The sequence below is a fragment of the Hesperophylax consimilis genome, chromosome 22 (assembly GCF_061612785.1).
Source record: "Hesperophylax consimilis isolate HC1 chromosome 22, BYU_Hcon_1.0, whole genome shotgun sequence".
NCBI classification, from domain to species: Eukaryota; Metazoa; Arthropoda; class Insecta; order Trichoptera; family Limnephilidae; genus Hesperophylax; species Hesperophylax consimilis.
This window is the reverse complement of record NC_142857.1, coordinates 10,301,955-10,545,747: the sequence shown is the minus strand read 5'-3', so window position 1 is coordinate 10,545,747 and position 243,793 is coordinate 10,301,955. Positions and strand designations below refer to the sequence as shown.

General features: G+C 34.5%; 2 protein-coding genes and 1 pseudogene across 4 annotated transcripts; all 3 read right to left on the bottom strand.

Moving 5' to 3' along the window:
- Positions 1-3,324: 3,324 nt before the first annotated feature.
- On the bottom strand, positions 3,325-33,345 carry LIMK1 (LIM domain kinase 1). 2 transcript variants are annotated; one of them, XM_089645486.1, is made up of 18 exons: positions 33,270-33,345; positions 32,891-32,999; positions 30,989-31,103; positions 27,853-27,983; positions 24,559-24,714; positions 23,532-23,624; positions 21,334-21,466; positions 20,323-20,545; positions 14,516-14,680; positions 13,601-13,763; positions 13,119-13,242; positions 12,877-13,005; positions 10,817-11,071; positions 9,759-9,878; positions 8,017-8,115; positions 7,557-7,711; positions 6,861-7,023; positions 3,325-6,056 (listed from the first exon to the last, which is right to left on the bottom strand). In XM_089645486.1, exons 1-18 carry the CDS (start codon positions 33,289-33,291, stop codon positions 3,903-3,905), a joined length of 4,509 nt encoding a protein of 1,502 aa, XP_089501612.1. In that variant the 5' UTR covers positions 33,292-33,345; the 3' UTR covers positions 3,325-3,902. The 2 variants fall into 2 exon arrangements, with proteins under 2 accessions (XP_089501612.1, XP_089501613.1); XM_089645487.1 differs by lacking the exon at positions 23,532-23,624.
- A 3,094-nt stretch (positions 33,346-36,439) lies between these two features.
- Positions 36,440-219,679, bottom strand: LOC149412832 (Fanconi anemia group J protein homolog). 2 transcript variants are annotated; one of them, XM_089644841.1, is made up of 21 exons: positions 219,503-219,679; positions 217,575-218,061; positions 215,738-215,849; positions 88,660-88,821; positions 57,653-57,775; positions 56,118-56,216; positions 53,096-53,300; positions 51,507-51,702; positions 50,929-51,165; positions 49,306-49,425; positions 48,283-48,380; positions 48,064-48,185; positions 44,888-45,013; positions 44,271-44,401; positions 43,559-43,753; positions 42,688-42,872; positions 41,873-41,966; positions 41,684-41,794; positions 41,454-41,578; positions 38,971-39,097; positions 36,440-38,884 (listed from the first exon to the last, which is right to left on the bottom strand). In XM_089644841.1, exons 2-21 carry the CDS (start codon positions 218,025-218,027, stop codon positions 38,771-38,773), a joined length of 3,135 nt encoding a protein of 1,044 aa, XP_089500967.1. In that variant the 5' UTR covers positions 218,028-218,061; positions 219,503-219,679; the 3' UTR covers positions 36,440-38,770. The 2 variants fall into 2 exon arrangements, with proteins under 2 accessions (XP_089500967.1, XP_089500968.1); XM_089644842.1 differs by having other exon boundaries at positions 219,554-219,667.
- Positions 219,680-219,947: 268 nt separating this feature from the next.
- Positions 219,948-220,412, bottom strand: LOC149412831 (thioredoxin pseudogene; annotated as a pseudogene).
- Positions 220,413-243,793: the final 23,381 nt, after the last annotated feature.

Sequence of the window (243,793 nt, the reverse complement as noted above, 5' to 3'; positions counted from 1 at the left end):
AAAACTTTTGGAGTTAATTGAGAGTCATTAAGAGCATCTACTATTTCTGTTTCTGATAGATCGGTTGGGATACCTCTTACTCTGCCCATTCTGGTTAAATTGAATGTAGGTATGAAAGATTTAAATTTATTATTTGAAAGAGAACCTATTTTTTTAACAAAATCATTAGCTAATGTGGCTGATTTAAATTCTATGGATAGTTTGTATCGACCTTCCGGTTTTATTGATCCATTTATAATACCGAGGTTATTGAGTTTTGAGCTAAAAATAAATTTACCAAAATCCAGGGGATGAATTATTTTCCCCTGTTCAGTCCTTTGGACATTGACAATAAATGGAGCTGAAGATGAAATAGAATACATAAGCTCAATGGCTTTTGCTTCTGGAGGAATGGTATCATTATAACTTCCATGAGAGATTGGGGCTTCGTTTGATTGTGAAAGAGATTTAATTTTAGGAGGTACATTAAGACAAAGCGGAGGACGTCGTTTTCGTGAAGGAATGGTTACAGAAGTCTGGGTATCATCAGTATCGTAGTCGTCTACAATATTAGAAATGGGCTCAGGGTCCGGAGGTCGATTTTCATCTTCCTCCATTTCAACAAATTAAAAAAAAAATTAAACAATAATTATTATTTTAGAAATAATAAATGGTAGAAATAATACACGCAACTTCGTCGCAAACCAATAACACAAACAAAAATAATGAATACGAAAAGGTAACAATAAATAAATCTTATCTGTACGCCGCGCCGCCGCCAAAGTAAGCCGTCAAACACAGAGAACTGGTAAACACGACTGCACACTACCGAGGTTCGGTGACTCCGCCTATATATTATAACCAAGTTTGACTGTATTACATTTTGCAACCCCTAAACTTATCTATAAAACCAAGATTTTGTGCCACTTTTTCCAATCTAACTTTTGAATCATTTTTGCATAAATAGTAGTTTTATTCCAGACTAATAATTATTATCCAGGTCAAAGTTCATTTTTTACCATTTCCCGCAGAACCCCAAATATCCCTAATTCCCCATACAGATATATAAATATATATTTATTTTATACATTAGCTCCACACAGGAGGCCTTGAGAAAAAAATTCCCACAGGTCCTATGTCATCTTTGTAATGCTGTGTGGAGGATCTTTTTAGGTAAAGGAACGTGAGGAAGTTTTGGGAAGAAAAAAGGTTTGAGGGGTGGGTAGGAATCTGGGGAGTCAGTGTGTCCATGAGTAACACACTTATGAATACATCCCTCCAACTGAAGAGGTCAGATGGTCTCCATCAACCAGTCTGTCCCGATCTGACCCGCCACGAACAAACCTAGACAAACCTCACTCCATGAACCCGGGCACCCCTGCTAAGGTTGGTGAGACAAGGTTAATAAATAAAACTGACATTGTTTTATAATTGGCATATATTTTCAACAATACTTTCAATCACACCCATTTTATTTGCTCTATAATTTGTGATGTAAAAATAAAAATGGCGATGCAAAATGGAATGTTAAAAAAATGAAAAGAAACAACTTGAAACGTGAAAACATAATATTATATTCTGACCTACAAATCTAATTAATAATAATAATATTCAAAAAGAAAATTGACAAGATCAAAAATATTACAATCAAAGTTAATACTGCTATACAAATTTAATTTACAATATTACATACACCTGACCGTAAGTACATCTAAAAACAATATCACAGATTATGTTAGTCATGTTAACTAAGTACTGATTTAAATTACATTTCTCGTCTAACTTATCCTAAACTTTTTTAATATCAGTACATTATTTTTTGACAAATTGTCTTTTCATGAAGTGTGTAGTATTTAACATTACATATAATAATATAAAACAGTGCACCTTTTTAAAGTGCGTATATGCGATCTTTTTATGCATAGAATTTGAATGCACGCAGTAGAAAACATTATTTATACATTTTAATTGTTTCGGCAATAACACCACAGCTTTTACAAAGCAGATCACTTGCAAAGAAAATGTAATAAATTAATTCACAACAGAAAAAAAAATTGTATTAAATATCCTCTTGGACCAAATTTGATTAGTTTGAAGAGATGGAAATAAGAAAAATAATCTATAACATTATTCGTATTATGTCACTTTAAAAAATAATTATAGTAGGTTATTTGAGAAATAGAGATAAAAATTAAAGAATTACGCATTCTAAATAAAAAAAATATGGCCTTAAGAAAGCAAAATTCACAATGTGAACCTTTTTTTTTTTTTTTTTTTTTTTTTTTTTTTAAAAAGAAAGACAAACATTCCCGGGTCACGGATAACCCAACAATGTTTGAAAATCTCCTACTACCACCACAGAAAGCCGAAAATGTTGCTTGTGTTGTGATGGAGGACTTAGCCAGCCGAGGAATCGAACACGCGACGCTCGGGTGAGACCCAAGCGCTATGCCCACTCAACCACTGACCGGTCTGTCAACCTTTTTGATTTATAAATAATACTTATTTATAGCAAATTATTGTGTGAATCTTATTACTTTTTATACAAATTCAGTATATATATTTTCATAAGTACCCACATTCATAAGACAAATATTTAAATGTAAATGTACAATAAACATTATTGAAGCAATCCATTGATTTTATAGTAAGTTATTATATAAAACACTTAAATGTAAGTATGAACATTGAAAATTATTGTCCACTTCCAAAATACTTATAGAAATGTGAGCAACTAAGAAGTCATTTGTAACCTTTTTAAACGTCAATCTTAATTAAAGTATTGTCGCATAGTAAGCTACTGTTTAATGTGTCCCTTATTGGCAAATAGGCACTGTAAATTATGAATAAAAATATATTAAAAGTTACCATGGCAACGATGACAAAACTGTCTGTTAAAGACGTCAAGATGAGATGTTTTGACTCTTTACCTAAAAATACAATAAGTAATTTTTTTTTTAATACCATAAATCAATGGGAATTTTTCGAAAATGAGAATATTTTGAGCATTTTGTCTGACAAACTTATCAAATTTTATTTTAGATTTGAAACACTGAGAATTTTTATAATCATAGCATACTTTTATAATACTGCTAGCCCAAAAGGACTCTAGATTAATTAGAATTGCAAAAAACGCTATAAAATTTAACAAACCTAAAATATTATTTATAATAATTATAGATGCTAGTTGACGTTACATAAAAAATGTATGAACTGAAATAAACACAATTATGTATATGTTTACGTAATGTCATGTATTGAGAAGTATGTAATGCTAAAAAGCATACACATAATACATTTCGCAATGTAAAAAACAATACGTACACGTAAAAGTAAAAACCTAAATAGCTGAACTATACATATTATTATATACATATATGAACACAGAAAGCACAACTTTAATTTCGTAAGACATAAAACTAGCTATTGAAATATATGTATTCGTAAAAAGCTAAATATCATTGTGTATTAGGCAAAATTATTCAAGAGTATTTTATGAAGTTCACAACACATAATGTGAACTCATTTTCAGTGCAATATTTACTAGAGACAGTCTTAATCGAAATCAATCGATATGAGTGCATTTGTATTTCAATGGAAAATTATTTCATACTGCTGAATTTAATTTAAATTGTAAGGAAGTTACAAAGTACAAAAATTTTGTGTCGGCATCTTAAAAATGCCTAAAACAAACAAGGCAAAATGTAATAATTTGACAATTATTAGCAATTTAGTTTTCCCAAAAAGGCAGTCTAAGAAAGGCCTCCAAAGGAATGAAATTAAAAATGGCCTAATTTGCTACCCACACAAGATTCACTGTACACAACAGAATACAATTTTTTTACTGTAAGGTTGGTGAAAAACAAACTTAACAATATCCATATTATATGAATCTGTTGTATAGATACAGATTGTATAGATTCTTAAAAAATGGTACTCTCTAAGGTAGTTTTGGATTTCTCTGGACTCGTAGAAGTCTCATCATTTAAGGCGCATTTATCTGGACTTCTCCTGTTGGGTTTACTCCTCAAGGTACCTCCATTGGGATCAAATTTAGAAATGTTCCTCTTCACCAAGGATTCTCTCGTTCTGCTTAAACTCGGGCAGTTAATTCTCAAGTTGGCAAGACTGACATAATTCCCTGTTGAATTTAAATCTCCGGTACTTATTCCTTTTTCAAAACATTTTACCGTGTTTTCAAAATTCTTTTTATGAGATTCGTTTTCTCCAGCGTTTAATTCCTCGTGATTTTGAGATTCTTTGCCTACTAAAAGTAGATTGTTTGATCCACTCGCAAGTGATTTGTTCTCTGCTGGATTGGAATATTGTGCATTTTGTGCGATGGTTGTTACAGCGTCGGGAAAGCATTGTACTAGGGCAAACGTTTGTTGGGCAGGGATTGTACTTATATCATGCGATGGCACAACTTCATCAATCTCCGATTTACAGTCTTTATTATATTTCTGGTCCACAACTTTATTCATAGACGGAATGTTTCTAAAATGATTGCATCTTACAAGAGGCGCGGGAATATCTGAAGTATTTTCTGTCCCTTGAAGATTGGCAACATTATTTCTCGTTGGCGTATTTTTCTCTACAATTCCTCTGTACCTATCAGGTCTTGCTAGATCTATATTTTTATCTGGTAGTGTATATTTCAGAGGAGACGATCTCTTCTCTCTGTAGCTGAATCTTCCCACAGAAGAGGTGTCGTCAACTTGGCGGTTATGTCTCCTCAATAGAGGCGTCATACTTTTACCAATGTTTGGAGATTTGGCAGGAACATCTTCGGAAGACTTGTTTAGATCTGGTTGCCAGATTTGCATCTTGCTGTGGCTAATCTTGGAGGTGTCTTTTAATAAGGGGCTTTCTAGCGGTGTTTTGTCTATTTTACGTCTACAATTTGGAGAGCGAGGTAGTTCTTCTTGAGCATTGTTTCCTATTTTATCTACGTTTGTTTCAACAGATTGTGGCGTCGTCACAAAGAATGTACTTTTCCCTTTGAGGCTTTTATCACTTTTACACTCCTTGGTTAAGTTTGCAGCCTGATGATTACTAGAATTATTACTGAATATTTTGGACAGTGGTTTATTAATTGATGATATTGATTTTCTGCCAAGTTTGGGCGACATGAGTTTCTTTGCAAAAGTGTTGAATGACATGTGATGTTTCTCGGGAACGACTTGAGGTTCCTCAGCTTTAGGCTCAAAGTTTTGTTGTAACAACTTGATATTACTAGCAACTTGGACTTTCTTTTTACCATTTTCCGGTTCAACAGATTTAGCAGAAGGAGAATTAGTATTGACAGTGTAAGACTTTTTATCGCTGCGAAACATTCTTCTAAATGCCGACGGAGATTCAGTTTTGACTTTAACCTCTTCACAAGTGTCATCGGAATCACTACTATTATCATTATTGTCATCGGTTAAACGATTCGGGATGGAATAATGTCTGCTAAAAGGTTGAATGGAATCTACCATCATCTTGGCTTCGGTCTCCAATTCTTCAACAGACTGATTCCTCAGATAGTTAGGAACGTCAGTATGCTCTTCCTTTTCAAAATCTGTATTACAATGATGACTTTTGGACTTTAAAACTTTAACCTCGTCCATATTAGGTTTGGCGAAATCGAAATGATCATTAGATGCGCCAAGTGGGGTGACTTTTTTGTAAGATTCAGATCCGGTTAATGGATCTTGGTGTGCCACTTTCCGTGCTTTGCATTGGAAGAAGAATTCTGTTTCGTTAATAGAGCTATCGACTGATTGGCGTTTTTCTGCAAGACTTTCTTTGGATATTCCTCCATTTCTTAAGACAATGGGTCTATCGAGCCATTCCCTGACATCGTCCACCTTTGTGATGTTGATGGTCTTATCGTCAGTACTGAGGATGTAGCCAGCCGGAGTGGAGGAGAGGGCGTTCTGGCTCTTGCTGAGGATGTTGCTCTGAGCCACAGGTTTGCTGGGCAGACAGAGGTGGCTGGCCGAGATGCATTTGGGGCCGAGCCCTCGTACCGTCTGCGGAAGTGAGGACGCCTTTAATTTGTTTTCCATCTTCAGCACGTCTCCGGATTTCGACTGCAAAACAAAAATATTGTTTTGTTACGTGCAATTACTTTTTTATGTGAACTACGCAACTTAACCATTTCCAGAAAATAAGCCTTACATTCGAATACATGTAAAATGCGTATTGTGGTACCTAGTGCATACATTATACGCACCAGTACTCACATTTGAAAAATTGAATTGGAAACAGAACTCTCACTAAGCACGGGTTGTTTCACAGAAATTCATGTGTAATAAAGTCATCAAATGGCCATTTAGTGCCATTTTGTTTTTTTGACAGCTGGAAGGTCTCCGTTAAATGCCAATTCTAAGTCTGTTTCAGCTATTGAACAAATCGTGATCATCAGAAGAAGACAACTATCGTGTTGTTAAGCTCGTCAGTTTATTACAATTAGATAGAAAGCTGAAATACACCTAGAATCATCTTTTAACGGGGACCTTTCAAATATCAAAAAAAAAAAAAAATGGCGCTGAATGGTCATTTGATGACTTTGTCACAAGTGAATTTCTGCAAAACAACAGGAACAAAAAAGGTCATCACATAAAGAGTCATTGAAAGGATTATGCTCATTGCAAGATGATAAGATTTATGATTTAAGAGCAAGACATAGGTAGCTAACATTACTGTCAGAATCTCCACAGTCAACTACAGTAACTAGACTACACTGTGTACGTAAGACGGCTAATGATTTCCAATTTCGTGGCCTTGGTTGGGAGAGAGAAACAGAAGGTGACTGCAGATAAGTTGGGCTGATGACCTAAAGAAAACTGTTTGGAAATGTTTTGTTGGGAAATGAGGTAAATACAATAAAATACCTTTTTGAGTATGGGAGGTGGAGTGGCCTCTTCAGGCGGAGGGCTATCGGGCGAGCCGCTGTACTGCAGGATGTCCATAAGCAGGTCCTGGGGCGGGGGGCACTGCACCGATAGGTGCATGGTCAGGGCTTCCAGCCACACTTCCATCACTTCAAACGGAGGCCTGGTGGAATAATTACAATCAAAATTATGTTCAATTAAAGAGAACTTTTAACAAATTAAAGTACTAACAGTTCACAACCAGCTTCAGACACTTGTAGGTCTTTTGAGGCCTTGTCTGATATATAAGCTGCTCTGTGGGCTCATGAAAATTAAATTTTTTAAAAAAACCCATCAAAAATAATAAGGAATTTTACTTCACGCGAAACATATTTTTAACAAAGTTTCGATGTTCCATTGACAAAATCATTGGGTATACGCTTTCATTAAATAAATTATTTTAGAAAGTAAATATTTTATTTCTCCCCAATCGTGTAATTAAAAGCTGTTGCACTCGGTCACAAACCGATCTATATTGATCACATTGAAACTCTCTTAAGAAGTTTTCCAACAGACCGAAAAACAAAACTTCCTAAGCGGGATAATCTTAAAATGTACAAAATAAATTATTGGACATTTTTCAAAATCAGTTTTCAACGGATTGAAAACCAAACTTCTTAAGCGAGTTTCACTGTATGTTCTAAACAGAAAACATACCTTTTGTCAGGGTTTAGATTGCAGCAAAGGAAGGCGATGCTGTACAGATGTTCTGGACAGCCGTGGCAGAAAGTATCTCTGAACAGCGACTGATTTAACCCAAAATCTGAGCTGCGAGGCAGAAAGTCAGGGTCTGCGTGAACTCTACCGATTATCTGAAAATCATCAAAGGTCAAAATCGTCAATACTGGCAGTAGGTATCTACTTATTATAAAGGAAGAATGGGATGAATTGTAATGATAAGAGTGTAGCAGAGGAAGATCACCGACACGTTGGAATGACCAGAACTTCAGTGTCAGTGGCTCTCCGTGCAGCACACAGGATAGCCGAGAGTGGAGGATCCTCCATCACCAGGGCAGTTGGTGTCACAGAGGGTGTCACAGAGGGGGTCACAATCTACAGCAATAAGACAACGACTAAAGAAGAGGTATGTAGGATACAGCTAACAAATATTATTTACCTCACAAAGAACAATTCCAAATGAGAAGACATCAACTTTCTCATCATAGACATATCCTTTCATCATTTCTGGCGCCATCCAGTATGGATTTCCAACCACCTGAAAAGAAAACGGACATGTCAAATAAATACTCTCTAATCAAAATTATTTTTCCAAATTGAATACCTTCATTTTATTGCACTCTTAACAAAAACTCTTCAATGGTGAGCTTTGAAATCATGGCATTTGCACAGATTTTTATGTATGGAATTTCTTTATTCTTCAGATATTTTCTGCTCTCAAAATCATCTCCACCATGAGTTATGGGTCTTTTCAAATGTAAGAAAGACCCCATAGTGTTTGTTACACATTTTCAATTGTTCAATAAGATAAAAAAGAGTGTTCAAACTCAATTTTGAAGTTGGTAGTAACTACTAGTCCGTATAAAGAGTAAAATACAGTAGAACCCCGTTAATTCGAACCCCGATAATTCGAAAAAACGCGTAATTCGAAATTATCGCAAAAAAAAATTCCGCTGAAAAATTTTTTCATACTAAATTTTTTTTAATTCGAAATTCGTTAATTCGTAATTCGAAATTTATTTTTGTCCGCACACGAATATTTGTTCGTGTAATTCGAAAAAATTTGATTTTTGCGAAAATAAATCATAATATTTCGTAAATCTGAATCTAAAAGTCAGCCGTGGCGGTAAAACGCCGAAAAATGTATTTTTACGTGGTTATACATCGTCCTAATTAGTATTATTATTTTGTAAATCTGAATCGATTTACACTGGAATGTCGTATTTTTTATATTATTTAATTTATATTATTTATTTCGAATATCCGTGTTTAAAGGGCCGAGAAAATACATTTTACGCGGATATATGTCGTAATTTTACGAGTTTACGCCAAATATCTGCATTTAAAGGGTCGGCCGCGACGAAACTCGGCCGCGTAATTTCGATTTACGCGTAAATATATCGTATTTTTACTAACTTTACTTCGAATATCCGCGTTGAAAAAATACGGCGCGACGGAAATCGGCCGAAAATTTTCGATCCATGCCGAAATATGACATATTTTTACGAATTTACTTCAAATATCTGAACTTAAAAGGCCGGCCGCGACGAAAAACTGCCGACAAAATTCGATTTACGCGGAAATATATCATATTTTTTACGAATTTATTTCGAATATCTGAATTTGAAGAGCCGGCCGCGACGGAATACGGCCGCGAATTCTCGTTTTACGCGGAAATATATCGTATTTTTACGAATTCAAATTCAGATATTTGAAATAAAGGGCCGGCCGCGACAGAAAATTACCGCGAAATCTCGATTTACGCGGAAATATATCGTATTTTTACGAATATCTCAATTTAAAGGGTAGGCCGCGACCGAAATCGGCAGCAAAATCTCGATTTACGCGTAAATATATAGCATTTTTACGAATTTATTGCGAATATCTGAATTTACAGGGCCGGCCGCTACGGTAATCGACCGCGAAAATAAAGAAATAATTGGTATTAATACGAATTTACAACTAAAACACCACCCGGATTTGAAGAGGCGGCCGAGAAAATCGATTTTCAGCGAATTTTTTTTTTTTTTTTTTCATAAAATTTCGAATTACGTGGGAATTCGTTAATTCGAAATTTGATTTTTGATGTCCGCTGGATTTCGAATTAACGAGGTTCTACTGTATATGTCCAGTTCTTCCAACCAATCATCAGTTTGTTATTGTAAATGTAATTGAACTTACTGTATATCTTTTCTTTCTTTCTCTTGCGGATCCCCTCTGTGATCTTTCTAGACTGCCTGAAACCCCCGTTCTCTTGACAATTCTGGCCAATCCAAAGTCTGCCACAATTACAGTTTTGTCCTGAAAGATAATAGAAAATAATTTAAGTAAGGTACAGGGCCGGCCCTGAGCCAAACGGTGCCTATTAGGTATATCAGAGCCTTGAGAGGGCACCATAGTTTTAATCAACATTATTAATGATTAGTGAATCAATCGGCAACGATGTTTACTAAAATCTGCTGAGTATAAAGGCCTTCCTCTTCCTATGTAGATAAAGTTTTCTCTAAAACTAACGACGATGGCTTGGTTAATTACATCAATTCTGCTCAGTTATCCATATGGCCATGGCTATCCTAGGCTCACAGAAATCGCAACATAATACTTATTCATTCTTATGTCGGTTCCTCATTGCCGAGGTTCGCGACCCTCGGACGACTCACATTTCCATAGTGGACAAGACTCCTCCACTCCTTGCGGTTCTGCACTGCGTGGAGAGCCAAGGACACTGATATACCAGACACCAGTGATACTTGGTCACTCCATCGCAGCGCATTGGTGACCTTCCTCTGCTTATTCTGCCAAAGACTTTACCGTTTGGCGAGCAATCAGTTCAAGCAACCAGGCAGACAGTTGAAGGCCCATTGTGGATGGCTAGCTGGGCCAGAATGGACTCATTTGTGAGTCTGGCTATCTATGGAATCCTGAGTATTTTTCTCCAACATCACATACGAGGGCTTATCTGCTTTCTTTCGCTGGCTCTATTCCATCTCATTCTTAAAATATTATAGATAGGTAGGATAACTAAAGAAGAGGTTCTTTGTAAAATGGACAAAAATTGTATGTATCAGAAAGAAGAAAAGTGAAATATCTTGTCAAACTCACCAAACTGGTAATCCAGGGAGAGATTGATGGATAACGCCACACCTTATGGCTTTGAAACTTTCCTAATTGTACTACATATGAAAAGAAGAAAACTCTAATACATAATGCTGGGGAAATGTCATTCTGTATGTACTAACCTCCCTAACCAGACAGTTGTGTGAATTGAGGTCCCTGTGAATCACATTCATGGTGTGCAGGTAGGCCAGCCCCGCGGCGATATCCCGGGCGTATCCAGCCCGCTCGGCCCAGGGCGGGGCCCGAGGGCCCTCCAGCAGTGAACGCAGGGTGCCCCCGCTCACGTACTCCGTGACCAGGTGCAGGCGGCGCTCCTTGTACAGCACGCCGATGAAGCGCAGCACGTTGGGGTGAGAGAGGGAACGCAGGACTGCCACCTGGAAGAATTAATTCATTATTATAGGACAAATCAATAACAAGAGACTAAAATTGGGACGCCACCGCTGGGCAGGACATTTAGCAAGGATGTGAGTAAGTAGACGACCTAAAGGGCTTCTTTACAATCAGCCTGCAGCACAAACGAGTGTTTAGAGTTGGATGTTGTGCAATCCAACATTGCATCTGTAGACACGAGTTTGTAACACTGATGATCGTGTTTAAAACAAATAAATTGCCAATTTGCATGGTGTCATTTATCACCTCAGGGGTACTTAACAAGACTCTTAAATTATCACATACTAGTAGCTGCTAAGTAATAGAATTTGACAGGAATCTAAGAGGAGTAATACGATCTGTCACTCGTTGGTGAGAAAGAAATCTCTAAAGAATAATCACTTTCCTTTTATCTCAAAGAACAATATAAGGTGATTTTACACAAAATGGCGCTATACAAGTTATCCAATTATTATTATTATTAATAAAAGATTAACAATTAACAGCCTTACAATGGGAGAAAAATACAATAACATGTTATTTTTAAAGAGAAAGACAAACATTCGCAGGTAACGAATAATCTGAAAATATTTCATATCTCCTACTACATACCACCACAGTAAGCAGAAAATGTTGCTTGTGTTGTGATGGAGGACGGGCCAGCCGAGGAATAGAACACACTACGCCTGGGTGGTACCCAAACGCGATGTCAACTCAGCCACCGGCCGGTCTATTAACACATTTCTGGCGGGTATTTTTTCACTGGTTCTACGCTGTCTCCTGGTGAAAATAAAGGTCCCGCGCGAATTTCTTTAATTTGTTTTAAATCACTATATCTTCGAAAATAATTTAAATATTTTAATAAAAAAATTTACGCAGTAAAATATTTAAAATATTTTAAAATATTTTCTTTTTCTACTTTCATACCAAGCTATGAAAGTAAAAAAAGAAAATCGAATATTATTTGAAATGCAACTCAATTAACCTTGTAGTTGTTTATTGCGGTCCGCCTATCGATATTTGCCCATAGCTGCTTTCTTTAAATATGCCCGACATCTCTCGCTCGCTTGCACATAGGAGTTGAGTGGGGCGGAACAGAGATAGAGATTCGAATTAGGTTTCACGGTCATAAAAACCTTCATTCCAGCAATTGAATTATTACAATAACAAATAATATACATAATATCATTTTGTTGAAATACTGATGTAAACGAAAGGCACGAAGATAAATATAAAAAGAAGACTTGCATTACGATTCGATAATTATGTACATATAAATGGGACCTTTACAAAGAGATTGGTATAAAAAACATTGAATAATTCCGTCTTTTCTGCCATTGGAATTAGGCCGGCGCAAAAAGTAGAACTACCCTTCCCACCATTATGCATCATTTGACCGAACGGGTAGAACTATCTTTCCCGGCCGAAGTGTGTTGTAATAATTTATTGACAGTCTCCATAGAGGAGGGTAAAAGCTCTCAACTAGCAATCAGGAGGTTCAAATCCCAGCATGCATAAGTAAATTTGATATGATTAAATTGTGTTATATGATTGTGATTTATTAATTTAGAAGAATATATGGTATATTTGAAGCACGTTCCAGAGTAGACGATACTCTCAGTATCGCCATGGTTTAAGACAAGCTTTCAGAATTGAAACGTTACTTGAAATTGCTTCCTCTCCCCCATATCCTTCCCCTCTCAACTACCTTCAGCCTCACAACATATTCCGATTGGGGATGCCATAGTCTCACTGGCTCCAGACAGTTAGGACTTTAGTGCCGTATTAAGTATGGAAGAATCCCAGGTACCTCTTTGAGGAAGTTTTTCTGGGCATCCTCATCCACCCTGTAGAGCTGCTTGAGCACCATCACTTCGTTGGTATCTCGGTGTGTCACTTTAAACACTTGCCCAAAGAATCCACTCCCCAGAAGCTCTCCCTGGAAAAACGAACATTTCTTCATTTGTAAAAACATGGAGTTATTCCAGAATTATTTTAAAGTACAGAATAATTTTATATATTGTGTACATAAAACATGGCTTGATCCTGTACCTGTATCAAATCAGCAGCTCTGAAGACAGTGGGTGGGGGGCGGGCATCCACCCTGAAGGATCTGGTACGGGATAAATCACAGAGGACACCCCCTTCTTCAGACTCCATATGCTCACCAGCAGATCTGAACAAATAAAAATTGGTTATGGCTGAAAATATAATGAAAAGAACACTCAATAATTATTACTTTATCGTTAGTGCAAAACCACCATCGGACAATTCTTTTCAGACTATCGGACCAAGCTGTTAAAATTATTACAAAAATATATCATGATGTGCAACATGGCTTTTTGTGTAAGGCAGTCGTCTCAGGGGTCGGTAAGGAATCAGTGCGGTGAGGAAGAGGTGGATAGACTGCGTGGAATAGGATTGGAGCAGGACGGACAGGAAGGCCTGAAGACTGCGGACTGCAGCCAGTGGAGAATACTTGTGGCGGAGGACGCTGTAATGATGATTTTACAAGAATAAAGCAAAGTGCTCACCCATCCAAAAGCCGAGACATGCTGGAGGATCTCTCCTTTTCCGTGAGGGGGGTGATGTGACGGGAGGGGGGCGCAGCCCTGCGCCACCTGTGCCTGGCTCGCGCCCCTCCCCCTCCCCCTCCATCTTCACCACGCCGCTTGAACACTCTCTCCCTGGCTCCAGCTGAAATTAAAACCGGATTTATTTTATAACACAACAATTCAGCCCATCCGAATGCTAGCCAGGCGTCTTATCCATCGGGCTATCGACCATAATCTTATTACACCTTTTTTGCTCAGTCACACCGATCGCTACTTCTTGCAACCGCTAGTAGGCAGTCAGATGGAGCTAATGGAAACTGGAACTGCCAGTAGTAGTAGCGAGTGAAATGTCCTACAGTCTATACTAATAAAAATGTGTAAACTTGAGAAACGTCTAGCGATTTGAGATGTCAGACGAGGCAATAGAATCACTGTGAAGTGGCAACTAGGTCACATGACCATCGAATTCGCGACTAGAATTAAACATGTTCTAATTGAGTCATTGCTACTGGTTGAGTTAGTTGATTAGCTGCTAGTTGAGTCGGTGACAACAATGAAGATATGAAGTCAATGCTGAAGAAGTTAACCAGGAACTTAAAAAGACATCATGTTGTAGGAGAGAGGAAGCCGTCAAATCATCCCACAGTTGAGCATAAGACGAATTATAAAAACCACCACCAAAGGTTCTGATGTGGCAAATTTCAACTGCATACAAAAAATGTTGAGCAAGCATTTGGTGTCTCCCAGTTGCGCACCGGTAACAAAGCATTGGAGCACCTACCATGAAAATAAGCACAGCATTCATATCTTAACCATTGAAGAGGATAACAGACTGTTTAAATTATATCAATAGACAAAAACAAATTATAAATTAAATATTTATGTATTACTAACCTCCAGGAAGTTGCGGTAGATGCCCATTTCTCATATTACTCTTGCTCAAAGAATCCCGGCAAAGAAACTCCAAATCATCGTCCATCTTCATAGCCTGGTCTCCGAGACTATCGTCGAGTATATTGTTCTCCTGTTCACAAGTCTTTTTCTTATCGGCTATGCATTCTGTAAAAATAAAGAAACCAAGATGGTTGAAAGAAAAATAAAGTAACTTCAAAATCGCAAGTGAATATTTTTACGTCAATAATAAAAGGTGTTCAAAATAATTGTGGTAATTTCCTGAAAGGAGATTTTTTAAGGAAATTTAATATTCGAAGCTGCTGTTATTTTTTTTCTTGATAAATCAAATAAGGCATCATATGTTAAATCGACATAAAAACTATGAGGAAGAAGCGCGCATTTCAGCATTTAAAAAAAATCTGATTATTATATTAGTATTATTACGCCAGCGTCTGGACGGTTTCAGCCCTCTGATTGGTCGAATTCAAATCGTATGTTTTGGGTAAATTCCACATAGGTTCATCTAAGGTTCTTTGAAAATGTCAATCCCTCCTTTACCGGCCGCTGGAGTAGTTTCCCTATTGGCCGACAGAGCGCACCTCTGGCGGCATAATAGCGAATAATTTTATTTTAAATAATCCATAACAAATGCGTACAATTTCATCTACCAAACTACCATTTTAATATGCATTTAAAAAGAAAACAAACATTTCATTCAACTTAATGACAATAAACAACAACTCGACGATTTATGATTTAAAAAAAATAATGATAATTAATATTATTTATGTAAATAATAATTTCACACCAATATGAAGTTCCGCACAATATGCTTTTGTTTGTAGGAAGCGTAGGCACTGCCAACCCAATAAAAAAACATGAAACACAATTGGAAGATAGAAACGCATTGTTGATTGTAAAATTAGCTGACAAATTTCCAAATCTGACATGTACTTATATGTATACGCATTTAAATCTATGACATTTGATGGCAATGAATTAAATACGTATGATGATATTGGATACAGCTTTGCAGAATTTTTTTCATCCGTCCATAATACTAAACAACCAACTCTTGAAGTTAACGCCATCATAAACACCGGGCAAATAGGTCAGCCGTTCGACTTAGTCAAAATCACAGAGGAGGATGTTAAGACGGCAATATCCGCACTGAGTAAGCCCAACTCAATGGGACTTGATAACATACCAACGTTCATTCTTAAAGGTTGTTCTGAATTTTTTATTTTACCATTGTGTCATTTTTTTAACACTTGCTTAAAAACTGGATCTTTTCCGGATATATGGAAACTTACCAAAATAACCCCGATACATAAAAAGGGTGATAAATGCGATATCCGTAACTACCGGCCGGTTGCAATTCTTTGCTTTGTAGCGAAAATATTCGAAAAAATCCTTCATCGGTATTTGTACAGCCATGTCAAACCTCTTCTTGACGATCGTCAACATGGGTTTAGACCCCAGATGTCAGTATCATCAAATCTACTATGCATTTCCGACTTACTATCAAGAACTCTCGACCAAGGAAATCAAGTAGATGTTACATACTTTGACCTTGAAAAGGCCTTTGACAAGGTCGATATCGATGTCCTATTAAAAAAAATAGATACGTTTGGCTTTTCAAAAAAACTTTTATTACTTTTTGCTTCATACTTCACAAATCGCAAACAATACGTTTTTTATAAAGGTTCTCGCTCTGCTGAATTCCTGTTTTTTTCTGGAGTCCCGCAAGGATCAATTTTTGGACCGCTATTATTTTTGTTAAATGTAATGCAATGTAGTCTCTTTCTCAAGGGCAAAACAGACGATCATATTTGAATATTCAATTAACGATAACATTTTTCATCGCTTTAGTCAAATAAAAGATCTAGGGGTTACTTTTGACAGCAAAATGACATTCCACCAGCACACAAATGACTTGTGCAACAGAGCATATAAACTGCTGGGCTTTATCATTCACAATTCACGCTCATTTCAAAACCCACTAACAATTAGGCTACTTTACAACTCACTGGTGCTAAGTGTACTGGAGGGCGATTCTCGTTCTACTTAACGACACTAAAATCGTCCTTTCATTCAAATTAACGATTTTTCTCGGATTATTCGTATGAAGCGATTCCGGTTCTCTCGATGACAGATGGAATCCTTAGATTTTCGATTGCGCGCCAAAACTTATAGCCTTCCGCGAAGGGTACCCCTCGACCTGTCTTCCGCCGGCCGAACGCTAGCATTCGCGGAGAATTTGCTTCATTTAAGTGTGACGTTTTGACAATTAGCAATATTTGCGTAGTTTTAACAAGAGAAAACTTAATATTATCGTAAGTATTGACTGTAAACATGATTAGTGACTTTTTTGTGGCACAATGATGCTATTAAATGAATTGAATAACATAATTGTGATGTTTGTAAAGTACGTAACATGTCGAAAGCCAGATAAAAGTGATTTAATTTACAATAAACTACATATACCATTGAGGATTTCTACATAAATAACAATAAGTTACACACTATTCTTAGGTTTTAAAAACAATGATGTAGAAGAAGGATAATAATACAATAACTGTCTCACTTTTTCAGCATTTGCTTACCTCATTTAAAACAATTTTGTCAAGTTAATTGGGTGACAGTTAGCGGCATTAGAATCGACAGCAAACGTCACTTTAGAAGTGGTGAATCTGTAACAAAGTCATTACTATCCAGCGAGGTAAGTACCTTTTCACAAAACGTGAATCTTCGATAAATGGCTTATTTATGTCATTCATAAATGAAATAAGCAGTTATTAAAATGAATTATAATATAAAGTAATTGTTTTTTTAAGTTTTAGTTAGAAACCTTGCTTCACTTAATTATATTTCACCAATTTGTGTTTTCAATAATCTCTTAACAATTTCGTAGACGCTCTTAACCACGCTTCTTTAGGATTTTTTACTAGGTCTCTCCAAAATCGAACTTGTAAGGCTATCAGAAGAACGAGAATCGCTTAATAGTTAAGAAAAGATGTTACAAGCGACAGACTGCTAGCTTTCACAAACGATAGCAGTCGTTGACGAATGCTATCATTTAGCTTAAGGCTAAAAGAACGAGAATCGCCCTCCTGGAGTCGAATTGTATTATCTGGGCCCCATTTGAAGCATCCTATATTTTAAACATTGAAAGAGTTCATAAAAAATTCCTACGTTTCTTATTTTTACGCCTCTATGGAACATATCCATATTTATATCCTTCGAGATTTATTCTAGGTATGACTAACTACCATTCTCTAGAAACTCGTAGATGTTTTGCGTTGCTAAAATATTTCTTTCAATTAATCAATGGCCTCGTCTCTAACGGTGAGATTCTGGCGCAAATCAATTTATTTGTCCCAGAGTCTCACTCTCGGGCATGTCACCATAACATATTATATTGCCGATTGAGTCGTACAAATCTGTACCCGAATTCGCCCGTGGGAAGAGCGATACGCTACTTAAATATATTAGATAAAAATTTTGACATATTCTTCGGAAAATTCAATGAGTTTGTAAGATTTTTGGCACTACATTCTCACTGTGAAAATGGTACTTTTACAATTAGTTAGATAAAATATCTGTAATGTTGTAAAATTTTTGTACACAAATAAAAATAAAGATAAAACAAAAAGTATAATAAAATGTACATGTACTTATGATATGTTCTTATATACATATATATAATAAAATGATAGGTTAGGTTAGGTTAGGTTGGGTTATTATAGGTTAACTGTTGTTAGTATCACTTAAACTGGGCGAAGCCCAACTAAGTGCCGTCCGGAAGGCCTATTTATTTAATTGCATTATGTAATTTTTCCTGTTCCATCATCGTATCAGATTTAGAAGTCATACATAACCTCACAATTGAATCCAAACCAAATTTTTGTTCTAAAATCTGTGATGCACGGTGTTGCCATAGAAATGAAAATATTAGCCTGATCAGTGGTTGTGAGGTATGGAACTGGCAGAGCGAGGATGAAGGCAAAATGAATGCTATAGAAATGAGATCTCTGAGGTGTACGTGTGGTAAAACTTTGTATGATCAAGTATCTGGGCTCCATAGAAGCCCGAGTAAATCTGGCTTTCAAAAAACTGGACGGCTTCCGAGTCTGTTCTACAGGTATTTTAATGGAGCCTGCTCTAAGGAGCTAACAGCATAGATCCCTGGTGCACTGGTGCACCTACATGAAACTCGACCAACGCGAGAGGAACACTAGTTCACAGTTGATATTAGCTTCATGATAGCCGGTTGTTTCTTCGACACGATTTTGTATAAGTCGGCTCGTATGTGGAATGAGTTACCGGCATCTGTTTTTCCTCCTTCATATAATTCGGGCGTCTTCAAGACCCGCTATAATAAATCCCTTCCTACAGCTCCTAAGTTAACACGCCTCACTAAGCTGCCCAACCGGGTGGAAAAATAGTTCCCCTGTCTTTACACTGTAGAGACATCGGCACTCTTGTGAGAAGTCAAAAATTAAAATAAAATTATTATCTTAAAAATGTGGAGATCCGGAAAGAACGCAAGGCTGACGTAAGCGTAAAGGATAGTATTAACACATTGTCGTCGGGACACGGCATTTGCCGTTTTTCGCAGACTGTCGGTCAACTACGGGACACGGCAAATGCCGTTTTTGTCGACTGTCGGTTTTTGGTGGGAAACGGCATTATACGGGTTTGTTATTAGCGTGAAATAAAACGCCTCGAAGGGTAATTTGCTACCTGGGTGCTAGGCGACACTCTGTCGACGTTATTTGAGATGCCTTGTCCGGATTGGCTAGTGTGCCGCTTGTAAAGGCGTCGCCACAAATCTACAGTTTTTATGCAATATCAATCTCCAGTTTAGTTTGAGTCATTTCACGTATTGGATTATTTTTCATACCGCTTGCACTGTTTTGTTAACTGTTTGGTATTTTATTATTTGAATATATTATCATTGTATAGGACTTTATCCCTACAAAAATGTCTGTACAAGCCAATGATACATGCACTTATGGTGTGTGATGGATTATCAACATATGAAGTGTACTGATTCCTTGAAAGAATAAATACTATCATTCATAAGTGGAATGGGCTCTTCAATTAGGTGAGGCAACCGCAAAAGACTCTTTTTTGACAAGAAGCAATTAAACTTATGAGTTATTGAGTGTTCGCCTTCGGCCTTAGGCGACACTGTTCAATATTTACGCGATCAGATTTCACACATCCAGCGATTGTAAAATTGCGGGCATGGCAAATATATATTATTATTTATTATATAACTATATGTTATAAATACACATTTTATCTTTTACATGGAATTTTCAAATATTGAATATTGAATGCTATTTACTGAATTAATATCAGGTTTTTATATTCAGCTTTGAAATGTGGTGAAATTATGATGTAATCATAGCAATTATAATTTATTTTTGATGATCAAATGTCATATATGATTTCTTTGAAAATTTCAATCGAAAATATTATTTGGTTTAGAAATTGTATCAATTTTAAGAAAGCGATATATTTGCGCTAATCGCGAAAAACACCCGCTATAGGCTAGAGTCTATTGTTTGAAGCGCCCGACTACAATGTGTTAATTAATTAATTAGGAGGCTTAGATGGTTCAAACACAGACAAGAGCGGATGAATGAAGAAAGGATTGTAAGGAATATATATGATGCGAATCGGAAATTGCCGAGAAAGACATCAAGTGAATCAAATACTTGAGTTGGGTCATGTTAAGAGTGTGAATGAAGCAAGTAGTCTGCGCTGAGACAGAGCGTGTTGTTGATGGTTTATACCTTGGATGCAAGGTTCCAAGTCCGGGGCGGAATTGACGGCAATTTCCTCAGCGGGGTCTTTGGCTTGAGAGTCTGTCATATTTTGCATTTCCTTGGCGGTGGGTTTGGTGGCGCTGTCAGCGAGGGTGGTCGCGTCGCAGACATTTTGTATCTTGGCTGCGGTGCGGAGACTCTGTTGGGGAGGTTTTATGGCCAGGCTGTCGGGGTCGTGTTCGATAGTCAGCTGTGGATAAGAATTATAAGATTAGAACATAATTAAATTCATATTAATTTATAATATGTTGACATAAACGGATCCTAAAGAACCATGTAAAGCATAAAATTAAACAAAGGTCTTGCGTAACAATGGTTACATCAAAGACCGTTGTCCCATCGAGTCGGTAAGGATAAGGAAAGGGTAAGGAATCGACACAAACTGAAGAAATATAAAATGTGCAGAAAAGTCTCATAGTGGCTGCGCTGAAAATCGTAGAGAACTATACTTTTCTGGGCAGGGTCTACAGCACTCGATTTATGTTGATTGCCTACTGGACCTTGGCACGGCGGGCTATGTCTAACACACACTGCTTTATTTATTTTTTATGTGAATACCGCAACTACTCCCAACCGTCTGGAGCCAGTGAGACTGTGGTAACCCCAATTAGGGTACGTTGTGAGGCTGAAGGTAATGGAGAGGGGAAGACGACAGGGAAGAAGATGGTGGATAAGTACCCGGCTATTCAGATCTGGTCACCAAACATGGCCAAAGTCAAAGCAATTAAATGGGATTTTCAATATAGAGATAGTGGCAAGTGAGATTGACGTTTCTTACAATAGAGAAAGGCTTATTTTGAGTCAAAGTTTGGATGTTTTATTTATTCACAATGAAAAATTGTAATTACTGATATATATAGCACACAAGAGTGAATACGCTTTTGAAAAACGGTCCTCAATTGCAAAAAAAATAAATTAAAAAATTGTGTGAAGGTATTCATGTATGTGCTTAAATAAAAACCATGAAGTAGTATTTACCTGCAAGACAGTATCAGAGTAGCAAATCAAATGCTCTATATGTGGTATTGGTTGATCTTTCACCGGGGTTCCGTTGATTTCCAAAATTCTGTCTCCAATATGCAACGCCATCAAACCGCATGACACGTCCACACTGGAATGGAGAACAAAATAATTTAATTAACAAAATTGCAACTGAATACTAACATGCAGTGCAAATATTATACAACAATGTATAATAATTATTGCTAAACATCATGCTAAAATGTGCATTATGCATAAATAGTCTTCTTTGTTAATAACAATTTTATCTATTCTTTGATTGGACTAATTAATTGTTCCACCAAGCATCACATTACAAATGAAAGTATCTCTGATGTCATTACTGTCTTAAATTAGACATTATCCATTTGAAGAAATAATACATTTATTGTTCTAATGAGTTTGTGTTTATTTTTAATTCTATTTAAAATTAAATAAGAAAAACAATATTCCCAGGTTATGAATAACCAGACAACATTTGAAATCTTCTAGTACCATCACAGTAAGCAGAAAATGTTGCTTGTGTCGTAATAGAGGACTTAGCCAGTCGAGGAATTCAACTCAAGATGCCTGAATAGGACCCAGACGCGATGCTAATTTGGCCACTGACCGGTCATTTTATTTGTTTTCATCGTGAGAGATTGCCTTGGTATGTTTATGTGAAAATTATAAACAAAGTCGAATAAACAAGCATGCCAAATATAATATGTATCTAAGATTGGTCAAATAGGTATATAGTATTTCAAAAGATAAGAAAACATGCATAGAATCAGAATAGGTAAACATACAAAACAAAAAATACATCTACATAATCAAATAAATCTATGAGGTACGTAAGCTTCAATGACTATGTATAAATATTATATCCAAATCAATGAGTAACTAAGCCACTGAAGAAAGAAAGACCGTGCAAAAAACTACAATACAAGCATACATACGATAAAAAATACAAAACATAATCAGGATGGCCACACAATACTGCATAATTCCAGTTTTCTTTCTATGTATATGTATATGATATTTTTAAACAGTTTTCCTGAAACAGCATAAATTTGGCCAAAACTCACAAGTTAGCCCACTCCCAATCAACACTAAGCAATCAACACAAACCGGCTGCAGTACGAAAGCTTTATAACGAGGGCTCCATTCCATTCAATTCTATTAGCGCCTGTACACGGGTAGGTGTGGCGTGGGAGTAGTGTTGCGTGCTTATTTGCCTGCATTCTTGCTGTAAGCGGGTGATTTTGATTTCATACGGACCGACCCGTGACGAGAGAAAGCTAAGACTAATCGTTCGGAGTTTGAACTGACAAATCAATTTTGACTTAGTTTTGTGCATATTTAAATTTCGTAGATAATGATTTTAACACAAAAATAATATTGGTTTACGCAGACGCACTAGAATGCTGAATACCTAACATCAGATTATTGAATGTCAACAATCTTCACAACCGCTTTCCTCACTTTAAGAACTAAAGCAACATTTTAAACACCAGAATTATGAATCTTATAATTAACAAACTTTTACCGTACTGAACGGGACAAAACTTTATCAAAATATGAATTCCCTGACAATCAAGTGATAATTAACAGTTTTCCCAGTCTGTGGCCACCCTGATAACGTAACATTAGTTCAATCACATAACACAAATCATAATATATAGATAGCCACAAAATAAGAGCCCAAAATTAACAACAACAAAAAAGAGTTTGGTGTCGCAATCACAACAGTAAACCTAAACAGTTTAGCTTAGGATAGATAATCTCCAACTTGAAAAAGTGTTAGTATATACCGTGTGACTGCTACTTCAATATAGGCCCAAATCTACGGACAAGAACTACAAGTGCTACAAAGGCATACCGCCGATAGCTCCGTCACAACCTCTATTTCTCATGACGAAGAGCCGGAATGATCATACAACTTTGCCATTCTTGGTGTCGCCTTGTCATGCTTCGTCCGTTGTCAGTTTCTGTATAAGAGTCAAAGAACTTTCACTGCGGAGTGGGTTACAGATAACAACTGAAGCATTTGTGCTGAGATTCACCGAATGTCTCGACGTACCATGATTTCGGCATAACAGAAAGAGGGGTTACAACGGAGCCATCAGCCACAGGACCAATAAATCACACGTGCAGTGAACATATATTATATTGCAGGTATTGTAGCGTGGCTGTACCTATACTGAGTGATTTGTATGCAGAGGGATAGAGTGGCCCTTAGCAGAGATCTTGCCAGCGCAGCCAGTTTGCCCTGCATCGCGTATAATAACCTGCGAAAGGGTTAAAAAGGTTAAGGGTTAGTCATTAATATAATTAATTTAGTTTTTACACTTACAGGCGGCTAGCCGGGATTTGCGCACTCTGCGTCCATGGTGACACAGTTAGGTGTATTAATATGGTACATTTAATGTTAATTAATTTTATTCTAAGTTCGCTTTACGGACTATGGTAATTCCCGATCATGGCATTTCACACAGGCTTACACTATAAGCATACTATTAAATTATAAATACAATTAAATACAAAGTTATGATTTCTAACAATTGAATTTCCCCAACGTTTTCACAATGGAATATTTTTTAAAGTTTTATTGTTATGAGAATTATAGAACCAATTAAAATAGATTCTCATTTGAAAAACATGTTGACTAATAATATTTTTGTTAACATTGCGATGCAAAAAATATTATGCTCCTCTCAAAGTCTTCCGATAAAATTACGTTTTATAATGATTAGCACCAATAGTTGTAGGAAATGTGAAGAGGATGAAGAGACACAGATATATTCATGGCATGAATAAAATTCACAAGAATTCAATTCACAAAATGAAATAACAAGGCGATTTGTATGGAGAAGGATTCTCAATCCATAAAAAAGGTCAAATATGTAATGATTTTAAACCTTTGAGATTTGGTTCAGTGAGATAAATCATTGGACATAATGACTACTTGTGAGTGTAAAATCAGGAACTACAAATTAACAGGTTCACTGCCAACTGAGTTAGAATGTTTCGAGAAACTCTGCACTCAAGGCTGGCAGTGAACCTGTTAACATGTTACTTATAATAAAATAAACTGTAGTTCCTGATTTAATGGTGCAAGCTCTTGATGACCAGAGTATATAAAAACATGTTAGGTTAGGTGAAGCAATATTATTAACAAATCCAAAAGCAGTTCCAATAAATCATTGGTTGATCTACACTCACTGTTTGATAGTAAGCCCCCTGTGTGGGTCGGGGGCCAGTCGCAGCAGAGGCGGAGCATTGAGGGGGGCCCGAGGGGGCAGCTCCACCAGCTGGATGGCGTGGCGCCGGCCTCCGCCCCTGCCGAGGGGGCGCATCACGCGCTCGTAGCATCCACCACTGGAAATATAATTTGCAGAATGGATGTTTGAAAAATAAAGACCTTATTGCAGGTGCGTAATGCAAATATAAACGCATTGTAGATGGAAACCTATTTTGTCACTTTTCAAGATAAATTTATACTGGGTTATTACAGATGTTCTCATTTACGTGCGAACAACTCAATTACTAAAACTCAGTTAGTGTACATAATGGAAACTACATAACCACCAAGATATGGAATTTAGTTGATTTGAAGCAATTTTTTTTTTCTGACAATGGCAGCAATTTCAAGTATCAGAAATTTGTGGAGATATCATTGTTTAACATCATAAAAATGGCTGAAGAGGTATCTGACAAGAGACATGCACAGAGCTTATTATCGGTTCACGGCTTTTTTTTTTTTCTCCGCTGCTCATCTCACTAGGGAATTTCTGTGTCGAGACGAGCAGCTTTACAATTATATTTTAATCAAATAAGTAAATTACATAAATGGATTATATTGAATACGGGGTTTTTAAGGTGATTTATGACAGAAGCTACGATATGGGTAGTCCAAAATCCCCACTCTCAGCTAGTGTGGAATTTTTGACCATTTTTTTAATAGGTTTAACGAACCTATAGTTTTTATATTTTTCACTGAGCATATTATAAAGCAACGGAGCTTTATAAGAAAAACTCCTCTGTCCAAAGGATGTTCTGGTATTCACCGGCTGATACATTAAAGAAGAACCCATTCTAGTGTTGCACACTTGTTGTCATCTTTAGGCAGTATCAATGTTGTTGAACAATTTACAGAGCCTGTATTATGTAGAACTGCCTTATTGACATAATTTTATTTTCACTATATAATAACTGTGACGAATACAAGAAACTTTTCTTATACATTATTTTTAAAATTAATTTTTGTGCAACATTCAAAGGCTCTGTCTAGGGCAGTGTTTCTCAGCCTTCTTTATGCCATGCCCCACCCTTAGTATTTTCAAAAGTCAGATGCCCCACCGAAATCTTTTTTAATTAAACAGCAGGTAAATTTTCAAATCATATTGTAATATGTTTGTAAACATATGAACCCCTAATGAAATTAAATAAAACCTATTCTAATACATATATTATAACTGAAATTATTACAAAACACAAATTGAAAATGTAATTAAGTAGAATAAAATAAATATTAAAACAATAATAAAACACAAGTTACAATTGAAATTTAGTACAAACACACACATATATTGACGCCTAATTCATTATTAAATTCAGTTACGCTTGCTACAAAGAAATTTTATGTCCGGATCTAACTTATTTAATTTCAGTCTTAGGTCCCCTCTATTAGTTATATCCAATCGATTTCGTTTTTTAATGAGTAAATCGCTTATGGTGCTAAAATTTTTTTGTATGACCGATGATCATCTCTGAAGTGTGGTGCCCCACCTCTGAGGCGTTATGCCCCACCATGGGAAACACTGCTCTAGGGTGTCATGTGACAAGAACCCCAACAGACAACATTATATGAAAGCATTGATTAGCGCAATGTATACAGTTTTTAATGTAACCATGTCAAATATATTTCTTAGAGTCTTGAAGATGTAGGCGAGCTTTCTTATTTTGTTTGTCAATATAGTAACATGATTGTTCCATTTTAGATTTCCATCAATTATTAACACATTGTTTGCGGGAGACGCTTAAAAGCGTCTTTTGCTTACTGTTGGTAGAGAGCGGGAGACGCTTAAAAGCGTCTTTTGCTTACTATTGGTAAAGCGCGGGAGACGCCAAAATGCGTTGTACACTTAGAGTAACAATATATTACGAGTAAAGTATGATATTGGTTACTCTGTGAAGTAAAAATTATGCGTCAGCTCTCGTGACACGTGTACTAGGTTCCTGGAAATTCGTGGAATTAGGGTCAGATGGCCTGCCGACTGTGGTCATAAAACATGCACTTGAAATAAAATAACTGTAAGATAAATGTTTCGTTTTTTTTTAAATCTTTACATTTCTTCAGTGTTAAAGCGATATTGTTTCGTTCAAGACGTTGTTTATTTTCTTTTCTGCCTACATTCCGCTTTAAAAATTTCTTACAAAGTATTTGTGTGCTGTGCTCGAAAAGTTATTTGTTACATATTTGTTAGTTATTTGTTACATAATAAAGGAATATTTTTTCATCAAAAATACCCTATAAAAATGGACTACGGTAATGATAATCGATTACAATAAATATATGAAAGGCATTCACCGAGCAGACCAATATCTTTCGTATTATTCTATTTTACGAAAAACCACTAAATGGACAAAAAGGCTAGCGATGTATATTATAAATTGTGCATTATTCAACTCATTTGTTGTGTACAACTCCGTAAAAGAAAGGAAAATAAAATATAAACAATTTTTTAAGGAAATCGCAGCACACTGAGTGGCTGATCAGATTTCGTCAGATAATAGTCAAGACCCGGAACCAACACCATCAACATCTGGTATCCGAAAAAATCTTAAAAATCTGATCCTCCAGGAAGACTATCGATGGATATGAGAAAACATATAATGGAAAAGATTGAAGGCCCTGGTAAAACTAAGAATCTACGAAGGCGATGTCGTGTGTGCGCGGTACACAAAATACGAAGCGAAACCCGGTACACGTGTAAATTCTGTGATGTACCTTTACATAAAGGAAATTGTATCCAGGATTTTATACTTTCAAACAATTGTAGTGTTAAGTGGTGTGTATTTTACAAAATATATATACTACCTTGAATGTGCATAAAATGACTAAATCGACAATACGACAAAAGTGCAGTTTTTTCAAAAGTTTTTAATTTAAACTTAAATATCGTAATTGTTTATCCAAAAATATAAAAATTTGTGACCAGATCATTATGAAAGATTTCAAATAAGGTAAAATACTGAAAATTTTATTCAAATTTGATCAATAGTTCAGAAGTTATAGCTATTTTACATGAAACGTAATTTTGCACGCGAACATGATAAAAAATGCCCGCTTTACGGCGTAGATTGATTAAAAAACCCCCCGCCAACATTGTGTTAAGCCAAGATATTTGATATTGTCTACTCTTTACAAAGGTTGACAATTACACTCCTGCACACATCAATGTATTTATGTAACGAAATTATTTTCTTTAATATGATTTTGTAGCAATAACTCACCAATAGAGCTTGGATCTTTCAATGAGGGCGTACGCTTCGCCATCGCCAATGAAAGCATTGCAAAGTTCACAGCAAAAGCACTCGGGATGGAAGCGATGGTCACCTGCGGCCATCACTGGTCCAGTTATTATCTACAAAAGAAAACCCATTATTTCTTCTTCTTCTTGAAGAGTCCTCTGGCATCCAGCTTTGAATAAATGTCTTTAGGCTTCCTTCAATTTTTTACAGGTTTGCCGATCCTGTGCAGCCCATTATTTACTACATAATTTATATTTCAATCATACATCCCAGGAAGGGATTTAACCTCCTCCGAAAATGCCCTTTACTGACTCCAGTTCCTTGTCATTCGTTTCCAATCCTTTAATCTTCTTACACGCTAGATATTGCTTGTCAAGCGTTATATTGATGAGACTTACAAAATTATTCTACAGTTGTCATAATGAAACTGTCGCCAAAGAGCGAATGCGGACTAGAGCGGCTACCAAAGCAAATGATAACGCATCAAGTCAATTTGAAGCTGCCTTTTTCAGCGACGCTATCCCCAGAACAAAGGCGGTGGTGTCATACAGTCCAGTTTCCGAGCCTGAATCAGAATCTAAGTTAAAAAAAGCTAAGTCATATAAAGAAGAATGGATGAATGTCAAACGTAAAAACAACAATATTTTAGTTCTGTGATAAGGAGTTCCTAGCGGTAGGTAAGTATAGTCAATGAAAATATAATTTATGAATAATGAATTGTGGTTAATAGCAATGATTAAGCTGCCTTTTTAGCTAGTAACAATAATATTTTTAGGTCAAAAACATCCGAAAGATACATTTGTATTATGTCCCTTGATATTTAATATATGAATCACATCCTTAACACTAGCTGGTCACAGACTCTCCCTATCTCTATACATATAACCTCTTAATATATGTGGGCTAGGCCTATATCAGCAAATAGCTCGCCATACATCCCACCATTGGGAGTGTTTAATGCGGTTGTCGTTTAAGCAATTCAAAAATAATATTTTACATCGAATTGGTCAACATCGCTTCAGTTCTCCAATGTGTTACACATCAGTGAGAAATATAAACCTTCAGCATTGAGCATTTCCTGATAACATTTTTCCCTCCTGTCCCTTCTTAACTCATCAATCATCACAGTTTCTCCGCAGGGATAAGCAGAAGATGTCTTGGAACAAACTCCTTGCTTCAGTCACATTCAAACATACTCTTATTGTGACTCATTAAAAGCCCAGCGACGTTATGATGGTTATTAATTTTGTAAATTAATAACCATTGTTTAACACCCGTGTGAAAAAACAGCATATCGAAATATTGCTATACAATTAACAAATATTATGCTTAGTGACCAGATCTGGATAGCCAGGCTCTCCACACATTATGCTTTTCTTCACCCATTTCTCCCCGCCAAGATTCTCCTATAGTGGGGTATCACAGATACTCTTGTGGTTTTTTTTTTGTAAATTTTGCATAAGAGTCCCAACTGCTCCCAACTGTCTGGAGCCAGTGAGGCATCCCCAATCGGGATTTGTTGTGAGGCTGAAAGTAGTGGAGAGGGGAAGGAGGTGGGTAAGAGGAATGTGGGGGAAGTTACTGGCTATTCAATCTCAAATTATACCCAAAATGTTAGAAATCTCTGACTTAAACATTAGTATAGAAAAAATGAAAAATCAACAAAACTGAATTTTATACCCAAGTCTATGTAACCTTTGGACTGGAGAATTATTGAAATACAGTCGAACTTAGTTATAACGATCACAGCAATAACGAGTTCACAGCTATAATGAGCAATTAGAACACGATATTTTAGTTCGACTGTATTTCAATAATTCTCCAGTAGTAACAAACAAAGGGGCGATATAATGCGGCGGTTATCTGCCCGCACAATGGCGGCTGGCTGGAATTTCCTATCCCGTTAGGGACGGAATCATAGTTTTATGGCACTACCTGTGTAAGATTATCGGCTATGTGAAACATTGCTATCCATCAGGCACTATGAAAAATTGTCATAAAATCTTCGAAAGCCATGCGAAATTTGAGCTTTGCAAATTTTTTCCCTTTTTACATCTTTTTTTGAATTACATTTCATCGTCAATTTTGTTATAAAAACCAATAAATATGTTTATGAAGGTACCTAGTTACGAGTACATACATCCCTGCACGGGGTAAATTTATGATAGTGATGCACAACTTTTTCAGCAATGGGGCCATTTTGCCTATTTTTTTAAATACCCCGTGACCTACAAGCGGATTTTTTTTGTTTTCGTTGAGCGGGAGGGGGTTGACAGCGAAATTCAAGATTTAGGGTTTCTGTTGATTTTTTTAGAATTTGGTGTTATGCAAACGGGTTCTTCAAATTTAGTGAGGACACGCAGCTTAAATTGATCAAAACTCTATAAAAAATGTTCTCAGCCAGGGTTTTCAAGAATTACCCTGAACATTTTGATTTTTCTCTATAGCCATGTGGGCCGTATGAAATTGACATGCGGGCCGCAAGAATTGGCCCGCGGGACCTGCATCACTGATTTGTGACAAGTAAAATAAAACTATAACCCTGCAAGCTAGTTATTTATGAGAAGTGAGATTTTACAAGCGGTACGATCATAGATATACAACTCAGGTATGATACGCACAGGCTAGTGATAATGACATAGACAATTTTGTGTGATATTTTTCTTGGAAGCCACCATATGATAATAGCAATAATGCTTTGATCGTTTTGAGGAGGAAATTGAGAAGCATGAAAGCGAAATCTTTAAAACAATCATTGATTATAAATTTCGTTAATAAATGTGTATTTTTCTAATTTATTTTTTTAATAAGACTTACTCGTGTTTTGAAAATATACCGTACATTTGTAAATATATTGATAGTAGAGGCAGGTAGGTAGGTAAATGAGACTTTTAAAAAACCAATTTTGTATATTACATATGAGCAAATTTAGTCAATCCCCTTGTGTTCGTTATAACTAAGTTTGACTGTAGTTTGTTTTCGACGAATAAACAAAGAACAACTATGGAAGTCTCGTGTTACGATTTGGTACTCGGAACGTAATTAGCTCTGTTAAATCAGGTGCATACATTGAGCCATTAACTAATTATGAAAAAGATATTGTAATTGCTTTGGTTACCTGTGTGCAGTGCTGGCATGCCTCTCCGTACCTGGTCCAGTAGTCGGCCTGGCAGAACAAAAGACCATCTTTTTCAAAATACCACGAGGAGAGAGCTCCATCGCACGCAGAACATCTAAAATCAACAAATTAAAAACTATGTATTATCGTAAAAAAAACTAGGAGTTATTATTGAGCAAGGAGTCTAATGAATTTATTTAAAAAAGTATTCTCTGGAATTTCATTCAACCATGGCCTCCAAGATTAAGTGGTTACAATCCTCGGCTACGAAACAGGAGATCGCCGGTTCAAATCTCGGTATTCGCAAGTAAATTTTATTTGATTAATTTGTAATTACGGCACATCCATAGACATATGAATATTAGTAGACCTGCCCTAAGTGATTAAAAGCGTATTACTCCCCACTCCCCATACCAGTTCCATTGGAGCCGGCTGTGCTCGCGTATGGCCTCCCATGAATTTAGAAAACGTGACGTCATCATTCTTGTGCGAACTATGGTCGAGGCATCATCGGTTCATTTTACGAAATAACACGGCAAAATGATGGCTTGTGGTATGAAAACTTGTAAAAATAGATGTGAAAAAGAGAATAAACCCAATTGTCGTATTACATTCCATATATAAGCATTATTTTACATTATTTTAAGCATATTCACATCGTATAATATGGATCAGTTGTAGAAACATATACTATCACATCGATATACGTCTGGACGCGAAACACAAAGCTGGTTGGTTGCTGGGAAGTAAATTATGAACATTTATAAAAGTGTCTTAACTAAATACGTAAACGAAATATTCGCTCTGAAAATAGAAGAAATTTATTTTGCCGAATTTGGACTTCGCAAATTTGTTCATAACGTGGCGAGTAATTTGCGCTCCCATGTAAAAATGTCTATTCATTCAAAATCAGATTTTACTTTTAAGAACTAAATGGTGATATTATAAGGCGAGATGCCTATATACTATCAGATTGATTTATTGACGAATCACAGTCAGCTTTACCCTCTTCGTTCTTCAACAGTTGATTTTACCCCTCATCCTTAATTTCTAGTCTATTAATATTCATATGTCTGTGGGCACATCACAAAATGGAAGATACTTTCAATATCACATTTCAGAATTGAAACGTTGCTTGAAATGGCTTTAGCCATGTTTGGTACTCAGGCACTTCCCCGCTTTCCACTTCCCCATTTCCTTTCCCTCATCACTACATTCAGCCTCACAACATACCCCAATCGGGATATGTTGTGATGCTATAGTCTAACTGGTTTCCCATGGATTTCAAAATATTGTGTAGAGAATCAGTGGCTTCAAAGAAAATAATGCGGGGAATTCAGTACTGAGCAATCGAGAATATTTCATACATAAAAACCCATTCTGGAATGTAGGGAAATTTCAGTCTGAAAAATCAATATTAGGAAAGCAGGGGGTCTACTGAAAACAGAAAAAAATTGGAATGCTGTCTATGGAATAAAAAGTTTTGGGACCTCTGATGTAGATGGTTGGGAGTAGCTAGGACTCTTGCGCTGTATTTACATAAAATATGAAATAAAACAGTTGAAATAGGCATACTAATTACTTGATTTTTGGATTTTGCTTTTGGATCTAAGCCATACCTGCAAATATAATTCGAAAACAAATAGGGTGGTCTGCACAATTACAATTTCCAACAAGCTGTTGTATTTACATTAATTCAAACAAGGGTTTTTAATGTCATTATATTATAGGTGTAAAGTAATGGAAAAGTCATGCATTATTTAAATCATTTTAACTTGACAAGTAAAACTCTTTTGAACATGGGCTACTACAACATTTCCCAATTTTGTCAATATCGGACTTATTTGAGAATCATAATTTTGTGCTTTTTCATTATCGATAAAGGAAGTGTTATAATGTTACCTGAAGCATTCCATGTGCCACTCCTGCCCGAGCGCTGATACGTAATCTTCCTCTAGAAGTTGATTCAAACATCCTGCACACACCCCGCCCCCTTCCTCGGGGTTCGAAGCTGTAAATAACAACAAAATAAATAAAATCACAAAAGCAACACGATGACAATATTTCATAAAGCTAATATGCTATTGAATGTTTGAGCAAACTTAAAAGAGATACATTCTAATGTTCTATTGGTTCTCGATTGACTAATGATTGATCGCCCACACATTTTGTGTTTAGGGTCGTTAGTTAACCAAATATTAACTAATTCCGAAATTTTTTGCAATAATTGGAAGTATATGAATACCGCATTGAGTAATACTGAAGATTTATCAATATTTACCATTGTTATAGGTCTCAGTCATTGTCAAACTACACGCATTTCACACCTTGACAACATCGCAACTGTCATGGCTGCTTTATGTCATTCGGGTGCGCAGTGAATTTCTGCGCGCATTGTTTTGATGTTTCATTCCAAAATATACGCACACTACACACAACATTTGTATATTATTGATGTTTATGGGGCAGGTTGTTATAATTTTGCGTAAAAATAACTTAATAAAAAAATATTGGGCATATTTTTGTGTGTTTTAGATACAATATTTATGAAATTTACTTTTATCTGTAAAAAATTGTTAATGTTGCCTTTTTTCTTAATATGCTAACCCACAACTTCATAATAATACAATACTGCAATAAAAAACCTTTATTAGGTATCTCTAAAAATAATGTTGTGGTTTTTTTCTAATATTATTAAATTAAGGTTGCTGTACTTTTTTCTTGTATTTCCTGCCCGCATTTGGTTGATTTAGATACCGCTATTTTTGTGAAATACCAGGTAAAGGCCATGTTAGGGATGTTCCTACTTATTTATTTTGCAGAGAACGAAATTAATATTGTAGACAGAATATATTATTAAATATGTGTAGCCTATGGGCCACATTCGCCCAATGCATTGGGCCAACGCGCTGACCCAACGTGTACAGGACCACACTTGGCTATTGCACGCGTTGGCTGACAATATTGGCCGGTCAACCCGATTTATGTCAGTTTTCATGCATACATCAAATGATTTTGACGCTAACCCGTCAACACCGTTCACACGTTGGCCCGGTCTTCAGTTCGCAATATGTGTTCAGTGGAGAAAGTAGTGTTGAATATTGCGTGAGTGATTATTTCTGTTTAAAAATTACCACGATTAATAATTAAAGGTGCTGCACAAATAAATTGCTGATAATTTCTCGTATGGCTCTCGACTTGTATTTGTATTAGTATGGCTCTAGACTATCAAGCATTATTTCACAATTCATTCATTTAAAAATATTATATAGTATACTTGCGGCACGTTCCAGAGTGGAAGATGCTCTCAGTATCTCCCTGGTGTGAGACCACCATTCACAAATTGCTTGAAATGGATTTAACCTTGTTTGGTTACTAGATCTGAATAGTAAGGTACTCCCCCACCTTCCTATTTCCCATATCCTTTCCCTCCCAAAATTTTCCATTTAAATTATAAGATTTGTAAGTAGGTACTTAAATACTTAAAACTACTTAATTATAAACCATATTTGTCGAGGTAAGTTTTTTATTTCAAATAAGGAATTATACAATTTATCCGAAGATAAGACATTTCCTTTTTAAAAACAGGTAGGTACAGTAATAACTCAGTCAAAGCAAATACCCTTTATAACTATTCTACACTATAATATTTGATCCAAGTTAGCCACCAAGTCAATGTTAGCCATCTAGTCAAAGTAAGGCGTGCTTGGAAAATAAAGTGAAATGGATAAGAAAATGAAAATTTCAGAAAACAGAAACAGAACGTAGAAACAAATGCCTAACAATTGAGTTAAAACAGGACTTCTCTACGCTCAGTCAATACTGTGGATAGCTACTTTACGAAATTTATATTTTTAACCCTTTAGAGATGACAAATATTCAACATGTTTTGATAGTTTGGTTAAAATAATTTTCCACAACATAAAACCTTAAAAAATACATCTTTACTTACATATTTACTGCAATATATTTTTTTTCACCATGTAGGTCACAAAATTTTTGGGGTGACCACATTATTATTTTTTGTAAATAAATAGACAGCGCATATACAACGGGCGCAGTATCTACATACAATGAGTCCGGGGGTAAATTGAACTAACTTTGGGAGACGATTCTACATGAAGTACATTTTAGTCATCAAAAATATTTTTGTACGGGAAAAAAAAGATGGAATTTCGAAAAAAGTTATTTGTCTTTTTTAATTCTACCATCATGTAGAATGTGATAATATATTTAACAGTATCACAATTTTTTTAATTGACAAAGAAAATAAAATTTGCCTCAAGATTTATGCAAGACGCTCACCGTATACTTGTATCCCTATGTTGTATCCTAATCCCCCGAGCAGGTAGATAAACATACCGGGTCAAACGCTACGTACAGACTGGTCAATAACTCTCTTACGAGTGAGCAAGACAAAATATGTGATAAAAAAAAAATTGGAAAAAAGATATTTTCGAATAAACGTGTCTTTAAAATTGGGTAATTTGCATATCTGAGGATATTGCTCACCCTGGGTATCGATTCTCCAATCTAGGCCACTCGCAATCGCCGTCAAAAGTACATAAATTGCTCAACATTCTTTTTCTTGAGTTTCATCGAAGGTACATAATTACATACACCAAATTTCAAAAGTTGTTCCACTCGAACAATGAGTGGATCGAACCACTCTTTATTCGAGTGGATCGAACCACTCTTTATTCGAGTGCCATGACTTTGTCGAGAATCGAGGCCCTGGTATAATCATAATTAAAGGAGAATTTACTTGCAATTTTTCAAAAAATGTATTCAAACAGGGTGGACGCTGTCCCGCACATTGTGCGGGGTTACGATCATTCTGACTAAACATGCTTGCATGGATTCGTCTGGGAAGGGATAATGATTTATAATTACACATAGGCACAGTGGATATGTAAATAAAAATGTAAAAATCACTTATATTGCTGCCAGCTGATTCTAATTTCGTGATAACTTATTTGTGTTTTGCATAACGATGTTTCTGTAAATTGTACCGTCTTACGAGATAATGGGTTGATATATTTATAAAAAATATCTACCATAATTAGTTTAGCAGAATACCGAAACGATTTGTTCAATTGCTCCATTTAGATGAACACAAGAGATTAATCAGCAAATTTTAGGTCTTTCGCATCATCCAAAGGTTTTGCGGGGATTATAAACAAATGTTAAGAATGAATGATCAATTATTTATTATTCAAAAAACAGGTACAACAAAATTGTTATAATTCTCATTAAAGCAGGTAACACATTACATACATATAAAAAAAAACTGCATAATAAAAAAAATTATTAAAACATAGATATTACAAACTCGTCACAGACACATAATGATATATTAGAATTAAACATTAATAGGCTTAAAGAATAAAAATAATAATTAAGTTTTTCGAGTACATTCGAGTCAACACTACGAATTATAACTAAATTCACAAACATAATAAACAATGTAAGAAGTTATGTAATAAAATTAACTATTTTAACCCTTGTAGCTTTGGTTTACAAAAAAGCTATGAAAACTAAAAACACTTTAAAAGTGTATCAAATAGGGCTTGGGACATTATTGTTAAAACAATCCTATTATTAGTCTAATTAAAAAGTAGGAACTGATAATGAGGTTTGGAAGATAACTTATTATATTATTCAAAAGAGTTAGTAATGACAGTAAAATTAGTTTTTCGATAACTTCAAAAATGACGAAGTCAAGCAAACTTGGGAAAAACATATATCCGTGACGTCTCGATTCACAATTCGAATGAAAATAAAGCCAACTACCGCACCTGTGATATCTATAGCCGTGCCAGACATTTTATGACCAGTGATGTCACCCGCTCATCGGACGAGATTGTCAACATTTTGACGGCTACTATATATCTTCGGTACTATTTACTTACATTTGCAAATAACACGAAATTCCACTGTGGAAAGAACCTCATTCTGTCAAAAGTATATTGGGAATATCATGGGAGTAACGTGTTCCAAAAAACAATTAACCGCCTTCATTCAAATGGTTTAAAAGAAGTTTTATAATGAACACAAAATCTTAACCTAATAAAAAAGCATTACTTATTCGAAAATAAAGTATTTTGAGAAAATTATTAGAGCTACATGTTTGAAAACAAAGGATATTGTGAGAATATTATTCGAAAACATAGTTTATGAGATTATGTATAATAATATTATATTATACGAGCTACATTTATACATATTCTAGAACCATGGATGTTTGGAAATTTATTGGTTTTGCATATTCGAAAAAAAAGGATATTATTTGGAATATTATAGGAAAACAAGGGATGTTATTTGGTACAATATTGGAGCCACACATTCGAAAACTAGGGATATTATTTGGTACAATATTGGAGGTATACATTCGAAAACAATGGATATTTTGAATATTATTCAAGTCACATATTTGAAAACAAATGATATTTGGAAAATTGTGTATAACATTTCAAAAACAAAAGTTATTGCGAATATTATTGAATCTACATAATTCAACAACAAAGGGTATTCATATTGAGAACATTATTTGAGCAACATATTTGGAAATAAACCATTATTGAAAAATTATTCGATCTGCGTATTTGACAGCTGAGGATATTTAAAATATTATTTGAGATACATATTATATGCATCTGAAAATACAACCATTTTCATTCAAATGGCAATGTCAGATAGTTTACGCAAAGTAGACACTTTAAAGCAGGGATGCACATTCCGCGGCAAGCCGGTACCTTGAGTGCAACCCGCGACCGCGTTTCTATGATTCTTCTTTTCAATGCAATTTTCGAAGAAAGGTTTGCCGATTTTAAAAGGGTCCAGCCCATATTAGATTTATTTCATAAATCTTTTAGAATTGTGACTGAAAATGTGCAGGCAGAAGCTCAGCTGGAACTTATTGATTTACAAAACGATCATCATTTTAAAAATGGTAATTTACGTTTGTCCACCACAAAATTGTCACCGAATATAGTGAAAATTATGTCAACTCACAATGGTGAAATTTGTGACAATGGTCACAAACCAAATTGAATGTTTGAAATGATAAACTTTGATGAATTTTTATGCCTCCCCGCCCCCCTAGTGACACGTGCGGCCCTCCAGTAAAGACTCTTCGTATGCATCCAACTCTTAATCCATCAGAATAATTTGTTCACTTTTGGGAACAGCTCATATGGTCTCACAGAAATTGTTGTATCTTCCTTACTTATAAATTCTAAACGGTGCTAGAAAGAGAAAACACCATGCTTTATATTCAAATCTAGAGTTAGTTAGATAGTTAATTTAGCTAACCACTGAATAATTAAAATGTGTACCTTTATAAAACCAAAGGTACAAACCCAATTTGAAGAAAAAATTTACTTTTAGAAATTTTTTTATATGAAATAACAAAAAAGTGAGTTAACAATAAGGTTTGCAATACATTTGCCTAATAAAAAAGGGTTTTTATTTTTTTGTTATCAGTAATTTTAGTTACAAAGCATTACAGTGATAATCAAAATTTTAATATTTCAAAAAATATATGTATAATAATAAAATATGTGAGCGTATTTCATTACCTTTCAAAAACAGTTTTTAGTTTTCGGATACATTCAGAAATATTCCAATTATTTGGATTTTATTGCAAAGCGGAAATACTCTAACCGTTTGAAAGAATATGGCTGAGTCCTGAGAAGTTAAAAAGTCTGTGCAACCCTGCTTTAAAGTGATTAACATAAATTATTTAAAAAAGAAAACAAATAAAATCAAAATCAGTAAACGTTATATATCGTTAAGAGCAGTATCAGGCTGGGTGAGCTTCATATTGTCCATAAACTTGACCAAACTGTGCGGTCCTCTGGTCAGGCTATCCCAGGAGTGGTGCTTGTCTCCAAGCTAAAAGAAGAAGAAAATTAGTGCGCAATATTTAACAAATAAATACATAATAATGATGTACATTAATTGCAATTGAAAATACTTACAAAGTTTTTGACCCATTTGGAAATATGGAGTGTGTAGCTCGGCACTTGAAAACGAGAATCTACCATTATGACAGCTCCCCAGTCATTCTTGTGTCTGATGCATCTTCCTAGAGCCTGATTTAGAGCTCTAAAACAAAAAACAAAAAAACCATTTAGAGTTAACAAGTATCAATATTAACCCTTGGAATGCCGCGCTTCCTCAACTTAATACTACCCATGTGTGCCAGGGTAAAATGGCGAGCTGCCCGCTGTACCCCGACTGACACTATTTTCATAATAAATTACTTGATTTTTGAAAAATTAATACATAATGTGTTTATATATTTATAAAAATTGTATATATCTATCCTATGTAACTTCCCCAGGGTCTTTTATTACATTAACTCCATATAGGAGGAAAATAATTTCCCTCTGTGCTGATGCTGTGAGGAGGGTCTTTTTAAGGAGAGGAAGGAGTAAACATGGGTCTTGAAGAGACCCTTGTTGTAGGAGGGAGGAAACACAGAGGTCGGCAAATCGTTCCACAGTCCAGCTGTTGAACTCAAGAACGAGTTGTAGGAATTACCCATTCTCATATGACAAATTTCAACTGTGTACAAACGTTGGGCCTTACCTTGAGAGTAACAGAGATTTTTTCTGTCTAATGTTATAAAAAAATATATATTGAAGAAATATTAAAATATTCTAAAGTTTTATTAATTTTTCTAGCTTTCTAATAAGCTTTCTTCATAATAAAAATAAGTTATTCGAGGCTTTCCTGTAAATAAATACAGTGACTTTTGAAAATCGGAATTATGATGCGCTTTTTCGGAGATAAAAAAAAAGATTTCTTGGCACATTAGAGGTTAAGTGATAATATGTCAAGCCAGAACAATATTAAAAATATTTTAGTATGCCAGGAGCATTTTTTAAGGTACAAAATACAATGAAATCGGGGCAATCCGCTACGGATTCTCCGGCACACAACCGGTACAAATGTCAGAAATCCACTGTGAATTTCTTGGCACCCGAGAGGTTAAATATGCATATTGTTTAAAAGCCCTAAAATGAAAAAAAGAGTAAAAGAAAAAAGGTGAATTGCTTTTAATATTTTGAGTTTTTAGTCTTTTGGTGCTTTTTCTAATAAGAGGTTGGCTATCATTAGGGTAATAGTCAACCTGCAGGCTACACAGGAGCTGCACTTGTACCGGTCACGCAAATTTCAAAACCATAAAGTTTGACATCTTCCTCTGTCGAGTCTTTCATCAATGTTCCCCTGGATTATCAATTGAGTAATCTTGTACTCTTCATTCCTCATAATACGAAGAAGGTAGATTTTGGTAGTTTTTTTTCTTCTTTTTATAGCTATGTATTACAATATCACAAATTTTGGTAATTCGTTGAAAAAATTGGTTATTCGACCTGTTCAGAATATTTTGAGAATGCTCCTATACACAGTGATCGGAAACTAGTGGTACAAGCGGGAAACTGGTGAACCTACATCACATAGAGAACCCAAAAAGTTTTTTTTTTCTATTTGAGCATTTCCATTTTTTTTTTCGGTATCTAACTAACTAATTTAACCATCACACCGTTTCAGTGCAGGGGTAGGCAGAGAGGACCGCCAAACAACTCGGTCTTGGCACACACTTCTTGCCTAATTTGCATTCATACATCGTCTCATACATACTCTTCTATTATTCTGACTCTTGACATGGCCCGATTCAAGTATCTGATTTACTTTATCGTGCCATGTCTTCCTCGGGCATCCCCGACTTTTGCTACCATTTGCATTTGCATCATATATTCTCCTTACACTACTTTCTTCACTCATTCGTTCTACATGTCCAAACCATCTAAGCGTCCCTTTCTTAATCTTACTCATTACGCTTACATGAGCCTTGCACTCTTTGCCGATCTCCACATTTTTCACACAATCGTACATGGTTTTATCACACATATGCCTCAGGGATCTCATTTCAACAGCATTCAGACTACTTTCATTCTTTTTCTGCCAGTACCATGCCCCACTTCCATACATCAGGGTAGGTACCAGCACTCCATTGTGGACTGCTAACTTCGCTTCTTCGGACAATTTTTTGTTAGCGCCAACTGCATTCCTCCATTTCGGCAGCTAAACAGCTAATAATAAATTCGACCTAAAAAATTCCAACTTCAAATTCGATTTACTCGAAATTGAAAGCGCAAATCATTAAAAGTAATATCACAAAATCGACCCCAAACGTTATGTAGATTTAACAGTTTCTCACTTGTACCACTAGTTTTGGGACACCATTTATATCCACATTTCAAAGGTTTCTTTCTAAATTCCGTCTTAATGCTTGATTTAATGTTCAGGTTTCCATGCCGCACAGAAGAAGGCGGCTTGTGACTTTTAAGTGAGCTAGAGTGTTAAGATTATAAATAAGAATTTATTTGTGTTGTTATAGCTGTAAAATTTAAAATTCTTAATTTAAAAGTCATGAGCTACCACTAGTGCTTACCTGTATGCTTGAATATTGAGCCATTCTCTTCCAGAGACAAGAAGGCGATCTGCTCTATGTGATTCGTTGTATTTCATCTTACCATCAACAATATCATCTCTGACATTCGGATATGGAATTCCAACCTGTAAAAAAAAAGACTTATAAAATAATTATAACAATAATCGATTTTGGATACTAAATAACATTGCAGTAAGGTTTATAATTGGTTGAATTAAAAATAAACTTACAGTCACAACCGCTCTAGCCTGATGATCTCTGAAGTCCATTCCTTCAGAAACTTTACCTCTAAAGACTGCAAACAATATAGCTCCCCCTTGACCAACACATTGGTAGTAATCCTTTGAAAAAAATAATATTCATAACAACGATGAAAGAGGTAGGTACTGCAAAATAAAACAGCAATTTATTTTACTCACTGTCATAATTCGGTCGTGTTCACCCATTTTTCTGCTCTCTGAAAAAATTGTCTTTTCTTTTTCAATTTTATCCCAAATTCTGGTCATCTGCCACCTGTGAATGAATGACATAAGCATGAAGTTGTAGAGTATGTTATTATGGAGCAAAGCATAGTTTGAAAAAAGAAACAAAACAAATGGCAATAAACGAACAATATTTGCAGATGATGAAACGTATGTGGTGAAAAAGTGAAGCATTTAGGCAAGGGTTTCTTAGATAATATGGTTCTAAACCCTTTCCATGAAAGAAGACAATAATGATGTGTGTATGAAAAACTTAAAATAGGACAAAAGCTGCATCTGAGGAATGTTAAGGTGAAACAATCTGTTGTCCAAAGACGATTTATCATCTCTAATACTTATAGTTATGCTGCATCTGTTTATCCATGCATTCTTTTACTGAATCTGTTCTACATACAATTTATCTGTGCATTCTTTTAATGAGTCTGTTCTACATGTAATTTAATGGAGCCTGCTCGAAAGAGCGAGCAGTCATGTGTCATTTTATCGAATTGTTTCTGCGTTAGTCGGCTAGTTTGTGGAATGAACTATCAGCATCTGTCTTTCTTCCTTCAAGTTCTGTATTGAGAAATCCTTCCCTAGAGCCCCTTGCTTAAGTAGTTAGGCTAGCCTCACAATGATGCTCAGCCGGTTGGTGATACAGTTCCAGTCTTTACGCTGTACGTACACGTTGTTGTGAGTTATCACATAAAAAATAAAAATGTCTCATTGCAACACAAACATAAATAATAGGTAATAAATTAGTTATTTCTAACCTTTCCTGCAGAGTTTCCATGAGCCGATAGGAAGAGAGGAAACAGAGAACTCCGTGAGGAACGGTCTGACACACCCATAGGAGTAGTTCCCCCAGAGCGTCCTGCCACTCCGGCTTGGAGGTGTTCCTGAAGGTACCTTCCAGAGGGATGCCGTTGGGACCACTGTCCACACTGCCTACCCAAACCTGTAAACAATAATGCTTTTATTAAAAATATATATTCTTAATAGTTATTGGATTATTTGTATAGCGCCGTTTTCGTGAGAAAATCACCTCAAGGGCGCATCAAGTAGGGTACTGTATAGTAATATTATTGAGTAGTTATTTGCCCCACAACCACCTAAATTTGGGTAGCACCGCTAACGCCCTTGTGTGATAACTAGCCAAACTTGGGTAGCACAGCTTAACACCCTTGAGTGAGTGATATTTATGAATTTAAATGGATTTATTTTGAACTTGTTTTGCATCGTGTAGAGAACATTAAAAATTATTTTCGAAAAAGGAACATTTATTTACATGTTAAAAATTATTTTTTTTATTATCGTGTTACTAGACATTTGCAATATTCCATAGACAGCACAACGAAATACTAATATTAAACACTTACCACCTAAATAAGCACAAGGTAGGGCAATTTCGTTAACCAACATACAGGATTCATGCATTTATAATTTATACGAATTTTAATTTTGTTTTAAAAATAAAAATATGGGATAAAAAGTAAAAAAGGGTGGATTCATTGGCAAATTAATGATCCAAAACCGAATGCTCTGAAATCTCTATCGCTCAAGGTTTTTTTTTTTAAATACGCTATCGTTCAAGTGTTTATCCAACTGTACATAGTGTAAATAATTTTTATTTTTATGATTTACCTGGTTGGCTGAAATCACATGAGCCGTATGCAGCGTCAGAGGGAAAGTAGTTCCCAATTCTGCCGGGAAGCTGAGCGTAGGGGTCAGGGTACCAGAAGCCAGGATCACGCAGCGGGATTTTAGAGAGACGCAATCGAATACTAGCGCCGAGTTCATACAGCTAACCTTTAGGGTCATCTTTACATTCTCTTCCATCTACAACACAAATACATTGTGATAAAGGAGATAAAGGATTTCTATGATAAAACAGAACATCGAAGAAAGGTGAAGAAAAGAACAAACAAATAAATTAAAAACCTAATCTACTCTTTTATCATGTTCCATTTTGTCACTGTTCCATTTTATCCAGTTTTATTTAATTATTTAGATACACACAGTATATTTTATTTCAAGTGATAAGGTAGGTAAATTAAATTTTACACAGTATAAGTAATTATTATTTACGTCCATATACTAACATAGTAATTCATCTGGGATGAGAATAGTTCTTCTGAATAACAATAACAATTAGGAAGAAAGTGTGTGGAGAATGAAGAGAAATTTAAAAAAAATCAAGAATTACATACTCTTGAATCGTAATTGACTGTGTATTAATAAAAATTTAAAGAAAATTGAAGGTTACCAGATAAACACAATTAGGGTTCATAAATATACCAATGTTCTATGCGGCTACATTTGATTTTTGCAATTTAAAAGATATAAATAAACATACATCTTTCTTCATGTTTTTGCCCATCCAGCCTCCAGATTGTGATTGATTCTTTTTGTACTCCCAATCAGTTCTTTTAGTCAGGACTCCTTTATAATCATCCAGATTTCCACATCGGTTGCGGAAGAAAAATTCTGTAAATGAGAGAGAACACTAAGGCCCAGTTGTTTCGCAGAAATTCAAATGTAACGTTGTCATCAAATGGACATTCAGGGCCAATTGGTTTTTTTGACAATTGAAAGGTTCCCGTTAAATGCCGATTCTAAGTCCATTTCGGCTTTTGGACAAGCATAAAAGGAGAATTATCACATTGTTAACTTTGGCAGCTTATTACAATTTGATGGAAAGCTAAAACGCATCTAGAATTGGTGTTTAACAGGGACCTTTCAAATGTCAAAAAACAAAATGGCGTTTAATGCCCATTTGATGAGAATCTTGCATTTAAAATTTTGCAAAACAACTGCGCCTTAAATTATTATTAAAAAAATTAAAGAGCCGAACAACCTCAGGAAATATGTAGATTTTTAATTCTTTTACTTGTTGTTTGATGGTTTAAGGAAAGTTTAAAAAAGCCATTGTGGTTGCCGATATATTATATAAAAGCTTCAATATATTCTTACCAAAAATGAGAATAATAGACTCCAGAAGCATTCCTGTAGGTGCTGAGACATATCTTTTGGTTGTATTCCCGCCCTCCTTAGATTCTTGAATGTCTTGAATTACAGAAACCACTTTTATCTTTAAATCTGAAAAAAAAAATAGTACAATTTACTATGCATATTAAGAACTTAAGGATGGGTGCCGCACCACCGGTGTGAGTATCTCAAATATGGTGTTAGACCACCGTTGACCAGCACGCAGCCATGTCTAGTCTGAAGCTCCAAAACTCTTGACTCTGTGTAGAAATGTGGAGACCGTTTGATAGATTAGATGATTGTAATCTTTAGAGCAAAGGTGTCAAGTGGCAATGCTGTCCTTGTTCTACAGGTGTTTCAATAGAAGATTCTGCGAAGAACTTGCAGCATTGATCACATGGGCACCGGTGCATAATCGGGAAAATATGCCAAATGCGCGCCTATGCGTATGCGTGCACGGTTGACATTTGTCACATGTTTTGTTCTAACTTTCTTAAACAGAGTGACTGGTCATTTTTAGACACTGATGCTGATATTAATGTACAGCTTGTAAAATTTTACTCCATTGTTAATTCTGCAATCAAAAATTTTGTACCTTTGACAGTTTATAGGGAAACTGAATTTCCGATATGGTTCTCAAAAGAACTGATTGACTTAATTTACGTCAAAAAAATATTGCATAAGAGGTTCAAACAAAGTCGCCTGGCTATCGATTATATTGACTTTCAAAAAATGAGGGCAGAATGTAATAAGCTCTCTACTAAATGTTATAACAGTTACATGTGTGTTGTCGAAGGCTCTCTCATAGAGGACTCAAATTTTTTTTGGAAATATGTTAAATCCCAAAAAGAAAATGGAACTTATATACCTAGTACTATGTCATTCGATTGTAAACAATCACAAAATCTACAGGAAACTGTTAATCTGTTTGCTGAGTTTTTTGGTGGTGTATATGTTAGTAGTAGTGTAGACAGTAAGTACTCTTGTTCTAATTTGGTTGAAAACCTTGATATATCTGACTGTACAGTAACTATAGAGGACGTTATGTCTAAGCTGAAGAGTCTCGATTCCCGCAAATCCTCAGGACCCGATAAAGTTCCACCTAGATTCCTAGTTAATTGTATGCATTCATTGTCACATCCCATACATAAGTTATTTATGAAGTCACTCTCATCAGGTGTGTTTCCTGACCTTTGGAAGTTTAGTCATTTGACGCCTATTTTCAAAAAAGGAAATAAGAGCGAAGTAACAAATTATAGGCCAATATGCATAATGTCTTCTTTACCCAAACTTTTCGAAAGCCTAGTACTAGACAAGTTGATATCTCAATTTAAACGAGTAATCTCACCAATTCAACATGGATTTATTAAAGGAAGATCAACGCTTTCCAATTTAATATTATACACTAATGATATCGTTAATGGCTTTATCACATCATATCAAACTGACTCCATATATACTGACTTCAGTAAAGCATTTGATAAAGTAAACCACAGAATCTTAATACGTAAATTAAAATTGTTGGGAGTGAGAGGGAGCATGTTTGAATGGTTTAAGAGTTATCTGTTGGGAAGGTACTTAGCGGTAAAGGTTGATTCATTCACTTCTTACAAATTTGTGGCATCAAGTGGAGTACCGCAGGGATCTCATCTGGGCCCAATATTATTTTGTTTGTTCATCAATGACATAGTAAATATTTTTAGCAAAGTCAAAGTTCTGTTATTTGCCGATGATTTGAAGATCTACAGAATAATTAAAGATGATAATGATCGCGCTATTTTGCAGTCGAATCTGAATAAACTATTTGCTTGGTGTTTAGAAAATGATTTGCAACTAAATATTAGTAAATGCCAGATTATTAGTTTTTACAAAGGTAAAAATCCTCTTCATTTTTCTTATTTCATTAATGGCGCTAATCTTCTTCGAGTTTCACAGATTCTAGATCTCGGTATCTTATTCCACGAAAGTCTACAGTTTAACTTACACATCGATGAAACTACTAGCGATGCAATGAGAATGCTCGGTTTTATTTTGAGAATGGGGGCAAAGTTTAAAAATGTGTTAACTTTAAAACATTTATATTGCTCACTAGTACGAAGTAAAATAGAATATAATTCAACAGTATGGTCACCGTTCTACAAAATCCATTCTCAAGCCTTAGAAAAGATACAAAATAAATTTCTTCGGTACATCAATTTTAAAATGAATATTCCCATCGAATTTATAAATTATAATAACTTACGTACCGAAACCAGACTTCTCAAACTATCGGATAGAAGAGTTCTAACTGATATATTATTTTTATTCAAAATTATCAAATCTCTCATTGACAGCCCTGAATTATTGGAATTAATTTATATGAATGTACCTGCCAGACAAACTCGAAGCATAGACACTTTTAAATGTAACAATAAACTCAATACTAACTACTCTTTGTACTCACCAATTCCAAGAATTCATCACCTTGCAAACAAATATTGTAAACTTATCGACATATTTGGTGTTAATAACTTTGAGAGTTTCAAAAGGCAACTAATTTTAGACCAATTTGCTAGTTATTAACTTGTAATATTTTTTAGCTTTAGAAAAAGGTCTTGCCTTCATACTTTGATTTACTTTACCATATTATTTTCTAATTACCTTATGAGTAAATTATATTTAGCTATTTTATCCATGTACATGTTACACTTATATACATATACTGTCAACTTACTATGTAAAAGCCCGATAGGGCGTTAATGAATAAATAAATAAATGAGAATGGGTCGATTCTACGACTCGTTCTTGAGTTCAACAGCACGGCTGTGGAACAATTTGCCGCTTTTATGATTCCTCTTTCTTACAACATGAACCTCTTCAAGACCCATGTTCATTCCTTCCTCTCCTCCAAAAGATCCTCTAAGCAGATGAAACAAAGATGGCACAGGCCCTGAGGAAAGTTTGAGAAAAACAAAAGAAGTCCGGCGCCCGCTCGGGTTTGGGATTTCATAAGCAGCCTTCCAACTATTGAGTGGTATGTCATTTAGGATTGTGAGGTGAGCTAGGTACCCCTGTACGCGGCTCTTTTTCATTGATAAAGGATTCTATATATCTGCATATGGGGTAGGGCCAATCGCAACCCAACTGTTGTGACGTTCGCGTACAACTGCTAAATTATTTACCTTCAAACGTATCGTATCCAATACTGTGACGTTTAAGAGAATCTGCCAAGTCGGCTCCAGACATCAGGTAAGACGATTCAAAGTTGTATTGTTTCTTTAGCAGAGGGTTGTGATTTTGAAACCTACAATAAATCCACACATTTGATAAACGGATAGTATATTGGAAAACAGTAATGTATTAGATTATTAAATTATATTTTTATCAAAAAGAAAACTAACCAATCTCCCCAGTTTGTGAAATATTTCTTCAAATAATAAAATACTGCGTCATCGTCATCTGGGTGGGTAGGTTTCTTTTTCAATATGCTTTCCAGATCCTAAAACAATTCAAGCAGCAAAAATGAAAGAGAGATGATTACAATTATATTATAAACAGATCTTAGATAAAGCAGTCTATCTCTGCACAACACAAACACAATGAAATCTCTGTCGATCGTTCTTCGAAAAATCTTCTTCCCGCATTTATTTATTCCAACCCCCATTTAATTTCATACTCTCAAAAATAGATTACATTCAAATTAATAGACTTGTCCTAATGTATAATCGGGTATCATTTCGACTAGAGTGTTCGAGAATGCTCAGAATAAACTACAACATCTGTGGTATATTGATCACCGAAGAGCGCAAGAAAGTAAAGTTCACTAAAGTAAGGTTTGCATTGCAGTCCACTGCAAACACATTTCTTCCTTTTCAAATTAAAACGAATTATATTTGAAAATAATTGAAATCGCGTTCGCATGAACTTTGCTCAGGCAGTGTCATGATCAGCTGCAGATTTTAGACTGAAATGTGCAGACGCAGATATGCAGTGGTACAGACAAAATATTCTGGTCGAGATTGTCTTTCGGTGTCTTGTGGTGCCGACATATGTGAATGTGTTCATAGATAATATAAGCAATTAATTGTGTTGTGCCTGGCACGTTACATATCTGCACGCAGTGTGCCGGTAGATGTGAATAGACCTTAAGGTGTTACAAATACATAAAATATAGAGAAAATTCAGCAAAGAGCATGCATATAGACTTGCAAGACAAAACCAATATTGATGTGTATGAAATGGAACACTGGGTTAACTTTTCAATTGGTAATATTTGAATAGAGGAGAACTTTTGAAAGCAATGCGGCATGACCTTGTAATACCTTGAAATAATCCATGTATCTTAATCTACATATTTCTATTGTTTATAACTGAAAAAAAAATGTTTTAGAATACTTCAAGTTATTAAAATGAATGATATTTACAAGTAATGCCGCTTCCACTTGAGAAAGTTCCAGTGTCAAAGATGCCGTGTCTCGACATACGTCTTCAATGTTGTGTCCTTCGTCTATGATCACTATGTTTCCATCCAGCGACAGTTTTATCTGAAAACAAATTCAAAATGCTGTAACAAAATCAGTATAGGAAGCGGGTTTGGGTGCCGCTGCCCCGGGAACAATTTATTGGGTAACTAACATCTCTGTCATAGGTCACCTAAGTGGTTGGCTATGTTTGGTGATCTAGCAAGGGTGCCTGGATTCATCGGGTGAGGTATGTTCAGGATGCGCTTGCCCACAAGCTGCATGACATGCCAGATCGGGAGAGGCTGGTTTGGGGAGACTATATTCATGTCTATCACTTCTGGACACAATGATTCCTAGATTCCTTTCCCAACCCTCATACCTTTAACTTCCCAGAACTTCCCCTACTTCCTTTCCTTAAAAGAGGCCCACCACACAGATGACAGTGATGTGTGGGGTTGATATTTAAAAAAAAACACAAATGAAACACCATCCTTATCGATTATAGTAGACATTATGCACATAATTTTATTTTGTATAAAGTCAAATCTTGTAAAAATTTTCGAGACTTAAATGGATATTTCCAATATTCATTTATATTATATATATTAAACATTTCACAGCTCATGATGGAAACGACATGTGACAATTAAATCGAAAAGCTGTGAAAATTTAATGGCACCAGAGCTCCATAGTTTTGCGAATGCCCAATTGATTTCTCTTTTATAGTCAAGTTTACAATAAATTTAAAACCCTTCTATCACATTACGTCCCACGTAGCTTGACATATTGATACTTACAAAAGCTTGATAACATATTTTCATGCGAAACTTAATAAAGACAAGACAAAACTGATTTGAAATGTGTGCTAATACAATGATTGAACTATAAATGCAATATCTTTAGATATTAGCAAATCAAAATACATCAGTGTTACATCAATATTAGACACCAGAGGGCCATTTCTACTTAAGGATAAGGAATTGTCCTTAACATTAAAATTAACGGCTTTTTCGTTAACTGCGATTGCAGTTCTCTCAGACAACAATGAAAAAATGATAATTTGTGGTTTGGCATAATTCCCTATCCTTAAGGCGAAGCTTAATGCTAAATCACTATTTTGATTAATCTTTATAACGAATTGGTGTATATTATGAATACCAAAAATTATGCTTTAGATAAATTGAAGGTTTTCCTATCGTTTTGCTTGAGTAGAATACAAATAAAAAAATAAATTACTCAATAAAAAATATAAATGTAAACTACTAAAAAAAATATTTTTTCAATAGAAATGTATGAACGCGTAAAGGAAATAATATTAAAAAAATACACTATTATAGCTAAGATTATCTGTGACAGTTTCACTTGATTAACTTTTTTGCTTTCTTATAAAATTATTTACAAAATAAATAAAAACCAGTTTTCTGCTTGAAATCGAACGTTTCTAGACTCCGTTTGTCAAGCGATTTTAATGCCTATTACCTACAATATAAGGTATATGTACCAAGAATATACATATTTTTGGCTTGTAGCTTCCTCTTAAGTAGAATCGGAATTGCCTCTCAGGTAGCAGAATGTAATACTTACCGAACTCCTTATGCTAGGATCCAACAGATAGTTATATGGGCAGAACACTATATCCGCATAAGTGGCTAGGTCCCTGGCAGCAAAATAGGGACAGGCTCCTCGCTCGTGGCCCAGACCAACAAGGTCCTCGATGTCCCACACGCCCGGCGGTGCCCTTCTTCCCGTCAGCATGTTCTTGTTGTCAAAATGTTTGCAGCCGGCGGAGCTCTCTTTCTTGTTCGCCTTCTCAACCTTATGCTGGAAATCACATTGAATTTCCAATACAAAACTTTGTTACACCATGCTTAGGTACAAAATTCAAATGGGATGGCGACATACAATGCGAGGCAAGCGTAAGAGAGACAGACCACGTGCTGTATGGTCTAGAACCAAAAGTTATTAAGTCAGTTGCAACATTTGTTTCCGTTCAAATTTGTATGGAAGGCACTTCTACTTTTCTTTTTTATTCCTTGCATGATCTCCTATACTGGCTTTACTGGTCACAGAAAGTGTTCAGTCAAACTAGATGACCTGCTCCAGCTGCTTGAGGGTGCATGTAACAACATAGATCTTTCTTCGTCACTCTGGAGGATACCTACCTTTGTTTTATCCAGCAGATACTTGCACATCTCATTCTTGGTCCTGTAGGTGGAGTTGGTGTCCATGATGCATGTGTGCTCACGGCTGGACAGGATGGACATCTTCAGGCCCTTGGTGTAGTTGGTCCGGCGCAGCTCCTTGATTACCTGTTCCAGCTGCTTGTGGGTGCGGGTGCCAAAGTAGATCTTCGGCACTCTGTGATAAAATTTATGAGATTTACATCTAGCCATTTAACTACGTCAAACTAGAATAATAATAATGTGCAAACATGATCAAGTTAATTACTAGACATAGAGCTAATCGTAAATGATCAAATGCCTTAAACTAAACAACGGGCAATCACATCGGCTACCGTTCATTTAGATTCCATGTGTCTTCCCCACTCCCCTTTTGTCCACATGAAATAAGCAGCTCTCTGAGGCAGGCCCTATCTCTGCCTCACTAGTCTATTATTGTACTGTGCTGTGTAGTAGCTCGGCGCGATGAGCAGAAATCCACCTGTGGCCGGCCGCGTTACACTGGCATGACGAGTTACAACATAATATAAATACAAACAGTCCTAGTGAAATTCGAAAATATTAAAGGGTAACATTAAAATTGAAGTAACTTTAAGGCTTATACAAATTACACAAATTGCTAACATCTGTTTTCCACGGTTCCTTTGTCGGCGTTTAGTTTTCATATAGCCATATCACTTCTACGTACATCAATGCACACTTCACCACAATCTCCTCATCTGCCCTGATGATGGATACTGTACCGCTGTTGGAAATGTTGGGTAAAGAAGGGGGGAAGCGCAACGCAGCATAATTACCCAAATATAAATCACGATAATAATATGTAGGAATTAGTTTAGCGGAATTTTCATATTATCGCAGAAATTTAATAATATATATTTTTTTACAGTAATTAACTTGAAACGAAGCGCTGTTTTAGGTTATTATGTCATGATAGTAAATAATTACTAAATGTTGTTAAAAGCTTATTAAATAATTATTAATAACATACTGCAAGTTATCATGTTGTTGATACGAACCCTGTCCGGTTGCATGTGATTCATTTTATAAACATTTGTTCAGTTTAGTTGTAGGTATAAACATATATTAGTGTTGTTAGTAATGATAAAATTGATATATTGTCATTTATTTGTGTTCTTATATCCTATGTTATTGTTATTTTATTTAATATTTACAATTTAGTATTTTTTGTAAATATTTTTATCCCACGGGTACTGGACCCTTAGTTTGTTGTTTTAATTTTAAGTTTACGTGAAAACCTGTCATTAAATTTTATTTGTATTGTTTATAAGTTTATTATTTAATGATGTAAAAAAATCTGATGGTTTTCCTAAATAAATAAAATAAAATAAAAATGCGAACATTTCCGAACAGTAGAAGCGACCAAGAGATAGGACGAGAAGATGGTGGACAGACTGCGTGGAAAAGTGTTAGAGCAGGACGGAAAGGCCCGGAGACTGGAAGCGAATAGCAAGGAGACTATTTGCGGAGGAGTACAAATCCCACCTTGGGATGTAGCGCTGTGATGATAATGAAAATAATTTGCCTACTTCTTACAATGCAAGACTTACGCATATCTCTTCATATCTATTTCATCGGTGTCCAAATTGTTTTGGGCCTTGGAAGGAGAATCCAAATAAGTGTTGGTCGTGTTGGGTTGGCTCTTGACTGGAGACGGATAGCCAGGTTTCCCCGAACTGACCATATCTGGACTGGAGGACATCTTGTGTCTCTTGTGAATGGTGACTTCATATTCAGATGAAGGGTGTGCGGAATCTGTAAGAAAACCAAAAGATTATAAATTATTTTGCAAAATCAGGAGAAAAATATGGATTAAAAAAAAGTAAGATTACAAATTTTTAAGTAATTAAATAAATAATTAAAAAATTATGAAATAGGTAGGTAGGCACTAGTATTTAAGTAGTAGGTAAATTTCTCTCGATTTTCAACACCATTTTTCTTACTGAACACTTTAAATATACAAAACAAACTAATTCTAATTCGTTAATTTTAAATCTAATTCGAAAACTCAAAGCTCCATGATTAAGAAAATGACGTTGCAAGCTATAAATAGTTGCTTGGTTTTATTCCAGGCAGAAAACTTTGTACAAATTGCATGATACCTGAGTTCAGAGTTCGACAAAATAGAGCATACACAATTTTACAGTAGGTATCCTTTTGTGAAATTATATACATAATTTGAAAATATTTTTGAATATGTATTTAAATTTGAAAAAAAACTTTTTGTTTAAACAATATTGTATAAACAATATGGAATAGAAAAAGAGACAAAATAAAAATACCAAGACTCAAACTAATTCTTTTTTTAATTGATTTTAAAACTACTTATTATTCCTGTGATTTTGAAGGAATTTCATTTTCATATTTCGTGTGACAGCGGTTTCGCCCTCTGAAGGTATTCTCAATAAGTTTAAAAAACATAATTTTTTTTTACATAAACTATAAAATATTTTTATAATCCGAAAACCCTAGTGTAAAAGTATTGAGAAGCCCTGCTGCAAAGGAAATTTTATCTACAACCAATCACGACCGACGATTTTGAATTTGAGGCCACGATTCGACCCCTCCCCCCATCCATAATCCCCTTGAAGATAACCTCAAATCTTGGACTTAATATACCCATATCCCGCGGATATAGGGTCGTGAGTACCTTTCCCAGTAACCCAATAGGCTATCAGGCACTAGACTCCATCCCACGAGACTTGAACTGATAATATTTTTAGGGATTGTAAATTGGCCTTATTTCCCGAATATAAGTTTAGTATAAATTACATAAGTTGCTTCAGAATCCTTCACAGTGACTTTTATTTCAAAAATACAAAAAATTGTCGTCAATTTTGAAAAACGAGAAGAAATGGTGGAGCTTTTTATATTATAAGGTGTAGCTGTAGGCAGACTGGTGGAACCTAAGCGCAACCCAAATACTAAGTTTGGTGATCGCGCTTTCGGAGTATCTGGGCCGAAGGCTTGGAATAATCTTCCTCAGGAACTAAAATTCATAACAAGTCCAACAGAATTCAGGTCTAAACTAACAACTTACCTTTTTAAATGTCGTACCCTTAAATTAAATATATCATTCGTGAGAGAAAGTCCAGTTATATCCAATTTTCCAATTATGTCCTAAATCCGGTATCTAAATTTCGCTAATAAACAATTAGTTAATGTTAATTACGTGTTAATCTCAAGTGACCTATCAGGTACAGTGTATTACAGTGTACAGTATATTATCTCCATATATAGTTAGAAATAACATAGATCATTGTAAAAATGTATTATATATTTGTACAGCGCCCTTGAGGTGATTTTGCACAAAAACGGCGCTATACAAATCATCCAAATATTATTATTATTATTTTTAAGGTGACAGACGAAAATTATTTGATTTATCCCAGATTTATTAAGATTTTTTTTTGATGCGCCACTGCCACGTCCATGGGTAGGTACTTTTGAAAATTATGAAACATTACACGTATAGAAAAATAGTAAAAATAAGTGTTTTAATAAAAAAACTAAGAAAAAAATACGATGTAATAAAGATTTATGGCTCAAATTAGAAGACTCCCAGATTTTCCTGACAAAAAAATAAAATTAGATACGGAAGAAAAAAAAAGAAGAAAAAAAAAACGTGGCCATTAAAACGAGAGGAAAATCTGTAAACTATCACTGCCGGTCAATGCTTTGACAAGTAGAGTTAAGCATAAATTAAATTTGTCAAGTCACCTATTTATATAAATAAATTTCGCATGGAAAAGTCGACAAAACAGTTTTTTTTGTAAAATTCACCGCATCACTGAAGGGTTCGGTTGAGTCAAGTGGACTGGTAGTTGGCCAGGTAGGTACTGCACTAAACGCAGCCGGGAGTCGAGAAGCCGCGCATATTAGGGAAATGAATATGCACTTCGCTAAAACGAGTGCATTTACTAATTGCGGCAGTTTCGCCTGAATGCGGATTTTCCAGGAAAAGTAACAGGGCTGTTTTTCACCTACCCCCTGGTTCCTACCTACTTATCAATGTCATCTCTCTTTCTCTGCTAAAAGGACATCCGTTTTCAATGGGACCCCTCACATTAAAAAAAGGGAAAATGTCAAGTGTAGCGCTGTGAAGCGGGTAAAGTAAGGTACCTGTTCGTAAGTAGTTTGAAAATTAGGCAGGTAGGTCGTAAACGTCCTGGGAAAATTCTCAATTATAAAAAAAGTATGTTTTTAATTTTTTCTTATTTAATAAATCAAATTCAAAATTTCCTATGAATCGTATGATTTGTAAGTAGGTACTTAAATACCTACCTACTTAATTATAAACTATAAAGTTTATGTAAATTAGAAAAAACGTCAAAGAAATGTCACTACCTCAATGAAAATAATCTTTTCAAACATTCTTCAGGCAGGTAGGTACCATACTATTGAAAAAAAATGCGAATAAGAAAGTCATAAACACGAAGATTTCACATATGGAAAAATGATATCTTTACTGAACCATTAAAAAGTTTGAAAAAAATTACAGACAGACAAAATGCAAAACGGTTGAATAAAATCAGGACTTCGCTATGTTCAGTGAATAAAGTAATAAAATACCTGGGGAAATATCTTGACGTTTCACGGTGGATCTTTGAAACTCGGAATCATCCTTCTGTGAAATATCACCAGGTTCGACGACAGACATCTTGGTTTCACCTAAAAAATAACAGTCTTAAGTTAGTTAACTGATAAAATAATTTTAATTGGAGATTCCATCGTCTCACTGGTTCCAGATGGTTGGGAGCAGTTGGAACTCTTGTGCGGCTTAGCTACTTTTTAATGTGAATACCGCCCAAGAGTCCCGGCCGCTCCCAACCGTCTGGAGCCAGTGAGACTATGGCATCCCCAATTAAAGTAGGTTGTAAGGCTGGAGGTAGTGGAGAGGGGAAGAGGAAGATGGAGGACTACCTGGCAATTCGGTCCTGGTGATTCTGAATACTACATATTTACACTCGGCGTCACAAAATTCGCACATTTCCGAAAATAAGTTTCAGGCGTAAGTTTCCCCGATCCAATAAATCGAACCCAAACAATATTGATATCAATTGAGAGTACATTTATGGACCTCTTGTCAGACAATAGTTTAATTTCATAAACCATACAAATTTTCCGACTACGGGACGTTAAAAAAATGTTGCGCGTATACTCTTTATAGGTGCCACAACTTGTGACATTTTCCTGGGCTATAAAATGAGCATTTTAGGTCAAATGTAGGTCATTCAATAGCCGAACGTTGAAGAGGACACGCGTCAATAATTAGCGCAAGAAAACAACCCCTTAAAATGGACACTGCTGATGATGTCGCTCACGTGGTGGCACTACTGCAATCAGGGATGCGATAGTGCGATGTTGGTCGGAAACTAAACAAGGCGATGCCATACGTAGTAATGCAAAATCATGTGTTTTTGGTTTGAAAATTTGGAGAGAATTACTGCGAGTAGAATACATCTTGGCCTTTGAAATAATCGAGTATTTTTTGGATAAGTCTTTTTATAAGCCCAGAAAAAAATAATGTATAAGGCCTATGAAAACTGCTTTAAAGTTCAAAATCTCCTTTTTACGAACCCATTTTCGGTTATAATTTTATTGTATAGTGTGGCAAATTAAGTTATTTATAAATTTATCGGAAAAAAATTAAATGTTTATGCCTGAACATCCACAAAATAAAATAAAAGGCACTTTCTACGATTTCTTGCAAAAATCAAAAAAGGCGGATGGTGTTAAGCGGGAATTTAAACCTTATCGCCATCTACGTAAGGGTTGTTATTGATAGCGGCTCAATTTAAAATATTATACGAAGTAGTGCATCGCCTTAAGTCGTTCTGCCGTTCGATGGGTTTTCCAACGGTTTCAAGAGACTTGTGGCTTCATCCGGAAGCATGGATCAGGGCGATGACGCTGCACACCCGAAAGAGATGAACGGTTTATTTTCTGATAAGATTTTGCAGTAGGTGCGATTTTTGTGACGCCGAGAATATAATGAGGCTTTACACTTAGGTAAGTAGGTACCTACCCACCACCTAATGCGTGTTTGTTTATCTTCCTGTGATTTTTCACGAAAATAATCAAGAATTAAAATAATAATCAAAAACCTTCCAAAACATTGTCCCCCTTTTCTCCTCTTTTCTTATTGTTCTGTCTCTTTTGTTGAAATACATCATCGTCATTGTCATCGTCGGAGTCGTAGTAAGTTGATTTTTTAGGATTTTTGGCAACTGAAAAGAAAGAGCGAAGAAATATTAAGTAGGCATATACCTAAATTTACTTTTATTAAATTCTACTATTCGAATTTGACTTTTGTTTTAGAGAACGAATGAATCTTGGAAGCGGAAATTAACCCATTTCACAGACAGAATTGTCGTCGGTGACAATGCATTCTAACAACTTTAGGTGGCAATAACGTACACACACGCGGACGTATACGTATTTCTCTGAAATCAGATGATCAGTTAATATACTAAATAAATGTCGGTCCTACCCGATCGGCATTTGGCGAGGTTGTTAGCGCGGTTGACTCCAGTCCCTGGAAATGAAGGTGCAATTCTCAGACCATAAAGATATTTTTAAATTAATGTATTATAGTAAAAAAACTTTGGTTTTTAGGTTTAATTGAATATTTTTTAAAATTTATTCGACCGTTTAGTACACAGGCACTGTCCTCAGACTCCCATACCTGAGATCCTCGCCTCGTAAAGCAGCCTTATAATTGCAAGGTTGTTTAACTCCTTTGAATTATGTATGAAAAAATCCAACATTTTGGTGGCTAATAATCACTTCATACACGGAGAAACATACCTACTGATATAAAATATTGCTAATCTCTTCAAATTATTAGTATTTCTGTTAAAAGAGGGACTGTAAACCTTTAACGAATGAATTGCCAGATTACATAATTAACTCTCAGTAAAACACGGATGTGTTATGGCGATATCGGAATACGTGTTCATAAAAAATCGAATATTTTCGCATTATATAATAATAGGATTAATGCAGCTGCATGAACTCGTGTTCCTACATATTAAAGTACTAATAGTTTATTTGGCAATGGTTTGCCATCACATTTTCAACAGGATGTTAATAAATCAGCAATACTAATTTTTCTCCGTGTCGCTTAAAAAAACTATTTTTACCTTGGATAATTTGATAGGTTTGTTAAATTAATATTTCGGTTTTACCAATTTGACATATGAATTTCAACAATACAAGTTAAATATTGTTAGATTGAGTTAAAATATTATATTTATAAAAAAAATGGTCAAACCACGGTTTGGGGATGAAACAAACATTGTTAAGAAAAACTAAATAAGAATTCAGATCCAAAAAATGTTTTTAGTAGACTATTCCTCAACGTTTTCCAGCCCGGAGATGACATTATCCCGGCAGTATTTAGGTAGTATGTACATGGAGGCTAGGTAGGTACACGCTGACAGGGTTGGTCGCCAAACCGGGGGAGGGGGAGGGTTCGAGTTCCGCCAGCTAGGGTGCCGCGTCGCCATGGCAACCCCCTTCGCCCCCTCGCAGCCACCCTTCACCCCATAACCCCACCCCACAAGTCAAAGTCCCTACTCGTCTCTCGCTGATGCAGCATCCGATATAAAGGACCACATTCGAGATGATGATGATGATGATAAGGGTTATAGGTATTATTATCTGTTGCGTGCGCTGAAACAATATTTTCATTACCATATTTTTGATTTGTACAAATTAACGACCGCTAAGCCTTAAGTATCAATAGTTTCGTTAATTAGTCGACCTGTGTGGTATTGCAGCTAACACAAGAGATTATTGAAACAATATTAGCGGATTTTTAAACGAAAATTTGAAACAGAAAATCATACGAAAATTCGGTATCATTTAGGACTTGAACCCAGAATCTTCGCCTTGCCGGAGCACTGCTCTACCAACTGAGCTAATGGAACCCTATTTCCTACGGTCATTTTTAATTGTATCATACATCGAATAAGAACTAAGAAACCAACATTTCTATTTTTTTAATGTGAAACCGCACAAGAGTCCCAACTGCTCCCAACCATCGGGAGCCAGTGAGACTATGGCATCCCCAACTGGGGTACGTTGTGACGCTGAATGTAGTGGGGAGGGGAAGTAGATGGAGAAGAGGAAATACCTAGCTTTTCAGATATGGTCACCAAACACGGCCAAATCCATTTCAAGCAACGTTTCAATTCTGAATAGTGGTCTCACACCAGGGCGATACTGAGAGTATTTTGAACTCTGGAACGTGCCGCAAATATACTTTATACTATTTTAAATGAGTAAATCATGAAACAACACAAATTAATCAAATAAAATTTACTTGCGCACGCCGGGATTTGAACATGTGATCTCTAGCTTGCTAGTCGAGAGCCTTACCCCTCAACCACGGAGGCCATCAAAATTATCTTCATATTCTCACCGCACATTTTTATTGGCTGCTATCTTTAAGTATGATCGCAAGATTCGACTGGAACTAAATACAAACTAGATAGTGTCTTGGATAAATAATTCTTATTTTTATTTTAGCGCCCTGGCAAGGCTAAGGTCCTGGGTTCGAGTCCTAGACGCGATTGTATCTTTTTCTGATTTTCTGTTTCAATTTCTCGTTTAAAAATCGCTAACATTGTCTTCAATAATTATATATTACAATTTGAGGTTTTACTCATTAAGATATTACAAAAATAAACAAGACGTTTGTTTCCGATTTTGAGATATCATTTTCCTTTAAATTTAATAAACATAATTGACATTGGTTTTATAACAAATTAACTTTGTACCTACGTACTACAAAAAACAGTGGCGGGCAAAAAAAATAGGTATCAACCCAAAAGGGCTAATTAAATTTGAAACTAACTGGAAAAGATTAGGTAACATAAAACCTGGGAAAGGTTGAAAAGAAAACCTGAAAATAAAACACAAAAGAACTTTTATAAAAGCCAATAGTTATAACATTTGGTCTTGTTGTAGACATTTTGGATTGTTGTACACAATCATTTATTTTGGTGTGTCTAGACTCAAGACAAAGTTATTATACCCAGGAATTCGAGTTGTGCCAACCAGTATGTATGTGTCGATGAAAGGATAGTCAAGGTTCATTAGCGCAGAGGTGAGCAATCCTATTCCCTGTACTACAATGGCGTGCGATACAATGTCCTGTTTTCATTTTATAAGAGGTAAAAAAGTAACACCGCATTAGGATAAGGAACTGTAGGGCGATGTCAAGAGTTGAAGAGTCTCTAAGAGGCGGTTAGGACACTTAAAAGATGCCACTTTGCCAAGAGAAGGACGTCGGGAGCTTTTCTCTCCAAATATGAACAAAAATCAAAAATAAACATTAACGCACTGTTTAGATCAGCCACGTGCAAGATGCAACGATCGAGCGAACGTGGGCGCAGCAGTATAACATAGCGTAGCATTAAGTAGTCAAGCGTCCTTGGGGTGATTTTCTCACGAAAACGACGCTATACAAATAAATCAATTATATTATTACTATGCCCTCACCACTAAGCTGTGAGATAAGTGTGAGAGAATGTTCAATAAATAATATATTTCACCAAGCTAATGGACATAGCCGATGTCCAAACGAAAACAGTAAATAAACACAAAAATAAAATAGATTTAAAGCTTTTAATCTGAATTTTCCACCGCCACTGTATCCAATTTCTTGGAAGAAACAAAGCTTATTTTTATTTAGAGGGAAATGGAAACTGGCTGTGGAAAATTTTACGAAAAACTTGTCGGATGATAGGATGAAAAATGAATAAAGCTTGTAATTTTTAAGGGGTGATCGCTGCGGTCGGATGGAAAATTGTTGGTTTAAAAAATAGCAATTAATTATACAGCAATATTAGAGTTGCGATTTTGTCCATTATTGCATTAGCAAAAATGGACACTGTCATGTATCTTTTTTTCATGCTCTTATTGGCCAAACAAAGTTTTCGAATTCATTAGATATCATCATACTAATCGAACATAAAATATGTTTCTAGATTGAAATCGAATAACGAAACGCATAAGAAAACAATAGTCAAAACGAATATGTGTGAATTAATGAAATGGCTAAAGATAACATCATTCATAGCTAAATGGAACGGAACGCATTAGAGAGAGATCGCCATTCAAAGAATATGTGCAAGGGTGAAACAGCTATATTATTATGAACGCACCTCGTTTCTGTACGCGTTCCTCGCGAAACCAGTTGCGGCCCACTGACGGGCGAGCATGTCCGCGGTAAGCATGACGTCGTAAGCGAGCATGAGCATTTATGAATGAATGTCAGCAGGATAAATCAGGTGATGTTATGCCCAGACTAATCGCCGCGAAAATGCTCGATCGTCAGTGGGCCGATTTCTTGAAATTTATTGGACATCTCGAAAAACAAGCGAGCGAGCAGAATAGTAGAATACGACGTATGTACTGTCACTAGGTTGTCCTTCATACGCTTATGTGTTTCTGCGTTCGCTGTCTCACTTTATTTTATTTGACGTTTGATTTGTGCACATCTCAAAAGCACAGGAAAGCATTCATTTCACAAAAAAAGAGCCTAGAGCGACGTGTTTGTGGCAGCCGTTGATAGCTTATCTGACCGACGGACTTATGTGCGATATTAAACGCAGTAAATCACAAGTTTGTCCACTGGACCAAGATCAGTGGAACCTCGCGCGTTGTCTCAGTAACCTATCTTCCCCTTTAATTAGTCTAAGGATATCAGTGTTTCGCTTTCTAAAGGTATTGTCAAATCTGAAAATCTACTTCAGCGAAAGCGAAGTATAAAATACGGAGTAGAATTTGTAAAAAGACGATATCACAATAATATAGAAAGGGAGATTGACAACACACCGAAAAATCTATGAAGGCGCGTTGGAGAGAGGAATCAAATATGTACAAAATACTTTTAATATGAATTAAATGTGATTTTAAGCAACAGGTAAACAGTTTAATGAATTATTTTTCAACAATTAACTCGTTTCGTTTACAAATAATACAAAAATGCAGTCCATTCAGAACTGCCTCTAATTGGTTTTAATTTTAACTACGTACCTCTCTGCAATTTGTGGGAGGTCGCTGTCAATTAAATCATCGGGTGTTCAGAAAATCATTTATACTTATAATTATTTATTTCAAAACTAATTAATTAAACATCAACCCTTTTCATGTGAGGGGTAAGTAGGGGATAGACCACCACATAACCCTGTCTTGGTATACACGGAGAAATATAAAATATACTGGTATAAACTATTGTTAATTTATTAAAAATCTGGTCAAATCCTATATATGATTTGAGATTTTCACGGCCAAAAGTATTTTTGTTATTTGTTTTTGGGGTGTTATGCCGTGTTGCGCTAACTCCTTCTTTAGCCAACGTTTCGGACAGCATTGCAGTGTCCATCATCAGGGCAGATGTGTTATTTATACACGGTGTCCGGAAACTCGTAGTACAAGCGGGAAACTGGAGAATCTACACCACATGGGGAACCCAAAAAAACATAAAGTTTTTTGATTTGAGCATTTTCAAAAAAAAAAAACCAAAAAAAAATTTTTTTCGGCTATTTTAGGGTTAAAATTTTTTCTGGTGTTTAGGGTTGAATAACAGATGTTTTAACCCTGCAGAGCAGAAATATTTTATGATTACACCGGGTTAAATGAAGGGTGATTTCAAAATAATGCTTCAAATCCGAGTTTCTTCATTTGTTTTACTTTCAAATAGTTTTAATTAGTTGGGTACTTTGATCTTCAGTAATAATTTATAAGAATTAGATATATTATATGCTGTCCGAAACGTTGGCTAAAGAAGGAGTTAGCGCAACACGGCATAACACCCCAAAAACAAATAACAAAAAAAAAACTGGTCAAATCCTGTTAAAAATGGGACTGTAGGCCTATAACGAATGAATTCAAAAATTTCATAACAAACTATCTGTAAAGTACGGACACGTGTTTTTAAATTACAGTACTTTCGTATATCGTCCATTATGTCTTTCTGGCTTATTTAAAAACGTGTTCTTCCATCCTCATAAAACATTTACTTTTGATTGATACTGTGTTAGGTACTCTTTCAATTCATTCGTTATTGGCCCATTTTAACAGGAAAATGAATAATTTTATCAAATTTTGAATAAACTAACAGTATTTCATATCAGTAAGTTTATCTCCGTGTAGGTAGGTAGGTACTGTTTGACTAAGAAGCCTTCTAGGAGAAGTTGAGGCAGTGTGAAGATAAATAATTCATGTAATGAAAAGCGAGATGTGGTCTGTTAATTGCATTAAAAATCCTAACACCTAAAGGTAGGTAGGTATCCTTTTCCTACCCATTTTTACATAAGCTCCACAAAGGAGACCCTGAAGAAAATAATTCACTTCATGAGGGGTTGGTTCTGGGTCAAATGGCGCCTGGTGCAAAAAAAAATTGGCGCCCCTAGTAAAAAGAAGTAGACGCCGAGGCCCTATGTAGTAGGTAGCTGACCACTATAATCAATAATATTTGTATTTTTCTGTAGCGCCGTTTTTATGAAAAACAATCTCAAGGGCGTCGTGTTAGGACTGTTAGGTGTTTGGTATTATCAGCACCTTGCAATTCGGCGTCCGGAGCGAACTGCTTCAATTGCACCCGCATAGAGCCGACCCTGCCCCAGGGCTTATAACATTTTTGGGAATGCTGCATGGGGGGTCTTGTATGAATCCATCTCTCCCACTGCGTCGCAAGGCAATGTTCCGAGAAACTCCTGCTGGAGAGGTCAAAAGGTCTCCCTCAACTAGTATCTCCGGAACCGGCCCGTCACGCAGTTTCCTTAGGGAAAGGAAGGAGTATAAATCATCCCGATCCGGCGCACCACGCAGTAGGTGGACAGGCGCAAGACCCGGACAAACCCGACCCCACGAAACCGGTCACCCTTGCTAAGTCACCAAACGTAGCTTGCCACTTGGGGTGACCTATGGCAGAGGCGTTAGTTATCCAATAAATGATTCCCGGGGCGGCGGTATTCATATCCGCCTCCCTATATTTTATTATACGGCTTCGCCTGATAAATCAACGCTGCAATTATGAAGTATTTTTCAGAATAAGTGAAAAATGTGGAATAAACAAATCAGTGTTTTTTCTGATTTTCTTTTCAGTTGATTGATATTTTAAAGCACCAAGGGAAGTTATTTTGCGAGATGAATAGTTTCTCGAGGCAATAGCTACTTGTTCTGCTCGATGCGTCGGCGTTTACCTGCAGCGTATTTCTGTTTCCTTGATAATATTAAAATAAAATGATAATAAAAAAAAATATTTTCGGAATAACTTAATATACCCAAATTGTTATATTTAATCATTGAAAACAATATCAGTTCAAACGAACATTTTAAACAGAATAATCATAAAAAGATTCGGTCGCATCTAGAAATTGAACCCAGGACCGCAGCCTAGCCGGGGCATTACTAAAAGCAAAAGAAAAAAAAGTGGGTGTGTCAAGCCTACGCAAGACAGAAGTGAAACTTCTAGTTTCAGCTGATGCTTGGCGTGGCGCAGTTCGCTGGTGTCTGAGAGAGAGGAAAGAAGAGAAGAGAGAGAACGTTCGTGAGCGGCTCCCCCACCTCAACAAGGTTTCACTTCAAAAATGCCACAGCCGAGAATCGAACCTCGCTTAACTGATTGAAAGCCAACCACGCTGAGCACCAACTGTAAGCAAAGCCGCATAAATTGATTATATTATGTAGGTTCTGAAAATATGAGAGCTTGTTATGTTTTATAATGTTACCTACATCACACCCAAAATATAATATATTTTTAAAAATAATGTACAATGTACAGAAATAGAATCCCACACAAGATCGCGTAGTGCGCTCTAGCGAACGGATATTTTATCAGAGGGAGATAGTTTTAATTTTTTTTTCTGTAAATTATTACATATTATCAAAATAAATAAATTAATTAAATAAATGTAATACAATTATCATAATATACGGATTAGATAATAATTTTAATCCAACACAATAACGCAAAGCGCGCTCTAGCGGAGTAATGTTTTATCACAGTGAGATAAGTGTTTTTATTATTTTGCAATATTATTTTCTTTTAAAAAATGTTCTGACCTACTAAAAAATAAGATATTGAATGAAAAAGGCGTTAAAAACAAAAAAATAATGTGCGATGGCCGAGAATCGAACTCGGATCAACTGCTTGGAAGGCAACTATGCTGACCATTACACCACCAACGCCAGTTGTCGGGATGAGCTAAGAAGCATTTATATGTTACTTCAAAACTTTGACTAGATCAAATGAACTTTAATCGGTGGTGGGGGTACCCGCATTTTCGTTTCGGTCATGAGTCGGTTTTACTCCGGTCCTAGAAATTGCATGACGCGCGTAAAGAAGTTTCACTTCAAAAATATTCACCCACGACTGGTAGAAAAGTCAATAGAACAGTCAATACGCTTGTAGAAAATGTATATATTTATCCAAGACACTATCCAGATTGCATTTAGTTCGGGAAGAATGTTTGAATCATACGAATTCTTCGGAATTCATTAATTTAATATTCTTTCAAATCATATTATCTACCAATTCCTTTGTTAAATTAAAAAAAGTTAGTAAAGATGTTTGTATTGACATAATATTATATTGATATTTTTTCATCCTTGTCTTTTCCTAAATAATAAGATTTTGTATAAGTCCCATTTGCTAAAAACTGAATGTCGCCCTAGCTGTCTTTATTGTCTACTTTGTTTCTTCTTGGGAATAATGATTAATAATTAGCTATGGTTCAAATATTGTTACAATAAAGTGTTAAAATTACCCATCTGGTAACTCATCAAATACATATTATTTTCTTTCTTTTCGAAAAACTTTGTGTTTGTATGTAGTATTACTTTATGTTTGTGATAACTCTATTTTTGCTTCACAAGATGTAAATTGTTAACCTTGATACAGGCTAAGTCCTGGTGAGATTGATTTTTATGAGAAAAAAGTGGGTGTGTCAAGCCTACGCAAGACAGAAGTGAAACTTCTAGTTTCAGCTGATGCTTGGCGTGGCGCAGTTCGCTGGTGTCTGAGAGAGAGGAAAGAAGAGAAGAGAGAGAACGTTCGTGAGCGGCTCCCCCACCTCAACAAGGTTTCACTTCAAAAATGCCACAGCCGAGAATCGAACCTCGCTTAACTGATTGAAAGCCAACCACGCTGAGCACCAACTGTAAGCAAAGCCGCATAAATTGATTATATTATGTAGGTTCTGAAAATATGAGAGCTTGTTATGTTTTATAATGTTACCTACATCACACCCAAAATATAATATATTTTTAAAAATAATGTACAATGTACAGAAATAGAATCCCACACAAGATCGCGTAGTGCGCTCTAGCGAACGGATATTTTATCAGAGGGAGATAGTTTTAATTTTTTTTTCTGTAAATTATTACATATTATCAAAATAAATAAATTAATTAAATAAATGTAATACAATTATCATAATATACGGATTAGATAATAATTTTAATCCAACACAATAACGCAAAGCGCGCTCTAGCGGAGTAATGTTTTATCACAGTGAGATAAGTGTTTTTATTATTTTGCAATATTATTTTCTTTTAAAAAATGTTCTGACCTACTAAAAAATAAGATATTGAATGAAAAAGGCGTTAAAAACAAAAAAAATAATGTGCGATGGCCGAGAATCGAACTCGGATCAACTGCTTGGAAGGCAACTATGCTGACCATTACACCACCAACGCCAGTTGTCGGGATGAGCTAAGAAGCATTTATATGTTACTTCAAAACTTTGACTAGATCAAATGAACTTTAATCGGTGGTGGGGGTACCCGCATTTTCGTTTCGGTCATGAGTCGGTTTTACTCCGGTCCTAGAAATTGCATGACGCGCGTAAAGAAGTTTCACTTCAAAAACATGATTTATGTTTAGTGAGAAGCATTAAATAAATTAAAATGTAAGCGACGTGCAAAACCCCGTTACTTGTGTCACCTAAAACATGACCAAATGGGATATCGTCGAATTAGCTCAGTGGCAGAGCTAAGCCCCGGAAAGGCTGAATTCATGGTAAATAGTAAATTAATTCATAGATTTTGGTAGGGGTAGTAGGTAGTAGGTAGCCTCTTGGCTCAAGACCCAAAGATAGGGAACATACAAAAGTAGAGGTAGGTACAGAATTTACTAAGAAGACATGTGTACATACTGTGTAACTGCGTATAGGTAGGTACACAATTTACTAAGTAGACATGTGAACATGCTGTGTAACAGCGTATAGGTAGGTACAGAATTTACTAAGTAGACATGTGAACATACTGTGTAACAGCGTATAGGTAGGTACAGAATTTACTAAGTAGACATGTGAACATACTGTGTAACAGCATATAGGTAGGTACAGAATTTACTAAAAAGACACGTGTACATACTGTGTAACAGCGAAGTTATAGGTATTCTCACGACACTCCCAAAAAGGTTTTTAAATAAGCCAGAAAACGTAATCACTCTAAAATCTATTTGGTAAATAGCATCTACCTAGAAGGTATGTTTCTAAGTTCAAATGAAAGATACATAAAACTTATCAATCATCTTTAAATAGTATAAAATAAAGTCGATATCCGCGTCTGTCTGCGTTTGTTCGCTTAGTTCTTCTAAACTGCGCAACAGATTTTCTTAGGGTTGTAACTATCATTTAGAATTTTTTCCGTTTATAAATATTATATTTATAGAGAGTACAGAAAAGTCGATGTTTTGTAATCGAGTCGGAAAAAATAAATTTTCGGGCGCTTACATTGCTAACGCTGGCTAAACCTTACGAGATATATCAAAATAATGTACAACGGAATTGTATATCTTAAAAAGGCCTAAAGAAAAGTCCGCGATGGCATATGTTTATCTCCTAAGGATAAACCCCAGAAACGCCTGGTACACATCAGCTAGTTACTAAATATTATTACCTGTGCGAGCCCCACCGTAACGGGGCTACTTGTGCGACTTGTACCAGTTAGGTATACGCACAAGACGCTAGTAGCAGCAGGCAGGCACCTAATGCTTTCATCTAAATTAGCCCTGTGCCTAAGGGTTATTGCGCAATTCCAGTCCTCTCAGATGTGACGCTTAGCCCCCGACCCGGCCTGCTACAACCCACCCCGCGGCCGTCCGATGTACATCCCTACCCCACCCGAGGCCTGTTCCAATGTGCCCCGCACTGCCCTACCGAACACCGTACAGTCCAGGCAGGTGGGGCATCTATATACACCTAGGTAGGATGTAGGAATACGAGCCAGGGGAGTGCGGTTATCCTAAGGGGGTCTCTCATCCCCCTGCTTCTGTCACCATGGCGACGCCGCCCTCAGGTGTTAGCGATCGCGCCGGGCTGACCCCCCCTGCACCCCTCACCGCAGGAGGATGGCGTTACCACCACCCTAGAAGGTTCTAAAATAACCCCACGCCACCCCACAATCGATACGGAAGCCCTTACCCGAGATAAGCCTCGGCCACTTGATATAGAGCCTCTGTAAATACAAAACGAGTTTCTGTAATGACTTGTCATTTTATGTTGGAGCTCGGAACTCACAAATCGACAGGTTTAACATCCACCTAAGAAGATATGGGTTCTCTGTCTACGTAACAGATAACATAATATATTCATGTTAGATATTGAAACAATATTAATCGAATAGTTTATAAAAATAAGGGAGCAAAAATTTGATTGCCACGACTGGGATATTATACAGGTATCAACCCACGCCGAGATCGTCTGATTTCATGGAAAATGAAAATGTTATGAACAAGACATTGTTTATCTGTTCTCTCACGATTACTCATTTGGATAAGATTTAAAATTACCATGCACGTGCCACATTGCCTTCGCAAGGCTGAATTACGACAAAACCGTGTGACCTTAATAATTACATTTTGGCGCTATGACGCATTTTCCATGCATTTCCATTTAGAGATAAGAATAATAGTTTCACATTAACACGTGTAGAAACTGTACATGTTTAGCTCGATAAATAGATAAGCGACTGGCCCAACCTAACACAACCCAACCTAACCTAACCCGACCCAAACGGTCAGTTGTCCGACGACTTTCGCGAAGTCGAAGTCGAAGAGGAAGCCGTCGTGTCACTGGCGTAGGTGTCCAGTATAGACACACAACTATTGCACTAACCACTGAGCTATTGTAGCAATCTTCGTATTACTCCAATATACGGTGTTTCAATGTGTACTTAAATCAAGAAGATTCAATTTTGACACTTTAAGATTATGAAAAAGAAATAAATAATTTAAACGACGAAAGGTATATATACCTATGCGTTATTCATTTCAGCAAAATGTCACACAGGATAGGTAATAGGCGACTATGCACTCGGCAGGTAGGTAGGTAGGTAGGTACTTAAAAATTCAAATGTATAAGATACAACCTAATACAAAGTACCTATCTACAAATACTCGTATACTGACGATCACCCAATATGGAATTAGCATAGGTAGGTACCTACCCACATATCATTTTATATCGAAAAGCAGAGAATGGTAGATCCTATAGGTAGGTATTAAGATATTTTCATTGGCCATTTCGACAAAGGTAGATGACTAATAAAAGCCATTTTAATGAAAGATGACCTATATTTTGTTTATTTTTTTATTAATAAAATTGTACATAAAATACACGGAGAAAAAATTGTATTGCCAGTTTATTAAAAAAATTCTTGAAATTATTGACGGGATTGCAAGCCGCTTCCTGATAAACTTTTAGTAAATTTATAATATATAGGAACACGTGTTCGTGCACCTGCATTTGCCTTGATAATATATAATGACGAAATGCAAAAATATTATGACTTTTATGAACACGTGTTGCGTTATCGTGATAATAGGTAAGTAGGTACATTCCTCTTGTACTAAACGTTTAACAGGAAACCTATCAATAAATAATAATAATATTTGGTTAATTGTATAGCGCCGTTTTTGTGCAAAATCACCTCAATCATTCCTTAAGGGCCTGCAATCACGATTTTAACAGGACTACGAAGAATTTTTTAAAATACGCATTTTTCTCCAGGCAACAATTCAGGTTTCAATGGGTTATTTTGAATATTATGGTTTATACTATTCACCATTAGAAGCATTATTCAAGGTGGAGCGGTCTTGTATGGAGAATTTTTTTTTCGTAATATAGAATTCGGCATACGCGGGATTGGTGCTCCGTTATGTATTTATCTTAAGTAAAAAATATTTATTTATAATTACGACATCGCCACCACTTTGAATTTTTGATAAAAACACTGAAAACACCAATAATGTTCTCCCGATTCTTAGAAATGCTTATAATTATGTAAAAAAAATTGAGTGTTTATTTATTACCTATGATATAATTACATTATTATTTTATAATATAATTATAAAGTAGGACTGTAGGAACAGTTAAACTATTCCCACACAGCAACGAATCCTTCTACCCCAAACGCGTATCAAACAGAGTGAAGTGTATCGCGTATCATCTTGGCGAAGTTTCCGATCCGCTAGACATTATCTAGTAGATCGGGGTACTGACGCTATTCCTTCTTGTAGTTTAAACTTTAGACTCTCAAAAAAATGTGCTTCGTCTTCAATTTTTCAAGAAATAATGCAAAGTGAAGCACAACCAAATAATTTTCACCATGAGGTAAAAGACTTCCCTGTTGTGGCCAGAACAATAGACAGACATTGTATTTCAGATCGAGCAGGAGCTGCAATTGTTTTCGCTGTATTACAAGATGTTGGCTTAATTTCACAGAACGATACATCTCGCGTTGTGGATAGGAGTAAAATTCGTCGAGCTCGAATGAAGAAAAGAACTGCCCTTACTAGTAAGCCGTTAGTAATCGATTCCAATCAATTTGGTTTATACTTCAACCGGCCCGGAGGACAACCGGCGAAAAATAATAACTGAAGAACACGTTAGTTTAGTAAAAGAACCAGGTAGCGAGTACATGGGACAAATTTCATTAAAAACCGGAAAATCTGAAGCAATAAGTAATGGAATTATTTCATTACTGTCTTCGAAAGATATTGCTTTGGAAAAATTGTTGCAATTGGATGCGACGGAACTGCAGTTAATACGGGGTACAAAGGAGGTGTTATTCGGCGCCTTGAATCACATCTCAAACGGCCTTTACAGTGGATTGTCTGTCAATTACAAGCAAACGAACTCATTTTGCGACATCTCTTTGAGAACATCGACGGAACCACGACTGGACCGCAAAGTTTCACTGGAATTATTGGTAAATCTTTAAATAAGTGTGAACAACTTCCTGTCGTGAAATTTAAAATCATTCAATGTTCATTACCAAGTATGACAAATACACAGGATTTAAGTACAGATCAGCTGTATCTACTGAAAATGTGTAAAACTATTGACTTCGGATTCTGCAATGAAAATTTATCAAAAACAAATCCCGGTAAAATTGTACAATCCAGGTGGCTCACTACAGCGAATCGGATTATTCGGCTTTACATTTCTACCCTAAAACCATAAAAAATATGGTTACTTTAACGACATTTGTATTAACAGTTTAAGCACCTATGTGGTTCAACATTAAGACCAAACCATTATGTCTTTCCGGTGCAAGGCATTTACACGAAACAATAGTGCTTTCACGGTATTTACCCAGTGATTTAAAAGATATTATTGATCCAGTAATCCAGCGTGATGGCTTTTTTGGGCATCACGAAAATATATTGTTAGCCATGTTAAACGACAACCGAAAATACGTTAGAGAGTTGGCGTTGAGAAGAATATTGAAAGCTCGGCAAATGAAAATGCAATCAGACTTTATTCGTACCTTCAAAGTGCCTGTTTTTGATTTTTCAGCAGATGATTATATTGATTTTATATACTGGGAAAATATAACCGAGCCACCACTAACCAGATTTGTAAGTGACGAGACAATTTTACAAGCCATTACCGATCACACGATAATTGAGGATGTAATACTACCAATGATAAAGAATTTTCCTTGCCACACTCAAGCTACAGAGAGATGTGTGAAAATTGTAACAGAAGCCTCAGCCGTTGTTTGTGGACCCTTGAGGCGAGATGGATTAATAAAAACAAGGTTAGAGTCACGACACCTTATGCCTATTTTTAACACCAAAATTCAGTACCGTTCATAGTAACTTTTGTAATTTTCAAGTTTTTCAATGCGGTAAATAATATATGTACATTTTTTATTTCCACTATTTGTTCCATTCTAACAATCTACGAATGTATTATCTATAAAATAAATGGTAAAATACAAATTTTATGTTTGTTTTATTTCACGTACATGAGCTATAAATACTTAGGTAAAATCGTGAAAATGATAAAATATAAAGCTTTGGCGATGTCCAGGTATTGTGAATATATTTTTTTTATTATTTTTGTTGTAATTGTTAATATATGGAGCATCTTTCCCAACTATGTCGATTTCGAAATTCTCAAAAAAAAATTCACTCCACCTTATTATACATTGTATAGATAATGATTGAGTTTACGTTTTTTTTAAAATATTTTTATATGCTTTTCCATATATTCCAATATTCCATTGAAACGAAGTACCTACATAAAAATAATTACCTACGAAAAATTATTTCTTCGTGAGATAACTAAGCACCTTTAGACAAGTACCTACCTCATATTTACTTAAATATTTAGAGTAGGTAATCACAGTGAAATTATTGTTACCTACCTACAAGGTTAGCACTTACAGCAGACTTAAGCGCCTACCCGAAATGTAATCCTATACTAAGTACCAACCTACATACCAATAAGTAGCGACAAAGTGTTACGTGTTGTGTTTACTACACAATCACTAGCAGTGGCGTACAGTGACTTTTGGAAAGGGTCAATGTAAACAATTTAATGAGAATTTTGGGACGGTAAGTACCTCTACATATACAGTGTAGTTTGACCTTGCTAATTTTTCTCCGTTTACCTAATCAACTCCAATGGTTTGAACTGAAATAATTCCTGAAAGCGGTGACCAGCTTTTCTACGGCACTTTGATTTGTTTTTGAGAAAAAAAAAGCATTATAAAAAAGATAAATACTATAGAATGGCCTGTCGTCTCATTTCTTCACTGGTAAATTGATAAATCAAATAATGAAAAATGCTACCAAACTCGTAATGACTTTGCAAGCTTTTTTAAAACAAAAACTTTGGGAATTTTTTGACGCTAGAGTTCACAGTTCGAGAGTTCTTAGCGGAACAGACCAACTGCAGATTTTTGGTTTACTATTAGAGTTGGTATTTTCTAACCACCAAATTTTTTTGTACAAAACTCTTAGTAATTGAACAGGGAATTTTTTAAATCTTAAAAAATCGCGTGGGTAGAATACTTTAATAATATTAGGAAAGGTGATATGAAAAAGTCTATCATGTCTGTACCTATCTCGGTATCAATATCAGTGTCTCTTCTAATTGGTTTACGTCCAATCCATGTTTAGTGCGTGAGGCGTGAATAAGGAGAAGCCATTTATGACAACATTCACCGCAACCAAACCAAACTACCTAACACGAGGATTATGGAAGCTAAGAAGATGGGATTATCGTAATCACATGGTAAGAAACAAGAAAGACAAAGCTGTAATTTAATAAACAAGCTTTTAAATCAATGTTTCTACCTACAGCCAATTAACTCCTCGGGCCAATTTGTTCGGTTTTGGGAACAAGCAGCTATTATCCGTAGAGTTGATTTGTTCGCTTTTCGGAACAGCTCATATTGTCTCACAGAAATCGTTGCGTCTCCCCTACCGTCATAGTTAGACAACTTTTCAAATTGAAATACACTTATTATACACCTACCTATAAACCTATAAGCATTTACTGTGTACCTCATCTATCTCATGCATTAATACAGTCCACATTGCAGTAGGTATGGCATTATTGGGTGGGGAGGGGCCTTTAAAGATACCTTACAGCCCACAGTGGTTCCATGATAACTCCTGAAAATGACAATTCAACACACCATTAAAAGGTGATATAAAGTCATTAAAAGTGATGAAACAAAAATAGAAGTGATTTAAAGAAGTGAGTAAAATAGGTTAGGTTAGGTTAATTAAATGGTTACCTAATATGTAAACATTTAACCTAGTTTTTGTTTCATCACTTGTCATAACTTTATAACACTTTTTAAAGGTGTGTTGAATTGTCATTTTGATGAGTTATCCGGTCACCATATTTTTTGTACGTAAGCTAATACATACCTATATTTGGCATTCCAATATTTTACTATTACATAAACAGGATCTCAAATGTTACTTACCTCCTATATACATTAGGGTGGATCGCCATTGTATGGAATTTTTTTATTTTTATAAATCAGTTTTCGCGGGGTGCGGAATAGATGCTCCAAGTACATACAATTAAGCATACAAAATATCAATTTAAAATTTTGATAGCAAGCACTGCCCCAAAACAGTTGAATTATTTAAAATCTGGTAAAAAATTATCCCTTTATAAAACAGTTTTGTGTCAATATTAATACTTTAATTTTTACTTTTACATTTCATAATGAATTAAAATTGCCGCGCCTTAAATAATAATATTTAAAAAATGTGATAATATTTATTTTCCCGCGAAAATTTGACAAATTGCTGAGTCCACTTTCGCACCTCGCTCGCGCACCGCGCATCTATAGATCAACCGTCCACATCTCGCAGTACAGTTTCAAGTTTTACTAACGTTGATCTTCCAACTGACCAACAATACTTTGCTTCATCTACTTCTTCTTCTTATGTAATAAATCCAACAGACAGTGGACTATCTGTTGTATCCAGAACATTGGATCGATACAGTATTTCTGATCGGGCAGGTGCTGCCATCGTCTGCGCTACATTGCAAGATATTGGATTAGTGACAACAGACAATCTAACAAACGTGATCGATCGTAATAAGATTCGACGTGCTCGTGCCAAAACTAGGACCACACTGACTGCCATCAATCAGCCCCATTTTGATTTGTGCATTTGCAAATCGTTTGACGGTCAAAAGATAAAACATTAATCATGGAGGACGGATTCAGCAAAGTTGTGATAGAAGAACATATCAGTCTTTTGAAAGAACCTGGCTCACAATACATTGGCCACATAGGCGTTAAGTTCGGCGATGCTAAAACAATAGCTCACAAATTGTTTGCATATTTTGTGGCAAAATCCATTGATTTAGCGTGCATCGTGGCTATCGGATGTGACGGAACAGCAGTTAATACTGGAACTAAGTCTGACATTATTCGACTTCTTGAAGGAAAGCTCCATCATCCACTTCAATGGTTGGTCTGTCAGTTACATGCTAACGAGTTAAGTTTGAGACACCTTTTCGAATACCTTGATGGATTGACAACAGGTCCTAGAAGCTTTAGCGGCCAACTAGGAAAGTTACTCAAGAACCGTGAACATCTTCCTGTGATAGAATTTCAAGCAATAGAATGCCAGCTAGCTTTATTTATTGAAAATGTGCCGAGCAATCGCCAAAGGACCATGTAATGAAAACTTAGCGAAAAGAAACCCGGATAAAATCTGTCATTCGCGTTGGTTAATAACAGCCAATACTATTCTCCGACTTTACATTTCAACCAAGAATCTGACAGAAATCAGGTGATATTGACTGAATTTGTGCTAAGAGTGTATGCTCTGATGTGGTTTAAAATAAAAACGCACGACGACCAACAGCAGACTTCAACCAACGAGACACTTTCACGAAACCATAAAATTGTCTCGATACCTTCCAGAGCATTTGAAAAAGGTGGTAGATCCCGTAATTCAACGCAACGGGTATTTTGGCCACAGCAAAAATATACTTATTAGTATGTTAAACGACGAACGAAGACAGATTAGAGAGTTGGCTCTGAGACGGATTCTAAGTATCCGAGAACTTACGTTGGGGTTCTCTCCAATAAGAGTATTTAAGCTACCTACTTTTAATTTCAACGCAGCAGACTATATTGACTTGATCCACTGGGAAAAACCATCAGAAGCACCTCTTACAAAACTGATATCTAGCGAGACAATAATTGATGCCATTGCAGACCACGAAATTATCGAATCCAACATTTTGTGTGAGTTCCGATTGATGCCCTGTCACACGCAAGCCACGGAAAGATGCATCAAAGTGGTAACGGCATCATGCTCTGCTGTTTGCGGCCCTAAAGACGTGAAGGGTGGATACAAAACAAGCTAGAATCTTGTCGTATAATGCCAAAATTCAATTCGAAGAAGGAATGTAAAACACAATAACTTTTATGATTTTTGACTTTATTTTTTAACATTGTTTATGATTTTTTGTGTAGCAATGGTACTTTGATTAGTAGATAATATTATGAGTAAATGAAAAGTAATTTTTTATAAATATTTTAACTACTTTTATTGAGCAAAGATTAAACCCTTCTTTTTCTAGTTTCTCACTGTTTTTTTTAAAATTTGAGTTGACTTGGGGCAGTACTTGCACTCGAAATATCTTAATGCGGTCATAATGACTTTTAAAAGTATCCCCATAGAGCATCCATTCCACACCCCGCTGCTAAGAAAAACAAAAAAACAAAAATTCGATCCACCCTAATATACATACCTACCTACTATAAGTATCTTATGTAAAAGCCGAAAGGCGTTAATTATTTACATTCAAATAAAGAAGAAGGACAGAATATTTAAAATGTACACTTCCAAGAAACCAAAGGTTCCGACCACAATCTGAGAATTTTTTTTTGAATATTTTATATTTTTTTAATATAAAATTACAAAAAAGTGAGGTGGCACTGGCAGTAGGTACCTAATTTTTATAATAAATTTGATTTTATAATTGAAATATTTCAAAAATTGTGTTCATTTCTAAAAATAAAAATAAAATGTAAGCGTTTTTAATAACCTATTAAAAACAGTTTTCAGTTTTCAGATACGTTCGGAAATATCCAATTTATGGATTTTATTGAAAAGCGGACATACCTACACATAAATTATTTCTGACAGTTTCTTTAAGAAATACAACAATCAATATGCCAGAGGCCTGAAGGGTAAGTAGTCAGGTTAGTTACCTTAAATTTAGTCAATAAGCTATTGGTGAAATTTATAAGATATTTTATTTGCAGCATCGAATAGTACAAAATATCTATATACCAAAAAAGTAAATGGGGTGTAATTTCGTAGGTTGCCAACCTACGCACACAAATTGTCATTTCCGGTGGCGGAAACCGACGGTAAATATGGCCGCCGGAAACATCCGTTATACCCACTCTCCGTTACAAGTTTCCCACAAAAATGCGTAGGCAGCCAACAGGAGAAAGTAAAAAAAAAATAGCATTATGCCGCTGTATATTTTAAGTGATATTTCGAAAATAATAAAATCATAAAGTTGTACTTTACCAGAAGGCTACCTACAGAACTACTTACGCGGTAGGTATTTATTTTATTCGACCAAAATAATCGTATTCTGAATTCGCCCGTGGGAAGTGCGATCTGCTACCTATATGAAAACGGTGGACGTAAAAATATACGATAGTATTCTGAGAAACCTACACCGAGTTTATAAATTTTATTTGCACTAAATATGTACCTACGCACTGTATCATCCAACAGTAGGTAGGTACTTTTAAAATGCACTAGATATCTGTTATGTTGTTACTATTCAAATATAATAAAATAATTGATTTTGTGAACGGTCGTAGAGTGATATTGATTTTGGAGATTTGAAGGTAGGTCAGTGGCAGAGTTGACAAATGCGTCGGGTTCTCATTTCTAGGCGTCGCGGGTTAAATTTTCTACTGGACGAGTCCTCCTAAGTCTTCAAACTACTTTATGGTAATCCCATAATAATATCTGTAATCTTGATAATTAGTTCTAGTTTCAATACCGTCCAGCAGATGTCGGTAGAGTGTGTAGATCTAAGTTATTGTTATTCATCTAAGAAGAAGATAATATTATTAAGCCTAGCAATTAACCTACATATTAAGCGTCACGATAGCTTAATAAATAGGTCCCAATGGTCGAGTGGTTTAAGACGCCTGTCCCGGTAAGACAAGAAATCATGGGTTCAATTCCTAGTTGTGAGCGTTATCTTTTTATTTTTCTGTGTCTTGTTCTTTTTCATGTTTAGTTTAGATTTATTAGTAATTACTTCTACTTCGATAATATATTACATTGATGGGTGTATAACCTTCAAAATAAGTCAAAAAGAAAAAGTTTTTCCTGCATATTATTATTCAGTTTTACGATATGTCCATAGGTGGCGGTAGTAACGCCACATGACAGAGACGACATGTCGGCTGTACCCGAATGATTACGTATACAGCCGAGCAGTCTCCTATAGAACGCACGTAGATATTTTTTGTAATTATCTCGCGATAGCAAAGAAACTCGTAATGTTTGAATGACAATTTTTTTTTATTTATTACCTAATCTTAAGTAGGTACCTATACTATTTTTTTTATATTTGATCTTATTCATTCCAATTTAAGAAGACACTTAAAATACACTAATACATTTTTACAGTATTAAAAATGCTAATATCTAAATGAAGGCAAATTAACCTCAAAATCGATATACTTATTAACCAGTGGCGTATCGTGATTGTAATACAAAACAAAATGTTGTTGGCAGGAAAATAATACCTAATTAATTATTGGATACTACGTTTTAAAAGATTATTTATTTTAACATTTTGAAAGTATATTATTGTTTCGGAAAGGAGGTTGTTTTATAAGACAACATGTTCAAATTTGAAAAATAAACCAATGAGTGTATAAAAAACAATTTAAGATAACCCAATTTTTCAGAACAGAAAGTTTTTGGCTGGCAAAAATATGCTGCCGAAAATATGATTTTTGAAAACATATTTTAGGAAAGGAGTAAATTGTTTAAAAAAACAGTTTTTCAAAAAATGAGATTTAATAAAACATTTTTAAATGCGGAATGAACTTCGAGGTTACGTTTTGCACATAAACTTAGCTTTAACTAACACAAAAATTTTCGTCTAAAAATTTTGAGTCGTAAACATTGTGACTGGATAATCTTGCTTTAGCCACTTTGCATCAAAAATACTAACTTTGGTTGTCTGTGAACCTGCGTAACTCTGGTTCATTGAACTCAAATTTGCATTGAATTTAAGTGTCAATTTTTTCAAAATAGGAACCCATTGTGTTAATAATTCAGAGAAGCCATAAAGTACCGTCCTATAATATAATATTGAACCGGAAATTTTTTAAAATTGGTATTTTCAAAATTGGGTGTGATTTGTCAAGAATTCAGAATGTCGCGAGATTTTTTAAAATTATTTATATGTGGATAGGTACCTACAGTGGGTGGTTCATATAGTCTACAGCCTTATCAAAAATAAACGAGCAATATCTATGTAATAAAGCAACCTACGTAGGTACCTACCTACCTAATAATTCTCGCATTTCCTCATAACATGTTATTATTTACCCTCAAGAAGAGCTAACCTCACTAGATTTGTTGGGTACCTACTCCACAACCCAACACCGTACAGCCTAAAAGTACTTACTCGGAGGGTAGCATCCCTCTTCGGGGAGGTGGGTGAGGAAAGGGCGTGATGAGATCGAAGGAGAGGGAGGGGTGGCAAAGGGGGCTCAGGATACGAGGAGCTACAACTCCTGCAAGATGAACGGATGTGAGCTTTAACTTTGGAAAAGTTGAGTAAAAGAATGGAACAAAAATACTGGCTTATGAAATTTAAAGGTTAGGTTGGCACTCCAGAACTAATTAACCTTTCGATTAATAAGTACCTACGTGAAGAAAAATGACTATTGCTAATTTATTAAAAATCTTTTCAAATCATCTGTAATCTGGTTAAAAACGGGATTCCAGACCGATTCCTGATAACTTTTAGTTAGTTCCTAATATATAGGTACCTAATGGCGAAATGACAGAAATATTAGGATTTTTACTAACATGTATTCTGACACCGTGATAATATTTTAACCAAAAGTAGGAAACCTATAAATTCATTCGTAAAGGGCCTGCAATCCCGTTTTTAACCGGATTACAAATCATTTGAAGAGATTCTTAATAAATTAGCAATACCTGCTCATGTTTCTCCGTGTACCTAAGTATTTCAACAAATTAATAATGATAAATAATGTGTCTATTAGGTAGAAATTCATATGAATTTATACGTCTTTATTTTATTGTATTGTCTTGTTTCTCACTCCCTCCCCCCTCTGCCCTCCCGCGGGGGGTCCTATCGCCCCGGGTGTCGCCATTGGCCGGCCCCGACACCGCGCCGCGCTCCCATTGGCCGGCCGCGTGTCGGCCCGCGACACTGCCAATACCAAAGCACTGCGTGGCTACAGGCGCCCGGGCCGGCGTCCCACGGCCCACCTACCGAGCTGGGTAGGTACCTCTACCATTGAGTACTCGGGGTAGGTACCTTTACTTACCCCCCTTTTGTTGGGAAAATGGGACAGAAGTGACAATATTATGTTAAATTTGTGCTTTAATGAAGACGTTTAGCGGCTCACCGTTCGTTTGAAACAGAAGCGTTAAGGCGATGCACTACGTCGTGTAATATTTTAAATTGAGCCGCTATCAATAACAACCCTTACGTAGAAGGCGATAAGGTTTAACACTAACTGCCTGTTTTGATTTATGCAAGAAAAAAACATGGCCAAAAAGTGCCTTTTATTTTATTTTGTGGATGGATGTTCAGGCATAAATATTTAATTTTTTTCGATCATTTTATAAATAACTTAATTTGCCACATTATAAAATAAAATCATAACCGAAAATGGGTTCGTAAGTAGGAGATTTTGAACTTTAAAACAGTTTTCATAGGCCTTATAAATTATTTTTTTCTGGGCTTATAAAAAGACTTATCTAAAAAATACTCGATTATTTCAAAGGCTAAGATGTATTCTACTCGCAGTATTTAATTAAAGCACCTGAAACATATCTAGGCGATTATCTTTTCAAACCAAAAACACATGATTCTGCATTAGGTACTACGTATGGCATCGCCTTAAAGTGACGGAATGTATCGTAATACTTCCAGTTCTCTATTCTACATATAGTAGGCATTATAAAATATTACATGTAGCATATTATAGCTATTCTAAAGCTCTATAGCCTACGATGGAAATGAGGTGGTGAATTGAAAAGATAGTTTCTTTTGACTTCCGAGACAGAAAAGAGCTGCACCAATTTCATAGTAGGTACCAATGTCATCATGCTCGAAAGAGGTCACCCTTCGAGAGTTTGTCATAGAAAAATGAGAATGGGAGATTAGGAACTAGGTATTTTTAAAAATAGTTTATTATAAAAAAAAATTGATACAAGTAGATATTCTTTTTAAATGTTAGATAGTGGAGAGGATTTTTTTAATGTCAGTTTATAATTAGGTACCTACCTAGGTAGGTAACAAGAAAATTTTATTTGAATTGAAATTCAAAAGACACATTTCGAATTGAAAGCATTCGATTGGGACTATTTTGGACAAAACTTAAATATTCCTTTCGGATACCCAAAGAATGCAGCAAAGAAAAAAATGTAGTTTGACCGTCAAATATCAAATATAGCCCCATAGCCTAAATAACAGGTACCTACTCACATACCTAGATAAATTAATTTCTAACCGTATAATTATTTACTGTACCGAGAAAAAAATAAAACAGATACAGTTAATTTATTAAAAAACTGGTCAAATTAATTGTTTTCCCGTTAAAAACGACACTGCAGGCCTTTAAAAAATGAATTGACAGAGCTCCTAACAAAGTATCAGTTAAAAACGAATGTTTTATAAGGACGGCGGAACACGTGATCATACAAATATTGGTGTTGACATGTCGCGTTCCGTCGCGATATTTATTAGCAAAAAACACGTGTTATCGATATATTCTGAATGACTAAAATTTTATCAGGAAAATGGAATGCTATCACTTTTTTAACAGGATCATTTTTCTCCGTGTGCATGTTAATGAATAGATATAGGTACCTACTTACATATAATGAAACATTAAAAAAAATATGGATGAATTTACAAGGAAAAGCATCAGACGTAAATGTAAATTAATGTAGGTACCTACCTCCTATACCTAGTTAGTTTCCTACAGAAATATTTAACGAATGACTTTTATTCAAACTTCGAATTTTTTTTGTTTGTCCAGCTTTGTTAGTAGTAGGTAGGAGTAGGTATAAAATTATTTCATTATCTTTTTAGTTAGGTACCTACTCTATTATCCTGCATTCGTAAGTTCCTACTCGTCGAAGTAGGCACCTTCGAACTACCTTACAACGTAGCAGTGGCGGTCCGTGACTTTTCAGGGAACTAGAGTGGTAAGATTGAAAAATACGTCATTAATGATGTTGGTGTAGTCAAATAATAGAAGATTTCGGGATTTTTTCAGTTTGGGATTGCGCATTATCCCCAAACTCAAAAAACTTGAAACTTGAAACTACAACAATATCGTATAGATACGTCCTATTTTTAAATCTCACAACTCTAGCTCACGAGAAAAACGTATACCTAAGTATAAGGCACGGAGTGAAATTACTAGGTAGATAGGAACCTAACTACCGATCTGGAATCCACCAACTAGTTTTTTTTTAATCAAGCAGAGTGATGCGAGAGTTAAGAATAATGCCAACCTGAGTAGGAGTAGGTACCAACTTTAGTGCCTACCTCTAGATCTGGATGAAAGACGTAAAACTACTTACGCACAAAAGAACTTCAATGTAGGTACCTACCTGACTACTTCGTAGCTTTGATTATGACGTGCGTAAGTAGTAGTACCTAAGCAAAGAAAGACTATAATAAAAAAAAAATGGCTAAGTATAGTTACATAGGTAGGTACCTATCCTAAGGTAGCCACATCTACGAAAGACACAAAAGTACCTACTCACAGCTATAAATCAACTATAATCAATGTAACTCTGTTAGTAAAATAAAAAAAACGCGCCTTAGGTATTATGAAAAACCGCATAAGACCAGTAAGAAGAGCTTTAGGCCAGATATTTATTTATTTATTGCATCTCACTATACATAAATCACGTTTTTCTCGTACAAATCAACCTCACTAGGACTAAGCCTGTATCGAGGTTAACAAATTACATTTGAGTGAAGCAAACATATAGATAGTAATCACAAACATAAAGTAATACAATTTAGGTACAAACACAAAATACTTCAAAAAGAAAAAAAAAGTATTTGACGAATTATGATTTATGATTTTCACGACCAAAAGTATTTTTGTTGTTTGTTTTTGGGGTGTTATGCCGTGTTGCGCTAATTCCTTCTTTAGCCAACATCATCACCACACATCTGCCCTGATGATGGACACTGTGACGTTGTCCGAAACGTTGGCTAAAGAAGGAGTTGGCGCAACACGGCATAACACCCCAAAAACAAATAACAAAAATGTATTTGGTGAGTTAATATAAGTTATGGTATGAGATTTTCACGGCCAAATGTAATATCGTGTTTGTCATATTTATATTTGGGGTATTATGCCTTGTTGCCTACGTCCATCTACGTCCACGTTTCGGACAGCGTTACAGTGTCAATCGTCAGGGCAGATGTGTAATTACGCTTCGATAATGGACCGAAACGTTGGCTAAAGAAGGATGTAACGCAATGCGGAACAATATATCAAAAATAAATCATGAAGAAGCTTTAGGGAAGTTTTTATAGATGTGTGAATTTGAAAAAAGATTTTTTTTTTCGCGTATTTTAAAAATAGGGATGGTTGATTGTATCTACCTAAAGATAACTCACCAAAATAACAATATCTACTCAATTGCTTTCTTTTTTTGTATCGGGTGGCCCAAGGCCCTAGGGCAGTCGACCATGCGCTTGTCTGATGGGAGCCGAACCGACAAGGCCAATCTGTCGATGCGATGAGGCGAGAACGGCGCGAGTGAAGAGCGGCGGTGAGAGGTTCTACAGATCTAGTCGTAATATCGAATGACTGATAAAGTACATGGGCTCGATTTCAGACTACCTTCTGATATTCGGGGATATTAGGTATTGAAAAATTGTATATATTTCGTAGAACTCCATTTTTGTAAACTTAAAAATGTAAATAAAATATTATAGTTAAATTATTTAGTTCTACAAGTAGATACTTACCTACCTTCATGTACAGGGTTTTCCAATAAGAGGTGTTATTTTGAATAGCCCGCTATTTCGGTAGATGTTACTTTTGAAGCTGTCATTTTTTGACATTTGACAAGTAGAAACTACGCTATCAATAAAAATGGAACGATACACGCTTCAACAACGCATTGAAATTATTAAAATTCACTTGAGTGAATCAAATGCAAATCATCTTGAGTGATGAGGGCCATTTCCACCTCGGTGGCTTCGTCAACAAGCAAAATTGTCGCATCTGGGGCTGAAAATTCTCTCTATCTTCAACGTGTGACTGTTTGGTGCGGTTTATGGTCCGGCGGAGTCATTGGACCTTACTTTTTCGAAAATGAGGCTGGAGCAACAGTTACGGTGAATGGGTTGCGCTATCGAGAGATGAGTAATGATTTTTTATGGCCGGAATTGGTTGGTATTGATCTGGACAACGTTTACTTTCAACAAGACGGCGCTACGTGCCACACAAGCAACGAAACCATTGATCTTTTACGATTGAATATCAAAATAACACCACTTATTGGAAAATCCTGTACATTGGAACTTTCCTGCAGCTGGTTTGGTCACGTCACAAACCCGTATTAACCCTTCCTTTACGGTGTTAAAAAGTTCCTCGTCCTCCGGTTCTAAAAAATTACATACCTAAATGTATTGCGGAGGAATCCCTAAAATTTTAACTTTGTGTTTAGTATATTTACAGAGATATTTTGTTAATTAGAGGCTATGTTTACTCAGTTGACAGCACCGGCAAGGAAAGGTACCTACTAGGAACTTGCTGATTTGTTAACCCGAAAGATACTGAGTAGGTCGCCTGGAGTAAAAAATGAACCTGTGATTTTTTTAATGTTTTTTTTCACTCAGCCGAGTAACTGCTCAACCCCCACTACATTAACTATCCAATACCTACTTTATTTTACTATTTTTTTGTTATTATTAAAAAAAAACATCGAAAATATCATCGGAGATCAAAATTTCATTTACATATTTTGCTATTATCCATGTATTATGTTAATGAATAGTAAATAAATAAAAAATAAAATATGCAGGTATGTAGGTATGTCCCTTTACATCCTGTATAATATTTACTTGCAGAATAAATTTATCAGGCAATAGATAACATTATCTATCAAATTTTATTTAGGCATTGAAAAAAAAATGTAGTTAAACTATTTAGGGCAGATGTAATAAGGCTTTTTCGTTAAAACTGCACAAAGAAAAGTAAAAAATCAAAACTTCTGGTTCATGCACACTATGGAAAGCACTACAACTCTTTCCTAATACAATTGCTTCGTTCCCGTTCATATAGATACCTATTGTCTCATAAATTCTTAATTGCACCTCCATGTAAGTAAGGTTTACGCAATTTTGCTGCACCTGTCTCACTAGGGATACCCTGTATCGAGACAGTCTACTTTACAAATATTTTATTTAAACAATGTGTACTGTTTAATATCAAAACTTGTGAGTATTTCACATCCCAGTTCCTATTCAAATTGTATTTTTCTTTCCTTTCCTAAAAGTCTTACTTTGGCAGAAACAAGATTTGAAAAAAGAAGACAGACGCCAGTGTCATTTGTTTTATGATTCGAATTTTCATCGTAGTTTTGAGAGTGCACGTTATTTCGCTCAACGTATTAATAATCTCATGAAAAATCTATTAAATATTGCAAATATCATCCCAAGTTCATTATTGTCGGGTTGTCATGAATGTAGAGTCCGTGTTGTGATTAATGGTGAGCGTATAAGGTGTACACCTAAACTATAAGTGACCAATGAAATGTCCAAGAAACCAAAAAGACTCAGAAAGAAATCAGCATCATAACCAGGTGAAGGCTTTATCTCCTTTGTCTTAGGACGGGTTGTTTCGGAGAATTTGAACAATTCATCAAATGTCAACGTTCATTTTCAAGTTCTGTGAAAGATTTTTTCAAGTTCTGTTTTTATTTCAGTTTTGTCAAGCAACTAGCCTACGATGATATGATAACAGAACTTGAATAGGACTTTCACAGAACCCGAAAATGAACGTTGAAATTTGATGAATTGTTCAAATTCTCCGAAACAACCCGTCCTTAGTATTTTCTTGTGTTAACACGATCAGTTGATCGTATCTTTTTAAAACAATCCATTTTAAATACCAATCGTTTGTACTAAACAGGTACCTACATTTAAGGTTAATTTCTACTGAAACATTTATTTTTATAATGATTTATTTTCATAGGTAGGGTACCTACTTACGAACTCTTCTGTTAGTGCGACTTTGATTTTATTGCACATGCAATGACTTCCTGGGTCTACCCAGACTACTTCCACATAATTATCCTGGTAGATATCTAGGTAGGTATAAAATGTACTTACATAAGATTTAATTTCTTGGTTTCAAAAAAGTGTAGAGCAAAAGTGAAAAAAATCTACATTTCGTCTTAGGTATATTCGACAGAAAATTGGAAATAGTGTCTAAGCTTTATAGCTCACGACGACCTTGCGATAGAAACATATGCTTTGACCTAGAAACATCTGACAGAAAACACTTTACAGGTCACCAGAACACACCATTCGAGATATTTCGTTGCTTCATACAAAAAAAGATTCTAGAAGATGAACAAACTTTTTACAATATGACTGAAGATACTAAAGTAGCTGCATTGCTTCCAAACCATAGGCTACTTGAATTTGATGAATTGTGTAGGTAACTCATTCGCCGAAAATCGCTTCAAACATCGGTATATCAAAACTATGCGGTATTTTTGTACAGGGCCAATTTCGTGTAAGCCGATATTATTTCTGATTGATCTCATTGTGCGATCTCGGGCATGCGCAAAATGCGTAAACACACAGATCGAACCTTCGATAGTAAACTTCTGTTCGGGAATTGAAGGTAATAATATTGTATTACGAACCAGGTAACAATGGAGATGTAGACATGACGGATACAGGAGAATAGACATATTGAACATTGTAACATATATTCGAATTGACGCGAACCATTTAGGTTTTCAGATTATCTCGAGTTTTGAGTTGTGCTTTTGGAATTGGGGTATTTTCCGCGTTTAGAATAATGATTTGGGTAGACAGTGGAGCGTTTTATTCTGAAGATATAATAATAAAAATGATCTTGCTAGTATTTCTCAGTAGGCCTCGAGTTAAAAACGAATGTTTCTAATTTTATCTTATTTAATAAATACAAATCAAAATTTCCTGAGAAATCTTAAGATTTGTAAGTAGGTACATACATAAATGCCTAACTATTTATTATCAAACCATATTTATGTAGAAGTTATTAGAAAGAATAAAAAATACATTCATAAGTTTTATGAAGGGCATTCGAGCAATTTTAAAGAAATACAACTCTTTTGAATGGAATGAATATCCCTAAATTGTCAGATAGAAGGATTTTCACAAACTTGGTATTTCTATAGAAAAATCCTAAATAATACATTTGATAGTGATAGAATAGATAGAATTGCTTGCATTGATAAGCTTTCGGATTTCACTACGTAGTACTAGAAGTCGGGTTTAAATTCAGTGCAGAAATTCTGGGACTAACTACCAAATGTATTTCTAATTGCCTAGAATAGTAGTGCAGGGAAATAATTATACCGAGTCTGTGGACATCTTCAATTTATCACTTAACAACTTTTTTGTTTAATTATCATTGCTTCATTACGTTCACTTCACTTAGAATCTTTTCTTTTCTTTTAATTATTTTTTTTTACAATATTTACTATTATGATATAATTTAACTGCTACTAACCTAACACAATAACACATTCTTTAAAACATGAAAACCTCAGAACAGGTTCTCCTAGTGAGGTGTTAACAAAACCTTACTTCTTAACCATTTACATACAGTTAGTTACTGGTTATTTTTACACTCTACTACTATGTTTTCATTAGAAACATATTAAAAACTTACACTTATCCATTTACCTGTAAACTGTTTGTACGAGCATAGAAATAAATACATTAATACAAACAAATAAGCTTCGGCAAATCGCATTCCTTGGTTTGGCAATAGAAATAGTGACACATTGACTTACCTTTAGCAGGGGAAGAGCTCGATACTGTACTATGAACTTTGTTCGGTCCTTGATATTTCTTGGGAGACCCTGGATATTTCTGTGGCGAGTTGCAGCAGTTGTTCTGATGGTGTTGGTTCATCAAAGATCGCACGTCATCCTCGCGCAACTTCTGGACTCTCTCTGTAAAGAAAATATTTAAATTAGAGTTGCAATAGATTAAAAATATATCATTTGGAAGCTTATGTAGTCTCAATCTAATATAGGTACCAACATAGGAACTAGTTAAACACTCTTGAAGAGGTCTTTTAAAATTTTGGGAAAGTTCATTTTTATTTGGCCAAACATTTTAGATACTTTGCTACAAAGCTATACAATGCACTTCCACTGGCCATTAGATAGAACACAACTAATCTTAATGCACTTCCACTGACCATTAAATAGAACACAACTAATCTTAATGCACTTCCACTGGCCATTAGATAGAACACAACTAATCTTAATGCACTTCCACTGACCATTAAATAGAACACAACTAATTTTAATGCACTTCCACTGGCCATTAGATAGAACACAACTAATCTTAATGCACTTCCACTGACCATTAAATAGAACACAACTAATCTTAATGCACTTCCACTGGCCATTAGATAGAACACAACTAATCTTAATGCACTTCCACTGACCATTAAATAGAACACAACTAATTTTAATGCACTTCCACTGGCCATTAGATAGAACACAACTAATCTTAATGCACTTCCACTGACCATTAAATAGAACACAACTAATTTTAATTCACTTCCACTGGCCATTAGATAGAACACAACTAATCTTAATGCACTTCCACTGACCATTAAATAGAACACAACTAATCTTAATGCATTTCCACTATTCATTATATAGAACACAACTAATCTTAATGCACTTCCACTGACCATTACATAGAACACAACTAATCTTAATCCACTTCCACTGGTCATTAGATAGAACACAACTAATCTTAAATATAAATTAGTCTTGGATGATCAGCCAAGGCAGATCAAACATAAATGAGTTTGTATTTCCATTGGTACTCGTACAATGCTGATTATTTTTTATTTCAAATGTGATATTGTGTTGTCATTTTTGTTATAAATTGCGCCATACAACACAGGATTCCCTAGCGGGACACATTATTACATTGCCAGAGTAATGTAATTAATAAAGTTTAAAAAAAATCTAGTATGTGCTAGTTTTACATAAAATGTAGAGGTGAGTTTTAGAAAAACCAACAACTTGCTTCATCGTAATAACACGTTCAATCGACAATTAGATACTAGCTACAAAACCAACAAGATGATGGCGATTCTCATATTCCTGCATAATTTATTGACTGATCGTAGACATTTTTTAACTTAACCGTTTTTATTTTTTTCTGTCTACAATTTGTTTGTACGTTCCGTTTCCATTTCAGGATAGTGTACAGAAAAGATTTTTTTTAAATGTGAAATATTTGGACTTTCTTATTCGCATTCAATTTTTCAATACATGACATTGCTACCTCTGCCTGAAGAAAGTTTGAAAAATAAGAATATTCATTGAAATAGTGACTTTTCTTTGGACATATTATATAATTTCTGTGTAGTGTGAGTGTGTAGGTATGTATATATGTATGCGCATTGAACAGTTAATGTCATTGACATGATTCTCCTTTTAAATTTGGGCAGTGAATCTGAAAAAATGTGTATGTTGGAGTTTTATACAAATATTATTGAATATATGAAGGGCATGGTTAATTGGCGAATTAGATTTGTTTTGTAATTAAGCGAGTGGAATAGTGTGTACGTCTAATTAGGTACTAGGCAGTTCTGCACAGTTTATTGTAATATTGTTTATGGAGTAGTAGAATAATTAGGAAAAAAAACTATTTTGCATGGTGTTATAATTTGATCTGCACTCTTGACTCAATCTTGCACTATTTTGAAATTTTTTTAAAGAAAGACAAACATTCCCGGTTTGAAAGCGAAAAATGTTCCTTGTGTTGTGATGGAGGACTGAACTCTCCGAGGAATTGAACACACTACGCCCGGGTGGGACCAAAACACGATGCCAACTCAGCCATTGAGAGGTAATAAAAAAATAAAGTACAAGGGTATTTAAGTACTAACAAATCTAATGATTCAGAGGAAATTTTGGTTTTGATTTATTATAACAGAAAATTATAAATATAGTTTTTTGGACGCAAGGTCTATGTAGGTACTGTTCAGAGAATTACTAGTAATACATGGGGTGAGATAGAGTACGACAGGACTATCAGCGGTATGCCTTTAGCGTAAAAGCTACCAGTGAAAAGCCAACATAATACCTCGCATAAGGCATCAGGATATCAATTTCACAAGGGCACCGTCCCCAATCCCTGGTCTCCTCTGAATGTGTGGTGTAATCGATACAGCCCAATGGAGTCGGAGTGTTTGAGCCATGTTTATGTTAAAGGGGACCGTTGGGACACTAGAAATGTATAGGTAACTACCTACTGCTTACTTGTATTCCCTGCAGATAAAATATAAATATCTGAAGGTGATAGTGGTTTGATTAAAAGTACGGTGATTATTTATGAAATACCCTAATCCGGGGTTACTCTGCTCCCGAACGTATTACTTTGTTCCAAAAACTGAAAATGTTTCAAATAAAAAATGATGTAAGTATTTCAAGCATTACTAAATTCTCGTGTAAATTTTTGTTTCATCACTGGAAACATTCTGAATTTTAATGTAACAGTTTTCTATCTTTTAAAAATTTTGTCTATGACAATTCATGATATTTCGATTCAAATAATGAAAAGAACTCTTGCGATCTAGTGGGGCTTCACTGCTCCATTTCCTTTTTTCATTGAAGTTTAATTTATTTATGTGCACTCCGAACTTCGTCATTTATTTTTTTGGCTAGCCAAAATAATAAAATAATGTAAAAAATACGCTAATTAAATAGTAGAGTAATGTCATAGAAACATTTTGCGCCCTTGAGGTGATTTTCTCACGAAAACGGCGCTATACAAATAATGCAATCGTTATTATTAGTAAGCAAAACAAAAAAACCGATAGTAGGTACCTTTTTTCATTTATTCAACGGAATTTAAAAAAAAAATAGAAAAGTAGCAGATTACGGTAGGTAGGTAGGTACCTACCTAGTTATTTTAGTCAAATTGTCTTACTCCGCTCTCTTCCTAATTATTTAAATGACGTATTAAATACATCGGGGAAATGGAAGAGATGATTTTAATAATCCAAATTAAGAACCTAATATTTTGTGCATGCAATATATTTATAACTACCTGACATTTATCCAGCGTTGCTCGACTTTTCTCTACTTTTAATAAATATAATATCCATGTTATATAGGTACATAAATCTTGCGGAAGAAATTCTCTAAATGATAGTGGAAACCCTATCAAACTCCGTTGCATATTTTAGAAGAACTAAGCGCACAAACAGACAGACGCGGATGATGACTGTGTTTTATACTATTTAGAAATTCAAGATTACGAATTTACTAAAAGTTTATCAGGAAACGGTCTGTAATCCCGTTATTAGTTCATTACGATCTGGAATATTCCCTAACGTTCCAGACTATTCCCGAACATTAGAGAATATTCCGGGATGTTCTGGACTGTTCTAGAAATGTATAGACGGCGAAACTTCCAGCCCTTATATCTTAAAGTGCACCCCCTTCAGGTAAAAACGGGAACCTTCTTCATGGATGGGGGATAGAGGGCTACCACACCATATAACTCACTTTATCGTACCGGAGCTCGTTTCTGAGTTTTAGAGGCATTGTACACTTACTTTTATAATATATTGATTATTTCAGTAAAAAACACTAAACAAAATATTTATAATTAGTTCATATTATCTAGTCTAATACATTTAAATAATATGTAAATGAAATCTTTAGCAAGGGAGATCCTAGCGAGGATATCATTATCTCTATTTGTTACAAAAAAACCAAGATAGTAAAACATTTATTATTATTTAATTAATCTGTTTTACGTTGATGTTGTTGTTTTTGTAAATATTACATATTCATATCGAGCCATTTAATACTTGCGTATTCTTGCATATTCAATTTATAAATTTATTCAATATATAAAATAATTTAATGGAAATGCGAAATATTTTATTTGCCATTCTTTCGCATTGGTGTTGACAGATCAGGTATCCGCACAAAGTAATCGAAACTTCTTCAAAGCGTTACAGTTCACAAGTTCTAAGAGATAAACCAAATAAATACATACCTATATAAATTAACACCAAACTTCCTTAAGGTCCGTCTACACGCAGCGACTTCACGTTGTGCAAAATTGATTGCGAACAAAATTAACAAGTAATTCATTAGTAGGTACCTACATAAGTTTGCCAATTGAGATAATATTAAATATTGTTAATTTATTAAGAATCGCTACCAATTATTCGTAATTGGGTTAAAAACGGTATTGCAGGCCCCAAACGAAGGAATTGATAGGTTTCCTAATAAAGATTTAGTATACGAACGTACCTATTATCACGATGTGGGAACACTTGTTAAAATCATAATACTTCCGCATTTCGTCATTGTATATTATCAAGCCAGGTGCATGAACTTTTAAAATTTCAACCGGCCTGTAGTCCTGTTTTTAACCGGATTACCAATAATTTGAAGGTATGATAAAATTTAATAAATTAGCAATACTCAACTTTCCGCGTGCGTGGTATACCATTTTGACATTTTAACATGCTTACTTGTGCAAATTAGTGTTTGTGCAAGTAAGATTGAGAATGTTGACGGACCTTTAGTATAAAACATATTCATTGTTTTAATTTATCCTCTAGATTTAAAAATTGACGTATCACAATAGTGGCACTAAATAAATAAGTAAAGTAGGTTATATTAAGATGATTAAAGAGCTTTATTTGGAAAATTAGAACTGATGAAAAATCGAAACGTATTTTGTCAGTTAACACATTTAATGTTACTCCGCCAGCAATTTTGGGCAGGCTGTATAAAAGTTTGGTTAAGTACTTTTCCATACACGATTCAACTCACGGTGTGACGGTGAATTTCAAAGGAATGGCTTCTCGCCAAAGCATGGTGGTAACCGGATTCGCAATCATAACTTCAAAGGTATTAAAAATTATGAAGTAAAGAAAGCAACTAAGATATGTGAATCAAGGCAAAAGTTCCATTGCTCAAAGTTAGTGCTTAAAGAACAAGAAAAATAATCAGAAGTTCTACTTGGCAAATCTATTTACTGGACATAGCTAAAGCCATTCGATTCTGAACGGATGCTTCTCGCCAGGGGTAGGTACGTCAGATATTAATTACGCATAAGATATGGTTCTTGTAGCACCGTCACTTAGCGCACTGATGAAACTACTCCAAATATGTGAAGATTTTGCAAAAAATCATAACTTTGTAAATAATAGGTCTAAATCAATCGTTATGGTTTTCAAATGTAAAAACAAAAACATGCTAACACCTTCAGTATGGCTAGATGGAAGGAAAATGGATGTTAGTCGTAGCGTCATATACCTGGGACATATTATCACAGACGACCTGAAAGATATCGAGGATATGGAAAGGCGATATCCGTTAGAGCAGGTATGCTGTCAAGGCGTTTTCATGTTTGCAGTACAAACGTGAAAAATATACCTACTATTCAACGCATTCTGCACTTCGCTGTATACGTCAGAACTGTGGGTGGATTACACTGCATCCCAATGGCATAAGTTAAAAGTCGCTTACGGTAATGCTTATCGCCAACTATTCCGCCTACCGAGGTACTGCAGCGCTACGGAAATGTTCCTGGAGGGACGAGTGCATTCTTTCAGAGCGCTTCTCCGCCACCACATTATTAGAAGATTATGGCGCAGACTTCGCAAATCAAATAACACAATCATCACTGCCATGGTTTCCTGGAAGGAGTCCCCCCCTGATGGCCCGACAGGAGACGGGAGATGTCCAAATATCCTCCATAAACGGCAGCTTGCACACATTTTTGTGTTTAAACTTTTTCACTTAAATTCCGCATTTTTTCTGCCTATCTATGTAGGTATTATTATTTTGTCTTATTCTAATTCTTTTATATATTATTTTAAAATATGAAATGTATTGCACTGAAATAAATTCTTATTATTATTATTATTAAAAGGATCTGCGGTTATTTTGGTTATTTTAAACGTTTTTTACAAAAATAAAGTAGCGCATAGCGTTTTGAAACAACAACATATTTTTTATGGTGGAAAAACACAACTATTCAATTATTTTGATTTATGGTAAAATAATATTTAGATATGTTTAAAAATAATTCAAATCACCTACTGAAGTGCTCTTAAAACTTACTAATATCGGTTGTCGGTGCATGGGTACGTGATTTGAGATTGTATTCCTGCGTAATACATATAAATCATATCGGACAAGAGCTAAAATACAAACCTACCAACATTATTTTTTTAATTTAAATTTGTATTTCTTTTGTTTAAATATTTCACAGATGCTTAGATGAAGAGCAGAGTGAAGATACGTTATAACTAGCGTAGTTTCACTGAACTAGGTCAGTGGGCATACTTTTGCGGGCCGTTCATATAGCTGTTTCATTCGTAGGCACCTACATACATATTCTTTGAATGACTATCCTTTTCATAAGCAGCGCTTTTGTACTAGTATGAATATAACGTATTTGAATTTTGTAATGTCAAGTTTAACTACGAACATTCGAAAGGCTAATTTCTTCTTTTAAAAGACAACGGATCTGGAAAAAATATATATTTTTTTAAATATCTACTATTAGCTTAAAAAATCTATAATTAAAATTTCCCGTGATTTTTCACGGGTCTTTGCTAGTAGTTTTCTAAGGCGATAATCACTGAGTCGCGAAAATACAAAAAAGATGCTGAGATAAATAACTATTAATAATAAGACAAGCTATTCCAATACGAAAATTCTTCACCGACTACTTTGAAATTTCGACAAAGCGTTATATCACGCGTGACAGGTAAAAACAGCGCCATTTGTTGGACGCAAAAGCAAAACGCGCTATTGTTTCCCTATCTGCACAGGCTGTCTGAGCCACAGTAACGCGTAGCAGGGTACAGCTAGTAATAAATAAAATAAAATAGACTAGATAATCTAAAGACAGTCAGAAAAATAAATAAAAATCTTTAATTTCTTCTTTAGTTCTCCCTTTCAACTGGAGCTGTGGCTCCGATTGCCAACTTGTTTACTTTAAATACTTGCCATGCCTTATTTTTAGCACCGCAAAATCTATTAACCTAGAAAACAAGTTAACCCGTAATCTGTAATAGGACTAAAATACAATAAAATATGGCATTAAGAAAGGAAGGTCTACGTCAAACAATAAACGTCGATGATATTCCCGCTGGGTAGGTACCTACTTAGGTACCCTAAAGTCGGCACTACGACCTCCGGCCCCGAGTTCGCGTCTATAGGTCATTAAATTCAGAATTTACGACGAGTTGAAAGTGATCGTGTCACCAAAAGTCACCGAATTCAAATCTATTCAACCCTTTCAGCATGGGTTTGAAACTTTACGCCATTGTGGTGAATTATACTAGATAAGCCCTCTGGGCTAGGAAGTAACTGCCTGCAGGGAATCAGAGGGGTATATCTCCGATCGAAAATTGAAACAGTGAATATTAAAAACTCTGAAATTTAAGACCAATTTGTTTCATACAAAAACCCCGAAAACATCGATCTAGTGAGTGGTTTATTTATGCAGGGAATACATGGACGGCTGCAAGCAGTCGATTTCAACGGCTTCAAGCAGTCAGTCTATCCAAATCTATCCATTTCGAAATAATATATCACTCTGAATAATAATAATTCGTAACAATTCGAAACAGTTTTTCGACTGATTTAGACTCAAAATTCATTTGAGTTACAACGTTTAGTAGACAAATAGCAAACCCAATATTGAGTGATATTTTTGTTGAAGGTACACAGTTATGGATGACAGGGGGAGGTGGAGAAGTAGGCACCTGAATTTTCAGATCTAGTCACTAATGATTAATGAGACTAGGTAGGTACCTAGTGCCTTCAGGTGCCTATCTACAACTTTGAAACGAGGTAATATTAAATTAATGTTAATATGTTTTTTGATTTTTTAAGCGACACACGCCCTTAATGTTAATGGTTTCTTGACAAATAATGATGCCTTCATTTATTCACAATATAACTTATTTCACAGAATTCGAAAAATTAATCAAATTTCTACGTCCTTTCGGGTTATGTGAAAGTCCCAGTCAAGTTATGTTATTATATCATTATAGACTAGGTGCTTGACAGAAATGAAATAATACAGCACTTGAAAATATCTTTCCCAGACTTGAAAATTAACCATGAAATTTGAAGAATTGTTCAAATTCTCCGAAAAAACCCGTCCTTAGAGCCCAGATCTTTTGCAGAAATTGAAATGTAACGTTGTTATTAAATGGCCATTCGGCGCCATTTTGTTCTTTTTTAAAATTTTATTTGAAAGGTCCCCGTTAAACGCCGATTCTAGGTAGGTTTCAGCTTTCTATTAAATTGTAATAAACTAACAATATGATAGTTGTTATCTTTTGCTGTGGCTTTTTGAGTGGCCATTTGTCGACTTTGTCACAAGTGAATTTTTGCGAAACAACTGGGCCTTACTGTTCTCTCTCATTTACAGATTTTTTCTTCCGCGACCGATGTGGAAATCTGGATGATTATAAGGGAGTCCTGACTAAAAGAACTGACAGTAAAAGAAGTACAAATAGAATCAATCACAATCTGGAGGCTGGATGGGAAAAAACATGCATGTTTAAAATAAACTATTTAAATCTTTTAAATTGCAAAAATAAAATGTACCTGCATAGAACCTTGCTATATTTTTGAACCCTAATTGTCTTTATCTGGTAACCTTTAATTTTCTTTATTTAGGCAAGAAACTATTAAGATCGGGAATGAGTGCGTAAGACAGCCTGGAGGCCAACATCCCCTCTATTAGCCCACCTCGGTTCTGAACGTGGAGGGGCAAACCTATGTACTACCGACATCTGTGAGATAAGTTTATAACATCCAAGAAATATCTAACCCAGAACCATTTATGTATGTTATTGCTCGAAACTATCTCAGTTAAGATAACGTCTATCACTATTATAGAAATATACCAAAATGCATGTTTTTAATTAATTGTGTTTTGAATTCTTTGAATCTATCATTAAGTGATCTAATATTTTCTAGCAATTTATTGAAGAAATTTGTTCCTAAGTATTTGTAGTTTGGTTAACCCGAAGTTTTTTTACAAATCGAAATTGGTAACATGTATTTTTGCCTAAGATTTGTTGTGTTTTTGAATGGTACGGTTTTGTTTAGGATATCCTCTTTGTAAACTTGTAATATTGAGTGATACAGGAATAGAGTATTTAATTTTCTGACTTTAAATTCTTTGAATATGAGTTCAGATGAATATAAAAATGATTTCTTTATTATTATTGTAATTATTAGTGTTTGCGCAATTTAAAGAGGTTGTGTGTGAGTTTTATAGGCGGCTCCCCATCCTATTATACCATATTGGATTATGGATTGATAGAATGCGAAGAACGTCATTCTCAGTAGTTCTTTATTTAGAATATGTCTCAAGCAGCTAAAAATATGGGTTAATTTTCCTACTCTGTTTTTGAGAATGGTTATATGTGGTATCCATTTTAGGCGTGGTCAATAGTGATCCCTAGATATTTGGTTGAAGTTTTGATTTCAATATTAGTACCTACATAGTAAGTTACAGTGGTATTGTTGAGTGTTTGGTGCAGAGTGTATCCTAATGTTTATTTAGTAGTGTGTTTTTTTAGCGTTTTTCGTTAGTAGGTTATTGTCAAACCATGTTTTTAATTCATTGATGTCTGTGTTAGTCTTTTTGTTCAGTTCTAATTAATTAATTCTAATTTCTAATTCTTTTGTTTTATGGATATTTATTTTAAAGTCAAGACACAGAACTCAAATTTTCAAAACAAAGGGGTTAAAATACTACTAGTAAAACTTATATCAATGTGCAATAAAATACTTATCTATCCCCGTTTATTTTTATTAGGTAGTATCTGCGACCGGTTTCGCCTCTGGGGGCATTATCCTGGCTTGTCGCCCAACCCTTTGGCCTGGTCGGAGACATCGCGGCCCCACGCCAACAGAAGCTACGTTTACTTTGACAGTTTTATGACATGCGGCCGACCGAATTTCTAATGACGATCCGATGAAGCGAAACGAGAGACACGGTGGTTGCAAAATACATTGCTTTAAAATAATGCTTTATATTGTTTAATCGTTATTGGATTCATTCAGTGAGAGGCACCAGCAAAATTCTAGAAAGACTTATGAGAAAGATAGTACGTATATTACCTATAAAAACGATTAATTTTCTAATTCAACCATCTGTGCATCAGTCATATGGCTAAAATAGGCATTTATTACGGAGAAAAGGTTCAGATATGCATAAACGATAAAAAAAACATCCGATACCTAATAATGATATATAAAACTTTAATTTTTTTGGGATATTGATGAAGGGGGGAAGAAGATTGACACTTTAGTGGTTTATTTGTTTAATAAGGATGAAGCGCAACACGGTATAATACCCCAAAAATAAATTACTATAATACTTTTGGCCGCGAAAATCTTAAATCATCCATGTAAAACTATTTATTTATATTAACATTAGTCGAATGTACGATATAATGTGGAATTGAACTTGAGAGGGCAAAACGGATAATACAAATATAACGAAATACTTGCAAAACCCAAAACAAAAGTTTAATACATAATATAACTAATCTCTACTGTATTGTTTACTTTTATATAACTTTACAATTGAAAAAGTCCTCCACAACACAGGTGAACTCCTAGCGTGGAGGACAATGTACTATACCTTTGTAATACTAATTTATTTAAGAATAAATAAATTAAAAAAAATATATAGATACATGAAATTGTTGAAATCTTTACGGTAACGCAAAAAAACGACACTGGTATATCCTACGTGTTCATTTATGGCGTTAATTAATTTATTTTATTAAATACGTTTTTGGAAGATTTGGAAGGTATTGCTTTACAATATTACGACAAATTATTTGTTTGCGCCCGTACATAAGCAGTATGAATATTAATAAATAGTTTTGTTCGTTTAAAAACTCAATTCTTTGGAGAAAGGCATACAAATATATAATATTAGTATATATGCTTTGTTATTATTTTGTAATTTTCTTAATAATAACCCTCTGTCTGCTGTACACTCACTGATTTTCTTACATAGTTCTAATCATAAAAAAAATGTAAACATAAAGGACATGCTCTTAATGTCACGGAAGTTCTCAACGACCACGTCTATTTTGCTTGCTCATAACGCTTTTGACCAACACAAAGTCGAAATACAATAATAATCAAAATCGCAAATTAAAACAAAAGAGGTTATGATTCAGAAGAATTCTTGTAATATTATTTTAGTAATAAATCAGTCGTAACGGCTTTGATGTATCAAATGTACAACAAATTTATGCTAAAAATATACTATTGTAACTATTCAAAAATACTGAATCCTCTACAATACCGCGAATTTATCAAACAAGGTCAAATCACAATGACATAAAAAATATTCCATGTCATAAAACCACATTCGGACATCCTTCCCCCTTATATAAAGCGAATAGAAAATTGGAGTGATTACAAATCAAGAATAAAAATCTGGCTGAAAGAGATTAATGAAAAAACTCTGAAAAAAAAACATTAAAAACGACATAGAAAAATAATAAAACTGAAGTGGATAACTTTAGTGCGCCTTAGCACAGGGCACCCTAGTGAGGAGGACTAAGAAATAAAATGTACTACACACATATTTAATATCATATTTTATATGTACAATGTTTAAATAATAGCTTTATTAAAAAAAAAAAAAAAAAAAAAAAAAAAAAAACACCATGAACACCTTGTAGGTGCTTTTTCAGTATCAGGCCCATCTACCGCTATCGCCTTGATGATAATGATCAGAAAATATATTTCGATGATTCGTGACGGGCATCTCCTATTCCAAGAGATTTATGGCGCGGTCTTCTGAAACGTTATTCATAATAAGGTTTTTTATTTCGCTGCTTTACAATATTTATTTCGCTATCTTAAATTTGATTCGTATATACCTACCCTTTAAAGGGCACATTATATAAGATAATATAGTGCGTTCGTGCTTTTGTCAACGCAATAAAGCGACATCTATTTTTTATCAGCAATCATTTTCTAGCAACACGCAGGTTAATCGTATTATTACGTAAAAAGTGTAGTTTTTTTAGTAAGCAGATATTTATAATTCAGACAGTAAAATGAGATATTAGAGATCCAAATTATTTCTTGAAATGTAACTGAAATACCATGGAATTAACGAAAGAAAAACACAATAAGAATGATATTTGGTTGATAATTCAGCAAAGAAATTGGATTATTTTTTTTTGATTCTTAAGAATCGTTTTGCAATCATATGAATATTAAAAATAATATATTTCCGCAGCATTTATTAGAAAAAAACATATTGCAATCAAATTTGTTTGACTGGAATTTGAAATTTTTACGTAGGTAATAGAAATATGATCACGAAAAATAGGGTTCAAAAGTTTACTATGAGAAAGGTTTTTTTATCGATCTACCTTGTCATGTCTAATTTCTTCTGTCAGTTAGTTGTGATCAATTTGCATAATATGTCGAGTGTCTGTTTTATTATTACTGAATTATTACTGAATTATAACAGAAACGCTTGGCTAGCTGCAAGATAACGAAAAAGTTCAATCTGCCAGAATTCTATACCCGGTGTGCATTGAAAACTAATCGACTCTTCAGGAAAGTAAGTATATATAACCTGCTCTTACTAGAATGTCCAAACTTGTGCAATGTATACGAAGAAAAATTATTAGTGCCGATTTATTAAAATTTTGCAAAAAACGTGGTAGAACGCCATTTAAAATATCAGTAAATTCAGAATATATCGGAACACTAAAATATTATAATTTTTATGAATACATGTTCCGACATCCTCATAATATATTCGTTTTTTAAGAAATCTGTCAATTCATTTGTTACAGAAATGTCGTCCCGTTATCAACTGGAATACAAATAATTTGACCAGATTTTCAATATATTAGCAATATTTTATATCACTTAGCTTTCTCCGAGTGCCCTTAGAGAATATCTTCTTATTAAAATACGTCGGCCACCTCTTCAGGACGACATAAGCAGCTTGAATTAAAAAAGCCTTGGTAACTGATGCATTTGACCTGCCATAAGAACATCTCTTTCAAATAGATAGACCAATTTATAACAAGTGTCTCTTTAAATCTAGATATAATACTAGGACTTCAGCAAGTATTATATATGAATTTGTTGATCTTCGAAGTAAATCCTTTTAAAATACAATTCCGAAAAATATAGCCAGTTATCATTTATACCTACAAGAATTTTCATAAAACCACGATTAAATTACCAAAAAAATTGCTTTAATGTGTTAAGCCCCCGCATTCCCAATTTCTACAGATTTATCACAAGTTTCCCTTTAACTCTATTAGCTTTCAAGTTTAAAAATAAATATTTTTTAAGAAAACATCTATACATTTGTTAGGCCGAAACGTTAATTTTATGAAATTCCCTCGATAGAAAAAAATCGCAAAGTAAGCTCAGGAAATTATTAAAAACACATTTTGTTCTGTAATTTAATATGTCGTAAGCACGAAAAAAATTACAGTGTATCTTTAAATGCAACTAAAGGATTTTTCAAGAGATTTTTGCTCGAGTCGTGTTTTATTAAATATTTTTACCATTTTAGAATAATTGTTATGGTTTTTTAATATAAGCGCGCTCCCTCTAACATTCATATTTACATATCTCCCTTTCAAACCATCTTTGAACGCTTACTACGGGGCCTCAAGGGAAGAATCGCGACCTCATTACAATTCCAATAGAATCAGTGCAATTAATTCGCTAATTTAGAAATTCCACTAAATTTTCTTCAGGAAAGGAAAAGGATCACTGGTCCTCACAATATGGTAACATAACACATGGCCCTCACAATAAGGACTAAGTAAACCTGTGATAGATACACATTATTTAAAAAAAACTTTTTCGAAGCTAAGTAGATAGAAAAAACACAACTAACATAAGTGAAATGTCTTTGCCTTTTGTATAATGGCACTTAAAATCGAGGTTTTACATTGATATCCGGATGGCGGAATAATATTCTGTAATAATAGACTGTAATTAACACAACGTACGTATTAATTTGGATAACAGCTGGTGATGTATAATATATAACCTTCGTGCTATTTTTTATGTTGTAAAATTATTAACCTCAACACAGGCTTGTCCTAGTGAGGTTAAAAATTCTAACGTTAAAAAAAGATTTACAATGTAAAGATACAATAAATAAATAATAAAGAGAGAGTGGATAACATTGCATATCCTTTATATACCTACAGTTGAATGACTTTCATGCCTTCTCTCTCACAGAAGACTACAGTCACACATTCATTAAAATTAACAAAATTATCACCTAGTATCTATCTATAATTGATAGCCCTGACATCGTCTTCACTACTAAATTCCACGTGCACAACCAACTAATAAATATGATACATGATCTGGGACACACGTTCAAAAGTATTATATATAAAAAAATATTTATATTTATAGAACTAAGCCTAATCTTTTATAGCACTTTTAGTAAGTTGGCTTATAATATTGTTTTAGTTTGTATTTTATTAAAAGTTGTTACATGATTTGATAAACATATTTTATAACATGTTTAGTTTATCATCTTAACATTACTGTATGATGTAAAAACTTTTTGCGTATAGCTTATTAGTTTATTGAGAATATTCAGTTCTTATAATCTATGTAAAAGCTTGTCTGAGCGTAAAATCAAATAAGTAAAGTAAGTTCATGAAGATAAACATTAATATTTTTTTCTGAAACTCCGGTACTAGGTAAAACGGATTTAATACCTACCCACGCAACAAGGTATGCGGGTATTCAGTTAGGTACAAGGAGGTAGAGGCTAGATGGTACCTACCACTCGTGATTTCACAAAGAATGGTGATTGACGTAACAGGAACACTCGTGTGCTCTGTGCTGCTGTCAATGGGGAGCGAAGAATGGAACGTGATGTGAAGATCGAACTGGTATTACGGAATGAGAGGTGCACAAAACATGCAGGGGTTGGCAATCTATGGACATTTGGTCTGTGGTCTGCCGCCGATATCGGAAGCATAAATTCTGTTTGTTTGTTTGTTGTAGCTACAACTGTAGAAAATTGAGTTCTGAAGGAACAATTTTTCTGTATTTTTTCGGTATCTACCAACCTAGATCTGTACTAAATATTTTAACTACCTTCCATCACCTTTATTCCGGGGCAGAAAAAACAGGCAAATAGTGAGCTGCGTGAAGTACCTATGCACAGCTGTGGACTGTCTAAAATCTAGACCAACATAACCATTTCAGTTTGCAACGATATTTCCACCATAAGACATATTCCCCATGCCCCCATATTCTGAATTTAACGGATTTATAACATCTTTCTCATGAACACTTGTTTTTAACCAAAAAATGTATCTTTTTTACATTAGATTCACAGAGGAGGCCTCAGGGCCTATGACATCTTTGAGGATGCTGTGTAGAGTTTTTTTTAAGGAGAGAAAGGAGAGGAAGATCCGGGAAGAAAAAAGGTATGAGGGGTGGAGTGATTAATGAATCCATCCCTCCCACTGCGGTGCAAGACGATGGTTCGAGAAAGTCCGGCTGGAGAGGTCCAAAGGTCTCCCTCAACCAGTCTCTCTCGATCCAACCCGCCACACAGTAGGTGGGCAAACACATCTGCCGCCAAGACGTAGACAAATCTCTCTTCACGTACCTGGGCACCCTTGCTAAGTCACCGAACGCAGCGGACCACTTGAGGTGGCCTATCACAGGTGTGATGGTTATCAAATAAATGGTTACCGGGGCGGCGGTACCCATACACATAAGATAATATTTATACATTTGTATAGTAGAAACGGTAAATATACGAAAATCCCTCGATAGAAAATAATCGCACAGTACATTCTGAAAATTATTAAAAACACATTTTTTTCTACTATTTAACATGTTATAGGTATGAAAATTGACACTGTATCTTTAAATGCAACATAGGCATTTGTTGAGAGATTTTTGCTCTATTCTAAGCGAGTCGTGTTTTATTAAATATTTTCATTAATTTCGCTTAATTAATACCATTTTTTTAATTAGCGCGCTTCCTCTAACCTTCGTATTTATGTACATATGTCCCTTTCAAACCATCTTCTTATTCGTTTTGAACGCTTTCTACGAAGCTTTAAAATAACCATTTAACTATAAAAAATTCGACAGAATTCGAATTCTTTGGTCTATATTTATCACATATTCTGTGTATTTCTTATTACAAAGAGGAAATCTATAAAAAAGTTTATATTTGTGGTGATTCGTAGTATAAAAAAAAATCGAAAATAACTGTAGTAACTCATGCTAGGAGGTATCTATCAAATATTTACAATGTTATAATGCAGTATTAAGTCCAACAAAATAACCAATAGTTTTGAATTAGTAAGTGGGTTTGTTAGGTTAGGATGCATTATCTTCGATAAGTCGTATCATTTAACGGAATCTATTTCATTTATTTGTTTCCGCCAAGAGCTTACTTGTCGGTACAGTGATATTTTAATTCAATTAAAAGGAAGCTACAAGCCAAACATGTGTATATTCTTGGTATAATTTATATTGTAGATAATAGGCATTCAAATCGCTTGACAAATGGAGTCTAGAAACGTTCGATTTCAAGCACAAAAGTGGTTTTTATTTATTTTGTAAATAATTTTATAAGAAAGTAAAAAAAGTTGATCAAGTGAAACTGTCACAGATAATCTGAGCTATAATACTGTATTTTTTTAAGTTGTTTCCTTTACGCGTTCATACATTTCTATTAAAAAAATATTTCTTTTAGTAGTTTACATTTATATTTTTTTAATTGAGTAATTTATTTGTTTTCTACTCAAGCGAAACGATAAGAAAACCTTCAATTTATCTAAAGCATATTTTTTGGTATTCATAATGTAGGTACACCAATTCTTTATAAAGATTAATCGAAATAGTGATTTAGCACTAAGCTTCGCCTTAAGGACTATTTTAAAAATACGAAGTAAAGTACTTTATTCATAGTCCTACTTCTAGGCAATACTGCTCCGAGGCGGACTGTAGGTTGCTGTACGGTGTTACATCATGATTTCATCATCTCCACGTGGAATCAACATTCCACAAATTAAAAAAATAAAATAAATGTTTTTAACGATAAACTAATGTTTATAAGATAAGGTTTTGTATGAATAACATAAAGGAAAACAAGTTATTACTCGGGAGATATTTTCACCATATCTAACAGAAGATATCATCGAATTACTAGGTACCTACCCAACTTATCTGTTTTTTTAGATATTTAAATAAATTCCACTTCCTGAAACGGAAATCACAGTCAACTAAAATAAATAATTAACAAACCAACTAGGTAGATACGCCACTCCATTCATGGCGGTCGTGTTATAAAATAAAAAAAATGGATTTTACTATATAGACGTACCTACTCGATTTTACTGTATAATGGGACTAGACGACTATAACGAATGGTTTGACAAATGTCATAACAAACCGTAAAGCACGAATATAGGAATACCGAAATACCGAAGTCGGAATACGTGTTCATAAAAATGATAATATTTTCGCTTCTCCATTGTATTTATTTGGACAAGGCCACCTGAGTTGAACACGTGTTGATCACAAAAAATATTTTTAATGATAAAATAATATTTATAAGACAAGAACAATATATGCATAGCACAAAGGATAACACGTTTTACTCGTGAGATATTTTCTCGGAATATTTAATTTTTTACTCCAGAGATATTTTCAATTTGTATGGGTATTTCAGGCGAATAATTATGGCTTATAATAATAAAAAAATATATCAATGTTTGTTGACTGTAAGGTGAGTTGATACTTCATAATATTTATGATTTCATAATCTTCATTTTTGCTAGATATATTTTGATGTCGTTTAAAAAAAAAAAAAATTGGAAGGGCATTATATAGTTTTACAGCACGGTCATTACGGTTTTTCTGACCAAAAAATGTGTTTAATTTTAGATTTGAGCTCTCATCCTTATAGTTTATTTATTTATTACAAAATTATAACAAATTTATAATGTATTATTCCCAGTGGGTTTACAAAACTCGTTTCGGGAAAGACAACAAGACAACATAAATATATTAAAATAAATAAACGCAGAACTTATTTTGGAGTTCCAAAGAAAGAATGTGTCAGTCATTAATAAAACTGCTGAGGAAATAGCTTTTAAGAGCTTTTGCCAATGTTTTTTGTTCGTTGCCGGAAGTTTTAGATTACTAGGTAATGCGTTGTATTGCTTCTGTGCAATGTATTGTAAGGAGTTAATTCCAAATTTAGTCGTGTAAGTAGATGACGATAAGCGTATTTGATTTTATGATTGTGTTTTGTGCTGGTTTATGTCGGATTTAAAGATTGGTTTAGTGTTAGTGTGTGAGGAGTGTTGAATTATTTGTAGAATGGCAGTTGTGTTGTTATACTTTGGCAGAATCGTAAAAGGAAGTTTTTTTTATTTATTTTATTGTTATTAAGTTTAATTTGTAGAACTCCATTTTTTTATTTATTTTTTTTTATTTTTATATATACAATAATATTATTATTGGGTTTATAAAAACAGTTTATTTTTAAACAAGTTCTGCTGTGTAATTATTATTACGCGTGACAGCTGTTTCGCCCTCTGAAGGCATTATCAAACTGTGGGTAGCCCACTTACAGACGATACATTTATATTATTTCTAGGTAGGTATTTTAATTTCAATTACTGATTTCTTAATATCAGTAATTGAAATATAATATAATAAATCAGTAATTGAAATTAAAATACCTACCTAGAAATAATATAAATGTATCGTCTGTAAGTGGGCTACCCACAGTTTGATAATGCCTTCAGAGGGCGAAACAGCTGTCACGCGTAATAATAATTACACAGCAGAACTTGTTTAAAAATAAACTGTTTTTATAAACCCAATAATAATATTATTGTATATATATAAAAAAAAATAATAATAAAAAAAAAAAAAAAAAGTAAAATGAAGTATTTGTGTCTGTGAGTATATATCTTAGATTATATATATTCCGTACGGCTCTATTGTAATGGTGCCCCAGATACTAACTAGATAATTCAGATGGGAGTGGATGATAGCATAATATGTGGCAAGCAGTAGAGATGTGGGAGCACACCTTGGAGTCGATAGTGTAGGTGTGTTGGTCAGTATGGTACTCGTGTCATAAAACTACCGAATTTTTAAAAATTTATTGTGATTAGCTAGTACTTAACAAAAATGCAAATTTATTGAAGTTGTTTCGGAAATATCAACACTATTATTTGACAACACAAGAATTTATCTATAATTACCTACTATTAACAGCCAGAAGAAGTACATCGTCATCAGATTGGGTGATGTAGAGACAAAAAGGTAACAAATGCAATAAGTATAATTAAAATTGGAATGCAAATATCAAAACAAAATCAAAGGTTATCAATATCTGTTTTACAACCATACGGCATAACTACTAGGTAGCACATATTGACGTTGGAAGCGGTAGAATTACGGTCCTACCTGCAGTACTAAAGGGCTCGCAGCGGGATGGGGCGTTTGATTTCCACAGAGCGAAGGGTGGGTAGTTGGGTACCTAACCAGAGGGTTCAATAAAAATAATTGGCATGCGAGGAGCTGCCCGACAAAAGAGAAGAATGAATGCCCGGCCCTAGACGCTGAACTGCCTACTGCCTAATGCCGAGGGGCGCCCTCGGAGGCTGTTGTAATTTGGCCCGATTAATGGGAAGGTAGGATTTGGTGATTTTACAGGGTGCCCTTATGATACATGGATGGTGGATGAAAGTATCCTACAAAGTGCGTATTGACCTGCAGTCAAATATATAAAAGGAAAACCGAAAAGCTTAGAAAGAAAGAAATATTCTCAAGACCAATATTATCTTTGAGGATGATGTGCGAAGGGGTATTGTGGACATCATTACCTAAAAAGTACACAAATAAACTTAAAAGAGAAACGTGATGTTTTTCTTGTGATTGGTATCCAATCAAGTTGTATCATGTTTATTAGTTATAATTAAAATACTAACATAAAACCCCTTTTCAAATTTCCATATTATATTGTTATGTAGGTACTCCACCAGAGCGAAATAATACCGATATTATCTTTGGGGATGCTGTATGATGGAGTATTGTTTACTTACATAATGGAATACACGAAATAAAAAAGCAGTAAGTGCCAAAAAAAAACAAAATATGCAGAAATGTTTTTTGTGCCATCGCCAATAACCTAAATAAAAACACAGGTGCCAGAAAATTAAATTGCAACATCTTGTTCCTCAGTTTTTTTAAAGTCACCGAGTACCATTAATTTCAACTACCTACTATTTGTATGTTTAATGGCTGATAACGGAGGTGCAGCGTCTCGTTCCGTTGATAAAATACGTCGTAAAAATGGTGAAATATTGTAAGGTAATAAGAAGATAACAAATGGGTGTTTTCATGAAATATTGTCGGAATCTTCACTAAATCGCCTGTATCACAGCTTCAGTTATGTTTTGGCACTTAGTGCCTATTATTATTTTGTTTGTGATTGTGCATCCGTTCAAGTTCTATCAAGGTCCATATCCAATAGAAATCTTTGAATTACTAGATAACCAACCTAATTTGATGACTTTTCAAATTGTTTATTACAGTAATAGTTAACCCTGCCTTTACCAAATACACCGCATGCCAAAGTGCTTGAATATGAATTATTAATCACCCTGTTGTGGCCCTCGTAACTAACGACGAAAATCACAGGGGAAGCGATTGCGTATGCGGGGGATTAATTAGTCACTTAAATGGCTGTCAATAAATTCCACATCCTGAAACGGAAATCCCAGTCAATTAAAAACAATAATTAACTACCCAACTGGGTAGGTACGCCATTCCATTCATAGCGGTCGTATTGTAAAATTTAAAAAAGGAATTTACTGTATAGTCGTACCGAATATGTAGGTACGAAGATATGTAAGTGTAGGTAACTACCATACTTTATGTAATAGATATAAAAATTGGTTATATTATTCGTTTTCCTGTTAAAAACGGGACCAGAGGCCTATAACAAATGATTTGACAAATTTCATAACAAACTATCAGTAATGCACGAATATGTTAGGAGAAAATAATAATATTTGTCCATTGTATTTATTCGGACAAGGCCAACTGCGTTAAACACGTGTTCATATCTATTCTTAATGACTAATATTTTATTAGGAAATGGTCATGCAGTCACATTTTTAACGGTATCGTGAGAAAAGACGTACCTACTCATTTTTCTCCGTGTAGTAAGAAGAATATATGACCGAATGTAAATGGTATAAGAGATGGAGAAAACCCGAGAAAGACATGACACGATCAAGTGAATCAAATAATTGAGTGTGTGCCGAGACAGAGTTATGTGGCGGTCCACCCTCTCTGCCTACCCCTAATATTAAGTCATGAAATTGTGTATGTCTTAATAAATAAATAAATGAACATTCATCCAATAGTGCATTGTAGATTTTGGGATATATTTGAGATTATTTAATTGATAAACCTTACAAATACTCGGAGAAAAAGGAGAATTGGAAATTTATTACAATTCTCTTCAAATTATTGGTATTCCGGTTAAAAACGGGATTACAGGCTATTAACGAATTAATGTATAGGTTACCTGATCAAATTTTAGCAAATTTCAAATATATTATAACGATGTCGGAACATTATTCGTAAAAATCCTAATATTTCGCGTTTCGTCATTATATATTATCAAGGCCAATGCAGATGCATGAACACGTGTTCTGATATACTAGGAATTTACTAAAAGTTTATAAGGAAACGGCCTGCAATCCCGTTTTTAACCGGACTACCAGTAATTTGAAGGACTTCTTAATAAATTAGCGATACCTTTTTTTTGTCTCCATGTATGGATGAGAACTATTGAAAAATTACCCATAAAATTCAAAACGAATATATATATATTTTTTTATTTAAAAAAAAGAAAGACAAACATTCCCGGGTTACGGATAACCTGACAATATATGAAAATCTCCTACTACCACCACAGTAAGCGGAAAATGTTGCTTGTGTTGTGATGGAGGACTTAGCCAGCCGAGGAATTGAACACTACGCCTGGCTGGGGTCGAAAAAAAAATTTAAGCCACTTTATTTAAGTTATAGTATAGGTCGACCGGTTCCGGTTGAACTCAAACTTCTTCAGGACAATTTCAACCTATATAACTCAAATCTAAAGTGGTTTGAAACAAAGTAATTTTTTTCATTTATATAATGTCAAGCCACAAAGTGTTGACTTTCTTCGATAGTTTAAAACGTATCTTGATGGAGTAGCAATTTGTAAACAAAGATGGAGTCACAATTAGAGAGTGGTAGTGAAGAGGAATTAAGGAGGTCTTTCCTTGCAAATACAAATAGTAGGTACTTATGTTGAGTGCGATGGCACGCGCTTGCCCACCGCTGCCGACGGATGTAGCGTCAAAATTAAATGGGGGTTTGGGGTGGAAATGAGGTGCAAACAAAGTTATCAGGAGTGGGGTGGGAGGTAAGGGAGGGACAGTATTTTTTAAAAATTATATACTATATAATATATTTAAGTGCTATTTTAGATAATAGATTGGTTGTAAGTGCGTAACTTATTGCATTACTGCCTTAATGTTGCTTTTTAGTCAGTTAAACTGTAAACAGTGATTAGGATAGTTAGCATTAATTTAGATACTAATAATCCATGGTGATTAGTCATCGAACTACGGTAGTGGATAGTCGTGCTCTGTGTTTGACGAATTGCCTACCTGCTGTCGCGGACTTCGTACAGATAAGAAATTATTGTTACATTTTTGTTTTCTATTATTTGTTTGTTATATTTAGGTTTTGATAAATTAGTGTGTACAGTCAATCAAATAGACTGTATTATTATTTTATTTTTTTGTTAATTAATTAATTATAAATATGGAGGAAGATGAAAATCGCCCTCCTGACCCCGAGTCCATATTTAATATTGGAGATGAGTATGAATCGGATGTTTCTATAATACTCCCTTCCAGAAAACGAAGACCATCGCTCTGTCTTAATGTACCACCCAAAATTAAACCTTCGCAATCCGATGAAACCTCAAACCCTAAGGAAAGTCGTAAGGATACCATATTATCAGAATCTAAAAATACTGATCTAAGTTATTCCCCATCTTCCTCGGCTCCATTCATTGTCAATGTCCAAAGTACTGAACAAGGAAAAATCATTCATCCTCTGGATTTCGGGAAATTCATTTTTAGTTCAAAAAACAGTAACCTTGGCATAGTTAACGGATCTATTAAGCCGGAAGGCCGCTATAAGTTATCCCTAGAATTTAAATCCGCAAACTTTGCAAATGAATTTGTCCAAAAAATAGATACGCTTTCACACCACAAATTTAAATCTTATATTCCAACTTACAACCTTACTAGAATGGGCCGAGTGAGAGGTATACCAACCGATCTCTCAGAATCTGAAATTGTTGATGCACTTAATGATTCTCAAGTGACCCCCAAGGTTTTAAAAGCACGTAGATTAAATTACAAAGATACATCTAATGGAACCACTACATGGAAACCCTCACAATCGGTTGTTATTACTTTTGAAGGCCAAACTTTGCCATCTCGGGTATTTATTTATTACAACGCACTCCCTGTGGAAGTATATAAATTCCCGACGATCCAGTGTTTTAACTGCTGCCGTTTCGGACACTCAAAACCCATATGTCGTTCCCCTCCACGTTGTTTTCATTGCGGAGAAGACCACCCCTTTGATCTTTGCCAAAAATCATCGAATGATCCACGTTGCATTAACTGCAAGGGAAATCATACAGCGGTTAGTGTGGCCTGTCCAGAATTGACCAGACAAAGGAATATTAAACAATCAATGGCTTCAGACAACATTTCATATTTCCAGGCATCAAAATTATTCCCACCTGCAATAAAATCGTTTGCAGAGGTAACATCTACCTCAATTCCTAGCAATCTATCTTACTCTAAATCTCCTCCATCATCTTCTCACAGGGAAACAATTTTTATACCTCAAAAACCAAAACCAAAATTTATTGCTTCTATTGATAAAAATCAACATAATGATATTTTGTTTAGCCCAAATGGGAATTATAAATCTCAGACACTCAATGGGAGCGCTTTAAATAGTTCCCAATCTTCCACTAATTTAGGGAAAGTGGTGAATGAAAATTCTGCTTTCATTCAGACTTTAATTACCCTCTTAATTTCTATTCTTTCAAACAACAATAATATACCGTCCAACGCTGCCGATTGCATTAAATCATTATTATCCTGTCTTCCTAATGTCTCAGAAACTGAACAGAATTCTTCAGTGGAATATCAGAAGTCTAATCTGTAATAAATTTGAACTTGTAAAATTACTCGATGAACATGAAATTTCAGTTGCCGCTATTTCTGAAACGTGGTTTAAACCCTCGTATCTATTTAAGATTTCTGGATATAATTGTCTTAGACATGATAGACTGGATGGTAAAGGTGGCGCTGCCTTAATCATCCATGACTCTATCCCTTTCAAACCAATCATGTTTCATACTCTCTCCAACAATTTTCAGATAGTAGCAGCTGTTGTATGTGATATTACAATACTATCAATATATGTCCCTCCCTCCACTATTTTTGATGAAAACGAATGGTCATCATTTATGTCTCAGATCCGTCCCCCGTATATGTTACTGGGCGACTTTAACGCTCATTCTACCTCTTGGGGTAGTGAATTAACGAATCGTTCTGGCCGTAATCTTTTAGATTTTATTGATTCCCATAATTTATGTATTTTAAACGACGGATCTCCAACCCGATTCACCCCCCCTCAACAAAGGAAAAGTGTTGTTGATTTATCTCTCTGTTCATCTTCGGTGATACGTAAATGTTCTTGGAACATACTTAAAGACCCCCTCTCCAGTGATCATTTCCCTATTATAATCCTCTTTCACTATCTAACCACCTCGCATTCCTTTACAATTAACAATAATTTTAAATTTAAAACGAAAGATGCGAACTGGAGATTTTTTTCTTCTGTATTAGACTCTCTTGTTCACTCTGTAAAATCTTCTCTTGGGAACATCAGAACACAATGTGAATTATTTCCTAGTATAGTTATAAAAGCAGCAGAAAAATCCATTCCAAAGCGTAAAGTTAACATTAAAACTAAACATTCGACTCCGTGGTGGGACGAAGAATGCACTCGTGCTGTTAACTTTAGAAAAGAAGCAGTTTCCATTTACCGCAAATGCATGTCTTTTGAAAATTTCTTATCAGTGAAACGCGTCCAATCAGAAACTAAACGTATTTTGAAAAATAAAAAGCGGTCTGGATGGCGAAAATTTTGTGAAAACTTGTCTCCTGAAACTCCCCAGTCATCTGTTTGGACTAATTTAAAAAAATTCGGTTCGTCATATGCTCCGGAGCGTACCAAACATATTCCGGAGGAAATTATTATGGGTTTTGCTGATAAGATTGCCCCTCCTTCAGTTGCCAGATGTGAAGAAATGCCCTCTTTTATTTCATATCCATCTCACTCTAACTGGCTAGACTCTCCTTTCTTAGTTAGTGAACTAAAACGAGTAATCAAATCTCTTTCTGTCTCTTCTCCGGGTCCTGATGGAATATTATATAGCTTCTTTAAAGTATTCTCCGACATGTCGGTTGAATATTTCTTATCCTTAATTAATAACATGTTTGAAACAGGATTTATTCCGGATGTCTGGAAAGTTCAAAAAATCCTCCCGGTTTTAAAACCAGGGAAAAATCCGTCCGAAGTTTCATCCTATCGTCCTATTGCTCTTTCGTCGTGTTTAATTAAAGTAGTGGAACATTTGATAAAGAACAGATTAGAATGGTTTGTTGAAAATCACAGTATTATCCCTCCTAATCAATACGGCTTTCGTAAAAAGAAATCTACTATGGATAATTTAAGTTTGTTAACAACAGATATCCGTATTTCTCAATCCCTTAACTCTTGTACATTGGCCACATTTCTAGATCTTTCTTCAGCTTACGACGATGTATTAATTGATGTTTTGAAGGAAAAATTAATTAAAATAAAAATCCCCATAAAATTAGTTCAATTTATTATCAACTTGCTAACAGACAGAACCATTATTATCCACTCTTCCTCAAACATATTGAAGCGCAAACTTTGGAAAGGGCTACCCCAGGGGTCTGTAATCAGTCCATTATTATTTAATATTTATATGAGTGATTTAGACATTGTAATCCCTTCGTCTATTAAGCGACTTTATTTTGCGGACGATTTTCTCATATATTTATTTCACAAAAATTTATCGCATGCTGCGAAGGAATTAAATTTGGCCTTACATAATATTAAAGTTTGGATGTTGACAAATGGAATGAATTTAGCTACCTCTAAAACCAAGGTAGTGGCTTTTACTCGCAAAAGAAAACTGCCTAACTTTACAGTCTCTTTTGATAATTTCCCCCTTCAAATCGTTAAGCAAATAAAATTTCTTGGCCTGCTTTTGGACCATAAGCTTTCCTGGCTCCCGCATATTCAGAACGTTTCTGCTAAGTGTGAAAAGGGGCTTAATATGATGCGAGCTGTTTCCAGAGTATGGTGGGGATCCCATCCTACTACTCTTAAACTAATGTATAATTCCCTCGTTCGAAGTCACTTGGATTATGGCACATTTCTTTTCGACCCACTTCCTAAATATCTGGATAAAAAACTTGAAAGAATCCAATCAAAAGGGCTTAGAATGATTATTGGGGCAATGAAATCTTCTCCAATTAATGCTCTTCAGATAGAATGTGTAGATCCTCCCTTGTTTTTGAGAAGACAATACCTCGCGGATAGATATATCTTCAAAGCGTTATCTTTATCGCGTCACCCATTGGAACAGAGTCTCGATCGTTTGTTAAGTAATTTAAATAGCAGAAGGAGGGTAATAGATAGAGATCGATTCCCTCTCTTATTAAAAAGTTTTCTATCATTTAAATATCTGTCTTCTTACCTTCAAAATCTACAAGATGATCCAATCCTTCCTATTTACAGTACCCCGTTTAATGCTATTAATTTTATCCCAAACGTAATAATTTCTGACTTCCGGACGAACATTTTATCATCAGCTAATAACTTTCAAAATGTTGAAGAACATTTTAAAAACTTTATATTTTCAAAGTTTCCTGGATTTTCCCTCATATACACAGATGGTTCCAAATCCGACCACAAAGAATGTGGCGCATCGGTATATATTCCTGAATTCAATGTTAATCTGTCTTATAAATTGCCTAAAGAAATTTCCATATTTACTGCAGAATGCTTCGCAATTGAACAAGCTTTAATTCAAATCCAACTCCTCAATATTCGTCGAGCCTTAGTGTGTACTGACTCTCTAAGTGCAGTATTAAAAATTTCCTCTAATATCGTTCGATGTCCAGAAGACTATGTTATTTGTAATATTAAAAAAATCCTCGATTCTTTAAACGAATCTATGTTTGAGACAATACTGGTTTGGGTGCCTGGCCATCTAGGAATTGAGGGTAACGAGAAAGCTGATTCTCTCGCTAAACTTGGAACTGTATCTGGTTCTATTCCTTTAGATTTTAAAATTCCTGTCTCTGACGTCTTCTCTATTCTTAAATCCAACATGTCTCGTTCCTGGGAAGAAAATTGGACAATCACGAAAACTCAAACTGGATCTTTCTATGCTGGAATACAAAATCATATTCCAAGTAAACCTTGGTTCCACGGCAAAAAAAAGTCCAAAAGATTTATTTCCTGTATCTCGAGAATGAGAATTGGCCACTGCTCTATTGCAACTCATTTGTTTAAAATTCGGGTGCTCGAAAGTTCATTATGCCAGTGTGGTGTGGAGGATGAGACTCTTGACCATGTCTTCTTCAATTGTAAAAACCATTCTTCTTTCAAAGGCATGTATCGATTGCTTATTAAAATCACCCACCAGTCTCCCCTTAGTATTCCATATTTGCTGTCTCTTAACAACTCTCGCGTATATTCTATTCTTTATAAGTTTATAGATTTGAATGACTTTAATATATGATATGTCCAGTCCCCTTATAGATAATTCACATCAGTTTAACCATATATCTTAACCCAATCGGCACAAAGCACTCTCTTTAGGGTGAATTGCCTAATACAAAAAAAAAAATAATAATCCATGGTCGTGCGATGCATGCGATTTAAGCAAAAACGAGCAGATAACACTTTTTTTTGTTTTTGTAGTGTTATGCCGTGTTGCGCATAGACTCCTTCTTTAGCCAACGTTTCGGACAGCATTGCAGTGTCCATCATCAGGGCAGATGTGTTATTTGAGTTTGTGGTGAAATGTGAGCTTATGTATGAGGATGTGATACCGTGTTGCCAGCTCCAACCCTCTGAGCTGACATTAAAGTATATATTTTTTTTTTATAGAGGTTTTCTTCGTTTAGCTCTGGTGTATCCGTCAATTACCGGATACCAAGAACTATTGAGCTTAGCTCCATCGTCTCTATTAATATTTACGGGATTTTTATGAATTTCAATGGCCTCCGTAATCAGCCGTGCTCTATAAGTTTTGGGTCGCCCCAGGACTTCAGGAACAAATCCAAAGTAATGCCCGGTATGAATCAAATGCTCGGCAATTGCCGATTTGTCAGGGTGGCCGAGTTTACAGGCTCTGAAGTGTTCTGAAATCCTTTTGGAAATAGTCCGCTCTGTCTGGCCTACATAGACCTTGTCACATCCGGAACAGCTGATTTTATATACTCCATCTGTTTCCAGAGGAAACTTAGTCTTTGCAGACCTCAGTAGGTCTTGTATTTTGAAACGTTGGCTAAAGAAGGAGTTAGCGCAACACGGCATAACACCCCAAAAACAAATAACAAAAATACTTTTGGCCGTGAAAATCTTAAATCATAGATAACACATTTATTGAAAATACCGAATTATGAAATATCAACGCAAGAAATAATTTTTTTTGAATAAAACTTTCATTTTTAACTTTCTATATCGTGGGCTGGCTAATAATAGCCAATTTCAAAGGTTTTTTTTTGGTTTGACTGAGGATTGAACCTTTCTCCTCAGGGACTAAAGTCAGCACCACTAACATCTAAGTCAAATCCTGATTTATTTCGTATGTTAGCTGCTGTACATTTTTGAATATAATGTCAACAAATTTAAGAAAAATGCGTGTGTAGGCGCGAGTGTGTGTATGAGTAGCACTAAAGAGAGAATGCATTGTCTTCGACAACGATTCTATTTCCCAAGTTTTAGCTCGATCCGATATCAGTTATTCATTGAATCAATAAAACAAGATCGGAATTCAAATAGATGTCTTCTTCAAACGAAGAAACCATTGGTTTTCAAACATTTTTTCTTTTCTTTTGAAAAAATTACAAAATTTGCAAACAGCAAACGAAAATTATAAAGTAGATATTTATTTACAATTCACGCTAATTTATAATATAACTATTTGTAGGAAAATATTTCACCTCGATAAAATCAATATGTCGCAAAAATGAGCCAGCACCAAAAGTCCAAAAAAGATAAAACACTATCCACAAACAATATTCCTAAAAATCCCACAGTAAACTCGCCCGAGCGGCCCCCACCGCCCCCCCGGTGCCGTGTGGCTGTCGCGCAGTGGCACGTACCATCCGCCACCCGGAACCCCACCGCCTCCCGCCTATGTGCGGGCGACCCCCCCAAAGGTTGGGGGGCGGCGAGCGGACGGGGGCGGTTGCCAGGCAACGCCGTGCGGGCGTGAAGGCCGGGCGCGCGGCGCGAACACACCTACGGGCGTCGGCCGCGCCACCATGGAGCACTGTGCGCCGATGTAAAAAAATATATTTATTTAATTTATATGAAATAATTTTTTTCATTTCATTTGTCATCATTAGCAAGGGTGTGAGTAGGTGACTACGAATATTAACAATAAAACAAAAACCAGTTAGTCTAATGTTTGAATTCTCTGAAGCGGCATAAATTCTCTAGCGCGATGAAACTTGGAAGGTATTTTCTGTCTTGAATTTCCAGGAAACCATTTTTAAGGGCGTTACAAGTTAATTTCTATCATGAACTACAGATATTTTTCTTAAATCCCTTGACAAAACGCCATATTAATTTCAATTTCCTGTATAACAGATAATTTAAAAGTAGGTAAATAAGGCGATAATCGTTTTAGGTACCAATAAAATAAATAATTGAAGCAGTAATTTTTTGAAGCGGAAAAATTACATATTTTTATTCTTCTCGTCACTGCTTTCTCAGGTGTAAATACTTGTTTGGTTCGACCGTATACTATTCATTTTAAAATAACAAATGAAATCGAACCACTGCAAGTAAATATATCTACGAATCTACAATACATAACAAAAAATTACGGAGAAAAAAAAATTGCGCGCCTTACGGTGGCCGAGAGATTGTTAAAATCTTTGGCCCCGCGTATGGTGAAATTTTGGGGTGACACTGCAAGGGATGTTGGAGATACCCGGGTTCTAACAGTTTTATATAATTCATTAGTAAGGAGAAGACTTGAAAATGGGTAAAGTATTCTCTCATGTTGGAGGGAGTTCATAAGAAATGCCTGAGATTTCTCTACACGATGGAGTATGGCTACTACCCGTGGCTTTATCTTACCAACTTTATTTTGTATATGCTCGGAATGAACCATCTACTGGTCAGGAGGGATGTACGCATTGCTACACATTTCTTCAGTCTGATTCGTGGTTGGTTTGAAAATACAGCAATCATGAAGAGAATTCATTTCTATGTTCCCGATGGTTATCTCCGTCACCGACAGCATAGACTGTTCTATCTCCCAGCCTGGAGGACTAACTAAGCACACCGCGTGCTAAATGGTCTAGAATTAAAAGGTAAGTCAGTGGCCATTTAAATTTGTATAGAAGGCATTTCTAGTTTTCTTCTTTATTCTATGTTTCTATATAATGTTCTTCCCCTCTCTTAGAAAAATGTTATAGGTTGAACGCAAAAAATTGAATAGTAAAAAAGTTCTGATCAAAACAGATGACTTCTTAGTAGTTCTAAACCAGTTTCATCAAATTCAATGGACTAAAATTAAATTAATGATTTAATAAAATATAAATATTATTCTCCATCCGCGCAGCATCCCCCGTCCGTGTTGTGTACATAAACCCAAAAGATCTTCGCGCTATGTGCCACTACCATCCGTGCACACACAGGGTGCTTACATTATGTGCCGGGGGGGTCCCTTATATACCAACCACCCTGTATACAGACTGTAGAATACCGCGCTATATATAAATAGTAGCTACCTGCCAGCCGGCCGGGGGGAGAGGGGGCAAGAAAACAAGCGGGGAAACCCGCCGTTGGGAAAGTGAAGATCAGAACAGTAAGTCGGCCTCAAATCGAAGAAAATTCGCAGGCAAAATGAAGACACGCCATCAAAAGGGAGATCCATTTACATGGCAGAATTAAAATCTTGAAAAAATTAGTAGTGACTTTTTGTTGGAACAAATGAACGGAAAACCTGCGCTGGGAAAGTAAAGATCGGAATAGTAAGTCTGCTTACTTTACAGATTATAAAATTGCCGGGAAAATGAAAACACGTCATCAAAAGGGTGAGCTAATTACATAATTTAATTGAAAATCTTGTTAAATTGTTTTGACTTTTTGGTGGAGTGCCAATTTATGTTGCCCAGTAATGTCGTGCTGCCATCTAGCTTGACAAAACAAGCTTAGCGAAAATGCCGTTGTTAAATTTTCATCTTGAGTAAAAAGGGTATATTTATTTATATTGTATTTTTAAATGCTGTACACATTGTGTTGTCCCTTTTTATTGTTAGTTGTGTATTTTCCTTGTGTCGCGGCAGTAAAGTTGTGGTGCAGGGGGTGGGTCCGGACGGGAAAGTGTGAGGCGTCGGTGTTCCGGTGATCGATACCGACGCGGGGGCTAGTGTGAGTGGGTGTCTGTACCAGCCCACACAAGCCAATCTATAAAGGTGTGCGTGAGGCGTGTGGTGGTGTGCGGGGGTGTTTATGGCAGGGGCAAAAGCAGCCAAAGGACGAGGTTAGGTGAATAGGCCCTTTCGGGGACAGCAGTATGGCGGCTGCCGGCACTTAACGGGTAATGTGACATACATAATATATATGGCCGACAAATTCAATAATGCACCATAAATAAATACCTCGGCATGTGCTCAAGGATGAAGCGAGAGTCGTGCGACAAGTACATGATTCTTTAATATATCTACTCTAAACATTTTAGACAGATAAGAATACGACTTATGAGTGTACAAGGTGGGTACTTCATTAAATAAATATCCTGGATTGATCAAAGACGCCAGACAAAAATTATGACAGTGAAAAAAGTTTTGTATTAGCTAGTAAGAATGGCTTGATATTGAAGAGGCAGATATGAACGCGAAAAATTAATTGGAGTTAGAAAAAGCGGCCAGAAAAAGTAAAAAAAAAAAGAAAAACAAAAGAAGTTCTAAACTAATAAAGAAATTAAGAAAAATATCACGGTTAAAAATAAGAACAAAGCATTTGGAAATTTGCCTGTTCCAAAACCAAATGAATGTAGGTACCTATAATTATTACAGATACCGTTCCACCTAAAATAAGCAAGAATGCTTCAACACAAAGTTTCTTATAACCTCGTGCAAAAACCTAGAAAATTAAAAATAATTACCCTTCTTGGAAAGGAAAAAACCATTGGAAAAAAAATTAATCATAAACATCGAATGACTATTTGCAAACCAATACTTCAAGAGTAGGTACTCCGACATAAATCTGTTCACGAGTGACACTAAAAAAACTATTTTCTTAGTGACTATAATATTCAAAGTCTACCAGAAGACACGAAATTATTTCGCAAAGCAAAATTATTGAAACCTTGCTAGAAGAGGATTAAAATTTATGAAAAGAAATACATAATACATATAATAAAATAAGTAACCAACAAAATTGCTTTTTAAAACATATTTCTTATGAAATTTTAAATTAACGAAAACTAACTAAAATTTACTTTACTCTATAAATTCAAAAGATTCTAAGACGTGAGATTAGGTAAGGTGATGACGACTTACAAAATAAAATGATAACAGAATGTCTCAAATAAAGAAATTTGATTCCAGTAGTATATACGGGGAAGCTCTGGAAAATGTTATCAATTTTTCAATTACTTACATAATTACAAACAAAGAAGAAAATGTCAACAAGAAAGCAGCAAAAATTCTCCAAAAGTGAGTTCTTGCGTTGTGAAATTTGCATAATTTCCATCACGAACATTGAAAACACAAATTTATTATCATATTCATCAATTTTTCAACAAGAAGAAAAAAAATATTTCGCGACTCGGGAAAGCAGGGTATTAAAACTATTAGGTATTATTAAAAATGCTTAGGTACTGACAGAGACAGATCTTTAATTTTGAACAACCCGCATCCTAAAATTGGCATGCCAGTTCGAGGTCCACAAGAGCCACTCGAAGAGAAAATATAATTAAAAATAAATCCGTTTTGCCCCGCTGTCCCCCGCGCTATCCCTTCACAGAGTTCTGCCGGCTTTATGCTGGGAGTCAAGTGGGGTTGTCAGGATGCCGGGGTAAGCTTGGCAGTGTGGACTCCTACACAGATAGGCACTTATTTATCTGTCATGTAGCACTGGGTAACTTCTGACATATTCGAGAATGAGATTTATTCGTGGTTTGGTGGTCATAATAAACCACGCCGATAAATTTGAATTTGCAATAACTACACAAAAAATATTACTAATATAAGTTTCTGTCTGTAAAATTATTTGCTTTCCTGTTAGAACGGGTCTGCAGGCATATAACGGTTTTAAGCGAATGTTTTATGAGGACGGCGGAACACGTGTTCATACTGATATTGTCGCACTCCGATATGATATATTTATTAGGAAAAGAACACGTGTTTTCTATATATTCTGACTGACTAAAATTTAATCAGGAAATTGTCATATTCTCACTTATTAAACAGGATCATTTTTCTCCGTCTAGTTTAACATTTGGTTAAATCCAATAGAACAAAATACATGGTATCATTTTGAACTATTGATTAAAATTACCTAAGCTGCAAACTGTAAATAGTTGCGTTAGCTTAGAAATTCCTCATAGAAAAGGCTGAGCAAATTTCGGAAAGCCAGAGCCAACCACTGAGATTATCTGTTTTATAATAATGATTGAAATTTTTTTTTGATGTTTAACCAAAATCAATTTTTAACCAATGATTTGAAATGGTTTCAAAGGCAGGTTAAAATAATACAAAAAAGTACTCGCACCCACCTAATCGAAAAATATGTAGGTATAGCTTTCAGTACCTACCTAATAAAAGTGTCTTATGAATTTGGACGTATCTGAGGAAAGAAAAATATTCTTAATTTTAAATTTATATTAAATTCTAACATTTATGGCACGTATTTATCAGTGGATGGCCAAATAGCCCAAAGCAAAGGGTTTTCAGCATGGCGTGGCAGGTTTAAACCTCCACTGGCAAAACCCTTCATCGTTGCACAAACAACATATTAAACTTATTATGATGACAATTTCAAATAAGTTATATTTAACTCGGGAATTTTAGCATTCTTAAAAATTTAATAGAGTTGTTTTCATGCGTAATCTGAAAACATGTCCCATTCGCGAGTTAGGCATTCAAAATTCACAACTTAGAAATAGTGTAGTAAATATTAACTAATTTTGCAAGTAATACGTAATACGTCATACATAGCTGGCAAGACAGACTCAAGTTAAGGCCATGGCGCGCGACGGATTTTGAAGTGTCACGTGATCAAGTCGGTGCCATCGAGCAACGACAGCTTGCAAATGGCGGCGAGTGCTGTTGATACTCGTTGTTGTTACTGATTTGTTTGTTGTTAAACTATTTTAAACGGTGAAGTGAAACCACTTCACCGTATACCACTAGACCACGGCCGGCGTGGTCTAGTGGTATACGCTTTTGACTACAGATCCGAAGGTCGCGGGTTCGAACCCGGCGTGCGCAAATAAAATTTTATTTGATTAATTTGTGTTATTTCACAATTAATTAATTTAAAATAATATATAGTATATTTGCGGCACGTTCCAGAGTGGAAGATACTCTCAGTATCGCCCTGGTGTAAGACCACCATTCAGAATTGAAACGTTGCTTGAAATGGCTTTAGCCGTGTTTGGTGACCAGATCTGAATAGCCAGGTACTTCCCCACCTTCCTCTTCCCCATCTCCCTCCCCTCCCCAATACCCTCAGCCTCACAACATACCCCAATTGGGGATGCCATAGTCTCACTGGCTCCAGACGGGAGCAGTTGGGACTCTTGTGCGGTATTACTGTAAAAAAAAAAAAAAAAAACTTCGCAATTTCCGTGCTTTGCATATCTGGTAATACTTTCACTGCTGCAGTGTGTTCCATCAACCAAAAACACAGAATTGCACTACGCCATAAGCACCCCAGAACGAGGGTAGAAATTGCATTATTGCACCCTATCGCAGGCTCACCGGCTCGCTGTTTAAATACTGCCTCCCCTGCGGCGCGCATGAGATCCGAACCCGCTCCCGAGGGATGCCACACCCCCGGGGCTCTCAAACTCATCCCTACAGGCTTTGTAATGGTGGCTAGATATCTAATCCAAATCTCGCAGCTAAAAATCTACCCCTATGTGATACAGATCATCGAGGATCTTCATTTATTATAAGGTACAAAATCCAAATGTGACAGCAACAAAACTTCTGAATAATGGCATATTTGGATCACTATCAGGTTTGTATGATAGATATTCATCCGAATCTCGTAACTACCTTATATTATTTATTTATTCACGCCATGAAGGCTTTTACATGTATACAATGTCAGCTGGTTAGCATGTATACAAGAACAAGGCAAGCTGATCAGGAGTACAATAGTGTGTGTATATTACATAACATAATAGGCCGAGTACGGACAATATAAGCAGGTACAATACTAGTTATCGTTGAGAATCGTTGTACATTCGAGTAATAGTTATTCAATAAGTAAATATAATAATAAGAGTACAAGATAGGTACTTAAGATACTATGAAAGTAGTAGCGGAATAATATTTAAAAACGATGTTAATGAATATGATTTAATAAATATGAAATGTTTATTGCTAAGCATGTTAGTATTTAGCAAAACCTTTATCATGCCAGAATGAGTATTATAATAATATTATACCTTAATATTAGTACAGGAATAAATAATGACGGTTTGTTGTAAAGCAAAATTGTAATAACAAACATTATTAAAGTGTGCATGAGAGAATAATTATGATAACTATATAGCTGAAGTGTCCAGCAGTAAGTAGTAATCACCACTAGATTTGCAAAGGCGAGTAGATATCTAAACCAAATTGTACGTGTACCTTTGTCTGAACCAAAATACCATATGCGTTACCTGTATACAGGGTGTATCGGCACGTACCCGACAAACTTTAACCAGCTATTCCTTAGCACATTTGGAGTAAAAAATGTTATGGGCACTTTGTTGTCCGGTAACATTTTTTTTAATAAAAAATTTATTATTCATATTTTTACCACATGTCACCAATGTTTTATCCTTTGTCAAAGTTTGAAAACCCGTCTGGCAATATTTTGGTCGAGTTTCGTTGAATAATGTACGTACGTACCTGCGTTGGCGCGCTTTTACAATCACAACGAAATGGCACGGCACCATTCGTCTCATTTTTAACTATTATTATTTAGTGTGTACGAAAGAGCGAGGACACTTTTTGACACACTTGCTAATAACAGCTGTTGAACACGAGAAACCATTCCAATGACAGTGACGGAGTGTGGATTTTTGATTTTTTTTTTTTGTTTTTAATTGAAAAAAAATGTTACCGGACAGCAAAGTGCCCATAACATTTTTTACTCCAAATGTGCTAAGGAATAGCTGGTTAAAGTTTGTCGGGTACGTGCCGGTACACCCTGTATGAGGGAATCTACATAGGTACTAGCCAATCCTGTATCCATTCTTGTTCTAAACAAAAATGCTTGATTTCAACACCTTAGAAGCCCGCCAAAAATATTTTAGGTAAACATTTTAAGTAAAGTTAATATCTAGAACGAAGCTTGATGCATCCCCGTTGAAAGAGGTTAAGTTATATGTGCCTAACAATTATACTGGTGGAAGATCCCATGCGAAAGAGGTTAAGTTATATGTGCCTAACAATTATACTGGTACAAGATTCGATGCGAAAGAGGTTAAGTTATATGTGCCTAACAATGATACTGGTGGAAGATCCCATGCGAAAGAGGTTAAGTTATATGTGCCTAACAATTATACTGGTGGAAGATCCCATGCGAAAGAGGTTAAGTTATATGTGCCTAACAATTATACTGGTGGAAGATCCCATGCGAAAGAGGTTAAGTTATATGTGCCTAACAATGATACTGGTGGAAGATCCCATGCGAAAGAGGTTAAGTTATATGTGCCTAACAATTATACTGGAGGAAGATCTCACGCGAAAGAGGTTAAGTTATATGTGCCTAACAATTATACTGGAGGAAGATCTCACGCGAAAGAGGTTAAGTTATATGTGCCTAACAATTATACTGGTGGAAGATCCCATGCGAAAAAGGTTAAGTTATATGTGCCTAACAATTATACTGGAGGAAGATCTTACGCGAAAGAGGTTAAGTTATATGTGCCTAGCAATTATACTGGTGGAAGATCCCACGCGAAAGAGGTTAAGTTATATGTGCCTAACAATTATACTGGTGGAAGATCCCATGCGAAAGAGGTTAAGTTATATGTGCCTGACAATGATACTGGTGGAAGATCCCATGCGAAAGAGGTTAAGTTATATGTGCCTAACAATTATACTGGTGGAAGATCCCATGCGAAAGAGGTTAAGTTATATGTGCCTAACAATGATACTGGTGGAAGATCCCATGCGAAAGAGGTTAACTTATATGTGCCTAACAATTATACTGGTGGAAGATCCCATGCGAAAGAGGTTAAGTTATATGTTTCTAACAATTATACTGGAGGAAGATCCCATGCGAAAGAGGTTAAGTTATATGTGGCTAACAATTATACTGGTGGAAGATCCCACGCGAAAGAGGTTAAGTTATATGTGTCTAACAATTATACTGGAGGAAGATTCCATGCGAAAGATATTAAGTTATATGTGCCTAACAATGATACTGGTGGAAGATCCCATGCGAAAGAGGTTAAGTTATATGTGGCTAACAATTATACTGGAGGAAGATCCCATGCGAAAGAGGTTAAGTTATATGTGTCTAACAATTATACTGGTGGAAGATCCCATGCGAAAGAGGTTAAGTTATATGTGTCTAACAATTATACTGGTGGAAGATCCCATGCGAAAGAGGTTAAGTTATATGTGTCAAAAAATTATACTGGTGGAAGATCCCATGCGAAAGAGGTTAAGTTATATGTGTCTAACAATTATACTGGTGGAAGATCCCATGCGAAAGAGGTTAAGTTATATGTGTCTAACAATTATACTGGTGGAAGATCCCATGCGAAAGAGGTTAAGTTATATGTGTCTAATAATTATACTGGTGGAAGATCCCATGCGAAAGAGGTTAAGTTATATGTGTCTAACAATTATACTGGTGGAAGATCCCATGCACACGAAAGCGAAGAACGCGACAATCAACAGAGTGACTGCATTGATCATTGGCATTTGAGTTTAGCAACTATCTTTGGCGAAGGTCACAAAATAGTAAAACTGCCCCCATGTCCTTTTTATACTTACATTTACCTCAAATTTATAATAATCTTCACCGTAGTATATCCGAACAGTCAGTTGTGCCGCCATAAAATTCGGATCCTCAAAATTTGGGAAAAAATTTTTTGAAAATAATTATCACTCAATATATCAAATTTGGTTTCTAAAACCAGAAAAGCATCAAAATAATTCGAGATTTCCCAGCAATGGGAAATGCAACTCGTGTTCTTGTGTATTCAGACTGAACTATTCAGAAATTCTACCGAAAGGGAGAAAGAAAGAACATGTACGTATTTTGATTATTTTAAAAGTCACAATATTTTCAAGATTTTAATTACTACTATTCTAAGAACTTTTATCTGAGCAATTATGCAAAGTACCTACTTACCTGTATTAATTCTCGGGAAAACTATGCTCTTATCCCCCCCCCCCCCCCTTATTTCCTCCATCCTTATTTTTCTTCCATTCCCATTACGAGAAAATCTTTTCATTCTATTTTTAAATTCCACCGCACTGCGTTCTATTTACACTGTCCCATAAGCCAGTGGCGTTTCTCAGTAGTAAACATGGCGGGGCCGGCGGGGGGCACGCGTCGAATGAGGTTTTTACTCAGCTAAATTAAAATATGAAGCACTCTCCCCGCTGCATGAACCATTGTTCACCTGCAACTGTGGGAGGGGGAGGAGGAATTCAACCCTCCCGACCAACCCGACCCGCCCTCTCTCCAACGGAGACCTGCCACCTAGGTTGCCCCCTTCCCGCCCGGTTGGGAGCCTTGTTTACAGCCCTGTGGAAGGGGCTCGCACTTTTTGCTTCGCCATCGGTGACGCGAATAAATTGCAAGTGTACAACGGTTTTATTTATTCTTTTGCGTATGCTTTTCATTATTATTGGAATACAATAGAAAGTTAAAAAATACAAAAAATTGTTAAAATGTCAATGTCGGAAATTTCACGTCACTCGCCTATTTGTCAAAAATAAGAATTATTATCTTATGTTCAAAACTGAGACGTGAACTTTTCGGTGACATTTTTTCGAAATAGAAAACTACAATGAAAAGGAATAGGTATCTACCAAAACTTATTTATGGTGACACCTTTAAAAAGTAATATATAAAGTCATGAAAAGTGATGAAACAAAAATTAGGTTATATAGGTGTGTTGAATTGTCATCGTGTTATCATTGAATTTTTAAACAATCAAAACAAATATGAAATAAAAGAAAATGAATTAGAATTTGAACAAAATAACTTTGTTTGGACATCACTTTATTAAATGTATAAATTAATACATAATCCATTATACCTGAACCTTCCTCGGAGTTTCACAAAAACATATTACTTTAGTATGTTTTATTCATATTATAATTATGTACAAAACACAAAGTGATTTCTACCGGTGAAAATTAATTAGCATTAAAATAGTAATAAAAAATTATAAGCAATAATTAGTCGCCTGAAATATCAATACAACTTGAAAATATCGCCCGAGTAAAAAGACAGCCCAGTCAAAATATTTCACCAACAAATGAAGACATAATATGTCTCAACGCCATCTAGTGAGAAATTTAGCACTAACAAAGCCTTTCCTACAAAAATAAAGTTGGTTGTTGACAGGTGGAAAAATATATATATATTTTTTTTTTATAGTGAATACCTCACAAGAGTCCCAACTGCTCCCGTCTGGAGCCAGTGAGACTATGGCATCCCCAATTGGGGGATGTTGTGAGGCTGAAGGTAAGTGGGGAAGGGAAAGAGGAAGGTGGGGAAGTACCTGGCTATTCAGATCTAGTCACTAAACACGGCTAAAGCCATTTGGAGCAACGTTTCAATTCTGAATGGTGGTCTTACACCAGGGCGATACTGGTAGTATCTTCCACTCTGATCATATAATAAGCAGCAATTGTTGATTGGGGTACTAGTACATATTGAATTATTTGGCGGGTTGGAAATAAGCCGACATACCTCAGTGGTTTCAGAGCACCTGAACGGACATCAGAAGGTACGGGTTCAATTCCCGTTGGCGGCATTTTTTTTTACTCGGGAGATATTTTCAATTTGTATTGATATTTCAGGCGACTAACTATTGCTTAAAATTATTTGTTATCCTTTATGCTACACATAAAATCTTGTCTTATAAACATTTGTTTAAAATTAAAAAATATAATAAAATAGTAATGTCTAGAAGTAGGAAAGGTAGGTAGGTTGTATGAAAAAGTAATCAAAAGATATATTATCATTCTCAAACTCCGTTTGTGAATGGTCAAATGCGATATTTTCTCATTATTCATACGTGGAGTATAGAAGCGTGGACCCTCACAAAAGCAAAACAAAAATAAAAGCCTTTGACCTGTGTAGGTACCTACATCGTCGAATGTTGGCAATTCAAGAGGTCATGAGAAGAATATTCAGGAAAATGTCAAAATGCTCTTGCAAACTGCAGTTCTTTTGACATTTCAATGAGAATTAAAAAAATATGAAAAACTTTAGCTAAAATGTACGAAAATCTGGCGAAACAAAAATACAGATTTTGATGACGCTGAGATAAAAGTGGATCATGAAGGCGAAAACTAATTACCAGTCATCAAACATACTAATTTCGGGTGCGAGTCTTTGTTTGAAAATATTAGGGACGATTAGTAATTTTACAATAGCGTTTTGTACAACTTGGACTTGTTTCAGATTGGTTTCAGTAGTATTTCCCCATGTTGTTAATCCATATCTTATAATAGATTCAGCCATTGACATAAATTATTTTAAGTGTTTCAATTGATAGGAAAAAAATTAATGTGTACATTCTGCCAGCAATTGATCTGAGTCTTTTACAGGTTTTTTTAAATATGTTTGTCCCATTTGAAAAAACAATCTACTGTGATACCAAGATAGACATATTCCGTAACTAATTCTAAGCTTTCACATTTACAATTAGTTGGGATATTTTTATGGATGCAATTAAAATTATGAGAAATAATATTAGGATTAAATTGAAATTTGGCATTAGGTGATCTTATATGCATTATTTTGTTTTTTTTTTTAGCTTTTGTTAATAGTCCTGCATCATGTGACAATTTACAAAGTTGATTAAAGTCAATTTACATGAGTTCAATAGCAATTTTTAGATCTTTATGTGATATGACTAGAGATGGCAAAATTTCGTTTTAACTAAAAACGCGAAAAAATATTTATGGTTCGAAAATAGGGCATTTATAAGTTTTCTTTGCGTTTCAAGGTATTTGAAAGTGTTTCCAGAGATTTATATTTCGCGAATTAACGCGAAAAACGTGATTTTGGCCGTATTTCAGCTAAATTATTCTATTTAGCGAAATAGGCGCGAATTTCCCGAAAATACCGGGTATTAAAATAATATGTGAGAATTTAAAAAAATCGGTTTTACATTACGATTTTTTATAATTTTGTTACTATTTTATGTGTAAATATTTAATATTGTTGTACTGTAGGCTAACATTGCTTTTTGACATTACACAAATTGTGCGAAATAAATTACGCCTTTTGATGTTAATCGCAATCTGCATTTGTTGTGTTTGTGTTCGACCCGTACTTAGAGTTTTCTTCCTTATTAATTTAATATTAAAATTAATTATTTATAATCTTACACATGGAAATACTTGCAAATGAAGGTTAAACATATATTTTACCAAAAATACTTAAAATATGCGCTAAAAACATTCAGGAAATACATTTTTTCTATTTTGCTACAAAACGCTAAATTATGCCTCAAAATGCTATAAAACGCTAAATTTCCAATTTTTAATGCTAAAAAATCTGAAAATTAATGCTAAATTTTGCCATCTCTAGATATGACTAATGCCGTATCATCTGCGAATACAAAATGTTTAACAGAAAAATAATAACAGAACTTGAATAGAACCTTCAAGAACTTGAAAACCAGCTTTGAAATTTGATGAATTGTTCAAATTCTGTGAAACAATTCATCTTTAGAATAATAGATTACACGAGGCTGGCTGAAGAAAGAGTCGTCCCGTCTTACCACGCAAAAGTCGGTTGTGCCACCAAGGCGCGAAAAAGATGTTTCACATTTTATAAAAATGGCAAAGATAAAGATCGTGCAATTTAATGCAGTACTAAATGCATACCGCTGATAGCTACATTGTAACCTTGTCATCTTTCTCATAAACAAAGTACAGGGTTTTCCAATAAGAGGTGTTATTTTGAATAGCCCGCTATTTCGGTAGATGTTACTTTTGAAGCTGTCTTTTTTTGACATTTAACAAGTAGAAACTACGCCATTAATAAAAATGGAACGATACACGCTTCAACAACGCATTGAAATTAGAAAAATTCACTGGAGTGAATCAAATGCAAATCATCTTGAGTGAAGAGGCCCATTTCCACCTCGGTGGCTTCGTCAACAAGCAAAATTGTCTCATCTGGGGCTCGGAAAACCCAAGAGTTATTGTTGAAAAGCATCTCTATCTTCAACGTGTGACTGTTTGGTGCGGTTTATGGTCCGGCGGAGTCATTGGACCATACTTTTTCGTAAATGAGGCTGGAACAACAGTTACAGTGAATGGATTGCGCTATTAAGAGATGATTAATGATTTTTTTATGGCCGGAATTCGATGGTGTTGATCTCTACAACGTTTACTTTCAACAAGACGGCCCTACGTGCCACACAAGCAACGAAACCATTGATCATTTACGGGAAAAGTTTCTTTGAATATCAAAATAACACCTCTTATTGGAAAACCCTGTATATCTCTTTTTTATTCATCCAAATTATAGGTATTTGTATCGGGTTTCATAAGTAAACCAAGCAAATTTTTCTTGCGTCGAAATGTTGCGAATAAGATACCCACCTGCTTTTCAGGTATTTTCCAATTTCCGTTTCGCGGCGTCCTTCTTACCGCCATCTGTTAAGCATTTTCCGAGTCCCCGCGTTTTTCAGCGCATGAAAGGGCCTTGTTTAATTATCTCATCGCCTTGCATCGGGCCCGAAGGTCGCCCCCGCCGAAATAAATAAAGACATATTCATAATTAAATACTGATAAACAGAATTAATATCGTTGAGAGGCTGTGCGTTTGTGCGTTGAAAATGGACAAAAAGGAAATGCATATTTTAAGGCTCCGTAATTCACGATTGAAAATCGGTTGACCTAAAAATTTAGACAACAAAACCAGATTTCAAGTTCGATAGTTTATCAGCTTAAGAAAAGCAAATATCTGTTTTATGAATATTTTTTCCATTTAATGTCTTGAATCTTTTATGTATTTATTTATGTATAGGGTTTTCCAATAAGAGGTGTTATTTTGAATAACCCGCTATTTCGGTAGATGTGACTTTTGAAGCTTTCATTTTTTGACATTTGACAAGTAGAAACTACGCCATTAATAAAAATGGAACGATACACGCTTCAACAACGCATTGAAATTATTAAAATTCACTTGAGTGAATCAAATGCAAATCATTTTGAGTGATGCGGCCCATTTCCACCTCGGTGGCTTCGTCAACAAGCAAAATTGTCGCATCTGGGGCTCGGAAAACACAAGAGTTATTGTGGAAAAGCCTCTCTATCCTCAACGTTTGACTGTTTGGCGCGGTTTATGGTCCGGCGGAGTCATTGGACATTACTTTTTCGAAAATGAGGCTGGAGCAACAGTTACGGTGAATGGATTGCGCTATCGTGAGATGATTAATGATTTTTTATGGCCGGAATTGGATGGTATTGATCTGGACAACGTTTACTTTCAACAAGACGGCGCTACGTGCCGCACAAGCAACAATTGATCTTTTACGATTGAATATCAAAATAACACCTCTTATTGGAAAACCCTGTATTTAAGAGCGAAATTCCGCACGTTGCGCAAAACAGCTGTTTTCCATGCAAAGTGTAGACTATTTCTATTTTGTTTATCACAAAATAAAATTAGGTTTTAAATAAATGGTATCTGAGGATGAAAATGTGTTACAATGTTTAAAACTATTGAGTAAAAAAAATTTACAGAACCTCTAAAAGTTCGATTACATCCTTTAATTCTAAATACAGGAGAATTATAAAAATATTAACTATGAACCACCAATTATTCAAATATTTTAAAATGCACTTAAAGATTCCTTAAATAAATAATAACATTATTTATATAAAAAAAAAACTTGTCGAATAATATTCAGTCAGTCTACGAGAGGAAATCAAGGAGAGAGTATATTCATTTTTGCTGCAAATATTTTTTCGTAAACATGTAGGCACGTCAGATAAAAGGTCATTGTAATGAGTCGCATAGAGAAAGCCTATGGCCAGCGGTGTAAAATATTACACTGGAATTGTGTTCGAGCGTTTTACACGATACGTTTTTTCCGTCATTCCATACTTTTTCGGTACGGAAAATAGGACCTTTTCTATTTTTGAAACCGATTTTCGTTCGATTCGGGCGCAATATTTGGCAGCAGTCATTATTGTATGTGTTACGTGGAAATGCTATAACGGGACCTCTCAGCGAAAGAACCACAACCTGTGTTGGACATAATAGTTAGCTGTGTTTCCCGTATTATTTTTAACAAAATTGCTGACGCATCAACAGTATGACACACCATAAGAAGTCTCGCAAATCCGAAACGTATCACAACCACTAAGCCCCTTGAGGTTACGCTGTAAGCTTACGTCTGGGGTTCAGTCCCGACCAATCTATCCGTGCCTCGACTTAATTTCCTCCCCATCGCAATATAACATCATTTACTCTTTCAATACGAAGTAGGGGATGCTACGAGCAACAGCTCTCCTCGTGATTTGAAATTTCCGTCGGCAATTGAAGCCCCCGGTGCGTGGGTGAAATTGCATTAAGAAACTCTGAATGCAGAGTATTTGACAAAGGGAAATTGCGTATTAAGTTGGGTCTTTTGTACGAAATTTGGTACGGATTCGATTTAGCTAAATTTTCCAGCGAATCGGAAGGGTTCTGTGATTGGTGAATAAAGCGTAATACCCTTAGGTAGGCATTAAAACGCATTTAGGATTGGAAAATTGTAAACAGCAAACGAATTAAGCGCTGAAATAAAATGAATGAATCGGACGCAATTATCTTACCTGTAAAAACGTAATTTAATTCGTGAAATTGTGCAGCTGTTTCGCCCTTCGACGACATTTTCAAACAGGGGTTAAGCCATATATAGACAACTGTATTTATTTTTAAATAATTTTAGACAAACATTTACGAATATTTAGCGGGCATTTAGTACATATACCGGGTTACGAATAACCTGAAAATATTTTTGAATCTCCTACTACTACCTCAATAAGCGGAAAATGTTGCTTGTATCGTGATAGAGGTCTTCGCCAGCTGAAGAATTGGAATCACGACGCCCCACCCAAATGCGATGCCAACTTATTGAATTTAACTTATTTTTATACATACCAGCATGGAGAAAAATGAGTATTGCTAATTTATCAAGAATCCCTTCAAATCATTGGCAATCCGGTTAAAAACGGAATGGCAGGCCTTTAGCGAATGAATTAACAGGTTTTCTGATAAACTTTGAGTAAACTGCGAATATATTATCACGATGTGAGAACACGTGTTCGGACATTGTGATAATATATTTGTAATTTTCTAAAAGTTTATCAGTAAACCTTTTAAATCATTCGTTAAAGGCAGAAAATTAAGATCACCCGTTTTAAACCCGATTACCATTAATTTAAAGAAACTCTTAATAAATTAGCAATACTCATTTTTCTCCGTGTGTGAGTGCTTACATCGAACAAATGTTGACAAGTTTCTTGAGTTTTACGTTTAAAAAAAAAAAAAAAACTAGGTACTTATTGCCCTACTCACAGATAAAAAAAATACAAAATAATTCTTGGTGTTATTTCAGAAAAAAACCAATATCATTAAGCTCTCGAAAAAATCTCTCACCAAGCTTTTCCTTTCACCTTTAAGGCGATGCCATACGTAGTAATGCAAAATCATGTGTTTTTAGTTTGAAAATTTGGTCGCCTACAAATGTTTCAAATGCTTTAATTAAATACTGCGAGTAGAATACATCTTGACCTTTGAAATAATTGAGTATTTTTTAGATAAGTCTTTTTATAAGCGCAGAAAAAAATAATGTATAAGGCCTATTAAAACTGCTTTAAAGTTCAAAATCTCCTACTTACGAACCCATTTTCGATTGTGATTTCATTGTATAATGTGGCAAATTAAGTTATTTATAAAATGATCGAATAAAAATTAAATATTTATGCCTGAACATCCACAAAATAAAATAAAAGGCACTTTTTGGCCATGTTTTTTTTTTGCATAAATCAAAACAGGCGGATGGTGTTAAGGGGGAATTTAAACCTTATCGCCATCTACGTAAGGGTTGTTATTGATAGCGGATCAATTTAAAATATTACACGACATAGTGCATCGCCTTAATCATAGAATAAAGAAGAACACAAGAAATGTCTTGTGGGCGTGTTTCATGATATTTGCCTAATCGAGGCTTGAATTTTCAATACAAAACTATGTTTCCGAAATTCAAATGGGATGGAGATCTACGATGTTAGGCGAGTGTAAGTGAGACGGAGCGCTGTTACTGGGCAAAATGGAACATTTGTTTCCATACAAATTTGCATGGGAGGCACTTTTAGTGTTATTCTTTATTCTGTGCCTTTAACCACCCGCTATTCGTGCTGCAGAAAATGAACTGACAGCTAAATAGACCTATTTTCGGACATTTGCACTCGGTACTAATCCCTACTATTAACCTATACTAATTATACTATATACTAACCCAGTGCAAAAGTACGAAAACATGTCTCTACAACTGTCAGTTCATTTTCTAGAGCACGGCCTGTATTAATAAAAGATGGCGGTGCTTTAACTATCGCTGTACAGTACAACATAGGTATTTCTTACTCCCCAAGCAGCCTCCTAGGCCCGAGGGTTTGTTGGGGTCTCAGGGACCCTGATGAAGAGTCCGGGTCTGGAGGACTCTCGAGTAGGCGGAGAGACTTGAGCTATGGAAGGCCACTAATTTGAGTGGAAGGTTTTTTTTCTTCCACCGCTTCTTTTGCTGTGTTTGTGATATGGTTGTCTATTTCCGATTATTTTTCAGATACCTACTCTAGTTTTTTGATATTTAAAGATTATGAAGAAAGTTGAAATCAAAGTATTAAAAAAATATATATTACTTTTATTATGCAGATAAAAAACTAAATAAATAATTTCCTCGATTGATTTATTTAACAATATAGGTAATATCATGTTAAAAGGAGAAAAATAAGTATTGCTAATTTATTGAGAACCTCTTCAAATTATTTGTAAGCCGCTTAAAAACGGGACTGCATTGAGACAGGTTTCTTGATATATTTTAGTTAATTACCTATATTTTATCACGATGTCGGAACACGTGTTCATGAAAATGCAAGTGCATTGGAGGCAACTGAAGTCAAAACTGAAAGTGTTCGGAAACCGTGTAATAAATTCGTAATTTAATAAAAGTTTATCTGTTAATTTATTCGGGCCTGCAATCTTGTTTTTAACCGGAACTCCATTTTCAGATTTAACAGTTGAAAAATATGGTATCAACAATATTTTTTATTTATTATAGTTGGTGCTCCTTTCCACAAGCATATTTTTGTTTTATAGTTTCGTTGGGAGGTCCATATATTGGCGCTAACAAAAAAACTGCCCAAAGAAGCGAAGCTAGCAGTCTACAATAGGGTGCTGGTACCTACCCTGATGTATGGCAGAGAGGTATGGAACTGGCAGAGGAAGGATTAAAGTAGACTGAATGCTGTAGAATGAGATCCCTAAAAGCAAGAGTAATGAGTAAGATTAAGAAAGGGACGCTTAGATGGTTTGGGCATGTGGCACACACAAATGACAATGGTAGAAGAAGTTGGGGACACCCGAGGAAGACGTGGCACGATCAAGTGAATTAAATACTTGAGTCGGGCCATGTTAAGAGTCAGAATAATAGAAGAGTATGTATGAGACGATTTATGCATGTGAATGAGTCAAGGAGTGTGTGTGCCAAGACCGAGTTGTTTGGCGTTCGATCCTTTCTGTCTACCCCTGTGGAGAAACGCCGTGATGATTAGTTAGTTAGTCGACAGTTGGATATATATTTAAATTTTTTTTTTAATCTTGTAAAAAAATATTTTACATAAAAAATATTATGGTAAAGTTATGTAAAGTAACTGTATTTCCTTTTCACTAGGGTAACCTGTGTCGAGGCGGACTAAAGTTATTTAGTTCTATTCGTCTTTTATGTCGTTTTCAATGTTTTTTATTGATCTCTTTCAGCAAGATATATATTATTACATTGTATTATTGCTTGATGCAATGGCGAAATTATCCATTAAAATTACATTAAAAGTGCCTTCATCAATTTAATTTAGTAGGAATTCAAAACAAGATACCTAACCATATTTTTAACATAATCAATAAACCTAAGTACATGTTTTTATTAAATAGAAAACCCTTCACTTCGACGTCAATCGTTTTGGCATATCCATTGTTTACGTTAAAAAACAACTGCCATATAACACAACGCTCACGAACCAATTCCATCGAGAGAGGAGAGGGCAAAAAAAAAAGGAAAACGAGAATTCTGTGAGTGGTTTAACCGTGGCGGGGGGAGAAAGGGGCAATTGGGGTGGGGAGGGGAGGAGGGACACAAAACAAGGCACCTCTAACACTCCTTCCCTTCCCCTAAATAACTTTCGCAATACAAACCCCCCCAGGGGGTGGTTGGTTAGGCGAAACGCTCGTAATCTCGACAAGTTGGGAAAGTGGACTTAAACTATCGTAATTAAGGATCAGTGCTTTGGAATTTCGCGATTATTTTCCAATTGGGTTGAAAAATACCATGAAAAGGGATAAAACACTTAACAATTAATATGTACGAATTAATTTTACAGTAGGTACTATTATTACAAACATCTATATAAATAAAAATGTAAATGTTCGTTTGTTCAAACTCCCCCTATCGTATACAGTATCTGTGCAGACGTATAACTGTCTCGTACAAAAAATGTTAATGTTCGTTTGTTCAAAATCTTAAATCTCCAAAAGTTCTTTACAGATCGCTTTGAAATTTTGATACAACGTTGCATTCCGATACGCGTGTGTTACGCATTAAATAATTATGTTTTTTTTTTAAAACAGCGGGATCTGTTGGACAAACATCCTTTTCTGAAAACAGCGCCCTTTGATGGACATAAAAGCAACAAGGGGTACAGCTAGTATATTAATATGAATTTAATTATGTTCTAACCTTATAATCCTTTTCCACACGTTAGTCACTAGTTTTAAGTCAGTAGTTCTAGTATTAATTATTTAATAAATATATTTGTACAGCGCCCTTGAGGTGATTTTTCACGAAAACGGCGCTACTAGACAAATATTATTATAATTTAAGAAATTCTTGGTCATTTAATTACTAGCTGAAATAATTAAATTAATTAAAACTCTCAGATCGAAGAATAATATTCGACTAAATATTTATGTTTAAAATTGCAAATGGTAATATAGACAGCCCTGAAACCTCGTTCAATGTCACATATCGAGAGCTACTGAGCCACTGAGGACTGAGCTTTTCCAACAATCGCTTGTACCTAGATTACACGAAGTTAGTAATACTGCCGTGGTAAATAAAAACACAGTGTCTTCCTTGAGAGTTTCAAGGAAGATGTGTTTTTAGTTACCGCAGCAGAATAAATATGCAGATGTGGCGTAATATTTTAAATTGAGCCGCTATCAATAACAACCCTTACGTAGATGGCGATAAGGTTTAAATTCCCGCCTAACACAATCCGCCTGCTTTGATTATGCAAGAAAAAAACATGGCCAAAAAATGCCTTTTATTTTATTTTGTGGTTGTTCAAGCATAAATATTTAAATGTTTTCCGATAATTTTATAAATAACTTAATTTGCCACATTATACAATAAAATCATAACCGAAAATGGGTTCGTAAGTAGGAGATTTTGAACTTTAAAGCAGTTTACATAGGCCTTATACATTATTTTTTCTGGGATTATAAAAAGACTTATCTAAAAAATACTCGATTATTTCAAAGGCCAAGATGTATTGTACTCGCAGTATTTAATTAAAGCATCTGAAACATTTCTAGGCGACCAAATTTTCAAACCAAAAACACATGATTTTGCATTACTACGTAGTGCATCGCCTTAACAAGCTATCTTAAAACTTATGTTTTAAACTACCTTTTAAGTTAGTTTTAAGATACCTATTAATGACACGGCTGTGTCGAAACCGGCAGTAAAGTAAACACAATTTAAGTAACAAATATGCGTTGGAAAATAAAACAAAAATAACTTTAGTATACTTACACTAGTATATTATATTCTTTATGTACTTGTATCTTCTATATTTATGCCCTTCTAGAGCTTGTATTAATGTTATACTTTCGTTTTTCAAAAATGTCTTAAGTAAAGTTTAGTGACCGAGATTGCATAAGCAGATGCTCTATCTCCCATCCTTCTCATTGGACAACATGTTAGAACTCTTTCCTGATTAAATACATTTTATTTTTTATCATTCTTCTTAATAAAGAAATTGAGCCTTATTAGTTAGAGGTTAAGAGCTAATTTCCACTGAACGAGCACAAACGCACAGCCTCTCAACGATATTAATTCTCTTTATCAGTATTTAATTATGAATATATCTTTATTTATTTCGGCGGGGGCGACCTTCGGGCCCGATGCGAGGCGATGAGATAATTAAACAAGGACCTTTCATGCGTTGAAAAACGCGGAGACTCGGAAAATGCTTAACAGATGGCGGTAAGAAGGACGCCGGGAAACGGAAATTGGAAAATACCTGAAAAGCAGGTGGGTGGGTACCTTATTCGCAACATTTCGACGCAAGAAAAATTTGCTTTTTTTTTTTTTTTTTTTTTTTACAGTATTACCGCACAAGAGTCCCAACTGCTCCCGTCTGGAGCCAGTGAGACTATGGCATCCCCAATTGGGGTATGTTGTGAGGCTGAGGGTATTGGGGAGGGGAGGGAGATGGGGAAGAGGAAGGTGGGGAAGTACCTGGCTATTCAGATCTGGTCACCAAACACGGCTAAAGCCATTTCAAGCAACGTTTCAATTCTGAATGGTGGTCTTACACCAGGGCGATACTGAGAGTATCTTCCACTCTGGAACGTGCCGCAAATATACTATATATTATTTTTAATTAATTAATTGTGAAATAACACAAATTAATCAAATAAAATTTATTTGCGCACGCCGGGTTCGAACCCGCGACCTTCGGATCTGTAGTCAAAAGCGTATACCACTAGACCACGCCGGCTTGGTTTACTTATGAAACCCGATACAAATACCTATAATTTGGATTAATAAAAAAGAGATATACAGGGTTTTCCAATAAGAGGTGTTATTTTGATATTCAAAGAAACTTTTCCCGTAAATGATCAATGGTTTCGTTGCTTGTGTGGCTCGTAGCGCCGTCTTGTTGAAAGTAAACGTTGTAGAGATCAACACCATCGAATTTCGGCCATAAAAAATCATTAATCATCTCTTGATAGCGCAATCCATTCACCGTAACTGTTGTTCCAGCCTCATTTACGAAAAAGTATGGTCCAATGACTCCGCCGGACCATAAACCGCACCAAACAGTCACACGTTGAAGATAGAGATGCTTTTCAACAATAACTCTTGGGTTTTCCGAGCCCCAGATGAGACAATTTTGCTTGTTGACGAAGCCACCGAGGTGGAAATGGGCCTCATCACTCAAGATGATTTGCATTTGATTCACTCAAGTGAATTTTAATAATTTCAATGCGTTGTTGAAGCGTGTATCGTTCCATTTTTATTAATGGCGTAGTTTCTACTTGTCAAATGTCAAAAAATGACAGCTTCAAAAGTCACATCTACCGAAATAGCGGGTTATTCAAAATAACACCTCTTATTGGAAAACCCTATATAAAAAATAAATACATAAAAGATTCAAGACATTAAATGGAAAAAATATTCATAAAACAGATATTTGCTTTTCTTAAGCTGATAAACTATCGAACTTGAAATCTGGTTTTGTTGTCTAAATTTTTAGGTCAACCGATTTTCAATCATGAATTACGGAGCCTTAAAATATGCATTTCCTTTTTGTCCATTTTCAATAAGCCGGGTAGTAACTACAAATAACTTTCGAGATTTATCTGCGAAAAACAATAACATAACTAGCACAATAGAAAAATTACGAAAGAAGATACAAACAAAACTCAAAATCATTTTCTTTGCATGAACGTTAGTAGGTAAGTTCATTTTTTTAAATAAATTTAAAATAAATCATATTCAATAGTGTTATAATAATTATTAAGTTCTGCAAGTTGCAAGTTGCAACTTTAACTATGTTATTATCCCTTGAGCGACTTTTGGCATAATATGGCAAGTAGGTATGCAAAAAGTTTTGAGGGATCGCTTGTCATAAAGCGCCAAATAGAACCTAAAAATATTGGATAAATGGTGAAATGTAGGTAGATTCATTGGCTTTGAACAGTTAAATAATAGAACCCCCAAATAGAACCTAAAAATGTTGGATAAATGGTGAAATGTAGGTAGATCCGTTGGCTTTGAACCGTAGTAAGCAGTTAAATAATAGAACCGCCAAATAGAACCTAAAAATATTGGATAAATGGTGAAATGTAGGTAGATTCATTGGCTTTGAACCGTAGTAAGCAGTTAAATAATAGAACCGCCAAATAGAACCTAAAAATGTTGGATAAATGGTGAAATGTGGGTAGATTCGTTGGCTTTGAACCGTAGTAAGCAGTCAATATGTTTCGATATTAATATTTTAAGCAATTATATTATTTAAATAATATGTTTAATGTATATATTTACAACCAATAGCTCCAGGTCTTGCGAACGTGAAGAGGTGAAAAAACGTGAAATAAATATTCGTCGGTAGTTACCTACCGTAGATATAAATAAAGTTTGAGGTTGGATCTTGAATTTATTATGAAAATACTATAGGAATGAGAAATCGTAGAATGGTATGAAAAAATACAATTTTCGCTGAATCAGTCGGAAAATCTTTACATTTCGAAATAAGATTGCTTGAAATTGCTCAGCTTTTGTTACGAGAATAAAATTATGATTTTACATGTTTTATCGTTGATGTAAGAACTCTCATCATTAATTAATTAACAGCAGGATAGTCTGAATTCTCGACAAATCAATTCAGAAAATGACAATCAAAATCTGTTCCAAATATTATATTAGGTATATGTTATGTTAGTTACGTAATTTATCGCTTGTATGAATTCTTCTCACGATGTTCCAAATTTTAAAATGGCACTTAAAACCAAAGCAGATTTGAGTTAATTGAACCAGAGTTACGCATACCTAAATTAGTATTTTTGATGATGAAATTATCCAAACCTAAAGTGTTAGGTACCTACCCATGACGCAGAGTGAACATAACGTCCTAGTTCTGTGTGGAATATTTGAATATAATATGTTTGCGCTGAAGGCGCCTTTCTACGGTTTGGCACCGGCGCTCCTAAAGTACATAATAAGCAGGCGTTGAAATATAATGGATAAGTAAGATCTAATTACTTGTCAAATCTCACCAAGATGTTATGAAACCGAGTGAAAGCGGAGTGTTTCAAATTAACGCATAACATCGGAGTTTGATTCACTAATTGGAACAAAATACACGGAGAAAAGTGATCCCGTTAAAAAAACGATGGCATGCATTTCCTTATAAAATATGGTCAAAATATATCGAGAACGGTGACCGGATAAATCATCACAATGATAATTCATCACATCTTTAAAAAGTTATAGGTATACCTAAAGTAATGGATAGCGATGAAAAAAAAACTTTATTAACTGGGTTATGTAGGTTAGGTTAGATTGGGTTAAAAAAAAACGTTTTTTCATCGTTTCTAATGACTTTATATCACTTTTTAAAAGTGTGTTGAGTTATCATGGAACCATCGAGAACATGTGTTTTTTTCCCAATAAAAGTCATGGCACAAATATGACATATTTAAATCGTGCTTTTATTTAATAATCCCGTTACAATATTGTGGTAAATTTGTAGAACTTCATTTGATTTATTTTTATTTTTTTTAACCCCTCAGGATAATTTGTTCGGTTTTACGAACAAACGGCTATTACCCGAATAGTCAATTTGTTCGCTTTTGGGAAGCGTTAATATGGTCTCATCGTTGTGTCTCGCTAACTGTCATAGTGAGAATATGATCTAAACTCTAAACGGTATTGGAATACGCTAATCAAATCTAGAAATTAAATAAAAAAAATAATTAACACATGTACATTTTTTAAAGACTACAATGAATAATGTTAGAAAGACGCAAACGACGAATGAATTCAGCATAATGTCGAGAAATCATTCACACGCGTTACTACACTGAATTCATTAACCCCTCAGACCTCTGGCATATCGACCATCATATTTCTTAAATATGCTGTCAGAAGATCGCAGAATTTGTGTGTATCCGCTTTGCAATAAAATAACATATTTCTGAATGTATCAGACTGTTTTTGAAAGTTAATGAAATATGCTTTCAAATTTTTATTTTTGGAAATAAAAATATATTTTTTAGTAAATTTTTCAAATGTAAACATAAAAAAATATTAAAAATGGTTCACCTAAAGTTTTTACGTCAAAATACTGAACTAAAAACGAAAAAAGAAATACACATTTTGAAAGACAATGTATTATAAACATTACTGTCATCTCACCTTTTAATCGATTCCCATAAAAATAATTAATAAAAAATCACAAAGTTTCATAAATTTTTCTCAAATTGCGTCGTAACCTTTGGTTTCACAGAGGTGTACATTTTAATCTTCTATGGTTAACTTCATGATTTGAATATAAAGCGTGGTGTTTTCTCTTGCTTACACCATTTAGATTATATTTCCCATCGTGAGAGTAAGTAAGATACAACGATTTCTATAAGATTGTATGAGTTTTTCCAAAAAGCGAACAAATTGACTATACGGGTTTTAGCTGCTTGTTTCCAAAACCGAACAGATTAATTTGCCCCAGCGTTCCCAATTTTTTACCGATTTACAACAAATTTCTCATTACTCTTTAAGTTTAAAAAAAAAATTACGTAATTTTTGAAGATGGTATCTTTGTTATGCCGAAACATAATGCATTTTTTTTCTTTCGATAGAAAAAAAAATCGAAAAGTAAGCTCTGAAAATTATTAAAAATTAATAAGTTTTGTTCTGTTATTTAATATGTTACAGTCATGAAAAATCACAGTGCCTTTAAATGCAAATAAAGCGTTTGTTGAGAGATTGTTGATCTATTTTAAACAAGTCGCGTTTTATTAAAAATTTTCACCATTTTCGCTTAATTGTTATCGTTTTTTGATATCAGCGCGCTCCCTCTAACGTTCGTACATACATATCTCCCTTTAAAACAATCTTTGAACGCTTACTACGGGGCCTTAAATAGAAATCATTTTTGCCACCTCTCAGGTATAGGTTTCAAACGTATAAAATAATCTTCACTTCTCCCATTACGATCTTGCGCCTTGTACAATATCTGCAGACATACATAGACGTACATGTAATATTGACTCCGGCGCTACGACAAACGACAAAATGGCGTCCAAAAGCTCTTTGTGTCACCCCCCGAGCGACCCCCGTCGGGCCGGGGGCGGTGGAGGCCGGGGGGAGGGCGGCGTGTGGAGGGCGGAGACACCCTAGAGGACTGCTTTGCTATTGCTCTAACTGTATGCATGAAGGGTAGAGGGAGCGTAGGACATCGAGGGTCGATGGAAGTATTGACAAGACTTAGGGGAGACCCAGGCAAAGCGAATGGACCAGGCATAGCGGATGACTTGAATATTTCCGAAAATTACCACTAGAAGGCGCTAATAGTCTCACAATCGGTGTACCGCAGCGCTACCGACGCCATGACAATGAATATTTGTCGTTTGGCAGGAACGCACGCTTTTTTTGATAAAAAAACGATTTTTTTGAATTTTCTTACGATAAACGAAGGTAAGGTATTTGTGATTATTATTATTTGGTTATATTTCATGTGAAAATTAGTTTATATCATCCAATTTTTATTTGTTTCCTATTTAAAAAACTTAGTTTAGTTATGAAATACAGCACCCACATAGTATTTTTTAACAAAATGTTATTTGATACTGCCTTGGGCAAAGCGAATAGGGCAAAGCGGATGGACCATTCGCTTTGCCAAAATGCCAAAAGTCAGAAGTTCTTACTTCTTCTCCCATAAAAAACATACAAAAAGAGAAAAATGAAGCCAACATCCAAAAAAAAAAAAAAAAATGAAATCATAAAGAAAAAAAAACTTGGCCCATCTACCAGCGGACTAAAAGTCAAAGCAAAAACAAACGAAAATAAAAATTTGAAATGCCTTATTTGTGACGAAAATTATGTTGAACCATTAACAGAGGATTGGATTCAATGCAGCCAGTGTAAAAGTTGGGTTCACGAATCATGCACGTCATATAGTGGATATGGTTCTTACTTCTGCTACGATTGTGATTCCTAATTCTCTTTGCCCGGAGTCCAAATTCGCTTTGCCCGGGTACCCGGGCAAAGTGAACAAGACGAAGACTTTTTTTAAATTTGCATTATTTTTATAATTATAATTAATTTTACCTTTTCATTTATTTTTCGTCTGAAGACAGATATTTTCTTAACATTACTGTTTATAAAGTTTTTATGTTATGCAAACATTGTGTGTTTTATTTAATATCTCCCTTAACACATCCGCTTTGCCTGGGTCTCCCCTAGAGTGATTGGATGTAAGATGATAAAATACTATTCGTGAGGAATCAGAGCTCAAAAATAGATCGGGTTGTTTTAACGACTTATTATTTTACTCAACAACTATTGAAGGACCTGCACAGTACCACGTGGTTATCTTCAAAACCCGGGTCCATTCATTTCAATTTTTTACAGGATCTAAAAATGGCTTGTGTGAAGTTAATGTGTTAGAAAAATGGTAACGATTTAATTTTTAAAAATATTGTACGACAGATTAATAACTTATTTAAAATACCTACAAGATTAGATATTTTAACATTCAGAACATTTGGGAAGATAGGTATAAACAGAAAAAAGTTATTTAAATAGTGATTAAAATTATTTTTTTTACCTATTTTTGTGAGATTTATTAAGATTATTCCTCATATTACAGTACAATCTTCTCATACTAACCATCTTAACATCTGAGAATATAATTATACAAAAAAGTTAAAAGATTATTTAAGGAGGAATTAGATAAAATACACTGTTCCAGATTTTTCATTCAACAGCACCATTCCTCTTATCATGCCATGATGTGTTTCAACATCTGTTGTGTCGTGTGGTATCTTGAAAAGGTCGTGGCTACTGTCTTAGAAATTCATTGCAATAGCATTATTACTCTTATCATGCCATGCTGTGTTTCAACATCTGTTCTGTCGTGTGGAATCTTGAACAAGTCGTGGCTACTGTTTTCGAAATTCCATTTAATAGCATCATTACTCTTATCATGTCATGCTGTGCTAGAACATCTGTTCTGCTGTGCGGGATCTTTAACAAGTTAAAGCTCTGTTTTAGAAATTCATTTCAACACCACAATTACTCTTATCATGCCATGCTTTGTTAGAGCATCTGTTCTGCCGTGTGGTATCTAGAACAAGTTGTAGTGACGACTAAACCGGCTAGATATACCAATTTTGTCACAAGAAAGAACGCACACAGATGTAGGCATGCATTCGAATCAAACAGTGTGATACTGTGGTTTAATTCAAAGCAGTCGAATAATGACAGCTTTTCATTTTTATGTTTGTTTTAATTAAATAATAAACCAAATGGTTAAGTTAGCATCCCTGCTCGGGGATGTCAACGTATCTACCCTCGGGCACAGAACACATAGGGCGAAGATATTATTACATACAGGGATGGCATCGTGGTATACAGGGGGAGTATACTACGTGTGTGCCCACCTCACACGTGTGCCGGTGTGTGTCAGCTCACGTGTCACGGTGTGAGTGTGTCATTACATCCCCTCGGGTGATTGCCATTTAAATGTCTAATATCCTAACGTGGATTAAGTGCATGTGTGTGGGTGCGGTTTTAGGTTCTGCTACTTGGCCTGTAGTGGTTTAGCTTATAAATTGCTGATAGGGTGGTAAAACATCGGTATTTGAATAATAAATGTGCATGGCACGGTTTGTAAGCGGGCATTTTCACGAGCATTCGGTTCCTTAGAACAGTTTATCTGCGAAGCTAGATATTGACCAGACAAGTTATAATAATAACAAATGAATACATTTAATCACAATAAAATATCTTCAAATTATTCGTAATTCGTTTAAAAAAGGGATCGTAGGCCCGTATGAATTGATAGATTTCCTAACAAACTTTTAGTAACATACGAATAAATAATCCTAAAATTCTCGCAATTCATCATTATATATTAACAAGGCAAATGCAGGAGCATTTGCACGTGTTCCTAAATATTAGGAATTTACAAAAAGTGTATGAGGAAACGGCCTGCAATCCCGTTTTTAACCGGATTTCCAATAATTTGAAGAGATTCTTATTAAATAAGCGATTCTCATTTTTCTCCATGTAACTACAAAACAGATGATAAAGCATCATTTATTCGGTGACCGTATAAATCATCAAAATGAAAATTCATCACATCTTTAAAAAGTTATATAAAGTCATGGAAAGTGATGAAACAAAAACTTTATTAATTGGGTTAAGTAGGTTAGGTTAGGTTGAATTTTTTTCTTCGTTTTTAATGACTTTATATCACTTTTTAAAGGTGTGTTGAATAGTCACTGTGTTGAGTTAGCATGGAACCCATCTATTAAATAATGTATTCGTACCATGTTCAGAAATCACAATATTACCGATGTATATTTTAGTGCAATCTATGATTGCTTTAATAAGATGCAGCTAATTTGTAACCAGGTGTCTACCTAATAGAAATTAAAATAATAAAAAAGCTTTTCTTTAGAACTTAAATAAACCTATATGCACCTAACTAGAATTATTTCGTATACGTGGTCAAATCCAACAAGATATTCCAACTATCTTAAAACAATTAGATCGCTAAGAACAGGAAGAAAAGCAAATGTACAAATAATGGCGTGCGAAATACTAACTGCTAAGTCAGTACTAGATGCCGGGCACTTAGGTAGGTGGGGTAGGTACTAGCCTGATAAGGGTAGGTATCGCCTTCCCGAGCAGTCGCCTCGGAGCTTGGGAGCTCTTAGAGGGATGATTGCTTACACCCCCGACGAGTCGGGTGTTTGAAAATTCGATTTCGTCGACGGCTTCGGGGAGTCGAGATGAACATTGGAGATGAAGTAGGCGGAGGGGTGAAATGGAAGTGAAAAATAAGGGTGGATTTTGCAATGGTGTGGATGAGGCAATATTAAACTTTTTCGTAATGGGTTTTCAGAAATATTTTTTTTAATTACACGAAGATAACTTACTGATATGAAATACTGTTAATTTATTTAAAAAAATATTAGTTTTCCTGTTGAAAATGGGACAGCAGGCCTATAATGAATGAATTGAATGAGTTCCTAACAAAGTATCAGTCAAAAGTGAATACGTGTTCACACAAATACTGATATTTTCGCATTCCGTCATGTTTTAGGAAAAGAACATGTATTCTCGATATATTCTGAATGATTAATGTTCTATCAGGATGTTGATGACACCTTTTTAACAGCATCTTTTCCTCTGTGTGGTAAGTAAGAAAGCAGCCATCCTTATTGTTGGTAAAAATGCCTGAATAATACGCGTATAATAATAATATGATTTTCAATTGATCTTGTATTAAACTATGTCATCTTACCCAGTTTTATAATTTACCATTAAACACATGGTCCGATTTGATTATTCCTATGTAATTGATTATCATAATACGTACAATATTCAATGTAGGTACCGACAATATAAAAAATGTTTAAACATATTAAAAAATACAATTTTTTTAAACAAAAACATATGAATAACTTACAAGTACGATATTGTTTTGTTATTTTTACATAAATCACGTACGACTAAGATAATACGGGCATACGGTGGTTGAGAAAAACACTAAAATTGTACTCATTTAAAATGTATAAAATATTAGAATAACATTAAAATTGAGCACCAAAAAAAGCTGCACAAAATAGCTACATCTATCTAGGAATACCTTATTTTAACAACCAACATCTATCTAGGAATACCTTATTTTAACAACTTTCCTAATCTAAAAATTATCGAAAATATTTATGATTTTCAGCTTAAATTTGAAAATTACCTAAAACTATGTGTCCATAAAAGTTATCATTTTTTTAAATTCACTGTTATCGATAAATTTTGCCATTTTCTTATTTATTTTTTTGTTATTATTATTATTTGCAATATTTTATTACTTACTACATGACTTTATTTTTTGAGCTTGAATTCCTACACCAAACCACACAAAAGCCTTGTCACTTTATGGTGAAGAAAAGCTATATTTAGACTATGTAGAAAAATTAATAAAAAACTTTACAATATATATATATATATATATATATATAGGCATTATAGTGATCTGTTTTTGGGGTATTATGCCGTGTTGCATCATAATTACATCATCGATGGACACTGCAATGCTGTCCGAAACGTTGGCTAAAGAAGGGGGTAGCGCAACACGGCATAATACCGCAAAAACAAATCACTATAATACTTTTGGCAGTAAAATTCTCAAATCATATATATATATAGGCACATCGCTGAAAGCTTCGTTTTTTTAATCTCATAAACGATGCATCCAAGAGAACGATAGGTAACACTGGAGATACGTATGAATAGCAGGAGCTTATCTAAATTTGAATGAATATGAATTCAAACCACAAAGAGATAGTGAAAGTTTTATTTCAAAAGATAAAAATATAACACGTCAATCAAACACATTATTAAAATTGAGATTAGTTCTATGGATGCCAATCACAAGCGGCGCTCTACCGAAAAGGCTTAAAGCTTCTAAAAAACGTTTCGTGTTATTATTATTATAATTCGTAATTGAAAGAGATCCAGGGTTTATTAATGTCTATAGAAATCGGCCGGTCAAAGGGTTCAACTAAATTTTGATGCGAGGGGACCACGATCAAAATACTGCAAATTCTAATTTAACTAAGCTGCTATATAAAAAAAGTAGTAGTTTATTGATAAATCACTATCTGTATGGTAGACCAGTGTTTTGACTGCGCGTGCATAGTGAGTGTAGGCCATTTTCACTATCACCCAGGTGGGAAGGATCTCCAGTAAAAATATATTATGGCTAATAAATATATTTATTGGATATCCAACACCCCTGCCATAGGTTACCCCAAGTAGTTCGCTGTGTTTGGTGACTTAGCAGGGATGATTTGTCTAGGTCTCGGCGGGTGCGTTTGCCCACCCACTGCGTGGCTGAATCGGGAGAGACTGATTTAGGGAGACGTTTAGACGAGATATATTTTTTAAATGTACTGGAGTTCCTTATTGTGATCCACTGAGTGAAAATTGACTACAATAAATAAACATTTTCAGCTATCCGGCATCCCCGATTTAGGGAATGTTGTGAGGCTGAACGATTGGGAAAAGGAAGGTGATGGGAAGAGAAGGGTTGGGAAGAATGCTAAGCTAATAAAATTAATGCAAATTAAAATTTATTAAAAAAAATCCGACATATTTATGATCTCAACGTATTTATCCCATTCATTTAGTAAGGAACTTTAACGGTAATTTATTCAGTTGGTCACAATAATCAGCGCAATATGATAGTAAAACGGTCATTTTAAAATATTCAATGCAAATACATAACCCATACCCGAACTTGAAAACTACAGACAGCCTACCTTTGGTCAAAGAGCAATGCACGCCAATGTGCTTACCTACAAAGGTTAAGTATACCTATACGTAGAGTTTTATGAAAAAGAACATGATAGAATCTAAGTAAATTTAAAACACTTGTTTAATACAATCGCAATAGACGATAACCATTAAAATCAAACAAAAACACTTTTAACTTAAAACCACGAAATCATTTAATGTTATTATTTTAACCACAGAAACACGACATTAACATGAACTCTACAAAATTATCCACCAAGAAGCACAGTGCAGTTTGAAAGGTAGTTTGCAACTAATTGCAACATTTGAAAACGGGCGAATCCCAACCATTTGACAGCACAATACTACAGATATATTCGGGTGCATCCAGAACAAGTAATAATATACGGATGCACAATTGAATTTAAGATAAATAATAATAATAATGCAACGGGATGAAAAAAATGATCTGATTAAAGAAGACGATGGTAATATTACGCACTGTGAAAGGAGCCGACCGTGATTGTTAAATTGTAGAAGATGCAGCATTGTGATTCAATTATTATTTAATTCTGTAGAATTAACGTGACACAAGTGGCAATAAGATACGAGGGAATATAATAAAGTATCTCTTTGTGAGATATAAATACTAATTAATATCAAGCCTACTGCAGGCAATACTGTCACAGTATTCGCGTTCGATTGAAGTTTTCAATAGTTTTGACGTACCGAATGTACAACAAATATGTGCCAATAATATGCTATTGAAACTATTAAAAAATACAGAATCTTCTACAGACCGCGTAGCCAGTACACAAGATCGAATCAAAATGACATAAAAACATTTCAAGTAATAAAACCACATTCGGAAAAAGAAACTAGGTACATTTATTTTGCAAGAACAATATATCCGCCCCCCCAGATATAAAACGATTAGAAAAATTTAATGAGTACAAACCACGAATAAAAATATGGCTTAAAGAGGTCAGTGAAAAAAAAACACTAAAAACGACATAGAAGACATATACAATATAATTAAATAACTTTAGTCTGCCTCACACCCTAGTGACTAAGAAATACCATCATTATACATAAATTCACCATTGTACTCTGTATCTACAATGTTTAATATAGCTGTGCACGTGACACGACTAGTAAATCTGTTTTTAAAAGGGCAAAACTATTCATTCGTATTGCGTATGTACAGGCGCAAACAAATAATTCGTCTTAATTTTTTAAAGCCAATAAGTGTATTTCCGTTTAACAATTAAATTAACGCCATATGCGAACTCGTAGATTATGACTTACGCTACGTTTAACCTTAAATACATTTCAGCTTTGCATTTTTGGATCACCTCAATCATAGCTTAAATGCATACGACGCCCAAACGAAAACTTCTATAGACAGTCAATCAAAATTTATTTTGTCAGTCCTTTGCATTAAAGTGAAAATACGGTGAAATCATGAGTTATAAAAATAAAATTAGTATTCTAAAATAACACATCCTCCTTACGTAAGAACCTGCGAAGGTTTTTATTCGTTTGGGATCGTTGAAAGGAGAATAATGGAAGGATATAAAGAAGATGTTTGAAGGCGGATGTAGGGAGTAAAAATGATATCGTCGAAACGGGGATCAAAAATATTATTGTAATGTTATTGTTGCAACGTATTGTTTCCTTAATACGGGATTGCAACAAAGGGAAATCATCCTACTGAAAGATATTGAGGTGCGTCGGGCTAGCCTACCCCCACAGAAGATTATATTTCTTCTAAGGGTAGAAAAGTTTTGAGATGATGGTAAAGCACATATAATATATATATATACTCCAAAATAGAACAATGGGAATAATACTTAGGCGAAAGAGATTTTCAAAAAAATTTTGCAAAAGATGCAGGCGTATAGGCATACCGCTGATATTGTAACATTTCAAGTTTCCTCTCAAAATATGTATCGTGGAGAAGTATATTTTAGAAAGGAGCTCTAATAGGGTATTTTTAGTGTTTTTTTTCTGTGTTGAAAAATAACGATATTGATGGCATTTTTAAATACATCTGTTTGAACTTCACTTTTGTTTTCAGGAAACTCAGCGGATAGACTCGTTTTCGATGACAATGCATTCTTTATTGGTGGCAATCACGCACACAGACGCAAACATATACCTACGCATTTATCTAAAATCGGACCATTGGCAAGTTAGTCCTGCAGACCGGGAGATAAAACAGTCTATGCTGTCGGGGACGGAGACAACCATCAGGAACATAGAGAATAATACTCTCCATGATAGTCGTATTTTCAAACCATCCACGAATCAGTTTGAAGAAGTGTGATACAATATGCACATTTCTTCTGACCCGTAGATGGTTCATACCGAGCATGCCCAAGAGAAAGTCAGTAGGATAGAGCCACGGGAAGTAGGTAGAAGAATCTCAGAAATTTCTTCCGTACCGATGTAGGCTCCAAGCCACCGACCCACTGTCAAGCCTACTCCTAACCAACGCAGAGAGAACCCGGGTCTCTCAAATTTTCCTCGCAGTGCGTAGGACGAAGCCCAGCATTTTCAGTGAAGCACTACACGTCATTTCGATATAAGCATGAAATGTCAGCCTACTATCAAACACGATGCAAAGATCTTTCATAATGGAGACACACTTTAAACTTCGGACATTCATGGTATACCGGTAAAACCAATTATGACATGCCCTTGTGAAAGAAAGAATGAAACATTTAGAAAGATTGAATCAATTTTTTTAAAATCAGTTAGGGTAGCAATTTTTTTAGAATTCACCAATTCACTTCAACCTCATACTGTGAAGCCTTGAAGGTTTACAACCATATTATTTAATATTAGTATGTAGGTTGTAGGTACCTTTACCTACCCTGTTATACGAACTAACTACACAAATATTTATTCAAATATTCTATATAGGTACTTAAAAGTTATAATTTTTTTTGGTAAACTAATGTTTTTAAGACAAGATTTTTTTATGCATAGCACAAAGGGTAACAATTATTTTACAAGTAATAATTGTTACCCTTTGTGCTATGCATAAAAAAATCTTGTCTTAAAAACATTAGTTTACCAAAAAAAAATATAATTAATATTTGACAAGTTCAAGTATTTCACCTAAAAATGTAGACAATTTGTCTCGACGCCATCTAGTGAGAGAGTTAGCACTTACAATGCCTTTCTCATATAAAATAAAGTTGGTTGTTTTCAGGTGAAAAAATGTAACAAGAAGTAATTGTTGAATGAAACACTAGTATATATATTGAATAATTTCGCGGGTAAGAGATAAGCCGCCATAGCTCAGTGGTCAGAGCTGTCGACCGGAAATCGAAGGGACACGGGTTCGAGTCCCGTTGGCGTCATGTATCTTTTATCAGGAGATTTTTCAATGTGGATGAGTGTTTCAGGCGAACAATTATTGCTTGTAAAATAATTGTTACTTAAAAGTTATCGACAGATTAGTTAATGTAGGGTACTTTCTAAATCCGAGTCAACACAGAATTCAAATTCTTAAGGCGATGCCATACGTCGTGTAATATTTTGAATTGAGCCGCCATCAATAACACTCCTCTCGTAGATGGCGATAAGGCTTAAATTCCTGCTTAACACCATCCAGCTGTTTTGATTTAGGCAAGAAAAAAACATGGCCAAAAAGTGCCTTTTATTTTATTTTGTGGATGTTCAGGCATAAATATTAAAATGTTTTCCTATCATTTTATAAATAACTTAATTTGCCACATTATACAATAAAACCATAACCGAAAATGGGTTCGTAAGTAGGAAATTTTTAACTTTAAACCAGTTTTCATAGGCCTTATAAATTATTTTTTTCTGGGCTTATACAAAGACTTATGTAAAAAATACTCGATTATTTCAAAGGCCAAGATGTATTATACTCGCGGTATTTATTTAAAGCATCTGAAACATTTCTAGGCGACCAAATTTTCAGACCAAAAACACTTAATAATTATTTTTTATTTATTTATTCAAGTTCTCAAGATTGAAGATTACAAATATGAGGTAAATATGTAAGTATAAAAGTCATGGGGGCAGTTTTACTATTTTGTGACTTACGTCAAAAAATAGTTGCTATACTGTCAGTAAGTAACGTTTAAAAGGTCAATGGTCAATACAGAATCGTTACAGATCAGTTGAGTCACTCTGTTGAGAGATTTAGAAAAACCAACCACATCCCCTTGAATTATAATAAAGACCGGGCGAAGCCGGGAACTTTATCTAGTAAATTATATAATTTCGTTGACTGCATAATTAACTCTGATCCCTGAATGATATTTCCGCACTAAATATTATCAATCCAAAATTATTTATGGAGCAAAGTGCGGTAGTCCAAAGCCAAGGAGAGGAACATCTGATGGGGGCCATCGTTTATTTGTAGGCAGATGTTTCTTTGTATTTAAGCAATACGCCGACAATGATTATTGTTATTATACAACGTACAAACAAACAAAACTTTACAGGTATAAATTGTATAACTCCTTCACGGTACTTCTTATTCATATGTCGGCTGTCACAAATGTGAACAGTAACATCATTGATTGGGTAGGTACTCGATATTCCTCTATCTCATCTCTGCAGGCGGTCAAAAGAGGAACTAACGAACGATTTTTTTGGTATCCAAAAATCTATACTGATGATGAGGTAATTAACTAAAAAGTACGCAAAACATGAACAAAACAAATTAAACATTAAAATTTATATAAAAAATACCACCTTTAAAAATAAGCCGTTGCAATTGCGTACTTAAATACCTACCTACCTTTATAATATTTTGTGTAAATTTATCTATTTTAAATAAGGTTTCTACTTCCATAACAATACTTTTCCAAACACTATTCAGACAGGTAGAGCCATAATATACAACTAGTCAAAGTTAGCCATCTAGTACGGGTTGCTTGAATAATGCAGCAGAATTTACGCAAATCTGTCGTTAGCCACCTAGTCAAAGTAAGGTTTGTTCGAATAATAAATTGGATGAAGCAGATTTTCGCAAACGCAAATCAGTCACCTATCCAATCAAAGTTGGCGACCTATTCATAGTTAGCCATCTAGTGAAAGTAAGACTTGCTTGAATAATGAAGTGGATGCAGCAGATTTTCGCAAACGCAAGTCAGTCACCAATCAGGTCAAAGTTAGCGACCTATTCATAGTTAGCCATCTAGTGAAAGTAAGACTTGCTTGAATAATGAAGTGGATGCAGTAGATTTTCGCAAACGCAAGTCAGTCACCAATCAGGTCAAAGTTAGCGACCTATTCATAGTTAGCCATCTAGTGAAAGTAAGACTTGCTTGAATAATAAAGCGGAAGCAGCAGATTTTATAAAGCGCATATCAGTCACCTATCCAGTCAAAGTTAGCGACCTATTCAAAGTTAGCCATCTACTCAAAGTAAGACTTGCTTGAATAATGAAGTGGATGCAGCAGATTTTCGAAACCGGAAAAGGCAAGTATAAACAAATTACTAATTAACTAATTTTACAATCCATTTTTTTCTTCATAGTTCACTATTTTAGGAACCTCATTAAAAATTTAGGACTGCTTTACACCAAAAATTTTTTCTGTCTGTAATTTCTAGGTAAACGGAGCAATTATTTTTAGGGTGCTGCCGTTTTCATCGTGATCTATGAGGCGGTTAATCAGATTTTGTCACTAAAAATAAGTATAAGTGAGTAAAAAAAGCATTTATTGCTTAGTTGTTAGAAATCACAAAACAAGGAAACCATTTATATTTTTTTTAAATTTAAGCTTATGTATAAATAAATCCCATCGTCACGCTGGCCGAGGGCCGGGGACGGCTAGAGGGGATGTCGCCAAGCCTTCTCGTCCTAACGTCTGTCCGCCCCAGGGACCAGTGTTTCTGCCGCCGCTTCATCCCCTATAATTAATAGGGGAGGCTGCGAGAAGGGAAGACTTTTCATTAAAACGTAATCGGTCGGATGGATCCAATGCTGTGAATTAATAACTACCACACTTAGATCGCCGAGAATATGGATTTAGTCGTGTTTAGTTACTGCGCAACTCTTCAAACTTTACCTTTCTCGCCTCCTTCCTCACTTCACTCCCGTTAAGTTGAATTTACATTACGAAACTAGTTGCGAAAAAAATCATTTCGTAATGTTAGTTTCACGTCTAAAAGGAAAGTTTCATCGTATATAGGTACTATATATCGTGTGTGCGTGCAGTTTTATAAAACCAAATTAGTTTAGCCTCACACGCGATTTTTTTTTTGGCAAACAATGCTGTCGTGTATAATTTCCACATGTTAATCGTAATTAAACTAGTGTATTGCGTGTTTTGTACATCACTATGATGTGTGCATTGCAAAAAAAATCTTTAATGCTGATGGTGTCATTGTTCCTGTGATACTGAACATTTCACGACAGTTATTATTTCCAAAATGTTTGATGTCGTGAAAGTAATCCCAACCTGCATGAAAGTAGTTTCGCATAGTGTTGAGTACCTCATAAAAGATATATTGTAAATATTCCCCAAATTGGGAGTGTTATAGTCCTAAAATCGTCAAAATAATATGTTTATGAGTTAGCGCAACTATACTTGATAGAATCTCGCATACACTGAAGAATAAAACCGATAGAAGTGTGCTGTGGGCGTTTCCATACGCCACAAATAAGCTTAATTTTTTCTTAAGTGAAATTGATAAGAAAATAAATTACTGAAATTCTTTGTTGAACAAATAACCAATTTCGTTAGGCTGTCTGATGTTTAGAAGTCGAAAGGTTGGCGATATCTGTTTTAATTTCATATCGGTATAGATCACACTTCCAGGGAATATCACTGTTCAGTGCTCGACAACAAGTGATATGAGTAAAAGTGTTTCGTTCCACACTAAGCATCCCTCCAGACTATTATACATTATATACACTGGGGATGAATGAAAGTCCGTAATGAAATCTCCGGATCAGAGGGGTGATTCAATATGCAAACCCCGACATCATAAGTGTTAGTATATATTCTAACAGGGCTGTATTATGGACAAGAGTAGCTGTTATTTGAACTGACTGAATTATTTATAACAACTTCATTAGAAACGTAGGTAAATCTGTGTAATCTCAGAGGATTCTAAATATTCTAAATAGTGGAAAAACGCTTTGATGTTTGATAGCGCAAATATTTAGTTTCGAAGAATTTTTATCATTTATTTATTAATGATCTCCATGAAACGGCTATGTTTAGAATATTACAAATAAGTACATGTAAGTATTAAAGGTCACGGGGAAATTTTAACCATTCCGTAACATACGTCAAAATATAGTTACAGAATCGTTAAGCAGTTGAGTCGCTCTGTTAATTGGCACGTTTTCATTCCAAATTACTGGCATTCGGACTATGAAATGTGTGGAATCTCCCACGAGTATACTTTTTAGGCACATATAAGTTACCTCTGTCAATATAAGTGGAATAAGTAGAGTTCCATAAAATAGTAAAAAAATTTTTTCGAATAATCAATATAAGTTGCGAATTCTCCAAATATAGGGCCATGAGAATAATACCTACCTAGACGAAATTAAAATTGACTGTACATTTTTATTCGTGATAAAAAAATCAGTACTGTTGGGTATATTGGCCTGAAATCCAAAATTAAGATTTATACGAAAACGGTCGCGCAGCCGTTCCACTTAAATATCATGATGTAAGATTTGTTCTAGTGAGGGAAACTGTAGGTAACTCTATTCGAAAGTTTGTCTAAAGAAGGATGAATCGCAACACGGCATAGTAACCCTAATATTAATCACGATAATACTTAAATATCTTGATCGTGTATCAGAGGCAAACGTTCAGGATTACCCAAATGAACATCCAGGGGAAGACGGATATTTAAGGACATATTGCATTGCACGTAGGTGTGTAGCTATATCACCCATAGCAATCAGTAAAGCATCCCTACAGTGACCCCTGGTAGTTTGAAATACTCATACTGCAATATAATATCGGAGCTTTTAACAGAGGGTTTGTTCAGTATATGGCTGTTGCTAGCCCTCCGAGCCCATTCTACATGGATCAGGATATTAATCAGGAACCTACCTACAAATTGAACATAATCTTGATTGAAAAACTGTACTTGAAATGTGCATCACAGACGAAGAAAAAAACTTTTACCAACAAGTCCCAACGACGTGAAAGGATATTCAACGACAGCGGAAAGCTCCCGAGGTATCTTAAATGTGCTACGAATTGCTTATTTTGTCTTAAGTTGTCGTTAAAAAATATACCATTTTAGAAACTAGATAAAATTATCTTTGAAATGTTAGAATTTTAAATACACATTAAAATTCCTTGACAAAGAAAATCTTCTCATCAAAATACGATATTTACAAAACACATTTCAAGATGGCGTACAAATTTTCTGGCCAATATAAATTGGGCATCAGCAATGCGAGGGGTGTTATTAACAGCTCACCGAGAGGGGAGCCAAAGAGGACGGATAACGCCCTTAACTCGATTCCCAGCTTTGGTTATTGTGAAATCCGGTATCCATTTTGAGAGGGGCAGTCGCAATTGCAGAAAGATTAATAAAAGTGCCGATGGGGCTAGGAGTTGTGATAGGGGGGTTGTGATGAAGCTCTATTGTGGTGCCTTAGTGTACCGGGCAAAACGATGTTTTGGAAAACTCTTGAGACGGCTGTCATGAAGTAACTAGCGAGACCTTGATAGCATTACATAAAGAATTATGTCAGACCTGGTTGTGTTACACTGAGTCATTAACAACTTAATTGACAGTCCTGCCGTCGTTGCCACTGTTAAATTCCATGTGCCGATTAGGAATACAAGACAAAATATAACATTCTTCTGCGATACATACACAACCAACTATCAGACACACTATATAACCAATTATATGCATGATCTGGGCAACAAGTTGGGGGTACTATTGATATATTTGCTAACTCCATTTATAGAATCAAGTGTAATCTATACCAGCACTTTGTTGAATCCTACAAATAAGAGTAGCGTTGGTAATCGAAATTAAAAAAAAAAAACTAAAAAAACATTTACTACACAAAAATACAGAGTACAAAGGGTATATTATAGGATTTAATACTATTTCTTCCAGCTAAACCAACAAATATACATTATATTACAAAACCCAACAATTACACGTTAAAAATGTATGTAAATAAATCAGAGATATTTGATTTATGTAAGGCATTCATTTAAAGTGTAGTGACATTTGTTTAAAAGAAATGTTTTTAGTAATGATTTAAATTAGAGTATGTCGGTTATTTGTTTGATGCTACATGGAAGGTTGTTAGGTATATACTTTAATGGCCATGTAGTGGGCTCCTTTTTGAAATATAGTTTTGTTTACTTTTGGGATTAATAAGTTTTCTGTGAACCTTGTAGCGTGTTTATGTGTTTTTTTTGTGTGAACTTTTCTGGAGATGATCGAACTAACAGGCATAACTCCATTATATATACGTCCGTCACTGTCAGAAGTTAGAGATTTTTAAAAATTGGTCTACGTAAATCCAGGTGATCAGATTTTGTAATTTTTTGTAGTTTTAGTGATTTGTCTTATATGTAGTATTGTTCTAGTTTTTATATTATTTTATGTTACTGTTACATGTTTTAATAATATTGTTTTATATTCGGTTTATCAGTTTACTGTTATATTATGCTTTAATGTTATGTAGCATAATTTTTGATGGCTCACTAGATTCACTCACTTCTGTTTTTAAAATCCATGTAAAAGCCCGGCTGGGCGTAAGACCAAATAAAATAGAAACAAAAAAGTCGTAAAAACGAATATTTAATACAAAATGCGGAAAACCATACATAATTTAAAAATAAAAAATGGTGGGTTAAATTACGAATTCCGTAAGTGAAATTACCTATGTAACAAAAAGAATTAATGAAATATATAGAAGGTTGGGAAGAACCTGGATATTTAGATCTCTTCAACAAACATGACTAAATCAATTTCTACAAGATCTTCAGAGATGATAACGGCTTTTAGTGAAATGACTTCCCTCAGACACTCCTGTGTAAAAAGTAACCGGGTAATGCATCGAATCCGGGTGGTGTTTCACCGGAGCGATACTGAGATGTAGGTATATAAAGCTCTGAAACGTGTATTTAATAATATTACTAGCTAATAATATTCAGAAAATATCGTTGCACAAACAAAGTATTATCAAAGTAAATTGATATCCTTATGAAGTTTTATCAGTTAGGCCATTCGTACATGGAGACTTACAAGCGACTTGAGTTTTGTGCGCGTAGCATACGCGCCGCTCTTGAGTATCAGCCATACTATTTTGCTAATGTTCGTACACGTCGACAATAGGTTTGACGTCAGTTGCGCGCTACGTGAGTTGCAGTCGCAACTACTACTCGTTTGAAAGAAATAACGTACGAAGATCATTTAAATATTAAATTTGTTCCGGAATCAAATCACGTTTGTATAACTATAGGTAGTAAACAGGAATGGATTTAAAAGGATTTAACAGAGAAAGCGTAGATTGAGGTTGAAAAAAAAAGACTAGTTGACATCATTCTCACGTAGTTCCACGACGGCGACGAATACCCTACTGTTAAAATTTATTTCGTTGTACGGGTGAACCCAAAATCTTCTTTTAGATCGTTTTTTTATGCTTGTAAATAAGCCTATCTGTCTTTATACTTTGCTTTTTCTTTTGTGATTATTAATGATTAGTTATGGTTGAAATATTGTTACAATATACTGTCAAATTACCCATCTGGTAACACATTTAATATTTATTTTTTCTTTATTTTTTAAATATTTTGTGTTTGTATGTAGAATTACTTTATGTTTGTGATTACTCTTATGTTTGCTTCACTCAAATGTAAATTATTAACCTCGATACAGGCTTAGTCCTAGTGAGGTTGATATTTATGTGAAAAAAAGTGTTTGATGTGTAGTGAGATGCAATAAATAAATGAATAAAAATTATTCTTAGTCGAGAGAGTCGCTCGACATTGTATTAATTCCACGGATGCGCTTAAAAAATGATCAATTTCAGTGTAATTCGGGTAGCATATCGGTATTCTACTTGTGGTTGCGCCACAGTCGCGTAGCTTGTAAGTATCTCTGTGTACGAAGGGCCTTAGTCATAAAAATAGGTTTAGAATCTACAAAATGTAAAGGAATACGATGCAACAAAAACTTTAACATTAGCAATTCCACCGGCGTGAATACTACAATAAGCGTTTTCCAGTTGTAAGACCAAACTCGATATGTACCTGATGTAACGCGATACGGGATCCAAGCGGCTTCCCGACTACGCGCGTCCGCCGGACCCACCTTCAAAGCGCCGCTTAATTAACTCCCCCATAGGCTAAATCGGCACTACCTACCCGGGAGGTTGGGGAGTATTTGGTCCACGGGGCAATCCGCAACCAGACCAACTTTAGGTACTAGGCAGGACTTTATAGCAGATTGGAAGGAATTAATTTCATAATATAATTGCAGCAAGGGTGGGCGGTTATTTTTTTTTAGATTTTCGAACATTATCAGAAAAAAAAGTTTTTATTTAGTTTTTATGTGTCATAGAGGCGCTGTTTAGTGCTATAATATTATCGAAAGGTGTTCTACTACTATCACGCGAGTAGCAGTGCGCGTGGACTCTATTCAGTAGTTTTCAGAAGTAGTTTAGTCAACCGAGAAAAATGAGTACGGCTTTTTTATCACTATACTGTTAAAAATGTGACTGCGTGATCATTTCCTGATAAAATATTAATCATTCATAATATATCTGAACACGTGATCAACGCATGTGGCCCTGTCCGAACAAATATACGGACGTGATGATCTCAAAACATGTAGAAAGAGATGAAATTTGTCAATCCATTCGTTATAAGCATTTTGTACCGATTTTAACAGGAAAACGAATAATTTGACCAGATTTTTAATGAATTAACGATATTTCATATCAGTAAGTTTTTCCGTGTAGTAGTTTCGGAAAATCCTGTTATACGAAGCAGCCAAAACTCTCTAACGGTTAGCACTGGTATCATGAAATTATGTTTGGTGATTTTAGGTTATGTAACGCAAGTATTTCCGGCGTTCAATGTAATTTTTCACCACAAGCGTTACTGTCAAAAGTTAAGAAGCGACGCCATTATTTTTGTTTAATATTTTTTAATTCAAATATCGGCCAAAACCGGGTAGCAAAAAGTTTACCTACCTATATACATATATGTATAAGTTAAAAGAATATCACTAAAACTAGATAAAATTTTGAAATAATATTTAAAATCTGGATATTAGCGTCTTTCAATTTTTTTATAGTAATAAGGAATTCCAGTCAATTTTTTTTACAATAATCGAATCAGGGATTTTAATTTTCAACGTTAGCGTTTTTCAAAGCCGGCCAAAACGACCGAAATCTGAAGGGGTACGCGTGACGTCATACGTTCCTCGGTTTTGCCAGTTAACAGTAAGGTCAATCCCACTCTGGTCGGTATGAAATCAATAAATCCCAATTTGTTTAGCAAAATTGTGCGCATTCTTAATGCACGCGGCCGGCCAACCCGTGAGGTAGCGGAGTAATTCTGTCAGAATCCGCCGACCAACCACAGGGCGTTTAATTTATTCGTGTACGGTTTTAGTCGTGTTTAAATGACGATTTATAAATTCTACAAGTTCCTCACTCTAGCAGTATGTGGAACATGGCTTTTTAGCCTAAACATGTAGTAACATGAGTTAGGCCTGAACGATTATGTTACAAATCCGAATTCTACAACTATCAATCTCCATCCTATAAAGAAAGTGTATCAATTGTGGAAATCGTATAGTTGAAATCGAAAAGTGGAAACAGGTAAGTAGAAATGTTAATTTCTCGCCCCTGACTTATAGTTACTCAAATTGGGATGGGAGTGACTGGTTTTTCGGGGACCTAATCGCATCCCAGGAGTATATCACAGGGTGGAAATACGTTCAGACTGTTTGATGAACAGGTGGAATTAACCCTTTGGTGCTTGGGTTATAGATACTATGCAATAAATAGTCAGCAAATTACAAATTTAGATGTCTATTCTAGGGATAGGCATCCTTCCCATTATGCGAAACCTACCTATGCAGACATTTTGGCAAAATGTGATGATTGCGAATTAAAAATACATCCACGCCTAGTATTGTTTACGTGATTACGTAGTGTTACATTTAATTGATAGAGAATTTCGGAATGTTGAGCATTGAGAAAAAGTGTCCAGTTTACGGGGATTCTCCCCTACACATTTTGTTTACAATATTTAAAAATTCTATACGGCCATCAGAGTCACTACATCTGGAATAAAAATGTTGCTTTAAATGACTTTAACGATGATGTAACCATATTTAAATGGCCAAATAGTTTACAACACCTCTTCCTCATCCGCTTTCTTCAGCTTTCCAATTTACCCAAATAAGGATGCAATAGTTTCACTGGCTCTGTCCAGCAGCCAGGAGGAACTCGTAACAATGTTCAAGTACAAAAAACAAGTTGTTCATTGTCATTGGGTGTATAAATATATTTTTTTTTTATATCAACATCGCATAAGAGTCCCAACTGCTCCCATCCGTCTGGAGCCAGTGAGAGGCATCTCCAATCGGGGTATGTTGTAAAATTAAAGTTATTCGGATGGGAAAAAAATGGAGAAGAGAAAATTGGGTAAGAACCTTTGACTATTCAGATCTGGTAACCAAACACGGCTAAAGCTATTTCCAGCAGCGTTCAGCCCTTCTGGGCGGAAGGAGAGAGGCTCCTCCGATTACCTCTCACCCAGAAGATAACTTGAGTGGCAAACGGCCAACGTGGGAAATGCCCATCTCACACAGGACCCCATTAGGAGACAGCCTGGGTTCCCATTCCGCCATCAATAAGTTAAGGTGCTGTGCCCACATGATGCACAGATGGGGCCTCAAAGAGTCGGCGATGTGTGAATGTGGTGCGGTGCAGACCACCGAACATGTGGTCAACAAATGCCCGCTCCATTCATTCCCCGGCGGGATTGATGAGGTTCACATGGCGACGCCTGAGGCCCTAGAATGGCTCGCAGACCTAGATGTCCCCCTCTGATAGCCAACCATACGAAAGAAGAAGAAGCAACGATTCGATTCTGAATAGTCGTCTTTCACCAGATAGATACTGAGAGTATCTTCTACTAATAAGTGTTGTAGAATAAAGACTGCTAAATTGCTTATCGTGTAGGTAGTAGGTATCTTTGTAATTTGTTTAAGCATTGCTCGAAGTGGCTTTAGTTATGTTTATCATTACCCAACCTGATGTTGCCAAAAAGGTGAGTACAATAAAAATGTCCGTTTCGGGTATTTACAATGAAATTTCTCTGGGCAAGTGAACTGGACACGTTAAAAGATGTGGCAAAAAAAACTTGCGCAATTACATCGATAAATAATACAAAATCCACAAAAATCTTATTTTATCCAATACCAACAACTAAAATCGTCCCATTCATCCTTTATCCCACTGTCACCGATTTCCCAAATCCAAAAGTCTCAAGTGATGCTCCGACAACAATAAACACGTCACAGCAAAACCCCCAAAACGATCATTTCCAAATTGACCATACAATTGAATAATCCCATTGCGCCCATAGCATCTTCCATTGGCCGGATAACAACACAGTTTGAATAGCTTAACAAACTTAACAACAAAACGACAACAACTGTCATTGAACAACAATGGTGATGCTACCGGGTTGACAACTCTTTTCAAACAAGTTTTATTATGTTTAAATAATAATGTAACTGTGGAGTGCTGATGGGGATATAGTGCTGCAGCTGGGAGATTCGTTTCATCCTCTATTTTTATTTAAAATTATATAAACATTTGTCATAAATTCTCCGTTGCGTAATTATTATTTATTCATGTTCAGGAAATCGACAGTTTACATTTAATCAGTTTGTATATAAGTATTATGTAGTAAAATAAAACCAATTATGGATTTACCTTGTGACTTTACCTCTACTGAGACAGCATAATATGGTATAAGTAAATTAAATTTGTGAGAAAGGAATATGAATTAAAAAATTTATACAAAACAAAAGATTATGTAAAACGAAAAATTTACACAACAATACATTTATAGCCATGGAAAGAGGTTGTTGATATAAATCGAATCATAATAGAGATATAAACAATAGAGACATAATCACAAACCATCAGAGAAATATTATTTTATGGACCTCTTGTATTTGGTAAGTTCGCAACTGAAAATATCAACCTTGGATAGTAAGCATTTGCTTCTAAACCGGCAAGTTAAGGGTTCGATTCCCTATAAATAGAAGTTTTCAATATCACACAGAGAAAAATGAGTAATGTTTAATATGATTTAAGATTTTCACGGCTAAAAGTATTTTTGTTATTTGTTTTTGGGGTTTAATGCCGTGTTGCGCCAACTACTTCTTTAACCAACGTTTAGGACAACGTTACAGCGTCCATCATCGGGACAGATGTGTCGGCATAACACCCCAAAAACCAATAAAATAAAAAAAGAGTAATGTTTATTGAAAATCTCATCAAATTATTGGTCATCCTTTTAAAAGCGGGACTGTAAGCAGCTTCCTGATAAAGTGTTGGTAAATTTGTAAGAATATTGGAACACGTGTTAATCCACCTGCGTTTGTCTCAATAATATATCAATACGAAATGCAAAAATGTTACACGTGTTCGGACATCACGACAAAACATTGGTATTTTACTTAAAGTTTATCGGGCTACCTATCAATTCATTAATTAATGGCCTAAAATCGCGTTTTTTGTAAAACGAATAATTTGATGATATTTTTAATAAATTAGTAATATTTTTTATCACGAAGTTTTCTCCGTGCAATTCATTGATGCATTATATTTAGATGACACATGAAGCGAAAAAATAGGTTCCGCTTTTTTACCTCCAACTGACCTCCAACTCTCGCAACGCTCTAACTAAAACTACCGAATCCGATCAACGCGCACCGCTTATCGCGTTATAATAGTGGGACAAGTTTCGTCGAGATCATAGTACTCAGTAACGCCTCTAATTGTAGTTCTATGGTGCAACCTCAGAAACAAATCTTCTATAATTGTTACATCATAATATTTTTCAACGATAATTCTACCATTTCAGTGAAGTTTATCCCATTCTGTCGATTATTGTCGCCCATTGTAGTTCTTTGTGTGATAGAATGGGTGTGTTTGTAGTTTTGTTATTTGTTGGGTTGTGCAATACAATTGCGCACACGGCTACTTACAACTCGATGAATGCAATGGTTTTTCATTATCGACATAAGTCTTTTGTGCGTGCTTTTACTGAACGCCTTTTGCCTCGGGGAAGAAGCTTTCAATTGAATTTAAATTTGAATCAACCAACATAAGCTTTTTCCAATATCTTGATTCTGGTGATGTGGTGTGATTTGTAGGAACGTACCTATCAACAAATATACCAGTATATGATACTAGCTGCACCATGCGTCGCTGTATCTCAGCCTGTCTGTGCAGACAGAGAAACAATAAGTTTTACATTCAACAGATGGCGCTGTTTAAAAAAGACAACTTTTTACCTGTCGCGTGTGAATTATATGTAATATAAAAAAAACACACGTATTAGAATGCAACGTTGTGTCACAATTTCACACGTATTAGAATGCAACGTTGTGTCACAATTTCACACGTATTAGAATGCAACGTTGTGTCACAATTTCACACGTATTAGAATGCAACGTTGTGTCACAATTTCACACGTATTAGAATGCAACGTTGTGTCACAATTTCACACGTATTAGAATGCAACGTTGTGTCACAATTTCAATGCAATCGGTAAAGAACTTTAGGGAGATTTAAGATTGTGAACAAACGAACATTTACATTTCTATTTATTTAGATTACACAGGGTGTGACACGGAGAAAAATGAATACCTACGGCTTTTTTATTAACATACTGTTAAAAATGTGATTGCATGTCTATTTCCTAATAAAATATTAGTCATTCAGAATATATCTGAACAACTTGCCCTAATAAATATAAAGGACGAAAATATAAAAAAAATTAAGAACACATTTTCGGACTTCCTCATAACATATTGGTGCTTTACTGATAATTTGTCAATTCGTTCTTTATATGCCTACAGTCCCGTTTTAAAAGGAAAATTAATAAATTGACCAGATTTTTAATATATTATCGTATTTTTATTTCAGTAAGTTTTCTCAGAGTAAGAGACTTACGTTAACCAGTTATTCCTGTAATCATATTATTAAAAAGTGCCAATAAAATTTTGGTCTGAAGTGCCATTTTTTCAAATAAACAAAAAAATTACACATCTTTTCTGGCCACTCAGCTGAAAAACTGACAATCAACCCCCCAACCCGACCACAATTGTCCTTCTGATTTTTTATGTTTTGGGAGAGAAAAGCAGTCATCGGAGACCAAAGGGCAATCTACATTTTTACTCCGATTCAGGAATAAGGAAGTTAGTCATGTAAGTCTCTTCACCTGTATAGATAACAACTCTCCTAACTCTCTTAGCCACAAACTGACTTTAGGTTTTTGAAAGTTAAAACCTACGGATAAACTAAAGAAGGCCTAAGGCGTGTTTCATGATCGCAGGCTCTTTTCGGTTTTTTAAGAAAAACAAAAAGTTCAAAAATAACTTTTCCACTGCAAAAATACGAAGCAAAAATGTTTGTTATGGAAAATCACGAGAAATCTTTACCCTCTCGAAGTATGAAATACCAACCAGACTACATAAATAGTTGAAAACCATAATTTCTGTTTACTTAGAATTTATATAAACATTTTATTTAATGTACCTAGGTGTATTTAATAAATCGAAATATCTCCCAGTGAATATACCAAGAATTATACGCATAATTAGGTGTGCATATAACGGATATGTTTCTGTATTATGTTTGTAAAATACAACTGATACGTGATTTAAGATTTTCACAGCCAAAAGTATTAAAGGGAAGGGATGCGCGGCCTTTTTCATACAAAACTTAAATTTGAATATTAGGCCAAAATACCCAACCAAACTACATAATTATTTATTATACAAAACTTAAATTTGGATTTGAGGACAAAATACTTGACCAAACAGAAAATATTTTTTTTAATCAAACGGTATAGCAAATATCTAGTACGGATACGTGCTATTTTATTTGTTTATTTGTGGGATACTATGCCGTGTTGCGCTACCCCCTTCTTTAGCCAACGTTTAGGACATCATTATAACAGGGCAGATGTGTATCATTAGAGTGTGCATCATCTGGGCAGATCGTGATATCTCTAGGGCAGACACATCTGCCAACAGCGGCAATCTGGAGGTAGTGCAACACGGCATAATACCCCAAAAATAATTCACTATTATATAACTGGGTTCCATGATAACTAGACACAGTGACAATTCAACACACAAAACAGTCATTAGACACGATGAAAAAAAATTAAACCTAACCTAACCTAACCTACACAACCCAGTTAATATTTTTTTTGTTTCATCACTTTCCATGACTTTATATAACTTTTTAAAGATGTGATGAGTTATCATTTTGATGATTTATCCGATCACCATATAAGTGATATGTTATTTCTGCATATTTTTTTGTAATGTTCATAGTTGTAATTAATGTTTGTAAAAACCTTACGGACGTTCAATAAATTAATTACCTAATAAATTTTGTCAACCGAAAGAAAATGAAGAGGAGAAAAATACAGCTTAACAGTAAAGTTGGAAAAAAAAGAAATATTCAAAAATAAGTCACTGAACACAGAAACAGCCATGTAATTCTAATATTCTAATCCGAAACATGCGCAAAAACCATACTACTCGTAAGAATGTACACATAATTTTTTTTCCTATCAATTGAAACACTTCAAATAATTTATACGTCAATGGCAGAATCTATTATAAGATATGGATTAACCATATGGGGAAATACTACTATAACCAATCTGAAACAAGTCCAAGTTGTACAAAACGCAATTGTAAAATTACTAGTCGTCCCTAATATTTTTAAACAGAGACATAATACACCGTTGCTGTTTCAGAGTGCCAAAATTTTACCTGTTAAGGCTATTCTATGGCAAAAAATCATAATACAGTATATATTTACCCCGCAGCATAAATAAAAATGAGAACATAAATACAGTACTAGATTTACGCGCAATGACGGGTTAATAGTTCCGAAATTTAATAATAAATAAGGACAGAGAACGTTTGAATACAACATACCGAAGATATTTAATTTATTACCCGACACTATAAAGCAATGTAAGTCTATGAATAAGGTTAAATATATGGTGAAAAATTGGCTATCGGAAAAAAATATTAACATTAATATTTATGTATGAAAAAATGTTGATTCTGTAGATATAAGATGTAAATTATTACTTATAAAAATGTATATGTAACTTAACTTTAAGCACCTGTTCACAAGCCAATTCAATTGGCTTAGCAGGACTTGTTTGTTGATATGTATAAACTATTTATTCAATAAATTTTTTTTTTTAAATTGGAATAATTTTACTAGAACACATAGTCAGATTTTGACCTCCTTGGTAAGGATATTACCGCTGTCACGGAGTTCGTCATAATCGAAGTAGGTATTGAGATATAGATAAATATGCTCTAGTACCTACTGTATGTATATAGGTACCTATCCGACAAGGTAAATAATACCTGGTTACTAAACCATAATCCTTATGTAGAACATCCAATAGACGGAATAATTCCAATGCAGATTAAGACAATAATATTTCATATCTCTAGAACTACACATTCAATAGTCCCTCGTTATCCCTTGTTACATAGCCCTCAGAACGGCATCCTTTGGAGGATAGCAGAACATCCCATGTTACATAGGCCTCTCGACAGTCCATTCACCAAACGATGGGCGATTGTTCCCATGTCATGGATCCGGAAATCGAACAAAACGCGGATGAGCGAATTCAACGTAATCCTGGAAAGGGAATAACAACAAAACTAATTGGCCTCCAGTTATTTATTTACGATAGGTTATTTCGGATGCTCTTTCTGTTTTTTGTTTTGTTTTTTTTTTTACATTACACTACACAGGAAGGAGGCCCAAAGTAAAATATATTTCCCTCAGAGCATGTGCCATCTTTGGGGATGTTGTGTGAGATCTCTTTTTGTGGAAATGAAGGAGTGAACCTGGGTCTTAATGAAGGAAATACACAGGCCGGCAAACCCCACAGCCGAGCTGTTGAACCAAAACCTCCTAGATAGGAGGTTTTGGTTCAACTCAGGTATGAGTCGTAGAAATGACAGGTTGTCATGTCACTACTGTCAACTATTTACAAATGTTGGGTGGGCATTTGGCGTATTTCCCGACTACACACCGATGCCCAAATGATCAATCAAACTATTTTTTTGGAGCACCTTCTATTGGAATACCGTTAGAGCATCCGCGGGCCCTGTACAGTACGCCCAGCTTCTGAGAGGCTAACTTAACTCTGGCTTCGAAGAAGCCCCCGTACCTGAGCTGGTCACGTATCAATTTGACTGTCAAGATTCGAAGATGTGCCCATTTGCCATCCATTTACCAACCCATTAGTTTCAGCGTGACTCGTGTTCGTGGCTAATGTTGTGACTGTGCACCGGGTGAAGATGAGATCAATGCGGTCAGTTTAGAGCACCTTCCATTACAATACCGGTAAAACAGACGCAGCATCTTCACGTGTTGTATGTATTTCTACAATATATTAAATATACCAAACGAAGATAGATATTTGATCCACTTGATCAATCGATGACTTCCTGGGTGTCACCGACTAATTCATTCCACTTACGTTACTATACCTATACCCTATTCTCTAACACACACCTTTCTCTGTCCATCGGACCTGTATGTTATGACCGTCAAAGTGTCAATTTATTTAACTTGTTTAGGTACCTACTATCTTTATTCATATAGATTTAACTTGGCTTTGACAAGCAAACGCATCAGAGATCTTATATCAACTTGAAAAAGTATTTGTTTTGGATTTGCCCGAGATTTTAACACAACTGTTTTCTTATTGAGCAATTACAGCAGCGAAAAAACAACAAGGCGCCTTGTTTCAACTTTACAATAAACCGAGACCAGAAAATTTCGCGTTATTTGCTGCAAAATTCACTTTATTCTTGTCCAAATTCACGTTATTCTTGTCTTAACTCTTACTTAATTTTTTGCAAAATTCACGTTATTGTTATCACTTTTAGCAAAAGCAGTGGTATTCTGCAACAAAGGTGGTATGTTAACTTTCTGAAAATTTCTTGAAAGTGGGGAGATTTTTTTACTAAATTGAGAATGAATTAAATTGCCACTATTTTTTACAGCGTTTTCGAGGTGAAGTTGAAGTTACATTTAAGATTATAAAAGCCATGAGCAAAGAATTATTTAAATTGTACCTGTAATATTATTTTCTTACTGTAAAATACCAAAACATTAGCTGAAAAATAATTTCGCGTTATCGTAATTGAAGACAGAATATAGGCAAATTTCATGACGCTAGAGCTCACCGTCCGAGCGCTTATGCTGCTACAGCTCACATATATTCTGCTAAATAGTAAGGATTGAATAAAAACCCTCAACCAAATGACTCATAGTCAAATAAATGCACACATCATTACACTAAAACGTTGTTGTTTTTATTAACATAATAGGAAGTAAATACACAGTAAAAATACACATACAAGTAGGAAGGAAGTTCATAAGTTGCAGTATGCATGCAGAAACAACACACGGAAATACGCAGAAACTGCATTCAACAACTGCAGTACCTAAGCTAATAACAAGCGAACACAATATGAATGAACAAGCACATAGACAGTTCTCCTTTGCATATCAAAAGATACCGCCTTTGTCTTGCCTCTGAAAGCGAATGATGATTTTTATTCCACCGGTGGATTTGAGCTGAGGGCCCTCATGAATCAACCGGCATTCTCCAGGCATCTGCCTAACGTCATAATGTTGATTGAGATCTCTGCTGATTGAACGTATCAACTGCTAGACATTTATTTAGATTTAGAGAAGTGCCAATTACATACATGAAAGTTATTGACAGTCATAGTACAATATGAAAAGAAAGGAAAAATCATAAGAAGACATAATGAGACATTAAGGCGACGAACTACGTCGTGTAATATTTTAAATTGAGCCGCTATCAATAACAACTCTTACGTAGATGACGATAAGGTTTAAATTCCCGCTTAACACCATCCGCCTGTTTTGATTTATGCAAGAAAAAAACATGGCCAAAAAGTGCCTTTTATTTTATTTTGCGGATGTTCACGCATAAATATTTATTTTTTTGGATCATTTTATAAATAACTTAATTCGCCACATTATACAAAAAAATCATAACCGAAAATGGGTTCGTAAGTAGGAGATTTTGAACTTTAAAGCAGTTTTCATAGGCCTTATACATTATTTTTTCTGGCCTTATAAAAAGACTTATCTAAAAAATACTCGATTATTTCAAAGGCCAAGATGTATTCTACTCGCAGTATTTAATTAAGGCATCTGAAACAATTTTCAAACCAAAAACAAATGATTTTGCATTACTACGTATGGCATCGCCTTAACACAAATCAAAGATTTAGGCATCACTTTTAAATCAAATCTCTCATTTGTTAACCACATAACAGAAATCACTAATAAGGGCTTAAAAATGTTGGGATTTATAACTAAGCTAACCAGAAATTTTAACAATGTAAAATGTGTTAAATTGTTATAGCCTATGTAAGAAGTCAACTTGAGTACAATTCTCCTGTCTGGAACCCACATTATAATATACATGTACAAGCTGTTGAAAGAAAACAAAACAAATTCTTACGTTTTATCAATTTTAAAATGGGCATTCCAGCAATTATGTTGAACTGCAACACTCTGTTAAATTATATGAATATGCTCAAATTGTCAGATAAATTCTAAATTATTTAGGTGATAGTCCGGTATAGCTAGAATTGATAAGCTTCCGGATTCCACAACGTAATACTAGAAGTCAGGATTTATTTCAGTGCAGAAATTCTGGGAATAGCTACTATATGTATTCCTCTTTGCCCAGAATACTAATGGAGGGAACAAATTATACCAAGTCAGTGGACATCTTCAATTAATTTTTAAACAAATATAAAATGTTGTTAATGAAGCAATTCAGTTATGTACAATAAATAATGTATATTTCTTAATATTAATATGTAAAAGCCCCGAAAAAGGGCGTTAATTAATTAATAATAATAATGAATAATAAATTAACAAGAAAAAAGAATATACATAGTAAAGTTATTAAAAGAAAAGAAACGAAAACAAAATGCCTGTTATGCAGTAATCTCATTGATATATGCACTGCTAAAATGTTTGATCAGTACAGATATATATTTCGATAGAGGCATATTAAAAACATCGGCTAACATTGCATACGAGTTACCAGTGAAGTGTAATCTTTTTATAATAGAACAGTAGCCTGAAACCGTAATATGATTGTTACAATAATACATACTAGGAAACCTTGATCTAACGGTAGGAACGTGAAGTGAATTAACATTAATATATCAGGGCTATTCAAATACTGAATATTACATAAATGTTCATATATTTCATTACATTAACAGAGTACCTATGTGGAGTAAAATTATGTTTTTAAATAGTTAGTTAGTAGACAGGTTAAGGTTAAGCGTGCAAAATTTCATCCATTTCGAAATAAAACTGTAGATTTGTATAAAACACAAATTCACGCCGCCCGCCCACCCACCATAGACATTATCTTTTTTTTATATAAATAGATTATATTCCCACATCAGTTTTTCCTACATTACGAAGTGTTTGGATTTGCTGTAATAATTTATTTATTCATTGGTAAAGGTAAGAGACAAACAGCTTATACATAAAATATAAATACCTATATACACGAAATACAGTCAAGCCAAAAAAGTCTCCTATATTAAAATTGATTGGAGATGGAGTTTTATTGCATAAAAAAAAATATATATTTTAGGTGAGGAGGGGAGGAATAGGAATTTAGGATGAGGATAGGAGATGCTCTGGATACATTCCATACTATTGTATTAATTTTCGATCGTACGTGTTACTTCTAATCGATATTTGTGAAGTGTATTGCTAAAAATGTCTATGTTTTGAAATTTAGTATTATATTGGGCACATATACGTGGAATTGGTGAATTTTTTCTAAAGTTAGTTCTATATGTAGGTAAATGAAACAAATGGGATTGCCGTGTTGATTTTGTTGGAATATGAATATTTATTAAATTGGTTAGCTCTGGTGAGTCGAGGCCATTGTTAAGAATTTTAAATAATAAGATTTGGTCAAAAATCAAACGTCGTGTATGAAGGGAGTTGAAGTTGTGGTAATTAATAGAATCGGTGTAATTTGAGAAATGTAAGTTTTGTTTATAATTGATGTGTTTAATTTTTTTTTTGAATTCTTTCGATTCTTTCAATGTGAGCTTGGTAAAAAGGAGTCCAGATCGGTGTGCAGTGTTCTAGGTGGGGACGGATGAACGCTGTGTAAAGGGAATATAGAGTCTTAAGGTTGCGGAAAGGTTTCGTTAAACGTATTATAAATCGTAGCATTTTGTTGGCTTTGTTGATGATTGCATCAGTGTGTTGAATGAAGTTTAATTTCAGATCCAGTATTACCCCAAGGTCTCTGATAGGTTCTACTTCTTTGATATATGTCCCGTTTAATGTATAATCAAAGGAAATTTTATTTTTGTTACGTGTAAATGATAATTTATTGCACTTTGAGGTATTTACTACAAGTTTATTTGATTCACAGTAGTGAAAATATCTAGTGAATAGTGTTACCGATTATAAAACTACCAACATTCAAAAGCTGATTGTTATCAACATATTTTTGAATGATGGAAAGATTAGAAAGATAAAAAAACATGTTGACAAAATGGCCGCCGCAATTGTCAAATGGGTCTAGGTACCTTCATCATACTTCACATCCAAGGGGGATAGCTCTCAGATTTCTATTTGATGAAATCGCAGATTAGCAGACGAGAGTGGGCAAAATGAAAAGGGGACGTCGCCATTTTGGTGTGGCAATCAATATCAACATGGGAGAACGCGACAAAACTGCCGCTTATTAAGTCCGCGGGGGGCACCTAATCAAAATGCATAATAATACCAATATTCTGAATAAAAGAGGGCTTAGTGTTCGCTTCTTTCTTTGTTATGTGTTATTTCATACTGCGATTGATACCTCGGTGGGTAGGTACCTGATTATTTTATAGCCCCATGTTGTCATATTCTTGTTTTTTATGGAGGGAGAAACAACTCTTTACCCTACAATGGCGGCCACAAAAAATATTATTTGGAGCCGCCATTGAAGGGTAACAAATATTTTTGATCGTTCGATACGCACTACTGAAACTGCCTAATGAGACTAATGCATCCAACAAAAAAGAGAACGTAGTGTTTACTTATGTCATCGTTATGTAGCCTCTAACAATTTTATAACCCCGAGTAGTATTGTTTTTTTGGATGGAAGGATTATTCGATGGCAGCCATTAAAGGGTCATGAATTTTTGATCGTTGGCAAATGAATTATTGTTATTAATAAAGGTAGGTACTTCATGGTGGCGTTTTGACTAGTTTTCATTAGACGTACATACGCCGCGTTCCTAGCGTTTGATGTAGTTCCCAACCAAAAAAAATGTATTCAAAAGGGCAAACGAAATCAATTGCGACCGTAATAATATGTCTGGCCTTTGTACTAATATTCAACTATTGTTTGATGTTTGCTCGCAGTTGTCTAGGTCAAGCGTCGCTTGCGGTGTCAGGATAGAGCTATTAATATTGGCATTGTTAATATTTTATATTAATAGCCCACCCAAAATGATTGCTTACCTAACATTGGCGTGTCGTGGCCGGTTCTCTTCAATTATTCATATTTAACAAAGGAAAAGCTTTTAAAACTACGCTAGGAGATATTTAAAAGTTTACGTAGGAAACACATTAGGTAATAACAAGGAACTATTAATTTGTTTGAAGAATGGACAAAATAAATTCCTATAGATAATAATAAAATATATTGATACATTTTAGTGGAGTACCAATATTTTATTTTATGCGATTACCGCATAAAAGTACCTAGTTCCCTGAGGCGTATTGATGGGTGGAAAAACCATAAAACATTTTGTATGCAAGGATGATGCATAATGAGTAGTTTATGAAAGAGACACTTAGATGGTTAGGGCATGTTTATTTATTTATTTTATTACAAGAACTTGTTGAACATTTATACATATTTGTGATAATTCATCCGCCATGCTAGGGATGTCCCTGTGTTATGGCGGGTGAAGTTTATAGATTGGATTTATAAAATAAGTTAATTATAAGTTATAAAGTTATGCAAATTAGATTAAAATATAAGTTGATTAGATTATACAATTAAATTAAATAATAAGTAAGTAATAAAACTATACAAATTAAATTAAATTAAAAGTTATTAAATTATACAAATTTAATTGCATTACAAATATTAAAATCATGGTTCCTAAATGTATTAATAGTAATAATAATAGTATTAAATATTAATAATAATTGATAATTAGTTGATAAAATTAAAATATAATTTCATTTATGTACCAATTTTTATATATTGTGGTCTCCAAGTGAACTTATCCATTTTGATATTAGTTTTTTAAATTTATGGGGTTGGGTTTCTTTTTAAGTTTTCAGGGAGAAGGTTAAATAAAACAGGTATTTATAAAAATAAAAATGGCACAATTTAAATTCATCAAAAAATATGAGACATTGAGATAATCAAAATAGTTAAAACAGATGTATATAAAAATTAAAATGGAACAATTTAAATTCATCGAAAAAAAATGGAGAGCGAATGAACGAAGAAAGAAGTGTAAAAATTGTATCACGCAAATGTGAATGGTATAAAAAGTCGGAGATGCCCGAGGAAGACATGTTAAGAGAGTACGTGTGAACGTGAATGAGGCAAAGGGTGTGTGCCAAGACCGAGTTACTAGTCTTAGAGATAAACATCTCGTAGAGTTAGGTCACTGTCCAAGTGGTTCGCTAGGTTTGGTGACTTAGTAGGGGTGCCCGGGTTCATGGGGTGAGGATTGTCTGGGTCTTGACGGACACTCCCCACAGCATCCCCAAAGAAGACTTACTCCCTGAGGGTAATTATTTTCCTCAGGGCCACCTAGCTTGTGTGGAGCTAATGTAAAAAATGTTAACTTGTTGCGAGACTGCAGAAATTTCGGGTTAAAATTAAGGTTCGTGGTGGCAATGTCTTCTTACACGGGGTAATCTTTCTAATATAAAATATTGCAAATTTATTAAGAACCTCTTCAAATTATTCGTAATCCGGTTAAAAACGGGACTGCAGGCGCTTAGCGAAATAATTGATAGGTTTTCTGTTAAGCTTGGAGTAAATAAGAAATGCATTATCACAGCTGGATTACGAATAATTTGAAGATATTTTTAATAAATCGACAATACTCATTTTTTTCTTCGTGTAATATTGGATGACCGAATGAATACCTATTACAAAAAATCGAGTGCGCTTTGGTGGCAAAAGGTCGTAAGTTGTTAAAACACAATCTAGTAATGTATATATTGTATATACGTACGTTTGAGGACAATTCTTATATTAGACGAAAAATAAAATAAACACGTGAAAGGGTTGCAAGCGGCAATAAGAAACCATTCGAAATTTGAAAATGACAGTAGAGAGATGGCATTGGGCGGCGGGACCACCCCGCATTTTCAAATAAAACGTTCCAAAGTCAAATAGTCGGGGAATAAAAACAAAAGGGGCCGACCCGCGCCGCTCTTCCATTGTTTCGGCCCTCTTCTGTTTTAGCGAACGAAGTCGGCGGCGCGTGCTGCCCTGCCCCTGCCCTGCCACCGCCACTGCCACTGGCCACTGTCGGGACTTTGGGCTGAATTCACTATTTCAAAGTCCTAACGGGCCAATTTCAAAGAAACGAACAATATGCACAGAAGTACCTACATACACATATCGTGGGTACCTACCTAACTTGGAAGCGGCCGTTGTAACGTAAACACTTTTTAAAAAAAATAATCAGGTTTTAATTTGGGATAACCAACTACCCTGACATAGGTCACCCAAAGTGGTTTGATACGTTTGGTGACTTAGTAGGATTGCCCGAGTTTAAGAGGTGAGGTTTTGTCTTGGCGGCGGATGCGTTTGCCCACCTACTGCGTGGCGGGTCGGATTGGAAGAGACTGCTAGAACAATGGCCTCGACTCACCAGAGCTAATGAATTTAATAAATATTCATATTCCAACAAGATCAACACGGCAATCCCATTTGTTTCAATTACCTACATATAGAACTAACTTTAGAAAAAATTCACCAATGCCACGTATCTATATGTGCCCAATATAATACTAAATTTCAAAACATAGACATTTTTAGCAATACACTTCACAAATATCGATTAGAAGTAACTCGTACGATCGAAAATTAATACAATAGTATGGAATGTATCCAGAGCATCTCCTATCCTCATCCTAAATTCCTATTCCTTCCCTCCTCACCTAAAATATATATATTTTTTTATGCAATAAAACTCCATCTCTAATCAATTTTAATATAGGAGACTTTTTTGGCTTGACTGTATTTAATATGCATATATTTATATTTTATGTATAAGCTGTTTGTCTCTTACCTTTACCAATAGATAAATCACTAGTACTAAAATTGATTTTTTTAAATATTTTGTTTTATAATTATATTGAAATATTCAATTTGATTAGATACCGAGCCATTCAATTATTTAAAATGACGCATAATTTATTTCTGTACTTTCTTAACACTACATTTTGTGTTTTTGTATATTATACTGTGAATAACATACTGTGAATATATGTGTATATACTGTGAATAACATTTTCACTTTTATTATCTATAATTAAGTATCATAAACCATTCTTCGTTTTCTACCCAACTTTTTCCACCTTCCACTTCATAATTCAATATCCTTACCAGCTAAACGCAGACTGCATTTTGGAGAATGCATTTTTGCATTGCACTTGTCTTCAGTTTATTTACAACGAAATCTGTGCACCAGGTATACAAAAGTACGCTCTAGGTCATTATTTGAGCTATCATCTAATACAAGACGCCCGATAACTAACTAACTAAACTAAACTAAACTAACCTAACCCAACCCAACCCAACCCAACCCAACCTAACCCAACCCAACCCAACCCAACCCAACCCAACCCAACCCAACCCAACCCAACCCAACCCAACCCAACCCAACCCAACCCAACCCAACCCAACCCAACCCAACCCAACCCAACCCAACCCAACCCAACCCAACCCAACCCAACCTAACCTAACCTAACCTAACCTAACCTAACCTAACCTAACCTAACCTAACCTAACCTAACCTAACCTAACCTAACCTAACCTAACCTAACCTAACCTAACCTAACCTAACCTAACCTAACCTAACCTAACCTAACCTAACCTAACCTAACCTAACCTAACCTAACCTAACCTAACCTAACCTAACCTAACCTAACCTAACCTAACCTAACCTAAGCCTACCACCAATTTCTAACCTGACAGTTTCCACACTGATTTTCCTTGCAAAACTTCCGTAGGTATATTATCCGTCAAAACAACTCCTCCGCTTGCAAACGTTATTTTAAAAATGATTGTTATTTTGATAAAAAAAAAATATGAGGGCAATAATAAGGACGGGTTGTCTCACAGAATTTGAACAATTTCAAGGTTAATTTTCAATTTCCCGTAAGGATTCTATTCTATTAAAAATTAGCTTCGAAATTAGATGAATTCTGTGAAACAACCCGTCCTAATACATCCGTTTAAGCATGCGTAGTAAAATAGCTAGGTTATAAATTTACATATGCGTGAAAATATAGCGAGATTATAAATTCACGTAAAAGGAAGTTAGCTAAAAGAATATTTTCAAACAAAAAAACCTCAAAACTTTAGCTACTCGAAGGGGGGCGCTAATTCTGACATTGGAGCTTTCGCGGTTAGCGGAGACGCACTCTAGTTTGGATACTCATTCACAGATGTCGGTAATAGTATCAAAATGTGAAAGATTCTTCTGAAGATAAATAGCAGGAACATACAATTATTTTACGAGATAAACACAACAATGTGAAGGGTTTTACGCTAGATTATTATTAGAAATAAACACATAGTTAAATTAATTATTTTCAAAAACATTGAAAGTTTTAAAAATGGCTCACCTTTTGTTCGGCTTAACACTGAACAAAAATTAAAGATAACGAAAAAAATCACATTTTACTTGATTAATGTATTTATTAACATTACTGTTCTATTTTGACGTTTCATATAAAATTAATTAACAATAAATTGTAGTCGGAACATTTGAGAAATAAGGGATACATTTTAATTATCATGTGGTTAACTTTTGGATTTGAATATAAAGCTTTCTAACGCCGTTTAGTTCAAATTTCTCACCATGACAGTAAGGGAAAAGCAATGATTATAAATTTCTATGAGCTGCACCAAAAAGAGAACAAATTGATTATAAGTGTAATAGCTGTTAGTTCGAAAAACAGAACAAATTAGTCTGAGAGGTCAATTTAAATTTCATTAAATAATACTTACATAAAAAAATTCCAAAGCTCGTCTATTAAAAATAGGAATCATAGCGATACATGCAAGAAGTGACAATAATGCAGTAATTTGCAACCTTGGCAGCTAAATTGGAAAAAATCTGGTAGCCTACGATAGAAGGCGTCTTTAGTCGTTCGGAACGAAATAGCCATATTTAAATAAATAAGTACTTATTTATTGACGTCTAGCAATTTGCACAACATTAAACAGTTCCGAAAAGGTTAATTATTCAACCCTTCGCATGCGGCAAGAGTATAAATTCTTCCGAATACTTTAAAAATATCTATAGCTAGGTGACCCGGCGTTGCTGGGGATTATTCTTAAGAGATATATATTTAAACCATCGCGGACTTTTCTATAAGCATTTTTAATATAATATACAATTCCGTGGTACATTATTTTCATGTATCTTATAAGGTTTAGCCAGCGTTAGCAATGTAAGCGCTCGAAAATATTTTTCAATGACTTGATTACAAAACATCGATTTTTCTCTACATCCTATAAATATAATATGCATGTATTATATATATAAACCTTCCTGAAGAAATTTTCTAAATTGTAGTGAATACCCTATCAAAATCCGTTACGTAGTTTAGAAGAACTAAGCTCACAAACAGACAGACGCGGATAGAAACTTCATTTTATACTATTTAGAGATATCGAGAGCGTGGCATTTTATTAAAGACATTTATTACACCTACTGAACGAACCAATGTTAATAATTATTTTCTTTATGATACGCACTGAAAATTGATTTTTTGCGATTGTAGAAGCACCAATTACAAAAAATAGTGCTCTCGATTATTCTCGATCATCTCTAAATCAAGTCAACAAATGTCTGTCCACAACTGGTACGCTAAAAAGTTGTTAAAAGTTAAACGCGACGTTCTTAATATATAATCTACGTGTTCATATTTGGCGTTATTTTTATTAAAAATACGCTTTTTGCAAGTTGTGCTTTGCAATATTACGACGATTTATTTGTTTGCGCCCGTAGGTATGCAATATGAATGTGAATAAACAGTTTAGTCAGTAAATACACCAATTTCTTTCAAGAAAGACATACAAATACAGTATTGGAATGAATCATCGATACCATATATTGTGTTTGTTTGCCTTTTTTGAAAGAATTAAGTTTTCAAATGACCAAACTATTTATTCATATTTATAATGCGTATGTACGGGCGCAAACAAATAAGTTATCTAAATATTTTAAAGCATAACTTGCAAACAGTGTATTTTCATAATATAATTAATCTAGCGCCATCTATGAAAGCGTAGATTATAACAAACGTTAGGTTTAATACGTTACGACTAACTATAAATAACATCACAAAGGAATTATATTTAATACATATTTACAATATTTTACGAACAGGCGACCAAGAGAGGAAAAACAAACCTTGCATGCGGTAAAACACTGAAATAACCAACAAATGAACTATTTTTCTTTTGCACTTCTTAACCACAACAAATACGCTAGTAGGTAGTAAATTTGTTCACCTGCCCGATTATCAATTCTATAGAGGATATAGTAACTAGGTCCGCATGGGTTAACGTCACAAATGGATCTCCATTGAAATAAATAACGTTGGATGAGCCCCGCCAGCCAATGAAGCTTAAGCCATTATTAAAGAACACGATGGCAATCTGCCGGTATCACAATCGACGTCTATTATAAAATAACCCAACAGACATAAAATAAACAAAGATAATGATGCCCACACGCAAACGGTCGCGATTGTGAATCATTCCTAATCTTTTCATCGCTTTTTTAAATGAAATTTGATAGAAATGAGATAAATTATTGTGGATTCATAAAAAGAGAGATTTGTTTTAATGGAAAAGTAATGTGTATAAATAAAATGTAAATGTTCGTTTGTTCAAAATCTTAAATCTCTGAAAGGTCTTCTTCGATTGCTTTGAAATTTTGGCACAACTTTGCATTCGAATACGCATGCCTATATTCTCTAGATGTCACCTGTGACAGGTATAAACATGCTATTTTTAAAATAGCTCCATTTGTGGGACGTTAATGCAAAACGCTCTATCAATCTGACTATTTGTTTTATTTATTCATTTATTTATACGCCCATTGGGCTTATGCATACATAGTTCATAAAAAAATATTCTGAAGATTGTCTGATTGAAGTTCACAATAGTAACAGTAATAATACATATAACCATATCCATTTGACATATTATAAGAGAAAGTAAATAGTAAATGCATACAATAATTATTTGTAGGTATAAACCTGTTGTACAAAAATAAGAATATGCCTACTTCTAAGATATACAAACGTAAATTAGTTAAAAAGAAATGTAAAAAAGTTTATATGTACATACTAGGTAGTGGCAGCAGTAACATGATATCATACGACACATAGTGTATGAGGCCTTTGAATTAGAAAGTTAACGAAATAATTATTGGCGGTATTGTTAACAAAATATAGAGCGTTTGACTGGTTATCGTGGCCTGTTAAATCGAGGGCGTTCGGTCTGCCATTTTACATAGTTTATATAAAAAATATTGTGAAGATTATAAGTATAGAAGTATCGAATAGTAAAAGCAATAATATAACCTTCACCATTTGACATATAAAAGCAAGCAAAAAGCAAATGGAAATTTATTATAATAAGATATGTGCTGTTTGAATGTTGTAGGTATTTTAAATTGTTGTCTCTTTGGTATTTTTAAATATTGAATACATTCATGTTAATTAAGTTACTTTTATTGTTTGTAATTACTTCTATGTACATGTTTATATATATTATTCATTACCATCTCTCATTTCACTTTAAGCGTTTTGATGGTCTTCTTATTGAAAAATTTGCTTGTCTTGTTTTTATATAGTTAAAGGTATTTCAAAGCTCATGATGGAACGACGCAAGTAGCGAGCTGAACATATTTGCGTTGACCCATTAACGTATCTAGACAGAAAAAGTTGTGCAACTTTCTTGACGACAGAGATCATCAATCGAATTTTAGTGTTCCAATACACATATTTTAGCTATCATATCTGCTCTGTAATATATAGGTGTATAACTGATTGAATGATTAAATGAAAAATAAATAAAATAATTGAGATAATAAACATGTTAATTATTAAAGTAAACTGGTTTTTTATTATTATTTTTTAATGATAATATTAGACAAGTCAAAAATATTTCACCAACAAATGAAGATATACCTAATATGTCTCGACGCCATCTAGTGATAAATTTAGCACTAACAAAGCCTTTCCTACAAAAACAAAGTTGGTTGTTTAATGGTGGAAAAAATATAATAAGCAGTAATTGTTGATTAAGGTACTAGTACATATTTAATTATTTGGCGGGTTGGAAATAAGCCGAAATAGCTCAATAGTTTTAGAGCACCTGACCGGACATCAGAAGGCACGGGTTCAATTCCCGTTGGTGGCATTTATTTTTACTCAGGAGATATTTTCAATTTGTATTGATATATCTGGCGACTAATTATTGCTTATAATTATTTGGTTTTATATTGTTTTAAAAATGTGTGACTTTTTTGCTTCTAAAAGGGCTTATGTCAGTTATCAATTTTCATGAGGCCCATGTTGAATTTGAATTTTTTAGCAAATTTAAATATAAGAAAAGCTACTTTCTAGCGTAAAATTGCACTCCAAAAAAAGAAAATTAAATTTTTTAAATCGAAGGGTTTTTTTATAAATCGGACGAAAATACGATTTCGGGCGAAATCACAAAAAAAATTAAATATCGAAAAATTGACATTGGCCCTTAACCGACAGATATATTGGCACATTACAAGTTACCCACAGATATATTGGCACTTTAGAAGTAAACTACGGATATATTGGCACGTTAGAAGTTACCCACAGATATATTAACACTTTAGAACTAACCCACAGATATATTGTCACTCTAGGAGTAACTCATAGATATATTGGCACGTTAGAAGTAACCCACAGATATATTGGCACTTTAAAACTAACCCACAGATATATTGTCACTCTAGGAGTAACTCATAGATATATTGGCACTCTAGAAGTAACCCACAGGTATATTGGCACTTTTGAAGTAACCCACAGTTGTATTCGGAGAAGTAAAAAGTAGTACCTAGAAACTACTAAGAAGTAGTTTATTGAGACTTTTCTCTTTTGTTATATTATTTATTTCTTATTACATTAAATGAATTTTTTTTAAATAAATAATAATAATAATGAGGTACTGGTCGCAACCGTGAGTGATTCCACGAAAACTGGGAAAAAATGTTTTGCTCGTTAAAAGCGTGTTTTAATTACAGGCCTGATCGTTATAAGTTATAACCAGGTTCGACTGTAACTATATGATGTAAGAAAAAAAGAAAAAGGATGTAGCAGAGAAAACAGCATCTCATGGTTTGGAAACCTAAGGAAATGGTAAAATTGCAGTTCCGTTGAGATCTTCCGGGCTGCAGCTTTCAGAGTATTGCCCTGACGATATCCAACCTCCGATAGAAAGAATAAGAAGACTGACATTATTATAATAATGAAGGTAACAGAAAGAAATTTCAGCTTAAACTGAAGTTTTATAAAAAGGGTCCCACTTTATCGTAATTTTTTTCAACAATTGGTGAGCTTATTAAATGTCAAGTAAGACTCTCGGTAACTTACAGAAAGTGACTAATGCTTGTTAGTGAAGGAGGCATTAATACATTCACTCGAAACTTATCAAAACGAAACCATTAATCAAATTGCAAAGAGACTGGGGACATCGCAGCGACCACGAACGATTCGCGGGTATCACGACCATAATGGCTAATATGTATGAAAGTCTGCAGGGATTTAATAAATTTAATTTCCTGCTTTGGCGAAGTTTGGATCGGAAAGAGAAGTTCGGCGAGACTTTTTCGCATGCAAATTAAAGTGTCAAAACCGGGCGGCGCAGTTTGCAAACTGCGCCCGAGTGCAGTGCCTACAGTGTGACAGCAAAGTTACTCAACATTAAGTGACGCTTGAAAAATAAGTGACAATCGCGTAAAAAAGTAGGGTAAATAATGGTCATGAAATGTGTATGTACATAAAAAAAACACAATAAAATAATATCGGATCAATAACAATTTTTTTTGTTGATCAAGTTACTCATCTGAAAATGCTTCATATGAGAATACTAATTTAATTGGTAAAATGATATTTTATGTAGCATACATTTCGATTATCGCTCAGTTAAACAATGAGATAATACCACGCTATGAAGGAGGAAAAATAGAAGCAGGTACGAGCCGTCTTACACAAAACGAGTCGAATAAGCGATCCGTTCTGATCAACTGTGAACGTGTGTTCCGCTCGTGTACGTCGAGTTTCACGCACGTGCACCGGTGGACAGGGGATCAATACTGCTAGCTCTTCAGAGCAGGCTCCATTAAAATACCTGTAGAAAACTCAGTATGCCCACATTGCGTCTGTGCATTAGAGATGAACATCGGTCTATTTACAATGGATCTTAAATTGTACGGACCGCATTCCTTTGCACAGAATCAAGTATGTGACAATAACTTTTATAGTACTACTATCTATCTATATATCCAATTAAAATAGTTCAAAGATTGATAATTAAGGTATTCTTGAAAAAAACATGTACATTTTCTACGGACCTAATGACATCTAATAGACAAAATGTATAAAAATATTCAATACAACAAATTTTTAAGGAAAAGCAGTTAAATGACTTACAATTCAATATATCAGCAAAATATCAGAATAAAATTAAAATCCCAAAATTCAATACCAAGCACATTCAAAATGCAAATTATCTAGGTATAACTTACTTTAACAACCTTCTTTTAAATCCAAAAATTATCGAAAATATCCACGAATTCCAGCTAAAATTGAAAATTTATCTAGATTACTATATGAGTCCACATATCTGTTATTTTATATAATATTAAAATATATTATTGATAAATCTTGCGTTTTTCGTACTTATCTTTTCTTTTTTTTTGCAACTAGCTGACGTGCAGGTACTCAGCGTTGATGGGGGTTATACTTAGGAAATAGACATATACCGTCGCTGACTTTTTTGTAGGTGTTTTTAATATATACAATTCCTTAGTACATTATGTTGATGTATTTCATAAGGTTTAGCCAGCTTTAGCAATGTAAGCGACCGAAAATATTTTTTACGACTCGATTACAAAACATCGACCTTTCTTTACTTTCTATAAGTGTAATATGCATGTATTATATACATAAACCTTCTGGAAAAATAGATAGTGGAAACCCTATCAAAATCTGTTGCTTAGTTTAGAAGAAATAAGCGCACAAACAGAAAAACAAAGATAACGACTTTATTTTATACTATTTAGAGATATTTTATGAATTACTTATTTATTGAGCCAGAATTCCCTCACCAAACACAAGAGCCTTGTCTCTTTATGGTCAGGAAAGGTTATTTTTTGTTTAACATTGTAATACAGTACGACTTGTAAACATTGTATATTTATTGTAAATATAAATTAAATATAAGATTTTTAGATTCGTTTAAAGCAGAGGTTCCCAAAGTGGTCTATATGGACCCCCCAGGGGTCGATATCGGCTTGCTGGGAAAAAAATTGGGGGTCCACGAGATTCAAATGGGGGTACATACGAGCGGACCCCCATTTACCTCAACTCAATATTTAGAATATCCGTAAATGACACAATACACCTAACACAAATAACACAGTTTACGTAATACTAATAATAGACTGAGAAATTACTTATTTGATATTTGTATGTTTATATATCGTAAAGTTGTTTATTAATGTATATAAATAGAGTCTACGTTCCTTTTCTCGTTAGAATTAATATATTGAACCAAAAAATTGCACATTGAAAGCCGCGAATTTTCCTAGTTCCCCAACTTGTTTTTGAAAAACGTCCAGGGTAATAATGACGTTCAACATTTAAATGCACTTCACACAGACTTCAAAACTAAGTTTGAGGACATTTTGACTATGGAAATGGAATGTTGAAGACTTGGTTATCATATGACAAGAAGAACTGATCCGGAATAAGCGCTAACAAAGAACTTAAGGGGCAGTTCTGTAGGGCCAGCTACAGAAAGAAATTCCATTTGCTTATAGTGCTCTATTTTCATTTGGTGTAATACCTCACAAGGGCGCCCCTGTCTGCACAATGCAAAAACAGAGGAACTATATCGCCACCCGGTTGTTGGACAGGCAAGGGAAGGGAATCTTTTTACGAAAAAAATAAATGATTATCACATGGGACGTTAATAGTTTTAGGAAAATTCAATATTTGGCAGGAAGGGGGTCTACGGAAAAAAAATATTTGGCAAGTGGTCAACAGGGCAAAAAATTTTGGGAACCTCTGGTTTAAAGTAATGGGTAATTAATTAATTATGTAGGTTAACACGATAAAATACATCGGTAAGCGACTTTAAAAACTTTATTTATGTTTGGATTCAATATTTTTTAATGTTGTCGATGCATCTTAATATAAAAAAAGTCAGCCTGCGTATGTTTGTGCTCGCAAAACTCGAAAAGTAGTCAACCAATATCGTATTTCATCACATTTCATTATTTTTACATAGTACCGTAACAGTATGTGGGGTAAAATTGTGTTTTTAAATCAGTGCCAGGAGTGTTTAAATATGGGTTTGAATGATAGAAGAAGTCGAGGACACCCGAGGAATACTTAATACTTAATTACTTAATTACTTAATACTTAATTACTTACTCATACGAATTCAATTTAAAAATTAGAGTCGATGTAATGTAGTATATTAACATTGTGGTATACAGTAGTGAATGGTGGAAGAAGTTAGTGACGCCCGAGAAAGACATAAGCTATAGCGAAGCATTGCAGGGCCCACAAGTATCTAATATTTAAATCTGAACGAGTCTTACATCTGTTTTCAAAAACATCTTATATTTTTGAATATGTTCGATAACAGCGAAATTATCCGGAATCGAATGAAATGCGAAAATATTTCCGCGCAATCCGCATTTTGACAGTTCTCTTAAGAGAAATAGATTACTAAATATAGAGGCTCTAGGGGTTAAAATATATCAACCGCCATAATGCGAATGTACTTTGAAAGAAAGACAAATATTCCCAGGTTACGAATAACCATACAATATTTAAGATTCTCCTACACCATCATAATAGGCGAAAAACGTTTCCTGTGCAATAATGATAAAGGAATTAGCAAGCAGATGGTCGAATCTGCGAGTCAGTGCCAACCCGACGCTTTACACCGCTCGATCAACTAACCGATCAAACATAATTAACGTTTTTTTTTTTAATAAAAGGATACTTATTTTTTAACCACACATTTCAGCACTTAGTCATATTTGCAGTGAGCAACTTATTCCGTGTAAAATCGGTCGCTGCAGGCGCAGGGCGCAAGGGTGACTTTTTAAACTAGCGACTCGAAGGCCCTCGTGCTAGATTTCTCCTTGATAAATTAGCCCGAGTCACAAACGTTACGTTGCAATGCGACACCCGTTACTCGTACCTTCTAATAATACCCAACATAATAACTGACAAAATGTTTTAAACAGCATTTTTGTGAAATACCACCTCATAGCTAAAATATCTAGAAGCTAGAATTTGTAGATTCTTACTTGCAATAAGGTAGGTGTAAGTATGTCCAGTAATTTGTTGACGTTTTGAGATTTAAGCTTTGAGCTTTAAACTTGCATTGAGGTTTTAAATTTAAGCATTGAGCTTTCAACTTTTAAGTTAAATTTATTAATTTGTTTATTTTTTACTTTGAGATTAAAGCTATACGCTTTGAGCTTTTTTGAGCTTTCAACTATACGCTTAGGGCTTCAAGATTTAAGCTTCGAGATTTGAGTTTTAAAATCTACGTTCCAAGAGTAGAATATTAAGATTAAAGCTTTGAGCTGAAAGCTTCGAGTCCTAAGCTCTACGATTTGAGCTAAGAGCTTTTAGCTTGCAGCTTGCGAAATAACTCTTTGCGCTTTGAGCTTTAGCCTATAAACTGCAAGCTTTCAGCTTAAAAACGTTTTGAATCAAGTTGAAATTCTAACACTTTATCCGTTAATAAAAATTGTTTTTCAGAAAAATAACAGCACAATGATATAATAAGTAACTTAGTGAAATCAACGTAATTTCACAGAAGGAATGTAGAACACAACCAATCTCTAACATAACATATTAAATAAATAAAAATCGTGGCGTTTACAAAAAAAGAAATTGGAAAAACATACCTGACACTGTCAGCTTGTCAGTTGTTCAAACAATTTGACGATATCAAATTATCTTCACAAAATAAAATCATGCATAGAATGTCTGCCCTAACCCCTAATTTGACAGAATAAATTGAAACGAATAGGAGATATCAATTTGCTGTGGGTTATGCCATTTGGGTGGAGAATTCATAGCTATTTAATGATTTAAATAAATAAACAAACCATTTCAGGGAAATAATATGAAGGAAATAAACGAAAAATCTTAAAGCACAAATATGGAAAAATCGCGAATTGTTGGGTGAAGTAATTTAAAACATTCTATAAGAACATCATATTAAACCATAAGATATGCGGGAAGTTGCATAATATGTCGTTTATGCGCTTAGCAGCTGGATGACTTGTATTTACACAATTCATAATTTGTTTTGGTTCTTGAAACAAGCGAGGAATTTGTCGTTTTTTTTCACAAATTTATTTTTTAATTAATTGAGTAGACAATGTAAATGAGTATTGTTATTGATTGTTTTGGTGAAAACAACCAACCTTAATGAAAAGAAAATGACAGACCAACCATATTTCGTCAGCAAGCCGATAAAATGATTTGTTAATATTGCCCATTAGCATGAAGTTTATATTAAAAAGCCTACAATTTGTACAAAAATCTAAAATTCAAGTTTATAGGGAATTCTATTATTAATATAATATTTTTTCAAGATTAGAAATAATAATAAAGTGCATAAACAGCAACACTAAGAAATATACTGTACGGAAAGCAAAGTTAAAAAATAGAAATATATAAAGTAAAAATTATGTTGTACAGGGTGTTAATGAAATTACTTGTTTTAACCAGTGATTCCTGACATTATTTTAACTAGTGATTCCTGACATCATTTTAATCAGTGGTTCTTGACATTATTTTAATTAGTGATTCCTGATATTATTTTACCCAGTGATTCCTGACATTATCTTAACCAGTGATTCCTGATATTATTGTAACCAGTGATACCTGACATTATTGTAACCAGTGATTCCTGATATTATTTTGACTAGTGATTACTGTAATTTTTTTACCATTGATTCTTGACATTATCTTAATCAGTGATTCCTGACATTATTTTAACCAGTGATTCCTGACATTTTTTTAACCAGTGATTCCTGATTTTATTTTTTGGAGTAAAAAAATTGATGAAATTATGGTTCTCAGTGACATTCTTTATATTTTTTAATTTTTAAAAAAATATTCTTCTGCATGTCGTCACTGGTCACTCGGATGAGTAACCAAAATTCAATTCCATTATGATTTAAATGTTTCAAAAATAGAAATATAGCAAAATATCTTCATTAAAGGGCGCGCAGTGCTCAAAATATTGTTCGATAGTAATAAAAACATATAATAAAATGATTAAACATACAAAACAACACTATAGATTTAAATATTTGAAATCAGTATTATAAATAATGCATGCCTTATCACCGATTGTCTAGAAAAATAGGCAAAGAAAACAACCCTTATTCATTCTTTTACAGAAATAAAGAAATGCTATTTTCATAAATAATTACAATCTCATCGCTTAAATCAGGGATGAAAAATAATAACATAATGCATGCTATTCGGCAATCGAGGATGACGGTCCCACAAAACGTCGAACGCACATCAAAATGCTAATTTGTCTTTATGAAATTTTCCCCCGAATAAATAATAAGGGAATTCCCCACCGCCTTCCAAATCGAGCTTTCGTCAAGAAAATCAGATGGATCCGACTGATAAGTAGGGAAAGAAATATGAGCTTTTGATTTATAATGTATTGGGTGCGAGGAAAACTGTTCAAAAGCTCTATGGAAGTTATATACATATCTAACTAGTGGCCTAAAAAGCGGCATACAAAACGTTATTGTATTTCATTAAATATATTTTAATTTGTTTTGTATTTGCACCATGTTATGAGAATATTAGATTTGTTTAGTTATCCGATAAATATACAAAATCATTCAATATCATATAATAATTTATTTTTTTTATATTTACTCCACACAGGAGGCCCTGAAGAAAATAATTTCCCTCAGGGCCTATGTCATCTTTGGGGATGCTGTGTGGAGGGTCTTTTTGTGGAGAGGAAGGAGTGAACATGGGTCTTGAAGAGTCCCATGTTGTAGGAGGGAGGAAACACAGAGGCCGGCAGTTCGTTCCACAGCCGAGCTGTTGAACTTAAGAACGAATCGTAGAAGCGACCCGTTCTCATGTGACAAGTGTCGACTGTGTACAAATGTTGGGCGCGCGTTTGGCGTGTATCCCGACTACGCACCGGTGCCGAAGGGATCAATGACGCTAGTTCTTCAGAGCATCTTCCATTGTAATACCGATAGAACAAGGACAGCATACCTACCTGACGCCTGTGCTCTAAAGATTGCAGTCCGTTTGTTAAGATTGGGGAATCTATCAAACGGACCGCCCGTTTCTGCACAGAGTCAAGGGTTTTTTTCAGGTATTTTGGGGCTCCAGACCAGAGATGGCTGCCAAATTCGACAGTAGGGCGCACTTGCGATTTGTACAGGGTGAGCAGTTGTGTACTATTAAAGTATCTGCGGGCCCTGTACAGTACGCCCAGCTTCTGAGAGGCCAACTTTACTCTAGCTTCGATGGAGCCCCCGTACCTGAGCTGGTCACTTATAGTTACACCAAGCATATCAATGGAAGGCCTGTTCGGAAGATTGCTTCCGTTGAAGGAGACTAGATTATCATTTGGATCCCTTTTAGACGTAATCAGACAGGATTGGGTCTTTGAAACATTAAATTCGACGAGATTATTTTTACCCCAGGAGGAAACACTCTCGAGATAACCGTCCATTCTCTGCTTCAAAGCCCTCCGAGCCGATGGAGTTTGTGTGCCCTTTGGGGGCTTGTCAAACAAAAAGCTATCATGAACTGTACTGTCATCCGCGTAACAATGAATCGGTGCACATGTCAAAAGGTCATTGATGTGCAACAAAAACAAAGTTGGAGACAGAACCGATCCCTGTGGGACGCCAGCATTTATGGAGTGCGAGGAAGAGGTGAAACCGTCAAAAAACCGTCATAGTGGCAATACCAATTCGTTTATAAACTCCCTCTCACCACGCACTGAGGAAAATGAGAATCTCTTAAAATTATTGATAATCCGGTTAAAAACGGGATTGCAGGCCTTTAACGAATGAATCAACAGGTTTCGTGGGAAACTGCGAATAAATTCCGGTCTCTGTTTTTCCTCTCTTCATGACCCATATTCACTCCTTCCTCTCCTCAAAAAGATCCTCCACACAGCATCCCCAGATATGACACAGGCTCTGCAGGAAATTATTTTTCTCGGGGTTCCTGTGTGGAGTTAATGTAAAAAAAAATTAAATCATCGCGATGAAATCGTGATAATTAACCGGATTACCAATAATTTGAAGAGATTCTTAATAAATAAGCAAACTCATTTTTCTCCGTGCGCACATACGGAGAGAAATCTATTTTTGGTCTCACTTCAAAAATTAGTCGATTTGCTTTGATAATATATTATGATGATACTAAGAATTTTCGTTGTAATGCAAAAATATTCAGATTTTCATGAACACGTGTTCCGACATCATATTAGTAATTTATTAAAATTTTATCAGGAATCCTGCTAATTTATTCGTAAGGCGTGAAATTCCGTTTTAAACCGGAATTACCAATAATTTGAAGAGATTCTTAATAAATTAGAAAAGCTCATTTTTTCACATGTGCAGACGGCTTAGGGTAAGGCTCTCGACTAGAAAGTTGAAGGTTGCGGGTTCAAATCCCGGCGTGATTAATTTGTGTTATTTCACAATATACTCATTTAAAATAATATAGGTTACTCGCACCGCGTTCCAGAATGGAAGATACTCTCATTATCGCCCTGGTGTAAGACCACAATTCAGAATTGAAATGAATTTAGCCGTCTTTGGTGACCAGATCTGAAAATCTAGATTCTTTCCAACCTTCCTCCTCCCCATCTCCTTCGCCTCCCAATTATTACCTTAAGCCTCACAACATACCCCGATTAGGGATGCAATAATCTCCTTGGCTCCAGACAGTTGGGAGCAGTTGGGACTCTTTTCCTAGTTACAGATATTTTTTTTAGGTTGTTTATAAAATATGTCAAATTTTAACACTTTATATCGATAAAAGTAAACCCAATGTCGGCCATGGCAAAAAGTAAATATGGTCACTTTTGAATTCAAATGATATAACAAATTAATAAAACAGTTTTTAATATACCATGACATGAGCAGATGACATACATTCAAAATAGTTATTACATGAAGAATTATAAAAAACCGAAATTCCAAAGAAATGCGTGGTTTTCCCCAGGTCACCCGTTGCAAATTACTATCCATGATGATCCAGGGAGACATTTTAAATTATCAGCCATCATAAAAATGCGGAAAAATACTATACCGTCCCCGCCATAAATTTGATATTAATGGCTTCACTTTAAGATTATCTATTATTATTTAAACTGTTCGCGTGATGGAAACTTTTATTGGTTTCGTACATTCTCTCCGGATCTTGATAAGCATTTAATAAGAAAAACCGTATCATTCGGATTTTTAATCATGAAAACACATCTTTTTCAAAAGACAATTTATATTTTTTTTATAAAATGTGAAGGGTTGACGAAAATACAGTAGGTCTGTGTATTTTGCGTTCATTTGTTTCAACCGTTAAAATAAATAAGAAATTTTACAATCAGGCGTTTTTTAAATGTTTTTTGTGGGGGTCGTCCTGCTATACGAATCACCGCATATTAAAATCATAACATCTATGAACGCGTAGATTATAAGGTACGTTACTGTTACCCTTGAATTACTTCGACTTGACTTGACTATTGACTAATTGGAAACATATCTTCCTCATCCCCACTCTCTCTTCCTAACAGTATTCAATAATTAGGATTTCAAAACTGGAAAACAGAATTCAAAAAACCTATCAACCACAATTACCCTACTAGACATAGAGAAGCAGAAAAGTTTATAATTAACAAATCACAAAATGTGTACGGAGATAGAACAAAGAAGCATAAAATTCCTGAAATGTTTAATGCATTACCTGAAGATATAAAAAGAGAGACTATACCTAAAATAAAAACAAAAATTAGGTCTTTCTACCTCCGTAGAACATGAAAACGTATACCTAAGTATAAATGAATGTGTTAAAAAAAATTAATGATAATACCATCGTATATTGAAAAATTGTAAACATGAGAGATTTCTTACAATCAAACTGAATACTACTCAGTTTTATAAGACACTATGTAAAATAAAAATGTAAAAACAATTAATAAATAAATCTTTAAAAAAACTACGAGTGTTGCGTCTTTCGTATTTTAGAGATTTTTAAATTTGTTTTATTTAGAAAACAAACAGTTTACGATATTTTATAAAGTATGGTAAAATATAGGAATTAACTTAATAATATGGACATATATTAGTGGGTGGGAGGGGGGAGGGATGGATCTAGTCTGTGTAGAGTAATATGTAATGTTATTTATTGATTTTAGGTTTGAAGTTGTGATGTGCTATTCGAATGAATTTTAATAATAATTAAATTCATAGAAGAGAAATAGTTATTCAACGGCATAATGAATAAAATTTGACTTACTAGATCGATACTAATGACAGAAACAAATTGAATTGAATTGAATTGAATTGAATTGAATTGAAATTGAATTGAATTGAATTGAATTGAATTGAGATACCTAGCTCCCAGGTAATATCACGATGAAGATAAATAATAACTAACAAATCATAATAGGACAAAAAAACATAGACATAAGCAACTCAGGTACTAAAAAATATTACGCGGCGCGTAAGGTCTGAACAGTGAAAACTTGACTTATTACCATTACGTATGATTGGTTAAAACGGGCATTAGCCTACTACTAATGGGCATTTTACACAATGTTTCTTTTCATACCGAATCCCAAATGGAAAATATATCAGGACCCATACTTTGATACTTTCTTGCAGATATGTAGTTGCCATTAGAAAATAAATATCTTATATTTTTGGACGGTACTAAGTCGTCAAAAAATGGCAACACCTTTAACATAAAATACCACATGAAAGCATCTGTCATTTGACTTTTCTGTTGCGTTAACAATCAGTAATAAACAAATACGTAACAAACATTTCCACATCATAATGAAGTTGCGTAAAACAATGACAGAAATATGTGAAATAATGTCCGCCATCTAAAACCGGTACGAAAAATAGAACATAATACTCTTCATTTCATCCCGAATCCATATGAAATGTTTGGAAACTGGACGAAAAAATCATCGCCCGTAAGTAGGGAACTAGTTCTTGAGAAGTTGAATTTGAACAAGACACAAGACAAGAAGAGAGAGGCGTGTTCGCAGAACGTGTCTGGACGTGGAAGGGATAATATCATGGGAGCCCAAGGGCCGAGAAGAAGTAACAGCCCTAACCTCGGTACGTGCTAAATCCTGGATGGGTGGACAGTGTTCTGGAATAATCTGGAATATTCCAGAACGTCTGGACCGTTCGGTTGACGGGGGCGTGGAAGAAATTATGCGGTGGTGGAATCTACATACTAAATCAAAGGGATGAGGTATTTGGTGGTATTCTTACATGGGTGATGTTTTGAAGGTTATTTGGACACTTGGTCAAAAGGAAATTACACACAACAAAACGTTTAGGTACACTGAATATAAACCTACTGAACTATTAACATATTTTGAGCCGCTATCAATAACACACCTTACGCAGATGGCGATAAGGCTTAAATTCCCGCTTCACACCATCCACCTGTTTTGATTTATGCATGATAAAAGCATGGCCAAAAAGGGCCTTTTATTTTATTTTGTGGATGTTCAGGCATAAATATTTAAATGTTTTCCTATCATTTAATAAATAACTTAATTTGCCACATTATACAATAAAACCATAACCGAAAATGGGTTCGTAAGTAGGAGATTTTAAACTTTAAAACAGTTTTCATATGCCTTATACATTATTTTTTTTCTGGGCTTATAAAAAGATTTATCTAAAAAATTCTCGATTATTTCAAAGGCCAAGATGTATTCTACTCGCAGTATTTAATTAAAGCATCTGAAACATTTCTAGGCGACCAAAATTTCAAACCAAAAACACAAGATTTTAAATTACTACGTAGTGCATCGCCTTAAAAGAACACTTAGTGATACTACATGCGACAATGCAAAAGAAGGCAAGAGGAAATGCTAAACAGTTTTCGATTACACCCACCATTCACAGTGATTATAATATTAGGTCTTTTACGTAATATGTAACAAATTTTGTTGAGAAAATTAGATTTAACAAGAGAGAAATTCACCCATAAAAACCCAGTCAACCTTCCTTCCCGGGACTGGCTATGGGGAATGAGTAAACGCCGCTAACACCCAAGCCAAATCCTAATTTAACGGTACCGAGATTTATTTGATATGTAAACTGTTGTGAATTTTAAACATAATGTCATCCAATTTCAGAAAAATGAGTGTGTGTGCATGTGCCTCCATAAGTCGATAGATGCATTGGTGTCGACAACGATCTATCTGCTGAGTTTCAGATCGATCGGATGTCGGGAAGTATTTTTATTAATTTAAATGTATGTCAAAAAAGGTTTATTTATCAACTATAGTAAGGATCCAGGCATTTTCTAGTTAATATTTTATATTGTCTTATTAATTACTGTCTGTATCTGTGTTTTCTCCTTAAGTAAAAAAAATAAACAAATAAACAATAGACCCAAACTCTGCATGAATTTTGTAATAGGTGACTTTTAAAATAGGTGACAATTTGTAATAGGTGAAATTTTGTAATAGGTGACATTTTGTAATAGGTGACATTTTGTAATAGATGACATTTTGAAATAGGTGACATTTTGTAATAGGTTCCATTTTGTAATAGGTGACATTTTGTAATAGATGACATTTTGAAATAGGTGACATTTTGTAATAGGTTCCATTTTGTAATAGGTGACATTTTGTAATAGGTGACCTTTTGTAATAGGTGACATTTTGTAATAGGTGCCAATGTGTAATAGGTGACATTTACGTGCAGGTGCCAGTCCTACAAAGTGCCATTCTCATTTACACAAGAAAGTACCCACACAAAGCACAAATAGAATAAATTGAACAAGCCCAGGACTAGGTAGCAGTGAAACTAGTATTTGTAACCCTTCCCAAACTGCGGGAAGTATTAGCATGAAACACCGATAAAGTCGAACCTGACATCCCTTGGCTGGGAGAACACTGCCACCCACACTATTAGGCGAAACATTCCTTGGACAAACTAAGCTAGGGTTGTCTTATGACTAGTGACTTACCCTTATTGGAGAAATAACGGACATCTCTTAGGGGTCGGTTACAGTTCAATATACATACAATCAATGCTTGATTTCTATAGTAAATAAATATTAAGAGCAAAGCTACAAGCCAAAAATGCGTACATTCTTGGTATACCTTATATTGCAGGTAATAGGCATTAAAATCGCTTGACAAACGGAGTCTAGAAACGTTCGATTTCGAGCACAAAACTGTTTTTTATTTATTTTGTAAATAATTTTATAAGAAAGAAAAAATGTTAAATCAAGTGAAACTGTCACAGAAAATATTAGCAATAATAAGGTATTTTTAAAGGCGATACTTAATGTAAATTCACTATTTTCGATTAATTTTTACTACGAATCGGTTTACATTATGAATTTAAAAAATATATGCTTTGGTTGAATTGAAGCTCTTCCTATAGTTTCGCAGGAATAAAATAAAAATATTAATTACTTACAAGCATAAGCATATAAAACATACAAGCGTAAACTACCAAAAAATGTATTTTTTCACTAAAATTGTATGAACACATGTAGAAACCATATTTTTAAAATAAAATTTTATGGCTATGATTATCTATGATATTTTCCGTTGATTAAACTTTTTCTCTCTTATAAAAATATTCACAAAATAAATAAAAACCACTTTTGCGCGAAAATCGACCGTTTCTAGATTTCGTTTGCCGAGTGATTTTTATGTCTATTAGGTACCTATATTCGTGATGATTTAAGGCACACTAAGAATATTATAAATTTTGACTTTTGTATTCCACTTAATAAACTCGCGCAGACCCGTAAAAATCACGGGATATTAACTAGGTAAATAACGCTTTCTTGAAAATGGAAAAAGCGCCGACCTTTGAAAAATTACGAAATCTGACATTACTTGTCAAGATTAAGCAAAATAAATTTAAAAAAAGATTTCTTTTCTTAAAAAAATGTGGTATTTTATCGCTTGTCTGACACATACGCCCTACGTACTTTATCGCTTGTCTCTGAATTCTTGACACATTTAATTTTTTTTTTTTAATTAAACTTATATTAAATCCGAGATACAAGCATTCACAGACAGACCCACAACCGAAAATAGACTGATTGCTGATGAAAAATATATGACGCCAGTCAATAGTACTATGTCATCCCTAATTGAGGTATGTAGCAAAGCTGAAAGTATTGGGGAGGAAGGTAAGGAAGTATATGGCTATTCAGATTTGGTTACCAAACTCAGCTAAAGCAATTTCACCAACGACTTAATTCGGAATAACGGTCTTACAACAGGGCGATACTGAGAGTATTCTCCACTTTGGAACGTGCCGCAAGTATAGGTACTAAATATTATTTTTAAATCATAAATTGTGAAATAACACCAATTAATCAAATACATCAGGGTTATACCGAGAGTATACTAAAGCGCCGCAAATATACAATATTTTTATTTTATACATTGTGAAAAAATTCATCAAATAAAATTTACTTGCGCACGCCAATATTTGAACCAGCGACCTTCGGTTTGCTAGTCGAGAAACTTACAACTCGACCACGGAGGCCGTGTTTGTTTTAGGTATACTACACAAGAAATATACTCGCCTACAGTGATGCGATAAACAGATAGAAGAGTGCGTGGGCGTTTCCGTGCGCCAGAATTAACTTTAAATTTTCCTCACTTTCGATTCTGAATGGCGGTCTTTTAACACGGCGATACTGAAAGTATCTGCCATTCTGGAGAGTGTGCGCATTTACAAACATGTGGAGCCGAGTAAAATATCTACTGTAGCGACGCCCCCAGCTGCGCGGATAAATGTATACATCTGTAACGGTGACCGGATAAATCATCAAAATGATAATTCATAACATCTTTAAAAATTTATATAAAGTCATGGAAAGTGATGAAACAAAAAATTGTTAACTGGGTTATGTAGGTTAGGTTTAATTATTTGATAATTGTTTGATTTTCATCGTTTCTAATGACTTTATATTACTTTTTAAAGGTGGGTTGAATTGTCACTTTGTTGAGTTATCATGGAACCATCTGTAAAAGATTGCTTTTTCAATAATGTACGAAAAAAAATGTAACATACGTCATTGGGCCTCGTTGGAAAAATATAATTTAAATAAAATCCTATTATAAGATCAGAACTGAAATATAACATTTCAACTTAAATTATATTTCCAAGGAAAATGCCATTTATTCTCTCTTTAGTGAGTATAAGAGAAAAAGCTAGGATTTTCTTAATAAAATGTCAAATTGGAAAGAAGGTATCTACCAAGTACTTATCAACCAATTTGAAATAAAATACATCTACGAATTTTTACATTTATTTTTCCTTATATTCATGTTTCTTAGATGAAATACTTTTTTCAAATATTAATTTGTTTAGTTCATATGAATTAGGTAATGTAATACAAATGCATAACAATAAATTCATATCATTGGAGAAATGACTTTTTACATAAAATTAAATTCATAGCATCGTGGAAATTATTACTTTCATGTTTACAATATAAGAGATAAGTTAGGTAAGCATCTAATTTTTTTTCATTGTTTCTATGATGTGTAATAATAATTATTTTAACTGATTTAAGACGTGTTGATAATACATATTATTTGACTTTGTGAAATGTGGGGGGAATTTTAGGTCTAGTGACCAAAAATATTAAATAATTATATGAACGTACTAAACATTTGTTTTTTTTTTAATGATAAACTAATGTTTAAAAGACAAGGTTTTTATGTATAGCAAAAAGGATAATAAATTATTTTATTATTATTTTGTCTTATAAACATTAGTTTAACATTAAAAAAAATAATAATATTTGACAAGTCAAAACATTTCACCAACAAATGTAGATATTATATGTCTCGACGCCATCTAGTGAGAAATTTAGCACTAACAAAGCCTTTCCTACTAAAATAAAGTTGGTTGTTTACAGGTGGAAGAAATATAATAAGCAGTAATTGTTGATTGAAGTACTAGTACATATTGAATTATTTGGCAGGTTGGAAATAAACCGACGTGGCTCAGTGGTCCAGATCGTCTGACCGAACATCAGAAGGCGCGGGTTCAATTCCCGTCGGCGACATTTATTTTTACTCGGGAGATATTTTGATAAAAAAAAGAATAAATAAATAAATGCTAAATCTATCCTAATAGAATTTTATTTAAATGATTACGCGTGAAATAGTACAAATCAAATAAAATATATTTTTTCCAAGTCGAGGAGCTTATAGTCCTGACATAAAAGTGGTCAAAGATCAAATACTTTTAATCTTAAATACTCGTTAAGGCACTATTATTCCAATTTTCCATGTTGATGATCACACATAGGTTTCATAAACACTGAAGTTTTAAGAGGAAGCTACAAGCCAAAAATGTGTATATTCTTGGTATACCTTATATCGTAGGTAATAGGCATTAAAATCGCTTGACAAACGGAGTCTAGAAACGTTCGATTTCAAGCACAAAACTGGTTTTTATTTATTTTGTAAATAATTTTATAAGAAAGCAAGAAAGTTTATCAAGTGAAACTGTCACAGATAATCTTAGCTATAATACTGTATTTTTTTAAGTTGTTTCCTTGACCCGTTCATACATTTCTGAAAAAATGTTTTTTTTAGTAGTTTACATTTATATTTTTTATTGAGTAATTTATATTTTTATTTGTATTCTACTCAAGCGAAACGTTAGGAAAACTTTCAATTTATCTAAAGTATATTTTTTGGTATTCATAATGTACACCAATTCCTTATAAAGATTAATCAAAATAGTGATTTAGCACTAAGCTTCGCCTTAAAGAATAATAGTGAGGCTAAATAGGCTTGTACGACATACCGTGACGTCCGTGCGTGAGACGAGAAAGTAAATTACGTTAACTGAATTCAAAATGATAACAATAATTCGACCTTTAAACGCGGTTAAAAGTAAAGGGTTGGTTTACAAGTAGCGGTGGTTAGCGAATTCAGTGCTTGTTAATGTTAAATTAACAACGCTGGATTGTTTACATTTAATGCAATAAATTTAAAATTTAAACGTTTGTTCTTATTAGTTCCAGGAGTGTTTAGAGGGTGGTTTAAATGGTTTCTTAACACAATACCTCTGCATAGGAATAAGATAAGAAGTCGAATTAAAGCCGATGTAATGTAGTTTTTTAACAGTAACATTGTGGTATACAATAGCTAATGTAGTTTTTTAAGAGTAACATTGTGGTATACAATAGCTAATGTAGTTTTTTAACAGTAACATTGTGGTATACAATAGCTAATGTAGTTTTTTAACAGTAACATTGTGGTATACAATAGCTAATGTAGTTTTTTAACAGTAACATTGTGGTATACAGTAGTGAATAGTGGAAGAAGTCGGACACGCCCCAGAAAGATAATAGCAATAGCAAAGTATTTCGGGGTCCACTAGTATATTATAATATATTTTAAGGAGCTGCAATGGATCTACAGGAGCTACAGATCTTCAATTGAATTTTTACATCGATTTTTCAGAAAACTTCAATAATATTAGAATATTGTAATGATTTTTAATCGCCCGTAATCGGTGAAGAATGCACTGATGATGGTCAACCTCCGATGGGAGAGGTAGCCAGAAGAATAAACAAAATTTTACGAGTGACGCATCGAGTTATTTCGCGCAGAGAACACGTTGTGAACTGCCAGATTTCTTGAGCGTGATAAGTGGTAAGTTTAGTTCTTTAAATTGAACACGCACTTCAGTACCAGAAAATGAGAACATAGTAGTTATGATTAAAAAAACCAATTGGCTATATTCCGTTTCGGTAAAATTTCAGGTGCAATACACAGCAAGTATATAATCTTTTTTCCATTCAGACGCCTATTATTTATAAGCAGTAAATCACATACCTCCATACCTGTTCTGTTCTAATGGTTCCAATGCAAATCAAAACAGTGATAAATCAGAACTTGTTATGGTCAATCAGAACTTGATATAAAGTAATTTGCAATAAACAGTTTATTTTTAAACAAGTCCTGCTGAGTAATTATTATTACGCGTGACAGCTGTTTCGCCCTCTTAAGGCATTACCAAACAGTGATAATAATTAAACATCAGAACATGTTTAAAAATAATATTATTAAGGGTTTATTGTGTTGAGTATGTTTTAAAATCTATGCACACTGTTGTTGTTGTTGAACTCCCTTTTTAATTCGTTTTCTTATGTAAAAATAAGTTTATTTTATTTTAATAATGTTAATTAATGTTGTCTTTACCGAAATGATTTTTTATTTAACTCACTGGGAATAAAATATTATAAATTATGTTGTTATTATTTTGTAATTTATTATCACTAAGTACTTAAATAAATAAAAGAAAAAAAAAACAAAAAATTAAAGTGTTTTAAAAAAAACTAACCTCAAAGTCTAACCTTTCCCAGTTAAATTAGCTTTTTTTTCATCACTTTTCATGACTTTATATCACTTTTAGAAAGTGTTAGGATTTGTCACTGTTTTGATTTGTTCGGTTTCCTTCCTAATATAGTGTGAACTTAAAACAAAATAAAATAAATAAAAAAGTAATTAAATGAAAGCATACTTCTTCGAGTAAATTATTCCCTGTTATCATTATATTTTTTTGTAAAATGTGTATGCATCAACCGAGACGAGAATATTTTAAAATTGAAGAAAAGCCACCGCCTAATCGATTCTCCAAAATTGAATGTGAAATCCACCCTTTAAACTATCGCTATTAACTACCCTTAAACTGTCAAAAGTAACGGTTTAAAACCACCCCTCACCATCTGGGGGGAGAAAAACGACAATGCATTTATAATTTTATTCGTAGTACAAGAAATACAATATACAAATGCGTTGGGTATAAGGTAAAAAGTGACACGGCCAACCACGAAACCTCCAAATGGTAAGCTTCGTGAACTTAATGGCGAAACTATGCACTGAACAGTGCACATCATGCTATTTTATAAAATCTGACAACGAAATGGAACACGCTAGGTGAGCCTTTTCATAGAAACCTAATAAAGTGGCCATAAAAAAAATTGAACGTTTAAGGTTAAACGCAACGCTCGTTGTATTCTACGTATTCACAGATGGCGTTAATTAATTAATTTTGTTTAAATACGCTTTTGCAAGGTATTGCTTTACAATATTAAGACAAATCATTTGTTTGCGCCCTCATATACGCAATATGAATATGAATCAATAGTTTTGTTCGTTTAAAGACTTAATTCTTTCGAGAAAGGCACACGAATACAATATTTTACCGATGATTCAATCCAATATTGTATTTGTATGCCTTTCTCGATAGAATTCAGTTTTTATATGGACAAAACTATTTATTCATATTCATATTGCGTATATGAGGGCGCAAACAAATAATTTGTCTTAATACTGTAAAGCAATACCTTGCAAAAGCGTATTTAAACAAAATTAATTAATTAACGCCATCTGTGAACACGTAGAATACAACGAGCGTTGCGTTTAACCTTAAGATCGTATGATCAATCTGTTTGGATCGAAAAAGATTAAATAAAAAAATGGAAAATCTTCCGAGAAAAAGTAAATGCCGCCGACGGGAAAGCGTTTATTTTTTCTAGGAAGATTTTTTCAATTTATATTTGTGTTTTAGGCTGATAATTATTGCTTTTTTATAATTTGCTATCCTTTGTGCTTTGCATAAAACCTTGTCCTGCAAATATGTTTACCTTTAATAAAAAATCATAATCATCATTTCATTTTGGGAGACAGGTACACCGGGGCAGGGACACCAACACCTTTGCCATGGGTCACCCTAAGTGGTTCGCTACGTTTGGTGACTTAGCAGAGGTACCAGGGTATGTATCTACTCGAGCGATTGTTTATATATACATATACAGGGTTTTCCAATAAGAGGTGTCATTTTGAATAGCCTGCTATTTCGGTAGATGTTACTTTTGAAACTGTTATTTTTTTGACATTTGACAAGTAGAAACTACGCCATTAATAAAAATGGAACGATACACACTTCAACAACGCATTGAAATTATTAAAATTCACTTGAGTGAATCAAATGCAAATCATCTTGAGTGATGAGGCCCATTTCCACCTCGGTGGCTTCGTCAACAAGCAAAATTGTCGCATCTGGGGTCGGAAAACCCAAGAGTTATTGTTGAAAAGCCTCTCTATCCTCAACGTGTGACTGTTTGGCAGAAAAGAAATATACTTTTTACGCGGTTGGCAGAAAAGAAATACACTTTTTGGAGCTATCTTGATAAGCTCGTTTTGTTTTAACCCCCCAGGCCTCTGGCACATTGACCGTTATATTTTTTAAAGACGCTGTCCGTAGGTCGGAGATTATGTGTGTATTTCTACTTTGCAAAAAATCCGAATAAATGGAATATTTCTGAACGTTTACGAAAACTAAACACCGTTTTTGAAAGGTAATGAAATACGCTATCAAATTTTACTATTAGAAATAAACATACAATTTTTTCAAACGCAAAAATTGAAGACAAACGAGAAAAATAAAAAATGGTGACTTAAAATTTTTTCGTCCTAACACTGAAGTAAAATTACTGATAACTAAAATAAAAACACTTTTTTAGACAAATTTATTACAAAAAATCATCACAACTTAATTTTTTTGTCGTTTTATTTTTTAAATTACGTTCTGAACCTTTAATTTCATAGAGGTTTACATTTTAATTCTTCTGTGGTTATCATCTGTATTTGAATATAAAGCTTGGTGTTTTCTCTTTCTAATACCGTTTAGTTCATATTTCTAACTATGACAGTAAGGGACACAAGGATTTCTATGAGACCATATGAGCTGTTCCCAAAAGCGAACAAATTAACCCGATGGGTTAACATAATGTATTATGTATTTAAACCGAATCTACTCGTAGTGCTTTAACTCGTGTCTTTAAGGTAATTTAAAAAAAAAAACGAATCATTTTGCCTTGCATTCAAAGGATTGCTACTGTCACGGTAATGTCTGGCACAGCAAGGACCATTCTGTTATTGATAAATCAGTGCCGAATATCGTGCTATTTATTAAAAAAGATAATTATTTGAACTTAACACAGGATCATAAACTTAATTCGATTCCGATGGAATTTAAATAAAGAGTCAGGCTTTGTGGTAGTTTAAATGCACGGCATTATTCAACGATATTTCAGAACACGCGAACTTTCGAAGGATTAATAAGTAATTATTATTTGGAGTATTTTATAGTTCCGATACTAATAAAGAAAAGCGCTGTTAAAAGTTGATAGCACTATCTCCTTTTTATGGGCGGATATGTTCGTTTTATTTTTATGCTAATGGTGATTTGTTTATGGTACCAATGCAACGATGTCAACACATATTATGCATTACGCAGAAAATAAAATTAAATGAAATTAGATTGAACGCTGTTGAAATGAGATCCCTGTAGCGTATGTGTGGTAAAACCATGTATGGCGTGCAAGGCTGATGTAAGCGTAATGAGTTAGATGGTTTGGGCATGTAGAGCGAACGAGCGAAGAAAGGAGTGTAAGGAGAATAGACGATGCAAATGTGAATGGTAGCAGAAGTCGGAGACGCCCGAGGAAGACATGGCACGACCAAGTGAATCAGATACTCCAGTATCGGAGTATCTGATTATTTATCGGAGTATCTGAGAGTCGGGCCATGTCAAGAGTCAATAATAGAAGAGTATGTATGAGACGATGTATAAGTGAGAATGAGGCAAGGAGTGTGCCAAACCCGAGTTGTTTGGCGGTCCGTCCTCTCTGCCTACCCCTTCGGGGAAACGGCGTGATGGTTAGTTAGTTAGTTATAAAATTAAAGAAAGAAATAGTACCTGCTTATGTAAAATTTGCAATATTATTTAATTAATACACGAGAAAACCTGCTGACATAAAATATTGCTAATTTATTAAAAGCTCTTCAAATTATTCGTATTCCTGTTAAAAACGGGATTGCGGGCCTTTAACGAATGAATTGATGGATTTTCTAATAAATCGTTCTGTCACTATACCAAATCACGGTTTTTAATGGTTTCGCATCTTGCGTAGTGGAAATCGTCACGGGTGTACCCCAGGGCCCGGGGGTTGTACGATAATGATATTTGGCTAATTTATATAGCGGCGTTTTCGTGAAAAACACCTCAAGGGCGCGGTAAAAATATATTTATTAAATAATAAATACTAAAACTACTGACTTAAAACTAGTGATTAACATCTAAGACTTATATCTAGTGACTTACGACTAAGGCCTATAACTACTGTCTTAATCACACATATATTTGAAAATACATCGAAAGATACTCTTTTTATTTTTACTAGCGTCAGAAGAAGAAGTAAGTTCTATAAATATTATTATAAATTATAATATTCATATATATTGACTATCTTGAATATGCTTGTGTTATATGGTCTCCTTTTCATGCTATCCATATTCATCATATTGAGTCCGTTCAACATCGGTTCCTAAAAGGGATTGCTAGGAGGCTAAGATTAGAAAGAGGTTTAATTACTCGTATTATGAAATTGAACCAATTCTAAACCTTTCTCCTTTAGAAGACCCAGGAAAAAATCTGATCACATTTGTTTCATTAAAATTATCAACAATTTTATTGACTCACCTACATTACCTAGGTACTAGAACTCATCTCGTTCAATATACCTTCCCGTAGACTCAGAAATAAAGAACTGATCTTCCTCAATCAACATTCGACTGCTTATAATTCACCAGTCCAGAATATGTAGAATGGTCAACTCACGTAAAGACCATGATTTTTTTGGTATAAGTCAGAATGTTTTTTGTCGCTCACTATGCAATTGGGGATATTTTGTATCACTTTAGTTTAAGCAAGGTGTTGACTTGACTTCTATTGACACTTCTATTTTCTTATGTTTTCCCTGTTTGTCTCTGCTTTCATATACCATCCTCTACTCTTGCATTGTACATTGTCCCAAATCTCGTGTCGCTTTGTAACATATTGGAAGTAAGTCCGTTAATTAATTAATAAATAATATTAGGGTGTTTCATGATTAATTTTAGAACACGGGTGCAAAATGCGCCAATGGGTTAGCTGAATTTATAGAAAAGTATACATATATATCATGAATTAATTAAATTAATCGTCGATATTTACGGCATCTAGATGATTCATCTGCCAACAATTAAACCGGTTGACGTGTTGTGTTCCCACTGATGTTGACCATTGGTAGGCAAGTCAATAGCATTTCGACTTTAACATGAGTAGTTGAACGGAATCGCTAGAGTATTTGCAATATGTTTATAATTATTTCAGAAAAAAACACTAGGTACCACAGACATAGGAATTAATAGACGAGAAGATAATGGCGAGGGGTAAAATCAACTGTTGAAGAACGAAGGGCGCAAGGCTGACTGTGATTCGTCAATAAATCAATCTGACAGTAAATAGGCATCTCGCATTATAATATCACCATTTACTTCTTAAAAGTAAAATCTGCTTTTGAATGAATAGACATTTTTACATGGGAGCGCAAATTACTCGCCACGTTATGAACAAATTTGCGAAGTCCAAATTCGGCAAAAAAATTCGGTTCTATTTTCAGAGTCGAATATTTCGTTTAAGTATTTAGTTAAGACACTTTTATAAATGTTCATAATTTACTTCCCAGCAACCAACCAGCTTTGTGTTTCGCGTCCAGACGTTTCTCGATGTGATAGTATATGTTTCTAAAACTGATCTATATTATACGATGTGAATATGCTTAAAATAAAGTAAAATAATGCTTATATATGGAATGTAATACGACAATTGGGTTTATTCTCTTTTTCACATCTATTTTTACAAGTTTTCATAGTACAAGTCAACATTTTGCTGTGTTATTTCGTAAAATGAACCGATGATGCCTCGACCATAGTTCGCACAAGAATGATGACGTCACGTTTTCAAATTTCACTTGAGGCCATACGCGAGCCCAGCCGGCTCCAATGGAACCGGTATGGGGAGTGGGGATAATACGCTTTTAATCACTTAGGGCAGGTCTACTAATATTCATATGTCTATGCTAGGTACACAATATATTTATTATTACTTCATGTTATCCATAGTACCGCTCTTATTTAATATTTACATAAATGACATTTATGTTTCAAAATAGTTCGTGTTACTATTATTAGATCTGTATTGGGTAAGGCACACTGTGGGAATAATTTTAAGAACATGACCACTAATAATAAATTACCGTTTTTAAGTTTGTTATAGTAAATCGCACTTGAAATGAAACGACACTAAACTGCGCTATATAAATGCCATGTTATTATTATTACTACGCGGATGACATGAAAATTTTTAAACCTACACAATATTTATCCGATTGTACAGAATTTTTCGCATTGAATATTATTAGGACAAACGCAGCTGCACGAACACGTATTCCGATATATCATTTATTTATTTAGAATTTACGGCACAAGTGCCATTTACATACAAAGTTTTTATTTTATTTTTTTACATATACATAGTGCAGTGTTAAATTTTGATGAGAAAAATTAAAGAATTAAATTTAGTTAAAACATAACAAATAAAATAACAGTAAAGAAAGAAGCAACGACAATAGCCTGTTATGTAGTGACCTCATTAAAATAAGTGGCGTTAAAATGTGTTATTAGTGCAGCTTTATACTTTACAGGGGGAATATTAAAAGTATATGCGATTTCCAAGTGCGTGCAATCTATTTGTAACTGAGTTAGGTATATCCTGAGATTGTGGTATAATTGTCACAATAATACATACTAGAGGACCTTGATCTAATGGTAGGTACATGAAATTGAATCAACATTAATATGTCAGGGCTATCCAACTGATAATTTATAATTTTGTATAAAAATATAAGATCAAAAATTTTTCTTCTATCATTTAACAGCAATTTCAATGAATATAATAAGAAATCATAATCTATTGTTTCTAAAGGAATTCCAAGCCTAAAATTGAAATATCATGAAAGTACTTAAATTTTATCAGGAAGTGGCAGGCTATCACGTTTTTTGCAGGATTTTAATAAACCAGAAATACTATTTTTCTCCGTGTAGAAAAATACAAAAAAAAACTAAGCATAAAAAGAAATTAAAGCTGTTCAACCTAAATTTAAACGATAACCGGGAAACTCAGGACAGTGGTAATTCAACACACTCTTGAAAAGTGATGTAAAGTCATAAAAAGTGAATAAAAGAAACTATGTTAAATAGGCTAGGTTTATAGGCATATTTTTCGTCGCTTCAAGGTGTAAACACATTACGCTATATGCATCATGGCTTGGCCTATTTCAGCGTATCGCTCACCATACACAACCAATGGGAATGTATGGCGAGCGATATGTTGAAATAGGTCAAGCCATGATAATATAACGCTCTTATAGCGTGGTATGTCACACAGGCTTAATGACGTAATATCATTTTTAAAAAGTGTGCTGAATTGCCACTGTCCTGAGTTGTCATGGAACCATCTAAACATGACATTATATTGTATCATGAATAACTTTTTTTCAGAGTCCCAACTGCTCCCATATTATATAATGCTGGCAATGGGGAGGGGGAGGAAATGATTACATTTAATTTAGTTGATTCATATATGATATATTATAGGATATTTGCAGCACGTTTCAGAGTGGAAGATACTCTGGTAAAAGAACACCATTCTTAATTTTTTTAAATTGCTTGAAATGGCTTTAGCCGTGTTTGGTGACCAGATCTGAATAGCAACTCCCCACCTTTTTCTTCCCCATCTAATTCCGCTACCCACGACCTACAGCCTACTATTCCAGTGTAACGCGTAAAATTATTCAAGTTCAACTAACTTTTAATTTTTAAAATTGGAATCGAAAAGTATAAATCATATCAGACAAGCGATAAAGTAGGTACCAAAGTTATTTTATTGATTAAAAATTCATTATTTCAAATGTGTATTTCATTTCTTTAAATGTTTGACAGATATCGTAATTTATATAAATGCTCATTTGTTCAAAATCGAAAGTTCTTCATTGATTGCTTTGTAATGTTGACACAACGTTGCATTCGAATACGCATGTGTTTTTATATACCTATATTATATAGATGTCACCTGTGACATTTTTGAAAAACAGCGCACATCTGTTGGACGTAAAAGCAACACACGCTATTGTGTCTCTATCTGCATGGACAGACTGAACCGCAGCAACGCGTAGCGGGGTACAGGTGGTTTATTTTATTAATGCTTTCAGCTTCACAAATCCTACAATTTTATAAGTCCATGCTAGTAATATACAGGGTGTCCGGAAACTCGTAGTACAAGCGGGAAACTGGTGAATCTACATCACATTTGGAGTCGATTTTGTAGTATATTTTTTTTTTATTTGAGCTTTCGTTATCGAGTAAATCGAGTTTCAAGTTGATTTTTTTTTTTTTTTTTTTTAATCAAATTCTTATAAATTATTACTGAAGATCAAAGTACCCAACTAATTAAAACTATTTGAAAGTAAAACAAATGAAGAAACTCGGATTTGAAGCATTATTTTGAAATCACCCTTCATTTAACCCGGTGTAATCATAAAATATTTCTGCTCTGCAGGGTTAAAACATCTGTTATTCAACCCTAAACACCAGAAAAAACTTTAACCCTAAAATAGCCGAAAAATATTTTTTTTTGGTTTTTTTTTTTTTTTTTTCGAAAATGCTCAAATCAAAAAACTTTATGTTTTTTTGGGTTCCCCATGTGGTGTAGATTCTCCAGTTTCCCGCTTGTACTACGAGTTTCCGGACACCGTGTATAATATTTGTATTTTTTTTTTAAATAAATTTAAAACAAATCAAATTTAATAATGTTATAATAATTATTAAGGTATTTCTGTTATTTTTACAGTTTTTAATGTGACAGCTTTTTCGGATTTTGAGGCCATTATCAAACTGTTGACAGTTTGATAATGGCCACATTAAAAACTGTAAAAATTACAGAAATACTTGCAGAACTTAATAATTATTATAACATTATTAAATTTGATTTATTTTAAATTTATTTAAAAAAATTAAATGGAGTTCTACGAATCAAACACCAAAACAATATATAATATTTTTATTAACACAGTCAATTCACAATTATCATAATCTGTACACATGCAAAAGCTTGCAGTAGAAGAGCGCTTATCTAATATAATTTATTTATTTATATATGTACTGGGTTTTCATAGATATTCTCACTTATATGTGAACAATCCAGTTTAAAAAACTTAGTTAAGCTATGTATTCATGCTCATTCATGCTCCATGGTTTTCTCACTCAAACATGTCTTGACTTATGTACCTTGTCGCTCCATGCTTTTTTGTTCGATATCGGAGGGAACGGCTCGATAAGAAAAAGATTTAAGAGCCGTAAATTTTGCTCGACATTTGACAGAAATTTGCGATTTTACTAAGCGTCTTGGTGGTTTATCTATGGTATTGTGTCGAGCTGCTCGAGCGTGTGGACGCACAAAGAGCATGGTTCCAAATCAACATGTTAGTTTGAGCCAAACTGTCGAGCATGAATATACAAGTGTACATACCTATACAACTTTTGTTAGTCTAGATTAATTTTAAAAAAAAACGTATTTATTGGTAAAAAAACACATTAACAGAGTTTTAAATCAAATTCTGTTATCAAGAGATAAAACGTTGTAAAAAAAGTATCTGTAAAATGTGCAACTAAATCCCTACAGATATTACTAGTACATAATCAATTTCTCAAACATTTTATAGACATGGAATGGATCACATAACAAACAGCGAAAAGAAATAAGATATTATGGTTATCACTTCACACATGCTTTAAAATCCAACCATACTCAGTTATCGATCATCCCCTGACCCTCAGACCCTCAGACCCTGTACAAATCACAAGTGCACCCCACTGTTGAATTTAGCAGCCACTCCTGGTCTGCAGCACCAAAATACTAGGAAAAAACCTTTGACTCTGTGCAGAAACGGACGGTCCGTTTGATAGATTCCCTTATCTTAACAAGCGGATTGAAATCTTTAGGGCACAGGGGTCAGGTGGGTATGCTGTCCTTGTGCTTCGAGGAACTAGCATCATTGACCCCTTCGGCACCGATGCATACTCAGGAAACACGCCAAACGAGAGCTCAACATATGTACACAGTTGACATTTGTCACAAGAGAACGGATCGCTTCTACGACTCGTTCTTAAGTTCAACTAGGCTACGAACCATTATACGACTGGGCTATGGAATGATTTGCCGCCCTCTGGGATTTTTCCCTCCTACAACATGAGTCTCTTCAAAACCCATGTTCACTCCTTCCTCTCCTCAAAAAGACCGTCCACAAATATTACATACAATGGCCTAATAATTTACCTTGCAACGCCTTCGGAGATATTCCCTATATGAGTGATTCTCATGAAACGGATAGCCAATTTATCAGATTGACATGATTATGACATATTATATAAGTTGATGGCGTGGCCAGTGTATATTTTATTTTATGTGAATACTTTACAAATGCCCCGTACGGAGCCAGTGGAGATATATGTAGCTACCTATTACATTTTTTTTTTAATTAACTAGATACCTAGACACCTACCTCAAAAATTGAACTTGATAAAAACTTATGCTAAATATTTAGATGCCATATCAAATTTAAAAAAATATATATATAATTTTTAAGTTTTAAAATAAAGCTTGGTTTAGTAGAATTTTGTATTTTGTAAAGCGTTAACCACTAAATAAAGCAATTAAGAATGCATTTAAAAAAAGATCTCCAATGACCAATAAATGCTGTCTTTTCGAGGTGTTGATTTAAAATATTGAAGACAAACAAGTTTTGTGTGATTTTATCATAGCTCCCGGAACGATTGCTATAAAAAAGAAACACTTCAGTTGCTTCTATATTTTCAGTAACAACATTTGAATGTGTACCCAAATAAAAAGGAAAACCCCTAAAAATATTAACTACAGTGCGCACAAAGTGCTGAAAATTTTTTTGGCTTATTGTCAAATTAATAAATTAACACTATAGATTTTAATTTATTTTATTTAGCCAAGTGGACCAAACAAAAAAGGGCTGTGGGCCGCTGTAAATAGCCACCTGTTGTGCATCGCAGTCCTATATGAAGAACATAAAGACAAACAAAACAAACGTAGATAGTTAGAGATGTGTTAATGCGTTGCGGTGCAGACGAATCCCTATATCAAGACATTAAAGGAGGAACCACTAACCTTTTTCCTTCTTTTGCCACGCCAGTGAAGCGCAGAGTAGTGCCAGGGTCTTCCCAGATCCTGTAGGACTCTCCAGCAAGCAGTTCTGCTCAAGGTTGATGCCTTTGATGACCTGATGAGGAAGACAAGATTAGTCTAATTCAGCAGTTTTCCCCTTTTAGTAACAAAACAAATTCACCTTGACCCCCCAGCCATCTCATGTGTTAAATGGTGTCCACTTCACATAAATATCAGACTTTGCACAAGTGCACTTTTCTTCCATGGTTGTGATAAAAACGAAATAAAGAAACAAACTAAAATTGGAAGATGACCCATACTCTCTGTCTTAAGCACAGAACCGAGGTTCGACAAATTAGGTAAGTAGGTCCGTCGCATTAATTTGTGTTACTTAGGTGCACTTTTTATTTCTCTTAATGACCTAACTTTGTAAAATTATTACCATTGTTTGCTTGTTACGATAAAGTTAAAAACGATTTTTTAATTTATTTATTGATGTACCACAACTCCCCAGCGGGTATCTCTTTGATTCGCGAATCACTCTTTGAAAACCACTGGTGTAATTAATGGAAATAATAAAACCATCTTGGTTAATTTATTTCGATTATACTATTGTGTCACTATTTCTATTCTTTTCATATGGCTCGAACGGCGTTAAAGCAGAAAATGCAAGGTTACCTAAAGAGCGTTTTATCTTAGTGTAAGAATATCCACATTGAATTTAAATTTTGTATGCTGAAAAGGGTTCAAAATTATAATCTAGTCTTCTTCAATAAAAGCAAACAACCAATGACATACTTTGTGTAATCTCATGTCACCAGCTCAGACTAAGCCCAAGGGCTCTATCGAAGTAATGATAACCTCTCAAAACCTGGGTGTACTACACAGAGCCCGACGATATTGCAATAGTACACAATTGCTGACTCTGTATGAATCGCAAAAACATCCTAATGTTCAGAACAAAGAATACAATATACCTAAGATATTTAACTCACTGCCAAATAATGTTAAATAAATGTAACTCTAGGAATAAGGTTAAATATAAGTTGAAAAAATGGCTGTAAGAAGGGCATTGATACTGTAAATGGTAAATTGGGGATTATTTAAAGGGGGGACCGAAATGTATGAATGTAATGATAGAAATTGGTATAGATATTGAGATCAATATTAAAAGTATAAAACATAAATGAATGTAAATTATAATTCATAGGCACCTGCTGACAGGCCAAGTGTTTGGTTTAGCTGAACGTTATCAAGTATCTGAATCTTATTAAATTTTAAAAAAGATAACCCCTTCTGGCCAGATGACAATCGATACCTAAAAAACTATTCACCCCATGCACTAATATGCAATAATATGTTTGATAGATCCACCTAGTACAGATCCCCAAATTTAACATAGATTTCACACTCTTTTCAGTTTATGAACGACAATCGATAATATCAACGCCGATAAGGCACAAGGGGGTAAGCGACAATTTAGTCAAAAATTTGTTAAATATACAGTTTTGATCAGACAAAAATTCTAATAAAAACTGTATTTCTCGCTGACGCCCTTTTGCCTTTTCGGCGTCGATCGGGTATATTAAGTAATTAGCATTGCCCACACCAATATATTTAATTGAAAACTTCAACAAGAAATCGAAGCCCTATTCCATAGATATACCCCCTTATACGTTAAAATGGCTTTGAACCAGGCTAGACAGGCTTAACTAAACTAAAGCTGAACCAGCGCATAAGAATTTAATAGGTAAAATGGTCTGCTTTACCAGTAAACCATGTACTGCCTTCATACAAAGTTCTTTTAAGAACTATTATCGTTAACAGCGTATTTACTTACCATGCTCATCAACGCCAACTGCGCTGCATACGGTGACACAGGAAAATCTACCTTAACCCCACTTATGTATCTGGTATCGAACGGTTTATTAGAATCTTTGACCGTGGCATTTTCTGTTGGGATATTCGAAAAGATAGGAACTTCATTTGCATCTCCAGAACCAAGGGAAATATGCGTTCTTTTATCTTGAATCGTTTGATCGAAGCTTAAACTATTTGCTGTTGTTGCGGTTTCACCCTTATATATATACTTTCCAAGAAAATTTTGAAAACCGGTCTTGCGAGTGCCATCTCTTTTTAAGTTGTTGGTATCAATGTTTTGGCTGTTTTCAGCCGCCGGTTTTTCGGGAGAGTCAACAATCTCGATAACTTCAACCAGTTTTTTCTCCGGTGTTTTAACTTCAGCAATATCATTGTCGCAATCGGAGGAGGTGTCTTCTTCTATTGAAATCATTTCTGCCTTTGAATGTAAAGCATGAAGGGTAGAACTGAAAAGGAAATAAGAGGATATAAATAAAATATATATATTTGCATCATTTTTGCAGTGCCGTTTATGTTAAAATTGACATCATTTCAAATCAACATTTCTCAGGAGAGTAGTTTAAATATTCAATAGATTGTTCCTGTAATAATTTGGTAAATATATCCCGCCGCACGTAATATGCACAGATTATGGAAGGCACACTTTGTTTCAACTTAACACACTATGAGCGGGGATGGTATTTTTACCCACGCGGCCGACTGGTGCTTATCGGCGGGACGGGTAAAAATACCCTTTACGCCGGCTCCACTTCAAAGGCGAGGAAGGAAAATTATTATTATTGTTTCCCGTGACTATTTAATCTAAACGCTTGAAGACATTACAAACTACACACACATGTAACAAAAAAAGATAAGCCGTTGTTTCTTTTATGTCCACACATACTCTTGCAATAATTAGGCAATTTTATCGTGTTAAATTTCAAAGATTGTTTGTTAGTTGTACTGGGAATATGAGTACCTATTATTTTTTTATTACGTGTTATAAATTCATTGGACCTTTACTTTTATGAGATAATCCTGAGGATGTTATAACAATAATCATTTCCTGAATGAGAGATAACACAAAAATTGTTTAGCAATTGGATGTATTCCCGGCACTCGTTACTTGTGAAGATAGAGTGGCGCTAATATACACGTGATTTAGTTATGATATACAGAGTTACAAAACAGACGTGTTTTTTAGTGGAATTTATTTAATTGATATTTTCTTTTACCCTTCAAAAATGTCTTCAGATACTAACGAAAGGGATGAGGATATATTTTTGCGCTAATCGCGAAAAACACCCGCTGTAGGCTAGAGTCTATTGTTTGAAGCTCCCGACTACAATGTGTTAACTACTAAAAGAAACAACGATTTACTTCGAGATAGAAGATAAAAGGTGCATTACAATTCCATTTTTATTCAAAGTTCAAAATTTACCTCTTAAAACTATCACTTTGCTGTCATTTTGGACTTTTTTGCATGGTGTGAGAACTGCGAAAGTTTTGTTTCAATATAAATACGAATAAATTACTTAATTAACACAAACTAAGAACCTATTTTGTGCATGTAAATACTTGTTTCTTGTAGTAATTGCTAAAACAAAGTGTAATTTCCATAATACATGCCTAAAAGTGCGGCGTTTGGGAAATAGGTACCAAAATATTGGCTGAGAAATCAGAAACAGTGACCAAGGACTCTTTCTAACCGAACGAACAATATGATATCTATGTATTTGCCCTATAGTGTACGATATGCATTAACGCGTTTGATTAGATATTTAATAAGTAAAAATGTTTTAAGTAATTCGATAACACGTAATAACCATCTCGAGAGGTTAGAGGTTATCAAGATGCGTTAAAAATACGCCGGTAGTCGACAGACACGAGGTTATGTTATATGCTTACCTGGCCGCAGCGCAACGATTAATATCAGAGATAATTTAAATAATATATTACATTCACACGCGTGTTGAACCTTCCAATAAATATCGTATGCTAACTTGATGTAAAATAGTAGTATAAACACAAACATTACTTTTGCGCAAAACGGTAAACAAATTCTGTTAAAAGAGAACTGTCAAAGTTATTTGACAGCCCGGAGCGGCAAAATACCGATGTGAAGTTAGCAGTTAGGACGGATTAAAGTGCTGCCAGAAATAATTATATCAGGCAGCCTTAAAAAAAATTTCGAAATTAGCAAGTAGGGAATTAAGCACTTTACATTATTGTTATGCACACAGCTTTTTTATAGTAAAACCGTAAATTTGATACGCCTACATTATTTATAAACAAATGAAACGCATTAATTAATTTTGTTATTATTTTTATTTATCTATGTACCCGCTAACAATCAATCTTTACGTTTTGTGGTCTTTGTAGTAATTTTTTCAGCCATTCCTTTCAAACGATCATCACGAGACTTTTTCACATTTTTTTGTTTTTCAGGCTCGACTACGGATGCGGTTCCTTCTTCTTCTTCCGCGTCGTCTTCTAAGCTGTAATGCTGTTGCACCTTGCTTTCCAGCGTGGCAGAGTCCGCACCCTGGAGCAGGTCAATTTTTGTCCTGTTCCTGTAGAAAAGGAAGGTGGGCATGGCGCTGATTCCCTGGCTCACAGCAGTGTCGGCACATTTATCCACGTCTACCCTCAGGAACACCGCTTGTGGGAACTTAGCAGCCAATTGCTCAAAGAAGGGAGCGATACGCATACACGGATGGCACCACGTAGCCGTGAAGTCCACGACCACCAGTTTGATTCCGGCACCGGCAATTTCGGCCTGGAAATGGCCCTCATTGATTACTGTGGTTAAAGCCATTTTGCGATGATTTAATTTTGACACTATTTTTCAGAAATCAAATTTTAGAAACAACTGAATATCCATCTAAGTTCTAAAGACAAATAACTGTTTTAAATATTCTGGAGAGATTTCAAAGTTCTTAGTTGGGTAGGTAGAAAAATCATTGTAGACATATATCACTATATATTTTTACAGCGCCCTTGAGATGATTTTGCACAAAAAGGGCGCTATATAAATCATTCAAACAACTTTATTATCATTATTAAAAACATATACATGTTATATTGGATGAGTTACGATTTGAATATTTTAACTTTTACAGTATGTACCTACACTATAGGTACAGTATGTTCTTTTTACTTTTTGAAGTGAAACTTCTTTAGGCGCGTAATGGATTAATTATTCGGGGACGGAGTAAAACCGAGTCAGGATCGACACGAAAATGCGGGTACCCCCACCACCGCTCACCGTTTACTGTCCCTCTCTCACCATATGCGCTTGTTGAGGTGGGGGAGCCGCTCACGAACGTTCTCTCTCTTCTCTTCTTTCCTCTCTCTCAGACACCAGCGAACTGCGCCACGCCAAGCATCAGCTGCTTGGTTAGTATACTGCGTCGTGAGTGTAATACGAGTGAAATACGTAATTGATTGTGGTTCATACGGTTTGGTACAGAATTTCAGTGTTAAAAATGAGTAGTGACGAGATAGAGGTGATGAACACATCAGTGGCACAAGAGGAAATATCCCCTGAGAATCACCAAAGAAGAGGAGAGTCTGATTCACACAGTGATGACATTAACATAAGGTAAATATAACCTATAAGAGTTGATAAATATTTCACAATATAGTAGTATTGTTGGAATAGGATTGTTTAATATATTGGCGAGATTATATTAACAGTGAAATATGATGTAGGAATGTCGTTACAATCAAAGCAATGGCCAACAGGCGGTACAGACAGCGGAAAAAAGAATTAAAGCCTCCCAAACCTCAAGCTAAAACGGCAGCAGAACGTTGTAAAGCATACAGAGACCGTCAAAAACTTCGGCAATCTGCGGTAGCTGAAGCTATAACACCTGCTCCAGTTCCATCAAAAAAACGGAAAATCGTTCCAAATTCTACGTGTACTGCGAATTTATATATCGCACTTTAGTTACCATAACCCAATTATCACGACATTAGGAAATGATATTCATGAAATTGACAATGAAAATGGCACATGATTGGTAAATTGTCATTGTAATTTCTTTGTAATTTTTAATTGTAATATTGTTATTTATGTAATATTGTATACTTGTGAATAAATTGAAAATTTTTGGAACTATACATTAAAAAAACGTCATTCATCTATAAGAAAATATTAGAAAAAGCAAATCCATGCTTCGTCGTTGAATTATTTAACCTCTAATTTTCAAACTAACCTAAGAGAGAAAATAGAGATGATGAAATGAAAATAGAGAGAGAGGAATACTAGAAGTTTCACTTCTGTCTTGCGTAGGCTTGACACACCCACTTTTTATTTTTTTATTTTCTCCTTTTTGACTTTCTTTAACCAGTGATTTATTAGGAGTAAGATTTAAAATAAAATTTTAGAATCCGGTGACATTTTTTATGTTTTTTTTATAACTTAAAACACAAAAAAATAAAAGGTATTGATTGGACAGTTAGGATCGGGGTGAGAGGTGGTCAGTTACTAGGGTGAGTGGTCAATGACGATATATAAAATATTTTGAAAAAATAATTTAAAAAGTGGATTCCATAATTTCATTATCATTTTTTACTCTTCATAATGTCAGGAATCACTAGTTAAAGTAAGTCAAGTAGGTCCCTTAACACCAAGGTAAGTACCTATTATAAACAAAAAATGTCACAAAATATCGCATTTCTTAATAATGTTATACTCTAAAGTTCTGGACCATAATTTTTTTGAGTGTCCTATCAATGACCAATTCCAAACTTCATGCATGAAATGTATTTGTTTATATTTATTTCATAGTAATGTTTTAAAAAAAATAATTCTTCTAATTTTGGAAAAATCTGTTCTTTTAAATAACAAAAAACGCCCACTACTATTGTGCACAGGTTCCTATTTTTATAATTTTGTAATTACCTATTATTACCAGCTCTGTATTGTTTTTGTTAAGTTATGTTTATGTTATACTTATGTTATGTTTATGGTAGGTTTATGTTTATGATATGTTATGTGTATGTTATGTTATGATATGTTTATGTTATGTTCATGGTATGTTTGTGTTATGTTTATCATTATGTTTTGTAATCACATTTGTTTACTCTCATATGTTGTGTTTGTTTATAAGATTGCCTATTTCATAGTTCTGTTTAAAAAAAACGCTACTAATTTTAGAAAAATCTTTGGTTAAATAACGAAAAACGCCCAATTGTACACAGGTTCCAATTTTTATAATTTTGTGATAACCTACTGTTACCAACTCTGTACCGTTTATGTTAAGTATGTTATGTTATGTTTATGTTATGTTTGGTTTATATATGTTACGTTATGTTAATTGTATATGGCCAAGATCACCCCTAATGGGTGAAAGCCAAAATAAAGAATTAAAAAAAAAAAAAAAAAATGTTTTACTACATATTTATATGCCGTATAAATTATATTTTTAAGAATATGTCAGGGTTTAAAAGAAAAATTGGTCAGGTAGCCGTTATGAATATTGTTAAACGGTAACCATAGAATGCAAACAAAATCGGCGCAGGAAAAATTGTTCCTTCTCCAAGATATAAAACCAATAAATGCTGTTGATTTTTATGAATCTGAAATTTTAATGAAATCAAAACTCACTTCCGATACTTCCTTATTTTCAGAAAATAATATTTCGGTCATGTACCTACCCCTCTAACGGAAATTATTGTAAATAGCGGTTATAGAGCACAGAGAAAGCGTCGTATGCAAAAAAAATTAGGACAAATGTCAAACTCAAGATCAACAAATTCCTGCAGTTGATTTTTATTTAGAAAAGTCCTACGGGCAATAAATGGCCTCGCGGTCCGCTGGTTGTGCATCAGTGTTTTAAAATGCCATTGTATATTAAGTTTTTTCAAGGAGGTATATTTAACCTGCTTAGTATTTGCAATGTTGCCGCTTAGAATGAAAAGAAATAGATCAAAAATTCACATACATTGTATAATTTCATCGGCAATCCCTCTGTTTTTATTTGAATGGGTAAAAATACAATAACACAAAAACTTATGTTCCCAATAAAATGTTATGGGGTTATGCTAGCTTTATTTTCATCGCCAGAAGATAGCTCGTGTCATTTTACCCGCTGGGGAGACTTGCCACCCGTCCCTACGAGATAAAATAAAATGAATTAATCCTCCCCTCTTGTCCCGCGCTAAACGAGTGAAGGGCAAATTGTTACAGAGTACCCACCTACAATGGACGAGTAGATCTTTGCAAGGCAGTGGAGGAGAATATAAACACATAAACTTAATTAATATTGTTAGATTCTAATCGCTTATGACCCTGTCACTTAAACCTCCACTGTAATATTTTTAATGCAAGCGAAATAGAATAGAAAGGCGATGCACTACGTCGTGTAATATTTTAAATTGAGCCCCTATCAAAATCAACCCTTACGTAGATGGCGATAAGGTTTAAATTCCCGCTTAACACCATCCGCCTGTTTTGATTTATGCAAGAAAAAAACATGGCCAAAAACTGCTTTTTATTTTATTTTGTGGATGTTTAGGCATAAATATTTATTTTTTTTCCGATCATTTTATAAATAACTTAATTTTCCACATTATACAATAAATTCATAACCGAAAATGGGTTCGTAAGTGTGAGATTTTGAACTTTAAAGCAGTTTTCATAGGACTATACATTATTTTTTTCTAGGCTTATAAAAAGACTTATCTAAAAAATTCTCGATTATTTCAAAGGTCAAGATGTATTCTACTCGCAGTATTTAATTAAAGCATCGAAACATTTCTAGACCACCAAATTTTCAAACCAAAAACACATGATTTTGCATTACTACGTATGGCATCGCCTTAATATACCTTATATCATTATATCTATTTGTTACACAAAAAAAAGATAATAAAACACTTATTTTTTTAAACTTCCGATTTAGTTGTCCGGGTTAAGTCTTCCCCAAAGGAAAAACTTAACCCTTCCACTCACTTTTCCACAAATGATCAGCTAGTCAATCAACACTATGTAAGTGCATTATATAAGTAAAATAAATACAAAACAATACAAGAACAACAACACGTCAAATCACCAGATATCAAATGGGAAAAAAAATTCACCGTCTCCAGATATTTTCATATCAGAGGGTTCGGCTCGGTAGAACTTCTAACAGGGCCTATAAATCCTACTGATCCCTCAACATAAATATTTAAAAAATCTTTTGTTATCCTACATGTATTCAAAATGACCGACTTTTGCATCTTTATATATAAATTTTTTGATAGATCTAATACGCCTAAATTTTTAATTAGAGAGCTAGGTATAATGCCAGTAGCCGAAATAACGAATGGTAATATTTTTATAGTCTGAGAATGCCAAATTCTTTTTATTTCATTTCCTAAATCTGTGTATTTTCTTATTTTTTCACTAACAGATTTTTGAATATTACAGGAATTTGGAATAGCAACATCAATGATATAAGTAATTTTTTTAATTTTGTCATGTAAAACTATATCGGGTCTATTATGACTAATCGCTCGGTCTGTTAGTATAGTTTTATCATAATATATTTTATAAAATTCGTTTTCTAAAAATGAATTTGGTTCGTATTCATAATATGGTACTACATTACGGCAGTCAATCAAGTTATGTTTAATTACCAAATTTTGGTGAATTATTTTTAAAACTTGATTGTGCCTAAATGTATACTCGGACGGTGCTAATATAGAACATCCCGATATAATATGTTCTATAGTTTCCGGAAAGACCAAACATTTTCTACACAAATCATCAATTTGATTTGTATCTTTGATTATATGCTTTCTATAATTTTTAGTATTAATGACTCTATCCTGAATTGCAAGCATAAATCCTTCTATTTCTGCGCTCAACTCTCCAATACTCAACCATTTGTTTGACTTAATTTTGTCAACATACGTTTGGTTGAGATAATTGAAGTGTTTTGCGTGTAAAATTTTATTTGACCAGGAATCTAATAATTCCTGGTTGGGATTTATAAAAATGTTGGCATTCTCATCGTATAAATTTAAAGGTGTAATATTTCTATCTGCCTTGCAAATTATTTTGTGCATTTCTGAGCTATGAGCTTTCCTATGGAAAAAAGTTCTTAGCATTTCTACCTGATTATGTTTCAAAGAAGTTATTTTGACTATACCTCTACCTCCTAAATTTCTTGGTAAATTAACTCGTTCTATAGCTGAATTTGGATGATGGCAATTAAACTTTGTTAGCGTAGTTCTAATTAATCTTTCTAAGTTATCTAAATCTGTATTAGACCATTTAATTATGCCAAATGAGTACGTTAATAGAGGTATTGCCCAAGTATTTATTGCTTTTACTAAATTTTTAGCAGATAGATTGCATTTTAAAATTTTCCTTATCCTAGTTTGAAATTTAATCCTAATATCATTTTTAATACTACTATGGTCTAATCTATTTGATTGTGGGTATCCTAAATACTTATAAACCTCATCCCTTTTCATACTAGTAATTTGGAAATTTCTAAATATACTCTATTATTATTATTATTATTATTATTATTAAGAAGTATCATTATCATCTTCAACGCAGTCAGTAAAGTTCTCCTCACACTCTTTCTTCCTACATCCTAAATGTCCGAAAATTCTTAACCGATTGCTTTGAAATTTTGACACAACGTTGCAATACGCGTGTGTTGTTACATACCTATATTATATTGATGGTTCCTGTGACACGTAAAACATTATTTTTTTTAAAAACAGCGCCATCTGTTGGACGTCAAAGCAACACACGCTATTGTTGTTCTATCTGTACAGACAGACTGAGCCACAGCAACGCGTGGCGAGTGCTAGTAAGTAAATACTACAGAATCAGAAAAAAGTAGGTACCTACAGGGAAAATTCAGTAAAAAAATTCATTCAAGGTTTGTGAGATCCATTTATAGAATACATCAGTTGCTATTTTATTTATTTTTTATTTGCAGTTTGGAACCGCGAGTTGTTGTAAGACTGTGTTTATAATACTGGTAGTTATGTGAACACTAGATCCGAAGTCCAAAAAATGATGTCTCTAATTTTATCTTATTTAATAAATCCAATCCAACATTTCCTCAGAAAAGATTAGCAATTTGTTAATTAAAAGCCATGAATGTTTTACGCTACATTTTTTTTTCATTTCAAATAAGGAATTAAACAATTTGTCCACAGAAATGTCAGAATGTCAGTGAAAATTCTTTTTCAAATTTTCTTCAGCCCGGTAGGTACCATAATTTTAATTATTCCGATTTGACAGTTCGTAGTAGAGACCATGATAATGCAAACTCTGGCGGGATAAAAAAATTGTATCCGAATAGGTCACCATTTTGAACCGGAACCGAAACTTAACTGGTCGAGAACAAGACTTCGCTACACTAATTTATTTATTGATTAAACGCCATAAAAGGCTTTTACAATAATGTGATACATGAGATTATAAGTACACAGTGGTACATAGGCGAATATTAGTATTACATTTAAGAAGACAACAATATGTATACAAAACGACATTGAATGTACTACAGCTGAAATTTTCTTAAGATAAAATATACAAAAAGGTGACTTGCCAACGGATATAATCTAGCAAAATATCATAATAGCGCAAATAGTAGTGAGTTTATTGTTACAATCAAATTTATCTCCACTTGGCCACTATGGCCGGCGGGTATGGCAAAGTAGCTTCAACAATTCGGGGCTGTCAGAGACTTGACAATTAAAAATAACATTTTTCATTAAAATAATACATCCGTTAGCCAACACTATAAGACATCTGAAGCAAGCAGTTTATGTATATGTATAAGAACACCATACATATGTTACACATAAAGAAGAACATGTCAGTATGAATGTATCAACAATATATTGAGTTGTTAGTGATAAATATTGAACATTATTACATTGAACTTTGTGGCGGTACATACTAAAACATATTTTGGTCAAAAAACTATTTATATGAGGCAACACTGTAATATTCTTCCAAATCATATTAAGTCTATCAATTCCTTAGTTTAATTAAAATGTTTGTATTGACAGGCGATTGCCTTAATATTTTTTCAACCTTGTCCTTTCTTAAATAATACGATTTTATATAAGTCCCATTTACTAAAAACTGAATGTCACCCTAGCTGTCTTTTTTATCTACTTGTTTATTCTTGGGAATAATGATTAATAAGTAGTTATGGTTCAAATATTGTTAAACAATATACTGTCAAATTAATCTGGTAACTTTTTTTTTTATTTTTTTTTTTATATTTATTTCTATATATAATTTACAGTTTCACATAATTATTTATATTTGTATATGATACATTTCAAACTTATACCTATAATATGTTATAACTATATATTGTAGCGCCCTTCGTGGCAGCAGGACGCGTCCTAACGCTTCCTCCAACCGCTTTGTGTTTTTTTAGTATTTTCAAGGGAAATGAGGCAACATCCCTTTGAAATTATTTTTAAAATCAATCCATCAACATTTGAACTTAAATAAAAATAAACTTAATAATTATTAGAACTTTATAATATGTGATTTGAGTGCAGTGTTTTAAAGTGAATATTCTGAAATTTGCTCAAAAATATTGGACTTTCGAAACGAACGGCGACCGGTAAATGCACTCCAGATGTTTTCAACAAAATTCTCGGAAACTGGGCAAGCTTGGACACTGGCAAGTTTTTTACTAAGCCCAGGGTAAGTTATTACCCAACCGTCGCTTTTTATTGCGGACAGAATGCACCACTTCAACAATTACCAGGAACAGGATTACATGGAGATAAATGATGGACTTGCCAAACGCGGTGCTACCAGGGTCTCTTATCTATGTGAGGTGTCAGCGCTTTATTAGCAGCAGATACATACCTGGACGCTGTTGTTGGACGTGGTGGACTCTCTTACTGCAGCAGCTGGTCCAGTTCCTTCACCACTTAGGATTCTTGCTGCAGAGTCTCCATCTTCTATCTTCGTAGAACGTCACAGCGGTGCTGCCAAGGTCTGGTATCTGTGAGAGGATAGTGTGTCAGCGCTTTATTAGCAGCAGACACATACCTGGACGGATGAAGAACCTCGTGCTGGCACTGTTGGTGGACGCGGTGGACTCTTTCGCTGCAGCAGCTGGACCAGTTTCTTCACCACCTGGGATTCTTGCTGCAGAGTCTCCATCTTCTATCTTCGTGTCACCTGTTCCTTTACTTCATTTTACTTAACTTAACTTCACTCTATTTTTGTAATATTTATATTTTCTGTAATACCTGCATCAACTGTAAAGCGCCCCTGAGGTGATATCTCACAAAAGCGGCGCTATACAAATTATCCAATAATAAATAAATAAATAAATAAAATGTTGTGTGTAAGGTAGGTTTGAGTAGGTGATACTGTATGTGAGTAATATTGTATGTTTCGTGAACACCTCACTAGGAGAACCTGTGCTGAGGTGTTTACGTGGTTATGTATAGGTGTGACAAGTATTTATGTGTTGTAGAAGTTTTTATTTTTTATAAGTTTTAATTTTAATTTTTTTATTTTTTGGTTTTTTGTAAATTCATAAAATTTTAATGGTTTTTGTAAATTGAATATTCATAATAGATATGTAAAAAAATATATTAATATATATTAACATATATTTAAGTGCATATATTTGTATTGTAAGTGTGAGTATAGTTGGTAAAATCTCGAAAAACGTGTTTATTTATTATACACTTTTTATGGTTTAGTTATGTTTGGTTTGGAGTTATTATGTTTTGAAAAAATAAAATATCTTGGTTTTTGATCCAGGCTGTGATATGTTTTTTGTGAATGTTTGCGGATGTATTTTCAGTTAGTAGTTGCTTCAGAGTAATGGGCATACAATTAAACAGTTTAGTAGCGTAGTATTGAAAGTGTCTTTGTCCGTGTGTGGTGTGTGTTATCGGTATGTTTAGTGTTTTATTTGTTAAGGATCTGGTTTTTAACGAGGTTTTTGGTTGAATTGGAATATGGAGTTTGTGTTGGAGGAGGTGTAGTAATGCAGATTTGGCATAAAGTTGTCTTATTGACAAGACTTCTAATGTTTTGTAAATTTCGCTTAATTCTGTGTCGAATGGTACTTTTAGGATTATTTTAATTATCGCCTTTTGAATTTTTTGAATTGGGTCAATTGTCATTCTTGTAGCACTTCCCCAAGCTAGTATTTCATATGTGGCAATGGATTGACACAGTGCAAAATATATGGATCTGAGTATTGTTAGAGGGAAAATGTTTTTAATGGACTTCATTAGGTACATGACTCGTTTTAGTTTGTTAGTGATGAAAGTAATATGGTCAGTCCAGCGTAAGTGTGTATCAATAATAACCCCTAGGTATTTTATTTGTTTTACCCTTTCTAAACGTTCGCATTGGCAATTAAATGAAGTTTGTTCACAGTCATGTAGTAATAGGTCTATGTTAGTTGGAGGTTGGCCTCTTTGTGTTATACTGTGTGTGATGTATTGTTTTAATTGTATTAATGGTAAGAGTATTACTGTTTACTCATCAAATACTTTTTGAAATATTTTGTGTTTGTATGTAGTTTTAATTTATGTTTGTGATTACTCTAAATTTGCTTCACTCAAATGTAAATTGTTAACCTCTATACAGGCGTAGTCTTAGTGAGGTTGTTTTTTATGAGAAAAATGTGATTTATGTATAGTGAGATGCAATAAATAAATATAGTATAAATTACCTTTAGCTTTACGAGTGCCAAAGGGAATATTGACCAAATAATTAAGTTATCCTACAAGCGGAAGACATACAAGTAGGTAGGTAGAAAGGACGTTACGAAAATATACTTTGCCTTAGATAAAAGTGAAAAATTTGCTTATTTCTAGTCGAAAGTTGATCTGATACCTAGCGTTTGTTTAAGTACCTACTTCACCGAAAAAATTACTGATAAAAAATGCGAATTTATTAAGAAAATTGAAGGCCCTTCACTTATGAATTTATAGATTTCGAATGTCGAATCACGTGTTCATAAATAAACCCAAACATTTTAGAATTTCGTATTTAAATATTATTAAGACAAACGTATGTGCATGAACACGTGTTCTGATATTATTACCAATTTAATAAAAGTTTATCAGGAAGAAGCCCGCATTCCCTTTTTTAACCGGATTACCAATATTTGAAAAGCTTTTTAATAAATCGGCATTACTCATTTTTCTCCGTGTACCTACCTACTGTATACTAACACTGTTCACTTTCCTTTGGTCAGTTACTAGAACACTGAGTTAAATAAAAATAATAAAACCCAATAATTCATGAAATCTCGCGCGCCACTGCTTCGCTGGGACGGCCCGGTATTGCCCATAAATAATGTCCTAACGACCGCCACCCCACCCGCCCTACTCCACCCACTCCACCCGCTCCACCCCCCTACACCACCCACACCACCCACATCACCCACACCACCCACTGCACGCGTGGACACACCCGTCTCTCGCAGGGGATCCGATACATCTTCACGGTGGAAGAGACGAAATAATAATGGAGGAATTACAAGAATACGCTGGGGAAAGTGGAATGTGGTGAATTTTCTTTAGACTTGTTGTAAAAACTGTAGTAGATAGTCGAAATTGTGATTTTTCTACTCAAAAATTAATTATAGCGTATCTTTAGTGTTGTTACTGCTTCCTAGAAGGATATGATTTGAGATTTAAAAACCCAAAAAAAAACAATTAATATCAATAGGGATGACGCGCGACGGGGCTAAGCTTAATAGATCCTGGTATACAATACTTGACGGTTACACCAAAACTAACCTCCGAAAACCACATTAATTTCACTTATTATTTTGCTGAAATACCGGCTCTAGGGAGGATTAACGCTTGCAGCACGCTAACATAATCAACAGTAATCAATGACTATAGTAGTTCGAAGTGGTTTTGCATTGCGGGGAATTGAGAAAGTATTTTATTTATTTATTACAAAAAAATATTTCCAATTTTTTTTAATTTTTATTTTTTATTATCAATATAAAGTTTTTTTACAGGTTTTTTTTTTCGAAGTCTGTCTCACTAGGATAAACCTGTGTCGAGACAGACGTATTTGATACATGAATTAATGTTTACATATTTTTTGATACATAAAATATTTCATTACATTAAATGACATTGTGAAAAAGATACAAAATAATAAATAATAATAATAAATGATAAATTTGTTAATCAGCATCTAGTTGGAGTACATACTTATGTAGGGATTTTTATAAAATTTTTGATCATGGATCTGTCTTGGCTGATGATCCAAGACTTGATGTCTGTTTTATATTTCAAAAAAAAAATTCGTTCAGTCTAATGGCTAGTGGGAGAGCATTATATAGCCTTGTTGCAAAATATCTAAAATTTCTCTGGCCAAAAGTTGTTTTAGCGAAAGGGATTTGTAAGAAATTATGTCCTTTGGTTCTAGTATCACGAGCAGTTTGGATATTGTCAAAAGTAGTTTTGTGTTTGAAGAGGTATATTAGTATGTTTTTAGCATAAAGTTGCCTAATGTCCATAACACAGATTTTCCTAAAGGTTTCATCCGAACTGCTTGTGATTGGTAGTATATTATAAAAATACATTTTTTCCTAATTATTCTACTACTCCATAAGGTGAGCTACAGGAGCTCGTGTTTATGTGAGGAGTACCTAAGTATATACAAAAATAAAATAATGTATAAAAGTTGATGTGTGAACAGTTTTCAAAGTATTATTAAAATAACCGCAAACGTAATTCAACATAGAAATTAACAAATTTCAATCTTTGAATAAGCTACACACATAAATCAATCTTAAAATTAACTACAGACATAATTCAATACACACAATTTTAGAGAATTAGTATCATAACAATAGCCAAAGTTTTTTAAATGCTATTTAGTATAGATTGTATGCATTAAATGTACAATTTATCATAATCCAATTTCAGGGAGTTAATATGCTTTTTGAATTGTTCATATTTTAAAGTTTTGGTTTTAATTTTGTTTTGGACGATAATATATTGCACCATTTCACACCTAAAAACAAATAGTGGTGCTGAGCCGTGGTTGTTTATAGCATTGGGATGGTTATTAGGACGGGTTGTTTCGAAGAATCTGAACAATTCATCAAATTTCATCGTTCATTTTACAGTTATGCGAAAGATTTTTTCAAGTTCTGTTTTTATTTCAGTTCTGTCAAGAAAATAGCCTTTAATGATATACTAACAGAGCTTGAATAGGACTTTCACAGAACCCGGACATGAACGTTGAAATTTGATGAATTGTTCAAATTCTCCGAAACAACCCGTCCTTATTAGACTCTTTGTTTCTATAAAAAATATTCGAATTTAAAGTAAATACGGTGAAAGAAAAACTAATTAACTAACAAACCAACACGCCGTTTCCTGGCAAGGGCAGGCAAAGAGGACGGACCGCCAAACAACTTGATCTTTGCACACACACTCCTTGCCTCATTCACATTCATAAATCATCTCATACATACTCTTCTGTTATTCCGACTCTTGCCATGGCCCGACTCAAGGATCTTGTTCACTTGTTCGTTCATTCCTGAGAGAAAGTCCAGTTATATTCAATTTTTCAATTAAGTCCTAAATCCTGTATCTAAATTTCGCCAATAAACAATTAGATAATGTTAATTAAGTGTTAATCTCAAGTGACCTACCAGTTAATTATTGTACTGTATATTTTCTCCATAAATAGTTAAGTGATGTATTATAAGTTTGTACAGCGCCCTTGAGGTGATTTTGCACAAAAACGGCGCTATACAAGTCATCCAATTATTATTATTATTATTATTTCTTCCTCGGGCGTCACCAACTTCATCTACCATCCACATTCGAGTCATATAATTTCCTTGGATTCCTTTCTTCGCTAATTCGCTCTACATGCCCAAACCAACTAAGCGTCCGTTTTTCAATCTTACTTATTATGTGAAAAATAAAATGTAAAAAAATGTAAAAAATGTAAAAAAATTAAAATGTAAAAAAATTTTAAAATCTTAAAATGTAAAAAAATTACTTATTATGCTTTACATCAGTTTTGAATTATTTGAATCTTTACATTTCTCACACGATCATACATGATTTTAACATACATTCGCCTCAGGGATCTCATTTCTACGGTAGATCTTGCAAAGAATATTTCCCGAATTTCCTGGGTAGCCGGCTTAATTAAGATAATATTCATAAACCTGTAGCTGCCGCGGTTTGAAAACTTCAACGGTTCTATCTGAAAATAAGAGAGGGCGCCACTTCCGTTTACAAAAATTCTGAACTATACCTTATGATAATAATACTCATAATGATCATGAGATAATGAGTATTCAATTAGACATTCCTGGAAATTAATTGTAAAATGTTTCTTTTAGTGGCAGAGCTACACATTTGGTTTATAAATTAGATATTCGATGGAATGTTTTCATAATTCATAATAGACATTTTTTACATAATTTGGGTTTGGAGTGCCGTTGATAATAAGTTACAAAACTTAATAGGTAAAGCCAGAAATTTGATTGTAGGCAGAAATTTATTGATGGTGTGCTTCATAAATTAGTGGAGTTTTCTGAAATGAGGTTTTTCTACATCATATTCCAAGACAATTTAATAAACAAAGGTTTTTTTTTAATTATTTCGCGATTATGGCGGGAAAATGGCGATTTTCATATGAAAATAGTAATTTATTACAAGATATTATTACCTAACTCAAAATCTGATCCACAGAACGAAATTCAAAAACAAATATTCTCAATTTTCTTTATAATATCTGTGTACCTATAATTATATTTTTGTAACCACTAGAAATTCACCTTTCGAATTAAAACCGCTAGTAAACCGTAAAATCCCCAAATCTGTCAAAAATTTTAACAAAAGAAATTCTCATTTCAATCTGATTATATGTTGGTACATACTATATCGGTTGTCTGAACTGTTCCCACAGTGGGTTCCAATTTTGAAAACGCCAAAATTCATAGAAAATTTGAGTTCGTTGAACGTGAATAGTTTCATACAGGAATAACAGACAACCGAAAATTGTATGTTTTGATTGTTAAGTTTTTTAAGTACGTACTTATTTCTTAAGTGAAATTTTTAATATCAATGAATTTTAACTTATTTATTTTTTACTGTAATTTTCCTTTCCGAAATCTTTTAGCAAAAATTGAAACATGTTGTAAGCAAATAATGCATTTGCGTAACTACCGTTTTTTTTTAATTAACTCAGGTTGTAGTTAAATAAACTCACGCATTTTTTTATAATTTCCATAAATCTTGGGTTCACCGCTTGTATGGTCAGACGAAAAGTTTCAAGTACAGAGTAGCTACCTGTAGGTACCTAAACTAGCCCCACTAACAACCTACAACTTACCCCGGAAACCTTTTATCTCCGTACTAGTTACCTCCGCGAGCCATGTGATCCCTTATCCCTGATGGGGAGGTAGGGGATATGCGTCGTAAAACAATTTGAAGCAATTTGTTTCATTTAAAGGTCTGTCACCTGGACGCACTACTGCCCTAATCTACCCTCTTGGCTTGAGTACCTACTCCCGGGCCCTTGGACAAAAGTAGTGGGGAATTTATCACCGTAGCTAAGGACGACATTATTCTAGTAATGAAAACTTACATTTCGGTAAGTTGTAATTATTAATTGAATTCTTGTAGTGAATTCAGACGTTGCGGGATTGAGATCGGAATGTTCTAGAATAGCGATGGGTTTATTATGAGCGGGAGCCACGGTACCGGCTCAATATCTTCGTACGGCTCAAAGAGTCCACTCAATTGAACGACGGCTCAATTGAACGACGGCTCAATTGAACAACGGCTCAATTGAACGACGGCTCAATTTAACGACGGCTCAATTGAACGACGGCTTAATTGAACGGAAGCTGTGAGCTCAGAGAAAGAGAATAGTACAGAATACTCCGATACGGCTACCAGCTCCCAGCTCCTAGTGTATTAATGATCGTACCATTGGTACTGATATGCCACCTCGCAACACGATATCATACTGTGTTACATATATTATGTTATTTATTTAATGTTGTTGTTTTGTCCTGTCCTGCTGTTATTGTTAAGTGTTGTCATCACTTTGTATAAACAGTATATTTAATGTTATAATATTAGATCTGTATTGGGTAAGACACACCGTAGGAATAATTTAAGAACATGGCCACAAATTCTAAATTACCGTTTTTTAAGTTAGTTATAGTAAAACGCATTGAAGTGAAATGACACTAAACTGCGCCACATAAATGCCACGTTGTTATTAATACAGGGTATTCCAATAAGAGGTGTTATTTTGAATAGCCCGCTATTTCGGTAGATGTTACATTTGAAGCTGTCATTTTTTTAACATTTGATAAGTAGAAACTACGCCATTAATTAAAATGGAACGATACACGCTGCAACAACGCATTGAAATTATTAAAATTCACTTGAGTGAATCAAATGTAAATCATCTTGGGTGATGAGGCCCATTTCCACCTCGGTGGCTTCGTCAACAAGCAATATTGTCGCATCTGGGGCTCGGAAAACCCAAGAGTTATTGTTGAAAAGCCTTTTTATTCTCAAAGTGTGACTGTTTGGTGCGGTTTATGGTCCGGCGGAGTCATTGGACCTTACTTTTTCGAAAATGAGGCTGGAGCAACAGTTACGGTGAATGGATCGCTATCGAGACATGATTAATGATTTTTTATGGCCGAAATAGGATGGTATTGATCTGGACAACGTTTAATTTTAACAACACGGCGCTGCATGCCACACAAGCAACGAAACCATTGATCTTTTACGATTGAATATCAAAATAAGCACTCTCTTTAGGGTGAATTGCCTAATACAAAAAAAAACACCTCTTAAACATAACATTTCATGCTTGGATAATTGTAATAGCGCTATTTTTCTAAAGTATCTCTGGATAAAAAAATGATAACCGTTCAATTGAGCGTTTGTACAGTTTACCAGGAGTCATACTAATATGCCTCTTTAAAAAATATACCGTTTCTCGTGAACGACTCATCGGCATCGCTATTCCAGAATAGAAAACTGCTTGGAGATCATATATATGGCCAGTTACTTTTACTCACTTTCTTATTCTCATATCCCTCCTAGCCCCACTCTTCAGCCTCATCAAATACCCCAATCGGGATTGTCATAGTCATACCAGCTCCTGATAGTTGATAGCTGTTAGAACTCTTTTGCGGTGTAGATATAAAATTGAAAAATGTTTTAATACGACTTTACCCAGTAGTGGGTATAACGATATACTTTGGCCTTGTGTTTGAAAATTTTCGTTTAACGTTCCATTATATATATTTTTTTTATTGGTGCCATTTTTTACTCATTTAAAGTACGCCTTAGCGTGTTTAAATCGCACTTTATGGAACGCGCGTTTTTTAAAGTTACCATGGCAACATCAACAAATCAACAAAATGTGAAGTCTAAATGTCAACTTTTAACTTGGTCGATGCTTTGTACTGTTCCGACATTTTCTGAAGGTAAACAAGCACAACTCGTTCATCTAATCTACTACGTTTTGCTCCTCCATCCATGTTATGAACCTTTCATATTCTTTTTTATAAACGTCTTCGGATTTTTCAGGTATTAACCGCGATTCTGCTTTGGTATTTAAATTATGAATGTTAGAACTCATTTTACAACACACAATAACTAGTAAAAACTGTGATGTCAACTATTAATCTTATGTGACAGATTGCAAATTAATGTTTGTGTTTTTCATTTCCATGACAACAAGATATTGTGATGTAACATCACGAATTCATTAATAGTTCTTATTTCCAAATTTTTAATAATAATATCAATATTTATGTTTTCAAAGTGTACCAATAAAAAAAAATTGCGTAAAGTATTCGTGGGTAACTGGTCTTTAAAACAATTGCTTTATTTCGAGCACTCGGCTACGCCGTCGTGCTCGAAAAATCGCGCGTGTTTTAAAGACCTGTTTATCCACTTATACTTTAATATACTATTATTTTATTCATTATATTCTTTGTAAAATATAGTCGAATTTTTTTAGCTTTTTATATTCAATTACGTATGTAGTGTAGGTACTAGGTACATGATACAATGGAACGTTAAAATTGTGTAAAAAAATTGTGAAAAATCACGTAGAAATTTGCGAATAAAACACAAATGTGACATTTTTACAAACCATTAGGTACCCACCCCGGACGAGGGACGGCGTCCACTATTTACCTTTGTGCTCTGTTTAACTACCCTTACGTTCCTACCCCTCGAAGGACAAACGAAACTACACAGTTATAGACGGTATCTACCATACCCCCGGACAGAATGCGGGCGGAATTCGTATTCTTATTCCTTATTCTGGACAGACTCCGGACCTTCCGCTCGTAATCTTTTTATCAATAATACTAATTTGATGCCGCACTGATCGGAAATATCCATGGGAAGGCTGCGTCTACCCTTGATGGTACCTTTTTTGTCTGTGTACGCGTGCGTGTTTGTTCTTTATTTGATTTCTTACGCTTGTACCTGCTTGTTTTTTTTATGTGATAACCAAGCAAGATTTTAAAATAATAATGTCAGGGTATGACTTTGACACATCTTAATTTTGTGAATACGATAGGTGGGAAGTTTGCTTGTGATTGATAGATTCCGCAAGGTTGGAGTACCTAACCTAAAATGACCGGTCGGTGGCTGAGTTGACATTGCGTTTAGGTCCCACCCAGGCGTGGTGTATTCAATTCCTCGGCTGGCTCCTCCATCACAACACAAGCAATATTTCCAGCTTAATGTGGTGGTAGTAGGAGATTTTCAAATATTGTCAGGTTATTCGTAACCCGAAAATGTTTGTCTTTCTTTTGTTTAAAAAACAAAAAAACGGGTTCTACACAAAAAAATCATTTCTTCAAAAGTCATACACTTTTGTTTAAAAAAACAAAATAAACGGGTTCTACACAAAAAAATCATCTCTTCAAAAGTCATACACGTAGAAAAATTAATTGCTAATTTATTAAGAATCTCTTCAGATTATTAGTATTTCGGTTAAAACCAGGATTGCAGGCCGTTTCCTGATAATCTCTTAGTAAATTCCTAATAAATCGAAACACGTGTTAATGTACCAGCATTTGTCTTGATAATATATAACGACGAAATGCGAAAATATAAGGATTTTTATGAACACGTGTTCTGACATCGTGATAATACATTTGTATTTGACTAAAAGTCAATCAATTTGTTAAGGGCCTGAAAACCCGTTTTTTTACCAGATTACAAATAATTTGGGGGAGATTCTTAATAAATTAGTAATAATAAGATGAATGCCAGGTTAGCAGGCTGGCTGCCGTCTGTACCCATAAATTATTTTGACTCAAAATGAATTCCCTTTCTCGGAGCTAGCCAACTTCAGATCTATAATAATACAATACTTATTTTATTTTAGAAATATTACTCAAATTTGGATCTTCCATGTCCATTTTTTACATTTATACCACAAATTACATAGACCATATTTTACATTTTTCACATTTATATCAGAAATTTGACCCTTTTTCAGTCTACGGCAATTGTAAAAAAAACGCTATTTAATTTTTAAATCCTCGTTCGAAATAATATTACATTAGAATTTTCAAGATTATTTAAAAAAAATAGTTTTTTATTAAAATTTTACTGTGCCGATAGGTACCTACTCCTGATTTCAAATTACCTAATGTATTATTTTTTCCTCGCTACGTAAACAGTGATAATGTGTTACAAAGTGTTATTTTATTATTATGTACAGATTATTACCAATGTAAATGAGTAGGCAAATCTGAAACCTTTTATTTTATTTGTATAAATTTGTTTTACACAATTACCAAACCTAAGTTTTTTTCAATTAATTCACCCTCTATCAATTGTTTTTGACTCAATCTCCCTCTGCACAGATCATCTGCGCAATAGAGCGGCGGGAAAAGCGCTGCGCGCAGATGACACGTGACACATGACGTGGCGGGAAACGGCCTAGTGGCGGCTGGAAGATTGCAAGCGGGAAAAAGGCACAGGAAATGTCATATGGACTAATTTATTAGTTTTACCATATAAAAACTATTTATATTTAGTTTGATTTGCCAAGCGAACACAAGTAATATCACATTTAAAAGTATTCAATAAAGTGGTTAAAAAAATACCCTTGAATTTTAAAATGTCAGGCAAAACACTTTTTTCGATAAAATGTATTATTGCGTGCATTTAAATAGTGTAATCTAGTGTTTAACCCCTAGTGTTCCAATTCACAGTGAATTTGCAAGTATCTCACCGCTTATGTTGTTTTTAACATTGAAATAATCTCCTAACATACTGAAATATATTTTATTCGATTTGCAAGCAAATGATGTATCCTAGTATTTTTAAAGCAATGCACTACGTCGTGTAATATTTTAAATTGAGCCGCTATCAATAACAACCCTTACGTAGATGGCGGTAAGGTTTAAATTCCCGCTTAACAACATCGGCCTGTTTTGATTTATGCAAGAAAAAAACATGGCCAAAAAGTGCCTTTTATTTTATTTTTTGGATGTTCGTGCATAAATATTTTTTTTTTTTTCGATAATTTTATAAATAACTTAATTTTCCACATTATACAATAAAATTATAACCGAAAATGGGTTCGTAAGTAGGAGATTTTGAACTTTAAAGCAGTTTTCATAGGCCTTTACATTATTTTTTTTAGGCTTATAAAAAGACTTATCTAAAAGAACTCGATTATTTCAAAGGCCAAGATGTATTCTACTGGCAGTATTTAATTAAAGCATCTGAAATATTTCTAGGCGAACAAATTTTCAAACCAAAAACACATGATTTTGCATTACTACGTATGGCATCGCCTTAAAACTTGTCGTTTCGTCACTTGTAAACATGTTTATTTTATCCCTGTAAAAACGTGTTGCAAAATTCCATGCCAAATGTCCTAATTCTGACTTTCAAAAGTCGTAGTACCTACCGCATTTATTTACAGGAAATCCTCACATGACTTATTATTATTGTGAAGAAGGCTAATTTTGCTGAAAATATATAATAAAATTTTTTTAAATGTTCATATGTCTTCACGACATGAGCCTATTATATATTTTTTAATAACAGTAGATAGAAAAAATCTCTGAATAAAAAAGCTTTCCTGAGGAAACTACATAGGAAAGATGTACATATATTCTTTTTATAAATACATTTACAGATAATCTGATAAGACGATGCAATTTACAAACACATAAGTAAGTTACGAAAAAACTGTCAGCATTTTTATTCTCGGCATTCCAAGAGTTAAATTACCTACTATTTCCACATTAGTATTCGTTATTAAGAGTGGAATATACGAGTAGGTACTTAAAGTGTAGCATAATGACGTCGCTCTTGTTTGTTTTTGTCCAACAGACCATTTTTGGCGAAATTGAGTTAAATATGCAGTTGTTCTCTGAAAGCATTTATTTATACGATACAAGTAAAAAATAAAAAAAATATTTTTAGTGTGATTTCAAGACGCAGTTTTTCTTAATTCCACCAAAATTAAATCAATATTCTGAGCTTGTTTATCCAACACTGTGTCTTATATTCAAATTAAAAACCTGTTTTCTGCGTAATTTTAAACATTTGGAACAAATTTTACTCAAAAATAATAATTTCATTACTTTAAATCATTTTAGTAAGCTTAGAATAAGCTAATTTCATTGTATATGCGTTTTAGGTTAAAAAAACTTTGAAGCCCTATTTCTCCCGATTTTCGTTTTGGTCTGTTGGACAAAATTGAACTAGAGCGACGATGTGCCAGCAATAAAAAAATAGGTATTCGGATTAAAAATTAATAGACTAAAGTTGTCAGGATCTTCTAACGTTCTTCTTCATTCCTTTCGGCCCATTCTTAAATATTAGGGGTTATGTAGAAGCGTCTGTGCAAATTTAACGGCCTACTCATTGGTTGAGTAGACAAATCCATTAATTTAAATATTTAAAAGAAGTATACAGCCTGACTCACTTAACTGTGTTGGAAACAAAAGGAGGTAGATAGTAAGGAACTAAGGAAATGTCTAATACATTTATTTTTTGTAACGACAAAATCTACACTAGCAACGCCACTGACTGGATAGTTGACAATATTTTATTTCGATATATGATATCATCAGTCTTGAACTGAATTTTTTTTTTATGAAATCTTAACTTTCCAAAAGAGGACAAACAACGCACTGAATAATTCCGTAAATACATAAAAAAGGCAATTTACAAATTGGAACAATTGACAATAGAATAATATTACATCAAATGGTAGTTTTTATCGTCCACCGTCTCTTTATATGATACCCATGAAAAAAACTGTACAGAGTGACCACGTATTAGCGATCATTTCATGGACCATTTAACTCCGCGAAACGTCTAACGCAAGGCGCCCCGGGGCGATTTGACATTGTAAATTATTGTCACACAATTCTGGGGTAACAACTTACCCCCGCACACGATTCTGGAATCCTGGGGTAAGAAACACAGTCATCTACCCCTTGCGAAATTAATACTGCCTGACGAAATCCAAGACTGAAGTAGTAAAATACACTTTTTATTACGTTGAGTTATGACAGTTTATGTTAGTCGTTTATTCCGACGCGTTTACATTGATTCTAAATGACAGACATGTTTGTTAGTAAATAAAATGTGTTTGTTCGGTAACTCTATTAATGTTTCATTTTATTATGTCCCCATTTCTTCAAAGAAATTAATCATTAATCTATTAGAAATAGATTTATGATTAATTTCTTGTAACCAACCCATTTCTTACAAGAAATTAATCATTAATAAATTAGAAATAGTTAGGATGCATGCGAATTCTGCAATTCATATATTTTACTGTCATGTTTATTACCGTCTGTATCTGTGTTTTCTCCAATAATGATCCAGATCTGCATTACCTAATAAGCCAGCTCTGTCTATGCGGTTCAACAATTTACAACCATCTCTGCATTACCTTTTATTATTACCTACCCAATAAATACATATATTTTTTATTATTGTAGAAAACAATTACATTGAAGTTTTTTAATATTTAATAAAAAGTAAAACACTTATTTTGTGTAAAACCACGAGTTTAAAATAAATTTATTTACCGACCGGTTTCGCTTTCCTAAAGCATTATCAGGGTACAAATTAATAATATTATTAATTATTTAATACCATTATTTATTAATTAATACTATTATTAATGAATTAATACTAACATCATTAATTTGTACCCAGATGATGCTTGAGCAAAGCGAAACCGGTAGGTAAATAAAATAATTTAAAACGCGTAGTTTTACAAAAAACAAGTGTTTTGTTTTTTTATCAAATATTATAAAACTACAAATTGTTTTCTATTCGATTGTTGCATTTAACCCCTAGTGTTCCAATTCGCAGTGAATTTGCAAGTATCTCACCGCTTATGTTGTTTTGAACATTGAAATAATCTCCTAACATACTTAAATATATTTTATTCGATTTGCAAGGAAAAGATGTATACTAATATTATTCTACCCTGATGATGCTTGAGCAAAGCGAAACCGGTAGGTAAATAAATTAATTTAAAACGCGTGGTTTTACACAAAATAAGCGTTTTGTTTTTATTACATTTATTTATATTTAGTTTATTAATTATTTTGTTATTAAAGTTATATTTTTATTTTAAGCTTGTGATTATCTTCATTATTCTAACGGTAATATATTATGTTATTTATTTAGGTTTTTTAAATTAATGTTTTGTAATTATCTTTCTGTTTGTTGTTGTTGATATTTGTATTATGTCATTTACCGGAGTTTTTTTTTAGGTAAATTTTAAGTTTATTACTTTTCTATTCACTTTGTATTTACATACAATACAGTAAAACATAGAAAAGGGAGGCAAACCATAACAATCAAGAAAAACCAGGAAACAAACAGGGATATACACATAAGCACAAAACCAGGGTAAGAATTTACAATAAGGTACTTATCCACTAATACATTGGTCGAAATAGATGTTCGATTACAAGTAAAGGGGATAGAAAATGAGAGAAAAAGAAACAAGAACAAACACAACACAATGAAAATCAAGTATTTTCATTACTTAACGTTACGTTACGTTACATTACGTATTACTTAAAAAATATTCTTTTTAAGCATTACTTTGAATTTTTTAATATGCTGGCTTTTTTATACATATCTGGAAGAGAGTTATAGAGTGTGTAGGCAATACAGTTAATAGAT

Bases quoted from the DNA above. Each gene is read 5' to 3' on its own strand.
- LOC149412832 (XM_089644841.1), bottom strand. From the start codon at position 218,027: ATGATTTCAATAGAAGAAGACACCTCCTCCGATTGCGACAATGATATT. The intron at 88,822-215,737 runs GTTAGTGGTTCC...TTTTCTTTACAG, and splicing joins GTGGCAAAAGAAGGAAAAAG to AGAGAGTCCAGAAGTTGCGC. The intron at 38,885-38,970 runs GTAAGTATTTTC...TTCTTCTTTTAG, and splicing joins CCAAATGGGTCAAAAACTTT to CTTGGAGACAAGCACCACTC.
- LIMK1 (XM_089645486.1), bottom strand. From the start codon at position 33,291: ATGACTGAGACCTATAACAATG. The intron at 20,546-21,333 runs GTAAATACTACT...TCTTATCCACAG, and splicing joins ACTCTGATACTGTCTTGCAG to CTGACTATCGAACACGACCC. The intron at 14,681-20,322 runs GTATAAACCATC...TTATTTTTACAG, and splicing joins CTTGGAACCTTGCATCCAAG to AATGCATAGCCGATAAGAAA.